At 38.7% G+C, this 288358-nt stretch overlaps 1 protein-coding gene and 1 pseudogene across 1 annotated transcript; one reads left to right on the forward strand and one right to left on the reverse strand.

Moving 5' to 3' along the window:
• The first annotated feature begins 10151 nt into the window (after positions 1–10151).
• Positions 10152–240293, forward strand: ATP8B4 (ATPase phospholipid transporting 8B4 (putative)). Its single transcript, XM_069492140.1, has 31 exons — positions 10152–10215; positions 28677–28806; positions 30505–30586; positions 33594–33677; positions 54931–55009; positions 55870–55928; positions 80656–80769; positions 83807–83905; positions 92387–92448; positions 119627–119699; positions 128824–128894; positions 132927–133009; positions 141598–141756; positions 147279–147367; positions 149921–150117; positions 156898–157106; positions 160197–160234; positions 172600–172765; positions 176012–176200; positions 182889–183004; positions 186267–186431; positions 187384–187495; positions 189302–189407; positions 197442–197589; positions 200414–200597; positions 201157–201380; positions 218720–218803; positions 221646–221891; positions 234316–234454; positions 238215–238345; positions 240012–240293. Exons 1-31 carry the CDS (start codon positions 10152–10154, stop codon positions 240291–240293), a joined length of 3984 nt encoding a protein of 1327 aa, XP_069348241.1.
• A 38847-nt stretch (positions 240294–279140) lies between these two features.
• On the reverse strand, positions 279141–281663 carry LOC138397965 (adenylate kinase isoenzyme 6 pseudogene; annotated as a pseudogene).
• Between the last annotated feature and the right edge of the window lie 6695 nt (positions 281664–288358).

A 288358-nucleotide genomic window follows, 5' to 3' on the forward strand; every position in this document is an offset into this window, starting at 1 on the left:
CAAAAATTAATTAGGTGAGATTAAATAACTGAGGAAGATAATGTTTTTATGACTTTTATTTAATATTATTTGTTCTTTATGTAAATGTTTTGTTTTGCAGATTTAAGGAAATTTTCTCTTTTAAGCTATCTAAAATTTACAACAATTTTGTAAGATATGCTTTTGTGTACAAAGATGGAAGCATTTGCTTTTTCTTCCTACTTGATTCCTCCAAATATCAGAAATTATTCATGAGTTTTCTTAAGGCGATATGGTTATTTGCATAAGTCTAATAAAAATCTGCTCTCTCTTTATAGCAGGATACAATTGGAAACCTTGGTTATATTACCACAGCTTTGACTGAAATATCATATTTGAGTATGTGCATAGAGTCCCTGGCTCTAAGGGTTCCTAGCTTTATAGTGAGTAAAGTTGTCACTTTTTGCCTAGCCCAGGAATCTTAAGACTATGGGTAAAAATCTAAGATCTGCCTTGGTTTGGCTTCCCAGCCTCAAGAAGTTTTTAAATCTGAGATTCCTACGTGATCAATGCACAGTAAAAAAGCTATGTTTCTAAAGAAAAGCTATAATGCACCTGTCATTAGATTGTAGCTTTGTGCATTATTTTCAAGTTCTTGTTGTCTGCCCATACTCTACAATAGACTGAATTCTTCTATATTCCTCCAACCCAACTGTCTTCCATGGAATTACTAAAAATGGGAACTGCTCTCTTCCTGAAGTCCTATAAGCTGAAACTGGATAAATTTTAAGGAAAAAGTCTTACACCTGATGTATGGGCCACACAAAAATTAAACTAAACCACCCAACATTATAACCAGAGACATGCAAGCTGCAAACCAGGACAAGAAGTTGACGTTTCCATGCTGTAGACAGTTTTTCTGAAGACATTGGAACAAAACTCCTTGTCATTATGAGACTCTTGCCCCTCTTGATGTCTACCTTTTTCACTGGACAGACAGTGGTCATTTGATTTATTAAATTGGTTGCCTTTAAACCTAGGTTTACATCTCAAAACCATTATGCAAACCGGGATTATCATATTACTATTAATTTTACTTTATTTTCCCATTTTAAATTTTGCTTTTATTACTTTTAAATTTTTGCAGAGGTATAACTCTTAACAGAATAATGCTGGCCCAGAACTTTGAGATGATAGCAAACACTTATGAAACAGACAAAATTAAATTTAATAATGGACTCCAGGTAGACTTAGCCTGAGAGCCCTCCCTTCAAACCTCTCTTGTTGCTCAAGTGTGGATAAAAGTGTTTTGACACTGACTCTTAGCTGCCAATCACTCCCTCCAACATGGGACCAGCCTAGTAACTGAGGCACATCAAAACCTAACAAGATAATTGATCAGTGATGCATTCGGAGAAAGAGCTTGATTAAAAAGGGGAAATGTGTAAGTTCTCTGAATCGAAATAGAGTCATTTGTGTTAAAAAAAAAAAAAAAAAAAAAAAAACCACACAAACACACTCACAACACAGAGGAGGGGCAAGATGGCGGACGGGAAAAGCCGCCAGCCAGAGTGTCTCTGCAAGAAAGACAGATTTTAGAAGAAAGTAAAAAAAAAAATAAACAGGCAGACAAACACAGATCAGATGAGGGTCGGAAGGAAGGGTGCCGGAAAATACAGGAGACTCCACGGGAAGAAGTTGCCGAGAATTGGAAGGAGAAAGGCCCCCAAGAGGCTTGGAGACCAGCGACAAGGGTAGGTAAAGTGGTTAAATTTCCCCTCCCTTGCATCTCCGACTGCTGGTGGGCTCCTGAGCGCTTAGAGAGACCTGTCAACACCAGCCCAGAGACAGCCGCTGCCAGTGAGCAGTGAGCCTCTGGCGGACAGGGCACTGGGCTTCCAGCTCCCTCAGGGCACCTCCCGGCCTGCAGACCCCAGCCGATGGGCAGGCGCCATATTGCTTCATTTTCCCCTTTCCCTTCCCTGCCCGAAGCTGCTGAGAGACACTTTAGCCACCACCTGGCGGCATCTGTAGGGAATGGGACCTTTCTTTTTGGGGCCCTACAGTGGACTGAGGGGTACTCAGACTGTGAGCTCCCTACCTGCCAGCCCTCCCAGGTGCCGCTTGCCTGGTGACTCCAGCAGAGCGGGGCAAATCCTGAGGCTGAGAGACATTGATCCAGCTTGGACACCCTGGGGGTGATTTGAGACCAGCACTCCTCTCCCTGGCAGGGTCAGGGATTTATCTCCAGGGCCCAGGGAACAGGCCTGCAGAACAGATCCCTTATACCCAGGTCTCGAATGCATTGCTCCAGGGCACAGAAGGGATATTTGTGAACGATCCTACTGAGGTGTGTGTGCCTTCAGGGGCGGATCAGCATGCTTGAGGAGCAACCCTCCTCCCACAAGGGAGAACTGTGAAACACTGAGGAAGGAAACAGCAGAGGATGTAAACAGGTGGAAAACCATACGATGCTCATGGGTTGGCAGAATCAACATTGTTAAAATGTCTGTGCTACCCAAAGTGATACACAGATTCAATGCAATCCTTATTAAAATGCCAACATCATTTTTCACATATCTAGAAAAAATAATTCTACACTTTGTATGGCACCAGAGAAGACCCTGTATAGCAAAAACAATCTTAAGCAAAAAGAAAAAATTGGGAGGCATAAATTTACCAGACTTCAAGCTAGACTACAAGACTATAGTAACTAAAACAGCATGGTATTGGCACAAGAACAGAGACATAGACCATGGAACTGAACTGAGAACCCAGATATAAAACCATCCTCATATAGCCATTTAATCTTTGACAAAGCAGACAAAAACATACACTGGGGAAAAGAATCCTTATTCAATAAATGGTGCTGGGAAAACTGGATAGCCACATGTAGAAGACCGAAACAGGATCCATACTTTTCACTTCTCACAAAAATCAGCTCACAGTGGATAAGAGACTTAAACCTAAGGCATGAAACTATAAGAATTCTAGAAGAAAATGTGGGAAAAACTCTTTGTAGACATTGGCCTAGGGAAGAATTTATGAAGAAGACCCCAAAGGCAATCACAGCAACAACAAAAATAAATAAATGGGACCTGATCAAATTAGAAAGCTCTACACAGCCAAGGAAACTATCACGAGAGCAAACAAACAGACTACAGAATGGGAGAAAATATTCTCATGTTACACATCCGATAAAGGACTGATAACTAGAATCTATATAGAACTCAGGAAAATCACCAAGAAAAAAATCAAACAACCCTATCAGAAAGTGGGCAAAGGACATGAACAGAAACTTTTCAAAAGAAGATAGACTAATGGCTAATAAACATAGGAAAAAATGCTCAACATCTCTAATCATCAGGGAAATGCAAATCAAAACCACAATGAAATATCACTTATCTCCAGTGGGAATGGCCTTTATCAAAAAGTCCCAAAACAATAAATGTTGGCGTTGATGTGGAGAGATAGGAACACTCAGACACTGCTGGTGGAACTGCAAACTAGTACAACTTCTGTGGAAAGTAATATGGAGATACCTCAAAGAGATACAAGTAGAACTATCATTTGATCCAGCAATCCCATTAGTGGGCATCTACCCAAAAGAACAAAAGACATTCTATAAAAAAGACATCTGCACTAGAATGTTTATAGCAGCAAAATTCACAATTGCAAAAATGTGGAAACAACCCAAGTGCTCATAAATACATGAGTGGATTAATAAAATGTAGTATGTATATATATGTATATATATACACACATCATGGAGTTCTACTCAGCCACTAAAAACAATGGTGATATAGCACCTCTTGTATTATCCTGGATAGAGCTGGAACCCATTCTACTAATTGAAATATTTCAAGAATGGAAAAACAAGCACCACATGTACTCACCATCAAATTGATATTAACTGATCAACACTTAAGTGCATATATAGTAATAACATTCATTTGGTGTCGGGCAGATGGGAGGGGGAGGAGGGGATGTGTATATACACACCTAATGGGTGCAGTGCACACTGTCTGGGGGATGGACACACTTGAACCTCTGACTTGGTTGGGGCAAGGGCAATATACATAATCTAAACATTTGTACCCCTGTAATATGCTGAAATAAAAAAAATTAAAAATAGTAGGGGAAAAGGTACTAAAATATAAAGCTTTTTCCTTCCTCAAAACAAAACAAACCAACCCTAACAGGCCTGGGTGTGGTGGCTTATGCCTGTAATCCCAGCAGTTTGGGAGGCCAAGGTGGGAGGATCACTTGAGGCCAGGAGTTTGAGACCAGTCTGGGCAACAGAGTGAGATGCTGTCTCAATACAAAAGCGGAAAAAAAAAAAAAAAAAAAAAAAAAAAAACCAAAAATAAAACCCAAAAGCCAAAAACCAAAAACCCTAACAAATAGAGCTGGGAAAGGCCATGAAGAGAAAGTTTCTCAGGTATAAATGCCTGATAACAAAAACTATCACAAAAGACTCTACAATAATCAAAACCTTGCACAAAAGTCATCAAAATCTTACATAAAAATAATTATATGTGGACATCTGCTCAGCAACTGCCTGTCGAAGGTCGAGGTGGTGTATGAATATGAATTTTCCTTTCAGGAGTGCTTTAGCTGTATCCCACAGATTTTGATAACTTGTGTCCCCTTTATCATTTAGTTTAAAGAATCTTTTGATTTCCATCTTAATTTCCTCCTTGATCCAATTATTGTTCCACAGCAGGTTGTTTAGTTTCCATGACTTTGTGTAGAGATGAGTGTTTCCATTGGAGTTGATTTTTAATTTTATTCCACTGTGGTCTGAGAAGATGCATGGTATAATTTCCATTTTTTAAATATTTGTTGAGACATGTTTTGTGGCCTAGGATGTGATCAATCTTAGGCAATGTTCCATGAGCTGATAAGAAGAACATACATTCAGTCGTTTTTGGGTAGAATGTTCTGTAAATGTCTGTTAGGCCCATTTGTTTTCTAGTTCTGTTTAAGTACATGTTTCTTTGTTTATTTTGTTTGAAGGATCTGTCCTGTTCTGTCAGGGGGGTGTTGAAATCCCTGGCTATTATGGTGCTGCTGCTTATCATTTTGTTTAGGTCATAAAGATTTGCTTTATGAATCTGGGCACACCTGTGTTAGGTGCATAAACATTTAGAATTGTTATGTCTTCTTGTTGAATCATTCCCTTTACCATTATATAGTGACCATCTTTGTCTTTACTTTTGTTGATTTGGAGCCTATATTGTCGGATATGAGAACTGCTACACCAGCTTTCTTTTGGTTTCCATTTGTATGGAATATTGTTTTCTATCCCTTCACCTTGAGTCTGAATGGTTCTTTGTGGGTTAGATGTGTTTCCTAGAGACAGTAAGATACTTGGCTTGTATTTTTTTTTTTTTTTTTGTCCATTCAGCCAGCCTGTGTCTCTTCAGTGGGGAGTTCAAACCATTCACATTTATTGAAAAAATTGGTAAGTGGGGTGGATTTCTGTTCATCCTGTTGAGTAGAACTTTGTTCATTTGTTTTATCTCTTGAGCCATTGTAGGATCTGGGCTTTGATCTTTAGTTTTTGGGTGATTTTACACTGGTTGGTGTCTATTGTGTGAATCTGTGTATAATGGAATCCTGAGTACTTCCTGCAGGGCAGGTCTTGTCTTGACAAATTCCCTCAGTGTTTGCTTGTCTGAGAAAGTCTTTATTTCCCCCTCATATATGAAACTTAGTTTTGCAGGATACAAAATTCTAGGCTGGCCGCTATTCTGTTTGAGAAAGCTGAGAATGGGGCCCTGTTTTGTCCTTCTTAGTGTGCCATACTGGGAGGCTCCTGTAGTCTGTTGCCTCATTATTGCTCATGTTAAGTTTCATCACTTAGTCAAAGTGCTGCTAACTGCCAGACTTGTTAGAAAGATACATATTTTTCTTTGTAATTAATATATATTCTGTGGAGTGATACTGTTAGATTGTATAAATATTCTTTTGAGCTGCAAATTCCCACTGAATGATTTCAGATTCTTGCCTGAATCTATTATTTCTATGGTGGTTCTTAAATGGTGATTGTCTATTTCCTTTATTCATTTCTTTGTCTTTTTTTCTCTTTTTAAGCATGGGTATGGACTCTTGAATTTTTAAAAAATTCAATGTGTTATAATTCTTTTGTGTTGGCTCCTGTATCCCTCTGCTGGTCCTCATCCGCCTTTGAGCATGTTCTTATGTTCTGAAACAAAAAGTACTCCAGGAATACCTTGTACTTCCCTGAGCCAGCCCTGGAAGCAGTACGTTCTCCATGGGATCCTGCTTTTGTCTATTTGACGATGGTGTTTAGATTTGGAGACCAGGTCACAGCTGTGTTCCTTGTATAGCAAACTTATTGTTTCTAGGCTCTTTCAATGGACAAACCTAGGAAACAATACTTTTTAAGACCATGAATTTGTTCTTAGACCTCTAATTCCCTAATCCAACTCCATACCGTAGCGTTTTCTTCTTCTTCCTTTATTGCTTATCTTAACAAACAAACACAATAAAATCTCCCTTAGTGGGAAAAGTGATTCCTAGCAACATCAACCTATTTATTTATTTGGCGTTGTAAAATAATACTTCACCAGGTAATAGCCAAGGTTTTCTTGCAGCTATAATTTTTAGAATATCTCTTGAGGGTGAACAGTTAGAGTTTCACATTCAGAAATTACTTGGAATAATTATTTTTCTTGTTCTGAGTAGTTATGTTGTTGATGTGACATATACTTAGGTTGACCTGTTTCTGTTCAATTTAGAGTCCCCCCACACCTGTGGATTTAACTTTATATTTTGAAAAGGTAAATACTTACATGGTTCAAAAATAAAAGCCATGTAAATATATAATCAGAATAGCTATCCTTTTTCCTTTCTTTTCCACTTATTTCTATCCTTTTCCTTTAAGTAACCAATCCCCCTAGTTTCTGGTTTATCTTTTCTGAATTTCTTTTTGCAAAAATAAGCACATGTGCATATATTTTCTTATTTTGCCTTCTTTTTTTTTAAGGCAATTTGTAGAATTTAGGCTTTTATTCTGGGAGAGATAAAAGACTACCAAACATGTATCTCTAGAATATATAGTGGTAGAATTTCTGGGTAATAAGGTATACATGTCTTAAATGTCACTAATGAACACCAAATGATTTTCAAATAAAACCATATCAATATACACTCCCACCAGCAGTACATAAAAAATACTCATAGCTCCACAACTTCACCAAGACTTGACATTATCAGGTTTAAAAAATTTTGCCAATTGGGAGTATTTAAAGTGATATCTCATTGAGGTTATAGTTTTTATTTCCATGATGATTGAGATTAAGCTCTTATTCATTTTTTCCTGTGAAATTATTTTATCTCAACTCTTCATATCTGTTGACATAAGTGCTTTTTACCAAAATTAGAGACATCTTTTGAATCACATTATATTTTCTTCTAAGTTAAGGTATAGTTTTTAAAAAAAATCTGTGCATGATTCTTTCACTGAAAATTGTATCCTAAGGCTCAAGTAACTTTTTGAATTTTTAAAATTTCACCATATAATCACTTTTAACATTTATAAGACTTTAAAATTGAGGAGTAATTTACATGCAGTGAAATTCTCAGACCCTTAAGTGTAGAGTACTTTCATTTTTGATGGTTTTGCCTTCTCTCTTACAAAAGGTAGCATACCATATATAATTTTTTGTTTTTCAACTTTTTTTTTATTTATACAAGAGTATCTTAATTTTAATTTCCTCTTACATGTATTCTGCCAAATCAGTTTTGGCTGAATAGAAACATCATTGTCTTCTTGGGCACAAAGCCCCAAATTTCAAAGACGCTTCCAATTACTGACCAAACATTTTCTATTCTTGGTGCACCTGAATGCACCTATGATAGAAAGGGAGGAAAAAGAAAAGGTGTGGTGAGTGTGGTGATGAAGGGGGTGTGGGACTTAGCCTTGAGAGCGCATTTAGTCACATTTAGTGAAATTTCCACTAGACGGCAGCAACACTCCAGCAATAAGGTTCCTAAGCGTTCCAGGGATGGGATCAACCCCATGCTTGAAATGAACTATGGAGCATGTTTAGGACAGTCGCCCAACCAATGCAGAAATCTTTTAAATGGATTCACACTTCGGATAATACCAATTTAACTTTTCAAATTTAATTCTAAATCTTGTTCATGCCTCAGCAATCTAATATTATACTGGGAAAAAAAGAGACTCTGATTCTGAATCAACCTATGATTGATCTCTGCTCTTATGGTCTCTCAAATTGGACAAGACGTTTAAACAGCAAATATTAAAAATAACTTTAGGATTCAGTAAAATGTATTTTTACACCCAATTTTAATTAAAATTTCTTTATTAAAAGTATTTTACCTCTTTATTTTCAGTTCAATTTTGTTTGATCCTGATTTTAAGAATAAGTAACAAAAAAAAAAAGTAAATAAATAAAAAAATAAGCAAAGCCAAAAAGTAAACTAAATATCAAGATTCATTCTAACTCAGATTAGGATCTGGTAGCTATATGCAGGAATTACAGCTGTAACACAATACCCCTAATTAACTCAACAGATCTTACAGAAAGTATTAAATACTATTTAATATCCGTCACTGCCTTTCATGGCTCTGCTAGGCTAAAGGAACCAAGTGTCTCCCACAATATTCCCTAGTGTAATATGATATGGAACCAACTATTTCCGTAAGTGCAGAGGGGAGGAGTGATCCGATCAGCTGGGACTGGTCAGAGAGGGCTTCCAGGAGTAGGTGAGCTTTTAACAAAGGTGCTGAAGGAAATTGTAGATATGAGTGGGTGGTTGGGGAAAGGAAGACACTGCAGATAGAAGGAAAGATATTTAAAAAATATAGATAATTGGGCCGGGCGCGGTGGCTCACGCCTGTAATCCTAGCACTCTGGGAGGCCGAGGTGGGCGGATCGTTTGAGCTCAGGAGTTCGAGACCAGCCTGAGCAAGAGCGAGACCCCATCTCTACTAAAAATAGAAAGAAATTATATGGACAGCTAAAAATATATATAGAAAAAATTAGCCGGGCATGGTGGCGCATGCCTGTAGTCCCAGCTACTCGGGAGGCTGAGACAGGAGGATCGCTTGAGCTCAGGAGTTTGAGGTTGCTGTGAGCTAGGCTGACGCCACGGCACTCACTCTAGCCTGGGCAACAGAGTGAGACTCTGTCAAAAAAAAAAAAAAAATATAGATAATTGGAAATCAAGCCGTCTTATATTAAGCCATTCTTCTATGATGAAATGAAGGGAAATATGACTTAACTGTGAATGAAAAAGTCTGAGATGTTCACTGGAATTAGTTCAGAACATCTTTCATTTCTCTTCCCCTCCTTTGCATCTCTATGGCTAACATCATACTGTAGGCTTTCCACACTTTGAGTCCAACTCAAGATAACAAGTTGGCATCCCTGCTTCTGTTCTTTCCTCCTCTGATCGGTTTCCTACACTGTTGCTGGGATTGTCTTCCTAATGAACAACCTGAACAAATGTGTTTTACAAAAGGATCTGAACTGGCTCACCCTGCTAAGGATCAGCTTGCAGACACCATGAGAACAGTCTATTGACAGGATGCTGGTCTCAAGAAGCCCTTCCCGTTCTAGCGTTTTATGATCACTACATGTCATTCTTTCACTGAGATAGCAAGTGTGGCTCCCATTTATCTACAGGTGAAGTTGGTGTTTCCTTTTCAGACATGCAAGGTGGTCTATGTTTTATTTTATCCTGCATATAATTTTGCTTTATGTGTGAATTTTAAAACTATTTCATGTACATAAATATGAATAAATCATGTTCCCAAGTAGCCTGTGTATTCCTCTGGAGAGGCTATATTTTAAATGCTCTTATTGAGACTTTATTGGAGTTTAGGACAGGTCAGTGCCTTATAGTAGGTGACTCCACATAACTTTCTTTACATTGACAGTTCATATCATGGTATTTATTTTCTCCATGCTCTCTCAGGTCTTACATATAGAGGTACTTTGAGGGCCTATTTGCTTGGACTCTCTCTAGGTCTCCGCACTCAGGACTGGAGCTCTGTTGGTAGTAGGAGGAGCCAGACACAGAGGAGCAAGGACTGGCAGACAGACAGCACTTGTGAAGGGATGGGGGCCGCACCTGGGGGAAGATCCAGCTGCCGATAGTGGAGAGAGTGCAGCTACTGGGAGCTGGGAATCAGCATGATTCAGAGGCCTGAGGACATCCGGGTATTGACATCTGTCCTGGAGGTGGAGGGATTGTCCGGTAAGAGCAAAGTCAAACCCCAGTCTTCAAGGAGTCTGCTCCAGGTAGAGACTGGTGCAAGAGGCTGGGTGTGGAGAGAATGTTTCTAGAACTGGGGTACAAAACTTACTGAGCACCAGCGATATGCTAGGCATTGTCCTAGACCGTGGGAATAAAGCCATAAATGAGACAGACATAGTCTCTGTTGTCAGAGAGTTTAAAGTCTTAAGGAGAAGACAGACACCATTAATAAAAAAATTACAAGTAATTAAATCATTATAAGCATATAAGGGAGAAGTACAGGATGCTGCAGAAATGTATGCCCTTTGAGACTAAGTTTCTGTAAGACTTACGAGTACAGGGTCAGAAAAGGACCAGATTGGTCTCGAGATCTTGTAGGTGAGGGCCAAGTGGAACAGCCTGTGGGTAGAGGAGGCGGGAGGTGCCTAGAACCATGGAACCAAACAGAATCGCTTATGGGATCATCTCTCCCAGCTGGTGGTGTTACCTTCTCTACCAGGTGACACCCATTCTGCTTATCCAGTTTTAATTTCTATCTGCACACCAAGCAGAAAACATCCAGCTGTGCTCTCGAACTCATGAAAAAAAATGTGATTTTTTAACGAAAATACTTTCTTTAGAACATAGTGGTTAATGAAGTTACTTCCCTTAATATATATATTCTAGGATAATCAGTGAATTTTCTCAAGCTAACATTTGAAGTTTTGTAGGAAGATCATTAACAGTAAGAACTACCTAGTACCTGAACTATTAGTCTGATGTATCAAAGTCATTCCAAGTAGTATTTACTCATCTCTCAAACAGATGCATTTAATTACCTTATTTATTCACGCAATTTCCCCCATACCAGCAGTTGAGTCCTGTCCATGTCTACTTTGGCTTTGAAATAAAAAAAAAGTATTTACAATGCACACAGTCTTCTCGCAGGATGGAGGAGGAGTAGGAGGAGGTGGTGGTTGTTTGAGTATAAAAGAGCAATAAAGGGAGATAAAGGTTAAAAGTGACACAAAAGTAAGAACAGTGTTTTTATTTAATGTTTTTTCTAATTTCTAGTTTGAAATCAGGATATTTACAGTTGGTGAAATTCAGTTGACTTTACAGGGTATGCTTTTTAGGTAATAGTTCATCCCTGGCATTGTATCTTTAACTCCAGTACCAGCCACCAGGTGGCAAGTGATGTCTGTTAGGATATCAAGGTGTGGCAGTGGTGCCTTGAGGGTGTCTAGGTGTGGCTACCCAACGACTGAGCAGATGGTTTGTTGAGATATATAGGGACCTGCAGCGCTCTGTCTCTCGCTAACCATGCACACACACATTTGCCACGTCTCAGATCGTTTCTTTAGTGCATATTCCCAGAAAGGGAAGGATTGAGTCCCAAGGTGTATATGTGTAATAGATGTTTGGTACGTTACCAGGCTGCCCTCCGGAAAGGCTGTACCAATCTACCTTTTCGCTACCAGAGTATGAGAGGGATTTCCCGGTGTGGCTTACAGATTGCAGAAGGATGAAAATGCCATGGAGTCTCTCAGCCAGCGGTGAGCGAGCAACTGCGATCAGCATTACGGCTGGCAGGTTGTGCTCACGGCCTTTATCAAAATGTTGATAGTTAAACTGGTAAGTGGGAATTTTGGTAAAAGAGTAGTTGAGCAGAGAACCTTGAAATCTTGTCACTAGGTATGGCACGGTGGAAAGGCCATTAGAGTAGCAGTCAGGAGGCCTGCGTTCTGGAATTTAATAAAGGTTGGATTCCTTCTATTCCCCTCTCTGACTGTCATGTCATCTCTGAGATGATGCCTTTCCCGGCTCCAACACTGTAGGCATCTCTAAGCGTCATGAGTGTCACTTCGGGAGGGAAGCATCGTGAGCGCTGTTAAAGAGGGGGGAGACCTCAGAGGCCTCGTGGTGAAGCGTGACACACAATGAGGCTATTCTTGTACCCTGGTTGGTTGTTATCTTTTCCCAGCAATAAGCATTGTTGCCCTCAGAGACAGGGATTCCGATCTTATCCTGAGAGCATATTCACTTTCAGAAGCTTCCAATAACTGAAGCAAAATGCGGCTGGTTGTTAGTCAAGATGTTTAAATGTCACTCAGTGATTGATCACGTGTGAGTCATGATGACGCACATGATGTTCAGCATGCAAGGGACCCAGAGGACTGTACAGAAAGACGTATGCATAACCCATCATCCTGCTTTATGAGTCCTCCCAGGAAGTGCTAGCTAACAGGGAATCTAGGCATCTCCTCCGAAAATGTTGCTTTTCTAGAAGAATTTGTTCATTGATTGATAAGAACCAGGCATCTTGGGCAGCTGCATTTGGGCAGCCAATTGGCTGGCACATAATGGGTCTTTATTGGATGAATGGAACATAAAGAGAAGTAAATGAGAAAGTATTTGTGGGAAGATAGACATTAAGTCAATGCTAACAAGTTGCTTGAATCTGTGACTGTAATATGTTTGAGAAGCCTCTTATGCAATGTAAGAGGCACAGTAGGACATCAATATATCTTATAAGTGCTCTGGTGAAGTATGAACAAAAGCTATGGGGATACAGAATTCAGAACCCCAATAAGAGAATTTTTATTGGTGTTTCAGGGGTTAATCCCTGAGCTGGAAAGAACTTTTATTTCTCCTGTCCAATGTTTTAATCATCATAATAAAATGATATTCATGGAGTGCTTTCCATGCACGAGGCACCTATTATTTTATCTAATGCTCGCAACTTGATGAGGTAGTTACCATTATCATCACCCCCATTTTACAGATGGCTAACTGAGACACACGGGGTAACTGTGTGATGGTATTCAGCTACCAGGGGCAGAGCCGGCTTCACACACAGGCAAGTCTGACTCCAGAGCCCCACTCTCACCATCAGGCAGTGGGGCCTCTTAAGACACACAAGGTCTGTTCTATACTTTCAGTACCACATCACAAAGGATAAGCCCCCTGAATGGGACATCTGGTCACTTTCAAAAAAAAGAGAGAAGGGAGGAAGTGAACTCCTTTCTACTTACCAATTAAGCACCTCTCATTTAGCAGAGGAAACAATTAGGATACAATATCTTGATCACAGAAAAATCAAACAGCCCTTCCAAACCAACATTTAAGCCACATGTGCTTCCAGCCTGGCTTTATGCCTGTATGGGAGGTGAACTGACTGACTGGCTTTTAAATTTTCCTCCTGGACGTTTTGACATTTTATAGATGCACAGAATGCATTTGTGAAGCGCCCATAATTTGAAGTTTCTGCATCACGCTCCTCCCTTTAGTCCTTGCCATGATAAACATGCCCAGATAGCAAGTTCACAGGACACTGTGAGCTTTGAAGTCTTTGAAAAATTCGAAAATTATATGACGATGTTGTATATGTAATCACTGGTGAGAGCAAGCCAACATCTCCCTGAGCGCCAGACGCACGGCCCCTATAAATCCTGGGCTAAGAGCAGAGAGGGGTGGTCCTGTTTACTTGAACTCCAGGATGGAACGGGCATGGTTAGCGTCACAGTAATGGACACAATCAGGAGAGTCAAACGGAATTGCTGCTACTTGCACACATTTAAATGTCATGCTTATATTGGTAGTGCGGAACAGGAAAGCATCCACACTCAAGGTTGTGTTAGAAACAGCTTCACCTTTCATTGAAATGTAGATGAGAGAATTTTTAAATATCTGGGGACTGTGCAGTTTAATGTTGAGGAGATACGGTTTATCGGCGAGACGTTAGCACTCTTTCAGCACAGAAGTCGGCTACATCTGCGTTCCCTTAACTGGGTGGAAAGTTTCCCTGTTGGTTCCTGGAGGAGCCTAGGACATTCCTCTTCGTGGTGCTCTGCTCCAATAGCATCGGTATTCAGCTACCATTTTATGTACGTCAGGTTTCAATTTTGATGACCTGTGAAAATACGTGCAGGAAGTAGACTCCAATTTCTTGCTTAGCAGAAAGTGTCTGCTTATTGTGTTGCCAGGTATAGTGCTGTATGGAATTCTTGCACTTGGATGTTCGATGAGTTTGCTCCCCACACTCACTTTACATCTTAAAGACTGTCTGGGAGCATAGCTATGTGTGCACTGAAACGGTCGCCAACTTGATGGACAGATGTGACGTGTCAAATGCTCTGGGGGTAGCTCAAGCAATTCCCACAAACCACAGTGATAATGATTCACGGAAACAGGGTTAAAATGACAGGTTCTCTGCAGTATGACACCACTGAGTGATGCTGGAGTGGGTAAAGATTGAGAGCAACATGGAAAAACTACTCAGAATATCGAGTGAGGTAAAGTCCAAATGATGAAATCTAGAGAACGTCCTTGATGAACTTACCAGTTGAGAATTTGTCACCCTAAATATTTACTGTAGGTGAAACTGAGAAAGTTTAGAAATGAATGAGGTGTCCCACGTACATCTTAAAAGGAGAAAAGAGATAGCTTTCAGATTTTAACTAGCCAAGGACTTAAGGATTGGGGACATAAAAACTTTTATATTTTCCTCTAAGGTAATGTAAAGGATTGGGGACATAAAAACTTTTACATTTTCCTCTAGACTGTGAGATTCTGTGTTAAGTCTCAGCTGTTCCAGACAACCCACCTGAACAGTCAGGAAACCTGAAGGAACTTGTTAATACTGTTCGGGTTTGTTTTACTGCTGTGAGAGTGAAAATAACTTTACCCTCACATCTGATGAGTCATAAAGTGACTGTTAGGCTTGACAGTTTCTCCACTTCTGCTTTGTGCTGAGCTAGCTGAGCACGGATACACAGAACTCAAATAGACGAACCAGAAATTTTTCTACCTTCTCTCTCCTCACTTTTGTCAGTTACCAACATTCCCCTAGCCATTACAACAAAGAATAATATGACATCATGTTTGACTTTTTCTCCTCTTTCTTCCCCTCCTGTTGCCAAATGTTGTTGATTCTGTCTTTGGAATACTTTTTTTTTTTTGAGACGGTCTCATTCTGTCATTCTGTCACCCAGCTAGAGTGCAGTGGCATGATCACAGCTCACTGCAACCTCAAAGTCCTGGGCTCAAATGATCCTCCTGCCTTAGCCTCCCAAATAGCTGGGACTACTCCTGAATAGCTAATTTTTAAATTTTTTGTAGAGATGGGGTCTCGCTATGTCACTCAGGCTGGTCTCGAACTCCTGGCCTCAAGTGATCCTCCTGCCTCAGCCTCCCAAAGTGCTTGATTTACAGGTGTGAGCCACTGTGCCTGGCCTGGACTACTTCTTGAATCTATACTTTGTTCGCCATTTCCATTGACACTGCCTTAATTTAGGCTGCTATTATCACTTACCTAGGTAATTGTAAAGGCCATAATGTAAGGGCCTAACATGTTTTTCTTCCTTATTTCCCATCATCTCCTGCACCCTCTATTTGCCAGATAGACTGAGGCACAGTGTTTGATGTTCCTTGCAAATATTCCTTGTTTTCTGACTTCTCTGTCTTTGCTCCTGCTGTTCTCTCTACCCGGATGGCCTTCACTCCCTGTTGCTGGGTACAAAAAGCACGTTTATCCTTCAAGGCCCAGCTCTGGAAATGCTTTCTGTTTCCCAAAGTCTGCCCTGATCTTGACCCTCTTTTCTTCCCACTTGTCTTCCTTTTCCATTGCAACTTTCTTTCTGCCTTTATAAGGGCACTTTTCATTGCATAGTTTGTCGTAATTATTTGTTGTGTTTTCTTTCAAATTTAACCTTTTTATTTATTTTCATTTTTGACAGTCTATCCTTCTTGCATTTTTATTTATTTTCTCCCACAGCTTTATTGAGATATAACTGACAAATACACATTGTATATATTGGAGGTATACAATGTGATGATTTGATATATGTATACATTATGAAGCAATTACCACAATCAAGCTAATTAACACATTCATCACCCCCATAGTTAACATTTCTTCTTTTTTTGTGATGAGAACACTTAAGATCTATTGTCTTAGCAAATTACAAGCATACAATACAGTATTATTAACTATAGTCACCATGCCGTATGCTAGATCCCCAGAACTTATTCATCTTATAGCTGAAAGTTTGTAAACTTTGACCAGCATCTCCCATTTCTCCCAACCCCAGCCCCTGGGAACCACCATTGTACTCTCTGCTTCTGTGTGTCTGACTTTTTAGATTCCACATATAAGTGAGATCATACAGTATTTGTCTTTCTGTGTCTGGCTTATTTCACATAGCATAATGTCGTCCAGGTTCATTCAGGTTGTCACAAATGGCAGGATTTCCTTCTTTTTTATGGCCAAATAGTAATAGTATTCTATTGTATATGTAAAACTTCAACTTTTTAAAGTAAGAATCCCCATCTAATTAATCCTCATATCTCTAACACAAGCTTAGGATCGCTGTTCCTCTACTTTTCATTATGCAAGTCATGAAACTAGATACTAATTATTTAATAGTAATACAGCCTATGTCTAAATATTGCCAATAAGTTATCTATTTTCAAGTTTCCTGGACACTAAACCACAGGTCAATTGCTGAATGACTGTTATAATGTGAGGGCTATAATCAGGCATGGAACCAATGGCTTTTAGCATTACCTTTAAAAATAACCAAAAAGAGAAATAAATCTAATAAAAGTTTGACCTCATATAAACATAATCAGGTAAGATTCCAGGACAATATCTTTTTGTTTCTAATGTTGAGTAAGGATATGAGAAGGTGCAAGAGCAGTAGCTGCATGATTTTACAACTTTTATCTTTTTTTAAGTACTACTAATTGTATAATAATTAATGTTAATTATAAATACAAGTACTGTTAGTATTATTTCTAATAACATTATGAAGAGTTTGAGGAAGAGACTATTGAAGTGTACTAATGCTTAGCTATTGGTTTTAAAATTTTGATTATAAGTACATGCATTATGTATGAATAAAAAAATTAAAAAAATTTGATTCTAAGATATTGAAATGCTACTCCCTTTTTTTTAAACCTAATTGTGATAAGCTAGAGTTTATATTTCTAGCACGTAAGTGAAGAGTCAGGCAAATCTGGTCTCTTGGGGATGAATAAATTCACACCAGCTCCTATATGGACTGAAAGGAGACATCATTATAGAGGAGCAGAGATAGTGGATTGGTTAGGCTCCTGGATTCTAGAACCAGTCTGACAGCATTAAAGTTCCACTTCTGCCATTTTCTAGCTTTGCAACTTTGTGAAAGTTCTTAAGCATCTCTGTTTCTCCAATTTCTTATCTGTAAAAGAGTTTACCTTATCGGATTATTGTAAAATGAAATGAGTTACTATATGTAAAGCATTTAGAACATAGTAAGTACTGCATAGCTATTAGACCTTCTTACCTGGCATTATTAATACAGAATCTTAGACTAAGGAGGGTCGCTTAGACATTGTAATCTGAGACTCTCACTTTCTAGATGAAGAAACTGAGACCCAAGGAGGTTGAGTGACTTGTATAAGATCACCCAGTTGCTCATCAGAGCCTGGGTAATCTTATCACAGGAGTTCTGGGCTCTTACATTCTGTGCTAGGCCCACTGCTACAAGTGGGACATTGAATTGCCACCCTCAGGTTTTAGAAGCCCAGACAAGTGGACAGGTGTGAGATTATAGCAAGGCAGGTGCCAATGAGGAAGTGCAGTGTATCATGGGAGCCTAGAGGAGCTCCAGATTTCTTAAGATCCTCTGAAGAAGTTTCCTAGAGGAAGTGATAATGCAGTTAAGACCTGAAAGATGTGGAAGATTTAGGCAGGTAAACAAGGCAGGGTGTAGACCTCTAGTTTTCTTTATAGCAAATGAAAATCTCCCTAGACTCCACCTTGTAATTGTCTGTTAAATAAAACTCTCTTTTTGCATTTGTACCGCATTTAATAGTGTGCCCCCAAATTCATGTCTACCTAGAACCACAGAATGTGGGCTATTTGGAAATAGAGTCTATGCAGATGTTAAGATGAGGTTATACTGGATTGGGGTGTGCCCGAAATCCAATGACTGGTGTCCCTATGAGACAGCCATATAAAGACATAGAGGTTCACGCAGGGAGAATGCCATGTGTTGACAGAGGCAGAGAGTGGAGGGTGCATCTACAAGCTGAGGAACGCCAAGATTGTCAGCAACCACCTGAAGCCAAGGCATGCAACAGAGCCTCCAGAAGAAACCAACTTTGCCGACACCTTGATTTTGGACTTCTAGCCTCTAGAACTGTGAAAGAATAAATTTCCATTGTTTTAAGCCACCTAGTCTGTGGTGCTTTGCTACAGAAACCCTAGGAATCTAATACAGCATTCTTGGTGTGAATTTGACGTCTCAAGATAACGAGAAGAAGACAGACAGTATTTGGTGGTGGCCATGAATGTAATGGGGGTCATAACTTACTCACACTATTACTTATATGCCTTAAAACATGTGACTACTTAACTTTTTGCAAAGGATCTGTTGTTTTTCACTAACCTACACACCCCAAAGGGTAAGTGGGGAAAAACAATCCCCAACAAATCTTAAACTGGCCAATGTACTGATCACAGTCTTTTCCAGTTCAAATAAGCTATTTTTGATTGTTTAATCTTTTTTTAGGACTTTTGAGTGTCCCTCTCCTCCCCCTGCTACTTTCCAGGATGGCATCACAGGATGCCATCACAGAATGGACTTATATGACTCTGTGACAGTGGAGGGAGGTGCAAGCCTTTGATAAGTGCTGGGTCCTCTGGATTCTCTCTGCATGAGCAGATCTCATGGTCTTGACCCAGGCCTTGCCCTTCATCAGCTGCGAGGAGGCAGGAGCGCAGCCTCAAGCAACTGGAGCCATGTTTTTCCTCCAGTGCTCCACGCCACTCCCAGTCTTGCTGGATTTCATGCTCTGGTAGACAAGGGCACCCTTTAGAGCTGAAGGAAACAGGCCATTGGTCGAAATTTTCCAGGTGCCTCCACATATTTCTGGATATTTCTATAGGCACCTCCCTCTTGAAGCTTAGGCGTGAAGCTAGGAAAAACCAGAATTCTCGGGTCTGCCTCCATGGTTCCCCTTCTCTCTCTGGTCTCTGCCATGACTTAACTCCACGTCTCCTCCTTCTTTTCTGGGGTGGTATTCACTCCCCTGTCCCTTGACAGACCGGATACGAGATGAGACACTGGCTTAGCAAAAAGGGAAGATCTGAAAGTAGCACCTTCCTCACCCAAGGATGCACAGGAGGCAGCTCCGTCATCCACTCATCCACTGTAGGCCCTGGGCCTTGATGTGAGGTGGCTCAGCATTAGTGGGGGTGTGTGTAGAACTAGAGTGATGCACACCTTGCCATTGTTCATCTGGAGTTCATATTTCCCCAAAGACAGCCTTGAACAGGATTTGTTCCTCTCCATTAGATATGGGATACTCTAGAAGGCAGCATGACCCTGGAGCCACCTTGCACTGCTTTGCCTCCCCACTGCTATCCTACACCTTCGCCTCCTCCCCTGGTGCAGTCTTCTAGTTCCATAGGATTGATTTCCTTACAACCAACAATCCAGCACAAGGCACAGCAACTTATCCAAGAAAGAATGCATCTGGGTTGCTTTCCACAGAGGTGGTATGCACAAGCAGCGTTTGAGAGCTCCAGGACTTAATTCCTGCCCAACCCTTGCTTGGTCTCTGATCTACTAGGACCTAGTAATTACCTTTACTGATGTATCAAGGTGATGACAAGCTCACTTCTGCCCTCCACAGAATGGTCCTGAATGCTACGAGAAGTGCATTTGTGACTCTCTCCAGCCATTTGGAATGGAAGCCCAAGTGAGAGCAGAGGGTGGCTGTTTTCCGAGGTTGGATGGAGTGTAGCTGAGGAGGGGGCATAAAGACTACCAGTGACATTTTTTCTGTTGGTCTGTTAGCTTGTAGAACTGTAATAGCAAGATCTTCCCTACTTGCCTACTCATCTTTCGGAATTCGCCTTCACATGTTTTCCTGAGGTTTCCCCCGATACCTCCATACTCACACAGAAAGGCATCCTTCCTTCTCCTATTTGGACAGGGGGCACTTTTATTAGAGTTCCTGCCACATTGTATCACAGTTTGTTGACAACTCATTTCCCTTCCACTAGAAAGGTTCTTGTTAGGAAAGAGACCAGGTCTTGATTACCTTTATCTCGGGATCCCCAATGCCTTGCAGAGGGGTTGATACAGAATTGAGGCTTAGAAATGGTAAAGAATGTGTGAAGCATCTTAGAGATATGTCCTGATTAGGAGCCTGAACTTCTCTGATGTTGGACCTACAATTCTAAGTCAAGGGCTAGGGAGTTTTCTCACCTATTGACTTGTGGGATGGCTAAATGGGTAAAGAATCAAGAGCAGAGCTTCTTTAAAGCCATGTGGCCTTGCTGATGACAGCCTGCTAGGGAGAAAATGGGGCTGGAGTGAGTGAGTGTTAAAAGACCCCAGGTGTCTGGCTGCTCCTGTATTTTGAAGGTTCTGAGATGACAAGGACCATCAGAGACCTGAAACTGATATAGAGTAGGTCCCCATTCTTCTCCTTCTCCTTCCTGGTAAATGCCCCTGTTGCTGGAAGGACTTTTTACGATGTCAGTCTATAAAAAAGTGGAGGCCCAAAGTCTCTTCTGGTCACTTATTATGTGCAAAGAAGACGCTGTTCTTCCCTGATAGCAAGAGATAAGTTATTTTGGGAAGTGTTTCTCTCGCTGGTGCCAACAATCTATTCCAGGATCCAGTTTTGGCTCCGGAGCATTTGTCATTTGGAAATGAATTGTTAGAATGACTTTTACAACTAGGGATGCCAATTGTCTGGCTTGGGGTTAGCCTGTCTGGTTTAAAGCTGGGTCATCTAGTTCTGGAACACATGGTTCAGAATGCATTTGAAAGGGCAAATTAAATGCAAATCACCTGGTTTTGGTGAGTGGACTTGCACAACAACAAACTGTGTAGGTTCTATTTTTCTGCTTGTGTCTTAGTGTCTGCCCTGAAAGTGATAGTCAGGAGAGTCCTTGAGAGAAAGTGCAGATTGCTCTCAGGAAAATGTTTTCAGAGGTGAATTTTAGCACCCAGGAATTTGGGTATCTTTTTTTTTTTTTTTTTAAATCATACCAGCTTAATTTTAATGTAGTGGTAGATTTATATTATTTTTAGTTTACTTTTAATTCCTGAAATTTTATTAGTAGAGTAGGAAACTCTTCTATTTCTAAATCTGGGAATAGAAGTTAATGGCTTAACTTCTAAAGAAATGTTTCCTGCTTGCACTCTTCTTATTCTCGTTTTGTTCTTTTCATGAGTTAGGTGAGTAATAACTAAAACTCAACTATGAGTCCTTTCATGGAAGATGGAAAATCTCACATAGGAAGTGGTACCACCAGTAATGTGTCAGTAGTTTATGTTGGCCAATATGAGGAAATCCATTAATACTTTCTTTCACAAAAGGTTAACCCACCAACAGGAAGTTGATGGGGAAATTGTGAGGGCAGGAGTTGAGGTACCTTCTCTTGGTGAATGTCAGCCCAACACACCATGGGAAGTGCTAGATAATAAATGAAACTACAAGAGGTTATAAAACTATATTTTATTTTTAGATATTAAACACCATGAGGGCATATGTGATTTCAAAGATTTGGTGGGCCTGTTTCTGAATGGGAGGCCAGTGGGTTTCAATCACTAAAGAGAAGAGGGTGTCGTGGGCCAGGGACATTATTGAGGATGTTGACCTTTGTTAGACACTGACTATGTGACAGATGCTGGGTTATGTGCTATTCATGTTTGTCCTATCACTGCATATGCAATTTGCACAGGAACTCACACTTTTATCCATTTTTGATTTATTTAATGACTATCTCATTTAATTTTCACAAACTACTTGAGAAGAAAGTTTTAAATTTCTCAATTTTACAACTAGGAAGTTAAGGCTTAAGGCAGTTTTGTAGTTCACACAGTGTTGCATGATTTATACTGCAGCAATTTCATTCTTTAGTGCATAGGTTTACCGTGTAGACTTCAGGGCTCCTCCCAAAGAGATGTTGTTTCAGTAGGTTCAAGTTGGCTTCTACATGCCTTGGAGCAGGTGGATTGTTCAAGAATGTGTTTATAGAATCAGGAAATACTTTGTTCTGGTTTTCCTTCATTATTTATCACATATATCCAAATTGTAGTTTTAGGCCAGAGCTACTTCTCTGTCCCTTAGGCTGATACCAAGGACTTGATTTGACACTTCAATCTTCCTTTGTTGGCATTTAATGCAGGCAAGCAAGCAAACAAGAACAAAACCTAAAACTATTGTAATGACTAAATTCCAGGGAATGAGTTAAATCTTAGTTAATCCGTTTCATTGTGATTAAATTGAGTTGATACACAGTGACTAAATCTGCTGTTATCCCTTTCTCAGGGGCAGAGCCTTTATTTATTTATTTATTTATTTATTTTTTAGACAGAGTCTCGCTCTGTTGCCCGGGCTAGAGTGAGTGCTGTGGCATCAGCCTAGCTCACAGCAACCTCAAACTCCTGGGCTTAAGAGATCCTACTGCCTCAGCCTCCCAAGCAGCTGGGACTACAGGCATGCGCCACCATGCCCGGCTAATTTTTTTCTATATATATTTTTAGTTGGCCAGATAATTTCTTTCTATTTTTAGTAGAGAAGGGGGGGGGGGTCTCACTCTTGCTCAGGCTGGTCTCGAACTCCTGACCTCGAGCGATCCACCCGCCTCGGCCTCCCAGAGTGCTAGGATTACAGGCGTGAGCCATCGCGCCCGGCCAGGGGCAGAGCCTTTATTACAGAACCTCCTCATCTGCATGCCTCACTCCTCCCAGCAGATGACAAGTGTCTTGAGAGCAGGAATCACATTTTGTTCATCTTTCTATGTCCCTCCAAGTGCCTACCAGAGTACCTGCATTTGTTGAATGAAAGAAAATACATTTGTTTAAATCTGTTTCTTCCAACTGTAGATTTTAAACTTGAGGGTCAGGGCATTCCAGTTGCTACCGGTGGTTAATCTGTGTACCTAAAACTGTAATTCACTGGCTTCCTTAGCTGTCTTGGCAGTAGGACATAAAGGACGTTTGTAAAAGGTAAGGTTTTAAAGCAAAATAAAGCCTTTTAAAAACACAGACCTTCTAGTGTTCTGACAATGTGCATGCTGCCTAATGAGGATTAAAGATTAAGCCCTGCTCAGATACCTTTGCGTAATGGGAATAAAAGTATTTTTATTGTACCCTAAGTCAGGGATTTAAACTAAGTTTCCTGATTAGCAAGGCCTTGAAGTCTGGCAAGTAGTTTTCTTCTACAGAATGGACATCCTTCCCTGCTCCCTGTCTTTCTACTCCTTACAAGGTAAAAGCAGAACTTTTTTTAAAAAATTGATATAAATATATGTAACCTAGCATTTACCATTTTAACCATTTTACCTGTTTTTAAGTGTATAGTTCAGTGGCTTAAGTACGTTCACAATGTTGTGAAACCATCATTACTATCCACCTCCAGAACCCTTTCGTCACCCCAGACTGAAACTCTGTACCCGTTAAACAATAGCTACCCATTCCTCCCTGCCCCCAGCCCCTGGTGAGCTCCTTCTGTCTCTATGAATTGCCCCTTCTTTTTGCTGAGATTTCCCATCATCATTCATTCAACAAATATTTATTGCATGTCTAATACAGATACTGGGAATACAACAGTAAACAACAGTCCTTATTCTCAAAGAGCTTATATTTTAGTGGGAGGAAACAGACAACAAACAGCAAGCTCATTTAAACTATTTTTACCAAATGAGATTATCCTATGCATAATTCTTCTGCAACTTGCTCTTTTCACTTAGCAATACATCTTGGACAACTTCCTACATCAGTCTGAAGAGGCACATCTCTTTTATTTATAATAGCTAATGTTTATTGAATATCTATTATGCTCCAGGCACTGTTTTAGTTGCAACAATCCTATAAGGTAAGTATTGTAATTATCACCCTTTTACAGACAAGAGACTGACATGTAGAGAGGTTTAGGAACTCACCCAGGATCTCCTGGCCAGTCACTGATAGAGCCAGATCTGAACACAGATGATCTGATTCTTCACTTCAATCCTATCTGCTCTTGATGGCAGCATAGTACTCCTTTGTATGATGAATGTACCTTATTTAGGCAGTCCCCTCTATTTTAGTCATTTTTAGTTTTTGTTTTGCAGTCATAGACAATGCTATAGTGAACAAATTTACAGATATGTTTATACATGTGTGTGATTATCTGTAAGGTAAATTCCTAAGAAATGGAAACATATACATTTCTATATTTGATAGGTACTACTGTGTTTATTAACAGTTTCCTTTAAAAAATATTTTACCAGTTTATATTCCTACTCAAAGTGTAGGAGAAGGTATTGATTTCCTTATATGTTCTACAACAGAGGCAGTTACCAAACATATTTGCCTATACAATAGGTTTAAAAATGATATAGTCTATACTTTTTTCATTTAAAAATGCTTTTTATTTTAAATATTTTAAAGACATGATTGTTTCTTCCTTTCAGCTGTTCATGGTCCTATTTATTATGTAAGAAAGCAAGCCATCATTCTTGTTTCCTGTAGTTTCTTGTTACTGTGGAACTTCGGTAGGAAAAGGCTCTCATTTCTGTCTATCTGGCTCTCTGTGAAAACCTGAGGGCCCAGTGTGAGGATGTTCCAGGAGAGCAGAGCTGACGATGCTCGGAAGATCACCTTCCTCTGGTTATAGAGACATGATTAAAACATATTTGATTTCAGTATTTAACTGGCAAATCTGATGCAACTTCTGGAAAATCTCTACATGCCTTTAGGCATATTGAAAAAAACCCATATTCTTCCCTTTAAAAATAGACACAAATCTAAATATTTTGTTTGCATCTAATCCTGCCTTAAAAACCAAAGCCCTCTTAAAGCGATTCCAAACTAAAAAATTTAAATCCATTTCCTGTGTGCATCTGTTCTTTGGTATCTTTAGGGTTAATGTTTGCTTCCTCTGTGTTGAAATTAAGGATGTTGGGAAAGAAGTGTCATCGCCTTGCATATTAAATGTTGTTTGAGTGTGCTTAGCTTTCATCCATAAGAGAGCTGAACTCCCCTTGTGATGATTAAAAAAAAAACCCACTGCTAATTCTTTCATCTCTTCGAAAATAGGTGGGAACTCCAAAGATGTTTGCTTATCTCAGTAGAGGGCTGGAAAAAGTTTGGTGAGTAGACCTGGCCGCTGGTGTCCCCTTCCGTTGTTCACTTGCATCCTTCTGAATTGATTTTCACAGAGGAAGCCAGCCTCCAGAATCAGCCTCTTGGGAACTTCCTTTTGTTTCTCCAAGATTAACCAGTTCTGCCCTGGCAGCAGTAGCCAGCAACTAGAGAAAAAGAGCCTCTTCAGGGCTTTTGCATTTTTCCAAGGCGTGTTTTTCTCCCTCAATTCCTCCCTTGTAGTGAAGCTGTTTTCTTGCAATAGGTTCCTATTTTTCTGATGAGATGCTGATTCTGATCGCTATCTAGCAGCTTCCGATAGTGGTAAGTGGTCAAGAGTGTTTTTCCTTTCTGGGAATTGAGCTCAGGTTTTCAAGAATGCCCCCTAGAGACCCAGTTTGTTTTCTGTGTAATTGCTAGAGCTTTCAGAACAGCCTTGCTTTTCTCACTGAAATGATCATGGAATGGTCACCTGTTTGATCTTCCTGCACTGCTGGGAAGTCTCTGTTTTGGAGGAGAGGGTTAGGTCCAGGTTGAGGTGAGTAGGCAGGGAACATCGAATGGTTAGTGAGATCAAGTGGAGATTTAGCTCTGGGCTGGTTGGGACTTTCTGTTTCTTTTTTCCAGATTCCTGTTTTGTTTTGCTGTTTTCATCTAGGTGGTTACGTTTTAGCAAATACTTTTTATTATTTTCCTCTTGCTAAAAAATAAATTTGGGGGAAGTTAGTTGGGAATGGGAGATATAACATTTTCTTTTTTTTTGGTTTGAAATTCAACTTTTTCTTCTGTTAGCATACCTATTAAATGACCAATGGGAGTAGCATAAATGTCCATTTCTTCTTGGTTTGTGGGTCTTTGTCACTTCCTTTGGTAGTAGTTGGTTTTATTTTTTTCAGGGGGTTTGTATGTAGTGCACCTATCCAAGATACTATTTGTTTTATGACCGACTTTCATGCTTTAGACACAAGCAGTTTGCACTGAGCTACCTCTGTGAGGCTTGAGGGTTCTATTTTCGGTGCTGAGATTTGTCTGAACAGAAAAATTTATCCTTTTCGCTGTTTTGTTGATAGGCATGACAGTGTCTCAGGTCCCTGGTTAACAATTAATTGTTTTGAAGAAAAAGGAAACTGGTGAGAAACATTAATTGTGGCGGCAGGCTTATTAGAAAAGAGGTGAGAAAATATAAGTTTTCGTATAGGGTTACCAACACCTGTGCCCGCAAAGCATTCCCTTCTGCTTAGGTGTTGCTCCACGCTGGCCTTTACTACAAAATGTAAACTCAGTGTGATTTCTTTTTTATTTTTGTTTTTAAGATTTATTTTAAATTTTTTTAATTGATACATAATTATACATATTTATGGGGTACAGGTGATATTTTGATACATGCATACAATGTGTTAATGATCAAATCACAGTACTTGGAATATCTATTACCCCAAACACTTATCATTTCTTTCTGCTGGGAATACTCCAAATCTTCTCTTCTAGCTATTTTGAAATACACAATCAATTATTGTTGACTATAGTCACCCTACTGTGCTACTGAACACTGTAATTCATTCCTTCTGTCTAACTCTATTTTTGTACCCATCCACCAACCTTTCTTTATCCCTGCTTCCCAACCTCTGGTAACCACCATTCCACTCTCTATCTTCATGAAATCGACTTTTCTAGGTGCCACATATGAGTGAGAATATGTGATATTTGTCTTTCTATGCCTGGCTTAATTTCACTTAATATCCTCAGTTCCATCCATTTTGCTGCGAATTTCATTCTTTTTTATGGCTGAATAATATTCTGCTGTGTACATGTACCACACTTCAAAAATTAATTCATCCATCGATGGATACTTATGGAAGTTTGCTTCCAGATCTTGGCTGTTGTGAATAGTGCTGCAACAAACGTGGGAGTGCAGATATCTCTTTGATATACTGATTTCCTTTCTTTTGGATATATACCCAGCAGTGGGGTTGCTGGGTCATGTGGTAGATCTATTTTTAGTTTTTGAGGAACCTCAGAATGAGAATGATTTTTTTAAAACTATATTTGTCTTGTGCCTTTATATTGTCTCATCATGTATGAATTTTTAAAAATAAAGGACCAAGTGATTTTTTTTTTTTTTGTGCCCCTGGAGGATTATTTTGGGCACAGGAAGATTTTATTTTGTTTATATGTGGCAAATTGGAAATTTTCATTGAGTAGAAAAAGACTTAACCTAACCATTTAAAAGTAAATTGGAAATTGTAGCTCTCCTTGAAATAAAACTTCCTGATGTATAACATCTAGATGCTTGTGTGGCATGGATGAAAATTAGAAGCTAGTATTGTTTTCAGGATTTCTCATGAAACGATATCAAAGAAAATAGTAACCTTTAAGAAATTTCTAATTAAATATTAGATATCATTGACCATTGTGTTTTTGGAAACATGCTCCTTCCTTGCTTTGGGGCTGCCTTTCTTTCCTTGCTCCTTTTATTTACTCAGCTAAAGTTCCTTGAGCACCTACCCTGTGCCAGGCACTGTGCTAGGTGCCTAGAGGAAGAAGGCACGGTGGGAGGGCCACAGCATTTCATTTCAATAGATCCTTCTCTGGCCTTTTGAGGTTGAGTGTTCCCTAGGGCTCTGTCCTCGTTCATTTATTGACTCATCCTCACCCTCTGTGTTCTTCTCACCTCTGTTCATTTTTGTTCTTCCTGGGTGAGATCATTCATTCCCCATGGCTTCATTGCTTCCTTATACATTGATGATTCCGAGTCTACAAATCTGTCTTTTCTCTTTAGCACTGAAGGTATTTTCAATGATCAAGAGGCATTTCAAGCCCAAAATGTCTAAAGTGAATTTATTATTCTCAGATCCCAAATCCTGTTCCTTCCCCTCCACCTTCTCCCCCTCTCACTTCACTGCTGTATTTGTCATCTTAGTTAATGGCACCTCTATTCCCTCAGTGTCCCCAGGAAAAAAACCTAGAAGTCATCCCAGATTCCTCCTGTCCTGCACAGCAACACATGCGCCGTTTATAAACACTGTCGATTTGATTGTGGAATCATTTCTAGAATTCAGCTCCACTTGCCAGTTCTCCTTGCATCCCCATGTCTTTCCATGGAAGGACATGCCGTAAGAGCAACCTCCCTAAAGTCTCGGACAGCATGGGCTGGCATAGAGGGACACAAGGGAGCAAAGACAGTGGAAGCGGGTTTGGATTCTAATCATGCCATTCTACTTAGACACCTCTCTGGCTCCCTGTGACCACAGCAAGGCTCTGTGTCACCTCATCTCTACAGTGAGGATAATAGTAGTCGCTGCCTATAGAATTTTAGTGAGGATTGAATGAGCTGCTAATGCATAGCAAGTGCTCGGCGCAAGGCCAAGTACCCAGCAAATGGCAGTGATGATGAAGACAGTGATGAAGAAGCTGCCGTCTTCCAGAATGCGGTGCTTACCGGCTTTGCCAGCCCCTCATCACTCCACACACCCTTGTGAGCAGGTTGCTCCTACGATTGGGTTGCTATGACTGTCACTGCTCCCAAACTTTCCCTTCCGCTTCACAGCACTTGGTCTTTCTCATGCTGTTCCTTTGGCCTGTCCTTACCTTGTTTGATTTAGCAAATTCTTCTCTTCCTTTCAAAAGGACTCAACTCAGAATCGCCATCTATGAGGTCTTACTGACTCTGCAAAGCCGGTTTAGTGACTCCCTTCCCTCTGCCTCCGTAGTTTTCTGTCCCTCCTTCTACCATAACCCTGCACTCGCCATTCTAATGATCTTTCTCGTGTCCGTCAGGTCTCATCTTCCCCAGACCGTGGGCTTTTGAAGGACAGGGAGTGCATCTCTGCCTCCCTTGCGCCCAGCCCAGGGTAGACAAGTAGGCCCCTGAGAAGTGTTTGATGATTGCATGTCTGTAGCGGGAGGAGATGGCTCTCAAATTTGATAGGAGATTATCTGTGATACACATGGAGAGTTAAAACATACATTTTAAGAAAAGTAAAAATAATAATAGCTTTCCTTTGCTGAGTACTGACTTTGTAGCAGGAGGTATCATGCTAATTTCTTTACAGGTTGGTTGGATTTAGTTTTCCTGCTGATCCTGAGTTGCTCTGATTGTCCATGTTGACAGATGAGAAAACTGGGGCTTAGCAGAGAGGGCAACTTGCTTGCCGTTAGAGGGTTAATAGGACCAAAGCTGGGCCAACTGACTCCAGCACTGGTGGAGGAACAGGGAAGTGAGAAGGGGAAGGAAGATGACTATACTAAAGCAGGGAGGCACATCTGTAAAAGGACAGGATGAGGAGAAGGAGGGGAAAACAGAAGAGCAGGCTAGGAAAGGAAGAGAAAGGAAAGAGAAAAGGAAAGTAGGAGAGCAAGGCAGAAAATGAACTGGGGACAAACAGAAGGAGGAAGGGAAACTTTGCCGGCTGGGTAATGGCTGTATGCCTAACAGAATACAAACACGCTTCAGTGTTGGCGTGACGACTCACAACAAAGTTACCCTGATTTATGTTATTCAGGAAATACAATATATTGTTGAGGCATGGTAATTAGATATACCTGTAATTGCTTAGCAATTTATAAGTTTGTCTGTGTTAATCATCACGTTTACACACATACACACGCACACGCATACACAGATTGGCTTGAATTTTTTTCACCACTTCTTTTGTACAATATCCACAATCTGTAAGCACCATGGCTGTTGGCATCTGTTTTTTTTTTTTTTTTTTTTTTTTTTGAGACAGAGTCTCACTTTGTTGCCTGGACTAGCGTGCCGTGGTGTCAGCCTAGCTCACAGCAACCTCAAACTCGTGGGCTCAAGGGATCCTACTGCTTCAGCCTCCCAAGTAGCTGGGACTACAGGCATGCGCCACCATGCCCGGCTAATTTTTTTTCTACATATTTTTAGTTGTCCAGCTAATTTCTTTCTATTTTTAGTAGAGATGGGGTCTTGCTCTTGCTCAGGCTGGTCTCGAACTCCTGAGCTCAAACAATCTGCCCGCCTTGGCGTGAGCCACCACGCCTGGCCTGGCATCTGTCCTTGACACCAAATATGATTAAGACACCGTCTGCAGCTCCCACCGTCACCCTCACCCTCAGAGCTACACACATGCGGGACACAGGCCGGGGCTCATTCCTGTCCCCTCACTGGTCTCCCCCCACAGCTGAGATTTCTCTGTTCCTCCAGGATCACCTTCTCTGGGGTCTTAGAGCTGATTTCTCTTCCCTCGTCCCATCTGCTTCTCAGGGGGCTGGCACGGGGCCTGCAGGTAAGATTCTTGGTCTGGTAGGCAAGGTCGCGCCCATGTGGGTCCAGGGCTGGGAGGACTCGCTGAGGCTTTGCTCTCCAGCCTCTGGGGACCTAGGGCGAGTGAGGGCAAAGGGCCAGGACTAGGACCAGGGAAGACAGGGGTGGCCAGAGGAGGGAGGGGCTCATTCCTTCCCCCGTCCTCACTTTTCACATCTTCAGGCCCTGCTCCTGCTCAAGCAGGGGCCTTTCCAAAGCTCCCCTCAGCCCACACCGGGGCTGCCCTTCCTTCCAGGCAGCCCCCTTCCTCTCCATTCTTGGCTGGGCTAGTCCCTAGGGAGATGGTGTGTTGGGCGAGGAAGCAAGTGCCTTGGTGAGAAATGTGAAGAAACAGTTGGGAAACAGGGAAACTGAAAGAGGAGGAAGGGAGAGAGAGTAGGAGGAGAAAAAGCAGACTGGGGAGGAGGAAACGGGGCGGGGGGAACACACTTTATGATGTGAACTGTCCATGCATGTATACTTAACCTCACGCAGCTCCAGCTGGGAGGAAGCCATCATTATCTCCATTTCACAGATTCAGAGATTAGATCTCAGGAAGGGTAAGTGACTTGCTCAAAGTCACACCAGGTAGAAAGCAACTGAGCTGGGACTTGAATCTTGTTATCCTAAAAGTCTCTCCTGTACAGTACTCTGCCTCCAAAGAGGAAGAGAAAGCAGAGTCGGAGGAAGAGGAAGGCAAGTAGACCAGAACAGAGAATGGAGGCCGGGCACCGTGGCTCATGCCTGTGATCCTAGCACTCTGGGAGGCTGAAGCAGGAGGAGGATTGCTTGAGCTCAGGAGTTCTTGAGACCAGCCTGAGTAAGAGTGAGACCTATCTCTACCAAAAATGGAAAAACTTAGCTGGGCCTGGTGGTATGTGCCTGTAGTCCTAGCCATTTAAGAGGCTGAGGCAGGAGGATTGCTGGAGCCCAGGAGCCTGAGGTTGCTGTGAGCTATGATGATGCTGCAGCACTCTACCTGGGGTGACAGCGTAAGACCCTGTCTCAAAACAAACAAAAAACAAAAAAACCAAAACAAAACATGAAAAATGGAGCATAGAGGGAGAGGAGGACAGGAAGTCCACGTATGGGGTAGGTCTGGGTTGGGTGTGTTGGAGCTGTATTGGGTCCTTTGTCCCTTGGCCTGTCTTGTCCCTGAGAACTGGAGAGCACCTACTGCTCAAAGGAAGCAGAGGACCTCGCCATCAGCTGGGAACATGTCACTTCCTCCCTAGACTGAGATGGGAGACAGGCAGGGAGGGGCTGGCCTGGGCAGGGCTCTGGGCCATAGGAGGGCTGCCAAGGATGTTTTCCAGACTTCCATCTTGGCCTTCGACAGCTCCTGTCTCTTCCTCAACTGCCCTGGCCCCGTCCTTTCCCCTTTCTTTTCCAGTCTCCTCTGATTCCTTTGCCTTTCTGTCACTCCGCCTTGGATTTTCAGTCTTTCTCTTTGCGCTGGCTCTGCCCCCTGAGTTTACCCCATGCCCCCATCTCCCCACCCCAAGCACATCTGCTGTTTAAGTCTCTTTACCCATTCACACTTACCTCCTTTCTTTGACTGCAGAATGTCTTTAAAGGAGTTACACTCCCTGTCCTCATTTCTTCCTAACATTTACGCGGAGACTTTGACAAAGAGAGTTCCAAGGGTCGCCTCTCAGACAGCTAACACCTAATGCACACCTTCATCGTGTGCCCTGTCCCAGGTACTCCGAGGCTTGCAGAGTGTATTTGCCCCAGGTTCCGTAATGAATTAGTAGGAAAAGTAGGAATCCAAGATCAGGCTGTGTGACACCAAGGAAGAAGCTTCCAGCCACCACATCCTGGAGCAGCTCCCCAAGCTGTCCCCTTGGGGGCCTCGTGGTGAGTTTATTGTGGCCAGAGGGGGCCATTTGTCTTGTAGACTTTGGATCATAACTCAACAGCACGCCAAAACCAGATCTCTCTTTCTGGAGAAGATTAATAGTAGCTCAAGAAACTGATGGTATAAAATAAGAATGACAATTGATTAATACAAAATGTGTAATATAACCATCAGGAGGACCAGAATGTTCACTTCAGCATGAGTGGCACAGTCTCTCCCCGAAGGTGGGCTTCTGTGTGAAAGCAAATTATCCCCAGCATGTTGCTTGGTGAGCATGGAATGGGAGCAAGGGGAATTAGCTGTAATGACTGGACTGTTGAGTGACCTCAGATCGCCAAAGGGAATCTCCATTTGAATCCTTTGCTTAAAGCGTTGTCACCTGCACCCAGGTGTACCCATGTTCACTAAGAAGAGAGAACTCCTTGCGGAATCATAACATGGATAGGATACCCTCTTCCTTACACAGCTGCTTACATAGCACTTCCAACTGGGATGTCTTGCTACCACGTCAATCTCAAGGTGTCTAAAACCAACTTTTTATATTCCCTCTACCAACTGGAATTTTCTTTTAACTTTGCCATTTCTTTCATTAGGAAAATTATTTTCTGTGACCAAGATTCAGCACTTAAAGTTGAAATGTAAAATATATAATTCTTCATGGAAGTATACTTTTCAATCTTTTTTTGAAAAATATAAACACAAAATAAGCAGAATAATTTTAAATCTTTTAAAAAAATACTCATTGCATTTTTAAATGAATTAATATATGTATAGCTCTTAGCCATTCTGTTTTACTTCTCTCTCTTCCCATACCTCTCTTTCTTTAAAAAAAAAGAAAAAAAAAAAAACACTAGGACTTTGATCTGAGGAAACTACCACTTTAATTGATCTCTTGCATAAAAAGAAGCCAAGGGTAAGGTAAGACCCATCTAGCAGCTTTCCTTTTTCCATTTCCTCTTCTTTGGGGCAATTTTAGAAAGGGGGAATGTATTCATGTCAATATTGCTGGCTGCAGTACTTGCAAAGAGTTAAATTAAATTCAGAATCCTAAGTTCCTACTTCTTCAGCTAGACTTGACTTTAGCAAACCTTTTTCTCCTCACCTGATTTTGTTTGCTCTGTTTCCTTAGATCTTCATTGATTCAAAAGTTCAACAAAAGATGACTTTTTCCTCATTCCGACAACCTTTACAAGTGGAGCAAGTGGCAGTGGGGGTATTTTGGTGAGTTGATAAATATGCAAGAAGGAAAGTACTAAATTTTAACTTGCTCAGAGTTAAACTAGAATCTGCTAGATTAGTATGAATCCTCCATAACATATGCCTGTATTGCCATTGCTATACAGATTGGATTGGAGTAAACATGGGCTTGAATGTCACTTATGACTTTTTCATTGTTACTTTTTTTTATTTTTTGAGACAAAGTCTTGCTCTTTTTACCCTGGCTAGAGTGCCGTGGCATCAGCCTAGCTCACAGCAACCTCAAACTCCTGGGCTTAAGCCATCCTACTGCCTCAGCCTCCCGAGTAGCTGGGACTACAGGCATGCGCCACTATGCCCGGCTAATTTTTTTCTATATATATTTTAGTTGTCCAGATAATTTCTTTCTATTTTTTATTAGAGATGGGGTCTTGCTCTTGCTCAGGCTGGTCTCGAACTCCTGAGCTCAAACAATTCGCCTGCCTTGGCCTCCCAGAGTGCTAGGATTATAGGCGTGAGCCACCGCGCCCGGCCCCATTGTTACTTTATGTTTTAGAGAATAAAAGCACTTACGTAAGATCATTAATAAGAAACAACTTCTGGAAATCTTACAGAAATATTGTTTAATTCATATAACAGTGATTATAGTATCACTCTGGTTAATTATGAAGGTCAGAATATTTCCTATAAAAGCGAAAGTGGCTAACGTTCAGTCTTTTCAACATAAAAGGTTTCAAAGACACTTTGAAAGATGGCATTAGAGAAATTAAAAGCAATGACATACCAATATGGTTTAAAAGTAATTTTAGGAGGGATATGGTATTGCTTTATGTTTGATTGTCTAGGAACTTTTAAAATAAGAAGCGCTAGCAGGAAGATCTAAGATAAGATAGAGATGTTTCTCTTCTCTCTAAAGAGAAACATGGATATTTTCTCTTTAGTTAGCTTTATATTACACAAATATATTTAGGTTCATCTTTTGTACTGGTTATCTGTTAGTACCAAGCCCTCAAACAAATCTAGCCATGCAACAAAGAGAAAGAAAGGACAAGCTGGCTAGAGGCCTCCTTATTAACTTTCTGAGAGATGAATTTCTGTCTGCATTCTCATTGCCCCTTGTCAGGGTGTAGAGTCCCTTTTTGTCATCTTGCTTAAAGAATTGTTCTTTTCCTCTGCTCCAGGGACTCTGAGCATAAGAAAACAGAACATGTTGACTTAGTCCCCAGGGGGAGTTTTCAAGCCTTAACAAGTTGGCTTAGAACTTGCTGATGAGCCTTTACCCTCTGGCCAGATGGGGCCAGCAGATACAGATGTCCTTATCACAGCAATCATCGTTCTCCTTCCTGGTGCCAATTTGTATCTGTTGTTATGATTATTGTGTGAAACAAAACCAATTTTGGTTTTTTATTTTTTTGTTTGTTTGTGACTATTTTGTGAAACAAAGAAACAACAAAGAAAGACCTTCAAGGATGAAAACTCAGTTTTGTCTATGTTATTTTTCACAGGAAGGCCTTACCTTCAAAAATCCTTTTTTTTTTTTTTTTTTTTTTGTGAGTCAGGGTTTCACTCTGTCGCCCTGGTTAGAGTGCAATGGCATCATCATAGCTCACTGTGACCTCAAACCCCTGGGCCCAAGCGATCCTCCTGCTTCAGCCTCCTGAGTAGCTGAGACTACAGGCATGAGCCAACACACTTGGCTAAGTTTTCTGTTTTTTTGTAGAGATGGGGTCTCACTTTATTGCCCAGGCTGGTCTCAAACTCCTGGCCTTAAGCAATCCTCCCACCTTGGCCTCCCAAAGTGCTAGGGTTATAGGTGTGAGCCACCACACCTAGCCCAAAAATCCTTTTTGTGCATCTTCCTTTATAGCCATAGCGCCTCTTCACTGTCCTCCTCCCCAAGGCTTGCTCATTTCCCCTTCTTTATCCAGCTCTTCAGTTTGCCTGTAACACCCTTCCATTGCTAACTAAATTTGGCTCATCCTTCGTGGTTCTTCCTAGGCTGCAAATAGGGGCGCATAGGAGGGTGGGGATCAGCAAGAAAGAGGGAACAGCCCCAAAAGCTGCAGCCCCCTCCCGCCCAGCTGGGGAAGGCATATCTAAGACATTCTGGCACTTGGGGCTCGGATCAACATTCTGGGAAGAGAAAATTGCTAAAAGGGAAGTGCTTTTTTGCATCTGGAAGCCCTAGCTCCGTTTCCCATAGAAATTGAGGACATTATCAATTCATCATCTCTCATTCAGCAAATGTTTATTGAGCACTATGTGCCAGGCATGCTTTAGATACTGGAGGTACAGCCATGGACCCCTTCCCTGATGGAGTTTGTGGACTGATGGGGAAACAGCCAATATAATAGGAAAACGCATCCTAGAGTGGTAGGGACTCTAAAACGGGCAGTGCCAGGTTCTCTGGAAGCACACAAAGTGCTCCTATCTCTGATTTGGGGGGTCAGGGAAGGCCTCCTAGAGGAAGTGACGTGGGAGTTGATATTGGACAGAAGAGCAAGAGTTAGTCTGGTGAAGGGGGTGAAGATGGGGTTAGATGGTTACAGGCAGAGGGAAGAGAATATGTGAAGGCCTCTAAACAGAAAAGAGTAGAGCTGAATACTTCTGGAGTGTAGGCATGGGGAGGGTGCAAGGAGACATGGGGGCAGTGAGGGAGAGTGACGAGGAATCAGGCTGGGAAGATGAGCAGGAACCAGTTTGCAGAAGGCCCTAGGAGTCATGTTAGAATTTGGTCTTTTTTTCTAAGGGTAACAGGAGGTGTTTGCAGGGTTTTTAGCAGGGGTCTGACATGATGCCATTTCCCTTTTATAAAGATGACTGTGGCTTCAGTGTGGACGCTGGGCTATAGGCCGCCAAGAGTGGAGCCAGGGAGACCTGTTAGGAGGAAGGCAGGGAAAAGCAATCACCGCCGCCAGCAGGCACATCCTAGAGACAACTGCTGCTGGGGGCTGGGGTGGGGGAGTTGTGAGCAGGGAGTAGGTAGGAGAGATGGCCTCAGACAGCCTTGGTGGCAGCTGGTAGGTGTTCAGGGAGGTACAGGGGAGTTACTGGTGAGTTATATTTGAGGACCTATTCCTGCTTGCTTGCATTCATAAGTTTTAGTAACCCGGCCCCTAGAATGCACTGGGTCCTATAAAGTGTCAGGGGCACTATTTGTCCGGCGCACCTCAGGAGGCACAACAGGAAGAAATACTGATGGCTTCAGGCTCTCTAGACTCTGAGGGATTTGTAGTGGGGCAGTGGACACGGATGCACTTCCTCTGCAACCTCTTTTCTTTTAGTAACTGCAAAGCCATAAGCATTACTCTTCCTCTTCTCTAGTCTCCCTCCACATGACCGACCAACTTCTTCTTTATGTAGGTTTGCTGCATCCTGCCACAGCACTTTGCTGAGCAGGAAGCAAACAAGTCATTTCTCTTTCTATTAATAACTGAAAGAGTCCGCATTCAGCACCTCTGCCTACCCTGCCATGGGTTTGCAAAGGTGCCTGAGTTCATTCCCATGGTCTGTTGGGTTCTGAATGTTTGAAGTCATTTCTTTGCCCCTTTATTTATTCATTCTAAATCTTTCTAATAGAGTTTACCACATGAAGGCAATTAGATGACATATAGGAAAAAAATGAAATATAATAATGACATTATTCTGGATTTTTTTGTGACTACCTAGAAAAGACCACACACATGAGAAGAAATTGAGCAAAACTTTTGGATTGCATTTTGTTTCTCTAGAGCATGGCCAATAATTTCCTCTTACATGTAGTTCCCAAAATTCAGCTGTGGTTCTCAGCTCTGGCTGTGTGAAGAAGTTACCTAAGGCACTTCAATAAAAGGCAGATGCTGAGCCTTACCCCTGGGGTATTCTGATTCACAGGGTTTGGGATATATTAGAAAATTTGACTCAATCTTAATGCCAAATTGAATGGCACACTTGTGTTTACCTTGAGTTGTCCCATATAACTTTTATAATACAAATAGATTATTTTTGTACAGAATTATTACCTAGTTAGATTTAACCTGATAAATGGAATCTGTTCTTCTTTATTGTGTCAGTTACTTACTAGTCATCTAGATTTATCTGGGAACAAAGTTAAAGGGTGTAAATTTGTGGTTATTGAGCATTTTTCAAATACTAATGTTGTGTACTTCTCCTGTTTTCTTATGTAGGCCAGCTGTTGAGACCTGGTGAAAGATCAGGTGCAATAATGTTCTGCAGTAAAAAGAAATCACTTGGTAAGTATTGAGTTCTTTGGGTGACGCAAAGCGATATTTTTAAAATATTATTTTTATTTTTTTATGGAGGTTTAATTTACACACAAAAAACACACAGGTCTAAGTGTTCAGTTTAATGAGCTTTGACGACTGAATACACCTATGTAGCTACCAAGGGTGTGTAAAACAAGATACAAAACATTTATTTCTACCATCCCGGAAATTGTATCCCTTTTCACTCATTCTTCCTACACCTCTACAACTACCTTCTGATTTCTGTCAGATCAGTTTGACCTAGTTTTGAAATGAATATAAATGAAATCATACAGTATGTATTCTTTTGTCTTGCTGCTTTTGTTCAGCATAAGGTTTTTGACACATGCTTGTATGTATGGTCGCATGTGTCAATAGTTCTTCATTTTTAATTTCAAAGCAGTGTTCCATTGTGTGAATGTGCTCACATTTAAAACAGTTCATACAGTTAGTGACAGCAGGAAACACACTTTTTTTTTGATTGAGTAATCTGTCTACTGAATAGTATAAATGATATTGCAGTTTTTATATAGCATAATATAGCATCCTGATCATAGAGTATTGATCCTTTCTTTTGTCTCTAGTTAACCAGTGACAGCCTATTATGTAGCTTTTCCTTCAGTGGACATGTATCCAACTTATTACTATTTAAAAAAAATTTTTTTTCTATTATTATTATTATTTTATTTATTTATTTATTTATTTTTATTTCAGCTTATTATGGGGGTACAAAAGTTCAGGTTATATATATTGCCCATGACCCGCCCATCCCCCCGAGTCTGAGCTTCAAGCGTGTCCATTCCCCAGACAGTGCGCAACTCACTCATGATGTAGTTATACCCCCATCCCCTCCCCCCACCCCCCCACCTCAGTCCGATACCCAATTGGTGTTATTCCCAAATGTGCACTTAGGTGATGATCAGGGAAACCAATTTGCTGGTGAGTACATGTGGTGCTTGTTTTTCCATTCTTGGGATACTTCACTTAATAGAATGTGTTCCAACTCTCTCCAGGAGAATAAAAGGGATTCTATATCACCGTTATTTCTTATAGCTGAGTAATACTCCATGGTATACATATACCACAATTTACTAATCCACTCATGAATTGATGGGCATTTGGGTTGTTTCCACATCTTTGCAATTGTAAATTGTGCTGCTATAAACATTTGGGTACAGGTGTCTTTGTCATAGAATGACTTTTGTTCCTTTGGGTAGATGCCCAACAATGGGATTGCTGGATCGAATGGTAGGTCTACTTGAATCTGTTTAAGGTATCTCCATAATGCTTTCCACAGGTGTTGCACTAGTTTGCAGTCCCACCAGCAGTGTATGAGTGTTCCTGTCTCTCCGCATCCATGCCAACATGTATTGTTTTGGGACTTTTTGATAAAGGCCATTCTCACTGGAGTTAAGAAATATCTCATTGTGGTTTTGATTTGCATTTCCCTGATTATTAGGGATGTTGAGCATTTTTTCATATGTTTGTTAGCCATTCTTATATCTTCTTTTGAAAAATTTTTATTCATGTCCTTTGCCCACTTTTTGATACAGTTGTTTGATTTTTTCTTACTGATTTTCCTGAGTTCTAAATAGATTCTTGTTATCAGACTTAAACCTTAGGTATGAAACTATTAGAATTCTAGAAGAAAATGTAGGAAAGACTCTTACAGACATTGGCCTAGGCAAAGAATTTATGAAGAAGAATTTATGAAGAAGACCCCTAAGGCAATCACAGCAACAACAAAAATAAATGAATGGGACCTGATTAAATTAAAAAGCTTCTGCACAGCCAAAGAAACAGTCACAAGAATAAACAGACAACCTACAGAATGGGAAAAAATTTTCGCATATTACACATCAGATAAAGGACTGATAACAAAAAAAATTTTTGATCATAGACTCTTTAGAAACTAAAGGCTGGATTATAGTTTATCTAATGTCTTCTTCCTCCTTCTAATAATGTCCCTGACAGGCAGTTAACCTACTTCTATGGATAATTATTTCACGATGCAGTCATTTCCCTTGTTGGACACTTATTCATTGCAACATTCAGTCTCATAATGAGCTGAACTCTGCAATGTAGTTCCCACCCACAGGCCATTAGTTATGTCCTCTGGGGCAATACTTTCATATTCCCAATGCCAATCAGGTGTCTAGAATTATTGTCATAGTTTTTTTCTTTTTCAAGTGAAATAATTTGTTTATATTAAATCACATGTATAATCTTAATAGTATAAACGTAAGATTAACCAGTTTTAAACCTAAGATACTCATGCATTTATTCAGTCAGTCAACAAACATTTTGGAGCCCCTACAACATGCTAGAGCTAGGTAGTGCCAATCTTGACTTCAAGTAGCTTTTTACATCTCAATAATATATATGTATTCTCACACAATTTTTAAGTTTATGGTAGCAATGATAACTTAAAAGCAGTTTGATACATCACTTCAAATGGTACGTTTGCCAGAGGAACACAGGCTAGAGACCTCCTACTCAGCCTGGGGTTATCAGAGGGAAAAACCAAGCAGAAGTGACATTTTACTTCATTGAGATAGTTCGTGTCTGCAACATGTAATAAAGGTGAACTTACATTTATATAAACTTTCACAACATCATCAGGAAGCTTAGGCTATTGATGATGTGTATGAAAATATGTCAAGCCAGCCGAGAGTGTTGTGGGAAAATAATAATTTTCTCCCAGATATGCTTTATTCTTTATTATGTCCAGATAAGTCTCACATTCTTCAGGGTGTGAAAAATTCCAGCCCATTGACTCAAATATTTAAAACATTATAATTACAGTCTGTTTTCTGTTTGTTCTTTGTAATTCATCCTTTCTGTATAGCTTGTATGGGAGGCCCAGAGACAAATAGTTTTAAAGTGTATTCGGTCTTTTCCACAAAGCTGTCAGGAAGAACATTGTTCATGTGTAAAATACCTAATTCAGATTTTGTTTGGTAATATGGAAAGCAAAAGAAGTAGATAATGAGAGGCCTTTTATAAACTAGCTAAAGCTGTTCTTGATTCTAAAATTGGGGTGGGGTGGGAGGTGTCATGGAGCCAGCAGGCATTACTCCTCAAGGGAAGCCCTTAGTATGTTTATAGGATGTGGGGTGGGAATAACCAGACCAGGGCTGTATATGTCTCCCGTGGGCCCTAGGCATTTTTGCCTTTGTAGACCCCCTTCCTCCATAAAAAATATGAAAAACTGTATTTTACGACTGTGTCAGTATAAAGACAAATATAAGCCAGGCTGGATTCATTATTATGTATCCATTATTATATTAATTTTTCTTCTGATTTTAAAATTAATGAAAATTAAAACATTTTCACGAGCCTTTAAAAGTGTCACGGGCCCTAGGCACTCTGCGTGCTATGCCTCATGGACAAGTCAGCTCTGAACTGGACACGTTTAGGAGCTAAGCAGCCTTTCAGAGAGCACCTCTGTGTGCCCTGGGGAGGAGAGAGAGACAGCTCTTAGCTCCTTATACTCATTTTTGTGAACCTACGTATAGAAAGCAGTCAAGGTTGCTTATAGTGATAGTAGTGCTTTCAAGTTATTATTGCTCCTATAAGTTTAAAAATTATGTAACAATATAGAACTGTGTGGTACTCATGTATTTTCATTGCAAACTAACATCTTCAGTTTTTTCTTGTCTAGTTTATACATACTAGGTGTATAAGATTGATTCTAGATGGCCATGATGTCACATGGTTCATCTAGATTAACAGCATAAGAATTTACTGGGTTTGACCAGAATGGGTGCCATGGGCGTACAAGACTCTGTTAATTTTCTGTAATTGTCGTCTGTGGACACAGTTGTGGTGTGACAGAAACAACACGAGTCAGACGTGGTAGGAGTGAACCTCCACTTACGAGGCATCGGCACCCAAATTCTCTGAGCCTCACTTTTCTCATTTATAAAATGAGCCTAATGTCTACCTCTGAAGGTTACTGTGAGGATTAACATAAAGTGAAATAAAATATGTGAAGTACTTTGTAAATTATAAAAGCACTATATAAATGTACTTCATTAATAGATATATGGTACAGTCATTGATTTCTAGGTTTTTCTCCTAAAATTCTCCTAAAGTTCTCCTAAATTTCTCCTAAAATCACTGCAAAAGTGATTTTGTCCAGTTTTGTGGCTGACATGAGTATTAGATACCCCGGTGGGGTTCCTATTTACTGAGGTAGCTTGCATGGGGGTCTGATTTCTAAGAGGACATTTGGGAAGCCCTGAGGGCCTCTTTTGTACACTCTGGGACTACTGCTTTCATAAGGGCTATTTATTTATGGTGACTCTCCATAAATAAATAGTTGACCAGTGTTGGTAGAAACAAAAGTGGTCAGTTGCTTTGGCTGAAGATTATATACTGCTTCTCAGGCATTTTATAGTGACTTCTCTTAAAATAAATGTTGCCTGATCATGTCTGTTTAACAAACTAACAGGCAGTAATAGAACCCAGGGATCATGGAGCCTCAATGCCAATAGCATTTTGGATTTTATTGTTTTTATTCTCCAATGGAGGAATAAAATCCATATTTTTGTTTTTCTGTATAATTATTTAATGTCACTAACATTGTTTTGAGCATATGTTGATATTATTTAGCAGGCACTGTGTTTGTCCTTTGGTTGAGGGTTGGTGATAAAAAAAAGATGAATAAGACATGGAACCTACTCTTTCTTATAGGTGCCATACCAATTCATATAAAAGTACATGTATGTGTATTAATGTATATGTTTCAAGAGTGTTATTTCTCCTTGAGTTTATCTCTTATGAAACAACAATGATAAATCCAAAAGCTTTCTCAAGTAGTTTTGTAGTTATACTTGTGAAGGAATTAGTTTTTGTTTGAACTTGCTTTTTGTCTACTATAGTAATTTGTTTTTAAAATTGGATCATGTTTTATAAAAAATCATCTATTTTCTTGGTTTGGTTGCACAAAGCCATTGAAAGGAAGTACCAAATGATACAGGCCAGTCAGTGACATACGTAAGACACTGCTATTGTCACAAAAGCCCTCTCATGACTTCAGAGTTTTATTTCTCATCTACATTTTAATAACTTATTGGTGTCCAGAGGGGAAAGAGCACAGGAAATTTTTTTGGTTCCACTCGAGATGAGGGAGAAACACCACCTAATTTTTTCCTTTTCACTATATTAAAATTTTGTGCAAAAAGATGATAGAAATTATTCTAGAAATTTTGAATCTTTTGTTTGTCATAAATATTTCAGGGCATAAGTCTTCGATTCATAGATTCATTAGCTTTTATGATTGGGAGGGAAGGAGGAGGCAGCATTGGAGTTCTTAGTCCTTGGTGTGCTGTAGAATTTATCCTGTGTTTAAGTCACTTTGGAATAGAAGTATTTTTCTCACTATATATTTTAAAATTTGCCTCCACAGTTATTGTGTAGACTTATAAATAGAAAGTGCAGAGGAGAGATGTCTTCTGGCTTTCAAATTTGTGTGCTGCTCTAACTTTATCCATACAGAGCAATCTGGTGTTTTATTACTCAGGATGTGGGCTAGGTTAGGCTGCTGTAACAAACCACCAGTCACAGAGCACTTCCTAGGAAAAGCCCCAGGAATGTTCCTCAGTGCCATCCTTTCTCATCTTTCTGTGGAATTGGGGGATAGTGGCTATTCTCTCCTCTAATGCTCTTCTTTCTTTGTTTCCATGACTCTCATGAAGATTCATCTTGCTTCTCAGCCTGCTATGCCTCTATCTCCTTTACTGGACCCCAGTGGTGAAATTTTCCCCTGGTGCAGCCTTCTATATTTTTCTCTCTGTATGCTTTGTTCCTCGGAGAGCAAGAACTCCTCCACCTGCTCGGCTTCTGTTCACCTCTGTGGAGAGGACTCTTAAATCTGTGGTGTCCATTGTGAAATCTTTCTTAAACATTATACCTTATTTTCAACTGCTGCTGCCTTTGATCTAATGGTTCCATTAATATAGCTTTAGGTGACATGGAATGGTAAAACTTGAGAATTAGAAGAATCTTCCAAGTCAGCTTGTCCAGCTTTATTTCCAACTTGACAATCTATTTCTACAGTGTTGCTAAATATTTTCCTTGAAAATTTTCTCTGACAGGTAGTTCAGGCATCTAATTTAAGATATGCCTCATTCTCTGTTTTGAAAGTAAATTGGACTACATATCGACGAGAATTTCAGATCCTAATAAAGTTTACTTTCTGTTCTGGCTTTTGATGTAAGACAGAATAATTATTCTGCCATCTGCATTAAAGATCATCAAATGTTTGAAGACCTTTCTCCTATTGGCATGTCCTCTCCCTCTCTCTCTCTCTCTCACTCATGTTCTCTCTACTTCCCAATCTCTCTCTGTCTCTGACTTTTTGGTTAGATACCTGAAAGTTTTCTCTAATATATGTCATGGTTCTTAGTCTTCAGACTCTCAGCATTGTACTTACAATATGAGCTCCACAAGGAAAGGGCTTCTGCTGTCTTTCTCATTTTTGACCCTGCAACATGTAGCATGGTTTTTGTCACATTGTTCCAGAACCTGAGATGTTTGAATGAACATATCTTGGTCACAAAACTTTTGATGCCCTTGGCTTTTCCAGTGGTCTTTGTGTTGCTTACGACTGAACCCAATACTTATGATCTAGTCTGACTTGCCTGGAATAGAGTAGTACCAGATTTTGCTGAACTGGAATTCTGTTTCCATTGAGATTATATTAGTAGCTTTTGGGAATCAATGTGCACTTGTGGCCATTGAGCTTGTAGTAAAGGTTAAAAAACCATGAAAGTTTCTTGAGTCAGGTGTTATATTTCTGTATTTGCAAAGTTGTTGTAGAGCCATTGAATTAGTTAGGATTCTCTAGAAATACAGAACCAATGGAAGACATATATATATGGTAAGGATTTGTTTGCCTCATGGGATTATTATGCTGGACACCCAGGAGAGCCAATGGTATAGTTCTGGTCCCAATGCCAGCAGGCTTGAAACCCAGGAAGAGCTGATGTTTTAGAGTCTGTAGGGAGGAACAAACTGATACCCCAGCTCAAAGGCAAGAGGCGTTCTCTCTTACTTAGCTTCTTTGTTCTGTTCAGGCCTTTAACTGATTGGATGAGTCCTACCTACATTAGGGAGGGCACTTTGCTTTACTCAGTCTACCAGTTAAAATGTTAATCTCATCCAGAAAGACCCTCGCAGACACATCAGAATAATGTTTGACCAAATATCTGGGCAACCTGTGGCCCAGTCAAGTTGACACACAAACTTCATCATCACAGTCATATTTTAGTTTATCAAGATATTTTTGAATTTGTCTATTTCTCCTTTTAGTTTTGTCCGTTTCTTTCTTTATATATTTTGAGACTATTTTATTGGATGCATACAAATTTAGAGTTGTATATTTATGGAAGATGTTTTTTGTTTAGGAGTTGATGAATACTAAATCTTCCATATATAATTTCACATGTCTGATGATTGGAAGAATTCTGCATAGGCTAACTTATGGCTCTGTATTTCAAACCTCCTGTCTCCTCCGCAATCCACACACTTCTGGGGCCAGATGCTGGAATGTGCTCATGTTGCCGTATGACCATGGGCCCTGCACCTTTGTATTGTAATACAACACTGGGTGGGTCTGTATGGCAGTAGGAGTATTTCTGAGAACCAGTCCTACTTTGGGGTGACCACCAACAACGTAACTCTGTAGAGAGAAGTAACTGTGAACCACATAAACACACTCCACTGAACATGAATCCATGTATTTCCAACCTGACTGCTTCTCTGGGTCCCAGTGCCATCTGATGTGAGGCAAAGTGTGATGGAGGGAAAGTTAGAGTGGAGGGGACAATGGTCTTAGCCCCCTGTGGCTGAAATATTTTACTTTTACAAATAAAAAAATGACTATGCAGACACATTTCTAGTGCTGCTCCTTGGGATGGAATGTGGAAGTGAGGTGAGCTGAACTGCATTAGCTTCGTGGTAAGTCAGCATTTGGTGGTGATGTGAGGCCAGGAGGTAATGGGGTGTATATAGAAAGACCAAGGACCACCCTGAAGTCCTTGGTGACAACTGGCTTCTCTCTCTTGAGATGAAGAGCTAGTGGATGGTTTTGAGCAGAAGAGAGAGATAATACTTGTGGTGGGCAGAATACTGCCTGTCCCCCAAAGATGTCCATGTCCTAGTCCTCAGAGCCTGTGAATACATTACCTTACATGCTAAAAGGAACCTTGCATGTGTGATTGATTGAGGGATCTTAGTATGGCAAGAATATCCTGGGTTTTACAGGTGGGCCCAATGTAATCGCGAGGATCCTTATAAGAGGGGGGCAGGAGGGTCGGAGTCAGAGGAGGATTTGTGACAGTGAAAGCAGAGGTCAGAGTGGTGTGGGCCATGAGCCAAGGAATGTGGACAGCTTCTAGAAGCTGGAAAAGGCAAGGAACAGATTCGCCCCTAGAGTTTCTAGAAGGAACTCAGCCCTGCTGACTCATTAATTTTAGACCCCTAAAACGCATTTTCAGACTTCTGACTTTCAGAACTGTAATTATGTTGTTTTAAGCCACTAAAATTCATGGTAATTTGTTGGGGAAATGGACAGAATTCTGAAGGGAGCATTCTGGCCGTTCTTTTGAGAAGAGACTGTGGGGGTCCTGGGGTGGAGGCAGTGAGACCAGAGGGGAGGCTTTGCTGTGGCCTGGGGGAGAGGTGATGGTGGCTCGGACCAGGGTGAGGGCTGAGGAGGGGTGAGGAGTGGCAGATTCTGAATATACACCACCTCAAATAGGTAAATAAAATGAGGCTTCAATTTTTTTCTTTTGATCTTTTCACACTTAGACTGGTACCTACTAGAAGGAACAGCTGAGATGGGACTGTAGGGGATGTCCTCTTTCAGTGTCCATGGTTTGCCCCATCCCAGGCAGCAGACTGTGTCTACGGAATTCCTTTTCATTAAATGACTGCAGCTTACCTTGGGGAAGCTGCTTGGCAGAACAACCTACCACTCCATAACTTGAATACAGATACGTCAGTTCCCTTCAGAGCTGCCTGGGACAGGCAGGGATGCTTTCTGACCACCATCTGGACTTGCCTTTCCTTTTCTCTGCTTTCTGTGGCTGTCTGGGTCTCTCCGCTGCTACCTTGCTGTGCAGGTATTTGTGGGCATGTCCACCCTTGGCAGATGATCACTGTCTTGTCTTTGTTTTTCCTTCACTGCCTAGAATGGAGCCTGGCTCAAAGAAGCTCAATAAATATTTTTGGAATAAATCACTTTCTCTTTGCTCCAGCAGATTTTATTTGCCACATGGATTCATGGAGCTGAGATACAGAAACCAATGTGTGCTAAAGAAACTCAATTTATAGCCTCATGCATCTTAAAATGACAAATAAGATTTGAAACACAGCTTCCTGTGTGATCCCTGAGGTACCATACAGAGAAGTGAACTCCTCAGATTTCCTTCTCACGTGTCTTTCTTTTATGCCTGGGGTTCTTTCCTCTTGTTTTGTGACAGGTGGCTTGCTTTCCCTTGGGTGGCCACAATATGTCTCACGGTGGAAAATTAAATGCCTTCCAGTTTCTAGGCTATTATGATCCTTGAGGCAGATACTCATTTTTTTTTTTTTTTCTTTTTGAGTGGGGATGCTGTAAAGAGGAGAAAATGGGTACTTTCCATCTTTAAGAGAAAGCATTCTGATCTTGGCCCAGTCCATAAAAATGCAATTTTTTTTTTTTTTTTTTTTTTTGTTGTAGATACTCAAATTGTAAAAGAATGTAGATACAAAAGAACAGATTCTAACTGGCACATATAAGAAAAGTTTCAAAGAAAGCAGTCAGTTTTGAGCAGGAGTTTGGGAGAGTACTCTGAGCAAAGACTGCCCAAAGTCTCCAAGGAGAAGGCAGCCAAGTCCTACAGGATGGCTCCACAGTGAAGCAGAGACCAACCCTGGAAGAGACAGAGTCACTGGGCCACAGCGTTGATTGGGATGGGGTGTGTGATTTGAAGTACATTTCAGACTACTACATTTGATGAGAGAGGCCTCGTCCCCCTCTCCTTGGCTTTTGGACCCAGGCACAGAGCAATTGCAGTTTCCAGTCATTTCTGCGCAGTACCACCACCATTTCCCTATGTCCAGAATCTCTTCCCAGCTTCTTTTACAAGGGAGGCTGTTTGGTGTTTGAATGGACTGTACTGCCTAATCTTGCTAGGCCTTTGTTTCCACATCTGTAAAGTGGGGCTAATAACAACATGTACCCAATGGGACTGTTCTGAGGATTAAGGAAATAATGCATGTGCAATACTTCATGAAATATCTAGCTTTTGACAGGTGCTCAGTGTTAGCTGTTATTATGATCATTATTATTATCACAGTAAGTCTTAAATTCCAATTGTAAATCTACACTTACAGAATGCTACATACCAAGGGCTTACATAGATAGAGATTTTTACTAATTTTTACTTGTGCTTTGTATAATCCAGTTCACATATGCTAGAAGAGGAATGAATTGGTAAAGATTTTATATTTCTTGGTGAAGCTATAGTGAGCCATGGGAGGAATAAAGCTCCCAATAAATCAAATTTTCCAACTATCTGGACCTGATGAGCAAATTGGCTCAGCGAAGAGGAAAACAAACCGAAGGCCCTTTAGTATTTGTTTGAATCCCCTAACTCTCTTTCCAAGCTTTTTTTTTTTGTGAGGACAAGCATTAAAAAAATTATGGGAAGATTTAAAAATTTTGCCTCTATTCTCTTTAGTTTTCTGCTTAAATGTCAATAAGTCCCAGAAGCCACAGGTCACCATAGGGTTTCAATAGGAAACCCCGATTTGGGACACATATTTTTCAATTGTATCAGAATGTGTTCTTGGAGTCAAGTCAGGAAATCTTGGAGGCTGGGGAACTCTTTTCTTTAAAGTTCTCCCCACTTATTGTTCTTTCCTCATGTCTTTAATGAATTGTTTTGGCTTCCAACCACACGGACCAGATTGTGAAGAATGAAAGAAAATTAAGAAAGGAAAAAGCTTAAGTTATTGATTTAGCTTGAGGGAATTTTTCTGAGATTTCTGACCCAACCCAAAAAACCCAACAACAATCCCAAACCCCAAATGACACTCCATGTTTGAAGGAATCCTTCAGCTTTTGGATCAGTACCAGCCTTGCTCAAGAAATATCAGTCTATGCTATCGGGGTTCTATATAGGGACCCCAAATTCTCCATGGTACTTCATCATTTCATGATTTCAGGACTCTAAAGCCAAGTGCCTGAAGGCTGTTTTCTAAAAACCACACTTGGTAAAGGATAAAATGCCCTGGAGTTAATTGGAGAAAGACAGTTGTGTTTATTAATTTGGGACTCATACTTGCTGTGATCACTCACAGGTACGGTGGAAGCCTCCTGACTCTTCCCCTTACACTTGGTCTTATTAGCAGAGCTCCTGCATTCACTGTCTAGTCTTAAATACTAAGGTGTTATGAATTGTTCACAGACAAGCTGATTAAAAAAAGAGACATAAATGAACTATTTTCTCTTGCCTATTGAAAGTGGAAAGATAGATAATGTTTAATTTATTACATTATGATGGAGAAGAGCCCAGATTAGGAGTTGGGTGTTGCCTTCAAGGACCTGGAGTAGAATCAATGGGCGTTTGCCAATTTCCACTGAAACTATTCAGAAAATTACTTCAAGATCCTTTTGGGAAATAATACAAGCAACTTTAAGATTGACTATCTTACCCTGAGTGATTTATTTTTTTTCACCTGTTTGCTATTTTTTAGTTTTTATAAAAAAAGGAGTTTTCTGGTATTTTTCTGTTTACAAAACACTTTCCATACATTTCCTCATTTAATGATTATAATACAAAGTGACATTATTTTGCTGAGAAATCAAAGGCAAGGTGAGGTTATGAGTTAAAATGTTCTCATACAGATAGTTATGAAAGGATCTAGGATCTCATTGCCTCATGATCCAGCCCTCTTTTTCTTATATGAGGGCTCTTTCATCAAACTCTCATTTTTATGGGCCCTAAAAATCTCTCTCTAATAGGGGAATAACCTCTTAATTGCAGTTAAAAATTTCCAGCAGGGTAGTATTATGTCCTTCTCATCTTTTAAACTTGTGTTTTAGTGATCCAATACACTTTTGGAAGTTCTGGATGTATCTCCTCTTTCCAAATGGAAAGACAAGCATAAGTGGATGATAGTTTTTTTTTTTTTTTTTTTTTAAATCTTAAACCAGAAGTGACTCTAACAAGCCATCAGCCCTATCAGATAATTATTTTGGGGGAAGGTAGGGAGCTATAGGTTAATTATCCTGAAACTGGGTTATTCATTTTGGCAAATTTTTCCTAACATTTAACTGATTTCTAAATGACCACTTCCTAAAATAAATGAGATATCTTTATTTAGTTATCTTGGGGAATGTAACTGGAAGACATGACTCAAAGATAAGCATTCTGTGAGTGCTTCATTGATATTATATTTGGTTCAAGAAGACATCAAATTATATTGGCTTTTATGATTTTGGGGGAGTGTAGGCTATTTCTATCATCCTATATAGAATTGGACTTTAAAGGCTTAACTGCCTACTTTTCTATATTCTGGAGCAGATTCCAAACAAGTGTCTAAGATAACCCTGCCTCTGCTGATGGCTAGTCTCTTGGATCACTGGAATGATGAAGGATGTCATCCTTCCCATCTAAGCACATGTCTTTGTTAGGCTCCTTACCTGTCACAAAATGATGTTAACAGCATTATCAACTTGACCTTTGTTTTTCTATGGGTCTTGTACTCAGCCAGCAACACAGTATAGCAGCTCTCCAGGTGATTGCCAGGAAGTTCAATCTCATGGTCACATAGTATTTAGCACAAGTGCAGTTAAGAGAAATAATAACTAGAATGATTGCTTGAAGGACATATAGTTTATTTATTCACTTGAATATCCTAAAATACATTCCTAGATTTAATTGGATCAGCAGACAATGAGTACAGACACTATCACTGGCCCATCTGAATTGTGCTTTGGGTTGATATCCCTAGGGTTGTTATAAAACACAGCTCTAAAAAACTCATTTTATGTTCTTTATATTAAACAATGACTTCTACATGAGGATTTCTTGGAGAAATTAATGTCTGAGCAAGAACTAGTAATAATTGCACTTTTTCTGAGATGTTAGTTTATTATTACCTAACAGATTTTGTGAAATAAATGGCAACAGACAGGCATTCCCTTTTTCTGTAGAATTTGTGGCCCACCTGAAGCAGGTGTGTGGGACATGATGCCATGCATGTTTATTATCCATCTTGACTCCAGTTGATCATCGCCTTTGCATCAATATTTTCTTCTACTCTACTTTTAAAATTTAGACTATTATTTTTCCTGTTGTACATTCTAGAATAGTTGTCTTGGAGATGATTGTATATGTAAACACTCTTGCATGTCTGAAAATGTTTATATTTCTCCATCACACTTGATTGATTATTTGGCTGGGTATAGAATTCTACATTTAAAAACATTTCTCCTTAAAACTGAAAATCTTCACTCTTCTAGCATCCTTTTTGCTGATGAGAAATTTCATGTTGATCTGATTCTTGTGTTTTGGGATAACCATTGTTTTTCCTTCTGGAAGTTTTTAGAATTTTCTGCTTGTTCTTGGGGCTCAAAATTTCATGAAGATATGTCGGTCCATTTTCATTCATTCTGATTGGCACTTGGTGGCCCTTTCACAATGAAGAGTTATGTCTTACTCTGGTGCAGGGAAATTTCCTTCCATTTATTTGATTATTTTCTCCTATCCATTGTTTATGTTCCCTTCTCCTAAGTTTTCTTTTCACATTTTCTTCCTCTTTGTCATTTTGATATATATTTTAAGAGATTTCTTCAATCTTATCTTCCATCCTGTCCATCCTACTCTACAGTATGTCCATTAAATATTTTTAATTTCTAGGAACTCTTTCTTCTCTGCTTTCTTTGCTCATATCAGCTTGTTCGTGTTTCATGGATGCCATGTTTTCTTAAATATCTTTGAGGTACTAATTAGAATTAAAAAGAAAACTCAACCCTTTTTCCTTACTGTCTTCAGGATTATATCTTCTCCTTGGATCCCTCTTTTTTGTGTTGTTGGTTTTCCTCAGAATATCTTTATCTATGAGGGACTAGATAGATTGGTGCAGTTGTGAAGGTCTTTTTCCTCGCAATGCCTCTTTTTTTTTTTTTTTTTGAGACAGAGTCTTGCTCTGTTGCTTGGGCTAGAGTGAGTGCCGTGGCGTCAGCCTAGCTCACAGCAACCTCAAACTCCTGGGCTTAAGCGATCCTACTGCCTCAGCCTCCCAAGTAGCTGGGACTACAGGCATGTGCCACCATGCCCGGCTAATTTTTTCTATATATATTTTAGTTGTCCAGATAATTTCTTTCTATTTTTAGTAGAGACGGGGTCTCACTCTTGCTCAGGCTGGTCTCGAATTCCTGACCTCGAGCGATCCACGTGCCTCCCAGAGTGCTAGGATTACAGGCGTGAGCCACTGCGCCCGGCCGTCGCAATGCCTCTCTTTCAAACAGAAGGGCCAGTAGGAAATCTGCCAACAGAGAGGCTTTTCTGTGAGTTAGTCCTGCAGTCTGGCGAATTGCACAACCACTTCAGGAAGACACGCTTTACTAGGGGTAGAGTCTGCTATAGCTGCTGTGGAGGGTAAGAGCTGCTTCTATCTTAGACCCAAACACCCACCTTTGGTTTCCTCCTCTGGCATGTTGGCTACTCTCTTTAGTGGGCAAAGGAGGGAAAGTGGGAGGGCCCAACTGGCTCAATTATTATTTGATTACTCTGATGATACTCTATAAGTAAGGTGATCATATAACTAATCATCCAAACTGAGACACTTTTGAGAGTGAAAAGGGACCCCACTAACTATTTTTCCAAGATAATAGGCATAAACTGGGACTGTCACCCCATCTGTAAACATAGTCTCAGTCTTACTGAGTCTTTACTGACTCTGACTTTGGAGCTGCTCTGGGGCTCCACTGGGAAGATCTCTCTTCTAAGTCTTTTGGCTGGAGTTATTTATATCTTTTTTTCCCTGTCATAATGATCCCATCTGCTTTCTATTTTATTTTCTAGGCTTTCTTCAAAATTTATAAACCTCTGCTAGCCCGTATTGTTTTCCAGCACTGTTATGTTTTTATTCTTTTAAAAAAACATATTTTCTGTAATTCAGTTAGACATGAGAAGGAAGGGAGGTAAAAGGCATACTTAGTTTGCCATCTTAAATGGGTAGCCCTTTTAACTCTTTCCCTCCACTTTAAACATGCTGGCTCACTGTAGTTTAGACATGCTTATGTATCACTTTACTCTTTTTTGGAACTGGACAAACTCAGTGATAATTGTGCAGGAGTGAGCTTATACCGGTAGATCATAAGCCCCTTGGTGACTACTTTCCTTTCATTCTCACATCTGGAAGTGTCTCAGGATGCTTATGAAATATCAGGCATTAGGTCATGGAACCTCTGAGCCATTCTCAGTGGGAGTCGTTATGGGGGATTTGTTTTTAGCTTCCTCTTTTTGCAGGATGTGACTTATTGCCAAGAGGGGTTTATATCCCCTCATGCGCTATGGTAGCATATGGAAAAGAGTTAATCCCCACAAAGATAATTCAGGCCTAGCATAGTCAGGTTAAAGGTATAAAACTGCAGATATTTAGAGCCAAAGTCAAAATTTTGCAGAGCTTAATTGAAGGAATGTAAAATCTGCTAGAATTAATCCATGAAGACTCAATTCAGAAAGGTGATAATTATTGCAGAAGCAAAGATTGTGGCTTAATAACAAGGATTTAGAAGCAAAAGGAGGACTTCTTGGCTCTAATCAGGTCTTGTGGTGAAAAAGCAATTTGGACACCCAGAGAAGGATCCAAATTGACCTACCATAGAAATTACTTGGCTGCTTTGAGAAAGGGCTAGACCCAATCCTCATGCAGACTCTGGGCATGATGGTTCCTACGTGGCTCATCGAGTCAGGATTCTGGTGTTTGGAGTTGGTAAAATTAGGTACAGAGCTATAGAATTCTGCTCGTGGACGTGCCTCATTAAAGTGTGAAATTTAAAAAGGATCACCCTCTGAATGTATGTAATCTATGCTAAAGCCAATTAATATACAAATTAGCATATCTGATTTTGATTCACTGCTAAAGTTAATCTATAAATTAGATGTAGCAGGTTAACCTTTTGCCATGCAGAAATATCCACCCCCCCCCCCCCCAATAATATTCACTATTTTCTTGCCAGCAGTTTTACTATTCCTGGGTAAGGAAAGGCTATATAAATTATTTTGCTTTTTAAGCTTTTAAGTTCTCTTACCCTCCTAAGTACCATTTTGAGCTTTGGTATTTCTGCTCTTTGTTGGAAAATCAGCAAGAGAGAGAGGATGGTACTTTTATAGCCAGCATTTGAAATGTTTCTTTCAGGTGGGTGGTTGGTTGAGAGGTTGCTTCCTGGTAGATTCTGGATTTCAGAGTTATACACATTAGGAGCAAGCCCATTCAAGTGTCATCAGCTGTTGACATTAGTCCAGTATTGTTCTTATCAGCAATTAGCTGAGCCAGACTGGAAAACAGGAGCAATCACAGGGAACTGACTTTATTAGATAGGCAAGAAGGCAGCCACATAGGTGGATACCAAATAGACAAAACACTCTCAAATAGCAGAAACCCAACTATAACCAAAGGCAGGGTGTCGTTTGTCAGGAGCACTCCCTAGAGGTGACCTTCAGACTTGGGAGTTGAGAGGGGCTATGTAGACATTTTGATTCCTCCTGGACTTTTGGGAAAAATTAGTTCTTACAATTCATGGTACCTGGCATAAATAGGGACAGGTGCTAAAATATATTCCTTCTTTTCTTCTCTCGCTCTTCATCTCCCTCATCTTCCTCATCTTGTTTCTACTGCCAGCTCTTCTTTTCTTCACTTTCCTCTTGCTCTTCCCTTCTCCATCCCTAACATGTGCCTCCAAGTTACTTTCCACCATCCAGTCTCCTTTCTCTCTGTGGTTGTAGGTGCCTTCTGTAGGCTCAGACTCTTACCCCAGTCCCTACACCTTTACCACCTGTCACCCAGTTGCAGAACTGTGGGATTAAGGGAATCCTAGGTGAGGTGGTCATATCACTTTCCTTGATGTCCAGCATGCATATCTGGTGGTTACTTTGCTGACTTTCTTACCATAGATTTCATTATTCCATCATAAACCTTTGGTCAACTCTGGTAGGAGCTCTCCAGTAAACATGGAGCAAGAACTTGTTATCCTTACTACAAACATGCTCTGCTGGTATTTCTGGGGCACTGTCTTTTCTTGCTCTCTGCAAATTTTTATTTTGGCACTGTCATAATCTTTGGGTTTTTGTCCTTTTATATTGCTATTTGCACTGGTGTTTGCATTTGCTTTCAGAAGAGATTTTATTCTTTGGTCACTTCCAACTAAAAGCAGATCTCAGTCTCCTGATCATGTGACATTCCTCTACAGATGCCTGGGTTGCTTATAAATACCACCTTTTGCTCTATGATCATAAGGTCAGTGACCTCACTGGCTACTTCTGTGTGGTTTTATTTGGCTCTGTTATATTTTGTGACTTTGTAGCAAAAGAAAAAAAAAATTCCTTCCCAGGGTGCATGTGACTTTCAGTGGCTCTTTCTGCTTTAGGAACTACTGGAAGTTAAGAGAAAGCATCTTTGCTGAGCTGAAGGGACATAGAAATTGGAGACACATAATGTTTTGCTTTATGGTTGGCATCAGAAAGACAATGAGAAATATTTCAGCTTTCCATTTTGGGACTTTCCAACACTTGTTCCAACATTTAGGCTGGAAAATGCCAATGTCCTTCAAATTTGAAAGGAAAGAATTCTTGTAACCTTGACAGCAATCGAAGTAACCTAAGTGGTGTTATTTTAATAAGTTATATGTTTCTGTGGGCCTAAAATTTAATTTTATACCTGATTTCCCTTTCTGTTTAGAAGTGGAACGGATAGTGAAAGCCAATGACCGAGAATATAATGAAAAGTTCCAGTATGCGGTGAGTAAAATACACATAGCACATACATGCTGGGGTAGGTCTTACCTTAAGGACAGTGGGATTCGTGTCTTCTAGAACTTTATGCCCTCTCTAAAAACTTTCGGTTTTGTCCCTTTTTAATAGCAAGGGGCCATAAATTTCCATAAATACAGATCTTAGTAATGTTTACACACTTATTTCTCTCCTGCACTGCGTGGTTGGTATACTTATAGGGATGGGGAGATGATAAAATATCTTCTTTCTGAAGAATTGAAGCTTAGTTCATTTTGATGCCCATTTGGGTAGTAGAACACACAGGAATAACATGAAAATTGTCCTTTTTGGTCATACTTGGTGATGGAAGTAGTGATAGTAGCCAATGGTCAATGAATGGCATTTGGGGATTTTCTCTAAGCAACTCAGGCTGAATGTGGAAAAGTATATGTAACAGGAAGTTCCCAGGTCCTGAATGATTCTGTTCAGGTTAGAATGATTACTTTAAGTGTGTGGGTTTTAAGCTTGTACCGAACTTTTTTTTTTTTAAATGAGAGTTTTCTTCATTTACATAATACATATTTATTGTGTGTCCACTAAGTGACTAGCACTGTTCTAGGAACTTGGGATACATCAGTGAATAACTTTGCTAGTTATAGCATGGGCCCTCATAAAGATCTGATCCTTTATGACTTAACCTAAGTTACTGCATGGAATCTTTTCTATGCGCTAAGATAAATAACTTGTAGAATTGCTTCTGTAGGTGACTTGTGGCCTATAAGACCTGTTAAACGATTAAGTGTACCAGCACATTTAATGAAAGAAAATCTCAATTCAAAGAGAGGTTTAATGGCCATTCAAGCGTAGAAATATGAGAGTCACGGGGGCAAATTTGGCAATGTCCATTAAGCACTGGCCAGAGGCGAGAGAGTTTGGTCAATGGAATTTTTAGTATTTTGTTCCTATTGGCAGGTCTTTCCCATATATGGAGATGGATGCATTGGGCTATTTTTGCTTGATACTATTAATATTCAGCAGAGGTAGCTAACAACTCCTTTTTTCTCATGCTGTGCTCGTCGTGCAAACTTGGGTTATAATTTGATTTTCAATGTAGGTTTCCCTACAGGGATTCAGTATGCTATCTCCATGACAGATTTCTCATTGTAAAACAATATATTGGCACTCTGATTGTAGACTTGTAAGCTTGGTTAAAGTAAGTCTGCTCTTGACAGAAGGAATCCCTCTCAGGAGGCTGATAAACATTCTTCTTAGCCTGGGAGAGGGAGGGACTGTAATTCCCCAAGGTGATAAATGCCACTCTGTGTGGCCTTCTGACATATGGCCCCTCCGCTCAACACCAGACTTGGCCCAACCTTTCCATTCATTCCACAGGCAGTCCTTTAACTGTAGAGGATGACCCTTGAAAGCCTTGACCATTAAATCCCAAATCAGCGGACGAGATACGTGTATGTTTTAAGACCTTAGGGAAAAACTCCCAGTAATAACTAATCTGCTATGTGGTAATTATGCATAAGCACTTGGCTATGTTTACTGTTTTCCAGTGCATAACAAGTATAACAAGTATTTTCCTTCTGTAAATAGTAGCCCTATAAGGAAGCCTTATTTTTTTTGTGTTTTTTAAGATAATACAGTGTTTTCTATTTACAGTTATTTTTACTTAATTTATGAGATACTTCAAACTTACAGACAAGTATGGGAAATATTATGACACCATTGACCCACCACCCAGATTGAAGAGATGTTAGCGATTTGCCGTGATTGCTTCAGATTTTTCTTTCTTTCTTTTAAAAATAAAAATATGATAATGATGCAGAGATGGTTTTCTCTTGAACTTTCACGATATTGCACAAAAGCACACACATTTGTGGCTGTAGCTATTTTATGTTGGTTTCTTTCTTTCTTTTTTTTTTTTTGAGACAGAGTCTCACTCTGTTGCCCAGGCTACAGTGAGTGCCGTGGCATCAGCCTAGCTCACAGCAACCTCAAACTCCTGAGCTCAAGGGATCCTCCTGTCTCAGCCTCCCGAGTAGCTGGGACTACAGGCATGCACCACCATGCCCGGCTAAATTTTTCTATATATATTTTTAGCTGTCCATATAATTTCTTTCTATTTTTAGTAGAGATGGGGTCTCACTCTTGCTCAGGCTGGTCTGGAACTCCTGAGCTCAAACGATCCGCCCACCTCGGCCTCCCAGAGTGCTAGGATTACAGGCGTGAGCCACCACGCCTGGCCTTATGTTGGTTTCTTGAATAGGAACAAGGCAGTAAGTAGAACAGTGTCCTTTGGCCACAGCAGATCGAACAAGGCAGGTCTGTCTGTGAATTAAAACATACCAAGAAATAAAATAAAATCCATTATGGACTGGCAAAACCAAGAATGATAACAAAAGTTGACAAAGGAAAGCTACAGAGCAGAGGAGGGCACAGTTATCCCAGATGTCATGAGCACTATTGTGGCTCAGAGGCATGAGCCCCTGTTAGGCTCCCAGAAGGATCCTGGGGTCCTTACTGGATCTGGCTGTGTTGCCTCGATTTGGGAACTCCCAACAGGATGACTGGCCGTGCAGTGAGCTGTGGGGTCTCTCTCAGCCTCAGTTTGTTCAGGTACAAGTTGGGAATAATCAAAGTACCTATTTCACAGAGTTGTTGTAAGGAGTAAAGTGGAATAACATGCAGTGACCCTATGAGCTAGTCTATGCAGAGCTGGGATTTGAACCTATGACTATCTAATTTTAAGCTTTTTTAAAACCACTTCCTAAATGGAATATCCTTTTAAGAAAGGCAGCAGCCTGGGACCTTCTCTCAGTCTTATCCAGCTTTAAAGAATATCAACCCAAAAGGAAATGGATTTGGAGGGACCCCAAGAGATCCAAGGGAGAATGTTCATAATAACTGAAGAAGTAATGTTTCCACCAACAGCCTGGAAACAAAATGGGAATGAATTGAAACTAATAAAAAAAGATGTAAGGACAAATGGTAAAGTACCATCCAATGTAGTGGAATGAGTATTTTGGAATAAGATGAACAATAGTTTGAATCCTTCCTTATTCTCTTATTGCTACCTTATGATCTCAATCTATTTATTTCTCTGAGCATAAGTTATTTCACCTATGAAATGGGGGGGGGGGATTTTCCTCATAGGGTTATTTAGTAAAGTCTTAAATTTAATAACTTATATAAAATATTTGATAATGGTAAGACGAGCTAAATTTATTAGATGCTTATTATGTACCAGGCCCTGTGCTAAGCCTTTTTTATAGATTTTTCTCTTAATCCTGACATAGCTATGAGCAAGTACTTACAATAAATTTTAGATTCCTTATGAAGCAGTGGATGAAATAAGGTATTGGTAATAGTAATGTTAAAAAGATACTGAGAAATTAGCTAAACTTGTGTTTGCTGCAGATGTTATGCCAAGAAATGAGCAAATTTGTGATACTAAAGGTACGGAAGTTGCTGACAAATTATGCAGATGAAAACAGCAGGGAAAGCAATGCACCTAAAACAAGAGAACTAACAATGAAATGATTGTGGGAGTAGACGGTCCCTTCCCAGATAAGCCATATCATATGATAATAATTCAGTGAGAAAATTATTGATTACCTACTCTGTGCAAAGCATTTGATGAATTCAGGAAATTTTCCTACAATTTCAGCTTAGATATTGACCAGACACATGGTTAATGGTGATAACAATAATACAGACAGTGATAATAATGGTAGCTTAACACATGTAGTGCTTACCCTATAAAAGGCACGATTCTAAGCACTTTACTGCATTAAACTTATTTAATCTTACAACAACTCCATGAAGTACTTTTATTATCTCACTTTTATGCATGAAAACGTTGAGGGATAGAGATTTCACCTAAGTGACTTACTCAAGGCCACACAGCTGGATAATGGCTCCCATTCATGTAGCTGTGAATCCAGCTGTGTACCAGGTGCTGGGCACATACTTCAATCTTCCACAAAACCCACTCAGATGAAGGAGATGGGGCTCTATTTAGTAACTTGTCTAAGTCACACAACTACAGAGTGGCCAAGCTGGAATTCTAATTCATATTGGTCATATTTGAAAGACTTTTTCCATGATAGCATATTGTTCTTTTGACCAATCTTGGCAAACAAACAAACAAACAAACAAAAAAACAAACCTCAATCTCATCCCTTTCCCTCACATACCCGCTGGTAAAGTTTTATACTCTAAAGACCAAGGTAGATAAAGGAGATATAAAATTTTAACCATGTGGGGCTAAGAATAACCTTAAATCTTACCCTTAGCTTTTGTAGATGAGAATTGGGGAGAAAAAGATACACAAAACTCAGATAAATGGTATGATTTCTATAAACATTAAGTCTGCCAAGCAAACTTTTCTCTTTGGTGGCTGAAGGAAGATGTTTCAATACCTAGGGAACCTTCGTTTATCAGCAAACCCTAAGGCTGCAAAGGACATCAGAGGACATAGCACAGGCTTAAAAATGATCCAAAGCACTTTTGGGAGATAAAGGGCTTAGAACGTAAACGAAAGGCACGGTTAATGGTTCTAAGTAAAATTAATTGGTAAATTAGACATGCTATTGTGGGAACTGGAAAGTGGGAAACATAAAATTACAAGAGGGATTTTGACTGCCAAGACGTGGAAAACAAAGTGGGATTGGAGAGTGAAGAGAGAGTGAGCCAAGTGCTAGAATTATTATTCCCATTAAAAGGGAGTTCAAAGTTTTCTTGGTTAATAATAGGAATGAATAATAGAAGTAATGCAAATAGTTGTATTAAAATATGTTAATGTTCAAAATATTAGAAAAATTGTGAGAGTGAGCCAGACAGCCAGACTCATCATCCCTAGTAAAAGGAGTTCAAAGTCAATGGAAGAAGTAGAGACAACAGTTGTAGTTGTATTAAAACTTGTGGATGTCAAATGTCATAAAAAGCGTTAGCTTAATTGTAGGTATTTTCTGACTTTGTTTAAAAATAAACAATGATGGAAAACATTGGTTCCCAGTGGTTCCTGTTTTCTTTCTCTTACGTAGGCCTAGGCACGATCTTCATTCAATTCTCTTGAACTTAAACAGAATTTCAGAAGGGAGATGAACTCATTTAAGTGATGGCAAAGTTATCCTGCCTCAAACTCAGAAACTTCAGGAAAGCTGAACATTTAATAAATTTTATCTGAATGTATTTCAGGTGCAAAGGTAGATGAGAAGTTTCTAAAGAATTTTTTTTCCTGAGCTGAATTACTGATCCTTTTCAGGAAGTGCACAGGCGTACATAAGGTGGTGAAGGTTTAATCAGATAGTTTCCCATGTTTATAAAGAAGGCCTTCCATTCAAAAATTATGACTCTAACACTATAATTGATTCCTAGAATCTTAAAATGCTTTGTTGTATCATGTTATTGGATGGGGTCTATTGTTCCTCTCATATTTGTCATTGGTAGAACAACGCCCATTTGGGTTTTCCAAAGTGTTCCTTCCGAGCAACAAGCCCGGCAGGCAGTGCTACAGCACCACTGCTAAGACTTCCTTCAACATAAACCCCTTTCATTTCCCTCACACTCATTTAAACAGCACTTCATATATTTCCACAGCCACTCCTTTTTTCTTTTAACTCAGAATCTAAGTGGTTAAGAGTGGACTAGAAGAATATGGTCCACCATCATTCTGAGTGTGTGAGCTTAGACGGTCACTGGACCTCTTTAGGCCTACATTGTAACGATGTGTCTGTGTTTCTCTGAAAAAAGAGCGGCCTCACAGTAAAATTCCATGTGCCTGTGTGGGTGGGCAAATAGAGTATTCATTGTCCCCTTTTTATAGAAATAAAAATGATTTTCAAAATTCAATATTCACAAAGTACCTGTTCTATACCCAATAATATGTATGTTTGTTGCCCTATTTACTTTCCAAAAAGGATTTGAGGCAATGTACAAAAAGCATATAAAGCTCAAAGGGATAAAAATACATGAGGAAAATGGTATGGGCAAGGTATTTTTAGGGGGGCCCCAAAGTGCATGCTAAAAGGACCTGTCTGCTTAGACTAGCAGTGTGTTGAGTGTGACTGGGGTTATTAAGAAAGGGGGTCAAATTCTGCTTTCCAGCTTCAAGGAGCATATATAGTTTACTCAGGAAGAGAAGCCCGCTAGAATGAAGCTCATAATAGGTAATAATGAAAAAGTGATGCAAAATTCTAATTGTGTGATGTGGCCTGTAAATGTTAGGGAAAGGAGAGCACACTGTGAGTGAAAACGTTTGAGGAAGTTTTGCCTAGGAAATGATTCCAGCTTTGTTTGCTTATTTGTAGCACCCGTGTTAGCAAGCAGAGGCATGAGCAAAAGCCTGTAATTGGACCTAATTTGAGGTGAGGGTGGGTCATGAGAAATTGTAGCTCAGGTAGGTGAGACCAGACTGTTTACGAGAATTTAAACAGGAGGTAACAGGCTGTCAGGAGCTGGGGAGTCACAAAGTAAAAAGGGACTTTATTTGCCTTCCAGATTAAGTAGGCCACGTACCCATACATTTCTATTAAACAGGGGACAATGAATGGAAATGCCCAGGTTTATATGGTACAGAGCTTGGGTGTGGTTAGAGCTATAGATTTAGGAATAGCTGTTGGAAGGAGATACTCCAAGCTGGTAGAAAAATGGAACTTATTAAGGAGTGATGGGTGAGATGGGAGGTGTGGGAGTGGGAAGTCACAGTTAGTTAGAGAGTGGGAGGGAAGGAGCTTAAGAAGGAGCAGAGTGGTGAGGATTGGGAACAAAGAACAGTGGGGTGGAAGTCTTGGGGAGTAGAGCCTCTCAGGAGAGAGGAAGTGGTTAACCAGATCTAATGGTAGGTGCCCATGAGCTTATGGACTAAGGAAATGCATCTTTAATCAGAAGGAAGTAACTGGAGGACATCAAGAAAGCTTTCTTAATTTTTTAAAAAAGTCGAGGTTTGGAAGTCAGAGGCCAGGAAAAAAAAAACCTGTAAAAAATGGGAAAAGTAGGCTCTACGCCTATTCAATTAAGAATTTGCAATAAAAAGGAGAGAAACAGTATAAAAGCTTTTAGGCTCACTGAAATTTGGAAGAGAATTTTTGAATCAGTCTTCTCACAGATTTTGGCTTTTGAGGTACATACATAAAATCCATGGAAAGGTAAAATCCTAAATACTATCCTGGGGAGACTCATGGGATGTCAACATGTCGGGACACACCCCAGTTCTGCTTTAATCCTTAGACTGCCAGGGAAATTGGATTCTCTTTCTTTTCTTCTCGAGCAGCAGAGTGACACTGCCAGCATGCCACAGAGCCTCACCAGTAGGCCTGATAAGCAGAGCAATTTGTGCACCAACCGAAAGAGTACAGATGATGACAGGCAGTGTGACAAGTTGGAATTAGTCATGGAAAGCGGCAGTCACTTGCATTTGTTATGTGTTCCTGGTTGTTAGCTGTTGCTTTTTTGTGTTGGGGCATCACCATAGTAACAATGGCTTTTTAGCAAACATTGAAAATGACTTCTGTTTTGTGTGCTGTTTTTATCTGTGTGTATTATCCTAAGTTCAATATGACAGAGGTTTTTATTTTTTCTTTGTAAATAATTTACTTGTAGGAGAAAAGATATTTATTGGACATCTCTCAAATTCATTTTCTTTCTGGATTCAAGAGTATAAAAGCATAAATATTTTATCTTTTTGACATTTGATTTGTTTAAATAGTGTTATTCCTTGGCTGAGCATTTATCTGATTTCTTGTTTCCTTAATTTGGCTTGACTGTTTTAATCTGTGTTTTTTTTTTTTTAGCCTCTGCATTCCTATTCCTAAATGTTCTAAAATAGCACATTAAAGTAATTAAAGATTCGGGTTAAACTCTAACACGCTAAGCTGTCTGTCTGTTATTTACCTTTTCCAGGAAGGAGATAATTTCAGCGTCCTCCTAAACTAGTTCCCATTCCATCTGCTTTGTGAAGTAAATTTTAAGTAAAACCACACGGATTTGGCTTATTTATTTATTTTTAACGTTATTTTCTTCATTGTAATGGCACAAAACTGAAAAGCATTCAAGCAATATGTAATTGGAATTAGAAGAGTGAAAATAAGCAATTTTGACAGTAGAATTTTGGAGCTCTATCATAGATTGGCTATAGTGGAATAAATTTAAGGTAAGACTGAGAAGTGAAAACATGGAGTAGGAAGAAAAGTAAATACCTTGTTAAGGGAGAAGTACAAATGCAGTTTCCTTTGTTGGCAAATAGTGTATGAAAGCAATCCATAAATCAACTATGTGTATGAAATTGGGCAAAGTCAGTAACAATTGAGAGGTTAACAGAAAAACCACTAACCCCAACTGTCTCAAAGTGGTTTCTAATCTTGTTTTGTAATTTTCTTTACTGGACCAAATAGTCTAGTTCTGTGAGTCATATTGCCAAAAGATGGTAACTATCATATTTTACATTTTGTAGTTGAAAGATTAATCAAATCACTCACATAAAAATGTAGTCTCAAATTCATGTCCAATATTGTGAAACCAGTGCTCAGATTACTGTTGCATTTTATATCTGACTCTCTATGTGGTTTCTTTTTTTTTTTTTGACAAATAAAAATTGTATATATTTATAGTATACAATATGATGTTTTGAAATATGTGTACATTGCAGAATGTGTACATTAATCAAGTTAATTAACATATGCATTACCTCACATACATATCATTTTTTTTGTGGTGAGAACACTTAAAATCTACTCTTATAGCAATTATCAAGAGTACATGATGCAGGTTTGTTACAAAAGTAAGCTACTTAGGCTTTAAAGTTAAACTTACGACACTTTAAAAATGATCCTAGGAGTTGGTTAGGGGCTGCATATGTGTGTATAAATGTATGTGTGTTGTATGAATGTGCATGTGTGGGTAAAATTGTTGTTGTAAGGATGTATACGGCTTGGTAAGAGTGTTCTGGCTTGAATAGCGAGAGACTGTTCTTTGAAGAGTTAAGCAGAGGACAGCAATCAGACTTACATGTGTAGATTGGTGATTTCAATCTCTAGCTGCTGATACCCTTGACTTGACATCTCTAGCAATCCTGGTCTGTGTTTTATGTGTGTTCTTGGTTGTCAATCTTGCTGTGAATCAAGCCCACATCCTTGCATGTGGCCCTTCAGGTACCATCTGTTAATAGATATGTTGTAGATGGTGACATTCTATACCAGTTATCTAGAAGTTCAGGGAAGAAGGGTTGTTTTATACCAAAGGGAAAACCTGACTTTGCTGGTACTGTAAGGAAATTAGCTTAAGTTCATTGTGGAACCTCCGTATGGAATTATCCTTTAAAGCTTTCCCATCCAAGTCTGTATACAGAATTCTAAGCAACTACATGTCCTGTCTGTGCTTATATCCCTCTAGAGGAGGGGAACTCACTACCTCCCCAAACAACATTTTCTGTATTTGGATAGTTTTGGTCATTAGACATTTTTCCATCAATTGAGCCAAATTGATATTCCCTTGCTTTATTATCTATTGGTTTTAGCTTTTCTTTGGAGGCCAAAGCAGAGCAAACATGTCTCCTGTTTCACATGACAGCCCTTCTGATATTTGTATTTAAAATATCAAACATGAATTCATTGAGTGGGCTAATCTCCAGTATAATCACCTGCTATTCACTTTCTTTTCAAAGAACTTTAGCTTTTCCATGGCCTCTTAAAGTGTGTTCTCCAAAGTCAAACACAATATTCTAGAAGTTATTTGACTATCTTGAAGTAGAGAAAGAATTATGAATGCAGTCTAAGATTGTATTATCTTTTCAGCGATTGTTGATGTCTATTAATCTAATATTAATTCCATTTTTATTGTTAGTGACAAGGACTGTGTCACATTTATTTCTGTACCTTGCTTGTCATAGGGCTTGGCACATAACAGGCACTTACTCTATCATTAAATTCATATGTGGACTTACTGAGCATGTCTTGTGCATCTTCATTGATATTTAAACCAATGGGCCAATTAAATCAGAAGCTCTGGGGGTAGAATCAGGCATTTTTTTAAAGCTCCCCTGGTGATTCTAATGAGTGGCCAGGATTAAGAATCACTGGTCTAAGTAATAAGAATATTGAACACAACACTGTTAAGGACATAGCCATGTGCCTTATCAGTAGAGACCTCCCTTTGGGGTGGTGTTGGGCCATTAATAATTACGTCTTGTTTACTTAACTAGTTCCAATTTCTGTAATGAACTGTTCTTGCCACCAGTCTGATTTTTCTTTAATTATATTGGATTATTGCTTTTTGTCTTAATAGCAGAAAGGCTTTTAAAAAATCTATTATAGTGCTGGTTTAGATGACTTATATGTGCATGGAAGCAGAAGGATGGAACGAATAATTGAACTTTGAAGATTCCTTTCCAAGTCATGTTTCTATGATTCTTGCAAACCACTTAGTCCCATGTTCAATATTTTAAAGGCTCTCGTAGACCAAATACCACAAAAATGCCATTGTACTAAGCAAGACATTTTTGAGGTTAGAAGCACAAATGGGCTGAACTTCTTTATAATATTTTGCAGAGAAAGCATTGTTCAGACTTTTCTAGGTGAGAAAACAAGCTAAAGGATTATTTGATTTTTTTCTTCTCTCCCTTGCACTCTGATATGAGAAAATGGATAAACTGCGTGTTGTGCTAAATAATGTGAAAAATCCATATTTATGCTAGTGCCTATCTTCCTTTGGCAAAAGTACTTCTCTAGGTTATGTACTGAAAATTGTTGCATTTGTTGCGAATTATGAACAATTATAGTAGCTCATGTTATTTTCTTACAAATGGAATTGCTTTCTCCCGATGTATTATTTTGTATTTTTTTCAGTTGGGCTTATCAGCCATGTATTGAGTAATTATTACGTGTTTATCACTTTGTTAAGTTCTCTAGACACTTAAAAAAGTATAAGATGAGGTCTAGGCCCTTTAGAAGTTTGCTATCCCCTTGAGATTTTGAGATTATTTCCTATGCATAAATGATATAACAGCATAAGGTATTATAAAATTAAGTATGAAACTATTGTTAGTTTTAGAATTAACATTTTCACTATATCTGGGCAAGGAAGACAATTTTCCAGGAAGAGATAAATGTATTTCTTTTCTTAAATTTGTTCATATTGGTAATAAATATGTTTCAAGAATATGAAAGAATGGTAAAATACCACATTCTATTTATATAATGTAAAAAATGGTCTGATTTGGTTTGAAAACCTGTCAATTTGCACTTTGAATCCCTGTCTGGATTTAAGGAACCACCTGGCTACTCAAAAAGCCAAGTGCCAGTCACCTTTAAGCCAATCTAAACCTAACCTGGTTTAAGAAAATGATGAGCTTATTCAAAAGTACTTCTGGGATATTCTGAAATTGAATGCTTTAAGTATGGAAGGCGGTTAAATCTTTTTTGTTTGTTTAATTCAAATGTGAATTAGATATATGATTATTAAAAACAAATATTTAAGATATTTTGACATTAAGCATAGTTCTGAATTTATGTTTTATCAACAAAGAGTTATAAATAAACTCTTGAAACCATTCAGGGTCTATATGCTTTTGCCTGTGCAAATGATGCCTGTGCATTTTGGCCATGTACATGTTTTTTTAAACAAGAATCCCTTCTGTCCCCTCTTCCTTCTCCTCAGCCTGCCACGTTCCCCCTTGCTTCCATATACCTACGGAATTTCCTCTATGGTCCTTTTGTGTGAACGAAAATAAAATCTTAAGCCCCCCAGCTGACTGAATGGATTCCCTCTTGGCCAATGGGACAGTACCCCCTACCCCCCTAAAAAAACCTTAAAGCTGAGTTGCCAGCCATGAGGAGAAGGGAGGTCAGACACTCCAAGTTATGCCCTGTCCCTTTTGGCATTATTCTTTGTAATAATAAGATACACGATAATTAACAAGCCTAAGGCCACATAAGACAAAGGTTAAACAACACCTGCAGGTCATCAATTTACTTAACAGATCACACTTGAGTCTCAGTATATGTCCAGTGGCTTGTTTCTGATGAACAGACGTCCTTATCTTAAACCATTCTAAGCAGTAGACAAAGCTTCATTTCTTAACCAATTACAAATCAAAGTATCTTTAAACTCACCTATAACCTGTAATCTCCTGCTTCGAGATGTCCTGCCTTTTTGGGCCAAACCAATGTATGCCTTCCATGTATTGATTTATGGTTTTATATGTAATTCCTGTCTTCCTAAAATGTATAAAACCAAACTATAATCTGACCACAGTGAGATCACTGGCTGAAGGCTTCTTGGGTGTGGCTTTCTGGGCGATAGTCATAGATATTTGGCTCAGAATAAACCTCTTTAAATTATTTTACAGTGTTGGGTTCTTTTCCATTGACATTTGTTTTCCAACTTAATGCTTGATCTGATCTTTTTATTTGCCAGAGCTTAAATTGAAAATGCATGAAAAAGGTGTCTGATTTTTCAATGGTTTTTCTTTTTATCCAATACATGTTTCTTAAAAGATTGAAAAATCTATTCAGCTGGGTCAAAAGGACACATTGTGTTTATAGTCTAAGTCCTAGAGTGAGGCATTTCAGTGGCCCACGTACGGCATTGATTCAACTCCATGGTCTAATGGGGGAAATCAAGTACCTCTCAAGGCGCATAATCTAGAGTGCACGGATGAAGCTCTTATGGATTTGTACTAATTTAACTTAATTATTTACATAGGATTCTGAAAAAATTGCATGCAGCCTTTCCCATAGCACAGCAGTTTGTGTCTATAAAAACTCTTAGAGGTTATTTAACACTCTGCTTTTTTTTTTTTTTTTTTTTTTTTTTTTGAGACAGAGTCTCGCTTTGTTGCCCAGGCTAGAGTGAGTGCCGTGGCGTCAGCCTAGCTCACAGCAACCTCAAACTCCTGGGCTTAAGCGATCCTACTGCCTCAGCCTCCCGGGTAGCTGGGACTACGGGCATGTGCCACCATGCCCGGCTAATTTTTTCTATATATATTTTAGTTGGCCAGATAATTTCTTTCTATTTTTAGTAGAGACAGGGTCTCGCTCTTGCTCAGGCTGGTCTCGAACTCCTGACCTTGAGCGATCCACCCGCCTCTCCTCCCAGAGTGCTAGGATTACAGGCGTGAGCCACCGCGCCCGGCCAACACTCTGCTTCTTGAAGTGTGGTTCACAGACCTCAGACCGGCATTATTTGGCTTCACCTGGAGATTGTTAGAGATGTAGACGCTGAGGCCCACCACAAAACTGCAGGTGTGTTACTGCATTTTGACAGAACCCCCAAATGATTCATATGTATGTATGAGTTTCTGAAGCACTGGACTGATTGCCATCTTTTTTTTTTTTTTTTTTTGAGACAGAGTCTCACTCTGTTGCTCGGGTTAGAGTGAGTGCCGTGGTGTCACCTTAGCTCACAGCAACCTCAGACTCCTGGGCTCAAGCCTCCCAAGTAGCTGGGACTACAGGCATGCGCCACCATGCTCAGATAATTTTTTCCATATATTTTTAGTTGTCCAGCTAATTTCTTTCTTTTTTTTTCTTTTTTTTTTTTTTTTTAGTAGAGATGGGGTCTTGCTCTTGCTCAGGCTGGTCTGGAACACCTGAGCTCAAATGATCCACCTGTCTCGGCCTCCCAGAGTGCTAGGATTATAGGCGTGAGCCACTGCGCCTGGCCCGACCGTCTTTATTTTAGTTAGTAGTGCCCTAAAGATTTTGGCAAAAGCAAAGGGGTAGGAAGGGAAAACAGCATTTAATTACCAAGCACAGTGCTATAGACTTTACATGCAATATCTTACAACTCTGCATGGTACATGTCATTATGCAAATTTACATGGGGAAACTAAGAATTGGAAGGATTAAGAGACTTTTCCAAGGTTACTTACTTGGTAAAATGTGGAGTCATCTTTGAGATTCAGGACTCCAAGCCCTCATGGTTTCCTAATATCAATTATCTCCTGGGACAAACGGTACTCACTCAAGTATTATTTAACTGGATTGTTGTTTCACTGAGTTGAACATGACAGATTTTTTTTTGGGGGGGGTGGAAATGTCTTCAAGAAGGTCTTGAAGCTCTCCTGAAACAAGGTTTGCAAGGAGAGTCTTCTTAATCTATACAGCTTAAATTTAAGGCTTGAGGATCTTTCTTGCTACATCTGTAGCTCCCTTCTTTATGGCATGTCTGCCTTTCCTCTTTCCCTCCTTCCCAGTGGGGGCTCTTCTTCAGTGCTGGAATCAGAAAATCTACTAGAAAGGCAGGGGATGCTGTGGGCCATGGCTTTGGCCTGGCCCATGCAGGTGCTTTCAGCCTTCCCGGTTTTCACTGTCCTTACTGAGGGCACATGCGAATCATTTTATAGTCCTGGAAGCCAGCATTGTGAAAATACCTAAAACGGGCTTGACATTTCTGTAGTTATAAATGTAAACATTAACCATTTGGTGAAGACCAGTTTCTAAAAAAGTCCTCCTCCACCTCTTCAAGTCCGTTGTCTCATTTATAGCACCACGTGGTTACCCGCAGTGGTAGGGACACAGAACACAGTCTTCTAATCCTATGAAACGCCTCCTGATTCTGTTCCTCCACACCCACCAACTTCTCTGGCTTCTTTCTCGTAAAAACTAACACATTTGCATAAGGGTCTGGGTGAACTTTATTTTCTAAGCCTTCCTGGAGATGAAGTGAATTAGGAGGAAGAACGTGGAAGAGGAATATAAAGGAAATGGGGTGAGATGGCTGACAAGGTTCAGGAACTGCAGGCAGGAGCCCCTAATTCATTCATTCATTCATTCATTCAGGAAACAGGAGAAAAGATCTGGTCTGCTTTGTTTCCAAGCAGCTTTGTACATTCACTGTTATTCCTAGCTGGCCTCCCTAGTGATGCTCTGCTGGATCATTAATTATTTTTCTTCTTCTTCTTCTTCTTCTTTCTTCTTTCTTCTTCATTTTTTTGAAACAGAGTCTCACTCTGTTGCCTGGGCTAGAGTGCGGTAGCATCACCCTAGCTCACAGCAGCCTCAAACTCCTGGGCTTAAGCAATCCTCCTGCCTCAGCCTCCCAAGTAGCTGGGACTACAGGCATGTGCCACCATGCCCGGCTAATTTTTTTCTATATATATTTTTAGCTGTACAGCTAATTTCTTTCTATGTTTTTTTTTAGTAGAGACGGGGTCTCGCTCTTGCTCAGGCTGGTCTTGAACTCCTGAGCTCAAACGATCCACCTGCCTCGGCCTCCCAGAGTGGTTGGATTACAGGCGTGAGCCACTGCGCCCAGCCTGGATCATTAACTACTAAATAAATAAGTCCCCGTTGTTACTTGCCCTGGAGTCTGGTAGTTAGAATTGCTCCTGTGAGAAGCAGCTCAGTTGCAAATCAGTTCAGCGACTTAGAGCATCTGTCCTGGTGAGTTTTGATTGGAGACTCACTGTGTGTTTTTTCTGCTCGTGGTGTGGCATCTCTTGTTCTGCTCAGCACTCACTCAGGCTTGTTATTGAATCTCTATGTCAGCTTCTAAAAAAGACAACTGCCTACTTTTGTACATTTTAGTAGGGAACTCTATTGTCAGTCTCCAAAGCAAATTTAGGGTAGTCTTTATTTAACTCAGACCATCTCAAGCATGACCTCCAAATTTGGCAAAAAATTTACCAAACCCTTTGTACATTATATGATTACAAAAAAATATAGATTGATATTTTAGTTTATTTATGAATTATTATTGTTATTGTGTTTTAATGATAGACAATGCTTTTAGAATCTTCTTCTCCCCACCCCCAACCTCACCCTATGTAGAGAATTTTCCTTCCCTGTTTCCCAACTAGTCCTCTATTCTCTCTCTCTCAACACCTCTACTCCCAAATAAAAGCCACTCAACAAACAGAAAACACAAAGCCAGGTGTTGTGGGTTTATCTGAAATTTAGATTTATCACCCAACCTTCCTTTGAAGGGCCTGGAGACCAGGAAAGGCGAGGACTGTTGCAGGAGAACATCTCCCCGAGTGGGTTGAGGGTCCCAGTTGCTGCAGCATTCTGCAGGTGTGGGGCCTCAGAGTTGTGTGCTTTTCCCATCTGATTCCCAGGGGTTTCAAGAGAAAATTGCATAGCTGCCCCGAGGGGGTGTTATTTATGCAGAACTCTACTGTAAAAGGTAGAGTCCTAGGAAGGATTAGACTATTTGTAATGTGTTATTATAACCCCTTGGCCCTTTGGGAAATTCTTTATGGGTGCCTTTCCTCGTTAACTGGACTTTGTTATCGTCGTAAACACTGAGGTCCTGCCTGAAATTTGGCCTAGTTCCCAGACTGCACAGCAGCGTGAACATGGTCTAATTTTTAGTACTAATAAATAAAGCAGCTCATCTGCTCTAAGTTGCCCAAAGACGCCTTTGTAGTTGAGGAAATGTGCTCGAGCAAGCCGGCCCCCATGTCAACTCAAAGAAATGCCCACTCTGCTCATACAAGGTCTCTAAAGCCCAGACTGAGATGGGCCAGTGGGCCAAAGCAGAGGGCCTACTCCCCAGGAGACACAAAGAGGATTTACAAAGAGGAGGCACAGACCAGCTCTGGCAAAGCAGAAATTGGAGGCAGACAAATCATTAGGGACACTCATGAAAGTCCCACTTTGCTTTCTTTTCTTTTCTCCTTTGTATGCCTTCCTCTCTTCTCTCTGGAGAAGGAATATACTAGGTCTCTCCTCCTCTTGCTGTATAATTTTAAGGGTATTTTTGGTCCTTTTTCAAGTTAACATTTTGTTTGGAGCTATCTGAAATGTATGTGTCTAAACACCCTGGAGGAAAAAAAAAATTAGCGTGATTAAATTAATCTCAGAGGGAAATTTAATTTGCTCCCCTGGTAATTGTCCAAAATTAGTTCTTTGTAGATAAATTACCATTCATAGGCCATTTACTAGCTCTAGAACAGTCTTTCAAACACTGGAACACTAAATTAAAGCCCGAGGGTGGAAAAGAGAACAAAGTTTGTGACACTGTCAGGCTGATTTGCTTTGAGGGGAGACAGAAGCCCAAAAGCTTTCCTGGCCCGTGTCGTGTCTGTTTCTGAGGTCTAGGTGGGAAATAAGCTCTCGAGACAAGCCCAGCAGTGCTCCCCCTAGATCGAAAGGGCTGGAAGTTACTGCTCTTGCTGATTGAATTAATCCAAATCCTCCCTGTGCTTCAGTTTAGACAGGTTCTGTTCCTCACCAGGGCGAAGGATGTCCCATGAGGGTCAGCGAGTCTGTTAATCAAGAGGCAGCCTAGAGACTCCTAGTTTCTGACTCATTTCCCAGGAAACAAAGACCATCTGGGAGAACACAGGATTCTGTGAGACCTTGCTTTTATAGGCAACCCTCACAACTGCTGTAAATCTCAGGTTCCTCATCTGTGAAATGGGGCTGAAATAGTAACAGTTCATTGGAGTTTTTGAGGTCTACCTGAGATGATGTATGTAAGTGCTCAGTGTGGTGCTTGGTATACGTAAGGAGACGATACCTGTTAGCTGGTGCCACTGTATGACACAGAGAAGCCATGATGTAGAAAGTCAGACAGTCTCCATTATGTGACCAAGTTTTGATGACACATGGGTTATACTCCTTTCCTTTGACCATAACAATGTTCAGTCTGCAGTCTTCAAAGTTTTTGAGCATGTTCTCTACTTGTTAAAAAAAAAAAGTAAATCAATGTATGTATATATACGTACATACATATACATATATACAGATTGTCTTTTTTACTTATTTTTTTCCCATCAGATTGTCTTTTTTTTTTTTTTTTTTTTTTGAGACAGAGTCTTGCTCTGTTGCCCGGGCTAGAGTGCTGTGGCGTCAGCCTAGCTCACAGCAACCTCAAACTCCTGGGCTCAAGCAATCCTTCTGCTTCAGCCTCCCGAGTAGCTGGGATTACAGGCATGAGCCATCATGCCCAGCTAATTTTTTTAATATATATTTTTAGTTGTCCAGCTAATTTTCTTTCTACTGTTAGTAGAGACGGGGTCTCACTCTTGCTCAGGCTGATCTCGAACTCTCGACCTCAAGCGATCCTCCCACCTCGGCCTCCCAGAGTGCTAGGATTTACAGGTGTGAGCCACCGCACCTGGCCAGATTGTCTTTACTATGGATATATGTATATACATAGTACTGTCTTTACTATAGTTAATATATATTATATTAATATTTATGTATATAGATAATATATGTATTTTACTATGTAATATATGCATACATTTATTGTATAATATATGTATTATATTGTCTTTACCATAGAGAGATATATACACACATGTACGTATGTTGTCTATAGTAACCTTAACTTTAAAAATTTTATAATAGTTAAAGTGTACATAGAAGTTCTCATTTTTTTTTTCTGATAGCCCAGAGGATTCTTTTGGGCACTCCTGGGGAGTAGGCACCCCCGGGGGGACACGTATCTCCACCAATTTCATCGGGGGGGGGGCAGGGGGAATGATCTTGATGCTGCATTAAGCTGGAAAGTCCAGCAAGAAGGCTTCCTAAGGGAGACTTGGCAGGCAAGGTGCTCCTGCTCTACTCTGTTGTTCACTGTTTTCTTCATAGCATTGATCACTTTCTTAAATTGTGTCATTGTCTGACAGCTTATTGTTTGCTTCCTCCTGCTTGCCTCCCCATAACTAAAAGGCAAACTTGCCCTATGAAGGTAGGGACTTTGTTCATTCGCATCTGTAGCCCTGGATCAATAACACAGTACCTGACACACAGGAGGCCCGTGACAAAGATCAGTTGAGTGAATGGATGAATTTGGGAGAGATGTGCCCTCTGCTCTTTCCCTCCCAATAAATGTTTTTGCTTATGGCTAGGAACCCAAGCTCAGGAGAATGTTAAGATGGTGCTGGTGCTGGTGGTGATGAGGAGGAGGATTGTGGTCAACATCGGTCGCCAGCTCTCTGTAAAGCCCCTTCTGTGGTTGACCTTTTCTCAGCAGCGTTCATGGTCCATTCCTCCCACCCCGACTGCCGTGGACTCTGCAATAGGCAACATTCCACTAGTACCGAGGAGCTGTGGTTCTGCCCGGTATCAGCGAGGCAGCAGATGTCCAAGCTCCAGGCCCATTTCCCCCCACACATGCATTTGTTTGGGATCTTTGCATAAGCATGGGTGTTTCACATATTTCCTGAGTGGTGCAAATGCCTTTTGGCCACTTCCTCTTTTATGCAAATGGTTTTTGGACACAGTCTCTCTCTTTTTTTCTTTTTGGTTTTTATTTTGTAATTTAGAGATAATCTTTCCCTGAATAATTAAGATTATTTCTCTCTCTGGAATCTAGATTGCGCCATAACAATACTATATTTTCCCTTTTTTGTGGCAAGAAAAGCTAGGTATTCCCCCTCAAGCTCCTGAAAGTTACTTTTTATAGTTGTCATGACATTACAGTGTTTCATCAAATGTGAGAAGATCTTGTGATAGTGCTGAAATTATTTATTGCAAAAGCTCGTGGGGTTTGGCCTGTGGGATTCATAGATGTAGGTGGTGTCCCTGGACAACCACTGAGCTCAGGTTAAGGCAAACGTAGAAAAACAAGTAAGTTATTACAAAAATGTTAACTAATCTTGTGTATATTACTAATGTTCTTACCTGGTGTTTGGTTGGGAGTAAAAGAAAAAACAACTCTGACTTAGACAATAAAATAAATGAATAAATCATATAACTGAAAAGTTCAGAAATAGGGCTTGCTTCAGGAGAGGCTTGGTCTAGTTTCTCTCTCTGCATTTCTCGGCCCTGCATCTTCAGCGTAGACTTTATTCTAGGCAGCCTCCCCACTCATGGCCCCAAGATGAATTCGGAGTTTGGTTATGTGCCAATCTCTGAACTCAAAATTGTAATTAGGAGGGTGGGCCATGCAGTTGACTTCAATTAATCTGGGCCTGACCCTGGAGTTATGGATGGGAGTTGAATTCATCCAGATCTCAGGACTAAGAAATTTGGAGCATTGTCAGCTCAGGCAGAGAGGAAAATAGTCAAATGTTTATTACACCTGGCATTAACAGGACTGGATTTAGAGCCCCGAGGTTGGTTTTGATATTTTTTTGTAGCTGACGTGTCTCACACACTCAGAATAATGATTAGTTTCCATTTCTGGTTGTGGTAGCCATTAGTGATGTCCATTAGCATGTCTAGCTTTCTATCTTTTGAACACATGCTGACTCTTTTGGCCAATGGGTTGTGAGCATTTGGGTTGAAGCATTAACATATGGGTGTGAGACTCTCCAGAGCTTTTTCTTTCCTTCTGGTACTGCACCTGGAAGCATTTGAGAGGGTGGCTGGTCCATCATGAATAACTGATGAGCAGATTCATGTTGGATGAGTAGCATGAGCAAGAAATAAACTCTTACTGTGTTAAACCATGAAGATTTTGGAGTTGTTTGTTACTGTGGCATAGCGAGTTTATCCTACCTAGTACGTTGTATTTATTAATCCACTTGGATTATTTGGGTGTTGCTCACAAAAATCCTATATTTGTATAATTCTTTCAACTTAGCAAAAATGCTTTTATACCTATGTTCTTATCTCAATGATAGCCTTATAGCTATATGAAATATATTATTAGCTCCATTTTGCCAGTGGAAGAATTGAGACAAACTCCCCAAATGCTCTGTTTGCTAATTCAGCAATGTTTGTTATTTTCCATTTGCTTTGTTTTCTTAAGCAATAGGCTTACATTGTGCATATGAGAATCTCATTATAAAAAAGAATGCTTCCCATTTTATTAATATTTTATTTGATAGCTCATCTCTGAAGAATTCATCAATTTTACTTTATTCTTTCCTCACTACCAAGTAATCAATACTGGAAAGGTAAAGGACCTTGGCTACTGCTACTCATGTTGGAAGCTAAAGTAGGGGAGTTGTTATCTATACTGCTTGTCTGCAATGAGCTTTGTTAGGAACCAGGAGAATCTCTCTTGAGGGGAATTGAAAGGGAATAAAAGGCAGAAGATAACCAGGGCTCTGATGGAGGGGCTTGACTGGTGAGGAAGAGGTAGATACACTGAATTTCCTTTGGTAAGAAAGGGGCAGCAGGCTCAGAATGAAGAGTGGAGGAGAAAGCAAGGGCTGACGACCCTGAAAGCAGTAGAGACATCTGCTTTGCAGTGAACTGGGGCAGCACAGTGGTGAAGAGAGTAGGCTCTGGAGCAGAGTGCTTGGATGCAAATGCTGTTCTTTCACTACTTACAAGCTGGGGAACCTGTGTATGTTACAGAATCTCTCTGAACCTTGGATTTCCCTTCTACAGAATGGGAAAATAGCACCTATTTCATAATGATGTTGTGAAGATAAAATGAGCTATAAAATGTAAGGCCCTTAGAACAGTACACATAGTAAGAGCTTGATAAATGTCTATTATTGTTAATCTTGTTAGTCATTCCTTCTGCCACCACCATGGTCCAAGCTGCCCATCGTCTCTCACCTGGACAAATTCACAGGTTTCTTCATTGTTCTTTTCACTTCTATTCTATATCTTCTCTAATTTGTTCTCTACCTACCTAGGGTAATTTTTTAAAATAAAAATCTCATCTAGTTACTTTTTTTGCTTAAAATCTTTTAATAATTCCCCTATCACTTAAAAGACTAAGATCCTTAGTATGTATTCCAAGGAACTTTCCCCTCTTGCCCATTCACACTGGCTCTGTAGTCTGGCCTCATAGTCCCTCTTCTAGATTGCCAAGTGTTCCATCTTCTGCTTACCTCAGGGTATTTGTATTACAATATTTAGAGGAGCAGTGCTTTGTCTTCATCCCGTTGTTGCCTTCCAGGTGGAAGACTCTCTACTGGCATGACATTTCTCTTCACCCCTTTACTGACTCTGTTCCATGGGCAATGGAGCCATTTACTTGATGGGTCAGCCTTGGAGGAATCATGGGCCTCAGTTCACCTTTGCCCTTCTCCTTCTTGGAAGTGAGTTTCCCACAGGGAAGAAGTGGTTTCTCATGCTCCTCTAGGGGCAGGCTCTCTCCCACTACACGGGCAGTCTGCCCTGGGCTGGCATTGCCTATGCGTATGTGTTTAAGCTACCTCATCATGGGGTCAATTAACCAGCCCACCTGGCTAACCAACTAACGCCATGGCTTCCAGCCTGGCTTTTATCAATACCAGAAATGCTAAATGGATTCTCCAGGTGCACTTCTTCCTCCCCCACCTCCCAGTTGTCGTTGTCCTCACTCTCCTTCACCTTCTCCTCTTCCCCTCCTTCGGGGTGGGGATGCTTTTAGTAGTCTATGGTGGAAACATAGATCTGACAGGTTAGTGATGAAGATCTTCTGTGCTGTATTATGGAATGAGTTTAATAAAATTTGACTCTATGCCCACAGGCTGGTTCAATGAAATGACTAAACATTAACGTGCCTGATTTAAGGTCTTACCAATACAATGCTCACATTCTTGGACAGGGCGGTGGAAATGGAAACATGTTTTCCTTTTGATTGAAAAACAAAGGAAAATAGATGGCTCCCGAGATTTTCCAGGAGGGGGAGCCCTTGTTCCTTGTTCCCAGTCAAAGCTGCTAGGATTTGCATCATCTGTGACTAAGTTACAACAGAGCCAGTAGAACAAACACAATCGTTGCTATATGTCAAGCTAAGCAAACAGAAAATTGTCATAGTTTCTGTTTGGCATTATCACTTTATCCCACAAAATTGGCTCTTTACCTATATGGAATTCAGTTTTGTAGGGGAATTTCTTTATAATTCCTGCCATGGTTTTGACTGTTACAGATGTTGTATCCGTCATTTTAGCAAGATGCCAATTTAACCTCTATTTTAGTTTTAACTTAGAAGGAAAACGTTTTAGTAAGATGCAAATTTAACCTCTGTTTTAGTTTTAACTTAGAAGGAAAATAAAACACAGAATTAGGAATATGAGATCCTTTGCGTTAGCTGTTTTTTATCCCTAGTTTTCGTCTTCCCTATTATTTTCTCCAAGTCCTTTATTTAGAAAAACATGTGATTGACAGTACCCACAGCCTGCCTTCCCAGCCTGACTCTTGAGTAGCTAATACACTGTAAAACAGTTATCATCAGCTTACAGAACAGTTTTCAGCACATTCCTGTGCATCAGACCAACTAAGCTGGAAACTCTTCTCTTGACACCTCTTCTTACTTTCCCACAACTTGCAGCACACAGCCGGACATGTTGATTCCTGGTAAATGTTAAAAATGGTCGTTTAGCAGATAACTGTATTTTCTTTAAATGGGTAGCAGTGATTACTAGAAGCCAGTGTAGGTTCACATAAAACAAGTCACACCAAACTAATCTCATTTAAAAATATTATTCTGGGCATGTTGATTCTGAATTTCAGCAAGACCTGTCACCCCAAATTTCTCTTGTTATCTTTGTGGATAATATAGAGTTAAGCCTCAGGGGAATATAGTTAGATAAATTTATAAATGTTTAAATAAAACATATTTAGTATGTTTTATGTAATACCTGAAAAGAGCATTAACATTAATTATAGAGAGATCTTGAGTACATTGCTATAGCTCTATTGTTTTAATTAAAAATTATTTTTGTCTTTAGCCCTGTTCTTTTTAATATATGTGTTTACAGCTTTGAAAGAATTACATAGATGGCATGTGTCTAAAATTTTCTGATGACACAAAGCTGGGAGGAGTATTTAATACTTTAGATAGTATACTCAAGATTAAAAAATGTTCTTTTTTCATTAGGCTGGTATAATAGGAATATATGAAAGATCTTGTACATCAATATTAAAAAAATAAACTGTAAATATTTAGAAAGGGAAACCTGATTTAATAGTGATTTGTGTAAAAATGATCTAAGGATTTTAGTTGATCAAAATCCAATATGAATACATAGTGAGATATAATTGCCAAAATGCTAATGAAACTTCATGCACGTCAATATGGTAGTTCAGAACACAGAACATTCAAGTCTCTACTGTACATGGACTGGTTGAGCCAGATCTGCAATTTGTGTTTGGTTCTGGGCACCATGTTTTAAGAGAGATGCAGAGAAGTTGGCATGGATCCAGGAGATGCTGACCAGGAAGAAATGTCTACAACATGAGTCATGAAGAATGGCTGAGGGGTTTGGGAATGTCTGTATCAGAGTAGAGAAGACTTAGGGGAAGCCTATGAGTGGTCCTCAAATATTTGAAGGTTATCAACGTGGGAAGACCTCAGACTTGGTCTCTGTGAGCCCAGGCATGGAACTTGGCATATGGCAAGAAGTTACAGGGAGGCAGATTTGGGTTTGTCATAATAAAGACCTTTCCAGCAATTCCCATTCTGAAATGGGGACAGGCAGCCTTCTCAGGCAGTCAGTTTCCCTTCATAGGAGACCCTCAAAGACAGGGCTAGGAGCTCCTTGTCAGAGATATCTAAAGGTGTCATGCTTTGGGAAGGTGGACCAGGTGATCTCTGAACTTCTTCTAGCCTTGCAGGCTCCAACAAGAATTCAGTGCCTGTATACAGTAGGTACTCAAGCAATGTCTGCCTAATGAACAGATGCATTAGTGTCAAAAATTTCAGGGGTGGACTTCTGCACTTGATATGTTTTTTAGTCATGGGTGATTTTATGGCACTGACCAACAATTTTACCTGGTATCAGGACCATGTCATCTTGGGAAAAATGAAGACCTTTGGGCCACAGAGAGCTTAAATTTCCTAGATAACCAGCTTATCTCTTTTGCTCTGGCACAACTCATGCTCAGGCTTGTAAGTTTAAGAGCTATTTCTGATAATGAGCAATGCCTTGCCCCACACTAAAGTGATGCTATTTCTTTTTCAGGATAATCGTATCCACACATCCAAGTACAACATTCTCACCTTCTTGCCAATTAATTTATTTGAACAGTTCCAAAGAGTGGCAAATGCCTATTTCTTTTTCCTTCTGATTTTACAGGTAATGTTTAGGTTGTATTTCTTCTTTATGTGTGTGTAAAAAGTATTCATATAATTTGAAAAAGTAAGTGAATTTACTTAGCTAAATGTTCGTGATTAGGTAAAACCATCCTTATCAGATTTTTAATGTTATTATTGCTGTTTCTCTTCACAAATGTGGGAGGACTAGGAATGGGTAAAAACTAGTACATTCATCATTTTAAACACTGAGGTCATTTTAGAATGCAGCCTTGCACTTTATTTGAACCAAACCAGAGCCTAATAATTACTGTTCAGAGCCCACTCCTTTCTTTATCTCTCTCTCACGTCAACAGTGTGGGAACTGCCAGAGCCGAGGCAGAGTCTTAGCTGACTAAGACTGAGTAGGTTGTGGAACTTAATTTGGCAATTTTCATTTTCGTCTAAGAGCAATGACACATTTTATGTATATATAAAATACATGATGTATGCTTTGTGTTATTTCACTGTAGGGTGACTATTTTTACAGTTTTGAGTGGCAAAGTGGTAGTTAATAACCTTTCTTTTTTCCTTCATCTGACTAAAATTTGGGCTTAAATGAAATTTCAGCTTTTATGGATATTTTGGGAAGGAAAAAGGCATAAATCAAGGAAGACACATACATACTATATGGTCTCATAAACAGTTCATATGAGCCAGTTAGTATGTATTTTAGAGTAATTTAACCAGGCAAACTGGTAGGTTCAGAATGTGCTGGACTCTGTTAAATATAGGAGGTAAGACGATGGATTAGTTAGTTATGTGCAGTCTCGATTAATAGCTTTGAGTGCTACTTTTCATTTAGTTGAATTTTTTTTGTATTAAAAATCTTTTGATTGTAAGTGTCAGAAATCTAATTAGTTTAAACAAAAGGTGAATATATTGAGGGGTATATCTTGTTTCAAGGATGCCCAGGTTCATGAGCAATAACAATTTCATCAGGATGTGGCTTCACTTTCTCTGTTTTCTTCCCAAGTGTGGCCTCACTCTTAGGTAGGCTCTCTCTATGTGGCTGTCCTGACAGCTTTAGCCGTTTCTCTTGCTAGCTCCAACTCAACTCCAATGAGAGAGAGAGAGAGAGAGAGAGAGAGAGGAGAGAGAGAATGAATATGAATGAATTACTTTTTCTGTTGTTCCAGCAAAAGTCTTAGAATTAGCTCTGATTTGAGCTGTATCTTCATTCTTAAACCAATCACCGTGGCTCAAGAATTTGATGCAATAATTGGCTTGACCAAGATCGAATGCCAAAACCTGGAGCCAAGATGAAATTACATGGACTGAAAGTAGAGGGGTAGGTTAGTTTCTCAAGATGTAGGGGTATAGTTGAGGAGAACAGCTGAGCAGGAAAAACAAAAACAAAAACGAAACAATGAATGAATGAATACATTACTGTTTATTGAAGAAACCTTAGAATCCAAGATTTTTTTCTTTTTTATTCCCCCACAAAATTGCTTTTGGTTTCTTCAAATAACCCTTCACACCATTCCAGATTTTTGAGTTTGTTTCTGATTTATGGCCAAAGACTCCTGTTCATACAATTTTATAACCAGAAGGGACTTATGGGAGGGTTTAGTCCAATTAGATTCAGAGAGGTTAGGTGATGTGGAAAGCTTTCAACAAGAGTTAATGATAAACTAGGACTAGAATTCAGCTTTTCTGCCACCCAGCCCAATGTTTTTGCTGCTACATTAGAGGCTTTGAGTTTTTTTTTTTTTTTAAAAATCTGTGGAAGCTGGCCGGGCGCGGTGGCTCACGCCTGTAATCCTAGCACTCTGGGAGGCCGAGGTGGGCGGATCGTTTGAGCTCAGGAGTTCGAGACCAGCCTGAGCAAGAGCGAGACCCCATCTCTACTAAAAATAGAAAGAAATTATATGGACAGCTAAAAATATATATAGAAAAAATTAGCCGGGCATGGTGGTGCATGCCTGTAGTCCCAGCTACTTGGGAGGCAGAGGCAGGAGGATCGCTTGAGCCTGGGAGTTTGAGGTTGCTGTGAGCTAGGCTGACGCCACGGCACTCACTCTAGCCTGGGCAACAGAGTGAGACTCTGTCTCAAAAAAAAAAAAAAAAAAAAAAATCTGTGGAAGCTATTATATAAAATTAATTTAGTTTAGAGTTGTTTTGATGGGACCTGATCTTTATCCATGGATCATCTCCACCCCACCCTTTCCTGCCTAATGGCCCTGAAGCAGCTGCTCAGAAATAGAAAATGGAGATCCATCTGAATTTTTGGATGAAGTTCTTTTGATCAATATCATATAAAACTCTTTTGCTATTTGTTTGTTTTGCTCCAAACTGAACTCCATTTGAAAACCACCTAAGAGAGTTATGTCAATTGTCATGATGTCTCTCTTAAGTGGGTGGCTTTGGAGGTATGGGCACAAGGGGATAGGCGTTGCAGTCAAAGAAACCTAGGTTCAAATTTTAGCACTGTGTGTTCTTGGCTCAGTTGCCTGTTCTCTAAGATACTTCATTCTGGGTTACCATTCATAATGCAGTATTCTGCATTGTGAACCGGGAGTGCTATTTACATGCAATATGAACCCTATGGGATTGTACCAAACAATACTGGTACAGAATCAGACTCAATGAGCTTTTCTGAGGATCAAATGATATAATAAATGGAAAGTACCTGGCACAGTGTCTGGTGCAAGTTTGATGCTCAAAGAATCTCTCTGAAATTGGTGAGAAGAGGAGGTGGTAAAATTGTTAAAAGTTGAGATAAGCAGCTGAGAAAGACAGGTGACATTCAACATCTTGGAAAGATCATAATCTGTGAAAGATTTCAAGAAACTTCTCAACTTGATATAAATTTATGTTTTGGTCAGGTAGTTTGAAAAGTGGTTCAAAGATACTTCTATTCTATGTGCCTTATAAACAAATGCAAACACTTAAATTGTGGAAAGTCATTCTACATTTGTACAAATAACTGAATATAACCCCATTAACTTCTGCCAAGTCTTGTAAAATTAAATGACAAAATTTGAAAGATATATTTTCTGACTTCAAAAGTGCTAAACTATTTGAAATGTTTGTTTCAGCTAATTCCAGAAATCTCCTCCTTGACCTGGTTTACCACCATTGTGCCTTTGGTCCTGGTCATAACTATGACAGCTGTCAAAGATGCCACAGATGACTATGTGAGTATTTGCTCTTGAGCACTCTTGGGGTCTCAATTTCAGTTGTGGCTTCTCAGAAACAGAAAATAGAGATCCATTTGAAATTTTGGATGAAGTTCTTTTGGGCAATACCGTATTAACTCTTTTGTTGTTTGTTTGATGAATAATACAGGTGTAATAGAACTAGAGCCTATTTAAAAGTAAGAGGACTTCAATAACCAGATTTACTCTCTCATTTTATAGATGAGGGAACTAAAGTCCATAAAGAGATGGCAATTTGCTAATGATCATAAAAAAATTCATGAATGACCAGAATTAGAATATAATCCACATTTACCCAGGGAGGTATTATTTATCTGTTATCATATGTCTTTGTCTAAGTGTTGGGAATTGGCAATTATTAGGCACACATATTCTGCTCATTCTACCAGAGTTACAAAATCAGACAGCTTCAAAAGTCAGGGAACTAATGTAAATAAGTGAGGTATAAGACAATAGAGAGTTTTGAAGTCTGCATAATCCATGGTAGGTCATTCCCATTCAAAGATTTAAAACATACTTTCTGGAAAACATTCTAAATCCAGACAAATTATATTCTCACCCTGGGTAATTGCATGTGCCCCAGCCTCACTGTCTCTATGTCGGTGACTTACCTGTTCACGTTCCTATCCCAGGCCTCTTCTCTGAGCTCATAACCATATTCTGTGTTGTCTATTTTTAACCTCTCTGGGTCTTTAAAGTGGGTTTCTTGTACACAGCATATATATATTTTTAAAAATATGTGGGTAATATTTTTAAAATTTATACTTGATACATAATAATTATACATATATATGGGGTACAGTGTTATGTATCAATGCATGTATACATTGTATAATGAACAAATCAGGGTAATCACCATATTCATCACTTTAAACATTTATCATTTCTTTGTAGTGATAACATCCAAAATCTTCTTTTTCAGCTATCTTGAAATATGCACTACATTATTATTTGCTATAGTCATCCTACTATATAATAGAATATCAGGCCTTATTCTTCCTGTCCAACTGTAACTTTGTACTTGTTGACCGACCTCTCCCATTCCCACCCCCTCAACACTCCCCAGCATCTGGTAACCACCATTCTACTATCTACTTTTGTGGAATCAACTTTTTAGATTCAATATAGGAATGAGATCATACAGTGTTTATCTCTGTATGCCTGGCTTATATCACTTAACTAAATGCCCTTCAGGTTCATCCATGTTGATGCAAAAGACAAAATTTCATTCTGTTTAATGGCTGAATAATATTCTATTGTGTGTGTGTGTGTATATATGTGTGTGTGTGTGTGTGTGTATGTATACTGCTTTTTCTTTATCCATTCATCTGTAGATAGGCATTTAGGGTGATCTGAAAATATCTGCCTTTTAATTGTAGTGTTTAACCCATTTATGTTTAATTAGATTATCATCATGATTAGGTTTAAATCTATCATCTTGCTGTTGCTTTATATATGCCTTATCAGTTTTTGTTCTAATTTTTTTGCCTACTTTCAGATTAATTGAATATTTTTTGATTCCATTTTTTCTTTATCATTTACTGTTCATTAAAATAGACAGTTTTTTTATGGTTGTTTTAGACATATCATAATCTACCTGGAGCAGTCTTGCTTCAGAGCACTGGCTCTTATTTACGACACCCTTCTTTGCTAACCTATGTGGGGGCAACAAAAATGAAACATAGAAACTAAATTTTTTTTTAAAAGCTGAAGATCTAATAGGGGAGATGGGACATGCACATGAATAACAATAATGAGGTAAAAATGTTATAAAAGTCATAAAAAAATTCCTTCGTTTATTGTGGGAGGAAGATACCCTTCAATCGCTGGGTTGGAAGTAGAGGTGGAATGTGTGAAAGAGAACTAGGGAAGGCTGTGTGGAGAAAGTGGGAACTCAGTCCTGTTACAAGTGGTGAGTATGGGAAAGAGAGATGGGAAGATTTGTCCGTATCAAATTGGTTCATGTGATGTTACCTCATAGTTTTATGTATAATTTTTTGATAGATCAGCAGTTTGATGTATCATTATAAAACTGCATACACACATATGTTTGTCATATTTCATGTTTTATAGGATATAGAGGACATAACTCTCTTCACTCTTAATGAAATGCCTAACCTATTTTATGGTACACAATGTGACTATAACTTTTGAGGCTGGATTTTTTTTAAAATTTCAAAACAATCTCAGGGTACAAGTGCTTTTGTTACATGAATGGATTGTATCATGCTCAAGTCAGGGCTTTCAGCGTACCTGTCATCAGACTAGGGTACGTTGTACCCCCCAAATAGATTTTTATCCTTCACCCTTCCCCACACTCCCGCTTCTTAGTTTTTCAATGTCTATTATACCACTTTATGACCATACGTGTCCCTCGTTTAGCTCCTACTTATAAATGAGAGCATATGGTATTAATTTTTCCATTTCTGAGATATTTTACTTAAGATAATTGTCTACAGTTCCATCCAAGTTGCTGCAAAAGAGATTATTTCATTCTTTTTGATGGCTGAGTAGTACACTGTGGTATCTATATATACCACATTTTCTTTATCCACCCATCAGTGGATGGATACTTAGGTTGATATCTTTGCAGTTGTGAATTGTGCTGCAATAAACATTTGGGTGCATTTGGGTTTTTATAAAATGACTTCTTTTCCTTTGGGTAGAAATACAGAGTAGGATTGCTGGATCAAATGGTAGGTCTACCTTTAGTTGTTTGAGTTTATATTCCCACCAACATGTATAAGTATTCCATTTTCACCACATCCATGTCCACATCTATTGTTTTTTGACTTTTTAATAATGGCCATTCTGACATGGGTAAGGTGATATTTCATTGTGGTTTTAATTTGCATTTCTTTGATAATTAGTGATGTTCTGCATTTATTCATGTTTTTTTGGCATTTGTCTATTTTCTTTTGAAAAACATCTGTTCATATCTTTTGCCTACTTTTTGATGGGATTATTTTTTTCTTGCTGATTTATTCCAGTTTTTTGTAGATTCTGGATATTAGCCCTTTGTCACATGTATAGTTTGTGAATACTGTCTCCTATTCTGTAGATTGTCTATTTACTCTGTTGATTATTTCCTTTGCTGTGCAGAAACTTTTAAATTTAATTATCTCATTTATTTATTTTGTTGTTGCTATATTTGCTTTTGGGGTCTTAGTCATAAATTCTTTGCCTAGGCCAGTGTCCAGAAGAATTTTTCCTATGTTTTCTGCTAGAATTTTTATGGTTTCAGGTCTTATGTGTAAGTCTTTAATCCATCTTGAGTTAATTTTTATATATGGTGAGAGAAAGGGATTCAGTTTCATTCTTCTGCATGTGGCTATCCAGTTTTCACAGCAACTTTCACAGCACAACAGCTTTCTCTAGTGTATGTTTTTGTCTCCTTTGTTGAAAATCAGTTGTTCATAGCTTTATGGCTTTATTTCTGGGTTCTCTATTCTGTTCCAATGGTCTATGTATCTACCTTCATACCAGTACCATGCTGCTTTGGTTACTATAGCCTTGTAGTATAATTTAAAGTTATGAGGAATATTGGTCTGTAGTTTTCTTTTTTTTTTATTGTATCCTTTCCTGGCTTTGGTATCAGGGTGATACTGGCTTCATAGAATGAGTTAGAGAGGATTCTCTCCTTCTGGATGTTATGGAACAGTTTCAGTAGGATAGATGCCAGTTCTTTTTTGTAGGTCTGGTAGAATTTGGCTGTGAATCTATCTGGTCTGGGGCTTTTATTTTTGGGAGAATTTTTTATTGCTGTTTCAATCTTGCTACTCATTATCGATCTGTTCAGGATTTTTGTTTATTCCTGTTTGAAGCTTGGGAGGTTATGTGTTTCCAAGAACTCATCCATTCCTCTAGATTTTCTACTTTATGTATATAGAGGTTTTCATCATAGTCATGAATGATATTTTGTATATTTGTGGTATTAGTTATGATTATCTCCTTTTTTATTTCTGTTTGAGCTTATTTAAATCCTTTCTTTTCCATTTCTCGTTAATCTAGCTAGTGGTCTATCGATTTTATTTATCTTTTCAAAAAACCAACTTTTTGTTTTGTTGATCCTTTGTATTGTTTTTTTTTTGGTTTCCATTTCATTTAGTTCTGCTCTGAGCTTTATTACTTCTTTTCTCTGCTAGCTTTCAGTTTGGTTTATTCTTCTTTTTCTAGCTCCTTGAGATGTAACCTTAGGTTATTAATTAGTAATCTTGCTATCTTTTTGATGTAGACATTAAAGCTATGAACTTCCTTCTTAGCGCTGGTTTTTCTGTATCCCAGAGATTTTTGGAAGCTTATGTCATCTTTGTCATTCAATTTGAAAAATCTTTTGATTTCCATTTTAATTTTGTCATTGATCCAAGGATCATTCAGCAGCAGGTTGTTTAATTTCCATGTATTTTTGTAGTTTTGAGAGTTCCTCTTAAAATTGATTTTTAATTTTATTCCACTGTAGTCTGAGAAGATACATGGTATGATATTATTTTCTGAATTTGCCGAGACTTGTTTTGTGGCCTAACATATGATCTATCTTGGACAACGTCCCATGTACTGATGAAAATAATGCTTATTCTGCAGTTTTTGGACAGAATGTTCTATGAATGTCTGTTAGGTCCATTTGTTCTACAGTCCCGATTAAGTCCAGTGTTTCATGTTTTATTTTCTGCCTTGATCATCTGTCTAATTCTGTCAGTGGGTTCTTAAAGTCCTTGGCTATTAGGATGTTGTTGTTTATTTCTTTGCTTAGATCTAGTACAATTTGTTTTATGAATCTGGGAGCTCCTGTGTTAGGTGTAAATATATAGGATTGTTATATCTTCTTGTTGAATTGTTTCCTTTATCATTATATAATGACCATCTTTGTCTTTTTATACCATTGTTGATTTAAAATCGTTTTTATCTCTTATAACAATAGCTACTTTGCTCACTTTTGGTTTCCATTTGTGTAGAATGTGTTTTCCATCCCTTTGCTTTGAGTCTATGAAAATCTTTTTGAGTTAAATGGGTTTCCTGGAGACAGCATATATTTGGTTTTTTTTTTTTTTTTTAAATGCATTCAATCAATCTGTATCTTTTAAGTGGAGCATTAAGATTGTTTTCACTTTGGGAGCCTTCTGTTGCTTCTCTGTTGATTCCCAATGCTTTCTTTTAGATGATTAATCTGAAGGTGAACACCCACTCACCAGTTTTGATCCTCTCTGTGAGAGCAGCTTGTATAGGCTGCTTCTAGTCTGCCATCCTGGCCCCCTCTCTCCAAGGCTGGATTTTTAACAAACACATAGGACCCATTTATGTGGATGAATAATGTCACATTAAAGTGGTGAGCTTGGGATATTACTGTACTCCACCCATTCCTGTGAAGTTACCATTGCTCAAGGTACTTTGGGAGCTCCTCTTACAGAATTGTCTTTATGGTCAGTGTACAAGATACAGAAGAAAGCCAGTCTCATGACTTCATATTCACCCAGCTTTGGAAACAAATGCTATTTCTCATCCCATTCAAAAACCTTATTAGCCACACCTGTTTTCTGCTTTTATATATTTCCAAACATAAGACGTCCTATTATGTCCTTTCAAAGGATATGAATCTCCATTCTCAAAGGATAGAGGACATTCCAAAGAATGGGTTATGAGATCCAAAGGTAATTCTAGGAAAGGAAATTTTAGCAATGATTTGAACAATGGCATCTTTGGAGTAAATGTGTGGTTTTTCTATGTTACTGGATCTTTCAGGGATTTTGAACTCATTTAGATGCATGAGTTCCTTTATTTTGGTCTTAAAGGATTTATTTAGTGTAGTCACATTTCACAGAAGAGTAAAATCATAGAGTAGAAAGAACATGAGCTTTGGAGAAAGACCCCCTACCCTACCATGTACTAGCAGTGTGACATGAGGCAAACCACTTAATTTCTTTGAAACTTGCCTTTTCTGTATAACATGGCCAATGACGTTAGCACTGTTGGGAAGACAGAATGAGATGATATGTGTAAAGCACCAGGCACAGAGCCTGCCCCACAGTGCGTACACAATGAATGCTAGTTCTCTGCTCCCTTCCTGTCCTGGGGCAGTTCCCCTCTAAGACTGCATATTTATTTCCAGAGTAGAAATTGTCAAGAAGAATCAGCTTGTGCCTGAGGCTAACATTTCTAGTCCTTTTAGACTCCATTTGCTCCAATAACCAGACCTCTTGGCAAAGCTTGAGCAGAAATGGGAATAGTCCCATCTTGAGGCCCAGAGAGTGAGCTGCTCAGCTTTCAAGGGATGAGCTCATTGGTATTTTTCCATGATGCTCAGCTAGAAAATTTAGGGGACTATTTTCAGGTTAGATACAAATGTGACTAAACACAAAGTCTCCTTTTGATTCTATTAATACTACAGTTAATGCCTGAATATGCTTTTATTTTTGTGATGATATGTGCCAGTTTAATAACTGCACATTTTGATCAGTTAGGGTCTTGGCAGGAAATAGATGTCACACTGAAATGGGGAAGATGGAGAGTTTGATAATGACAATACCATTTACAGAGGATGTGGGCAGGGAAAAGCACCTATGTTAGCAACACGGATGGCAATACTACATCTAGGCCTGAAGAAACAAAGGAAGGAAGCAGTTATCAGACCTGGGACTACAGTTGAGGGCTGTTTTCAGCAGCTGGGGCTATCTGTAGAGGAAACAGCTATTGCTAACACAGCTCGAAGAAAGCCAGGGAATAAATGGCTTTTCACTCCCTCTGGCCCTCAGTCTTCTGCCAGTACCACCTATTGGCCAAACCCAACCAGAAGCCAGAGGGCAAGGACCATGCAGGCCAGCTTCCCATGGCACAGGGCAGAGTGGAGAGGGAGAGGGTGTAGATATGAAGGAACAAACACAGAATATTCAGCAACCCCACCAAATCCTGCACTCAAATAAAATAATGTTTCCATTTCTATTGTTCTACTGGTAGGAAGAAATTTGCATGTCGGTGGGTAAGCTGACTTTAATTTACTCCTCTACCAACATTATAAACTATTTTCATGTTAACAAAGGCTAAATAGCTTTGTTTTCTTATTTTGACTGGCAATATCCATTAATTTTTGCCTGCCATTCTGAGTAATTATATGTACTAGGCATAACATAATAGAAAGACTGGGATGGGTTTGGAAAGGATGTAGAAAAGAGAAGGGCTGGTTGAGACATTATATATATTGTGATGTTGACACAACATTTTGAATTAAAAAAAAAAGAAAAAGAACTGATGATGATTAAAGTCTACAAAATTGAAGTTTCATGTCTTCTGATACTACACTCAATTCATCTATGCATTAGGCTAATTTGGTGAAACAACTTTGTCTCTCTTATAGCCTATTAATATTGGTATTACTGTATTATTGTACTATTGTCTCTGTATTACCTGTGTCTCTATTTTAGCCTATTGCTCTCTGATCTTGACAGTTCACATAGAAAGACTTACCTGAATGGTTGCTAATTTATGAGTCTCATAGAGAGTTCATAATATTTGGATTCTTCCAAGCATCAGCTGTTTACATTACTGGAGTATATAATAAGTAATAAGATCACTTTGGCATAAAACACAAATCCATACCAAATGTGGTTCAGTATTGCATTCTGATTTTTGTTTAAATGCTCAGTATTTCATAAGAACATTGTTAACAATTAGAACTTCTGGAGAATACAAATACATGCTGTTACAAGTAGCTTCTTGACTTCAAAGAAATCCATAAAACAGAATGAATGATGTTCTAATAAAGTATTGAGCACATATATGAGAGAAATGGAAGCTCCCATTCCTTGTTTTTTTTTTTTTTGAGACAGAGTCTTGCTCTATTGCCCGGGCTAGAATGCTGTGGTATCAGCCTAGCTCACAGCAACCTCAAACCCCTGAGCTCAAGCAATCCTTCTGCCTCAGCCTCCCAAGTAGCTGGGACTACAGGCATGTACAACCATGCCTGGCTAATTTTTTCTATATATTTTTTTAGTTGTCTGGCTAATTTCTTTTTATTTTTAGTAGAGACGGGGTCTCGCTCTTGCTCAGGCTGGTCTCGAACTCCTGACCTCAAGCGATCCTCCTGCTTTGGCCTCCCAGAGTTCTAAGATTACAGGCGTGAGCCATGGTGCCCAGCCCCCATTCCTTGTTAAAGACATCAATATTAATGTATGGTTTTCTGTGGAACTATGTAGTACAGATCATATTATCTTCTTAGAAGCAACTAAACATGTATGGGGATTGGAAGAGCATGCTGCTAGACTTGTTCCATTGGTGATACTCAGAATGAGGTTTAGTGAGAAGGGTCTTGATTTAGATTTAGAATATGAGAGTTCAAGGTAAGCCAAAACAGTATCTTAGACCAATGACAATATTGTCCAAACAGATGAACTCAAAGTATTTCCAGTGTTCTTATTTGGGCTGTCAAAGTATGATTTAATATATTTTCTCACAAACACTTTGATTTTTCAGTTTCGTCACAAGAGTGATAATCAAGTGAATAATCGGCAGTCTGAAGTGCTCATCGATGGCAAGTAAGAAATACATTCTTTGGGTTATTCTTAAGATTTCTGGGACATAATAACAGATCTTGATAATTAGTGGCTTTCTCTTTTAATTTGATATATGTTTTTCTTTCCTCTTTAATTTTTTAAAAACTGAAGTGTAATTTCATTTTATCTTCATAGCTCTTTTTTTTTTTTTTTTTTTTTTTTTAATATTAGCAATTGCTTGTGCTACCCAGTCAACTTCTACTTCAAATTCCTTTGGAGTGTCTTTCACGGAACACAGGCATATTTTTGTCACTTCTCATTTCTACATTTAATACTATTTAGAGTCAGCACACATGCGGTGTTTTGTACGTGGTAAATATTTCATGAGTGTTTGAATTATTTAATTTGGTAATTTCTGGGGAAGATTGCTAGAGAGACTTCTGACACATTGCTATATCAAAGTGATAGTGATAAGAATTTTGTATTCACTTGATAGTTGAATTTAGATGGGTTATGTACCATAATACAAATCTTTCATTGCTTTTATATTCATCCATCAATAAAGAAATGTGATTTGTGGGAACAGTATTAGAATAAAAAATGCTTTAAATACACACATTTACACACCAAGAACAGCAAAAACACCTCCAGAAAACAGCAGAAGTAAATTTCAAGACTTCTTCCTGTTGTTTCTTTATTCTCTTTCTCTCTGTCCCTTTTTCTGCTAATGATAATATATGGCAAAATAAATTTGTAACAATGTACTTCAATCTGGCAGTCAATCATGTCAGCCAGTGATTCTGAATCATTTTGATATACTTAAGAATGTAATTTTTAAAGAGAAAACCATAAAATGAATTAACCATGTGTGAAGGAAAATGCTAAAGATATCAAAAAGGATTAGGCAGCCTAGACAATGAATGGTAATATTGAAGTCATCTCTTTCTGTAACTAAAATATTGACGGATTACTTATTATATAATGGATACCTATAGTTTTTCTTTATTGGCTTATTTTAGAAAAGAGTGTTAAATTTACAGTGACTATAAATGATCTTAATCTAAAACCATAATTGTAGACAGAGGCTTGGAAAGTGTGATCCTTGCGTGACACGGATAAGCCATAAAGATGCCTGGAACCACACGGTTCATTTCCATGTTAGCAGATTTTGAACCATTGCCACCGTCTTGTGGTGTTGAAAGCATGTGTTTTGCACTCACAGAGATTTAAGTGTGAATTTCATCCTACCCTGAGTAATCCTGTGGTCTTGGGGGCAAGTTTTTAATCTCTGTAAGCGTCAGATTCCTCATCGTTAAGGTGGGTTATGATGGGGTCTCTCTCATGGTCAGAGATGCCGTGAAGGTTAATAAGCTGCTGTAGAATGCGTGGCCCGTGTCTCATGTGTTGTTAGCATTCTCCACGTCGTCTTGTTTCTTTAAGTGCTGGTGACTGAGCTCATGTAGTGTGTCGCTTTGAGCAGCACTGTTGCATATCTTGACTTTCTCAAGTCTCCAAGTTCTGACTGGGTATTAGATCTGATGTTAATATGATATGTCTAATTCCCCACGGAACATCTGATAATCAGTGCCATTATTTTGAAGTCTCATATGATGTGTGCTAAAAATACATACAATTGCCTGATGAATTTGAACTAATGGCCCCAGCCTGTCTTTTACTGTTTCTCAAATTGCCAATTAAAATTTGCTGTGATACCTGGATAGTGATAGACATTGGGGTTTCTATTTGGAGACCATGGGATTAATCCAGTAATTTAGATATTCAGAAATTTGATGACTGTACATCTCCCACACATACTGGCTATCATTATCATTGTTATTAGAAGTAGTGTTAGTATTACTTTTTGTGGTTTTATGCAGCTTTTTGTTAATTCCTTATGAGGTAGTATCTCTGTAACCCAATATGGTGTGATGTTTTGAAAAGTATTGTTGCTGATCCTGTAAAGTTGAAGAGAGAAGCACATATCGTTGAGAATGGGGTAATTTTTAGGATTCAGTGAAAAATCAGGCAAAAATTTCCATTTGAGAGGTTATCCACAACTCTTAGCTCCTCTAGGGCAGGGATCTCCTCTCTCCATCACATTTGTGTCTCTTGAGCCTACCACAGTGTCTGCTGAATTTTCAAACTGAGCCATAGCAAGTGTCCTTGCTGGGAGAGCAGTCTACCAGAGGAGTTGGTTTTACCAAATTTTGCTAAATCACACATTACTATCCAATTCCAGTGTCTGGGATGCTGGCTTCTGTACAACGTGCTCAGGCTATGGAGACTGGCTTTTCACTTTTTGGATTTTGAGATGTTGGGGAAATCAAATGGGTTCAGATCTGAGCACAAAGGGCTTTGAGGCCTTTGGGACTGGTGGTTGTAGAGGGTGATGTTGGGGTTCTGTTCAGATGATCTCCAGTGTCCTCCTCTGCTCACCCCCAAGCTCCTGTGTGTGTTACTTCTAAAGAGCTTGCACCTGCCACTTTCTTCAGAGCACCGTCCTTGTGATGTTGGAACCAATGACCAATTGGTGCAGTGGTATGAAAGAGCAGCTCTCCTTCCTCAAGTTGGACAAACTCTGCACTCCCGAGTGCCCCCTGAGATCAGGCTGAGGATGAGGCTGGCCTGCAATCATACCCTTGCTTGGCTTCTTCCCCTTCCCTGTGTTGCTTTTCATTACCCACACTAGTTTCCACTGGAAGTACTTTCTTAACGAACCACTTGGATGTGAATCCTCATCTCAGGATTTGCTTCTAGGGAAGAAGATATAAGACAGTAGTTAATGCAAAATTAAGCCCATGGCAATATTAACAGAAAATATTAAGAAAGTGTTTTGCCTCTATCCCTGGCATCTGTGGGTTATGATCCAGGAGTCAAGTAAAATGGCTGAGGGGATCAGGAGTCCTGGGAGTCCAGGTGTTGCTGGGGGTGGGTATCGCATTGGGTTGGGCACTGTCAAGTACTTATAGATTTCTTTGTGTGTTCCTGGCAGAAGGTCTTGGACTTGGGGTGTTCATGCTAGGGCAGGAGCCATGGCTTGTCCTGGAGCGGGTGAGGCATAGTCAGCTTTGAGGAGGAGATCCCTGAGGGGAAAGGGGTGGGATAAAGTACTAGTCGGGAAACCTGGGCCCATGTAAATGATCCCTGTGTGACTGGGCAATTAATTTTCCTTCTGGGCTTCAGGTGCCCCTTCTGTGCGCAGAAGCAAGGAAGGTGGGCAGCTACATTCAGATTCAACACATATTTATTGATCAACTACCATGTGTGGGCCCCAGTGCTCCCCTATTTAACTCTCATAAAATCCCAAGGTGTGGGTAATGGTGCCCTCTGTTTGTCTTAAAGAAATTAACAGTTACGTGCCTGTCATTTTTTTTTATTGTGGCAAAAAAACATATAACAAAATTTACCTTCTTAACCATTTTTACATGTCCAGTACAGTATTAGCATATGCACATTGCTGTGTAACAGATCTTTTTCTCTTGCAAAACTGAAACTCTGTACCCATTGAACAACAACTCCCCTCTTCCCTGCCTCTGGCAGCCACCATTTTACTTTCTGTTTCTAAGAGTTTGACTGCTTTTGATACCTCATATAAGTGAATCAAGCAGTATTTATCTTTTGTGTGACTGAGAGCCCCCATTTTAAAAATGAGGAGATGAAGGCCCAGAAAGGGATGACTACCCAAGGTTCCATGGCCAGTAAAAGCCTACATTAGAGTTCTTCTGTCCACTCATGATGCGATGTGTAAGTGTGGGCTTGGTGTTCTGATCATGTCTTCACTATTTATTTTGTGTTTGAAGTGCTTTGTATAGATTTATATAAATATAAACATTGTACAATATATGTAGTTTATATGTAATACACATATGTAGATAAACATATATATCTATACTTTCAGTGCCTGGAGCATTACTCGTCTATGTTCTTAGCACTGTGGAAGCTGTATTGCTGCACACTGTAAACCTAAGCCACAAAATAATTACGGAAATAAATCCCTTCCCTTCGGCTGGGTGCAGTGGCTCATGCCTGTAATCCTAGCACTCTGGGAGGCGGAGGTGGGTGGATCCTTTGAGCTCAAGAGTTTGAGACCAGCTCTCAGCAAGAGTGAGACCCCATCTCTACTAAAAAAAAAAAAAAGAAAGAAAGAAAAGAAAGAAATTAGCTGGACAACTGAAAATATATATAGAAAAAATTAGCTGGGCATGGTGGCGCATGCCTTTAGTCCCAGCTACTTGGGAGGCTGAGGCAGGAGGATCACTTGAGCCCAGGAGTTTGAGGTTGCTGTGAGCTAGGCTGACGCCACGGCACTCTAGTCCAGGTAACAGAGTGAGACACTTTGTCTCAAAAATAAATAAATAAATAAATAAAAATAAAACTCTTCCTTTTCAACTATACTTTTTTGATTTTCTTATTCTATTCCTTTCAAATCAAGATGAATCTTCTGCATCTGTAAACAGTTATAATATGTGAAAGTGCTTAAGAAATGGGTGTTGTATTTAGTCTTTGATAAAATCTTTTGATGACTTTTGTTTTAAAGCTAAGCAGGGGTGACATGATTCCATAATGTAGGGATTAACATGACTACTGTATTGTGTGCATTCTCAGCCTTAGGCTACAAAATACTGTTTGCTGACTAAGTCTGTTAACACCATTAGATGCTTAAATGTTTTGTAAGAGAACATTTCCTCAAGTCATACTAACTATCCTTGGCTACTAATGGAGCAACTGGGCAGGTGAGGACAAGTGATAGGGACCCTGAAAATTTCTGCAGAGGTTACTCAATCATATGCTCTTCAACCTGGGAATCACATTAGAATCACTTGGGGGAGTTAAAAAAAAAAATAACAATGTTCCACCTACATCCCAGAACAATTAAATCAGTGTCTTGAAGGTGAGGGCCTGGTGTTTCTTGAAGTTTCCAAGATGAGTCTAAAGTTCAGGCAGTGTTGAGAACCTTTTACCGAAGCCATCTCTTTACCCACATCTATGTCTCTAATTTTAAAAGTTATCCAAGAAAAAGAACTCCATTTATTATATTTTAAAATGGTAAGCATAGTTTTTCATGTAATAGATATCCTTATAACTGAATAATTCTGTAATGCAATTTACATTTTTTCGTAGTAGGGCTCATATTTTTTAGTCAAACACTTGGCCAATCAAGAATTACTTTGCCATGTTTTCTTTCCTTCAGAAATTCAAGTTTTGTTTTTTCCCATTTCATCTTTTATTTCTTTCCTAATTGCATGTATTGTTCTCAATGCAGAATCATTTGCTGACTCAGATATGTATGCAACTTCCAATTTTTGTTGTTTTATTCCATCAAAATTTCTAGTGATGTGGATTTTCAAGGTGAGAAGGAATGTGGAGGCCCTCTGCTACCTAATTAGGTAGCCGCTAGCCACGTGTGGTTCCTGAGTGCCTGGTCCAAGTTGAGATGCGTTATAAGTGTAAAGTATACACCAGATTTTGAAGACTTTAGTACAGAAAAAAAGAATGTAAGGTATCTTATTAATGATTTGTTTTATATTGATTCCATTTTGAAATTACAATATTTTATATTCATTAAATTAAATTAAATATATTATTAAAACCAAAGTTACCTTTTTTAAAGACTTTTTTTGAATGTGGCTACTGGAAAATTTAAAATTACATATTTGTGGCTGGCATTCTATTTCTTTTTCTTTTTTTCTTTCTTTTTTAGAGACAGGGTCTCGCTATGTTGCTCAGGCTGGCCTCAAGTGATCCTCCCACCTCAGCCTCCTGAGTAGCTGGGATTACAGGTGCATGCCCCCATGCCTGGCTTATTTCTATTGGACAGCACTGCTGTCTATAATATCTTTAGTTACAGGTGAGACAACTGAGCAGAGAGGAAAGTGAACTCTGTGCTATGAGCCTGGCCTCCTGATGCTCAGCCCAGGATTCTCTGTTCATTATTCCAAGCTGCCAGCATCTGTGGTTTGTGTCACTATTAACATGTAGAGTCAGCAGCATTTTTCTTAATGTTTTTACTTCTCTAACATCTTTTTTTTTCTTTTTCTTTTTTGAGGCAGAGTCTTGCACTGTCACCCTGTGGCATCTTGATAGCTCACTGCAACCTCAAACTTCTGGGCTCCAGCCATCCTCCTGCCTCAGCCTCCTGAGTAGCTGGAACTACAGGCATGTGCCACAATGCCTGGCTAATGTTTCTATTTTTAGTATGATGGGATCTTGCTCTTGCTCAGGTTGGTCTCGAACTTCTGAGCTCAAGCAATCCTCCTGCCTTGGCCTCCCAGAGTGCTAGGATTACAGGTGTGAGCTACTGTGCCTGGCACCTCTGACATCTTCTGAATTTAAACTTTTGCATTAGAACAATCTGAAATCAGATGCTCCAGTGGAGTCATCCTTCTTCATTCAGTCAGGATGTTTCCCTGACTCCTCTGGATTTCAGATAGCACTTGACCATCTGCTTTTTGTGCAACACATTCCACTTTATACTTTCTCAAGCGTTGGTAAACTGCTCAAATCTCCCATGCTCTCACAGACCTGTTCCCATCAATCTTATTTATTTTTCTTTTGAAAACCATGTGTATTATGAGGAGCAGTAGGGGCTTTCTTTTACTACCGCAGAGTATTGTCTCTGCACCGTTCAAGTCCAGTATTCCTAGATGCTACATAATTACGTGAACAAATATGCTACTTCAATAGGAACAATTTTTCTCTTTGTTTAATTGAGTTTTCCAGTTTGAGTGATGACTCCCATTGGATATTAGAATTTAAAATTTTGTGTCATTTTTTCTTTAGTATATTTTTTCCATTGTAAAAGCAGCATATGTTCATTAAGAGAAATTTGGAAAATAAGAAAAAATAGAAGGAGAAAATAACATCCATTCTTCCACTATCCAAAAGTAATTATTGTTACAATTTTTTAATTTTCCATGTGTTTTTTATATGCCAAGATTTCTTATAATCATGTATATTTTTATTCTCTTACTTCACATCATATTCCATTTCCATCTTTATACACATAATTTTTCAAGGCTGCGTAGCATTCCATTGAGTGCATGTCTCATAATTCATGTAACCATTTCACTATTGTTTGATGTTTAATCTGTTTTCAATTTTAAAATATAATTTCTTGATCTTTCTAAATTGATAGTTACCCTTTTCCATGACTGGTTTTTGTGACATTTATAAACTCACCTAGGATGATTACATAAACCCATTATTTCCTATGTTAAGTAACTAGAGCTTGAAGCATTATTGCTCAGTCTACTGACAACAATCTTCATCAGAGCATCCAGAACTCCAGTGTGAGCAGGGCCAGGTTGGGAGTATTGACTGAACCCTGGGAGCTTTAGTTCCATCAAACATGGGGGTTTCCTCAGTGAGTAACTGTCACAACACTACCACCAAGTTTATCTTTTCTTAATCATAGTACACGATGGAAAAAAACCTCCAAAATGTTCTGCTTTAACAAATATATTAGTGACACAATGTAACTAATCCCCAAACAGCAATAATAAACACTTTACCCAGGAAGAGGGTGGGGTGGGATTTATATGTGGCATTGCCTTCTGCTGGATTTTTTCCAAAATGTCTGTTTTGGGTAAGAGTGAATTCTTCTTCTTCTTAAGTATGTTCCTTTTCTATTTGAGCACTTGCAACAAAAAATACCAAAATTCACTGAACTTAGTGTGTCTATTGCTGACACACATTTAGTGTGTCTGTGTGCATCTTCTAAGGGGGCAAGTGGGACTCTGTTGATCACACAGGAAAACTGATGTATCCTTTATTGAGTTATCTTGTCTCAGCTGTGGGCTTGCAATTGGAGTGGAGACTTCTGTGGTTAAACACAAGACAGAGGACCAACTGCCTGGGTCTTTTATCTCCAGCCCACCCAGATTACTTAGAGATTATGATGGTACCATTGGGTCTAGGGGACAGCTGTTTAGGGTCTATATGAAGAGACCTACATATTTGAAAGGAAAATTTGAGAAGAAAAATCTTGATTCTTTTTTAAAAACAATATTATTAATAATAAAACAAACTTTTGTAGGTGTGAGTAATAAATAACACCCACAACAGTGACTTGAAGAGCAAGCTAACAAGAGTAGTGTCAGTGCTTTTTGAACTCAGTGAAAGTGGTTTAAAAATTAATTTTTCACTCACACTCTTAACTCACAGTGAAATTGTTTCAAAAATGGTTTTGTCTTCAATAAATTAATTTCAGCTTCTTAAGTCTTGGATTTGTCATTTCTTGGGCAGTTTTTCTTTGTCAGCTTTGCAGGTAGAAGGGTACATTTGCCAATGGACTGGTTTCTGTACGTGAGCCATGACGTTGTTATAGTTTTCATAAATGATTTTCCATTGTAATCAATTACTATATTGCATGGATACAATTTTTTAAGGGTTGAATTTCTAAATGATGACTATTTCCCCAAATGAAGTGCATCCTGAAATAACAGGAAATTATAACACTTTCAAAACCCTGCACATGGGGTATTCAGTGGCATCTCCTAATTTCGTTTTAAAGTTTATATAACCCAGAAGTTAGCAGCTCCCTTTTCTCCACTTAAAGCACCTTCAAAAAGCTCCCTCACATAAAAGCCTTAGAGAGCCAGGAGGACTTGACTGTGGAGTCTGTGGGAGAGATCACTGAGGAGGTTTATTTCCCACATACTCCTTAGCAAGGAAGGTGAAATCCCATTTAACATCTTTTTTCCCCAGACTTCTCCTCCTCTGTTGCTGGCCTTTTAAATCTCTCCTTCCCCCATTCAGTTCTCAGTGTAGTTGGCTTCAATCTTCTCTCTCTCAATATCTGGGGCCCATCAAGTTTATCTCTTCTTTATTACTCAGAGTAGTTTGATTCTTGTTGAGCTCTGAACTCAAGCCTATTGCAGCTAATCACCTGTGCAGCTAAACAGCAGGCTCTTCTGTACCCAGGACCCACTCATCCTAGCTCACAATGGAAGTGAAAAATACACCAAGTTCTACGTAACATTTAAGCCTCCATTCTCGCTTTTGTTAAAAAAAAAAAAATAGGTTTATGCATCCTTTTTTAGCTGTTATAGGGAAGAGATCCAGAATTTCTTCTGGAAAAAAACCAAACTCAAACATAAACCACAAAAACTTTGGAGATGTTAGAACATTGACGTTAAAAATGTAAAGTCTTCTTAGGATCTTAAAATCTGAAAACTGTCAAAATATTATAGTGAATAAATTTGGTTTTGATCACTGCTCAAAGATTGTCTATACTAAACCAAACCAATGTTTTAACAGCTTTTTTTGATTGCTTATCCCATGTCAACTTTTCCTCAGGAGCATTTTGCTTTAGAATCCCTGAGGTAATCTCGATGGGTTAATTTCTTCCATGCATTTTAAATTGATATGGGATCTGTTTGTTGTGGGTAGAAAATCATGAAAACTTGAAAGAGTATAAACAAAATATAGAAATCACTCTTGACTTCACTACCTGGATCAGAATAAACTACAGTTGATTTGTGGATGCATTTTATGGCTCCCTTCTTCTCCTCCACCTTTGCCTTTTCCTCTTCATTTTCTGTCTACTTCTCTACACAATATTCATTTTAAACATAATTGAGTTGTTACTATATTGTACCGTCCGGGTTGAATGGTGCAAAGATATGTCCAAAGGAACTTGTGAATGTGACCTCATTTGGAAAAAGAGTCTTTGCAGCTGTAATGAAGTTAGAGCTCTTGAGATAGATCATCCTGGATCAGGGTGGGCCCTAGACCCAACCACAAGTGTCTTTTAAGATAAGAGAAGGGAAGAGGAGACACAGATGTGCAGATGGCAGCAGAAATTGCAGTTACATAACCCCAGGCCAGAGAACGCTTCAGGCTACCAGAAGCTGGGAGAGAGGCATGGAATGGATTCTCTCTTAGAGTCTCCAAGAACTATCGCAGCCTTGCTGACACCTTGATTTTGGACTTCTCGCCTCCAAAACTGCGAGAGAACAAAGTTCTGCTGTTTTAAGCCGCACAGTTGGTAGTGATGTTATAGCAGGCCCTAGGAAAGTAATATTCACTTGTTTTTAGTTTTTGCTTAAGAGGTTCTATGTTTGTTTGTTCTTTCACTCAGTAGACATTTATTAAATGCCTACTGTGTGTCAGGCAGAATGCTATATGCTGGGTATACAGAGTTAAATCAGACACATTTTCTTCCTCTAATGTAATACAATCGTACATACATGGTACATAACAGATTTATTTCTAGACTTGCCATGATACTCTCACATTTTGTTGTTTTTACTCCCAGGTAAGGCACATGAGCAAAATGATGAATTTTATCAGGAATGTGTAGCTTGCAAAAGTTCTTGTCAGTACACAGGTGTAGATAGAACAATGCCAGGTCGTGGAAAGCTTTGGTAGGATTTGGAGCCTGGCTGGCAATGGGTCTCTGAAGCTGTAACCCAGGGGAATGTTGAGCCACCTTTAAACTTGAGAATCTTCTCAAAAGCTGAGATTATTTCTTTATTCTGCATTCGGAAAGGTTCTAATTCTCTCTCCTTCTTGCTCTTTAGCAAGGATTAGATGTTCCATACTAGAAGGAGAAAGAAAAGATAGAGTCAGCATAGAAAGTAAGAGAAATGATCTCTAGATTAGATTTAAAGACTCAAAAGGACTTGGGAAGTTTTAGGGCTGTGAAAAATTGTATTGTCACCAACGCATGGAAAGAAGACTTTAGCAGTAGCATTGTGGAAGAGTTACTGGAGATGAGGAGAAAGGGAAAATATAATTGAGAGTGATGCTGAACATTGTAGAAGGAAGGGAATGTGCTCTACGGATGTAGAAAGGGTAGATTTTAAAGATATGTAGAAAGTTGATAGTATTTTCTAATGGAGACGACAGTACATCCTCACTTAACATTGCTGTATAGCAGGTCCTCGAATAACATTGCTTCGTTCAAAGTCGTTTCGTTATAATATTATGAGAAAAATGGGGAACAGGTGGACAAATAAAAAGACTATTACTTTATAGCGATAGGTGCCAGTATACAAGGAACCTTGTGGTACTCCAGGCGCACACACATGGGAAGACCCTAACACAAATTTTGGGAGGCTGGTGGCAGGGATATCATTGTCTCAGAATAACTCTTGAAAGAATTGTCCCCAGCAAAGATCAGCCATCGAAGAGCTAATTGAATGGTGGGATGAGTGGCAGAGCAAGCAGCGGAGAATCAGGGAGGAGGCCAGGCCACAGAGGATGACGAGGCCCTCACAAGCTTATTGCAGAGGGAGGCCAAGAGCATGCTGGATGAAAAGTATGGACAGATGAACTAGCATAAATCCATCCTCTCCCATCCCTCTCCCATCTCTCCAACGCTGTGCTCTGGTGAGATGTGGTCGGCCGGAGTGCCATCTCCATATGCAGACTGCTCCCTATAAGACTGTGGGCAACGCAGCAGTGGGAACCTCTGTTGTCTTTCAGTCCCACGAGGCAGGAGGGTGTTGGGGCAAGCCCACTAGCCTGGTTTCAGCAGGCTGGGGTCTGGTCCTGGCTCTGTCACTAATTGGCTACGTGAGTGAGGACCAAGGACCTTGGCTTTGTCATCTATAAAACAAAGGGGTTGGTTACCAGCCATTTTCAAACCTTACTTTTTCCAATTGACAGAACCCCTTCGGAATGAAATCTCACATGGAAACCCAGCATGTAGAACAGATACCCTATTGTTGCTCAAGATGAAATTGGGGTGGGGGACCCAGAGCAGATGTCCTCAGCTGCCCTCTCCCCCGTTGTGGTAGCCTCTGAGGGGCCTCCACGAACATTGCTGGACTGAATAGTGCTTTCCCCAAATGAGGTGTAAGGACTGCCTGGATCTGAACCAGCCCAGGTGCAGATTTGTGGGCTCTTTTCCAGACCTCCTGCACCAAAATTTCTGGGACTGTGGCCTAGGACTCTATTTTTAATAAGCACCTCATGAGATTCTCATGTACCTTGAAGTTTGAGTGCCATTGGGACAGATGTTTCAAGGTCCTTCCTGGCCCTTAAATACGTGACTTTGTAATCCTCTTCGGCTTTGGCATGATGGAGAGGAGCCAGGAAAGGGAAGTCTGTGACTCTACAGGGCAGAAAGATTCCACAGAAAATAGCAAGTTGGAAGTGGAAGGGAGGATGTGATGGTAACAGCAATAGAGGTGATAGAGAGGAGAGTCGGGTATAAGACAGCAAGTTATAAACGGATTAGGGAAAGAAGAGGAGCTTTAACCATAAGATCTTCCAACAGTGAAGACATTGTATTCCAGAGGGAAGAAATTATAGCAGAAAGTGTCAGGAGACAATTCAGAGCATGAGGCTGCCAGAGTCAACACCTCAACCAGATATTTCCCCAAATCCTTCGCTCATTTATAGAACTTAATGATGACTAGGAGTTAACTGGGCAAAGGTGGTGGTGGAACGATGGGATGGTAAGGGGAATTCCAGAGGGAACAGCATGTGCAAAGGCCCTGTGGAGGGAGAGAGAGAGGATGGTGATTATGAGGGACTGAGTGGCAGAAGCCCAGAGAGTAAGGCTGAGAGAAGAGCAGGGGGAGACAGGGCTGGAAAAGCCATCAGAGGCCAGACCCTGCAGGGCCTTGAAGGCCACATTAGGAGTGTGGGTCTTTTTCCTAAGCATATACAGAAGGATTTGTTTCTGGAAAATCTCATGCCTGTTGCATGGGGAGAAGCCAGTGCACAGGGCCCAGGGGAAATGTGGGAGAGGGTGGCTGCCCTATTGCTCTACTTGTCTGTCTGTTCTTATTACTGCACTTGAGGCTGAGACAATCTCTGTGTTCCTGTCACCAGCTGAATAGTGTCCAGCACACAGCTGATACTCAATGATTATATTGTGGGTGATGAGCAAAATGCATTTAAGTGAATTAAATAAATCATTTGGAGGCAAAAGCAGGATATCTTTTCGGTTCCCTCCCTTCTTCCCTGCAACTAATGTAGGGCAAAGGGAGTTGTCCCTATATTTCGTGCTCTATGCACATTTCTGTCTGCTGTCATTGCCACTTGAGAAGGTGGAGTCCTTGGATACCAAACCCAGCTTTAATCCTAGTGTTCTGTGTTATTGGGAGTCTCTTTGGCACTGCTGGACCTTAACGTGCATGGGGCAGTGTCTGACATTTAAAGAAAGGGAGAGGATTAAGTCCATCTGGGGTTCATTTCTGAATTAGCAGAGCTCAAGATAGGACTTGAGGCGATGCTTACTGTTTCACTCGGAGCCGTCCCCAGGTTGCAGCACGATGGACTAGCAGAAATGTGGGAACCTGGGCAGCCCTAGACACTTGGGGGGAGAAGCGGAGATGGGCTTGCTGGGGTCTGTGGCAGACGCTTCCGTCATAGCAGCCCTGGCTGACGAGTCTCGGTTGCCCAGCTGGCCTCATCTGGTTCCCTTGCCTTTTTCCCGGCATTTGTGTTCTGACATGCTTTCCCCTTTACACTGCTAAATTTAAGACTTCATTTTCAAATCAAATGCTCATCTGGCTGGTTGCCTGAGAAATCACATGTGGAGGGCTGGGAGTCCAAGGCAGGGGACGGTGCCCTTGCTTCTGGAGAGCCGGTCTGGAAACCACATGAACTGTAAATAGCTTTAAAACATACCAAAAAAAAAAAAAAAAAAGAAAAGAAAAGAAAAAAATTAAAGCTTTCTGCCAAAAGGGGGGAGCTGAGGTTTTTTTCTTTCTAGACTCAGTTATTAAGTATCTGTTGGAAATTACTGACCTCTATCATACAGTCTGTTTACTCTGTCAGCCCGAGTTGGACCAATCAGACTTAACCCTCCTGAGAACTTGGCTCTGCAAACACTTGCTTTATTAGAAAATGCTTTTGGGTCATAGTACCATGAGTTAAATTGCTAGGTACATTATTTTAATGGAAATTTGTCTTCTTTTACTTAACAGTTCCCTTGGAAACTCGAGTAATACAAATAGGTTATAGTTTTTTAAAATAATAGAACCTGATTCTCCAGTAAGAGCAAGACAAATAAAACATGAGAAAAGGGACATGGCTGCCCATTGGGTAACTGATACACATAATATCATTTTGCTCAGCATGTGATCTTTTGTCTTGGTTGGGCTTTCTCTTTTTCACCTGATTCTTCATTATAAAAAGTAGTTTCGAAAGACTTTTTTTTTTTTTTGCCTTTGTTCTCAATTTTTGTGGGTGCTGAGGCCCAGAGATGCTGTCATACATTCCATCCTGAGACTACCGGGGACACCCTTTCATTCTGTTTTGGTGAATATCTTCAGATTCTTCTTTTTTCTTTCTCTGTATTCTAACTTTTTTCTTCTCTGTATGTCTTTTCTCACTCTTCTTGTAAGAATGAAGAAGAAAGAACACTGGAATTGAGATACAAAGAACGATAGGAAAACAATATTCAACAGGGACTTTATTAAATACAGAACATTTTGGAGTATTTGATGCCTAAAAATGTAGGGATGAGAGTTTATGCAAACAAATATGCAAAGGACCATAGCATAAATGCTTATGCTCATAATTGGCATGCAGATCTGTTGATGTTCACTTTCAAATCTGGCACCGATAATGTCAAACTAATATAAGTTCTACCCAAATGTACTTAATTATGGCCATCATCCCTGGCATGAAATCTCCTGCTTAACCAAGTTGAACATAGAGTTTCCAGTAGTGTCTCTTATGATTAGGAAAGAAATCCAGAAGAGAGAAGATTGCTCATACACATATTTAGACATATTTTTACAGTCTATAACTTAGACCATAAGGTCTTGAAACCCCTTGATAGCTAGAAAGCAAAGAGGGCTTGGAGGAGTGCGAGGCCAGCCTGTCATTGCTATGAAGCAGAAAAACTTCATCCCAGAGCTGGGTGGAGCACACAATGTAAAGTGTTTTCCAGGAAGTAATTAAAAGGGCAAATTTCTGGCAGAAAGTTTTCATCTTACTAATGGAGAAAATCAGAATCTACTCCAGGCAAAAAAAAAATCATCACGTAGACATATCCAGGGAGCATAAAAAAAGCCTAGAGACTTTGGGATTTGAGTAATGCCGGAGATAAGTGAAGGGATTGCATTACAAGGTCTTTATCATCCCTCTTATCTCTAAACTATGAGAAATGGAGCTACCATTTGATATACTAAGGCTTTTCCACCGTTCCAGGGACTTTCAGAGCTGTGGTCAGTGGGACCTGGGGTAGCAGCTGTGTTAGGACCATCACCAGAAGCCAGGTTTACTTAGGCCTGCCAGGTCTGGGGTCTGTGAATTCCTTTGGGCGCTCTTGTTCATGTCCTAGGTTGGGCCAGGAGAGAGTGTGGAAGTTCCTGCTTACACTCCAATCTTGTTGGCTTGGGTTGGAAAAGCCGATAGGGCTCAGTAACAGAGCCTGTCTTGTTGGGGCCTTGAATTATTGTCCCTGAACTATTAATATTAAGACCAGACATATCATAGTTGTTCTGAACTGCAGGAATCTTTAGGTCTTAGCTCCCCAAATATTGCGTACCTTCTATGCACCCAAAATGATTAATTGCTGGTTTCATGACTCACGTTTTGTGGGAGAGAGACAAACAACTGGATAGCTTCAATGTAATGTGTGTGGTGATGGAGGTTTCCGTGAGCTTCCGTGGAAACACTGAGGAGGGGGCACTTAGCCCAGTGTGGGAGTCACAGGAGGCTCCCTGGAAGAGGTGAGTCTTTAAAACTGATCAGCTAAAAATACAAAAAAACCTAGAACGGTAAAAATGTCAACTTTTTAGAGAAAAGTATGATCCCTTATTGTATTAGTTTGTTTTTTTTGTACATTAACATATATGCAGAAAAGCCCACGCAACACAGGCAGCCCCCGGGTTACAGATGACCCAACTTACGGCATTCGATACTTAGGAACGGGCTCCCAAGGCTGCCTATAAGAGTAATTTATTTACATAATTAAATTAATAACGAGTTTCTTCCATGCATGTAAACAAACCTGCATGGTAAGCGGTTCATTGGCGCAGCATCTTTACACAAGCGGCTGGTCTCATTGTTTATACGGTCGCCTACGCACAGCATCACTTTCATCTTAACTTTTTTATTTGATTCTGTGAGTCTGTGTTTACCCTTGTGACCATGCCTTCAAAGCGAAAGTCCACTGCAAGCCCAGGGTGAGCCTGCAGCAAAGACAAAGGTGATTACAGTGGAAATGAAAGCAGAAATAATTAAGTGTTTGGGGAAAGGGCAGATGCCAGCATTCATTGGGAAAGCATTAGGCTTCAGTCGCTCGACCATCAGAGCAACTACAAAGGATAAAGCGAGAATAATGGAACATGTGAGGCAGTGCTCCAATGAAAGCGTCAGTTATTACTAAGCAGCATAGTGGATTAATTATTGAAATGGAAAGGTTATTATTGATTTGGTGAGAAGATCAAAATAAGCATAACATTCCTATTAGCCTAGTGTTGATGCAACATTAGGTGTTAACCTTTAATATTCTTTTTTGAAATTTCTCCCATCTCCTATATAAAGCTTTTGCATGAGTTTGTTTTTATGTTCTGTTTGTTTGAATTAAAAGAAAGAGCATAATAGTTTCTATAGCATTATTACAGTACAGGGGTATTATTATTATAATTACAGTATTACACTGTATTGTTATGACCACATATGAGCCATTATAGTATCGTTATTATTATTATTACCGTACATGCACTGTTCATCAGGGGTCCGTGTTACATACAAATCTGACCTAAAGACATTCTCAGGAATGTATCTCATCTGTCATCTCGGGAACACCTGTATATACAATTTGTCTTCCACTTTTTTCTTTTATTCTCTGAACTGTTATTCTTTGCCCTGCAATGGTTCATCCTGTCCCTACCCTCTTTCCATACTTTGTGTTATCTCTGTTATACTTTCCTAGAGCCTTCTCAGCAGGTGTAGCCATGTGAAACTATTACATCAGCTCTAGAGCTAAAAATGCTAAGCACATAGTATGACTGACCACATTAATAGCTACTCTATTCAAATAATCATTCAACAAATATGTATTGAGCCCTTAATATGTGCCACACACTGTCTTACATGCTAAGGACACAGAAATGAGCAGGCCAAATTTCTGCCCTAAGGAACCAAACTTCTAATGGGGAAGACAGACAATAAACAAAATATAAATAAATAATGTGATTTCAGGTTATTGGAAGTGCAAAAAATAAAATAAAATAGGGTAATAGGATAGAGAGTGATGGGATGGGAGGGGGGCAGATGATTTTAAATAGGGTGGCCAGAGAAGGCCCAACGAAGAGGTGAGATCTGAGTTGAGAGGGGGCTAGCCATGCCAAGATCTTGGTAAAAGAAACAAGTATAAAAGCCCCAAAGTGGAAATGAACTTGACGGCAAGATGTCTACTGTGGTTAGAGAACTGTAATGAAGGGGAGTTCCAAAGGGCTGGTGAGAGCCAATTCTTGTAGGTAGTGGTGGAGAATTCAGATTTTATGTAAAATGTAATGAGAAGCCATCAGAGGATTTTAAGCAGGAACATGATATGAATGACAAAAAGATGTTTCTGGGTGCTGTGTAGGTAGTGGATGGCAGAGAGGGGCAAGAGCAGGATGAGGATGACAAATTTTGTTTCCTACTGTTGTCCAAGTGAGATGATGATGCCGTGGACCTGAGTGATAGCAGGGAGGTCACACAAAAAAGTAGGGTCCCTATCTATCTATCTATCTATCTACCTATCTATCATCTATCTATCTATATCATTATCATCATCTATCATCGATTTTCAAACACACGCACACAAATAGAACAGTACAATGAACACTTATTTGTGTATTATCTAGCTGTAGGTAATATACCATCAACTTCCTGCTATTTTTGTATCCATCCTCATTTTTTTATTTTCTGGGGTATTTTAAAAGAAAATCCTGTATGTCATATCATGCTATGAGTTAATACTTTAGTATTTCTCTTGAACATATAAGGACTTAACATATATTTAGCCATGAGACCATTACTACATCCAACAAAGCAGCAGTACTTCCTTAATATTATCTAATACCCACAGACTGAGATGTGTTTTGGAGGCAGTCAGTAGGAGTGCTGTTGTATTGGGTGCATGAGAAGAGAGGAATCAGGAGTTTATAGTTCTTACCTGAGGCTCCAAGATGAAGAAAGCTGGGAAGAGCATGTTGTGGTGGTCGCGGTTGTTTTCTGTTTGGGCTGGGAAACTGGAGTTCTATTAAGAGATTAGTCTTTCTGTAGCGGTATAGAATTTGCAGTTGAAGCTTAGGAGAAAGATCTGGGCTGAAGATATAAATCTGAAAGTCATCTGGCCACCTAGGGTCAGAGTCTAGACCCTACATAGTGAAGGGAGGAGCTCTGGGCCACTCCAAGGTTTGAAGATGGGAGGAAGAGAAAGGGCTGGCTAAGGGTTTGAGGAGGAGTGGCTAATGGAGTAAGAGCAAAACCACATGGACGAGGTGTTCTGGATTTAAAGCAAAGAAAGTATCTGAAGAAAGAGGGCGTGGCTAACTGATGAATAAAGTGAAGGCTGAGAAGTGATCATTGACTTTAGTGCCATGAAGGATGAAAAGAGGTTGTAGTTAGAGGATAGGAGACAAAATTCTGATTGGAGAAAGGGAGGGCAGTCAAGAGGTGGAGACAGTGAGTACAGAGAGTTCTTTTGAAGCCTTGAAATAAAATTCAGAAAGTACCATCATTATAATGAGCTATTTCATAATAAAAAGTCACAATACTTTAAATGTATATAATATTTTACATTTTACAAAATGCTTTCAAATTTATCTCATCTGAAACTCAGAAATGTCATGATAAATAGGTACTAAAATGTCAGGTGGATTTATGCCATTTTAAAAACCCCAGTCTTACTAATAAAGAGATGTTCTGAGGGGTTGACAAGAGCCAGTTCTTGTAGGTCATAGTGAGGTTTCAATTTTTTGGTCAATTTCTTGCCCAAAGTCATATGGCTGGTTGGTAAAGAGCTTGGACCCAGGTCCACGTTTTCTAATTCTATAACTGTATTTTTTCTACTATGTTACATTATTTCCTTCATAAATAAGAGGCCAATATTCTCTTCTTTAAGAGTGTAAGGATTTTACCTCTTACCCCCTCCTACTCTCCCCTCTTCTTGGATTCCAATGATCTTTATATCTCTTTGTGCCCATGTGTGCCCATTGTTTAGCTCCCAATTATTAGAGAGTACATGTGGTGTTTGTTTTTCCATTCCTGAGATACTTCACTTAGGATCACGGTCTCCAGTTACATCCACATTGCTGCAACAGACATTATTTCGTTCCTTTCTATGGCTGAGTAGCACTTCATCGTATATATACCTAACAAACACTATTCTGATAATGGGCACACTAAAAGCCCCAACCCTAACATTATACAACATATCTACATAACAAAACCATTTATATCTCCTTGATATTTTGAAATTTAAAAAATGTAAGGATTATTAAAATTTTAATTCCAACTTCTGGTTCATTTTGAACCGAATTTTGTTTCTGTAAGTATCAAGATTGTTCCTACAATGTCATTCTCAAAGGATAGAGTCTTAATATGAAATTTTCTGGTTTTTGTTTAAACAATCCAAAAAAAAAAAAAAAACCAATCCATTACAATCTCCTCATTTCTGAATGAGGAGAACTTTGTTTTTCCTCATAATTAGGGTGCTGAGGGTATACAACTGATGGTCCAATGTAAGAAAATATTCTGGTAATTGTGAGCAGTAAGATTTATCCTGTCCTGAGAGAAATATGAATGACATAATGGCTGAAGCCTCAGAAAGTGGAGAGATTTCACTCTGATCGTCAGTAAATCCTGATTGAAATCTCTTGGTGTGGTGTTAAGTTATGATTCTGAGAAGACAAGCCTAGAGGGACCAGAGTAATACAATCCAGGCATATAGTTTTCTGATGAGCTCACCGTATATGGGGAGAAATCTTGGATTATCTTGAGAAATGAACATTAATATATCCTTTATTAGACAATCTCTCTGGTGTATCAATTTTCTCACTGGGCTTTTGATGACAGCTATATGGCAAACAATCTAACGCTGAGGTCATTCTCTTGAAGTACAGGTATTCTTCATTATTAACTGGAAGAATATTCACGTGCTCCAGGTATCAGAAGACAGAGATGATTTAGTTGTGGTTACTTAAGAGCCAGATTTATATTTTCCCACTAGTCTCTAGGTTTTTTGATAACCACAGTCTGTTTCAAATTCTACTTATAGGCCAAGAGCGGTCTTTAACTCATTAATGAAGGGTGATAGGAGCCACATGCCAGCTAGTAATCCACTGAGTATGGATTCTACCTACATGCTATCCTGTTTCTGAGGAACTTAGGATGATAAACATTACAACATACTTTAAAGTGACATTTTAAAATTTTCTTTAAAAAGTGTTTAGGACTTAATATTACTGCAAATCTAGTAAGCAAACTCGTGATCTTCCAGCAACATCCTTAGTTGTACTTTATGCTGCAAAATCAGAAATGATATTTCCAGAACATTAGGTTCTCTGACCAGAGAAAACTAAATCACACCACTGAGAGACAAGTTTGCTTCATCTATGTTGATATAGCTTATTACTTGACATGTTAAACAACTAATATTTTCTCTAGTTTAACAGACATTTGGTTCTCTCTTAACCTGGCCCTATATAGGAAAATTGATTGAGGCTTCCACTAGAGGCAACAGAAAAATATAATATAGGCCTTTTATGCTGGAACTAAGACAGCCAGGTTTTCTTCCCCATTGGAAATTATCTTCTTTTGGGTGAGTTTTTTTTTTCCCTCAAAAAGTGGAGGTTATTTACTATTGAGCTTGGTAAGATTAAGTTCTCTGATTTCTCAAAATAAGGGGTGGCCACTTAGATGAAGAGAATGGTTGATCTACTGAGGCCAAAAAGATCGTACATCTTTTTCATCAAAATATGTTCTTCATGTATGGAATATTTTAGGAACAGTGATTTTTTTCCTATAGACATTGTTCTTAGAATATTTGGGTAATCAGTGGAAATCTCTAGAATATTTTTAATAGACAGGTACTAGAAATGTATCTCCCAACTTTATGTACTAACTGTTGGAAAAGGGGGCGAATTGAGTGACCCAAGATTTTATAGATTCCCCCTCCCCCAAAGTTTTAAAATTAGATGGGGGAAGCACAAAGATTCATGGCAAGCTGCTCCCATTGACTTTATAGAATTGAAATTGAAACTATGGAAAGGTAAAACAGTGTAGAATTAAAAGAAATATTATAATACATGAACATGTCAATAGTGAAATTGGGAAGTGGGCTCTCAGCATAGAAGATGCTCTGCTTTGCCTCCCATACCCTGCTTCAGGCCTGCAGAACCTATTTTCCCAGCTATCCGGAGTGCTGTCCACATACAACCCTCCATTGTCAGCCCTCTCTGGGAATTGCCCTTGGCTGAGGAGAGCGTTTTGCTCAAGCTGACCCATCCTTCATGGGGTCATCCTGTACCCAATGACTAAATGATGCCAGGGTATAAAGGCCTGGCCTCTTGATACAATTCTGAAGGCCTGTTCCAACCCCACGGCTGCCCCTGAGCTTGGCTGAGGCCTTTGTTGTGATGGCATCAACAGCTCAACGCCTTCCTCTGCCCAACTGTGCTGCCTTCACTCCCTCATGGTGTTAATCCCTAGAGAATTTGCCAATCAACTTCTTACGCAAAAATCTCCCTCTGAATTTGCTACCTAGGAATCCAACCTAGACCTAAATCGCTCTGTTTTCTCCATGGTTAGTCTAAGGTATTTCCTTTGGCATTCATATGTGAAAGCAGGTGTGATAATCTTTCTTTGAAATCATTTTCTTCTGAAATCCTTGTAGTCTCATAATCTATTAGCCATTTATTAATGGAATCCTATTAAGAATTTAAAAAAGATAGAGTCTTAGGAGACTTATTTGGGGAAGTGTTTCAGTTTAGGGAAATGATGAAAGAGAACACATTTCTGCACAATATTTAGCAGGCTTATTGTTCAGGGAAAACTTAATAAGTGAATTGATCATTTTGTTTTCAAAATAGGAAGGCTAAAATGTATAATTCTACATTCAAATAATGCACAATAGGATTTATATAAATTAAGCAGGACATCTATAAGATTGATTACCTTTTCTCAGCAATTGTTAAACTAAGTTATTCATGCTGTAGGACTACATCTTTCATAATTCCCTCTTCTTCTCACCCTCCCCCTGGAAGAATTGACGAGAGAGCATCTTCAGCAGCTGACCATGGACCTCCCCATGTGATTTTGCTTCGGCATAAGAGTTTTGCTAACACGAGGGGAGAAAAAGGAGGGAGACATGTGCATTCTTCACAATAAATAGATTTCAAAGATATGAGCATTATGTTCATTCTCAATGTAATGAGATTCTGTTCACCAGAGTCTGTTGTTAGTGGATTAGGGCCAAGCTGTATGTTTTATTCTAGTGTGGCTCTGACGGTCCTGGGATTGAGAAGAACCAGAAACTGCTGCTGTCCACTGAGCATTTGTATCAGGAGACCATGACTGCAAGCTGGTTTTAAGCACTAAAGTGTGCACTATTGCCATGATTGAATCCCTTTAGCTCCTTAGGGTCCATTCTCTTTCTAAATAGGCAATATATTACTACTGTAGAAAATAAAGTAAAAAAGAACAATACATATAGATTTATTAAGAGCATGGACTTTTGTAGCCAGAGAGACTTGGGTTCCAGCTCTCTGCCACTTACAGGTAAACTTGGCAAAGTTTAGTTTTCTTCTATTTCTTCTATTCTTCTCCTAATTTGGCCTTTAAGATACCAATATATGTGGTGCCAAAATCCAAACAGTACAAAAGAGTATACAATAGAAATGAAGTCTCCCTTCCATCCCAGTTCCCTTTTTATTTTCTTTCTCTGTGTCTTTCAAGAAATTTTCTGTGCATGTAAAAACATATGTATGTAGGTGTATCCTTGTTTCAAGACACTGAATCTTACCATGCATATACAGTGTTCTGCACATGCTTCTTTTAAATGTAATAATATAACTTAGAGCACATTTCATATAAGCACATATAGACCTGTCTTATTCTTTTATGTGACTGCACTGTATTCCATTGAGTAGATGAACCCTGATTGAATAAGTGCTCCATGGTACCTCTATGTAATTCTTATTGATGGATATTTTAGTGATTTCTAATTGATTTCTATTGCAAACAATGCTGCAGTAAACATCCTTGTAAATTCATGTTTGAGAATCTATATGATCACTTCTTTAAAGTAGAATATCTGTATCAAAGTGTGTGGGCATTTAAATTTTTGATAGATACTGCAAAATAGGGCAAATATGTGTCCATTTCTCTGAAGCTCAGTGTCCTATTCTGTAAAATGAGAGCAGAAACAATGCCAATTGTTGTGAGGATTAAATGAGATAAGATACATAAACAGTGTTGCCAGCTGTAGTAAATTAAAATATAAGACTCTAGTTAAATTCAAATTTCAGATAAACAATGATAATATTTTAGCAGTATTTCTCAAATATTGCATAGGACATACTAAAAAATGATTTGTTGTTTTTCTGAAATTCAAATTTAACTGAGTGCCATTTGTTTTTGTTTGGCAACCCCATGCATGGAGGGGTCAGTACAGTTCCTGGAATGCAGTAAGCACTAAATACATTTTGGCTGCTATGATTCTTATTAGACATTTAGGAAAATGCTATCATTCAGCAAATGTTTTTGGAAATAATGATTTTGTATTTTTTAATTTACTTATCATTCATCCATAAATGTTTATTGAATGCCTACTGTGAACTGGGCATTATTCTAAGTCCTAAAGATACAGTGGTGAACAAAACAATGTCCAAATGAGCAGGGAATACTTTTGTTTGTTAAAGGACTGATGTGTGCTTGAGACCAAAGAGAAAACCAAGCTCTGTGTAAGTGGATTGATTAGTTAATTAGGGGAGGTAAATTCTATTGACCTTTATTATGTTCTCTCTCTCGTACTCCTATACCACTTCTGTAGATTGTGAGCAAATCCCCTTTTCAGGAATCCAAGTTGCTGATGAGAGATCAGGAGCAGTAGAGCATGGAAAGGACGGCAGGAGCCTTGAAGGGGCTATTGAAGGTCCTCCCTTCTGTCCGTTCAGCTTTAGCAATGCACTTATCTTGCACAAGGTAAACACTTGATTGCTGGTCTCTGAAACCAATAGTTCAGTGACATAGAGAATGGTAGGTGCTACCTCACTCTCAGCCTTGCATTTTCTCAAAGAGGTTTTCAGCCATGCCTAGCAGCTCTTTGTATGCTATGCCTCACCAGGAAGAAGCAGGTTCAGAGCAATCTGTCAAAAATCATTGGGCGCAGTTGGCTATTTCTCATCTCCTTTTCTTAGAACTCAGATTTTCTGATATTCTCAGAGTAGATATATAGTTAGTGGGTGTATTTTGAAAAACTCTTTCATTTAAGTAATTTTAGTTGCCGTTTTGTAGCAGATAAACTCCATATGTTTTATAGTGCCTTTAGAATTTAAATCTTACGAATCTTTTTCTTGAATCTTGGCATATTTAGCAATTGGCTTGTGAGTTTACTAAGATAAAGGCCATCTTATTATCTATTTTTGAAAAACCTGGTTCAAGGAAGCATAAACTAGATTATGTCCATTTCGAAAAACTCTGATGATGTTGAAAATTGAGTCATGTTTTAAAATCTTGGTATTTCTTGATTCAATTAAATGAATTTCTAGTACAATTAAATGAATTAACTCATTTTCAGAACATTCATATACTGCAATTCATCTGCAAGAGCAAGAGGGCTTTCCCTGCCAAAGGTAAAAAGCCAAGTTTGAAGATGCTGAGTCTGTGGAGCTGAGTGTCATCTTCACAGCCCACAGGGCCATCCGGTATCCCCCTGGTAGAGCTATGATGCGAGATTGCGTCCAACATGAGCCCTGAGAACAGCTGCATCACACATGGCGAGCCAGGGAGTGTCAGTTTTCATTGTTTTCAGGGTGATGACGAAACCCGATCACTACATAAGCTAAAATATTAGAAGGCTAGAAATATTTTGAACATGAGCTTTAAAGTAAATCTTTCTGTCTGCCCCTCCAGTCCTGCTGGGATGTCTTTGATGTTGTGTTGTCGTCAGTGTTGGTGGTAAGGGGGTAGGGTGAGAAAAATGGTTGGATTCAAGATATAGATGATTTAAATACCTTTGCAGGTTTTTATCGGTTTATGCTTGTTCTCTAAGTTCGGATACTTCTGTAGCTATGAGTGTTCATTAAATGTATCTGCGAGTTCCTAGTTAAGTGCAGTTGTATATGTCTGGTAAGGCAATAGGAAATAACATTAGAAAGACTCCTCGGATTGTATTATACATATTGGTTATTCTACAGGTATATACTCAAATGTGGTGTTAACCAAGACATCTCACACAGCCTGTGTTTTACCACTATCTCCAGGTCTTTCTGAAAAAACTCTAATTACATTTGTAGAATGTTACTTTCTCCTCTCTAAAAGGATCTGTTTTATACTTCTTTCTCTTACTTTTCATTCGGTTTCTGATAACATTGTTAAATCCTAAGATGACTTTCTATCATAACCTTACTCTGTAAGGGTTATGTTCTCTTCTTGTTGGGGTGCTATCCACAAATCTGACAGGTGTGTCCGCTTGTCCATTGTGTAGATTATTGATGAAGCAGTCGGTGGTGCTAGGCTTCGAGTCAACATTCAGGGAACACTGCTTCCTGTTGCTTGTATGGTCCTTCCTAGAGCTTACAGTGTACAGGCAGGAAGAAGAAGAGTTTGGAAATGAAACTTAGTATCATCTTGACTTTTTGCTAAAGAAGATCATACTGTCAATAGAGACTTCAGAGCCATTCAGTAGCAGTGTGATTTCCATAAATGAAGACATGATATCTTTTTCCATCCATTCACGTCTATTTTTGATAAGATCCCGTTTGCTGAGAAATGTCCAAATGTGGTATCCCCAGAAATAAACCAGCACATAATCCATACCTGTAAAAATAAATAAAATGAGATTTAGAAGGCTTCCTAGGTTCTCCCATTGTCGTCAAACTAGATAAAGTGCAGAAAAGTATGGCATTGGAAAAATGATTGAATTCTGGCTAGAGATGAAAATGCTGCAATTGAAAATTTTCCAGAACAACATGTACTTGGATTCGTATTAAAGAAAATTTTTTTGAGTGTTTAAGCCAAATGATCCAGCAGAGTTGATAGTGTGAGGCATATTTCACAGTTGTATAAATATTTAAAACTGTTTTCCAGCCTATAAAACAAGTAAATTAGATTATTTTTTAAAAGCTGCACAATGGAATCAAGCTGCCCACCTGAACTTGTTGGGGAAACCTGCTTTACTCATCCCAGCCTTTTCTCTTGTAAAAGAATCTCTCAGAAGGAAGTGTGATGAAGGCTTCCAACTAGGAAAGTAAAGCTGGTTTACATTTCAGGGAATTTCAGCAGGGATGATTAGCATCATGGTATACTGCCACAGGTGGTCTATTTCCAGAGGCCTGTCTGGTTTTGGGCAGCCCTGACTAACTTGTCACCAAGGGCCAGATCCAATGGACACAATAGCTGTTCATCATGAACCAACCCCTTTGAACTTGGTTAAGGGTGGTCTTGGGGCTCCGTTATGTACAAGAGCCTCACAGAAAGCAGCAGCATGTTGGTTGAGTTGCTCTCTATTCTGAGCTGCTGGTACTATCCTGTTAGAATGCCACCAAACCTGTCCTTCCTTCTCAGCGCTGGTTTGTAGGTGGTCTTTCTCATTCTTTTATCACCCATGTTGTTCTTATCCTTTCCAAATTTAAATTTTTTTTCTCTTACGTTTTAACTATTTCCCTGGACCACTTTCCCTTGCAAATATCTATCTCATCCTTCACTTTTTGCCTCCAGTTAAAGACCGTGATGTTTCTGTATTTATTAATAAAGAGTTTGAAAAGAGTGACTGAATTGATTGAGATTTCCTAGCTGCTGTATAAAGCTGGCACCATGAGGTGGCAGAAAAAACACTTCTCCAAGAGTTAGGCATCTTGAGTTCAGCCCAGGGGTACCACTAACTCACTGGGTATCCTTGGGCAAATCATTTAACCTTTCCGGGCCTTTGTTCCCACATTGCTCAGGTAAGGAATTTAGTTATGTAAGGCCCCTTTGTATTTAGCATTCTAGGAAAGTCCTATCTGTTTCCTCTATTATATGATGCCACATTGTGAATACATTCCCTTGACTATTCCATTCTTGAAAAAATTAATCTTGTTTTTGTTCTTAGGCTGCAGAATGAAAAATGGATGAATGTCAAAGTGGGAGACATCATTAAATTAGAAAATAACCAATTTGTTGCTGTGAGTATTCAATATTGTTTAAAGAATTTATCTCAGATTAAAATAGCATACATGGAAGTATTTATATTTGCAAATTTAGTAAATCTGTACTAATCCAGAGTAATTAAGAAGAGAATACCAGTATGTATTAGTAAAAAGTCTCAATTATAAAATGTTTTAAAAGACATTGATTTATTACATCAATAACTTGGTAACTCAGATAAGGCCGAGTGATTATCACCTTGTCTATTTCCTTAGGGAGCTTTTAAATTAACAGGTACAAAAGATTTTAAATTAGAATGTTAATCATTTTATGTAAGTGAGTTTTTAAAGTGCTTCTGAGTACTTTAAAAGCACTTTGTTCTCACATATTTTGTGATTAGTACTATTAGTATTATTAATTTGCAGTTTGTTCTCACATATTTTGTGATTAGAACTTTTAATATCATGATTAGTATTGTTAATTTGCAGTATCTTTGAAGAAAACATAGGCTAGAGAAAGAGAAAAGGTATGCTCCTTCCTGAATAATCACAAAATGTTTATTGATTGTACTGAATTAATAACATGTTAATTAATGAGGTCTTACTTTGTATCAAATGCACTATAATTTACATTCTCAAGCTGCTTATATTACAATTTCCTTAATAAAATTCAAGGGATCAGTCCAATCACTAAAATATATGTGCAACTCTCTCTAGTTCAAATTAAATTTAGGGTGATGAAAACTATCTAGATCAGAGATTAAAAATTCAAATTATTACAATGTTTATGTCAAATATATATTAGATTATTTATGAACATTTTTGTGTTGAGTGAAATTTTGCATATAAAGTTGTATGCATCATTAAATTTGAGACATTTTACCATAAGGGAAAAATATGGCCCCAAGGTCTATTTACAAGAACAACAACCCAGTTAAGACTCCTGAACATTCACCTTCGGAAAGTCTTCTTTCATTAATGCCCCATCTGTGTATACTGAATTTTCTGGAACAGCCCATGCTAAGAAGACCACTCAGTGGACAGTTCATTCACAAAAGAGTTTACACTTCAAGTAGAGCAGTGCATATTTCTCTGGTAACCTGAATGCTTTGGAAACTAGCTGGGAACCAAAAATAAGCAAAAGGTGTTTGGGCAGCCAAAACAGATGTCTCGACGTCTACTCTAGCTTGGGCTCCTTATATGTAGGACAGTTTGCCAAGTTCTCACAATCTATTTACTTTATTTTTGGACACAATTTAAATTAGCTTTCTGGCTTACTTTTTAGCTCATTAAAGACTAGGATCAATACCCTAAAAGGTGGTGTCTGTTAGAAGACCATACCCTGTAGGTGGAATCAAGGCAGATACAGTGTAAGAGCACTGCAGAGGGAGCTGGGTGAGAACTGAGTCTTTGCTTCATTCCTTCAGTGGCAGTAAACACTTTATCTTCTTTGCCTTTGTGTCTCCATGTGTCAAGTCAAGGTGCTAGATTACTATAGGATTGAAAAGATCCCTTCCATGCTGTGATTCTTGGTCTAAGCTGACCTGGACTACAAGATTCTTGAAGGCAAAGTGCATATTGATTTGCCTGGTCTTCAGTACCTAGTGCCATGTTGTATCACAGGGGGCATTCAGTAAATGTTGGTGGGATAAATAGATGTCAATCTTTTATAAGAAAGAAAATAGAAAACAATGAAAAGTGGATATAAATTTTTAAAATTCAAGGTGTTTTGGATCAACAGGGTACCCATAAACAGATCTGTATGTCCTGATTAAGTAAAGATCACATATATTCAAGATTCTTTGTTTAAGTAAAAAGGGCCCCATATAACTCATTTGAGTTCTATTTCCAATCAAAATTATTACAATTAAAGAGTTAAAGTGCTCCTAAGTGGATAACCTTAACATTTTTTTTTAAAGCTTATGTGGAATTCTAAGATGTGTGCATTCAAATTTTGGGGGGAACTACTTTAGCCAAATGGTGCTAGCTTATAGAGGAATTGGCCTAAACTGAAATATGCCACATATTTATCATTTTATTTGGAACTGAATAGTCTAGGGGCAATGCTAGGTATATTTCTACTTCAGATATTCCATAAAAACAAAGTGCCTTGTGAGTTCTATGGATAGCCTCTAACAAGGGTGAATATCAGACTGGACTCACTTGTTTATTAACACTATAGTGTGTTCATTCATCAAATTCTTAGGGGTGAGTCCAGAAAAAGCAGGAGTCAAATCCATGTCTCAAATCTTATAACTCTATGACACTTTATGGCCAGCCTATCTGTGCTCCAACTTGCCCTCTAGCCTTGATATTCTAATTTGCATTTCCCTTGGTCTTTCTTTTTATTTTATTAATGGTTATATTTTCTACTATATTAATAGTATGTATGCTCGCTTGCTATTGCAAAAGCCTCTGTGAAATGAGACACAGAAAGCAAGTACAAGTACAAGTATCAGGTAGAAGGAAACCAGTTCCATGAGTGCATCATTAGCATTGGTTTAAAAATGAATCACACATTTACATAAGTCCCCCTGAAGTCAGTGATCCAGGTGTCCCAGTGCTGTCCAATAGAACTTTTTGGAATGAAGGAAATATTCTATATTTGTGCTGTCCAATGTGACAGCCAGTCATCCCTTGTGGCAACTGAACACTTGAAATGTGGCTGGTGCAACTGAGGAACTGAATTTTGAATTTTAATAATTTAGATTTAAATAGCTACATGTGACTTGTGCGTACTATATTAGATAGCACAGATGTGGCCTTTTATTGTGGTTACATGATGGAGTGAGAATGCTTATTTTCTTGTCTTCTCTAGTTCCTGCTCCTTCCATTTTTATTTGGAGGGAAAGCATCAAAATAACACTCTAAATGTCTCTCACCCCCTTGCTTGCTCCCCTCTCCTAGGAGTGGCGTCTCTGATTGGTGGGTTTGGGGGCAGGTAGTGGCTCCTTCTTTCCTGTTCCTTTTGGGCTCTGTGTGCAGAGAATACATTCTGCTCTGTTGTTCCATGTCTTCAATTTTACGGGAGCCAATTCCCATGTAGGGGCTGGGGCTGTTTAGAGTTTCCAATGTCTATGGCTCCATGAGTCTGTCTAACAGGGGCGAAGTATAAGCAAGCTCATTTGGCCTTCAGACCTAAAGCCTGGTCTTTATCAATAAAAAGATCCATTGTTCTCTGACTCCTACAACTATAGTTCTGTTGGTTTAATCTTTGGATAAGCAAGGATGGGAGTTCTCTAAATCCCCAAACTGCAGTGCCTCTTGATTAGGTAATTTTTTTCAAAGTTTTTCCATGTCTAGCTACTCAGCACCTACAGAACCATTTTCAAGAACAAGCAAATGTTTTTATAGGTGAACTGTTGTAGTCATTTAGGAGTATTGATAAACCTCCCCATTCTCTGGTATCAGCCAGCAGGGGCTGTCAGAAAGCTTCTATTTGAGGAACAACATTTAGGGGTCTCTGAAAGAGACTGAAGTAGATTTTTGGGAAACTGGGTCATTGAGATAATGACAATAATAGCTAGCATTTATTGACTACGTGCCACATGCCAGACAATATTATAAGCATTTTACATGAATTAACTCATTTAATCCTCACATTAGCCCAATGAGGGCAGGTTATGTACTACCGTATTGTTCCCATTTTACAGATAAGAAAACAGAAGCACAGTGTTATCAAATAGCTTGCCAGTGGGAGATTCAGGAGTTCAATTCATGCAATCTGGCTCCAGAGCCCCCACTCCTGACCGCCATCACCTACTCTTCCTGACTCTATTAGAACAGTCACCCTCGTTGCCTTGAGGCTGGGCTTCCAGAGTTAGGGGATGCAGGCTTGGATGCTGCAAGTCAAGTGATCAGAGAATGTTGCAACAATTGAGATGCATAACCTCTAGCCATTCCAACTTAGTATTTGCAACTTGATTTATGTCAGTGTATCAGTAAATTTTAAGCAAGGAAAGGAACTTGCCTGAGATTGCCGGTTCGCTGGCATATTCAGAAGTTACTTTTGTTTTCCACATAAGGAACCTCCATTGCTCTGGATTTTTTTTTTTTTTTTTTTAATTCAGGAACAGTTTTGGGCTGAATTTCCAGAGCTCCTAGTTTTATTTTGTAACTGGGAAAAAAAGGCAGAGTATACTTCCAATATCACAATGAGATTGACTTGCATTAGAAGAACCAAGTAAACTCCTGTTAGAAAAACACACTGCAGAGTTCTTGATACCACCAGAGCCTGGACCTTGGAATCCAATGTGCCTTTCTCCTTTACTCAACAGCAGTGCTCTTGTTTTGTTTTGCTTTTCTTAGCTAGTGATAGAAATAAAAACCTTACTGGACATGAGCATATTTGAACATTATGACAATTTAGCTGTTTAGCTTGTTTGAAAAAATTCTCCCTTCCTCCTCCACAAAAAAGCATTCATCTTTCAGGTTTTTGAGACAGTAACATTTTTCTTTTAAAACTAAAGCATTCTTGTGGTGTAGGAATCAAAAATTTCACCTCTCAGAACTGATAGGGCCAGAAAGATTAACTTGACCCAAACTTTAGGCCTAACCAGGGGTGGGCTTTCACACTTCCTTGACCTATCAGGGCATCTCATCTACTCCTTTTCAGTGCCTAATTCTTGGACCTGCTTCCAGAGAGGCCATTTTTGTGGTTTAATTGCTGTCCTTGTTATTTTAAGTTTTATAGCTTCAAGTCAGAGTTACTTGTTTCAACCTAATTGCTATAAATAAAGTCTCTCTCTCCCCCTGTATATCTGGTATATATCTACTGTTGTATATGTCAGTAGAAAGTTGGGAATTTCTAGAGAAAGATTTTTAGAAAATATTTTTCTAAGCTTTTGTATTGAACAAAAAGTTTATTGCTAAAGTGTGGAGGAATAACACACTATTTTTGACATTAAAAAAAGTAAATGGCCAATGTTTATAAGCAATTACCAATTTGTGAAGGTGAAATTTGCAGGCAAGGATTTTTTTTCCACCTGTCTGTGAATAAATTCTATGATATTCATTATTATTCTCCCCCCTCCTCCTCTTCATCACCATCTCTTTCTTATTCTCAAATCAATTTAATTAGAAAAACCCAAATCAATGATATATCTCGTATATATTAGTAGATAATCAACATGCATTTGTTGGACCTGAAATGCAAATTTTAAATAAAAATGTTGCCTATAACCTTATACACTTTCATTTTTAGGATTTTATTCTGATTTTGACTCAATTCATGAAGCATTTTGGATTTTCATTTTTATTTTTGAACTGAAAAAAAAAGAAAAGATAGTATTGTTGATAATGAAGAAGAACTTTATGTGTTAGAATGGCTTAAAAAATAAAAAGAGATCCAAGTGTTCAAGTTTATCTTTCCATCAGATTATGGAGCGACCATTTCAGTATGCTTTCACCATTATAGTTTTGGTTTTTGCACACCAGCAAATAAAGCAAAACAAAACAAAACAAAGCAAAACACTTTCTGTTTTTCATAGTTGTATTTCAGTGATTAGTGGGCCTCTTGAAGAAACAGCATACATTTTGGATTAGAATTTCTAAATTCTAGTTCCAGGTATGCAGCTTAAGCTGTATGTCCTTGAGTCTGATGTTAAATCTCTTGGAGTCTTGGGTTCCTCAATTCAATGTGACGATACTCTCGCCGTGACTTTGCAAAGGCCACGGACTTCACATAAGTGAATTTAGTTCATCTGGTGGATGTGGGGGAGTCGATTCCTCCCTCACTGCTGGGTGGGACATGACCTCTCCAGGTTCCTCATTCGTGCAATGGGAACAGTGTTACTTCTCACAGCCTTGCTGAGAGAATAAAATGACACAATTATGAGAGAGTGTTTTGTAAACCCTTAAAGATTGTATAGCTTTAAGGTGTTATCATCACTGGAGGTTTTGCTTTAATTTTTTAACAAACATAAATTATGCCTAATAAACATATAAGGACAACGTCTTTGGCTCTGAGGACTCGAAGATGTTTAGTGGATTCTTCACATGCTTCCTCTGATGGGAATCTCTGCTTCAGGTCTCCATGAAGCAGCTGCTTGGGCTGCCCGTTGTCTATGTAGAAGCTGGGGAAGGAGTGTTGTGCTGGAAAACACTACTTCCCTCGTGGGAGACATAGCTGAGCCCCTCCTGGCAGAGCAAGGGGAAACGGCACCAAGAATTGATGGAAGAAAGTAAAAATAGGGGTCTGTGGAAGGTGCTTCTGGTTGGAATGGACGGCTGTTTGCCTGGCCCACCTGTGAATTCAGATAGTCACACTTTCCTGTTCCTCTTCTTTACTTCTGCTAGTACCTCTGCCTGGGGGACCTGCTTTTCACTGCACCTAGAATCGTCTATGATGCCCTTCCTTAGCTACCAACCCAATGTTGCTAGCTCCTTTCATAGCCCTTTGTTAATAAGACCCTTATCATAGTCTGCCTTTACTAAATTACGAAATCCTTGAAGCAAAGGGGTTTTTACTCATTTTAGTATCCCCTGTAGTTTATTCCTCAGGCTTCCTGTGTTCAAATCCTGGCTCCCCTACTGACTAACTGTGTGTCCTCGAGCAAGTTACTGACTCTCTGGGCCTTACTTTGCTCACCTGTAAAGTGGGCACAACAACAGGACCAACACTAAAGGATTTCTGTGCGAGTTAAATAAAATATTTCATGTAACGCTCTTAGGACAGTGCCGGACGCATAGTAAGCTCTCACTGAACATCAGCTACTGGTATCGTTAACACCGACAGCTGGAACACAAGTTTCTGGATCAACTAGGAATTGGGTCCCCTGAGGTTTGCCAGAGGGGGCAGCCTAAGGAGGCCTGATCTGAGGCTCCCAGAGTCATGGGGCTGGTGGCCGCAAGACCCATGTGTTGTTCCACTCCTGGCCCGGCTCCCCTGGCAGTAGTGTGTTGAGGAACTTATCAGGGCTGTCGCTGCAGCTCTCTTGCCCTTTACTTTTCAGAATTATTACTGAGTGCACCACAAAAGAGGCGGACTGCTGCATGACGATGAGTACTGTGACCTCTTATTCTGCTGGTCCTGCTGGTCCTGCTGGTCCCGTCCCTTCACATTCCCTCCTCAATGACAGTGAATTAAACAACCTCGCAGGGAGAAGCTAGCAAAAGGGAACAGCAAGGCTGCTCAGCAGTGCGGCAGGGAGAAGGGAGAGTGGGTGAGGGGAGGGCAGGACAGAGATAAGGGAGTGGGAAAACAGGAGGCAGTTTCAGAGGACATCAAAGAAAATGGTGGCAATGGAGGAGATGAGAGGAGGTGAGAAAGGCAGAAGGTAGGAGAGTAGGAGTCCCAGGCCCCGGGGGGTGGGGGGGGGGGTGGGGAGGGGGGAGTACCAGGAGCAGGAGCAGTTAGACCAGAACCCACTGGGGTCAGCCTCTGGGAAGTTGGGTCAGTGCTCAGGAGAGCATCCAGCCACCAGGGGGCGGTGGTGCCTCAGTGGCCTGCTCTGAGCCAGCGTGGGCAAGGACTCCTTCCCTTGTTTACCGCAGTGTAAGTGTCAACACAGCTGAGCACAGTATTAGACAGCATTAAACACCCGATCCTTCTTACTATGCAGTTTCCAAGAAGAGCAACCCTAGGTACAGATAGGTATCTTTCTCTATATGCCATAACTATTTTTAATCACAGAGATTAGAGTTAGGGAATTCTGGATTTTATTTAAAATGAGCTTTTTAAGCTCAGGGGAAGAGAGACATAGGCCTACAGAGCTTTAAAGCTCCATTGCTGTGGTGCCTTATACCTTTATGCGTTGGAATTTAAATGTGGGAAACGAGATCAAGGTGAATTTTCAAAAGTTTTTTTCCCTTCAAAATCAAGAAGAACAATTTCTGGCTGTCGAGTGGCACACACACTTTTGACACGTTCTTCCTATGGGTTTGCTCTGTTCCCAGAGAGACAAGTCAGAAAATTTCTGCCTTGACAAGCTTCTGTTTGCATTTAGCGTTGCTGAAGAGCCTTGATAACGCAAACCTGTTTATTCCTTTAGGGGCTGTCAGTGAGTTTTCTTCCTGCTTGGTTTTATCCCAGTTTAGACAAAACTACACACACACACACATACACAGCCTGTTTTTGAGTTGGAAATTTAAAAGCTTGAGACAATGAAGTAAGTGAATTTATTCTAAATTTAACTTCTAGGGCTTGAGAACAAAGCAATTCTAACATTTTAAAAAAACAGGGTAAGAAAATTTCAGATTTGGAATGCCAATTGTTCATTCAGACATAGCTAGAGCATTGTTTGTTAGGCTAATGTCTCAAAATAAATTGCTAAAATTTAATTCTTTTTAAACATTCAAATCCTTCAGAAGGATTTAATAACAACACTTATTTTAAAATGAAATTTGAAATAAAATGGATAAACAGTTTCCCAATATAGAAAGCTACCAGAATTCTAAAGCTGAATTGTGATAGGTGATTTCCAAAGCTCAAATGGGCAGCAGAATAGAACTGTTTATCTCTGAAAAAAACTAAACTGCTCAGCCTCTGAATTGTTTCTACTATCTTTTATGAGTTTTTTGGATCTGTCTTGCTCTCTTGCTTAGCCCTGACTTTATCTTATCTCTCCCGTTCCTTATTCCCTACAATCTTTTTCTTTTTTCCTATTTAACTGTTTTATTTTGTTTTTCTTGAAAGAAAAACAAATCTTTCTCTCTTTCTTTTACTTCCTTGCCTCTCTGATTTTTTTTTTCTATTTTGGTTTCAATTTCCTCTTCCTACTTCCCTTCTGTCTTTTCCCCATGTCCTGTCCCTGCTGCCTGCTCTTAACTGATCATTCTAGGTAACTATAGTGGGTGCATATCAATATTTCCAATTATTTGTTGGGGAGAGTTTTATATTTTCCATTAGTAATTACCCAGGCAAGAAAACAGAATTTATATATTTCTCTCAAAAAATTAAATCAAGTGGCTAGTTATTTATATGATATTTTCTTCCCTTGCTTATGTCATGGTGGCCCTGGAGGGAATATAAAGTAGGGACAGGCAAAGAGAGGGAGGGTTTTGTTCAGGCCATGTGACATGGAGGCAGAACAAGATATCACTTCCTTTACTTTGTGTCTAAGGTTCTATTGGCTCATTAGTAGAGGACAGGTGATATAGCATAGAAGACTTTGAACCAACCTTCCCGTCTCAAGTATTCTTTTGTCATGATTTTTTAAAATAGGCTGATTTGCTTCTCCTATCAAGTAGTGAGCCACATGGTCTCTGTTATATTGAAACTGCTGAGCTTGATGGGTAAGTTATTAACATTAGAATAATTAATTAGGTTGGTTTATAATTTATTTAAAAGTAATGTCTTTAGAAATAGGACTTAAACCTTGTTTGTTATTTTGGACATACAGGAGTCTAAATTGCAAAATGCATTGTTAATTACATTGTAATAATTTTGAAAACTGTCTTTTCTCTTAAATTTATTTTAAAAACTCTGTCTTTTCTCTTGAATTTACTTTTCTTTCAGAAACAGTAAGCTAAATATGTGTACATGAATAATTTTACACAGGGACTCCAGTGAGATTCCTTAGAAGTTTTTCTTTTCTTGTTAGTTTTAATTTCAAGTGATGTTTTTTAGGAAAATGAGAGAGGTGGAGATCAAGATTCCCTTAAGGAAGGACTGATGTTACTTTAAAAGGCAACATTTTGAAATTGTGTTAAATGAAGACATAGAGACAGAAGAGAGAAACAGAATACGATGCAGTTTTAACATTGATATTAATTTAGAACTTAGTTATATACCACATAACAGTTCTGTTTCAGAGGATTTAATTTGTCTGGCATAAAAACGTTTGTCAAATGCTTATATTTTAAAGAAATGATATATGTGTGTTCTCTAGATGGACTTTTTCATTTGATCCTCATGTGGGTACTGTCTAAGCCCTATTGTACAGACAATGAAACCAAGGGTTGGAAAGGCCAGGTAATTTGCCCCAGACATCTAAAGGTGAAGCCATGACTCAGACCTGCAGTCTGACACCGGAGCCCAGGCTTTTAACCTGTGCCCCCTAAATCATTGCTATATTGAGCTATTCTAATAGAGGTCAGCATGTGAGATCCTACCCCTGGTTTGAGCAGAATGGTTTCAGACACAGCTAAAACAATACTGAGAGGAAAATTTATAGCAATAAAAGCATACACTAGAAAAGAGAAAAAGTTGCAAATCAATAATCTAATCTTCCTTTTTAAGAACCTAGAAAATAGCAAAATAAACCCAAAGCAAGCAGACGTAAGGAGTTGATAAAGGATTAAAGTCAGTAAACTTGAAAACACAGAAAAACAGTGAAGAAAATCATCAACACAGAGCCAGTTCTTTGAAAACATCTATGCAACTGACAAACTTCTAGGAAGACTGACAAAGGAAAAAAGAGAGAAGACACAAATTAGCAACATCATGAAAGAACCAGGGGAATTCACTAGAGATCCTAAAGACATCAGAAGCATAATAAATATATACTACAGAGAACTCTACATGCATACATTTGACAACTTAGGTTCTCAAAAAACACAAACTATACACTCAATATAAAATAGATAATATGGATAACCCTGTAACTATTAAGAAAACTGAATTCAGATATAAAACATAAAACTAAAACTTTTAGGAAAAAACATAGGAGAAAATCTTTGAGATCTGGGGACAAAGAGTTTTTAGGCTTGACACAAAAAGCATGATCTCTTAAAAAGAAAGCTTGATAAACTGGACTTCATTAAAAATTTTCATTCTATAAAAGACTCTGTAAGAGGATGCAAAGGTAAACTACAGACTGGGAGAAAATATTTGCAAACCATCTATCTGAGAAAGGACTTGTGTCTTGAATATATTTTAAAAGCTCTCAAAATTCAGCAGAAAACCAAACAACCCAATTAGAAAATGAGAAAATGACATAAACAGGTATTTCACCAAAGAGGATATACAGATGACAAATAAGCACATGAAAAGATGTTCAACATTATTAGCCATTAGGAAAATTAAAATTAAAAACCACAGTGCAGACCTATCAGAATAGCTAAAATAAAAAATAATAACAACTCCAAATGCTGGCAAGGATGTAGAGAAACAGGGTAATTCATACATGGCTGGTGGGAATGTAAAATGCTACAGTTACTTTGGAAAACAGTTTGGAAGTTTCTTAAAGACAAAACTAGACATGCAACTACAGTACAACTCAACAACTTCTCTCCTGGGCATTTATTTCTAAGAAATGAAGAATTATGTTTACACAAAAACCTGTACATGAATATTAGGGCAGCTTTATTCATAACACCCCCCAAATTGAAAACAACCTACATAGCCTTCAATAAGTGAATGGTTAAATTAACTGTGTGTGGTGCATCCATATCTACTACTTAGCAATAAAAAGGAATGAACTATTGATACATGAACAACTTGGATGAATCTTTAGAGAATTATACTGAGTAGCCAATCCCAAAGGTCATATACTATATGATTCATTTATAAAACACCTTGAAAAGGCAAAATTATAGAAATGGAGAACAGATTATTGGTTGCCAGATGTTAAAATGGGATGGGGGAGGCAGAGAAGTGGGTGTGGCTATAAAGGGCAACCTGAGGTGTCCTTGTGGTGATGGAAATGTCCTGTATCTTGACTGTGTCAATGTCAGTATCCTGGTTGTGATACTGAATTACAGTTTTGCAAGATTTTATCATTAGGAGAAACTGAGTAAAGAGTGCAGAGGATCTTTCTGTATTGTTTCTTTTGCTGAAAATCACTTTGAAGTTTATCAAGATAAACTTCAGGTTAAGGACGAATGTGGCATGACACTGAAGGCATTAATCAGGAGTCTTAAAATATTTCTTAAAGTATCAGTGAGGCCTATGTAACTATTCATCCCCTTTTAGTTTTCACATTTGAAAGTGGAAGTGAGACATTGGAGAGAATCCTGAGGAAGTAATCAAAATATGCCAAACTTTGATGAATGATATGATATAGAGGAGCAATAAGAACTCAGACCATCTGACCTAGCTTGTGGACTGACCATTTCAATTATTTGGACAGTTGCTTAATGGGATGGACATGTTGGTCCTTTAGCCTCTGCACCATTTATCTCAGTCTTGTCCGTTAAGTCCAGCTCAATTTCTGCCTCGTCTATGAAGTGCTTCTTGACCATCTCAATCCCTACTCATCTCTGCCTCCTAGGAATTGACAGATTTTGATTGACATTACTTTTAAACAAGCTAACTCAATGATACATCCAACTTAGTGTTTCCTGAAGAAAGCTGTTTTACCAGTGGGTATTCCTTCAATTGGATTCCTATTTTCCTATACCATTTCGAAACTCATTTATAGACAGTGGGATTGAAGGCTATCTCAGCTACTTGCTTCTTGGCTCTCTAAACTCAGTTATTTAATGGGCTGGCATGTAATTCTGCACAGTGATATTTGATTTTTTTACTTACCATTTGTCTCCCTCAAGAGGACAATAATCCTCCTGGGCAGCATTGAGTATCCTGGGAGACTATGGTATGTACTCAATCAATATTCATTGACTGAATGGATCCAATATTAAACATTTCCACAAAAGATAGAACCCTGACGGATGATCTTAGATACAGTAGAAGAGAATTATGTTGACCTCAGTAAGAAAACTGGGATGGCAAGCCCTTAAACACAAAATATGAGTGAAGGCCATAGAATGTGCAATGCTGGCCTTTTTTTGGATACCAGAGAGCCATCTATCCAATGGATGTGTGGTCCTACCTATGAGAAGTTGACCAGCTCACTTTGGCCTGCTGAGCTTGTCTGGTTGTCTATTCTAGACTTATGGGTTTCTTGGTTTGATTGTCTAAGAAAAAGAAAGCTGTATTCCTTTTCTCATTTAAATTTCAGCTACTGTGAAATTAGCTGTGACCATCTTTTGCAAATAAAACCACATAGATAGTAGACTCTGGAGTGATATTGGCCTTTATTTGGCAACTGTGTTCCTATTCTTGATGTGTTTTGTAACTCATGCGTGATGTCTGGGTAGGTTCGAATGAAACCATATTTATTATGTCCTCTGTTCTTTCAAACTGCAAAACAGATTACTGTGTTGTTATGCAGATGTGCTGTGGGTAGAATGCCAACTCATAAGAGCCTGGGAAGCCCCACCCACTTTCACCAGACAGTGTGAGAAGTGTGACTGACATTCAAAGGAGGGTTTCTTAGATCTTCTGAATTGGGTTTTGCATATGCTGTCCCCACCCGATTGCTTTGGTAAAATGCTGCTAGGCTGGTCCATATGAAAATTCATGTCATGTCATTAATTTCACAGGGAAACAAACCTTAAAGTCCGCCATGCACTATCAGTTACCTCAGAACTTGGAGCAGATATTAGCAGACTCGCAAGGTTTGATGGTAAGTGTTTTAAACAGACAAACAAACAAACAAAAATCTCAAAACCAAAAAGTGATGTAACAAACTAATTATCTGAGAACCAATTTATGTTTCTTTTTATTTGGTGGAAGGACATAAAATTCTCCAGGCATCAAAGCCTGTAATCTCTTCTCACGCTAAAGAGTAAAAATATTTACCAAGAGGAGGATGGCTTTATCGGTTCGTCATTTATTTCATCCTGGTTTCCTCTTCTCTAGATCTCGTTCCCTTCAATCCCATAATGCCCTCTCCTTGCCTGACCTTGGTCTCCCTGGACCCCTACGTAGACTTGCTGAGGTGAAATATAGGCCACACTTCTATTTCTAGCTCTAGGTCTAACCACCCAACCATTTTCTGGCTCCATAACAAAGACCAAATACTAGACTACAAACTTCATGAAGACAGTCATCTTGCCTCATGTATTTCTGTACCTCACATAGTGCCTGGCTGGCATAATGTCTTAAGGATAGTAGGTAGGTGTTCAGGAAGAATGTTCTGATTTATTAATCAGTTGGTCATCTGCTGCCCTTTATTTTAGACCATGGTTTTATCATCTCCATTGTCACACCATTCGACCCAGTCCCCTGCTGCTCAGCATGGTTTCCCTTGCCTGTTCTTTTCTAGCTATGTCTTGTTCTTTTCTGTTAAAGTTATACTTCTTAAGTATTCACAGAATGACCTCTAGATATTGTCCATTCTAGAGATGTATGCGTTGTATGATTAAAGACCACAGACAAACAAAATCCTTCAAAAGTCAAAGGGAAGAGGATGATAGGATTTTAGGTGCCATGACAGGTGGTAGGGAGACTCTTTGAGGCCTTCCAGCTGCTCTTTGATGGTGTCTTGCTTTACCCACTTGTAAGTCTGGCCCTGAATGTTAATATTTCCATACAGATTGGCTTTATTTATTAATGAATCTTTATGAGTTTGAGACTATCTTCTAAAACATTGTTTGGTGGGTCCACTACAGGAGAATGTGGGCAAGGGCCTTAGCATGATCCCATGGGTTAAAGCACAGTCGAGTCTATAGTGTAAAGTTTCTTCACTGTACATCTTAGAGCTTATATTGCCTGTGCTTTGTGTTTGCTTGTAAACTCTGTCTGGATTCTGTTAATATTTTAATCTCAAATGAGTGTTGTTGTAACAGATGTTTACAGAAAAAAAAAAATTCTTCAAAATTGAGATTTAAGTGAGGGGAATAGCCAGGAAACTGAATGGTCTAAGAAATATTTTGATTAGCATAAAACAAATTACACGTTTTCTACTAAGTAAATTTTTCAATGAAATTTTACTGTTATGTGAATCCAAGAAAAGTCAATTGTGTTCATGAATCAAAATACTTGCTTAAAATACCTCATTGAATATTTATGGACTCCTAAAAGGGCAACCTAAATATAATTCACTATTACTCATTTCTTTCCTGGCAGAATTGTACTTTTATACCTCTGTCAATCTATGAGGAGGTAGAAATTCATGATTTTTAGTGTTCTTAACCACCAGAAAGCAGAAAATGGTTGTTATAATTATTTAGTTCCCTGTTTTTCATAGATGTTGGCCCAGATGGCCTATGCTATAATGCCGTTACAAACAACCCTGAAATCTTAGTGGCATAAACACAGTAAAGGTTTCTTTATTTATTTTTATTTAGTTTTTGCTCATGTCATATTCTGATGTGGGTTGAGTGGCCTTCTCCATCTTGTAGCCATGGTACCCAGACTGAGATTTGCACAGATAGAAAAGGAGAAAGGTGAGATGAAAGAGACACACTGGCTCTTGACTGCTTCTTCCTCTCGTATTTCATTGGCTAGCAAAGGAGGCTGGAAAATAGAAAATATGAATATTTGTTGAGCTCTAACTGTCTCTACCACTCCCTCCAAGAATTGTGACCATGTAAGTCAATGACAGGATATGTACTTATTATACTAGATGTGACCTGAATTTGCTTCACACAGAATAGGCAACTCACCAAATCCCCAAAGTATAACTGTTTTCCCAAATAAGGGCAACACAGAATTCTCTTTTCTATTATGTATACTTAAACTGTGGTCACTTTTCAGAAAACATGTAATGCCAAATTCATGAGGCTGGTACACTTCTGGGCTAAAAGCCAGGTTTCTGCTGAATTTATTTTCTCATTCTTAAATCTTGGGTTGCATTTTAATTTACCTTAAAGTTCAAGGCAACATGGAGTTTTATGGGTTTATCCTTATTAAAATGTGATTTCCTGTTTCCAAGAAAGCATCTGAAGAATGAATAGATGGATTATGGGGAAATAAATTAGATACAATCTACAAATTAGATTTCCCCTGTTAGCAAAATTTGAAGACCCACAGGGTGACGCAACATGTGGTATAGAAAAGTCTTTGAAAGAGTTAGGACAATTAACAGACTCTAAATCCTTCCCACAATTGCCCTTGCTTTCCTGTAGCCTTCAATTGTTTCTCCGTCCACCTCTTTCCAAGCTGTGGTTTACACATTTCAATTTCAATCTCTCTGCCTCTCACACACACATTCACACATCATGTACTATCCACACGTAGTTCTCTGACTGCCCTATTTCACCATTCTCCTCTTGCCTTTCTTCCCTTTGTGCACGCTTTCTTACTGTTCTTTCCCCATCTTCTTCTTCCACTCTTTATGTTGGTTATTCTCGCCACCTTCAGTGTCTCTTTTTCTGTCATTCTTTATTTCTTCTGTTTTCATCACTCTCTCCACATTAATTAGTGTAAGTCTGTAATAAATAGACTCCCAAGCACCTCCTCAGGACAAGATGCAAAATGAAGCATGTAGAATTACAAAAATTTTCTACATGTATTATCAAGGCACTTTTGATCCTTTTACTCACCATCCTTTTCCTACCCCCTGTTTATTGTCTTCTTTATTCACCTTTGTCCTAATGACGTATCAGTAGATTTCAGGTTTTCCTCTGGTGACTAGAAAAAGACTTCCTTGAGTCATGGGAATCAAAACCAGATATTTTGATTAAATCCTTTAGTTTAAATTGACATATGATATCAGCCTTGTGCACATTTGGAAATGCCCTGCCTAGCTTTGGAAAAGTGTAATAGATAGACAGATATGTGAGGCACACCTTTTCCATGCTCTATCTGTGCTAAGTATATCTTTTGGCTTGTGACTTCTGGGCAAATGTAGGTATGGCATTATTTTTGCTTCTAGTTACTCTGTGGTTTTTCTTTTGAGACTTGCCAAAATACTTTCTCTAGCACCAAGCTTCAGTTTTCTGTTCTTGTATCATAAGTTCACATCTTCCAAGTGTCTAAAGACCTGATTTTCCCACTCCTATCCCTAAAGAAGTCCCCACTGGGAACTCCAAACTGGGGACATGTAGGGTCAAAACTGAGATGGTTTGGGCATCAGATGTCTCTTGTAAGTCTCCTTGCCTCTCTACTTTTGCATCTATACCCAAGGACAGTGTTTTACTGGTGGCCTCCTTAGGCATTGCATAAGTTTATCTCTTTCATTCATTCATGTACTCACCCATTCATTCATTCAGCAAATGTATATTTAACACAATGCCAAAAGATTTGCTACTCCTGGGAATACAGTGGTCAGTAAGTCAGACCCAGGCATTGCATTCATAGAACTTATATCCCAGGGAGAAAAAACACTTGAACTAGGGCTTATCTCCAAAGGAGCCTTCAAGAAGGTAACGGTTCTAAAATTCTTAGGCCCTAAACATGATGTTTGTACTGGCACTGTGCTAATTAATTGCACACATCATCTTATTAAATCTTTACAGATCTTGAAGGAAGAGATTATTGTTAGCGCCAATTCATCAATAAGGAATCTGAGACCCAGATAAATTGATTAACTTCCCCAATTTCATATGGCTACTAAGTGGAGGAGTCAGAATATGAACCCTGGATTGCTAGCAAATTCTACAAAGGACAAAAAACTCCAGGTTCTAAATTATAAGCGGAAAAACAGTATTGAAGAGTTAGAGAAATTTAGCACAACAGCTTAGCTCCTGGTCAGGGTAAGAAATAAATTTTAAAAATATTCTAAACCTAAAGGTGCAAAACTAATTACCAGAGACCAAGTCCACCCAGAACTAGGATGATGTCATCATATTTTTAAAAAGTAGCAAAGTTCTCGGTGATTTTCAATGTCAGGATCCCTAATAAGAATTTATAGAAGAGTTGGCCAAACATAGAGACCCACACACACAAGAGAGTTGGGTTTTGGTAGGTAAATCCATTTATTTGAAAAGTTCTCATATAAATATTTTTATACATTTCAAACATCAGAAAAAATGATATACAATCTGTTGAATTTTATAAGACAAGATATATAACTTGATCTAATATTTTAACAAATATAAAAGTAAATTGTGCCTTGATTTTCATGTTAAAGTCTTATGGGAATTGGAAAGCTTTTACAAATAAGTAACTGGAAATATTTGTCAATTATTATTATATAAACTAGACATTCTTATGCCTTGGGGAAAGCCCCGGATGTAAATTGTCCAAATGCATTTAAGAACCTTTTGCATATTGTTACTGACTGGACTGAGATCTGTTTTTTGCAATTCATGACAAGTTTACATATTTTGTATGACTGTTAATACTGAATTCTTAACCAGGGAAAGGTTGACTCTTTATTCAGGAATCCTTGTGTATTTTGTGGTTCTTTCGAAAGAATAGCATGTGTGTAATTAAAACACAGAAAAAATAAGCTTTTCTTTTTGGTTAAAAAATAAAAAACAACTTGCTTAGCATCTGGTGACTTTTTTTTAACTTACCAGATAGCTTTCCCATTCACCTGAACAGGAGCACAGCTCAACAGCACAGCTAACGCATGAGACACAGATTCCATGTAGACATGTGAAGAATAATTTCTCTCCTCATTGCCATGCTTACATGGCCATTATGGTGGTAATGAGGGGTGGCTGAGGCTTGATGGTTGAAGAATAATGAGGTTTTAGAAAATAGGAAGGTGATACTCTTCTTTCTAAGAAAAAAATAAATATTTGTCACAATCATCAGGGCAAACAGTACTGGGCAATCTCCTACATTCCAAGAAGCTCTTGGCTAGAGAAATTCTTGAACAGCAATAGTGATGTCTTATTCAATGGATAATTTGGTCTTGTGGAAGAGTTGCAGGGCAGATAATTAAGAAATATTGCTAATAATAATACAAATAATGAAATGAAGTCAACTTCTCTGGAAAATCATAGGAAACTGGGCACTGAGTTCCATTTTTATGATAAACTACAGATTTACACTTTGACATAAATACTTTAGTTTGAGAAGTCTATCAAGTTGGTAATTAGACAGCAATTCAGTTGACTAAATTTAGAATACTGAGAAAGGTCAAGAATAAGATCTTGTAGCTTTTGTTCAGTATGGGCCTAGGGCATTTATTTCTGTGTGATTGTAATATGGATGAATTGCTATCAACTTTCATGTCTTTTTTCTCTAGAGGGGCAAACACATGTGACCAGCGAGTTTGGTTATATTTATACTTTGTTGTTGACATGATTTTTTTTCCCAGTTGAGTTATTTCTCATTAAAGATGACTTTGTGCTCTAAACATGTATTCAGTAAATGACTATGTGAGAAACAGTGCTATTTTCCCTAAACCATTTCCTCTACAGTTGTCGAACCAACTGTTTACTGCCTCTTTCTATTCTCTAATACAACCAGCAACAGGAGGAAGAGAGTTTTCCCCTAGTCCTTATTATGCCTTATGGCTAGGATCTATTTTTGATTGTGTCTATTGTCCTTTAATGCCTCCACCTTTTCTCAGTGTTCTCAGATCTATGTGCCTCCCATTAGACTTAGGCCAACGTAAGCCCCTCACTGTGGCTTGGCTGTTTGGTCTTCTAACCCCCTTTATCATTACTATCATAGAAATATACCCACTTTCCCCCTTCATCTTAGATCTGCTCTAATACCCATCTCACTCCTAACCTCTCTCTTGAAACCAATTTTCAATTTGTTTTTGTGAATTTTTTTTGTGTCCATCTCTTCAACAAATCTTTATTAAGATTCTATTATGTAGACAGTATAACTGGTTATGAGAATACAGAGGTGAATACAGTACTCCCTTCAAAGGAAACTGTTCACCCCTTTTGGAAAAAGGTAGAAAAGAAATTCGGAAGCTCATGTTTTATGCTAACAGGGCTAAGAAAGGGAAGCTGAGCACATCTGATGATTAAAAAAATGTAGCTTGGCTTTGTTCCCGCCATTTTGTTTTGACTGGGTCCTGTATTTAGTGCTTACATCACTGGGACCACACTCTTTGAGAAAGGCTGAATTGGGGTTTGGCCTCCAAGAACCCAGGCAGAACCCCTTGGCCTTGCTGCCTGTTCCTGTCTAGAACCACACCCTTGGTATGAGGCCAGAAGTGGATAAGCCTTGGGGCCAGGGAGGAGGGAGCCAACATGTTCAAGGCTGTATTTGCCTCCATGTCAGTCTTTGCTTGCGAAAATAAAAATGATCAAATGAGCCTGTTTTTTATATTCTTATTGGCAGAGATTGTGTATCATGTTGTTTTTGCCCAAAGCACATTTTTTTTTTTTAAGTGGCGAAGTTTAAAGCCTGAGAAATTGAGTCTTGGGTCAAGAAACTGGAATAAACTTTAAAGGTTTCTGTCAACCTGTTATTTTAATGTAGGTTTTGCTGGTGATACCCAACTCAAAAGTTCCACAATTCAGGTACAAAATTATTGGTCAAGAAGAAAAAAGACTGAATGCTGGGAATTTACAAAAAGTCTTCTCATCCACATTGCAGTTGTCTAAACAACTTGAGCCAGTTTAAATCAGTTTTAATTTACTTTTTAGTATCAGTGATAGGCAATAATGGAGCTAACCAGAATTTAGCCACTTCCCTTAGTAAGGTTATTTGTCTTATCCAAATCCTCCTGCCAGCACTCTCTAATTTAGCAGTGGATGTCTGGGAAGCTGCCAGTGAGTGCCCAAGTGGGGAATCTTTAGGCAGTACTTTTGTTATACTGGGGAAAGGCAGGTGGAGGTTGGAAAAGTAGTCCTGCATTCCTTTCAGGATTTTGCTTTTGCTTTTTTAGTGGAAGATTTGTTAAAGTTAGTAATCTGTTTGGTCTAGAGTGATGAGGCCATGTGGAAACTGCCTGCTATTCCCTATGTCTAAGTGGTTTAATTTTCTTTAATCATTTTTTTTTTTTTTTAGAGGTAAGGTCTCAATATGTTGCCCAGGCTGGTCTCAAACTCCTGGCCTCAAACAATCATCCCACCTTGACATCCTGAAGTGCTGGGATTACAGGCATGAGCCATGTGCCTGGCCCTATATCTAAGAGTTTGAAATGGAAAACATAGCATCCTAGGAAAGAAGGGAACCCATGTAAGAAGCATCTTTAAGTTCAGAAGGCAGCTTAGAGAGTAGGTGGAGTCAGCATAATAAGAGGTTCTCTAGGCTCATCTGATAGCCTTTCCCTTTAACCAACGAGAAAGATATGCTCCCCTTTTTATTTTCTGAATGCTACATTTTATGTTCCAACTGCCCTTTGGCTTCTGATTAAATAAATGTGTTTTGATTGTTTTTGAGAGAGAGAAACTTGTAGGTACTAATCTCACCCCTGATTCTGGTTTGAACCTGGATTGGATCTACCCACAGCCTCCTTTTTCATACCTTCCCTCTCTCTTTTTCTTCCTCTCTGCCCTTTCTCTTTCCTTCTCTCCCTCTGTTCTGTTCAGTCTTTCATGTCTTTATACCAATTACTTCTAAAAATTTAACCTCACCTGTTTGCAATGGAAATGTGTATTAATCTAATAATTATGTTTTGTGACAGGGTCCGTAAAAGATTATTTCTGGTTTCGTTTTTTATCTAGAGAATTCCCACCCTGAATGTATATTTTCTGATTGAAATAATGGAACGAATTGATTCATTGATGTGGAATGGGCTTGCCCTTGGTTTGGAATGGGCTTGGAATTAAAGAAACTAGAAACATCTTCTGGCCAGTTTTGGGCAAGTTATATGGTGCCTTTGAGAGTCCCCAGAACTCTGAATCTAATCAAGATAAGAAGCATGGAACAGCTGAAAGGAATCACACGCATTCTCAGACACATGTGGCAAACCAGGCCCAGGTTTCTCTGGAGTGGAATAAAGTGAGGCCTCTGAAATCCCGATTATGAGCCCAGGAAGATGATTAACTTTTGTCATGAAACGAGAAGTATGCCGTCTTAACCTGTGTGAAAGTTCACATTCAGTTAAAAGATGAAATAAGAGAAACTTTTAGGAGAGTCCCTGCTTTATGGTTTAAAAAATTATTTGTTCCAAACTAGAAGTAAAGATAAGCAATGTTTTTTTAAAGGAAAACCTATCTCAGGTCCCATGAGGTTTCTGTGCTTGTTTGGCTAGTACAGAAAGCTACGTTTCAAAATATCTGAAGGATTTCCATCTTTGTCCCTCCCAGCTCATTGTTCTAGCGCAACCCCATGCATGCAACGCCATGCTGTCGAAGAGAGAAGGAAACGTACTGTATAGAGAAGCTGGTGTTAAAATAGTACTATGGGATTCTAAAGAGAGTTTGGGGAGAGTCATAAAGAGGTTTGTTTTTTTTTATTTTCCAGGCATTGTTGTCTGTGAGGCACCTAACAACAAGTTAGATAAATTCGTGGGAGTCCTCTCGTGGAAGGACAGCAAGCACCCCCTCAACAATGAGAAGATAATCCTGAGAGGCTGCGTCCTGAGGAACACCAGCTGGTGTTTCGGAATGGTTATTTTTGCAGGTACAGCTTGTGGCACGGGGCCAGATCTATGTGAAGAAGCCCTTCCTGCAATATGCATCAGCGCAATCTAAGGTTCTCAAGTTCCAATGAGCACAGTGCCTTTTTGCCACACAAAGTACTGCTCTGGAGTTGGCTTCAGAGTGCAGGACACGGGGAGAAGACATCATTGCTCTGAAAATAGTCCAGGCTGGCCCCACTGTATGAGAAAACATTGACAGCTTGAACTTATTTTTAAGGATGCTGGGGCCGTCATGGCACAGATTACACAGTGGGTGGTGGATACCTACTGCTTAATTTCTCCTTATTCACCCCGTTCCAATTGTCTCTGTCATGTTATGTATTAATCAATCTGCCTTTAAAGCGGATAAGAGTATGAAAGCAAACCCCTCTCTGTGCTGTTAATTTTGTAGTTTGTGAAGGTCAAGCAGCCCTTTTGGAAAAGCCTTCTGGAAGATCTTGCAATCATTTCTGTTTATATCCCATAGCTGTTTCTACTGTTTGTAAACAGGAGAGAGGGTTCTGGAAAGACTGTGCAGGATGGGGGTGAGGTGCCTCCCACTCCTCTTGCCCGCCATATTTTCTTTCTCTGCTTTATCTCTGTAAGTCCAGGTGGCTTTCTCTTACTAAGGAAGCTGACAGTAGCACCATTTCGTAAAGCCACTCAAGTTGTACTATTGCTTCCATTGCCAGCCCTTGATTTTAAAAATCCTGTTTATTGTGACACCAAATTAATATGTATTTTGGGCACATTGAGTATATGTGCAATCAAAATCAGAATGTTTTCCTTAGCTGACTTCCCTCAGTAACAACAAAATGTTCATTAAAGACTGAAAAGAGTTCCGAACCTAGAAAAGTCGTCCCAATTCTTAAATGCTCTCAGCTGTGGGTGTTAGCGAGGCTCTTGCTGCTTGGGGCGTTGCCATTGCAAGGACTTGGGAAATCCCTAGAAATGAGGCAGAATATGTACTTTTATCTGAGGATGAGTCTGGTTTCATGATTTTCTCATCAGACGCTTTCCTTTTTCAGTCAGGAAAATAAACTTATGATTATATATCTCCTTATTTGCATCTTCTTTGCACACAGAGAAAGAGAACTAGGCTTGTATGTAAACCTCCCTTTACCTTCCTGCTTAAAGATGGGGAAACTTCTTGAAGGTCTTCTGATGGGAAATACCCTCTTGATTTGCTCCCCGTCATCATAGAAATGGGGGTGCCTCATCCTAGGGATGGGCTGTAGCCCAACATTTTGTTTGCATTTGTAAGATCTTGTTTGGAATGACTAATTCAGGACTGTAGTTCAGCTACAGCATGTCATGCTAGGACAGCTGTTGTGAGCCCGCGAGGAGCCAAGTTCTCCTTCATAAGGTTGTCTCTCTGGGAAAATTCTCTTACGTACAAGGAAGTGGGGTGGTGAGTTGAGCAGGTCACCCTCCAAGGGAGTGTAACAGTTCATGGAATTTGGATCAGGCAGATCTGGGTTCAGATTTGTTTACCAGCTGTAAGACTATAAGCCTTGGTTACTTAAACTTCCTAAGCTTTAGTTTCTGCTGCTGTAACTTGGGGATAACAATGAATACATTAGAGTCATTGTAAAGGCTCAGTGAGATAATGCACATGGAGGAGAATGTTTAACAAATGTTATTTTCCTTCCTTTTCTTGCTTCTTCCTCCTTTCAAATTCAATTCAGAGCACACTGCCTGCTCCATAGGCTGAGAGTTGGGGAAGATTTTCCGCTCTCTGGAACTTGGCAGTGGAGAAAGGGAAACACCCTCCTCTTTTGTGCTATAGCCTGGATGTTCACTGGCAGGGGACCTTTATCAGGAGGATATTTTGTAAAGCAGAGCATACCTGCCTTGACTTTAGTCTGGCCGCAAATGTTAATAGAAAGCTTAACTAGAATAATGGCCAGTAGAAGAATTAGTGATTGGTTTCATCATTGTCAGAGTTGAACAGATGAGTGTCTTAGACCTCTGAGTCTTGAGTCATTTGGTTGGAGAACTAGTTACAGGTGAGCACCTAGATCTTATGAAAAATATCCCAAATGAATTATTAACTATTCTGGCTGTATGATTACTCTAGTTATACCTACCACTAAGAATTGTGCAAGGAATATATTTAATAATTGACACAGATATGGTTTATTTTACAAACCTATAATTTATGAAGGTCTAATATACATTAACAGCAAGGGCTGGTAAATGCCTTTTCTTTTCTGCTCAAGAGAAGAGATGAAATCTTGTTTCTGAGAGCAAGAATCTCATTCACTTACAGAGTCTATAGCATTTGGCACCCTCTTGGTGCACAGTAGGTTTTTGTGCTGGATGTCTTCCATTTGCTCCAGGTCTCCTCTCAACCTTTCCACCCCCTCTCTCTACCCCTGGAATCTTACGTGTTTGGTTTACTCTATCTGATAGGTTTTCTTGAATTTTGGCTTTTGGTGGGGCCCTGTCTTGGGGATTCCTGGGGAGAGATCAAAAGGAGAAAGAAGATTAAGGTCAAGGTATTCATTCCCCCAGGCAACATTCCTGTGTGGTCACTTCAGGCTGGCTGGATCCCTCATTGTAAGGCTGCAAACTCTACACACCTATTTCTGTTAGGGTCCAGTAACCACTGCCTCCCCTCATCCCTTTGGGCTTAGGTAGAGAAGCAGCTTGATGGCTTCTGCTAATTGCACTGACCTTTTGCTTCCCGTGTATCCCCACCCACACTTTTATAAAGAGTTTCTTTATAAATAAACCCAATTATGTTTGTTCAATGTGTCATTTGTTTCCTGTTAGGATCCTGAATGAGACATAGTCTTAAATATATATTGGTTGACTATACATTCATATAGTTTTAAAAAATAGTAGTTAAGAACAAGAACTTTAGAGTTAGATTGAGGTTCAAATTCTGGCTCTGACATTTACTAGATGAGAATCTCAGGCAAGTTCACCTCTTTAAGCCTTACTTTTATTATTAGTGAACTGAGGATAATAGTACCTAATGCATTAGCTTGTTATAAGCATTAGCTGATATAATAGTTTAAAAGCACATATGCACATTGCCTATAACATAGCAGATGTTCAATAAATGAATTTACTAAAAGTTAATTATTAAGTGCCTACTATATGCTGGGCTTTCGCTACTTATTGGTGATTAAGAATATGAACAAGAACAAATGCAGTACTTTCATTCATGTGGTTCTCAGCATGGTAGGATGCTAGGAGAGACTGAGAGTCAGAGACAGAGACAGAGAGAGACAGAGAGAGAGAAAGAGAGAGAGAGACATTAATCTCAAACCAGATGGCATATCCTGGGCCAAAGTCCTGTGGTAGGAGTGAGGAGAGTGAGGTCACAAAAGAAGGCTAGTGTGGGGCATGGAGAGCACAGAGGATGGAGATATATCTGTGACTGGAGACATGAGTAGGGGCTGGACCATGCAGGTGGACCTTGTGGTCTGTATCCAGAATTTTGGTCTTTAGCCTAAGAGCTTGAGGAGGCCATTGAGAGTTTTTAAACAGGTGGGGTATGTATATGTTAAATTTGAAAGGTTCACTCTTGCCTGGGTGTTTATAATGTTTGTAAATGGACAGCAGGTTCTGGAAGGAGTGCATGATTGGGGTAGGGGAGGAGGAAAATATTGATTAGTCTTGGGGGCACAGTGGATGCAGGGAGACAAAGTTATTAGGCATTCACAGTTGAGAGATGATGGCACTTTGGATTAGGGTGGGGATTATGAAAACAGAGAGAAATGCAGAAAATTTTTAGGAAGTTGAATTGACAAGCTTTGATGACCAGATTTGAGGATGAGGATGAGAGAGGTGTCGACTATGACTCTTAGGTTTCTCCCAACCTTCACAACTGGATGGATGGCAGTGCCATTTTCTGAGACAAGAATTTTGGAGGAAGATCACAAGCTAGACTGGACAAGGGCCATTAGAAAGATCCAGGTGGAGATATCATGTAGGCAACTAAATACATAGATTTAAATATATGGATTTAGAGCTCAGAGGAGCAGTATGAGGTGGATATATACATTTGGTCTCTGACCATTAAAGCTAGTGGTCTTAAAGCTATGGTCTTCAGTAAGATTGCCCAGGGAAGGTGGATTGAGTAAAAAGAGAAGGTGAGCTATGTCTCAATCTAAGGAATTGCAATATTTAATGGCTGGGTAGAGGGAGTGAGCATTATGGAAGACAGAGAAGGGACTACCAAAGAGGTAAGAGGAAAATCAGGAGAACATTGTAACACAGAAGCTAAGGGAAGAGTGTGTTTCAACAGGATGGAATAGTCAACAGTGTCAAAGGCTGCTGAGAGGCTAAGAAGTCATGGAGGATATTAATTATAATACCTGGTCTGTTTTGGTGTAGTGGCTGGTCCAGAAACTAGGTTGAGTAATGAGTGAGAGATGGGTGTTGAATGTAGAAAATTCTTTAAAGATCTTGGACTATGAGGGGAAGTAGAGATGTGTATATAAACATGTGTGGATATATTTAAGTAACTACTTAACAACTCCTAAAGTGGATTCTTTGTTAGTATGTGTGTGTTTGTGTGTCTCAGAAATGTAAATTTTAGCACCAAACTGGTCTGTGAATATTTCAGTTTTTAGCAATCACAAACTTTATTTGGTCTTTGTGATCTTTACTATAAAAGAAACATTTTCCACCCTCAATGTCCATATGAGTTTAATACATAGTTCTGAGAAAATGTGGGTGGTCTCTACACAGCAGTAGCTAGGAACAGGACTCTGAGGGACAGTTTACAACTGAAGACAATGAATTGTTACAGGTCCCCAACCTTTGCTTCTATTTGTCTTTTAAGTAAAGGAAAGTCTTCTAAGGTTGTGCGTATCCCTCCCTGACCTCTAGAGTGGTATATGATGTCACATATGCCTCTTTTTTTCTCCTTTCATTTCCTCTTTACAGCTATATTATGTGGCCACATGGATTGACGATCATGGGAAGACTATGTCGAAAGGGAACCCTGGAGAAATTAGTTTTAATTAAAACTTGATTGCTTCTATTTAGCATTTTCTTGGTCCACAAGGAATTTTCTTAGTAATGTATTTTTATATTCTGCTTTGTTAATCATTTAGTAACCTACTTCTAAAGCAGTTATAATATTCTTAGGATTCCTTGAACGAGCACTGTTATATCATGAGATAATGTGTTACCTGAAATAAATTTAACACAAGATTAAAGACAATTCTTGCCCTTAAAAAAGTACATATTATTTGTATAATATGCAATACACAGTAAACATTTAAATTACTTGCTAATGTGTTTTTTGGAGTTATTCTAGTTTCGTCATTAAAGGCACCACAAATCTTTTTGGGAAACAGATCTAGAATTGGACTTCTTAAGGCATAATAGGTCACCCATTTTTGATCTTGGTGTTTGGAATTGTTTATGTACAATTTTGTCTTTGTAAAGAGAAAATATGAAACATATTTTTTCTTTCAGAAACATGTGATATGAGTAGGAATTGATAATACTAATATATAATCTAATAATTTCAAAGTTGTTATTTACTTTTGTTTTGCAGGTCCTGACACTAAACTAATGCAGAACAGCGGTAAGACAAAGTTTAAAAGGACAAGCATTGACAGACTGATGAATACTCTAGTATTGTGGGTAAGTGTGAAATTAGGCAATATCACTAGTCATTGGTATCTTAATATATTTCTTGTATTTTGTTGGGAATTCTTTCAGAAGGCTACATTCTCCTTGCGGAGTTTGTGTTTGAGGATTTTGCACTAGGGCTCAGTTACACTGCCCTTTGCTTTCTAGATTATGGTGATTTCCCAACCAGTGGTAGGATTATCATGAGAGGTAGGTTAGTGTTTATGGAGATCTTCACCATCTTGCAAAGTCCCCATAGTCCAAGGATTGTTTTTTGAAAAACAAAACATAGTTTTTAGTGGTTATCACATTCACCTGATAAAACATAGTTTTATAGGCAGTTTTGTGTTTTTGTTGTCTTACCTTTGCTGAAGTCCTCTCTACACAGCTTATGGACAGGGCTGGCTTCATGTATGTGTGACTTATATAGCCACACAAGGCCCCACACTCAAAAGAGCCTGATGCTTGGTTTATGAATCTGCTTTTGCCATCTAGAAATTCTTAATAATTTTTGAACAAGAGGTCCTACATTTTTACTTTGTACTGAACCCTGGAAATTATGTAGCTGGCTCTGCTCACGAATCCTCTGAGGCCCAAGTCACAGGTCTCCTCCTTCGTAGAGTCTTCTAAATCTCCTAAGCCCATGGTTATCTTTCTGCTACATTTTTTTTTTCACTTTTGGATTTTTTTTGAAATGATCTTCTCTACCACCCGTTTACCAAAAACATTCAGGTATTCCTCCCATTCCATCCTTTTGTCAGTTCATCTTGTGCTACCTCATACTGTGGATCTGATTGCTATCTGGCTCTTTGTGTAATATTCCTTTGTCTCTGCGAGTAGGTGGTAAGTTTGAAGACAGTGACTTTAAATATAAGGACTGTGACTTTGAACTATGTTTCCCCATGCACCTCATCACAGAATCATAATCATAAAGAAGCTCAATATACATTTGCTTAACTAATATGTAATAGTTGGACTCAGAATAAGGAAAGAAGGGAAATAACACTTGCTGGGCACAGAATATTGGCCAGGCTCTGTGTTCTACTTTCCATACCACCCGCAGGCCCGGGCTTTCCTCCAGCTATACCAGTCCCTTTGGTACAGAGTCCATGAGGCCAAGGGGATGTGCCCATAAAGAGCCTGTGCCCCTCCTAGAGTTCCTAGTGTAAATACTCCTGGTCCCACTCCCAGGGCTGGCATGGCAATTGCATGTCTACCCACCACAGAGTAAAATTACTGATTGTTAAGCAGGGACCGGCCCAGCTTTTTATACTTGAGGATAGGCTAATCCATTGGGGACTTAGAAGCCAAATCCATCCTTAAATTAGGGCATTTAATGCCAAGTATCACCAATTTTAATGCTCTTAAAGTAATTCAGTTCAATTAATTTATAGTATCAGACATTAAGAGCAAAGAGGATACTATGATATGGGTGCTGAATTGGTAGGATTTGGGGGATTCAGAGTTCTACTTTGCTCTAATACGTGGTTTTCTAATATACTTTAAGTCAGGTTTTTCTTGTCTTTGTCTTCTTATGTGCCTGTTTTATTCAAGAGAGAATAAAGAAGAAAGAAGTCTTAGAACTTCTGAATATTCTTTCTTGGAAGAAAAAGGAAATAGAGGAAAACGTATTCCTGCTCTCTAGCCCCATTCCTCCCTCAACATGGCTGGTCTCAGAGTGTGACACTTAGCAGAACAATGTCCCCATAACATCTTGGTCAACTCAGGTCTTACCACGTTCACTGAGTTTGTGTCCTTCCTTTCCAAGGCTGGGATTATGGACTCACGACCTTATTGTCTCTCTAGTTATACCTACAAAATAGGTGTTTTTCTAATACTCAAACTAATAACAATATAAGAGTCTGCTAACAGTTTTCAGGTTGCTTCCCACTTTTTTTAATCTCAAAAAGAAAGTATACATGTCATAAACTGTTTCAATTAATCCTTCTATTTCTTGCTGACCTCAAGTAAGGAATTTGTAGCCAAATCTACAGCTATGAGACTGAGCTAGTCTGAAACAGTCATCACTGATCTTTTCTTCCTTTTGCTTTTATGCCTTAGGTTACCATATAGCTTATCATCCAAACATTATACCTTCAAGGATGACTAGAAAATTATTGATGTTACACCTGGACAATAGCTGTAAACTAAGGCTGTCTAGGACAAATCGTGGCATATGGTTTTCTTTAATTAAGCCACTTAAATATGTATACTTAACACAAATTGAGGATGTGAAGTTAGCTGTGTGACCATAGACAAGTTATATCATCTTTTCATGTTTCTGTTTCATTGTGTTTTGTTTTTAATCTGTAAAGTAGGGGTAATAATTGTTTTTGTCTCAGAGAGGCCATGGGAGAATTAGGTGAGAAAATGTATGTAAAATATTTAGCTGAGTTCCCAAAATAGAAATGTTAAATTTTATTCACATGATTAATGGTAAGAAGAGGTTTGCATAACTTGCTTTTCAAATGACAATTTCTTGGAGTTAGAAGTGTAATTAGATCATGTTGATAAACTACTTTTGGGTTCAAGTTAACCTTAACCAGACTTCAATTCTTATTTCAGATTTTTGGGTTTCTGGTATGCTTGGGAATTATTCTTGCAATAGGAAATTCAATCTGGGAGAATCAAGTTGGGGACCAATTCAGAACTTTCCTCTTTTGGAATGAAGGAGAGAAGAACTTTGTGTTCTCAGGATTCTTAACATTCTGGTCATATATTATTATTCTCAATACAGTTGTACCCATCTCATTATATGTGAGGTAAGATGAGAGTTTATACTTTTGTTTGTTTTCAAATTACAACAAGTGAGATAGCTGTCTTGTTCTGACTGCTTATGATCTGCTACATCTGTTATAAATGAGGCAACTAAGCTGTTTAATCTGTTTAACTTCTATGTTTTCAAATTACAATAAACGCATTTTATTTTCTTCTTGATTTGATTCAGTTTCTTAGCAATGTTTTTCTTTGGATGGCTGGGCTCAGTGGCTCACGCCTGTAATCCTAGCACTTTGGGAGGGCAAGGTGGGAGGATCCCTTGAGCTCAGGAGTTCGAGACCGGCCTGAGCAAGAGCGAGACCCCGTCTCTACTAAAAATAAGAAAATTAGCCAGATGTCATGGCACGTGCCTGTAGTCCCAGCTACTTGGGTGTCTGAGGCAGGAGGACCACTTGAACCCAGGAGTGTGAGGTTGCAGTGAGCTATGATGACACCACTGCACTCTACCTGGGCGACCAAGTGAGACTCTGTTTCACAAAAAAAAAAAAAAAAGAAACGTTTTTCTTTGGAATACATAAACTACAATATAATCTCATGCAACCTGGTCAATTATAATTGGGTTGATTTTGGGTAAGAAAAGGAAGAACATTTGGAGAGATCTACAGAGATGGTGCCTCTGTGCCAACTATTCTGGCTCTGGATACCTGGATTCAGGTCTTATTCTACCACTTACTAGCTCCATAACCTTGGGCAAGATACTTCTTCACCTTGTAGTGCCTTAGCGCCCTCATCTTAAAAATGGAGAAAATAATAGTTCTACTTCATAGGATTGTATGAGGAGTGAATAAATACCTGTAAAGCCCTTAGAAGAATACCTGGCACTTTGTAAAAGCTTAGTGAATATTAGTTCATTTGTTTATAGTTATTACTACTACTAACATTATTAGTAACTATAAATAAGTACATAAAGAAGTTGAAATATAGTAGGTGATGCTTGTCCATTGTTAGATAAGAAGTATTATTCATAATTTCCACTACGACTTGATCTGTCATTTCTAGATTTGAGCCCACAATCTAGAGCTAAAGTGGTCTCTTTTTCTGTCTCTGTCTACACACATATACACCTCTCTCTATTTATATACATTATATATGTGTGTATGTGTATGTGTGCGTGTGTGTGTGTGTGTGGTAAGGCTTAGAAGTTGGCCATAGGGTCTGTATCTGAGACATTCTTGATCCTAATCTTACCAAGACTAAACCAGACAGTCCCTAAGACACTGGGGCCAAGATGAGACTTGGTTGTTTGACACGTCTCATCAGCAGCACTTTGACAATACACAAAATCACCAGCTCTAAATCCCCACTAATTTTTATGGGCCTCTTTTTCTCTTTTTCCAAAAACCTAGCTATGATGAAGCAAGGGATGTTTAATGCACAAAATCCACCCTTGTTTTGGCTAGCAGTCAGGAAACTGAAATGTCAAGTTGTGGGAAACTGAGTTGAAATAGTGGCATGTGGCCACAGCACCACAAATTGCTCTGGGCCCTCTGGAGCCGTGATCAGAGTGGGTTCTATTTAAGCTGTATCCTACTGGCTCATCTTTGCTTCTGAGGCCCTCTCATGCTTGTATGCAATTACAAAGTCTGTAGTGAATCCTGCTGTTTGCCAGAAGAGCTATGGTCAGCTTTTATAGCTTTTCTTTTATGTCCTAAATGAAAAATAAATGTGCATAGTGGCTTACCATCTGCACGTGTGCAGTTCCGGATGTCCTCATGAAGGAAGTATATGCTGCATACATTCTTTCTTTGAAGTGTATTGGAATTTTCATTTAATGATTTGAAAGATTCATTTTTGTTAGAGATCAAATCTAGATTCCCAGGTTAGCATCCTTTTTACTACTACTGTGCAGTGGGAAACAGAAAACCTATTTGTAATAGTCCAAACCCAGTTTCTGGTATTGGCACTGCCACTAATGGCTGTGTGACCTTGGAGAAAGTACTTGACTTCTCTGTGCCTTAATGTGCCTGTCAAATACGCGCTGCTCTATAAAATGAGGCGATTAAAAGAATTGATTTTTGAGTTCCTTTCTGCTCCAGATAATACCACCTTGCCTTTAGATAGCATTTTGTATGTGTGTGTGTATGTATGTGTCGGTGTGTCTGTGTGTGTGTTTGATATCAGCACAACACTTTACTATTTAAAAACTACTTTCTCATAATTTTCAAAATTCCTGATGTTCTATAATATACCATAAAATATGATGCCTTGGAAAATTCTATATGGGTGTCTTTCGTTTAGCATTTTATGAAGTAATTTTACACACTTTATCTCTTATGTTTCCCAACAATGTTATGAAGTAGCTATTGCTGAACTTCTTTCACAAATGAGAAGATGATTTGCTCAGGATCATGGAGCTAATTAGGGGCAGAACCAAGATCCAAACCCAAGTCTTCTGAGAGTTGGCATGATGTTTTTCCCTCTATCCCTAAGCTGTGTATAATTTATTACTCAGTGAAGAAGTCAAGGGGGAAAAAAAAGAGGCTCGAGTTCTGTAGTTGTTGGTAAGACATAGTATTGATGAAGATAAATGCAGGCTTTTCTTTCGCCAAATAAGGACAGTGATTCTGACCTTAACTCAAGGGAAAAAGCATTCCAAGGAATTTCACGTTGCTCAGTTCTAAAGACTGAGACATAGAAAAAAAGAACTCTCAGGTATTTCTGTTTGGAGTGATGAAGACCTTCTACAAAAGCTTCCATTAGGTTTCTGGATAGGTATGAAGAATAAATTAGTGCCATATGTCACTTGAGGATAGATGTGCAGAATTTACTTTGAATGGTTAACAATTCCAGGTGAGCAAAGGACATTTATTTTGGTAGGATATTTCCATACTGTCAATTTGTTTATCTGTTTTGTTAAGATGTGCCTAGTTACAGTTTTTTTTTTTTTTAAATACATCATCTTAAGAAATGCAGCCATTGTTCTCCCAAGGAATTAGCTTTTGAATGTTCTTTCCAAAGCAATAGGAATTCATTTCCATGTTGCTTGTTTTGCCTCAGAATGGGTGGAATCAGAATTGCAAGCCGTGCTCTCTGAGCCATCAGGCAGAAAACACCACGCAGTCTGATTATGCTAACGCTGAACATTTGTCTCCTTTTCTCTGCTATTATAAAAGAAAGAGCTGAATGTTCCACTGTGACTTTTCTAAATTCTCTTTTCCCAAACAAAAAGAATATCCCTCTTCTCTACAGACTATTTTAAGCTCTAGGAATTTGAATGAATTTAGACTACTTCCACTGGATTGTACTATAACATGGAAGAATCAAATTCTGTTCCATTCATTTTGCTTTATGTTTACAGGGAGTTGCTAGACTCTCAAATAAATGAAAGCTTCAAGTGATTAACCTCATAATGCCATTCTTAAGGCCAGGTCTGCACTGGCTTTACCAAATTCCTAAATTCTAGTCTTGGCTCTGTGGCTAATTATTTATGTGACGTTGGGTTAGTCACTTAACCTAAGTCTTAATGTCCTTATTGGTGAAATTAGGGTCAACAGGGCTGAAATTCATGCATTCAACAGTGACTGACTGCCTCTGATGGGCAAGATACTACCCTTGGCCCATTATAAGTGCTAATGCTTTTTGAGTGAAAGGAATAAAAAAAAACCAAAGCTGAATCAGACCAGCTAGGAAGGAATGTACAAAGATGTATGAGGGGATACAGAAGAGTAAACCATACACGAAATATATAAATACATGCAGAGTATGACTTATTTATGTTTATATCATATGATTCTACATAGTCATAGTGTGATTTTAGTTTGGGAGGAAAAAAAAGTGCTATCATTCAAATAGAAAATGAACTGGCACCATACCACTTTTGGGGTGCGAAATATAGATATGTCATGTACTTTTAGAACTTGGAGCATAGAATTTAATACTCAGACAGAACTTGGGTGTCATCTAGTCCACCTTTCTCAATTTACAGATGAGAAAACCAAGGCTTAATTTCCACTAAGATCAGAAATAAGCTATGAATCCCTGCTACTATCATTGCTATTCTCTACTGTTCTGGATAACCTTGTTAATGTGCAAAGACATGAAACTGAAATATCAATGAACAAAATAAGACATGAAACTGAAACTGAAATAAACCTGTTTGAAAGGAAGAACGCAGACAATGATGTGGTTATAAATCTAGAAAATCCACAAAAATAATCTGTAAAACTCTTAGTAAGATAATTTAGTTAAGTGTATGATTAGGTAATATTTAAAAAAAATTAAAACCTTTCCTTTAGGCCAAAGACAATTTAAAAACGTATCCCATCAATAAAAAGATACACAGTCAGCCCTTCCTATCTGTGCATATATAGAATCAACCAATTGCAGATAGAAAATATTTGGGAAAAAAAAGATGATTGTGTCTGTACTGAACATGTACAGACTGTTTTCTTGTCATCATCCCCTAAACCTGTGATCACCAAGCCCGCAGGCTGCTGCCCAGCACTGGTCTGCTGCACACCAGGAACTGGGCCTCAGAGCAAGAAGCCAGCGACAGCCCCCCCCACCCCACCCCCGCCTGCGCTCACAGCCACTCCCCATAGCCCGCATCACCACCTGAGCCCCACCCCCGTCAGATCAGCGGTGACATCGGACCCTCATAGGAGGGCGAACCCCACTGCAAACTGTACATGTGAGGCATCCAGGTTGCGCACTCCCCATGAGAATCTAACACTTTCCCCCCAATACGGTACAGCTATTTCCATAGCATTTGCATTGTATTAGGTATTATAAGTAATCTGGAGATGATTTAAAGTATACGGAAGGATATGGGTATATTATAGGCAAATATTATGCTGTTTTATGTAAGGGACTTGAGCATTCTCAGATTTCGGTATCCAAGGGGTGTCCCAGAACCAGTCCCCCACAGAGATCAAGGGACGACTGTAATAGCCAGGAAGAAATCTATCAAGCTACAGTATGGACCTAGGTGAAAAACAAAGCAAAACAAACAAAACACACTAAAATTGTTTACTGATAGAGGTACTTTTAAAAATTGAATTCCTGAAAAGATTGAACCTCTTTGAAGTTGTATTTAAATTTATAAAATATCAGTTCTTTTCAAAAATTAAGAGTTTAACATAGACCTAATGAAAATACTAAATAAATTTTATAGGAAGGCTAATACATTGATTCCAATGTTTAATTAGGTGAATGCATTAATTCTATCAGGAAGAATAAGTAAGTGAGTGATTACAATAATAGGATTACAGCTAAGAAATTTTGAAAAGGAAGAGAATAAAGGTGATTTTTATCTCTTCTAGGTATTTACAGGTTTTTAGAAAGCTACGATAATAAAAACAAGAGATGCATTAAGTGACATATCAATGAACAAAAATGCAACCTATAAATCAGATTCCAGTGAGTAAAATAATTTATATGCAACACAGGAAGAATCCCAGCTCTATTGGGAAAGGATTCATTGTTCAACAAATGGTGATAAAAACACTTCCTGTTTGAAAAAAATTGAAGTTAGCTCCTCATATGTACATCATACCTCCAAAAATTCCAATTTGGATAAGGAATTAAATGTGGAAAAAAAAAAAACTAGAAGAAAAATATACATGTCAATCTTGGCATAGGGAAGGCCTATCCAAGTAAAACTACCAAAACAGAAGCTATAAACAGAAACTATGAACTATAAAACTACCAAAACAGAAACTATAATGTAAACTCTTGATAAATTTGATCAGTTGAAAAAACTTCTTCCTGTCGAAAAACTGGTAACAAAATTGAAAGACAAATCAGCCGTGCCAGTGGCGTGCGCGTGTAGTTCCAGCTACTTAGGAGACTAAGGTGGGAGGAGTGCTTGAGCCTAGGAGTTTGAGGTCAACCTGGACAACATAGCAAGACCCTGTATTTGAAATGAAAACAAAACAAAAAAATTAAAAGACAAATGATAAATTGGGTAAATTATTTGCATTGCTTTTTGACAAACAGAATAGGAAAAATAAAATAGGCAGATATAATTAGATAATTCCAAGATAAATGTAAGTGGTTAATAAAATTTGACAAAAGTGTTCAACTCACTGATAAAGAAAAATGCAGTAAACAGTAATGAGATGTTTTTTGAATTGGCATATAGTAACAGATAATTCTCAATAATAGGATGACAGAAGCTTATTTTATAATCCTTTTAGAAATAAAAAAGCATCATGCATGACATTGAGCACTGAAAGAGTTCATACCATTAGCCACAGAAATTCTTTTTCTGGAGTTAGCAAGTCAAATGACCACTAGAATGTGAAACAACACTCTGTTCCTGGTAAATGGGCAGAGTAGTATGACAACACACCTCTATAGTTTGGTTAGTGCTTTGTGGAGATATTACTTTTATCTCTTTTGGCAAAGTGAAGCCACATCAAACGACATATTGGAGAGAAAGTCCTCAACAACATATTTCTTTAGGTCAGACATCTGACAAACATCTTTAGTAACAATTAGTTCCCCCTGTGATATAGGAAGAGATGCAAATCAATGTGACACACGAGAAATCTCCATGGGGCCTGTGTAATGTAGAGAATCATGGAACATTCCCTAAAGCTTTATGCTAAGCTAGCCTATTGTTTTATGGGCCACAGGAAATGACTTATAAAGATTTATGAACACTGTTGAAATGCTTCTGAAGATCACTAGAACCTAGGGAGACAGCATTCACATTTTCTTCTAAACCCTGAAGACTTTGGCAGATCTCTTACTTTGGCAAAGCTTTGTATGTTTTGAAATTGACGGAGCGTTTCCCTTTTTTCCATTTTAACGGATAACAGTGTGGAAGTAATTCGTCTGGGACACAGTTATTTTATAAACTGGGACCGGAAGATGTATTGCTCCGGGAAAGCAACACCTGCTGAGGCTCGGACGACCACACTCAATGAGGAACTGGGCCAGATTGAATACATTTTCTCTGACAAAACGGGTACCCTAACTCAAAACATTATGACTTTTAAAAGATGTTCCATTAATGGGAGAATCTATGGTAAGAGAAACAGTTTATTTTTCTTAATGATATTGTTAACATGCCTTAAATAAATAAGCAACACCATTTAAAAAAAAAGATAAAAAACCCAAACCATTACTGACTTTCTTATTAATATGGGTACCCCTGGCATCTACCAGTGCTTGGCGCACAATAAACACTCATTAAATATTTATTGGATGGCTGCTGAATAATTTAGATGAAACCTGGGATTTGTTGCCATGCATGGATGGAGAAGGAGGTCAGATGTGACACTCTCCCAAGTTCCTTTCAGTGCCCCAGATGTGCGATTCTGCTCTGTGGTGGTCCACAGAACCATCTCCCAGAGAGGGCAAGTTCTTGGCAGCCTGACTTATCTTGGTAAAAGCAGTATTTTATACTTCCTATCAGCAATGAGATTGCTGTCAGTGCGTGTATTTTTGAGAATTTACCATTCATTCTTTGAGAATCCACACTCTTCCAGGGCTACCTTGAGTGGCCAGACAAGCTATTTCGTAATATCCAGTTATTGCTTGCATGCTTTTGTCAGGATACGTGCTCTGTATTTGCATTTTCAAGTATTCTACTTATATGTGATTCTTGTCACCCCGACGTTGGCCAGTTAGCAGACAGTCCCTTCTGCTGAGCACGGAGGCTCTGTGGAACCTTCTGCCGGGTTCCCCTGGCCTCCCATTCTGCCTTCGTGGGGCTCTGAGTGTCCGGTTTCTCAATACTACAGTCTCAGGAAGTGAGAGAGGGAAACCTTTCCTTTGTTCCCTCGTGGGAAACTTCACCCATTGCCAAGCATTTTAAAGCAAGATTTGATCAAAACTAAGAACTACAAGAAGTCGATGTTTACACCCTCCTGCCTTTTGGCCTCCCTCTGTTACCTCCACCCCCACGAGCCATGGTCACTATAGTTTCCTCAGCTCTCCTCTACCCCTGGCTTCCTCTCCTGCTGCCTCTGTCGTGGGCAAGATGATTCCCAACCTGGACTGCCACAAGCCCTCGGTTTCATTATACATTTTTTATATCAATATCATAGTGACTGGTAAATAACATAAAACCTTTCCTTAAATAATTTTCTTTTGCCATTATTTTTTTCCTGAAAATACTGCTTGAATCCAAAGAGTTATTTAAATGGAAAACTTTTAGAGCATTGAAAATATTTTGAATTTTGGGGACCTTCTAGATTCTTTTGCCACATATTAATCTAATAATATCATCACTTCTAGGAAGCAATCATCAGACATGTGGACCAAGATTCATTTGTAGAGATGTTTAGCACAGGTCTATTTTTAGAGAAAGCCTTTGACTTTCACAAGGTATCTATCCTGAGATTTTTGCAAATCTCCAGATTTACAAATCCCATGATAGCTTGTAATTTGCCTCATAAAATGCAGAAAAGTAACAGAAAGATTTAAATAATCCCTTTAGGCCCTTAATTTATATGATGTTATAACTTATAATGCATTTATAATGCCATTAAAATAAATTCTTACTAAAACACTCACAGAATGTTTCAAAATCACTTTTTCTTGTTTTTATATAAAATAGACTTATTTATATCATAGATTCAGGCCTTGTGAGAATCTGACATTCCACTTCAATTTATCTAAATCTTCCATTTTCTGACTCAGAGCTGTTACCTGGAGGCTAAGAGACTAATTTTTCTTCACTTTCATCACTAGCTCTGTAAATGGGCTTTTTTGGGGGTGGAGGTGGTGGTGGTGAGGATCATTTAAAAGAAAGACACATTTTTTTCTTTTTTTTTTCATCATTTTATTACAGTGACTATATATTGAATAATGACTAGAGCATAATGTGATTTTGAGCTTTAAATTCTAGGTGCTTGGCCAGGTTCATTCACTACTCAGGGACTCCTCCACCACAGCAGCTGCACAACATCCAGATGCAGAACTGTGCCCCGGAGAAACAGCAAATAACTGCTCATGCAGTGCTTGGTGGTCATAGAATTGTGTAGTGGAGAGAAAGAAACTTGAGTTCAAAAACCCATCATGGTGATTTTTTAGTTTTGGTTTAGTCATGTCACTTTGAAAGTTCCCTTGTTTATAAAACAGATATGAAAATCTCTACCTTGCAAGTTTGTTATAAGGATTAGTAATAATGTTAAGTGCCTGGCACAGCATTGATGCAAGTATAGCTTATTATTACAAGAAATATAATCCTGGAAAATAGCATTAACCAAGCAAAAATTGGAAAAATCTTAAATGCTCTACAATAGGGGAAAGCTAAAATAAATTGTGTTATATCTATTATCATGGGCTATAGGACCATTCAAAATAAGATTCACAAAGAACCTTTAATGATAGGAAAAATTATCATACTTTATATGGTTAAAAAACAGCAGGAATAAGAAATTTATGAACTGTATGGTGAATATATGTGTACACACACACAGGTATCAAAAAATCCCTCTATAGATACTGGTTATCTCTGGATGATGAGACTATTAGTGATTTTTGTTTTCAACTGTAAATGTCCTATATTTTCCAATATATCTAAAATAAAAATAAGCACATATCAGCTTCATGCTAAGAAAAAAGTTATTTTAAAATTTCGGGCACATCGGTGGTTATGTTCTCTCCATGCAGAAGGTACTGATATTTAAGACTTACATGTTAATTTGACCTTGATATTACACAGATGTATCTGGTCTGAACCAAGAGAGACAAAGATGTACTCACCAAGCTCTAACACTGGTGAGAATTGGTATGGCTAGGATATCATTTTGGATTTCCCAATAGTGTTGCTAATGTGGAAGAAAAAATTAGCCTTTTGGAAACATCATAGATACTGTAACAACAGAATGATGAAATTTACAGAAGAACATGCTTGGTAGCTTCATATTTTGTTTTAACGTTTACTATACTTTAGTTCTGTCTCGGACAACTGTGAGTATTTGCCTGTATTAATTGCCATGTTTAGGGTTACAGTTTGAAAACACTCCTAAAAACATTCCTATGTTTGAATTCATAATGTCATCTAGTGATGGTACTTTAATCAATACTAAGTATACCCCTTAAAACTAAATGTCTAAATCTAGTTTCAATTTCACTTACTTTTAATTCTCAATTTTTGTTTTGGCAGGTGAGGTACACGATGATCTGGAGACAGAAATAACTAAGGTGTGGAAGTGATAAATTTCATTCTTAATTTCAAATTGTATATACTTTTTAAAAATAAGCTCCTAGAGACCTGATTCTATATGACCAGATGAGATACTTAAAGTATAACATTAAAAAAATAGATTCATATGGTTCAAAATTCCTTCTCATCCAGGTCCCCCAACCACAGAGTTCCCTCTATGTTTTTATTCTTTAGAGATATTTATGCATTGTGCAAGCAAATATATTTCTCCATTTTTGTACACAGGTGGTAGTGCAGTTTACATGTTGTTTTTCAACTTTCTTTCTCAACAATATATCTTGGAGATCTTTCTAGAGCAGTTAAAAAAGTACTTCCTTATTCTTTTTAAGGCTGAATGGTATTTTTTTATATTGATGTTCCATAATTGATGTAAGGAGACACTAATGGATATTTAGGATGTTTTCAATATTTTGCTAGTAAAGAAAAAGCAGCACAAATAACTGGATATATATGTTATTTCACGTTACAGACTATAGAATCCATTTCTAGAAATAGAATTGGTAAATCAAAAGGTATGTGCATTTGTAATTTGGTAAATATTGAAAATTGCTCTTTTAAGAATTTATAACAGGTTTTCCTGCCACAAACAAGTTATCCCTGTCTGCTTTCCCCCACCCTTACCAACACAATGTCAGATCAATCAAGGCTTTTAATCTTTGGCAAGACTATGTGAAAAATGGTACATAATTATGGTTCTAATTTTAATTTCTCTTAATATGGGTGAGGTTGGGCATCTTTTCATATGTTTAAGAGTTTATTGTATTTTCTGTGAACCTCTATCTAGTTTATCATTTCTTACCCATTTTTTTTTTCTATTGGATTGCTAATTAAAAAGCTTAATTTGTAGTCATTCTTTATATGTTAGGGAAAATAAGTCTTTGTGAAATGAGTTTCAAGTCTTTTTTCCCCAATTTTTCATTTGTTCTATGACTTTTTTCTGCTATTTTTGCCATGCAAAAATATTTTGTTTTTATGTAGTTGAGTTTATTACTTTTTTCCCTGTACCACTTAGTTTTGTGTCTTAGATATAAGGCACATCATTATTAGAGAGTTAATGTTTTACATTTAAATCTTAGATTCATTTGGATTTTATCTTGGTGTAGGATGTAAACTGTAAGTCCAACTTCATTTTTCTCCAGGTGGCTACTGAGTTTACCCTTTATTAAAAAGCTCATCTTCTTTTTCACCGATTTGAGATGTTACCTTTATAACACACTAAACTCTTGTGTGTACTGGATCTATTACTGAACTTTCTATTTGTTCCATTTTCTTTCTATGCATATGTCAGTACCATACTGTTTTAATTATTGAGGCTTTAACATCTGGTAGGACTAGTTACATCTCAGTGCTTTTTTCTTCAGGATTTCTCTTAGTTGTTTTGTTCATTTAACTTTTCCTCATGAATTTTAGAATCAGATAGTCTTTGGTATTTTTGTTAGAATGGTGTTAAATTTATTGATTATTTTAGGAAGAGTTAATATCCTTATGATGTTGAATCTTCTTATCCAAAAAGATAGCATGTATTTCAAGCTATTTAAGTCACCTTTTATGCCCCCTCAAGCATTTTCAGGTTTTTTTCATATATAGCTTGCTTTTTTTTTTTTTTTGGCTAATTTTAATCCTAAGTATGCTATTTATCTTTTTGGTGTTTGTTTCTAACTGGAATTTTTCTATTATGCTTTTTAACAGAAAAGCAATATATTTTTTTTTAATTTTGTATACCACTATCTTATAAGATTATCTCTGTTTATAATAATTTTTAGTCATATTTTTCTGGGTTTTCCAAGTATATAACAATATCAACTGCAATTAGAGACAGTTTTACTCCTGTCATTCCAAATTTTTACTTTCAATTTCCAATTACATTGGTTAGTACTTCTAGAATAATATAAAATAATATGGCCATTATTTACATCTTTATTTCTGACATTAGTGCATATGTTTCTAGTATTGTCCCATTAAACACAATGAAGATTTTGGATGGGCATAGACATACTTTTGGAATATTCATCTATTCCATACATATATAAATTTATTATTTCCATATTATGTATTTATTTGAAGTCCAATTTGGATACTGAATTTAGTCAAATGCCCTTCGTCACCTATGAGGATAACAAAATGTTTTTTCTTCCATTAATATATTAATATGATGAATCATATTAACAGATTTACTATCATCCATGTTTTCCTGGAATAAATGTCACTGGTTATGTTAAACTCTTTTTCAGTATACTGCTAGATTCTGTCTACTAATGCTTTATTTAGATATGTACATTGATACTTGTAAGAGACTTGGGTCCGCAATGTTCTTTTTTGGGGTAATGTTGTTTTGATGCCAATGTTATAGGTACTTTAGGAACAGAATAAGGAATCTTTCCTTCTTTTTCTATTCTGTGAGCAGTTTATATAACCTCAAAATAATATGTGCCTTAACGTTTTCATAAAATTCCCCTAAACTATCATGTGAACCTGGTGCTATTTGAGGTGTTAGCTCTTTGATATGTTTGGTATATTCTTCTCGATAGTAGTTACCCGTTTAGAATTTCTCTCTCTTCTGGAGTAGTTGGAAAAATCACATTTTCTTAAAATATTGTCCAGTTCAACCAGATTTTCAAATTTATTTGCAACGAGTTGAGCAAAGAAGTCTCTTATAATTCTTTTAAATGTTCTCTTTATCTGTGGTTATTTCTATTATTATTTCTTATCTTTTGTTTGTCTTTTTCTTTTTCTGTCTTGATTACGCAAGTAAATAGTTAAGTTGTTTCTTTCCCCAACAAAAAAGTACAGCTGTTGGATTTACTTATTTTTTCCTGTGTTTTAATCAATAAGTTCTGCTTCTTTATTAATGCCTTCTTTTTACATTCCTTAAATTTCTTTTGTTTTTTTCCTTACTTCGTACTTGGATGCTAATTTATTTATTTTTATTCTTTCCTTTTTTAAAAAATACAAATATTATTTAGTTTATATATACAAAGGTTATTTAGTTTTCCCCTGAACATGAACATCACTTTAGTTTTGTCACATAGATTTGAGCACGTAGGTATTAAAGTACCTTTATTTTATTTTTATATTATTATTTTAGCCTTATTTCTGTCCTCTCAATGAGTTCAGATTGAACCACTGAGTTTGCACCATAAGTTTTAAAGGAAGAATTTAAAAATTTCCATGTGGTAAGGGCTTTTTTTTCTCCCTAACTTTATTGCACTTTTAATAAAAGAATGTATTTGTATTAGTTCTACTTTTTAGAATATATTGAGGTTTTTCTTTGCGGCTTTATAAGGTTACTTGTCAATGTGCCAGGATCTTTAAAAAGAAAATATATGTATTCTCTGTTTTTAAGGTATAAATTAGCTATATATCATTTTCTACTACCTGGTTAATTATAATTTAGGTCTTCTATTTAATTATTTCTGTTTTATTTATATTGTCTATTTGGATTGAAGAGGCTAAAGAGTTCTGATAATTTTTCCTCTCTATAGCTCTTGTATATCCTGAAGTCTTTGTTTTATTGAGCTATGTTTTGGTGCCTTGATGGTCATAGGGGCTATATTTGTATTATGAATTACAAAATTTAACATTAAAAGTGTTCTTCTTTGACTCATTTAATTCTTCTTGTCCTGAATTGAACCTTATTTGATATTAAGATCATTACTCTTGGTTCTTTTCATTTGTGTTTGCCCACCTTTTGTTTTCAATGTTCCTGAATTACTTTGTTTTTGGTGTTTCTCCTGTGTATAGCATAGGACTGGATTTTGCTTTGAGTTCCAATCTTTTAATAAGTAAATTTGGCCTATATATATTGGGCTATATTCTGTCTTGGTTCTCTTATAGTATTTTAGGTTATTACTTTTTGTCTTTATAAGTTTTAATAATTCTTTCCCTATATGAACTGTTTATTTTACTATGTGTGTTTATGTGTGCATTTCTTTTAATACTTAGGGAAATATTTTATTGTTTTTCTAATGTATACTTTCAAGAGTTTGCATAACACTCTTAATTTTTTTCCTTAAGGTAGTGTCTATCAATTTCCTATTATGAACAATGATGAAATTATATTTCTCCTTTCCTTCATATTTTCCTAATATTTTTCTTAATGATACTTTTAATATCAAATATATATATAAATTTCTATTGTTGGTTTGAAGCTTTAAATGACCTCTTCTGGCCTTCAAATATTAAAATGAGGAAATCAGCATCTTCTGCCATTTTTAATTAGCTATCTTTTCTACATAGTCAAAGTATGTCCTATTTATATTTTGTCATCTTATTCTCTCCATTTGTTTTAGACCCACTCCTTCAGTTAAAGCTATTTGGTGTTCACCACTAAGTCCCTTTACCATAGTTTTTCTAGTTATTTTTTATTGGCTGAAGTTCACACGGTAGTTTCAAGAATGGTTCATAAGAAATATTTGTTCAGAACTATCCTTTGATTTTTATATGAATGACAGTTTGACTGACTATGATATCTTTGGCCATAGTTTCTTCCCTGGAGGGTTTTAGAGAAGTATAAGGCCAGCGTATATTTTAGACTTTACTAGTGAGTTTATATATATATGTGTGTGTGTGTGTGTATATATATATATTTTTATATAATTTGTTTATTTATTTAAATATATTTAAATTTTTTAATGTAGTTATGTTCAAAATTTATTACATGAACAATCTGTGATTAAATAAGTTTCTATGACTTTGGGACCAACACAAGCAACTGAATGTCTTGTATATAGGTCTTTTCATATATTTGGGTATAGTATAAAATAATATTATAGTCTCCAAGATAAAGCATATATCAAACTTATTTTCTCGTCAGATGTTTTTGCAAAGACATTATCACAGGACTAGTGCTCGAGTCATAAACTTTTAAAAGTACATTTTGTGCGTTCCAGAAGTCAGTGAAATTAACAGGGATCTTGTTTACTATTGAATCTTTTCCCACTATTTTGTTCTCTTTTTTATTGGACCCTATTTCTTTCATTTTGTTTTTATTTCCTACCCTCAACAAATTTTTAAGTGTGGAGTACTGTTAATTATAAACACGCAGCAGATCTCTAGAATTTTTTCATCTTGCATGACTGAAACTCCAACCAATTGAATGCACAGCAAATCCCCATATTCCCATTCCCCGAGTCCCTGACAACTACCATTCTATTTTCTGTTTCTGTGAGTTTAACCACTTTATTAGATACCTCGTATAAGTGGAATCATTCAGTATTTGTCCTTTTGTGTATTTCACTTAACATACTGTCAAGAGTCATCCATGTTGTACCATGAGACAAGATTTTCTTCTTTTTAATGGCTGAATAATATTCCATTGTATGTATATGTCACATTTTCTTTATGCATTCATGTGTTCATGGACATTTAGGTTGTTTCTACCTTTTGGCTATTGTGAGTAATGCTGCAATGAACATGGAAGTGCAAAGATTTCTTTAAGATCCTGATTTCAATTCTTTTGGGTATATACCAAGAAAGAGGATTGCTGGGTCACATGGTAGTTCTAGTTTTAATTTTTTGAGGAATTTCCATACTGTTTTCCATAATGACTACACCATTTTGCATTCTTACCACACAGTATACCAGGATTCCAATCTTTGCACATTCTCAACACAGTAATTGTTATTTTCTTTTCTTCTTCTTCTTTTTAATAATGGTTATCCTAACATATGTGAGATTATACCCCATTGTGGTTTTAATTTGCATTTCCTGAATGACTAGTGATATTGAGCATCTTTTCATATATATGCTGGCCATTTGTATGTCTTCTTTGGAGAAATGTCTATTAGAGTCCTTTGCCTATTATAAGTTGAACTATCTGTGTTTCCCTCCTTCTCTGTCCCTCCCTCCTTCCTTCCTTCCTTCCATTTCTATGAGTTGTAGGAATTCTTTACATATTTTGTCTATTACCTCCTTATCAGACATATGATTTGCAAATATTTCTTCCCATTCCATAGGTTGCCTTTTCACTCTGTTGATTGTTTCCTTTGCTGTGCAGAGACACTTTAATTTGATGTAGTTCCACTTATTTATTTTTGCTTTTGTTGGCTGTGCTTTTGTTGTCATATCCAAGAAATAATTGCCAAGCCCAATGTTATGAAGCTGTTCGCCTGTTTTATTCTAGGAGTTTTATAGTTTCAGGGCTTATGTTTAAGTCTTTGATGCATTTTAAGTTGATATTTGTGTATTGTGTTAGATAAGGGCCCAATTTTATTCTTTTGCTTGTGGATATCCAGTTTTCCTAACTCTGTTGAAGAGACTGTCCTTTCTCTGTTGTATAGTCTTGGCACCCTGTGGAAGTTCATTTGACTGTTAACGTGTGTGTTTATTTCTGGGTTCTCTATTCTGTTCCATTGGTCTATATGTCTGCTTTTGATACCACTACCATACTGCTTTGACACTATAGTCTGAAATCAGTAAATGTGAGGACTCCAGCTTTGTTCTTCCTCAAGATAGTTTTGGCTATTTGGAGTGCTTCATGATTCCATATGAGTTTTAGGATTGTTTTTCTACTCATGTAAAAAAATGCCATTAGGATTTTGATAGGGATTGCATTGAATTTATAGATCACTTTGGGTAATATGGGCATTTTAGCAATATTAAGTCTTCCAATCCATGACCATGGGATATATTTTCATTTATTTATATCTTCTTTAATTCCTTTTATCAGTGTCTTTTTGGTTTTCAGTGTACAAGTGTTTTGAGAGCCCCCACCCAAATTGGGATTTCAGTCCCAGAGCAGCTAGCAACCCTGCACTGATGGGAAATGAAGGGGAGCTGGACTTGGGTGTTTACAGTGTACTTCTCATGGGATACTACTTCTTTTACCTAGTTGATGGCCTAAGGCCTAGTTGTCTGACTGATGACTAGGAGGTCCCTCACATGGGAAACTTATTTATACTGGCAGACACCCCTGTGGCTCTTGTCTCACCTGTGTCTAGTTTATGTGGCCTGACAATCGCTTTGGTGCTGGGAGCCCCGTGTTGTGTTCTTCCCAATGTTCCAGGAAAAACCTGGCCTAGGCTAGCCCTTACCTCTTCAGATGGAAGGCACAAAGTCAATACACCACCAAAATAGGAAACAAGTTCAAAGATTTTTGCTTATAGTGCATAAGGAGTTAGGAGGGCAGTCTTCGAACCCCCCCCCCCCCCGCCAGGTCACATAAGGCAGAATGAAGAGTCAGGCAGAGAGAGAAAAAGCTGTGTTTATTAGCAGTATATATAAGGGAATAGGGTGTGGGTCACTTTAAGTTAGCAGACAAATGCCTGAGTGGTCTGTTTAAAGGAAGCAGTGGGAAAGTCAGGAGCCCAGTCTGCTACGTGGGAGAAGATGACTCCAAATTCTAATCTTTGACCACTGGCTTAATCCATTTGGGTGTGATATAGAACTGGAGAGTATGTCAAGGTGACTGAGCCCTACTTCTGCTATGATAAAGTTAAACTTATATTCAAAATGGATGCTGAAGCAACATAAAATTATAAGAATTCACTACAAGTCTTTCACTTCCTTTGTTAAGTTTATTTCTTAGTATTTTATTCTTTTTGATGCTAATTTAAATGAGATTATTTTCATTTTGAATTGCCTGTTGGTACTGTAGAGAAATGCAAGTGATTTTTATATGCTGCAACTTCACTTAAATTTTTTTTATCCTGCAATTTTATTGAATTCATTTATTAGTTCTAACAGTTTTTTTAAATGAGGCATCTGGGTTATACAAGATAGGATAATTTTACTTCTTCCTTTCCAATTTAGATGCAATTTCTTTCTCTCTCTCTCTCTCCTTTTTTTTTTTTTTTTTTTTTTGGTATAATTCCTTTGGTTAGGACTTTTAGTATTGTGTTAAATAGAAGTGATATGAGTGGGCATCCTTGCATTGTTCCTGGTTTTAGAGGAAAAGCTTTCAGTTTTTCACCATTGAGTACATTAGCTGTGGGATTTAATATATGAACTTTATTTATGATGAATATTTTCTTTCTATTCCTTTTTTGGTGAAAATTTTTATCATGAAATGGTGTTGAATTTTGTCAAATGCTTTTCATGTATCGATTGAGATGATCCTGTGATTTCATTCTTTTTTCTGTTAATGTGGTGTTTCACATTGATTTATTTTAGTATTTCTGAACCATCCTTGCATCCCAGGAATAAATCCCACTTAGTTGTGGTGTATGATCCTTTTAATGTGATGATGGATTCAATTTGCTAGTCTTTTGTTGAGGATTTTTACAACTATGTTTGTCAGGTATATCAGCTTGTAGTTTTCTTTTCTTGTGGTGTCTTTGTCTGGCTTTGGTGTCAGGGTAATACTGGCTTCATAAATGAGTTTGGAAGTGTTCCCTTCTCTTCAATTTTTTTTGAAAGAGTTTGAGTAGGATTGGCATTAATTCTACCTTAAATGTTTGGTAGAATACAGCAGTGAAGCCATCTGGTCTTTGGCTTTTCTTTGTTGGGAGGTTTTAGATTACTGATTCACTCTCCATACTAACTATAGGTCTGTTTAGACTTTCTATTTCTTCATGCTTTAGTTTTAGTAGGTTGTATTTTTCTAAGAATTTATCCATTTGTCTAGTTTTTCCAGTTTGTTGGTGTATTATCTTTCATAGTAGTCTGTTATTATCCTTTTAATTTCTGTGTCATCAGTTATAATGTTTCTTCTTTCCTTTCTGATTTTATTTGAGTCTTCTCTTATTTTTCTTAGTCTTGTTAAGGGTTTGTCAATTTTGCTTATATTTTCAAAAAACTAACTCTTAGTTTTTTTTTCCTATTGTTTTTCTATTTTATTTATTTCTGCTCTAATCTTTGTAATTTCTTTCTGGAACTTTGGGCTTGATTTGTTATTCTTTCTGTAGTTCCTTAAGATATAAAGTTAGGTATTTATTGAGGTTTTTCTTCTTTTAAATTTATGCAATTTATGTCTATGAATTTCCCTCTTAGTACTGTTTTTGCCACATCCCATGAGGTTTTTTATGTTGCATTTTCATTTTCATTTGTCTCAAATTATTTCTCAATTTTCTTTTTAATTTATTCTTTGAATCAATAGTGGTTCAAAAGTGTTTAATTTCCACATTTTTGTGAAGCTTCTACTTTTACTTCTCCTATTGATTTTTACTTTCATTCTATCATGGTCAGAAAAGATACTTGGTGTAATTTCAACCTTTTTAAATTTGTTGAGATTTCTGTTGTGACCTAACATGAAACGTGATTGATCCTTGAGAAAAATCTGTGTGCACTTGAGATAAATGTGCATTTTGCTCTTGTGAATGGGATGTTCTGTGTATGTTTGCTTGGTCTATTTGGTTTATAGAGTTGTTTGAGTCCTCTCTTTCCTTATTGATCTTCTGTCTGAATGGTCTATTCAATATTGAAAATGAAGTATTGACATATCCTACTATTATTGTAATGCTGTCTAATTCTCCCTTCAGTTCTGTCAATGTTTGCTTCATTGGATGATCTGATGTTGGATGCATATATATTTTTAATTGCTATATCTTCCTGGTAGAATGACCTTTTTATGTAATGTCCTTCATTGTCTCTTGTAGTAGTTTTTGATTAAAGGTACTTACCCACAGCAATTATAAAATTCTAACATCAGCACAGAGACCTGGAAAGTGATAACATCCATGAAACAAGAAAAAGATGCTCTGGGAAGAACACAGGAACAAAAGAAAAAAGCTCCTGGAAATTAAAAACATATTATAACAAACAAAATATTCAATAGAAGGGTTGGAAGATTAAGAGACTCTCCCAGAAAGTAGAATGAAAGGAAATAATCAGAACATCAGAGAATAAAGATAAAATAAAGGGCCAACTGTCAGATCCAAAATTTAGCTAAGATGATTTCCAAGAAAAAGAAAAGAAAAAACAAAGAGAATAAAATTATAAAAGAAATATCATAAGAGAATTTCCCTGAGTCTTCTAACTGAAAGAGCCCTCTGAGTCACTCAGAAACAATAAATGAAATAAGACTAACACTTGTAAAATTATAGGACACTAAGGATAAAGAGAGGAGCTTAAAGATTTTAGAGGAGAGAACTAGGCCACTTGCCAAAGAATGAGTCAACACTGGCATCAGACTTATCAGCAACACTGGATGCTAGAGGACAGTGGAGTGATCCTTCCAAATAGTTCTAAACCTAAAATTCTGTATCGTGCCAAACCACAAGACAAGTGTGAGGGCAGAATAAAGACATTTTCAAGCAGAAAGGCTCACGACTTTTACCTCCTGTGACCTTTTTCTTATGAAGTAAGTTGATATGCTCCAGCAAAACAAAGGAATCAACTAAGAAAGGGGCTGCCATGGGATGAGGGAACAGTGACAACAGCCCAGGGAGTAATTAAAGGAACTCCCAGGATGCAGCTGAGTAGCAGACCTGACAAGGAGTCAGTCTTGAGTGGCCTAGAGCATGAAGACCCACATAGTAAAATGCACTTCTTGCCTCTGCTGGGCACTATATTTGAAAGACAGAGTTACATGCACACAATTTATTGATTTTGACCTTTTAGAATCAACCCTTAGACCAGTGAAAAGGATATAGGTTTGGCTACAGAACAGAATGCAAATGTTTTAAACCTCTACAGTGAAATAGAAAAAATACAAATGATAGGTTGGAGGAGGAAGCAAGGGGGAAGAGAAGAGGAGGTGAGGGGTGGATAATAACCTCATCTTACCAATTAGGAGGTGTTTATAATTGAACTAAAAACAAAGCAAAACAAAACTAAACAGAAAAGTCTTCCATATGTTACTTAAATTTACAGAAGTAAGCATAGGGAAATTAAAACTATGGATATATCTATGCTGTTAGAAGGGGAAAGGGAAAGTGGAGAAGTAGAGTAAATGAACTAAATCTTCATCTAATTGCAGAAGGAAGTTTGTAGATAAGGCCTAATACTTATAAATCCAGAAATGATGGTATAAATGCATAATTTCGTGTTCTGGAGGTAACCATCTCATGTACCTTCTGAAGCAGTTTGAGAGTGGTTTTCTCCGGGGAGTGGGGCTGGGGCTGTGGTGTGGAGGTGGGGGTGAAGGCTCTGTGGCATTACTTGATAAGCTTTAGTGTCCTATTTGATTTTGTAACCATCTCCATGTATTGCTTTGATTGGAAATATTAAAAGTACTTAAAAAAACAAAACTAGTATACTGTAAACACTGGATAAAGGGGAGCCATTATTAAATTAGTGAGTGGGCAGGGAAATAATAAAGAATTAGATTAGCGAGATCTTATGATAAAGTATTCAAAGCATGAATTTTTGGCCAAGTTTGAGTACTGGCTCTGCCACTTCCTATTGGGTGGCCTCGGCAACATTCAGATTCTCATCTGTAAAGTGGGGATAATAATAGTATTTACTACTACACATGGTTAGGAAGATTATATAATATGTAATGATTTATATAAAACTGTTAGCATGGTGTCTGGACCATTGTAAATACAATAACAAATATTTCTTAGTTTTATTCAGCATTATTAATTTTAGAACAAATCTGGTTTCAAGGAACAAGGGACCTACACTCGGCTCCAATTTTACTGCAGGTATTAACAAACTCTGTGACTTGGAGTGGATCACTTAAATTACCCACACCATTGTTTCTCTTTTAAAAAGTAGTTATAATAGCATCTGCTCTTTTAACTTTAGAATCAACTGCAAAAACTAATGGAGTATTTAGGAATAAAAATTCTAGCTGATAAGCTCTTATATGCAAGTGTTCAGAGTAGAAACTTCTGTAGTCTCACTCATGAAATAGATACAAGTTCACAGTCCCTTATCCAGAACTTAGGGGCCAGATGTGTTTAGAAATTCAGAATTTTCTGGTTGTAGAAAGATACTATGGTGTATCTGCCATTATATTATGCAATATCTCCAGTGAGAAAGTATCCTATAATCAAACACATTAATATTTTTACATTGGAAAATATTAATTCATAAGTATTAAATAGGCTTTTAAAAAGTCTATAGTGAAGCACATACCATCCCAGGTCAGATGTTGCTGCCAAAATGAGTTCAAATCAGGTCAGGTTTTGCCATCATGAAGGCTTTGAAAAAAAAACTTCCAGTTTTCTGGGCTTTTATTGTCTTTTGTATTTGCAGTGAGTATTTGAGGATCTGTACAGCCATCAGAGATTTTTCTTCCCCATATATTTTTGGGAATTTCACTGCTTTGGTGCATGGCTCTGAAATGAGAAGATTATATTTAACAGTAATGATGAAATAGCCATTTTAGTGCCAGACATTTGAGGCTGCAAAATAACACAAGCACTAAAAGTACTTGGAGGAAGTATTTTTGAATTTTAAAAGATGGTTGTTGGAATGAGGTATATAATTTCTTGTTGTTGCTGTTGTTCTCCTACAGAAAAAAGAGCCTGTGGCTTTCTCAGTCAAATCTGAAGCAGATAGAACATTTCAGTTCTTTGACCACCATCTAATGGAGTCCATTAAACTGGGTGATCCCAAAGTGCATGAGTTCCTCAGGTTACTTGCTCTCTGCCATACCGTAATGTCGGAAGAGAATAGTGCAGGTAAGTGAAAAGTGTGTCTGAGTGGTGGGCCTCGTGTTTTGTTTTTGTTTTTTAATATCAAAACTGATATTAAGTTTGAAGGATTTTCAAATTAAAGGTAGAGCATTGCATAAAGAGTTTATCTGTCACTAGGTTTTCTTACTATTTGTTTATCCCAAATGTTTTGGAAAAAATATGGAGAGACATAAAAAGAAAAAAAATAGGGGCAAGGAAAAGATGAGGACCCAAGTGTGGCAGTTAAAGGGATAAAATATTTCTTATGATTAGGCGCCACATTTGACTATGAGCTTCAGGGCAGCCAGGACAAATAAGGAAATACAATTGAGTCACATAGCTCTCACTATTAGTACACACATCTAATAGATGCAGGTGACCATCAGTTATATGCTTAGAATGAATTTTCTAGGTAAGGGAGATAAATTGACATTGATATTAGAATAGTTTTATTTAGCCCCCATTACGAACAAGTCCTCATACTTGAAAGATGGTTGTTTGAAGCTCAAGGTTCATCGTATAGAGCAAAACCACCTGGGTCACTTTAAATTTTGAAGCTGTGAGGCAAGTAGATAGTGGTGTATGAATCAGCTTCTTGCTCCCAGTGAGCCCAATCTATTTCCTTTATAAGTTTTCTTTTTTTCTGCTACCAACTTTCAAGTTAAAATTATTATCCAAGTAACGTCAACTCAAAAGCAAAATGTATTACATATAGACATATGTGTGTGTATTTATTCATATATAGGTACGTATATACAATTGTATCTCTCTGTCTCTCTTTATATATACCTACAGTTGGCCTTCTGTATCTGCAGGGATTGGTTCCAGGACCCTCCCTCCGTCCCCCAGGATGCCAAAATCCATGGATGCTCAAGTCCCTTAGTTGTCCCACCATGTCTGCCGAGTTCTGCATCTGCAGATTCAACCAATCGCCGGTGGAAAGTGCCTGGTTAGTTGAATCTGCAGATGTGGAACCTGCGGATAAAGAGAGATGAATGTGTGTATAGATACATCTTTTTTGTTCTTCCCCTATTGGGAGTACATTCAAGCCATAATTTTGTCCTTGATTGTTCTTGACTAACCCATTCTTCAGATTTTAATCACTATGGGGACTCACATAATTGTATCTATGAGCTTAACTGTTCTTTATAATACTAATGCCAATAATTATTTATTTTCTTTTCCTCTGGAGATATGTCTTTAAGTAAGTTTCTTTTATCTCTGCCTTTGAGTTGATTTCATTTCTCAAACTCTATTTCTTTAAAAAAATCAATCTGTTTTTATTTTAATGTTATGATGTTCTCTTAGACCTCTTTGAGGATATTAATTATACACTAATTTGAAATTTTCTTTTGTTCCTTCTGTATCATTTTTTTTTGAGTATTCTTCTGTTGTTTTGAGTTCCGTGACTAACTTTCATGTTGTTCTTAAACGTTTGATGATTTGTGGTTGTCTGCTTTTATTTGTGTTTGAAAAATCCCTGTTTGAACACATGTTGGCGTGGGTGTGGAGAGACAGGAACACTAATACACTGCTGGTGGGACTGCAAACTAGTGCAACCCCTGTGGAAAGCATTATGGAGGTATCTTAAACAGATTCAAGTACACCTGCCATTTGACCCAGCAATCCCATTACTGGGCATATACCCAAAGGAAAAAAGGTCATTCTTTAACAAAGACACATGTACCCGAATGTTTATAGCAGCACAATTCACAATAGCAAAGATGTGGAAACAACCCAAATGCCCATCAATACATGATTGGATTAGTAAGCTGTGGTATATGTATACCATGGAATATTACTCAGCTATAAGGAATGATGAAGATACGACATCTCTATGGTTCTCCTGGAGAGAGTTGGAACCCATTATATTAAGTGAAGTATCCCAAGAATGGAAAAACAAGCATCACATGTACTCACCAGAAAATTGGTTTCCCTGATCATCACCTAAATACAAATCTGGGAACGACACCAATTGCATATCAGACTGAGGTGGGGGGTGGGGGAGGGGATGGGGGTATGCCTACACAATGAGTGCATTGCGCACCGTTTGGGGAGCGGTAACACTTGAAGGTGCTGACTCGAGAAGGGGGCGTGGGGAAGGGAGGGATATATACCTCATGATGGGTGCAATGTGCACGACCTGGGGAACAGACACGCCTGGAGCTCTGACTTGGGGGGAAAGGCGGTACAGGAGTAACGTATGTAACCTGCAATTCTGTATCCCCCATAACAAGATGAAATAAAAAAAAAAAAAAAGAAGAAAAGTATTAGTGCAAATTATTAAAAAAAAAAAAAAAGAAAAATCCCTGTTTGGTGAATGTAGATTTGTAATTACAGTGGCCTGTCTACTTGGGAACAGAACATGTAGGCTGTCTTCTGGTTGTGGGGTTCTGCCCTCTTAAAATTCATATGATACTTGGTGTTGCTATCTTGTGTTTCCAGACTTAGAGCTAGAACTCCCATCTGAGAGAGAGTTGTATGTAAGGTTCTGGCCTGGAAGAAAATTATCAATCAATGAATTTCTTCCCTTCTTTTTCTTTCTTTTATCCTTATGGAATTTTGAAGCTACTTCAGGCTCTGCTCAGCTTTGTTCTCCAGCCCTAGCACTTGAATTTTGGAGGCTTCCTTAGGCAGATTGTACACTTTGTGTAGAAGAACATTTTCAAGGTTTTATCCAGGAGGCAAATGTCACTGCATACAATTTCTTGTATGCATTCTCAGAAAGTGGTCATTAGTGGCAGACTGAAGTGCCATTCATAGTACCTGCTCCATCACTCTTTGGTTGTGTGATCTTGCCAAAATCATGTAACCTCTTTCAGTCATAGCTTCTACCAGTATAAAATGAAAATAATAATTTTAATAATCCCTACCTCAAAGGCTTGCTCTGAGGATTATGCAAACTAATATATATCAAAATGTTTTAGTTTGTAAAACATTCATAGCACCTCTCTAGTCAGTGAAAATACAAAGGTGTGGTCTCTGATCTGAGAAACTTTCAGCACAATGGAAAGGCAGACTCAGAAATGGATATTTTCCTATAAGATGCCAAGGGCTACAGTGAAGTCCTATGGCATGCCAGAGGACAGGTGCCTGGTTAGCTACTGGTAAGTAGAAAAGTTGAGGATAGGAAAGACTCTTAGAGCCTGATGCTTGAGTTGTGTGTTAAGAATGAATTGGAGTTGGTATTGAAATGCTATGAATATTAGTTATTACTCTCAGTATTGATACACTTGCTTCTTTTCTTTTTAGGACAGCTGATTTACCAAGTTCAATCACCTGATGAAGGGGCTCTAGTGACTGCTGCTAGAAATTTCGGGTTCATTTTTAAGTCTCGGACCCCGGAGACGATAACAATAGAAGAATTGGGAACACTAGTTACTTATCAATTGCTTGCCTTTTTGGATTTCAACAATATAAGAAAAAGGATGTCTGTCATAGGTATGATTGGTAGCTGAGTTATATTTGATCTTTTGATAGCACTATGATTATATTGCTGCTTTTCAAGGATTATTTTACTCTTGGCTATGTGCTGAGAGTTGTGATATTTTTGTGACTTTATGAACTCCTGTGTCCCTCAACTTACCCTCAACACTGTAGTAATATATAACTACCATTTAACAAGTGCTTATCATGTGCCCAGAACTGTTCTAAATACTTTACAGAAGTATTTACAACAATGTTATAACAATAAAAAATACCAAAAAGTTAAATTAAATTAAAAAATAGAAATCACAAAAAATGCTCTATATGAATTAACTGATTTAATTGTCACAATAATCCTAATAAGGTAGGAACTATTATTTTTATGCCCATTTGACAGATAATAAAACTGAGACACAGAGGGGGTTGAGTAACTTTCCCAATTTCACATAGCTTGAAGTAGAATAGCTGGGATTCAAAGCCAGGAAGTCTGACTACATAGCCCATTCACTTCATCACTACACAATACTGGCTCAGGATGAAGTTCTGAATTGCTTGGCACATGCTAGTTGTTGCAATTGTGAACATCATCATGGGCCTCCTCATGATCATCCATTTTCTTTGTTCATCTCTATTGCTGGAGAGGATCACCTGATATTGCATTTAACACCATAACAAGTCCGTGTTTTCCTAACTCCATGCTAACCCTGAGGGCTGCTCCAGTGTCCCTCTCATTCTTATTTTGTTCCTTTTTCCAATCTTCATAATAGATGTTTTAAACCTTTCAATTTCCTCAAGTTCTCGACACTGCCACACTGCCGTGATCTTCTTCACTCTTTTTTTTTTTTTTTTTTAGACAGAGTCTCAGTTTGTTGCCCAGGCTAGAGTGAGTGCCGTGGCATCAGCCTAGCTCACAGCAACCTCAAACTCCTGAGCTCAAGGTCCCGAGTAGCTGGGACTACAGGCATGTGCCACCATGCCCCGCTAATTTTTTCTATATATATTTTTAGCTGTCCATATAATTTCTTTCTATTTTTAGTAGAGATGGGGTCTCGCTCTTGCTCAGGCTGGTCTTGAACTCCTGAGCTCAAACGATCCGCCCACCTCGGCCTCCCAGAGTGCTAGGATTACAGGCGTGAACCACTGCGCCCCGGCCTCTTCTTCACTCTTCAAAGCTAATTTCATTTCCTATTTCTCTAGGAAAATAAAGGCCCTCAGGGATTCACACCGTTAACTTACTCCTTCCGCATGTCCACCTTCATCCTCAGGCTGCATCTTTGCTGTTCTCTCTCCTGCACTGAGAACAATTGCTCTCATTCCTCTTCAAAGCTGAAGACTCTGCCAGCCTCATTCCCTGTCCCTCTTGGCCCGATCCCTTCTCTCTTGCTTGTGCCTTGAATTTCTCCATTGTCACCAGCTCCTTCCATCAGCCCATAACTCTATTATCATCCTGTTTCCTTAAAGACATTGTTCATATCCTGATGTCCACCGATCTTGCCACCATATTTTCTGCTTCCCATCACAGATGAATTTCTCAAGGTCAGTTTCTTGCCCCTTACCTTCTTTACTCTTTTCAGCCCATTAGGGTTAGGCTCTTGCTTTCACTATTCAAGAAGGAATGCTTTTCCAGAAGTTTCCTACTGCCTTGTAGCTGCCCAATCCAATGACCATTCCTTATCTATCTATTCATCTATCTTTTTAAAAAAAATAATATTTGAGACCGTTAACCTTCTTTTCTTGGCACTCCTCTTGCGGCCTCCCTGACCTCCCTGGCTGCTGGTTCTATTCTTGTCTTTTCAAGATCCTTTGCTGACAACTTTCCTTCATCCCATTCTTCCATATTGATGTCCTTTTCTCTCCTTACTTCCTCTGTTCTCCTTGGATGATCTTGACCACGCATGTGGTGGTAGCTATAGCCCATATTCTGTACCTTCATATGTAGTTTTTCAGCTTCAATCTCTCTCTGAGGTCCAAACACACATCTTCAGCCTTCTCCTAGATCCTGTCACTGGATTGTCCTGTAGTTATCTGAAGTTTTATGTCAAATATGGAACTTTCTTTCTCACAACTATTGTTCTTTCTATAGTCTGTATTAAAATAGAGTTACCTTTTACAATATGACTGTCGGTGAACTAAACACTTTATAATGAACTCTTTTATTGAATTGTTGCAATAGCATGTTACCCCCACTTAGGATGTAGGAAATTAAACTCAAAGATTTTAAGCCCCCTTTTAATCATAAACGCCTTTTGTTCTTTTCTATTAATTCCCAGTACCACTGCCTTAGTTAAGGGTCTTGTCACTGTTTGCTTGTATTATTGCAATATCTTCGAAACTGTTCCTCTTTAATATAATTTTCTATGCTGATACCACGGTATTTTTTTCTAAAACATAGGCCTGATTTTGCCACCACCTACTTAAAAAAAAAAACATTAGTGGCTTCCCAAAATTTAGAGAATAAAGTCCTTAGTAATGACATGCAAGATTATTTGCAATCTGATCTCAATCAAGTTTTCCTCTACTTTCCAAAACTTTGAGCTGCAGCCTCAGTAGACCTAACCGTTCCCAGCTACGTTGTGCACTTTTATACCCTTTGCACATGCTGCTTCCTCTGTCTAGAGCACTCCTTTTCCCCACTTCTCTTCTTTGAAAACTCCTATTCATCTGGCAATGTTCAAATCAAATGTCACCTATTCACTCAATTTTTTCATATTTCCTTTGTGTTCCCCAGAGCACCTTGTTCATAACACCAGTGTGATACCAGTCCTATGGTACTATGACTATCCCAGTCAGCAGACTGTGTGCTACCTGAGGGCAGGTGCTGTGCCTTAGTATTCTTAAACTGCCCAGGGACAAGCACAGAGCCTGGTTTTCTGTAAATGTTTGTTAAATAAAATTCAACCCACATTTTATAACTTATAAATATCCTGCTCATCATATTAAATCAATTTCCTACTGTAGAAAACATGTGTATATACATAACGGTGGAGTTTTTGGTCCCTAACTACTGGAAGTTAGCCCCGAGAGATTGGTCTTCACAGGTAAAAACCAAACATCTGAGAATGTTTACTTTTATTTCTTACAACATGGAACGTAGTCAGTCATCAGTGCCACTGAGAAGCACATATGCCACTCTAGGTGTGGCCTAATGTATCAGTAGAAGCGATCTTCTATTCGTAGCCTCAGGGGAGGTGTTATTGATGCTGGTTTGGCACAGAATTGGTTTCTTTTTGCTCTGAGAGTGTTGACAACAATCTAAGATTGCTACACAGGGAGACATTTGGCTTTTCCTCGGCACTGGTCACCATTACAGGCTGTGGAGAACTCGCAGAGTAACCGCAAACATCACATGTTTGCCTTAATGGGTCCCATATGAAGAAAGGTAATGCTCCACCACAGCTTTTATGGAGGTTTGCTTGCTTTATTTTGGTTCTGCTTGGTTTTTAATCAGGAGGAATTTGAGAGGGACTCCACTAGCGTAGAAAAGTCTCTCTTTAATAACAAGGCAAGAAACCATCCTAGTCTCATGGTTGTCACATGGGTTGGTCTGTGGGGACGATACCTTGATGTGAAGGCTCAGACATTTGCGGCTCCTTCTCCTCCTCCTTCTCCTCCTCCTTTTTTTTTGTTTTCTTCTTCTTGTCTCTTCTTCTGTCTTTTCCTTCACCTTCTCCTCCTTCTTCTTCCTTTTTTCTTTTGTTGGGGCAAAAGCTATCATTCATTGAATCATCAATGTATATTTTCAATACCAGTAGTACTTTCATTTTGGGGCAAGAGCCCTGATTTAAGTCAGAGGCATCTAAATAAAAATTGATTTCTACAAATAGTTTATCATAGGGTATAGAATCTACTATATTAGTAAACATATAAATCTCATAGTTCTGGAAAGACCAATTCCACTGATTTTGTAAATAAAAATAGAGAGATAAAACTCAAAGATAGTTATCAACAGAGGCAAGTGGCAGATAATCATTAAAGACGTATAAATTACAGTTAGCTCCTTGAAAAACCCTTACAAGATCTTTACATAAAGGTTGCTCAACTCCAGACTTTTTAGACATTGTCAAAGTACAAATCACACTGCCATGTGACAGGCATTTCTCTGTGTGGCTGTATGAGCAGCTGAGATATGACAAAGTAGAATTATTTGTCATCTTTCACACTGCTGCTATTGCAGCTACTTGGAAGCCATTTCTGACCTCTGTCTTTCCTTTGTGTCACAAAGGCATAACTGCTGCTTTCGATGAATTTTATACAATTATAATTCATCTTAATTAAGCAAATATTTATTAAGTGTCTACTACATTCCAGGGACTTGAAACTAAGGGAACATGTGAAACACTGGAAGATATTCTGTGTGGCTGCATCCAGGAGAATATAGTGAAGCAGGGTATAAAACAGATTGGAAAGGGCAGATCATGAGGAGCTCTCTATGTGCATATTAAGGAGTCCAAACTTGATCTAAGGGCAGAGAGAAGCTACTACAGGATTCTAAGCAGCAGTGTGAAGATGACTTTGGCTGGAATGTACAGAAGAATTTGGAAGGAAGCAGGACTGGAATGAATAAAACCAGTTAGGTTAATGTGATTATCTGGTCAAGAGAGAAGGGAGAGGGAGAGAAATTCATGGCTTTAATTAGATGTATGGGTGGTGGAGGGGGAAGAACTATGAGTGATGCCCAGATTTCTGGTTTGGGAGACTGAGTGGATGGTGAAGCTGATTATTGAGACTGGGGATATAGGAGGAACAGCTAATTACTGGAGGAAGGCAATGCATCTAGTATGAGTTTGATGTGCCTGGGCATATCCAAGAGATATTTAGTTGGTAGTTGGATGTTCAGATCAGGAGGGAGTGCTGGAGATGGACTGGGTAGGAGATGTACATTTGAGAGTGGTCAGTCTACTGATGGAACCTGAAACCATAGAAAGGAATGCAGTTGCCCAGGGAGAGTATGAAGGATGGAAGGAGAAAAAGACCCTTAGTAAATCTCTGAAGCACACCAATATTTAAAGGACAAGCAATGGGAGAAGATTTTGTAACCTAAAAACTATGACCTTTGTCTAGGCTCTGGCCATATATTATCTTGACCATTGAAAACTGTTATGTTCTTTTAAATTTATTTTAAAAAGTGTAACTTCTGAAATGACTGAGAAGGCTTTGAACAGAAATGACCAGAAGCCATAGATGAAAAGAGATAAAATATGCTTAGCTGCTAAAGGAAATGTTTCGTGAGTAAACTTAACCAGGATTCCATTAACTTGGATTTGCACAAATTTAAAGGGATGGATGACGGGTTAAGAGAAAGGTTCAGGAATGGAAAGTATTTATTTAATCAGAAAATTTTACAGCTGGAAAGGACTTCTGAAGTTAGATTTGTCAAACATCTCCTTTTTACTTGTAGAAACTGAGATGTAGAGACAGTAAGGGACTTGCACAAATCAATGAATTTTTTTTCCCCAATGTGGGCAATTAAAGGTAGAATACAAGAAAAACTTAATGAGTCCTAGCAATTAGGAAAGCTGAACAAAGGTCTTAAAACAGAAGATAAGACCTAAACAAGGCCCAGTACCAAAAAGTTTCCAGGGTGCATTAGATCTGTGCAATCAGGAGGAAACTAGAATAGATTAAGTATTGACTAAGGGTAGTTAAAGGTTGGAGGGGAAAGTAACTTATTGTATTTTGATATTTATAGTTTTTGAAATCAAGCTCTAAATTTTGCATCCCATGAAATTAATAGTAGTAAATATTTATGTTCATCTGTTTTGAGGCATTCTATTTTTAGATAAAAGGTAGAATTGAGTGGAAAGCACTGAAATGATGAAGCCTGTGAGGGCTAGAGTGTTCAGACAATGAAGTTGTGACCCAGGCAGTTGTTCCTGGAAAGAAATACATGGCTATGTCATTCATTTATTCAACAAATAATTATTAAATGCCTACTTCATGTCAAGGTGTAAAACCAAACCTACAAAGTTAGGGCAAGTGTTTTATGGTTTGAAAGAAAGATTCGTCTGATAGCAATATGACTGGAGATGAGGGGAGCCTAGTAGGGGGTGTCATTCCCAAATCTAGGGGCAGGCTGAAAACGTAACCCTACGAATACAGACTTCCAGTGGGAAGAAGGAGGAAACTTTATTTTTTAAAAGCCCTCTGTGAGGCGTGCTTGCAGCCAGGACTGTGACCCAAGAATGAACCACCAAGGATGAATGGGCTTTTGCAAAGAGTAAAGGGGTAAAGAATGTGCCAGCAAGGGCCAGGAACAAGTGCACAAACCATGATTTTGAATGGCTAGAATTCCATAAAGAGGTGATTTGGTGTAATACTGATATTGATTTGAATGATAGGTCTTGAATTTCACACCAGGAGATGGGCAAACAAAACTCTCAATTCTGCTCAATATGGAGACTTAATTTAAGTGTATCAACCCTTCAGACGTAGCAGGCAAGGAAAATAGGAAGGTCATATGCATCAGAATAAAAACATGTGAGAAATCAAAGCGTTTCAGTAGATGGAGTATTTCTAAATTAATAAAATGGGAAGAAAGCCAAGCGACTTAGGTAGTGACCTGCTAACCAAAGACACTATGTTTTACTACTGGCTGAAACATTATTCCCATTTCCAAATTGCCTGACTGGAGCCTTGGGAGAGTATAATTTTGATGGATTTCATTGATTATAATCTGCTTTTCAAAACTTTTTTTTTTTTTCAGTTCGAAACCCAGAAGGACAGATCAAGCTTTATTGCAAAGGAGCAGACACTATTCTGTTTGAGAAACTTCATCCTTCCAATGAAGACCTTCTGTCTCTGACATCAGACCATCTCAGTGTAAGTGCCTCTGTCTTAAAGTTAGCACAGTGGCCCTTTTGCCATCTCCTAGGGTTAGGTCTTGTTTTAAAAATATCGGCTAAATGATCTGACTACTGAAATAGAAAGCATCTGGAGAGTGGTTCCACAGGAAACTGTGCCAACGAATGTCTGAAAACTGGCACATGGACCCTCTCCCTGCCCTGCTGGGAGGCCAGGCGGTCTCCTCACAGGTGCATTAACACACAGCAGCTGAGAAGAAGCCACAGCGTGTGGCCTCCTGAACTCCAGCCAGCCCAAGGCTCAGGGGTGCTTTAGGGCCACCTATGAAAACTGCTCTAAATCCTCTGCAGCTCAGGATGCTCCTCTTGGGAGACTGGACCATTCCTGGGAAGAGGAGGCGGAGAGCTGCTTTTGCTTGGGTTTTGATGTGTTTGGTACCAATGGAATCTCTCACAATTACTTCCAGGGAATAGTTTAGGGTTGTGTTTATGTGGTAAGAGGAAAATAGTCCCTGGAGCCAACTTTCTCCTCTAAGGGTCTTTTTATTTGGGTCATAATTCAGGTCCCCGAGGCACCAAATGCGTACCATTCTGAGACCAGCATAATTTCTTTCCAAAAGCTTTCTGAAGGAAGCAGGAGGGATCTTTGGCACACTTTTTTTTTTTTTTTTCCAAGAAAGTAAGAGCCTGTGAATTAATATGAACATTACTTGGTTTGAATCTGAGATTCAAGTCTCTAACATTCGTTTGAGGTTCCATTTAACCCCATGTGAACTTTAAGGACATCTGGTCAAAACTCTCATTTTCTCATTGGTTTCTTTCCTTTGAAAAATTATTGAGGATTCATGTTCTTTGTCAGGTCCTATATTTAATACAAAACATTCCTTGAATCTTTAAAAAACAAACAAATAAACTAAAAAAAAACACCTCTGCCTGACTTTAAGTTTAAAAAAATGATGGTTTAATAATATTGGTTACACACATAGCTATTGTTTTTGTCTTTTCAATAGAGCATTCTTGATTTTCTTTTAATCTTTTCCAGAAGGCCAGCATGGTCTTTTTAATTTTTTTTTTTTTATGAAAACAGCATTGGAATCATAAGTATCTGATTTTTGCCATTATTCAAACACCCAGCCTCTGAATTTTTATATGTTCTCCTTTCATACTAAAATATGGGAAGCTTAATTTTGGTCTTTTTATATTTCTATGCCAAATAAATTTTTTTTCAGGTAATATCAACTTAACTAGCTCTTTGCTTCATTCACTTTATTCATTTTGGCTTCTAGATTTTGAGGTTTTAAATTTGTATTTAATTATTGATTTTGAATTGTTTAATGAAAGGAAAAGACCTTGCTCAAATGCTCATTTAGGATTAAACTTGGGTTTCATGCACTAATAAAATAACTTAAATCATCTGTGCCCTTTTGTAATGTCATCTTAGAGTTGATTCACTGTTGTATAGAACAGAGAGGAAGGCACTGGTAATACCCAATGGGGTTGCAAGTTAAAAGCATCAAAGTGTTTGTGCAAATTAAGAGGACAAAGATCATTACAAGGCAATAACTAGATTTTCAGATCAATAGGGGACTCAGTGGTGGTCTGGAAAGGCAGGGCTTGTAAAATGTGATTGCAATATCCCAAGTGCTACCAACTGCCTACTAGATACATTTGGGTAACTTTCTCATGGACTCTCTGGGCTAAACCACACCATTGCAGTATGCATTGACTTTTCTATTTATCTAATTAGTGTATGTCATGGTCTAACCTGTGCCTGCTTGTAAACCTATATCTGTGTCATGAGCCAAAACACCACAGAGAAGACATGCTCAATGGCAATGCCCAAAAGAGCAGAAATGGCTATAAAAACGCTTTGTTTGCAGTGTAGATGCCCATAAAATGACCACAGGAGACACAGGGGAAGTGGGAGTATTTTAGCTTTCCTCTAAAGCAATCTACATGTGTTTCTAGTTATTGTGGCTGTGTGAGACATTTAGCAATTACCAATCTCTTATCCCCCCACCCCCATTAGGATAAAGCACCAAAGGCATCCTTTGAGACTGCTAGTTTACTGAGACACTAAAGAAAAAGTATGTTTCCCTAGCTTGACTAATTATTAAATACTAACTCCATAGAATACAATTTCCAAAAAATAATAATTTTTTAAAAACTGACCTGACTTGATGATGATGTCTTTAAAATTTCAAACCAATTTTTTTTGTCATCTATGAATACTTTATTTATTTATTTTTTTATTTCAGCTAATTATGGGGGTACAAAAGTTCAGGTTATATATATTGCCCATGCCCCCCATCCCCCCGAGTCTGAGCTTCAAGCGTGTCCATTCCCCAGACAGTGCACATCGCACCCATCATGTAGGTATACACCCATCCCTTCCCCCCAGCCCCCACCTCTGTCCAATACCCAATTGGTATTATTCCCAAATTAAACCAATGTTTTATCATTAAAATAAAACATTCATATAGCAAAACAAAAAATTTCACAAAAGAATGGAGAATGGAAAGTAAAAGTCAGCTTCCACTTTTAGTCCTGCTTCCCAGAGGTAACCACTTGTATTTGCTTCTCTTCCTTTCCCTCCCCTTTCCCCCTACGGGTTATTATTATAACCTAAGTAATGTGCTTAAGCTTTTATTATCTGACTATTTAACATCTATTTATTCATTTAGTATTTACTTTTAGCCTTTTCTTGTGGAAATTTTCAAGCATGTACAAAAGTAGAGCTCAATTAATTTTAGCGGTGGATATATTACTAAGGGAATGGACAAAACTTCGGTGGGGTGTCATGCTGCAGCTCCTTGGGACGGGCTCCCGCCTTTGATTTGAGAGCCATGGCTCCTCTGAGGATCCTTTTCTCCTCACAGGAAGCCCAGGCCCATAAAACACACTGGGATCCTCTCAGGGCCAGAAATCCTTCCAGACTGGAAGCAACAATATTTGTTGCTTTAAATGAATATCTCAAGTCATGGGCAGCACTGATCACCTCTCAACTGGGACCCTTCAGCAGGCATTTCAGCCGTCTTTAGGGGGAAACCTAGCTCCCCTGAATGTTTTAACCTCATAGAAATAAAATAAAAAATATATACATTTATCTCTTATGTCTGAGGAGATAAAAAATTGGAAGTCAGGATAGCCAAGCAGTGCTCTTGGACAAAATGAATTTGAGTGAAAAACTTCTTACCTAATGTTGTTGTTATTGCTGTGGTGTTTGTTTGTTTGTTTGTTTTGTTTTTTGCTGGTTCCTAAGTCTATGTCTTTTCTGGCAGGAATTTGCAGGAGAAGGTCTTCGAACCTTGGCTATCGCATACAGAGATCTGGATGACAAGTACTTTAAAGAGTGGCATAAAATGCTTGAAGATGCAAATACTGCCACAGACAAGAGGGATGAACGGATAGCTGAGCTGTATGAAGAAATTGAAAAAGATTTGATGGTATGAGTTTAGAAGCACGATGGTTTGTGTTTACAGAAAAGGATAGTATATGTTTAGAGATCTAGCATAGGAATAAGCCATTGGCTAAATCATCTTGCACACAGCAGATGTTACTCTTTTAAACACTGAATCATGTTTTATATGTTGGCTTTGATTTTGCCATGTATGGTCTTATAGAGCCTAGAGGTTTATTTCTATTAGTAGCTTATGCAATTGGAAGTTCCCCAAGAGTAGAAAACAGTAGGCTCCCTATTCTTGGTTAATCTCTGCTGCATCCTTGATGTTATTTTTTTTTTTCCCCCCGCCTCTCTGCTTTATGACTTAACTTTTCAGAGCAGGGAAACTTGCTGTGAAAAATGGGCTATAGCCCTAAACCCGTGTGATTCTGATGATATCAGTGCTATCCAGAGCATGCTCTAGCCTAGGAACCACTCTTCCCTGGGGCACTGGAGGCTAGGAAGCTCAGCCATTGCAAGGTACTAGGGAGCATGGTTTATTCATCTTTGGATGAAAAATCACACAAGAAACTTCACTTTTTAGTTTATGGCATCTGCTGGTTTGTTAATGTAGGAAATTACTACTTCTTTGTGATCAGCTTCCTTTTTGTGAAACCTGTCCATTGGACTCCTCCATAGTTGATATTAATTGGGGAAGCAGCTGGGTAGAGGCTCAAATGGCTTCTGATCATGTATGCTAACAGGTTATCTGAGCCTATCAGTCTCCCATGTAAATTCTAACTCCCAGGATCTCTGCTATTAAGTTGACTTGATTTGAGAACTTCCTTTTGGGGTCCTTCCCAACCCACATTTGCACATAATAGGATGCTTGCTGTATCAATGCACTGTCTTCAATTCATGTTCCTTGACCTCCAAACTCTGTGATTGAAAGGCATAGGTGGTATGGATCTTGTTTGCATGTGCTAACATAACCTATTCTCTATTTTCCAATAAAGCTACTAGGTGCCACTGCTATAGAAGATAAGTTGCAAGAGGGTGTTATTGAAACAATTACAAGTTTATCACTAGCCAATATTAAGATCTGGGTCCTAACAGGAGACAAACAAGGTAATTTGAAAATGCATGATGATGATGCAAAAGGAGGAGATGACTTCTATGATAAAATTTTAATTAACCAGAAAGCTTAGTTAATTAGATATTTGTCCAGAAAAAAATTGAAATAGAAAAAAGAAAGTTAATATATTGCAAAAATCTACTACTTAAACACAAACAAAACCAAACTAACAAAATACCTTTCATAATATATCCTGGGGTTAGTTGAGTTTCAGTCCAATTGTCTCTCGCATATAATGTTACGTCTATAGGCAACAATGGTATTAAAAATGTTTAACAATTGGTTTTTATGAGCATTGCACCCAGTCAGGACAGATATTGGTACAGAGCTGAAGAAAGGTATTAGAGACCTCAGTTGCTCCCTTAGTTGCTTGATGGTAGGGAGTTTGGGGGGAATCTTAGGGGAGGGATCAGGGTGATGAGCAGGCCTTGGAGAAGCTAAGGGAAGCATCTCTTTTTCAATTGTTTATGGACATATTTTTGTTTTTTCAACAACCACCACAGCTGTACCAGTGCAACCTGGCTGAATTCCAGGACTGCCTATGCAATGGTGGCAGTGAGCGTGGACCCACTTTCAGGCAAGACAAAATGCCAAGTCACCAAAGAGTCATTATGTTCAAAATACTGTTTCCTAAGAAACAAAAAGGGATCAATATATTTTGGATCTATTGCTAACAGTAATAGTTAAAACAAAAATGATTTTATGCTTGGCTATCCGGAAACTGAAAATATTCAATCAACTGGCACACACTTATTTTTAAAATTCTGTCTACTTGTGTACTTTTTTAGAGAATTAGGGGATTTGTAGATGTGATAAATCAATTCTCTATATCTTCATCTAAATCACTGATCACAAAAAAAAAAAAAAAAAAAAACAGCAGAGAGTGGAGCCCTCAGGTATATTACTAGACAGAGACTCCCTAGAGTTTGATATTGATCAGTAGGTACAGCTGCTCAATTATTACAAATGTCCATGAGTTTATTATAATTTCACTTCAATTTCTGTCAGTTTATACAAAGGATATGTTGAGATTTTGTCAATTGCCTTCCTGGATTTAGGACATAATTAATGATTCCATAGAATTAGCTAGAGTCTAATGATTCTATAGAGTTAGGCAGAATCAAATGACCCTATTAAAAGATGGAAAGAGTTACCTAATTATCCCAGGATCCATGTCTATAAAATTAGAGGAAAAACTGCACATGATCATCCAATTCTCCAGTTGTTTAGTAGAGCAGTCCCGGGTGGTTTTTGAGATAATAGTCAAATTCCAAGTTTCTATCCACTTAATGAGAAAATGGCAGTGTTGTATGTGGGAGAACTATACAAATTTTATACGAGCATTTTTGTTGTTCAACTGAACATTTTGTGAGTTTTTTCTTCAATTTGTCTACCGTATCAGAATCAAATACTAGTTTAGTATTTTAGTCTCCAAAAGCAGTATTTGAGACTTCTGGCCAAAAGTTTTATATTTGTACATGTCACTTTATCACAAGATCTTAGGGTATTTTCATGAGTACTAATTTGGAAATCAAAAAATTTTTTAAAATCTAGATAAGAAGGCTGAGAATTCAGGGATGTTGCTACTTCTCCATGGGTTTAGCAAGTGGAGAATTTGATCATGGAATCCAGGTCTTTGAATTTCTTTCTGCATTGCTTGTATTTTATCAACAATCATGCTCTCTCTGACATTAAGGGGGCCAATAAGCTATAAAGCTATGGCCCCAAAACTGTTATGAAAAAATGTACTTATGTTATTAAGTAATATCTTAACTGAGATGTGCTTTATTTTACAACAGAAACTGCTATAAACATTGGTTATGCCTGCAACGTGCTGACTGATGACATGAATGATGTGTTCGTAATAGCAGGGAATACTGCAGTAGAAGTGAGAGAAGAACTCAGGTAAGTGTTGAAGGAAGGAAGAAAGGAAGGAAGGGTGGGAGGGAAGAAAAGATAAGATAGATAGAAAGTGAAAGATATGCCATAGTTTCCTGTGGTCCTAACTTAGTACAGAGCTCTTTCTGCATGTTTCCTAAACTCCCATTCATTTTGGTGACAAACTAAGATACGTTTGATGTAAATGGTGAATCATTGCCTTCAGGCTTCCAACATTTCTTGAGTGTTTTTAGAAAAGAATTTCAAATCAATTACATTGAGTTGTCCTTTAAAATTGTGCATTGGTTAGTGCCTGTTAGCTCTCAGGTGGTAATGAGTGATCAGCATCACTGAGGGCACTTGTTAAAAATACCAATTCCCCAGCTTCAACCTGACCTACAAATGAAGAATCTCTAAGGACTGGAGCATGGGACTTTGTATTTAATAAGCACCTAAATGAAGCTTGCGATCAGATAAGTTTGGAAAACACAGGTTTGGTAGATGGCATGGAAAGTTACAGTAGAGTCTTTCAGCATTAAACAAAGTAGATATTTTGACATAGTTACTACTGAACCCAGATATATACTGCTTTTGAGAAATAAAATACTTCAAAATTTGTGTAACTACTAATGAGTACCAGAAAATATGTAAGTGCTGAAATTAGAGGTTAACGGTGGACAAACATTAAATTTTGAGAAATAGTATTTCTTAATATCTACCAATTTATTTTTATCTCCTTTTTTTGTTACTTCAGTTGAGTAAGAACATTGAAAAAAATCTGCATTATTTCGGCAGAACTTTTAAAAATGCTGTCCTATAGCAATTTTTGCCTGCTGCTGTTTGTGGTAGCTTCTCTAAGCTTAACCCTCTTTGGTTCTGGCCAAGCAGATCGATGACTTAGAGGAAAATTGCTTGCTGCTTGCTCCGCTCTAGAGGGGGCTAACCCTCCTCAACCCACAACAGAGCACTGTGGCTTCCATTTAATATGCCTCCATCATTAAATTTCGTTCCCGAACCTTGAAAAGAACGGAAGTCTTAAACAGCAACATCACCAATTGATAGTATTTGTAAAACAAACCTCCCAACTTCTCTGTCTTATCAGAGTAGAAACTGCTATATCATGCTGGTGAGAGCTTATGACCGGAGACTGTATGTGTCTTTGCCAAATAAAAATTGAGAAATCTAATTAATTATTGCTGATATCATTTAATGATTATTTATATAATTTTAATGATAGACTCTATAGAGTCTATTGGGAAAATATTAATAATTTGTTTAATAATCAATGAAAATGTTTTATTTTTAGAAAATTTTTTCTTTAAATGACCTTTTGGATTTTGGGGAATTTGACTGTTGCTGAAAGAATATAGATGCAAGCAGATTTAGATTTTAATGAGCCTATTGCTAAATGTTTTGAGATGGTGCCTGGAACAGTACTATAAGCAGTATACATGTATTACCTCACCTCATTCTCGAGCCACCCAGTGGCAGGCAGTCCCGGTCCCACTCCAGACTAGGAAGCTGAAGTACGTAGAGGGTATGTAATCTGCCTGAACTAGTCCCTGGTTCAGCTGCATTTGAATCCAGGCAGCTTGGCCCCACAGCCTGTGCACCTGATCACTTGCCATGTATTTCCCCAAGTGCACCTTTGATGTTTTCTTACTTCCTTTAAATAATTAATCTACAAAATATAGTTGTTGAGGCATCTCACTGCTTTACTCAAGTGAATGATCAGATACCAGATTAGCAACTACAGTCAAAATAAATTTCTAGGTGACAGCAGACGTTAGAAAAAGAGCATGGATTTCCCATCCGCTGGATTTGAGTTAGAATCTCAGCTTCAGGCTCACTGGCTGGCTGGGAGAATTTTGACATATGTAACCTCTCTCTGCTCGGTTTCTCCATTTGTAAAATGGGGATCCAAATATCTACCGTGTAGATTGTTTTATTTGAAGGATGAAATCAGAGAAAAACTTAACGCTTATGACTGTTCCATGAGCTTCCTGCTGGCCTTCCTCATTCCCTCTCTACTTCCTCCCTTTCCCTACCTTTGTCCCTTCAGCCATTGATCCCAATCTTCCCATGAACAAGGACTACTTTTATTAATATTTCCCCAATAAGGGCAGAGAGCCTGGGACAGTGGGGGAAGAAAAAGTGGGATGAAACTGACAGTTTTTTGGAGGTAGAATGAATAGGGCTTGGAATCTGATTGGACGTGAAGAGAAGTAAAAGGAGACTTTGTCATGGCTAGCTTGTCTGACTTTCACAGCCCAAAATACACTCAGGCGTGCAAGGACGGAAACTCATTACATTTTCTAAAACTGAGCTTGAACTCTTTTCTGCCTGATGACAGAACAATTAAACTAGGCACTTGTGGTTAAATTTAGCTGAAGTCTTCAGAGATGCACAGTTGCCTCACCTGTCACTGCTCATCAGCGTCTACCCTGCTGGCATCAAGCGCTTCCCACGTCTGCATCCCCGTCTGGTCTCTGCTGTCTTTGGGCTGTTGGCTTTCCTCTCTGCTGACTTCCACACTCTACTGGGAAACATGGAAAGTGTGGCTGCTCTTCCTCACCTCTCTGTGTCCGAGAAGACGTGTGTTCTCATGCAGCCACTTCAGTTCCTGACATCCCTTTACTCTGCTTTCCTCCATGTCACTGAACCTCTGTGGAAAGTGGCAACTATTCCATACTCAGATCCCTGAGATACCCGAGGATTCCAAGACCCACAGTGTTCTTCCAGCCACTGCCAGTCCAGCTGCGGGTCGGGATCACTCACCAGTGGCTAAGCTCCTCTTCAAAGCCCCTCTTCCCTAGGCTGGATGGGAGATGGAGAATAGGTAGTTTCTTTCTACTCTGCTCCTTTTGGCAACATTTTATGCCTCAATTCCTTTAAGGATTAGTTTTTTGAGACATGAAGAAACTTTTTTCTTTCTTTTCAAAAAGCCCAATTAGTGAAATTCTGGATGGCTAGAATTCAGAATGATGACACTGCTATGAGTTTCAAGAGCCTATTTTGATGCTCAAAAAGCAAGAATTTGATTCTTCTTTTCCCCTCTCTGTATTTGGCTCTGTCAGATCCCCCTGAGACAAGGCACATTTCTAAGTAAATAGAGAGGGGTCACCTGTGGTCCAGGTGGTGGTTGTAGCAGGGTGGTTGAGTGAGCTAGTATCTCAAGATTTTATCTGGCTAAATTTGGTTGACTAAATAGATGACATAATGATCATTATGTGGAAGGAATCTGAAGAAATATGAATTATTTACATACTGTTTTGGGGAGTTTAAATTGATGGAAACTCTTCAGAGGGCAAATTAGCAATATATTTCAAAATTACATATATGTATACTTTTGACTCAATGATTTTTACTTCTAAAAATTTCCTTTAAGTAAATAAGTGAACAAATGTATGAATTTGTACATAAGGAAATATTTACTGCTGCAGTAATTATAATAATAGAAATTATAAATAGTTCAAATACCCAGCCATGAGGGATTTTTGTTAAATATTATGATATATACATGCAATGGAATATTATGCAGTCATTAAAAACAATTATATATTTATTGACATTGGAAAATGTCCATGATATTTTTAAGTGAAAAATGAGATTACAAAACATCATGCATCGTATGATCCCCTTCTTTCTGAAAAAAAGTATATATGTGCATATATGTATAAAACACCACCTCCCTACCTACCAAGCTCTTTGGAACATGTACAGTGCTTCCCTCTCTGGGTGATAGAATTATGGATCATGTTTACTTTCTTCTTTATGGCTCTTTGTATTATCTGAAGTTGTAGTAGTGTTCATGTAATGCTTTTACAACTAGGAAAAAAGCTGAAAAATTATCTTCATTTTTTAATGGGAAGAAAAAATATTCAGAAGGAAAAAAATAATTTCCAGCTGGACTCAATATTTCAAAACCCTTGGAGCCACCTTGCTCAACTGACTGGCAGATAATCTTTATTTCAACCTTGACTTGGAGGTAACTCCATTCTTAAAGTCTAAGATAGAGGCAATGTATGATAGAAAATTCTGCGAGTGGAATCAATATGTTTATAGGATACATTTCCTTAATATTAGGATTGGGTGGAAAAAGAGCATTCAAGAAAAGTTATTGCTTGATGGTGCTCTCTGTTCTCCTAATCTCTACCACTTACTTCTAAATTCATAACTTTGGGGATGAAATATTGAAATCATAAATTTGTACCATTCCATTTTCTTATGCTCTTGAGTTCAGTGGGAGTTCATGGAAAAAAATGTGCATCAAAAGATAGGACCTGAGTGATAGTAGCTATTGGAAGGAAATAACCTAAATGCTTGTATTTAAATCTATCAAATGTGTTTAGATTATTATATAAACATGGACATGTAATTTTCATGCATATCATGCAGATGGCTTATTTCAAACCTAGTGTCATGAAACCATGTTGGACACTTTGAATCCTGGGTTAATTTAGCTGCCATACCTGCTTTCGTATTGCGTGCATGCCCAGAAAGCCACAATTAAACCCTGCTATGGTTTCTGAGGAGATTACTGCATTGATTACATTTCACTGAGGAGATTACTGCATTGATTACATTCACTGATACATATCTCTTCTGCCCAGAGGAAAACAGACTAAGAATGTAATTTTGCTTGGTCTGACAAGAGAACTCATTTCATATTTCATTTTGGTAGCATTAATGACATGTTTTATTGTTAGAAACATTCATGTCCTCTAAACCATGAAGTCACTCCACTGGTTCCGAGAAATAGCCCAGTGATATACCTAGGAATTGCTGTTTCCTCTTTAATCAATAAAATATGCATTGGTAGTTTTTGAACACCTACTTGGTGAAAAGTTATTTGTTTGAGTGAACAGGTTCTCAGATGCAAATAGCTCAGGGCCAGTCACATGATCTGGGCCATCTCTAAGACATCAGGGAGTGGTGGGGCCTTTGGTGAAGGGAAACATCGTGATGGCCATAAAATCAGGGATTCTTTACAACACTGTGCAGGACAAAAAAAAAAAAAAAAAATGCATCTTGGTCCTAATTCCTAACTTCTAGTCACCCAGGCAAAATGTTTTAGTAGATTAAATTTTTCTCATAAATCATAAAATTTAGCACTTAAGTAATCTTGAAGATCTTCTATTACATGCAGGTGAGCTGTTCAAGTTTTCATAGCTGATATCTATTTTGACAGGTTGAAGCACTAGTCAAACTGATTAACTGGTCACATTTTCCTAATTTCTAATAATGAAACTAGTTCAGGGGTTGAATGTCTTAAAGGTCTCTTAAATGGTTAGGAATGGAACTAGGGCTTGAAATCACAATTTCAGGTACTATCTCCCTTTCTCTACTGTTGATAGGGTAGTGCTGTCCCTTAACCGTCCCTCTGGCATTATGTCTTAGTCCAGCCTAGAGGCAGCCTGTGGCTGACTCTGTGTGTTGATCAGTTTGGTGTGGTAGACCAAGAACTAGGAATTTGAAGACCTGTGTTCTAGCCCCGGCTCTATCACTGACTAACCAAGTGGCTAGAGGTCAGGTAACTCAACTGTGGGCATATGAGATGTCAACCTTGCGCCTAAACCCAGGTCTTCAGGTTCTAAGCCCAAAGCTCTAGCTTTTGTATCAAAGTCCAAATTGTCTTCTTTTAAACATGATGTTGTGGTTTCCGTCCATCTCCTAACAGATCCTTTCAATGTCTGAATATAGAGTGCCCTAAGAGGACTGACTGAACGACTCTTTTTCCCACCCTCTCTTTTCTTCTTTGTAGGTTGCATGCAAGCCAGCGCGGGCCTAACTGTTCTTTGCTGTGCTTGTGGTGGCATGGGGCTGTGAATGCCACAGTTGCCTCAACTAGCAATGCATTTCTGCATGCCAACATTGTAATGAACTGCCTTCATTACACAGCCTGGAGAAAACAGGCACGCTTTTGTTTTAGCATTTGTTATTCGTAGTCTGTGGTTAAGCATGATGTGTTATGCCTGCAAAAATGTATAGTTCACAGTCATCGAAGGGACTCATGTGCAGCTTTTTCCTCCTCCTAATAAATTGTTTTTGTGAGAACCAGCTGGTGTTTGAAGAGCTATGTTCCAGGAAGAAAAAGAAATGACAGCTCTAGAGCATGGGCAAAGGTCTGAAAACGTGAGAGCCCAGTCTGGCGAGGAGACGTTGGCCGGAGCAGAGAGAATGCAGTGGGAATCTCAGCAGAGGCAGAAAAACTGTCCCTTTTCTGCCTGGAAAAGGGTTCATGTGAGATGTTAGGAAGACAGTTTAGGGGGAAAAAAATCCTAAGTAAATAGAATTTCAGCCAATACTTTCATGAACTTCACCCTTCTTTGGAATGTTTTCATTCTCTGGGGGAAAAACAGAGATTGAGTCATTTATACAGCGAGTGAGAACTTTACTGAAAAGGAAACCTTGGGAGATGTTTTCCCTGTGGTGCTTTCTCAAGACCCAATTTATGAGCTCTGCAACATTGTCCGAGAAATGTCCATTTTAAAGGAACTTGTCCCCCTTGCTTTCTTCATTATATGAAACTGTAAATTTTCATGACTGTGGGGAGGATTCCCTGACATGGTTATCTGATGGAAAAGACTGATCCCCCCGCTTATAAAAATGATTTTTCATGTCTGCTTTGCCTCCCTCTCCCCACTGCAACGCCCTAAATTTCACACGTAGCACTCCGACTTTATAAATCTTTTACTTTGATTCTGCAAACTGATTGCTAAACGTATGATATCATCCTTGGAGCCATGTGACCTCTGGGTTCCTATTAAATAAATGCAGGATGTGATTTCGGTCCTGGACAGCAGAAGGGGATGTTGAGCCAGAGGATAAGGTGCTTTTTCTTCTTGTTTTTTAACTTAGTATGTAAACAACTAGTGTTACATTTTCAAATAATTAGAAAGCAGAGGGCTAAAATGGTTGTTTTGGTACAGCGGGCATGCTCTCCTTTCAGAGGAGCCTCAGCATAAAACCATTTTAATAGATGTTTTCTACACAGGACGAGCCTTTAGGGGACCATTTCATTTTGCCATAAGCCAAAACATTCACTTTCTTGTCTGTCGCTTCCTCCGCATTTTCTCCTGGGCTCTTGTAAATGCAAGTCGTAACCCATGCGGGTAGTTCTCTGCTTGTGGTTGAGGCTTCTGCAGTCATGTCAGCTTGCCCAGTGTTACTTCAAAGCCTGTTACCCAAGCATTCTTGGAGAGGAAATTTCCCTTCCATTAAAGACATCATCTCTCCATTTTGAAGAGAACAGTAAAATGCCACTTCTAAGGGTGCTCTGTCACCATACGATCTTCCCCTTGAACGGCAGAGATGTGTGGGATATGGGCAAGGTTGTTTTACGGCTACTGCTAATTAGATCTAGCACATTTGGAGGGGGTTTCCATTTGGACTGACCCTCTACACTTTGGTGTCTGTAGTTGCTTTCCCAGAAGATTGATTCTATTGTTTGATGTGTTGAGTACAATTTTTGCTTAAAATAGTCTATCATAATGACTATGCCAATTCAGTAAATACCATCATTTGTTTTTATTGTCAAAATTTTTAAAATCGTGTTTCTCAGAGGACTGTTTTAAGCTAGATCATATCACATGGGACCTCAAATTGTTGAATTTATTTTATATATAGATGCCCTGGAATTCCTGGAAGATTTCATCAGTTGTCTTTAGTCTTTCACTTTCCATTATTTAAAAATATTGCATGGCAGATTGTGGTTCTTAAGTCCTTGAAGCTCAGACAACCTTACGTACCAAATCTGTCAACTATCCCCTAGTTCAAACCCAACTCAAGATGGTGGTTTAGGTTTTAGGTAATTTGAAACGTTTAAGATGATTCTGTTTTCATTATGTTTACCCTCCTACATCCTGGACTTTGGAAATTTGTTATGGTATTCCCATCACAAAGAATTATCCAGCTTGCTTACTGAAACTGGATCTTATGCCATAGTCTGTCTGAACAGTGACGAAATGAATTTACCTCTAGGGCAGTCTCTTGTTAGAGTTAATAGGTATGCTCTGTATAGTTTGTTATGATTTGCTTTTCCCCCCTCTCTCTTTTAAGGAAAGCAAAGGAAATTTTGTTTGGACAAAATAGAAGTTTTTCCAATGGCCATGCAGTTTGTGAAAAAAAGCAGCAGCTGGAGCTGGACTCGGTTGTAGAAGAAACAGTCACAGGAGATTATGCCTTAATCATAAATGGCCACAGTTTGGTGAGTTTGCTTAAGGCTTTTGTCCTTTCTTTTCTTCACCCAGTAATCATCTCTTCTGTGCTATCATAATGAGACCTTCTGTTGTGTTTTCCAAACAAATGACACTATTAGACACAGGGCATATGCAATGGTTTCCTGTTTGCAAAGGGGAACTTCTAATATATATTTCATATATTATTGTTAGAACCACCACAGTGAAGGGAGGGCTCCGAAGAAATACTGAATTTTCAGAATATCAGTCTTATCTAAATGACCGTATACCACTTAGCAGTATTATATAAGTGCTTTTCTAAAGGGGAGTGTCACATCTCACTGTTATTTAATTAAAATAATGCAACTGGAAGGATGTATTGTAATTATTGCTGTTGCTAATGTTTGTGATTTGCAGAGCACAACCTGACCTTCATATAATTACTATACCAAATTATTGCCATTAAGATACCCCTGGTGGTTTTTGTAAATAGCAGCATTTTATGGGACTGCCAAACAATTTGCTTTGATTAGGAAATCTGGTTCTTGTCGTAATAGAATAAACTTGCATTGTACTTTTAATGTAGTTCAGGTTCCAAATCTTGAACAAGTATCAAAATGCTCTTCTGAGTTTCTAATTTGGAATACAAAAGCTCCAATTGCAATCCAGTGAAAATATCACTTACATGCACAAACAGCTAATCTCACATCTTTCTCTGTCTTTGATGATCATTTTTCACTTTGGAGTTTGGAAAATAAATGTATCTTCTTGTAGACAATTTCTTAGAGGACAAAAGGAGTTGGATATGAGATATCGTGTTTTCCCCCTTGTGATCAGCTGTCTGTTAGCTCTTAGTGCTTAGAGCATTATCCAGCTGGACTCCAGACGTAATGATGTGTTGCCTTCTACACCATGGAAAGTTACAGAGCTCAGTTGCAGGCCAAGCTCAGCTGAAAGTTTGTCCACATGACACGAACTTCTCCCTTGCACAGATGAACAGCAACTGAAAATTATAAGCCTGTTGGCTGGGGCTTGGTGCTGGTGGCCTCCAAGCTGAATTGCCCAGGGGCCACAATATGGAAAGGGTCCCTAGTGAGTTGTGCTTTGACTTCCTCTCAGGCTCAAAGAAGCCAATGTGTGGTGGAGTTAGAGTACTCAGGGGATAGTTTATACTCTTCTCTCTCTGTCTCTAAATGTGTTGAGAGAAGGAGCTAAGATAGATGCTCTTCAAGAACCCCTTCAGCTTCAAAGCCCGAAGCTTATGAAACCATGAAATGTCATTTTTCATTTAAGGAGAATTGACCATGTTTTTGCTAGTATGGTCAGAAGCTTTCTTTGTTTTTGTTTTTAAATCATGATTCCAATTTGTTCAAATCTTGATGCTTTGCAGAATGTAATCAGGCACCTTTCTTTTCCCCTCAGAGTCTGAGCCTAGTTTTTCACTTGTTGATAAAAAAAAAAAAAAAAAAAGTAAGAAAGAAAGAAAAGAAAAGAAAAATGAAAAGGGGACCATTCTGGGCAAGAGAGTCAGTTACATGCTTTCTCTTTCAGAAAAGGTGGTATTTGAGAATGCTAACTCACAATTTCCCCTAGGAATTATAGGCTTGGACATGAGAATTTTCTACACCAAAGTTATGTTTTGATGTTCATTTACCTATCCATCCATTCATATCATTAGCATTTATTATGAATGCCCAGGTCACAATGCTAGAGTCTGAGGATCAGGATCTGAATATAACATGGTCCTTGTGTTAGGGATTGCTGTCTGCTGGGTGAGATAATCACAGAGTAGTGTGATAAATACTGTTGAAGAGGAATGAACACAATGCTTTGAGAGCATAGAAGGAGACACATTTAGTTGGTTGTGGGAAAATCTGAGAAGACTTCTTAGAGGAAGTGATGTTTTCAAGTAGAGGTGACAACAAGTACAAAGGCACAGAGGCCAGAAAGAACCTATGAAATCATGGGAAACAAGCAATTTGGCATGATAGGAGTAAAGTGTAGACTTAAAGGTGAAAAGGAATGTAGGGGCCAGACAGAGTGTGATGGGCTATGAATGTCTTGCAAAAGGTTTACTCAAAGACACTGATGACTCAAAGTTTAAGTGGATTCCTGTTTCCTGTTAATGTGTTTACCAAAGAATGTACAGTGAAACATTTGCTAGAAAACATTTGCACAGTTAATGAGAAGGGACTATACTCTCTTTTTCACTAATTTCTTGGCATATCTAAAGGTGCTTAGGTATTTGGATAGCCTCAAGGGTAGAAGGAGTTGGAGAAGCCTGTCTGAGACACAGGTTGCATTCTACCCTGTTGCACAGGCCTCTCTTGGCTTCAATCCCTATGCTCTTTCAGGGCTAATCTCCAGATCATCTGCTTTTCATCTTGCCCGCACAGCCACAACAACAAACACTAACTGTACAAAACAGCAATGCAAAGGAAACAAAAAACCCCTCACTTAGAACAAACAAATCACCGTCATTTGTAGTTCATTCTAAACTTGGTGAGACGGTTGATAGGTTCTGTCTTTTGCTTTCACTAATTTTTGTGGTTTCTAGAACTTTTCCAGCATTTAACTCTCCCTCTCCAGTGCAGCACGATAAAGTGTCAAGGAGGACCCACAAAGGGCAGTGTCTTTTCTTTTAATTTTAAAATTTCTCGGCACTTAATGGGAGTTCAATACCCATTGCTTTAGTTTTTGTTGCTTGTGTAACCCTGAATCAACAATGACTTCAGGTGAATGAAGTGCTTGAGAAAAGAAATCAGTTGAGAAACAAGACATTTGCTTCTCAAATTACGACTCTCATCGGTTGTTTCCTGTTCTTTTCTGGATTTTTTTTCTATATTAATACAGGCCCATGCACTAGAGAGTGATGTCAAGAATGATCTCCTAGAACTCGCCTGCATGTGTAAGACGGTGATTTGCTGCAGAGTCACCCCACTCCAGAAAGCCCAGGTAGTAGAGCTGGTGAAGAAGCACAGAAATGCTGTCACTTTGGCCATTGGTGATGGAGCCAATGACGTCAGCATGATTAAAAGTAAGAAGATACTCGTTCACTGGGGCATGCTGCATACACGGAATCCTCAGTGTCAGCATTTGGCAATGTGTAATCTCTGGATTGCATTAAAATTTAATTTTACCAGTAATTCTAAAATGGATGATACTTTCTGGGTCCAATGCTTCCACCCTTATTAGCATTCATAACAAGATCTCTTTGTCTTTAATCAAATCATTTGTGTATTTTTAGGATAGAAAAGGGCATGGGTCACCTTATACTGTTTGGGGACGTAAATAGCTATAGCATAGAGGAAAGAACAACAAATCCTTATTTGTCACGTGACTTTAACCCCAAATCGGCCACTTAAGTTGTAAAACCTTGTGTAATTTACTGAACTTTTCTGAGCCTGATTTTCTCTTTTGTAAAACTAGGATATATACCTAACTATCATGAGTGTTTCATGAGACAATACATGTGAAAAATTATGATTGGAATGACTGTAAATTTTCTATAAATGACATAAAAGCAGAATGACAGGTTCTCCAAAGAGCTTGTGTCCTTGTTTTGGGAATGAAAGTGTTCCTCTTTTCCTTTGTAGGTGCTCACATTGGCGTTGGCATCAGCGGCCAGGAAGGTCTGCAAGCAGTCTTAGCCAGTGACTATTCATTTGCACAGTTTAGATATCTCCAAAGGCTTCTCCTTGTTCATGGAAGGTGGTCCTATTTCCGAATGTGCAAATTCTTGTGCTATTTCTTCTATAAGAATTTTGCATTTACACTTGTGCATTTCTGGTTTGGTTTCTTCTGTGGTTTCTCAGCCCAGGTTGGTAAAAAACATATTTCTTTCTTTTATAAGATGCCCTGAATTACAAATGACTCTTCTTCACAGCTCTTTACTAATAAATAGAGAGCATTTTTACATGTCTGATATAGTGACAGTATTGCAATTATATAATTGATAGTTGGCTTGAGCTTTGAACCCAAGAAGAGTACATATTCAGCTCGAATTTAAGTTATGTCTTTTCTTATTTACATAGTAACCAATGAATACTTCTTCCTGTGTATTTTTTTAGTTTTTATTGAAATGTTTTGGTGTGATGACAGGTAAGCTTGATGTAGAGTTTTAATTCAGAACAGAAATCTGAGAAACACTAACAAGAAATGTTGAGGAAGAAAGAAATTACTGGGAAAATGGTCACTTACCCAACACACAGTGTATCTGGTCTGAGAGTAAATGTGTTTTAAATCAGGGAGAAATAATTGATACTCTGACATGAAAGCTATTTTGACAGCAATGCATCAGCTAAAAATTGATCTGTAGATAATATGGAGCAAGGAAGAAAAATTAGCAAATTCATAAATTAGGATTCTATTTTTATATCTATTAATATCCATTTTGTAGGACAGTTATTTAACCCTACATCTTGGATATCAGAAAAGTTTTGACTCTAGGTATCAACTGCGAAATGTAAAACCTATAGCATTTAAACATACAAAAAACTGAACAAAAAATTTTTACTAAAAACTTCAGTGTAGATATGGCATTAATATTTTGAGCAACAACAACAAAAGAAAAAGATTTTCCTTGAGAATGAAATGGTAACCATAACTCTTATAGAGATTTCTTCAGTTACTCTTCCCTCCTTTTGGGTTTAATCAATTTGAGACTTTGGATTTAATGATACTCATGAAGCTAATTTTTTCAATTATTTTATTTCAAATAGATTGAGTATGAATTAAATCTTGGCACTTTATATTCTCTTAAATGTGCTAAGGGAGGGCATGATGTCTCACACATGTAATTCTAGCACTTTGGCAGAGGTGGGACAATTGCTTAAGGCCAGGAGTTCGAGACCAGCCTGAGCAACATAGCGAGACTCTGTCTCCACCAAAAAAATAGAAAAATTAGCCAGGTATGGTGGTGTGCACCTACAGTCCCAGCTACTGGGGAGGCTGAGGCAGGAGGCTCCCTGAAGCCCTGGAGTTTGAGGTTGCAGTGAGCTATGATGATGCCACTGCAAAGAGACCCTGGCTTTAAAAAAAAAAAAAAAAAAAGAAAAGAAAAGAAAAGAAAAAAACTGCTGAGGGAGATTAGTGAATCCTTTTTGTAATGAAAATGTGTCTTGAACATTTTCCCCTAAAATGAGGCACACCTGTACCCCTTCCTAATTTTCTGTTTTTAGGGTAACACGCCAAGAACTAAAAGCAGACTGTGTTGATATTTTTGCCCTTGTTGGTACTCTCATGACAATTGAAGTAAAGCAGAGTCTTGATTTGAGCTACTCAGAAGTTATCTCAGTGCTACTTCAGAGCAGGCATGGGGGTGGGGATAGTTATCTGCTCATAATTCCACCTTTGTCCAACAAAGACAGGCACAGGAATGTGGCTTGTGCCTTCCCAGTCTGGTGACTTACCCTCCACATAAGATCAAAGCAAGACTATCTGCTCAGGGGTGTTTCTAGGAGATCTGATTTTCATATTTCAAAGGTTTAAGGCTGAAGAGTAACACAATTATGAAGGGATAGCGTAACCCTCATTTAAACCTCTTAGGACACAGAAGAGTAGTTAATGACTTGTATTTACAGACGCATCAAGCTTGCGTGGGAAAGTTTACCGCCAAGTTGTCTTTGCTAGAACTGTGAAGTTGAAACTAATGCTCAATGACTTCTAACCTCTACATTTAGATTATTTTCTGCTTTGCTTTTGGAATCTGATAAAATTGGTTAGAGTCAAATGTTAAGCAACTATATTTTTAATCCTTTTACCAGTATTTACATTTTAAAAGAGAACAGCAAGGGAGAACAATAATTGCTCCAAAGACATGAGTATCTGATGGTTGAACCCAGCTGCAAGTCACAGCACCTGTCTCTGATTAGGGTTCTGAACTGTGTGATTTAACTTAGCATGTTTCTTTTCTGTGTTCCTTTCTTCCTCGTCTTTGTAAATCAAGGGGGGTTTCTCAAAATGTGATAAGTTGTATTTTTTTTAATAAGAAAGATACAAAAGAATATGGTCTCAGTTGTATAAAAGTTGAGACATATTCACATACAAATATTTTTATTAATCTGGAAAAATTTGGGATAGTAGAGAAGACTTTGCAGGAGTTTAAATGTAAACCCCTACTTTGGGATATAAAACAGGGCTATTTTGTCTCTTGGACTAGAAACTAAGAAAATAGAAGTTCTGAAAGTGAGAAACATAAATAGTCTAATTCCTATGGGGACAGTGTTCTTAGCATAATTCTGTCCTTTGTACTTATTGCTGCTTTTGCAACATTGGAACTAGGATAAATAGCAAGGCAGTGTCAGGCTTTGAAATTGTTACTGTAGAAACATCTATTCCAGAATTTCCCAAAGTGGGAAAAAACATAGCTCCAAGCCAAATGAGTTTAAGTAATAATACCAAATCTCATTGACTCTAAAATACTACTGATTGTAAGAAACACCATTATTGATGCCAAGATTAGACCAAATTGGGAACCTAATATTCCCATAAAGCTAAAGCAACAAAGGGCCAAATCCTCGGTGTGACAGTAAGGGAGAAATATATCTTCGTGCAGAAAGGGACCGCACGAAGGAAACTTGCCCATGTTAGCCTTGCACCAACCAAAGGGAAAGACAAAATATCGCCCCTGAAAACTTGAACTACAAGCTGGTATTCACTGGAATTTGCAATCTGAATTCAAAAAAATCCTTGACAAGAGAAAGGGATCTTAGGTTGGCAGTGCCCAGAGGGGACTGGCAGAAGCCACACAAATGTTTTCTTGGAAAAAGTGACTTCCATCCAGACCAAGGGCTATCATGATATACTTTTGATTATAAAAACACATCTCAATTTCTATCAAATATGAAAAAATACATATGCATCTTGGAATCAGTTAAATATGGTAGCGTTTCTTTGCATGTGGACTTGTCAGAGCTTTTAATAGACTAACGTGAATTGTGAATTTTCAAGCCTTGGGAGAGAAGATAGGGAGGTGGGCACAGGAGAAAATATAATTTATTGAAGAGTGGAATTCCCAAATATTATTGTTTGGAAAATATCAAGCAAAAAGCTGATGTAGACCAAGAGGTGACAGCAACCCAAATGTTCACTGATGGATGAATGGATAAACAAAATGTTGTATATACATACAACAGAATGTTATTCAGCCTTAAAAAGAAGGGAAATCGTGTCACATGCTATGGCATGGATGAACCTTGAGGACATTATGCTAAGTGAAATAAGCCAGTCACAGAAGGACAAATACTATATGATTCCACTTATATGAGGTATCTGAAGTAGCAAAACTCATAGAAATAGAAAGTAGGATGAGGGTTTCCAGGAACCGGGGTGCGGGGAGTGGGGGTAGAAATGGGGAGTTGTCATTCAGTGGATATATACTTAACACTATTGAACAGTGCACTTAAAAATAGTTAAGTTCGTAAATTTTATATTGTGTAGTTTTTCCCACAATTAAAAATTTTTAAATCATTTTTTCCAAAGCTGATATAGACCATGATTATAAAACTTATTTCATATGGTTATTGTAAGTATTGAGCTAATACAGGTAAAACATTTAAACAATGCCCGAAACATAGGAAGTGCTATTTAAGTGTTAGCTATAGTTACAATTTGTTTTTAATCCCTACTCATTGCTGTCAACAATATCATGATGCTACAAAGAAGCTGACACCACAGTATTGATGCCATTATGTGGGTACTGTCACCGACTGGCTGCACTCTCCTCTCCATCAGATGACAATCAATTACCACTTGCTACCCTCTTGACAAGCCTGTCTACTTCTCTGACAAGCCTGGAAATAGAACCTTAAATCCCCCACAACATGAATAGTTAATAAAAAATTTGTGAGATCACACTTTCCTATGCCTACCAAGAACACATCTCTCAGATATCCCTTCCCTAACCCAGGATTTAAGTCCCAGGAGGCATCTCAGCCTGACACATAGCAAGGACCTAGTGAATGCTTATTAAATGAATGAAAGCCTTAAATAGTGACACCAAAGGACCCTCTCCAGTATAAGCTTGGGTCCCAATTTGATCAGATCATCATATAAACTGGGGCAAAATACCTAGCAGTCCAGGACTCCCACTCAGAAGCCCAACTGGTCTTATGTGGTGTTTGCTCCTCTGCTTAAAGAGGATATGCCCTGCCCTATATAAATCAGCCAAGAGCCAGGCAAAAACCTGGGAAATCCTCTTTATGTCTTTCCTAGAATGAAGTGATAAAAAATAATTAAGACATGTATCACTTGTGGCCCAACTATCATATCATATTAATATTAATACATCTGAATAAAATCAGCACTCTGGAGTCAATGTCATAACCACATTTAGATTTTAAGACTCTGAGCTCCTTTGCCACAGTATTGGCCAGGCTGCACACATTTACACAGACCAGACCTACAGCCTGCAGGGATGGCCCTTGGGGCAGGTAGAGTAAGTGGCAACTGTGTGAGAATGACTGCGGGCAGGTGGGAATGACTCTCCTTGAGGCACTTGCCTCAGACTGGAGAAAGGGCTTTAGAAACACCCAACAACACAAAATGACTACCATGCCTTCTCTACGCCAGGTACCATTCAAGATTTCATTATAGATGTACAGATGGTTTAGATGCACTTCCTTTCCTCCAGGAGCGAATGGTTAAGCTAGATAAGATCATAATAGACTGGCTAAAAGCAACCCTCTACCCTGAAACAGACATCCTTTTTCCTCCTGGCCCTATCTTAGTATACATAGGTATAATACACCTCAGGGACGGTGGCTTGGCAGAGGGCTGAGAGGATTTTAAACGCTTTGGAAAAATTCAATTTAAGGCGATCAGCTGTTTGCTTAACTGGCCCCTCTGCCTTGCAGAAGATGAATAGGGTCCAGTGTTAACAAAGCAAAAAGTCAGAAGCTTGGATGTCACTCTGGGCTCCGGGTTCAAAGAAGCAGAACTTGGGCTATTCTTCTAGACTTTCCAGCCCAGAGGTTCTCAAAGTATGATCCCCGATCTGCAACATCAGCAACTCCAGGGAACTTGTTAGAGATGCAAATTCTTAGCCTCTACCTCAGACCCACTAAATCAGAAATGCTGGGTCTGGGGCCCAGTGAGCTGAGCCTTAACAATCCTGCAGGTGATTCCCAGGCACGCTGAGGCTTGAGAACCACCTGTCTAGCCCAATTCACCAGCGTAGGAAAGAACACAGTTGGTCAATGAGGACTGCCGTGATTCAAAATGAAGATTGTGCAATGAACTAGAGTTTTCAGTGTCTCTTGGACTAGAAACTAAGAAAATAGAAGTCTTGAAAGTGAGAAACATAAATAGCCTAATTCCTATGGGGACAGTGTTCTTAGCATAATTCTGTCCTTTGTACTTATTGTCCTTTGTCCTTTGTACCTTTGTACACATTTTGAGAAACCCCTCTTGATTTACATTCTTCAAAAATGTTATTTTCCTTAATGACATTCTGAAATAAGATTTATTATAAATTATTTAACTATTCCGATTTTTGGATATTTGTGATGTTATTGTTTTTAATTTAATAATTCCTTCCTCCCTATCTATGAGTCACATGACATCATCAAATTGCTAGTAGGAATGTTTTCTTGCCATCTTGGGAATAGAAGACAAAATAATGAATAGGACAAGTCCTTACCCACCTGGAACTAGTCATCTCATTAGGAAATAAAGAAATACATAAATAAGCCTAATAGAAATATTATAATTAAAGATAATATGAGAGCAGGGGGAAAGGAGAAATGTGTGAGGACCTGGGATGACTTCGGGGGCTCAGTTAATCTGCAAGTGAGTAAATGAATATTTTCAAAATTAAGTGGAGGTCTGAAGGCCTGAAAGTCTAGCTAACTGCAGCGATTCAGGGGCTGTTGGTGTGAAGGTGTGAGACTGTAGCGTAAAAGGAGGAAATCCCTCTCCTTATAGACTTTCCAACTGACTTGCAGTTAGCTTAAATCTCCTTTTAATTTCTAAAATTCTGTTTAACACCAACTCATTCAGAAATACCTTTTAAAAACTAAATGGCATTGAAGGGGGATCTTACTAAGCAGTACTGTGTAGAGCAAGAAGCCTGTTTTAGAACAGGTGTTTCACCACTATCAGGATGGAGGCTCCGGTGTTTCTCGGCCCACGCCACGTGTGAGTGGCCTGGCGTGTTAGTGGTCTGAAAACTGGCTACGAGGTCGACTCGGGTGTGGAATTGGGATTGGCAGGGATCTGTGTATCTTTTCCATTCCCTGTTTTTCACTGGAAGGGCCTGATTAGCAACAGGTTTAAACTGAAAAATGTTTTGGCTTTTCTTCTTAGCCCTGTTGTTCTAAACAAAATATGCCGTAAATGAGGCAAGTGAAAAGAAAACAATATATTTGGGAGAACACTGTTCTACAGAGAATGAGAATTTTTGAATGGGGGCTATTTTCACAGTCATGCTCCCTCCCCTCCCCCACCCCATCAAGATAATTTTGCTGGTTTTGGCCTCCAAAGCCATGTGTTGGGTGATGAGGCTTTCTTAGCCCCTAAAGCCCACTAGACAGCTGCTCACTTCTAGTCTTTGAAGTAAAGTCGGCCGTCTGAGGTTTTCCTACCCCTGCCATTGCTCTCCTAAATTGCTTCAAGGGAATTGAAAGCTCCACGGTGAAATGGAGCCAGCAGTAAAATCTCCAGGGTCGGGCAGATGCAGTAACAGCAGGCATCTCTTTAGAGGTCATTCCTGGGTAGGCCTAATCTTCAGTCATTTTCTCTGTCCAATCCTGGCAAAAGTGAGACTCACATGCATTCTCCAACAAAGGACCGATAGTCTTTGAATGCTCAGTCATTTAACACCAATAAACTGAGTGCCAATTTAGGGCCCGGTGCTCTGATGGCCTCCAGGGACACCAGAGTGAATGGGGAGGGGGTGGGGGAAGCAGACCCTGCCCTCAGAGAACTTACGGTGCGGGAACGATTTTACTTTTGTAAATGTGAAACTAATGTGGAATAGCTTTATAGTCACCTTTCTGGTATTTCTCTACCAAGAGTGTTTTTGAAGTAAATTTGTCATGGATGAGCCATGTCTTGGGGCCAACCTTGTCAAATCCCAGCACGACTCATGAGCACCTAAATATTCTTCCCTGCACCTCTCAACAGACTGCTTTGAAATAATCCATTCTGCAGCTGAAAACATCTGACCAAATGTAAACAGATTGTGTTTTTTTCAGACACGATGTTGACTTTCAAAAACACCAGTTTAATTACTTAATGAACCGACATGTGCTATTTCTTTACTACGTTGGCCTGTCTTCAGGTCCTGGTGAATTTTTTCCAGGCTGTTGTTCTCTGAAGATAGCTCCCGTAGATTCCATCCCGGTAGGTGGGCTGGGGCAGATGTGCAGGCTCATCCAGCTGTGCTATGTGAGGCTCCAAGAGGGCCCCGTGGGTCGGGGTGGGGGGCAACATTCACGGCCTGTGGGACGGTGGCACGCAGGGCCTCTCGGGTGGGTGGTGAGGGGGTGCAGGCTGGGTTGTGCTTGGTTTAGGGAATTTCCTCTGGCCAACTTCAGTACCTCGCCTCTGTCATGACTGGTGTGGGACACATGGAGGCAGAATCTGCCTGGGAGGGGCCAGATTCCTTCTGTTTACTTTGCAGAGTAGACTTTCCTGGGAGAAACAGGACAAAGAACAAAAAGTACATATCTTGTCAAAACCTAGAATCTTTGCTCTGGCAGGGAATTACAGAGATACCGAGCCCAGTCCCCTATTTTACAGGGCAGGAGCCTGAGCGCCCCAAGGGCTGAGGACTAGCGGCGGGCATGGCTGGGACTGGAACCCAAGGCTGCTGAGTCCTCTCCAGTGCTCAGCCTACTCTGCTTGATAAGTGGCCGTCGATTTGTCATAAACTTGGAATAGCTAATGGCTAGGTCCTTTTATTTCATTTTTAAACTGTCTTCCCTCAACCCCTGATCAGCAAATGTTTGCTTCTTTTGGAATCTAAAGGAGAAACTTCCAGAAACAGCCTGCTATGACTATGCGGAGGAGACAGATCTAATGTCTTGGGGGTGTCTCCCACTGCTTAGACCCGTAGGAAGGGAAGGTCTATCCCTAGGAGAACTGTTTTCTAGAATCATCTGGAAGCTTGAGGCCTCCTTCTTCTGGCAAACACTTCAACTGAACTGCCACTAGGAGAGAAGTTATTAATAAATATAATCTGTCCTAATAAGATTTCCAACCAAATTTCTGGACCAGAGGGGTTTGGAAAAGGAGATTAAATCACTAAACTGAATCATGAATCCTTTTTAAGGACACGTCTTATCCCAATCTATTACTGAAACCTGCATGATTTTTATGGAGTTCACCATGGATTTGTGTTCATTATTTATACCTGTAACTTATTTTAAAAACATCCTGTCTCCTCAGGATTTTTCATAAAGTTGAGCTGTTCCCTACCAGGGATAGAGCCAAAAAACAAGTGGTTGAGGCCCTACTTAGAAAATTCACGCTTGAAACGACACAACTACTGGCACTGTGTACTTGTGTGATGATATTATCTGATGACAATTTATCATTGTCAGTGAGATATAGAGCTGTGTATTTTTTTTTTTTTAATTCTGCTGTGATATGGAAGCAATTATCTTGTCAAGGCTGGAAAAACTTTAGTTCTGTCAAACAATATAAGAAAACTCACAGTGAAAGGTTTGGAAAGTGACGTGAAAGAGTGCGACTAATCTCTAGGCTTTGATGACTTCATGGGTTTGGTTACCTGTGATCCCGTCTCCACCTGGCTCCTCTCCCCCTCGCCTTCCAGATGTGCTCCGTGGAAAACCCAGGGTGGGGCGGGCGCTCAGGCTCGGCGTTCCTCCTGGGCGCTGCTGGTGGGTTTCTGCTAATTACGCAAATCGGTAACAGATGTGCCGAGGCTGAGCGCCGCCCCCCACCCCCGCCCCATAGTTGTTCCGCAATGTGTTTTCTTTAAATGACAAACTTTTTTTACAACCAATAAAAAAGGCCATTATATAGCTTTCCTCTGCAACACACAGCAGAAGGGGATACACGTCTCCAAAGAGGGAGTTAGCTCACCTTGTTATTTGAACAAGGAGCTAGGGCCTCGTGTTAGGGTGGAAAGCTTAGTAGGTGCTCATGGTGTGGGTGCAGAAAGATTTCTCATGCAGAGATTAGGATATATGAAAGTAAAAATGTTTATTTTATCATGTTAGAGGAGAGGGAGAGAAGGGGAGAGAGAGAGAGAGAGAGAGAAGAGAGGGAGAGAGCAGGGAGATGGCATGGCATCCCAAAGAAAGAGAAGGGGGTAGAGTGCCAGCAGTGAGGGCAGGTGACTTGCTGATTTTAAGGGGGATGAAGAGAAACAAACAGTGATGACTGTCAGTTGAAACAGAAGTGGCAGCAGGATGTCAAAGTCCAAGAGTTGGTTTCTCCACCTTTCCTCGGAGATGGGATTATGGCAGGAGATGTGACTCTGCCCGCAACACGGTTGAGGCTGTGGCTCATTCTCCTGCTGGGCACTCTGGGAACTCTGTAAAAGCAGATTCCCAGAAAACAATTTTGAAATAGAGAGATTTACATCTCTCTTCCATCCATTCAGCTCTTTTCAGAAGTTGTGCAGAACAGAACTCCTGCAGGGTGCCTGTGGTGCGGGGGCTTGATCTTTAACTGCTACTGGGGAAACGGTGGGATTAGGTATTTCCTGTCCTTTCAGCAAGGCTGCCCCTTTCCCCTAGGCCAATGGTCTCAGAGCAAAAAGCCCCTCTGTAGCTGTTTAAGAACCTTATTCAGGTTTATTTGAATGTGTTACTCTATAAGTCATAGATTTTGTGTTCCCCAAACTGTTTGTAGATTGTAATTTGTAGCTGGAGTATTTTCACTCTGTATAAAATGGTTGGTCACGCTGATAAATTGCTCCCACAAAGAAGGGAGCAAGGAGAAGCTTTCCTTAAATAGGAAAACAGTGAAGTTGGAAAAATGAACTCTTGTCCCCCGTTTTCTTGCTTATCTGTGAAAACACACGTATAGGGTTCTAAGCAGACTAGTGGCAATTTCTAGGAGCATGGCTGTTCTCTCTTATTCAGAACGTTGGAGATGGGGAACAGAAATTTTGGAAGTAAAAGTGGTATGGTTGCCCCTAGGAGTATGGGGAACCCCAGGACAAATATTTTTTGTGGGACCCTTGTTTACATAAACAATTTGAGTCATCCAAAACCAGAGTGCCAGCCCAGAGACTCCAAGAGAATCATCCCCTCGCACCCTCTTCAGGTATCAGGTCAGCCCATGTGTCTGTAGGGGCAGGGGCTGGGGCAGAGGTGGGAGAAGGCCTGGGCACACCTGCAAAGGGAGAAACAGGCACAGGGTCGCATGGGTACTGATCTGGGCTCGTGTTCCCCTCTCAGCCCGTCCCAGTCACCAGAGAGGGGGGCCTTATACATTTTCTAAGGGGATCTGAGGACTATAAGAAGTGGGGCATTTACTAGGATAACTATTTGAGTAATCGGAGATCTCTTGCAAGGGGAAGAAACCTGTTGTGGAAGAAATACTGCCTGTGGCTTTAATTTCTATGAAAGCCCCTGAAGCCTAAACTCTGCTAAGCCAATGCCCATAACTGGGAAAGGTGGTTTCTAAGGTGAATGACTCAGGTTAAGACATTTTGGTAAAGCCTGAGACAAAACCAGAATCAGAGTGAACACAATTAAGTATTCATGAGGAAAATGCTTGATTATATCAAGGTATTCATTTTTCTTTAAATCTTATTCTAATTTTCTATTGTTCTTGTGAATATAGTAGTTTATTATAGAAATAAATGCCTATAGTTAGTTCTTTCAATAAAGAATGGTATCTTCATACAAAATATAATTAGTGGGAAATGTACCTTTTATCTATCCATTAAATAGATCATCTGAAGCTTGGATCCTTGCATGCTCCTCCCTCCCTCCATTCTTCCTCCCATAATATGGTGCTCACCTATCAAGGTACTATACTGGCATCTACCTCGTTTCATTGACTACTCACAGCCTCCCTGTAATGCCTGTTTGATAGCCAAGGAAACTAAGAGCCAGAGAGACTGAATATCTTATCAAGTCCACATGGTCTGTTTGCCGACTCCAAAGCCCTTACCCTTAAATCACCACCTTCCTTTTATGGAGTACATATCACATGCCGGGCACCATTAGGCTCTTGGGCCCCATAGATGAGTAAGTCATATAACCTGCTCTCAAGGAGCTCACAGTCTAGTGTGGTGGGGCTAGGAACCAGTACATAAATAATCATAAATTGATAACTATGAAGCAGTGAATTGTAGGGTGACATGGAACTATCAAAGAGTGGCCTGAAACCCAACCCTGGACGTTGGGAGTGGGCAGGGCTCAGGAAGCTTTCCTGGAAGACCTCCCACCACCCCCTGCAGGCTGACCCTTCAAGGATCAACCCCAGTGGAGCAGATGAGAAGTAAGAGAATGGGCCCCCCAGCAGAGAGGACAACAGGCGAGTCCCAGAGTGGAGAATGGCTTGGGCAGGAACACAAGCCATCAGGCATGGTTAAATCAGTGGGATTTGGGGAGTGATTTGATGTGGGGTGTTAGAGAGAGGGAGAAATCTCAGATTTCTGACGTGGTTGCTGGGGTGGTTGTGGTGGTATCAGAACTACTGGTATAGCAACCACAAGAGGTGGGCCTGGTTAAGGGGATGTGAGGATGCGCTCAGGTCTCAATAAGTGTGAGGACTCTGTGGCACATCTACAGGGGCATGTCCAGTAGGAATTTAAATATGTAACATTTATAAAAGTTGTAAGATAATTAATTCAACAAATATTTATACAGCACTTACCATTGGCTAGATACTGCTCTAGGCATTAGAATTAAAGTTGTGAATAAGTCTCTGTTTTCATGGAGATTATCTTCTAATGGGATAAAGACAGATAATAAGTAAATCAGTACGATAGTTTCAGAATTGTTATTTAGAAAGACCTGAGTAATATGAAGGTCTCCTTGAGAGGGTCACAATGGAGCTGTGACCCCAGTGTTTAGGAGGAAACTTCCATATGAATACCTTGGGTTAAAGTATTACTGGCAGAGGGCACAGCAAGTATAAATGTCCTGAGGCAGAAATGAGCCTGGTAAGTTGGAGCTCAGTAAGTGAGGGCAGAGTGCGGTGAGGTGCAGTTGGAGAGGCAGGCGGCAGGACAGGATGAGGGAGGGCTTCTAGGTCATGATGAGGAGAGAGTCTAGATTTATTCCAAGTAAAGCGGGAAGCCATTGGAGGGTTTTAACCTGCATAAATGCTAATGTTATCGTTTTAAATGACAAAGAATATAAAATTGTATTTAATGTATGCTTTCAACTACATAAAGCAAAGTGAGGAAAAAAGCCTTCAAGGCAGCTTCGCAAATGATACCACTGATTGAGCAAGGAGGTTTCACGCAGTGGTTAGTGAAGTGGACAGTAAGGTCCATCGGCTTTAACTTGGTTCTGACACTTGCTTGGCCAGCAGTTCTCAAACTTTGTGACCTCGGGACCTTATCTATCAATATTTATCACCTTAGAAATAAAAATGAAGAAAAATATTTAAATGCTGTTTTATTAATTTGTTAAAAAATAATAAACCCATGACATGTTTACAAAAATAACATATTTTTAAGAAAAATGGCTATATGGTTCAAAACAAAAACAGTTCATGAGAGGAGTGCCATTTTTTTTTATACTTTTAGAAAACCATTTGGCATAATGGAAGAGAGCAGGGTTCTCATGTCATCTCTTGCATTTAGTCATCTGTGATAGCATAAGTCTTACACTCATGGGAGAATGAGGTAAAAGTACAAATAAATACTTAGTATTATTGTGAAAATAGGTTTGACGTTGTGGATCCCTAAAAGGTCCCCGCGCCACACTTAGAAAATCTTTGTATTTGAGGTATGATATTGGGCAATCTCCTAACCTTGATAGGCCTTAGTTTCCCCATTTGTAAACTGGGGACAGCTAATAGGACCTGTCTCACAGGGTTGTTAGAATTTAGTGTGCTAATATATGTAAAGCACTTAAAATGGCACACAGTAGGTGTTTAGTAAATGTCAGCTATTCTTTCTTTTTGTGATTGCGATTCTGAGTGGTAGCAAACACTCTTCCAAGCAATTGCAGAAACTCATCGAAACTTTATTCCAACTGGTTTTCCCTTCCTGACTTCTCTGCACCAGTTGTGAAATGAGGCTTCAAATCTTAGTGCCAGCTGACGAATGCTGCAGTCGAGTAATTGTAGGTGTTAATGCCAGTCAGTTTGTGTGATGAGGGCACTTTACGCAGACTGTCAGCTACTCACAGTTTAGTATGCCATAATTTCTCAGATTCTTTCTTTCTTCCTAGTACCTGAAGTCATCTTTTCTCAGTGAGTGGAAGTTGGGTGGTAGATGAGGTGGAGGATGGAGTGATTTGATAGCATCAGGCTCCACCTAGAGCCACAAGGCCTGAGTTTAAGTGCTTTCTCCCTCTTTTATTTTCTACACTGCAGTCATAAAATGGGTTGATATAGTAGAGGAATGAGAGTTAGATGCCATCATCAAAGGGTCATATTGGATTTATGTCAGCTGCTCTGCATTATTATTATTTTTTAAAAATGGGAGTGAATGTAATTCTCAATCTTGGCTTCACATTGGAATTACCCGGGAAAATGTTAAAACTACTAACACCTAGACCCCACTCCCACAGGTACTGATTTAATGGGCATGGGCATCAGGATTTTGTAAGTCCTTCTAGTCTCCAAAGTCTCACCAGGCTGAGACTATGAAAGAAGGTCAGATGTTTACCTTTTATCATTATTTGTAAAATATAATAAATCTACAAAAAGTACATAGTCCCTAAATGTCAGCTTAACAAATCATTGTAAAAGTGAACACCCATGTACCGTGATCCAGCGCAAGAGAATAGGACATTGCCAAACACCCAAGAGCTCCTCTCGCTTTTCCCAGTCATACCTCTTTTCCAACCTGCTAGAGGTAACCATTATCTTGACATTTTATAGTCACTCTTTTGCTTTGTTTTATAATTTTACCATATGAGTAGTAATCCCTAAACAACATACAATAGGTTTGTATGCTTTTGAATTTTAGTTAAGTGGAGTCAGGCTTTTGTGTTTGGCTTCTTTTGCTCAATATTATATGTATTTTTTATTCAATTGTGTTTTTGGATATAGCTATAGTTCCTTGCTTTTCATTATTCTATAGTATTCCATTATATCAAGACACCACAATGTCTTTCTCCATTCCTAATCGACATTTTGGTTAGTTTTGGTTTTGGACTATTATGACCAATGCAGCTATGAGTATTTTTTTTACATGTATCTGGGTGTACAAAGGCAAACATTTGTGAACAAATATATGTAGAAATAGAGTTGGACACATTCACTCATCAGAAGGAAGAAACAGAGGCTGAGCTGCAGTTTGGGTGGACTCCTGGGGTAGAAAGGAGTTGCAATCTGGGACCCAGTTACAACCACTCTGGGCTGGTGTGCCGCAGGGTTGCACTGCGTGGGGCCACGTACCCAGGGAGTGTTGATGAACTTCAGAGGCAACCGAGAGGCGAGGCTGTGCTTTTGGTAGTTTCCTGGGCTGAAGGGACAAGGTACAGTGTCCCCCCAGGGGAGAGATCCTGATGAAACCCTTTCTACCCTGGGCTGGAATTCAAGGGCAGCCTCCCAACCGTAGGGTCACAGACTCTACTATAGCAGGACAGTTGGCTAGCCTGGAAAACATCAGGCCTTCATCCTGTCCTCAGCAGCTGGTAGAAGGTAACAAACATAGTCTCTGGAGAAAGATAACATCTTCCTAGGCTTTGAGGTAGTTGTTAAGTTCTAGTTCTCTCCTTGATCTTGATAGGTAATTCCCCACTATCTTTTTAGTTCACTGATGCTTTGATGAAGATGCTTTTTTTTGTTATCTCCAGTGAGAACTTTGGTATGGATCAATTGTTATAGCACATGCCCCCCATCCTGCATGAGTACCATAAATTCAGGATTGTTCCAGATACCTTTGCTAAGGTATGCGGCGGGTTTCCAGGGAGGGCCAGCAAGCTTTTCCAGTCTATTCTCATGTTGCCTAGCACTCTGGGCTACTGGCCTGACCTTCTGCAGATGCTCTCTTGCCACACTGAGTCCATTATCCTTCTTGTGGCTGTTGCTATCTTGTACCATTTTGCTCTCAGCATGGACATGGGCTGTGGCATATTAGAGCTGGCCCACACTGGTTCATAAGAGCTGACTTAAATTTTCAGGAATCTTGTGAGTCAGTGGTTAAATATAGCCATTGTTAAAAATTAAATTATATAAACTTATAATTTAAATTATATTAAAGACAAAAAACAAAGTTAATATACCCAAATTTAATTACTTTCTAATTATTTTACTGTGTTTTACTATTTACGCTCTTGATGTTATTTCTATTGGGTTTGTACAGTAGAAATACAATGATGTGCTATCACACATTTCTTCTCAAATCCACATTTAGTGACATCACTGCTTGAAATCAGTCATGGAGGAATATTTACACCATGGAAATTGACAAATGTTGCAAATCAGGGCTTTTTTTTAAATTTTATTTGAGAGCCAGTTGTTAAACATTTATCAGTGTATCACTGGACATACTCCCCCTTTTCAAATCCTTACAGCAGAGTTCAAACCAGGTGATGAAACTGATGGGACTCAGAGAATAACAAAAGAGAATTACCATGCAGAGAACATAAAATTAGTTATTAGAAATGGTTATCCTGAGTCATAAGCTTATGCCTCTTTTCCAGTTCCACCATTGCCTCCAGTCTAGTCTCAGCACAGTGTCCAGAGTGATACTGTTAAAATGTAAATCAGATCAGGTTGCTTCTTTGCTTAAAATCCTCTGATGTCTTCTCATTTCACTTAGGGAATAACCCATGGTTAACTACATGGATTCTCTAGCTTACCTCTTGACCTCCGTTATTCTCCCCATAGGTCACTCTGCTCCACCCAACCAGCCACCTTGCTGTTCTCTGAGCATACGGGCGCTTTCTTGCCTTAGGGATGTTTCATGGGATCTACTTGCAGTATAGAATGCTCCTGTCCCAGAAAGCCGCATATTGATCCCTTATTTCCTTCAGCTCTTATCTCAAATGTCACATCTCAGTGAGAGCTTCTGCAATCACTTTATTACAATTATAGCCCTCACCATTCTGTATCTACTTTCCTCCGTAGCATTTAATACCTTCTAACTAACTTACTCACTGACTCCTCCCCCTCTGTATAAAATTTATTCTTGAATATTTTCTGTCCCCCTTTTCTGCCATTAGAACATAAATTTCATGAGGAATTTTTATCTGATTGATTATGCTGAATTATTATTGCCTAGAACCTAGTACCTGGCACATAGCAGTTTCTCAATAAATATTGAATGAATGAATGGATGATAGAGTGGTAGAATGGGCATTGGTTAGGAGCTGGAGAAATAGGTTTTAAATTTTACCCTTGCCTATAATAAGTGATGTAACTGAAAGTTTCTGCTTCAACACCTCTGTGTACTCACCAGCAATAATGTCTGTTCCACATACCTCATTGACTTTTAGTGAGGCTCATGCCAGGAAGTCTTGCGTAACTTATTCTATATAGGTGTGTGGGGATGTTTTTATTGTCTTGCTTGTTTATACCCAGTATAGCGAGCATCTGGCTTCACGCCCACTTTGCTTCAAACCACTCCCAAGAAAAAGCTCTCCATTTGAACACAGGATAGAAATAGGCTCATTTCTTTATTTCCTTCTCAGTATTTTAGTGAATCCTTTGTTTATCACTTAGATCAGATAATTGGACTAATTATAAACCACTGAAAAGCCGGAGAACAAAATAGCAACCCACCGCAAGGGTCCAGGGCCTCATAGGACCCAGCACTGTGTTAGGTGTGCCGCATGTATTATTTTATCGCACTGCCACACTGCTGGAGGGCCTGGCATCCCTTTGGAGGTAAAGAAATTGACGTTTTAGGGAGATATAGTATCCCATTAAGGCAGCATAACTGATAAGAGGCAGAGCCTAGGGGAGAACTCACATTTGTCTGACTGTAAAATCTAACTCCTACCTATCTCAGAAAATCTGGTTCTTTAACCCAAGAACCTAAAAGTAAATATTCTCACTCACTGCTATGGATGGTATTTCTCACCGATATGTTATTTCTTTCAGACTGTTTATGACCAGTGGTTCATCACCCTTTTTAACATTGTTTACACATCGCTACCTGTATTAGCCATGGGGATTTTTGACCAGGTATGTATTTTTCTCCATCTTTGTAACTTAGTTTCTCTGTTATGCCTTTTAGTTGCTTTTAGCTTCTAAGTAGAAGACACAATTCATGGAAAGAACCCTAGAAGTGCAGTTGTTTTAATAGGTGTTGCATAGATCAAAAGCCCTTCCAGATCCACTCCTCATCCCTGTGCCCCAGCTTCCCCAAAAGAGTTTTCTGATCAAAGTTTGGCTACTGTTCTTGTAGAGATTCATACCCCACATTGTTGCTCTAAAGGCTCTGAGAAGTTGTGCAGGAAGTGGTCTCTTTAACTTCATTTTAGCCCAGCATTTCCCAAAACTACTTTTTTTTCATATAGCACCTCATATTTTAATTTGCCTCAGCACTAGTGTCTGTGGTTCACACACTGGGAAATACTGCATTAGCCTCTGAGAGTTTGTAGAGAACCACGCAGTGATAGAACATTATGGAACTAGATTGGAGTACAGAGGGCGAGCATCTGCAGTGAGACAGACTTTCTTGGCCAGCGCAGCCCCAGAACAGGAACTACAGGCCAGCAGAGCAGCCTGCTGATGGGGAAGAACACAAAGCCCCACAGCCATGGGGAGAAAGAGCACAGACTTCTTTTGCCCAGTATCAACATGCTTGAGAGGGGAGAAGGGAGAAAATCAATTACAAAAATGGTGGATCCTTGGCATATTCAGAGCCTTGGAGCTACTTCCTGGAAGGGGGAAAAAGTCTGGCTACTAATGGGGAAGTGAAAGACTAGCCAGCTGAGTTTCCATGACACAATTAGAGTGTATTGTTTTTAAAAGTTTTTTCTTTTTTTGGGAAGTATTTTTAAGGAGGCCAGATTTTCTCCAAGCTGTTGTTAGACCATTTGCTAGGCCTCATTTTCTGGCCCAAAGCCATCTTTTGCAAAATATAAATCTTCACTTATGAGCTCACTCCACTCTCCCATTCTGCTGAATTTGTAGTCAGTTGTAAGACTTATTCCTCATATGTAAAAAGGGCAGTTTGTGAAAGGCATATTTTGTGGAATTCTATGAAAAGTAATGAACTTCTGAAGACCTTAGATGTAAAGGCTTAAGCATATTTATTTCCAAGTGCCTATGTTTACAAGTGTTTCTTTTCTTGGTGCTTTGTAGCTGCCCAGAGTGTGGAATAAAATAATAAAAATAAAGCAGTTTCTGGCAAAAGATGGTTATTGTGCAAATCAAAAAAATATAGTAAGGCTTCTTATTGCCATTGAGTTGAGTGTCTTTTCCTTTCCTTTCCTGCTTTGTCAACTTTGGCCCTTTAACTGATCACAGGACCATGGAATGCTGTGCTAAGTGGGTCTCAGCAATCATCTATGGATCTGCTCATTTTTTAAGGAGGAAACCAAGCCTTGGAGGGTCAAGTCACTGCCCTAAAGCCACATAGCCAAGAAGTGACAGAACTAAGCCTAGAACCAGTCCACTTAACTTTGAGTGATACATTATTACTATTATTATCATCATTTTATTTATTATTCATAGAAGCATCTGTTATTTATTACTTCTGATGTGACAAGAGCTCTACTAAATACTCTACATGCTCTTTTAATCCTGACAATGGTTCCATGAGGGAGGTGTTACTCTCTGCTATTCTGGAGATGAGGAAACTGAGGCTCAGTTGGGTTAAGTAACAGGCCTAAGACTACACACTAGTTAGACCTTTTACCAGGGATTGAACTCATGACTGTCTGGTTTCAAAGCCCATGACCCCAGTCACAAGACTTGGGGAAGAAACGTCTGATGGCATCCCAAAGCAGGACTTCCTAATGAGACTATATTAGTGCTCTTCATGAGACCCCGTTTGGGGAGACCTGGGCCATCCCACAAGCAGAAGGGCACCCTCATCTCCCCCAAGAGTCCACTGCCTGTGTTGCTTCCACTTTCGCTGATGCTCTTCCAACGATAGTCCTCTGATGTCTCCAGTGGTTGATTCTTGCCATCCTTTTTGGGTTTTGGCATTTGGCTTTGTGCTCATGGTGTCATTATCAGTATTATTTTGGAGCTGGCTGGAAATGCACCATCTCAGGCCCTCATATTTATTGAACCATCATCTGCTCCCTGGGTGATTTGTGTGTGCATTAAGTTTGAGAAGCATGGCTTAAATTTCTCCCAGGACCTGGCTAGTGCCAAACATGCTGCCTTCTCATTCTGTCTAAATTCCTTTTTTTTTTTTTTTTCCTGTCTAAATTCTTTGCCCTGAATACCTGGAAACTGCTGTTGAATCCTCACTGGGTGGAACACTCAGATCCTAAACTCTCAGTCTCAGCTCCCTTCCCACCTGGAATGTCCCCCCGACCCCTTCTTCCCTTCCTCCTACTCACCCCCAAAGTCAAGACCTCTGATTTGCTAATCCTGACTCCAGAGCTCTTTGCAGCCATCTCCTTATCACTACCTTTTACTGCCTTGGCAATGAACTCCTGGGACCCATTGGCTGTACATGATATGCTGGAATTCTGGGAGTGAGAATGCTTCTGAGGAGTCTTCAGCCTTAATAGCCTGCAGGAGCATGTAGGAAAGAAACTTCAATTTGAAGCCAAATTTCTAGGTTCAAGTCAAGTCCTGGTTCTGCTACTTACGAATTCATGTGTGACCTCTCATGAATCTCTCTTGGAGAATCAAGTTCCTTCTCTGCAATAGAGAGATCATTTTATTATCCTCTGGGTTATTGTGGGAATGAAAACAAGATAATGTCCTGTTCTAGCCTAAGTGAGTAGTGCATATTAGGACACACTTAAAACAGTCATTTGCTATTTCTGAAGATAGGGAATACAGGACCTCTCTGACTCTTTCTCAACTCTCCTCCACTGACATTACACTGTGTTTGCAGGATGTGAGTGACCAGAACAGCATGGGCTGTCCCCAGCTCTATGAACCTGGACAACTGAATCTACTTTTTAACAAGCGTAAATTTTTCATCTGCATGTTGCATGGAATCTATACCTCATTAGCCCTTTTCTTCATCCCCTTTGGGGCCTTTTACAACGTGGCTGGAGAAGACGGGCAACACATTGCTGACTACCAGTCTTTTGCAGTTACCATGGCCACATCTTTGGTCATTGTGGTCAGTGTGCAGGTAACCCTGTTGGTGAAAGCACCTTAACTTGATAAGTTGACAGGTTTATAACTTTTAAAATTTCATTTCTTTGTTGGCTGATTTTGTCTACATGTTGGGAGAAAAAAAATTGTAAATGACTACTGAGGTTTTCTTTTTAACTACACATTTTGAGAAGAAAACAGGAAGCTTTAACGTAAATTACCAGATGTGGGGGATTAGCATGAGGGGTCTATAACCTCCATGTTAGTAGAAACCTCACAGTTCACTTTATTGGGTTGGGCATTATATGTAAAGAGAAATGATTACACTGCTACTTCCTTCTTGTGTTTGAAGAAGAAAAATTTTCTAATGATAACAGAGAGAAACTTTCCCACCATGCTTTCTTTAAGACTTAATAACTTCTAGGTTTTAAAGTGAGGTCTAAAGTTCATTTGGCAACACATTTCTGTGGAATTATTCAAGAGGTTCAATGCTATATCTGCGGCATATCCAAATCTCGAATTCAGAGAAGCTCTTCTGGCGGGAATGATTTTTGATGCTCCATTGACCTTCCTCCATGGGCATCTTGAGTTGTGTTTCTATTTCATTTTAATGCAAATGTTCAAAACTATTACATACTGAGTTAGAGTTCACAGAAAATTTTCATCTCATTAGATGCAGAAAAAGCATTTGACAAAATTCAGCATCCTTTTATGATAAAAACTTAACAAAATAGGCATAGATGGAACATATCTTAAAATTATAAAAACCATATATGACAAACCCACAGCCAACACTATAGTAAGTGGGGAAAAGTTGAAAGCATTCCGACTCAGAACTGGAACAAGACAAGGGTGCCCACTGTCACCACTTCTATTCAACATAGTGATGGAAGTCCTAGCCAGAGTAATCAGGCAAGAGAAGGAAATTAAGGGTATTCAAATGGGGAAAGAGGAGGTCAAACTATCACTCTTTGCTGATGATATGATCTTATATCTAGAAAACCTCAAAGATTCCACCAAGAGACTCCTGGAATTGATAAATTCAGCAAAGTCTCAGGTTACAAAATCAATGTACAAAAATCTGTAGCATTCTTTTACACCAACAACAGTCAAGCTGAAAATCAAATCAAGGACTCAATACCTTTTACAATAACTCCAAAGAAAATAAAATACCTAGGGAAATATTTAACCAAGGAGGTGAAGGATTTCTACAAAGAGAGCTATGAATCACCGACAAAGGAAATAGCAGATGATGTGAACAAATGGAAAAACATATCATGCTCATGGATTGGCAGAATCAACATTGTTAAAATGTCCATACTGCCCAAAGTGATTTACCCCCATCAAAATACCAATGTCATTTTTCACAGATTAGAAAAAATAATTCTGCCCTTTTTTTGGAACCAGAAAAGAGCCCAAATAGCCAAAGCAACCTTAAGCAAAAGGAAAAAGTCTGGAGGTATCACTTTACTGGACTTTGTACTACCAGGCCATAGTAACTGAAACTGCATGGTACTGGCACAAAAATAGAGGCATAAACCAATGGAACAGAACAGAGAACCCAGATATAAAACCATTTCCATATAGCCATCTGATCTTTGACAAAGCAGACAAAAACATACACTGGGGAAAACAATCCTTATTCAGTAAACGGTGCTGGGAAAATTGGGTAGCCACATGTAGAAGATTGAAACAGGATCCATATCTCTCACCACTCACAAAAATTAAATCAAGATAGATAACAGACTTTCATCTGTGACTTGAAACCATAAGAATTCTAGAAGAAAATGTTGGAAAAACTTTTCTAGATATTGTCTTGGGCAAAGAATTTATGAAGAAGACCCCAAAGGCAATCACAGCAACAACAAAAATGAATAAACGGGACTTGATTAAATTAAAAAGCTTTTGCACAGCCAAGGAAACAATCACTAGAGCAAACAGACAACCTACAGAATGGGAGAAAATATTTGCATGCTATACATCTGACAAAGGGCTAATAAATAAAATCTATAAAGAACTCAAGCAAATCAGCAAGAAAAAAAATGAAACCATTAAAGTGGGCAAAAGACATGAACAGCTTTTCAAAAGAAGATAGACTAATGGCCAATAAGCATATGAAAAAACTCTCAATGTCATTAATCATCAGAGAAATGCAAATCAAAACCACAATGAGACATCACCTAACCCCAGTGAGAATGGCTTTTATCAAAAAGTCCCAAAACAATAGATGCTGGCGTGGATGCAGAGAGAAAGGAACTGTTACACTGTTGGTGGGACTAGTACAATCTCTATGGAAAATAGTATGGATATTCCTCAAAGAACTAAAAGTAGACCTGCCATTTGATCCAGCAATCCCACTACTGGGTATTTACCCAAAGGAAGAATAGTCATTTTATCAAGAAGACACTTTCACTGGAATGTTTATTGCAGCACAATTCACAATCGCAAAGATGTGGAATCAATCCAAGTGCCCATCAACTTGAGTGGATTAATAAAAGTGGTATATATAGACCACGGAATACTAGTCAGCCATAAAAAAATTGAATTAATACCCTTTGTAACAATCTGGTGGAACTGGAGACCATTCTCCTAAGTGTAGTATCGCAAGAATGGAGAAACAAATATCACATGTACTCACTATTAAACTGGAATTAACTGATCTGCACTCATGGACACAGATGGAAGTAACACTCAATGGAAATCAAGCAGGTGGGAGGGGGCAGGAGGGGATTGCTGAAGTCATACCTAATGGGTACAATGTATACTATCTGGGTGATGGGCACACTTATAACTTTGAGTCAAGCAGTGCAAAAGCAATCCATGTAACCAAAACATTTGTACCCCCATAATATTCTGAAATAAAAAAGGAAAATAAAAAAGAAACTTTCCATCTGTTCAAATCTGTAGCTCTGGGTAGGTACAGCAAACAATGTGACCTTTGTTTTATTTTGTTGCCTTTTGATTACTGAGCAAACTGTTAAGAATGAGGCAATCTCAGTGGATGTGGTCGTGTGTGCCTGTAGTCCTAGCTACTCAGGAGGCTGAGGTGGGAAGATTGCTTGAGCCCAGGAGTTTGAATCCATCCTGGACAGTATACCAAGGCCTCATTTCTTTAAAAAAAATCAAAAAAAGAATTAAGTGATCTCCTCTTTATCATGAGGGTCCATCTGTTTCTAATCCTCTGGATTCTTCTTCCAGAGGGCGGAGGACAGTGGTGGACTGTATAAGGACGTCGTTAGCGTTAACAGCTGATTTGTTTCCAGGTCAAGCCAGTTACATGGTGGTCCAAGAGATGATGATTTGAAATGTAGTAACTGAGATAAAAGGCCAATATCTGAAGGAAAAAGCAAATGGAAAACATTCTTTAAACCATCCTTAACGTTTATCTACTATATAAGTAAGGGTAGTAAATTACCTGGAAGATCCATTGTAGGTATGACATATGACAAGCATTAAATGTTTTTAGTGAAACTAAGCATCACAATTAGTGCAATAATTTAATCTTTTGAATTAAAAAAAGAGCCTGTTGGTATTCCTGTGTATCTTTTCCTCTTTTTCCTTTTGATTGTCCATAATTTGTTTTCTTATATGGTATTACAGTAGTGTTGGTGCTGTGTTTTTACATTAGCTTTACATTTAGAAACTGTTTCCTCATAAAGCAGATAGTTCTTGTTCCAGTAACATGTCACAGTGACATTTCTTCTTTTTCACAAGCTGAGAGGTCACAGAAACAATCCATTTTAAAAACGTTGTCTATTCACAAAAAAGATCAAAGAATTTTGCATCCTTACCATTTGGAATTTTTAAAATAACCTTTTGAAAATTCTTACCCTTGATTATCAATGTTTTGTAAGAAGAGGATTCATACTTAGGACTGAAAAAGTAACTGTCGGCCCCTCACTCAGGATGTTTTGGGTGGGTCTATCCAAACCTATCTGCTTCAGACTTTGGTGGCCATTGGCCATTGGTCCAAAATCCATTCTCTGCCTTCCGTCTTCTCAAGGGCAGCAGTGGACCTACCCACCCCTCCAATCTCGTTACTCACAACACTCCAGCCACATTGGCCTTCTCTCAGCTCCTGAAATTCACCAGTCTCTCGCCTGCCTTATGCCTTTGCTCTTTTCTGCCTGGAATATTCCTCCGTCTGTTTCCCTCAGATGTCATTCTTCAGAGAGGCCTCCCTTGGTCCTCTCTTTTAAGTTAGGCCCTCTTATTCTCTCTGGCAGAATAGAACTCAGTTCTTTTACGTCATAGCTGTCATCTCCATTTGTAATTACATATTTAGTTGTGCGTTCCCTCATTTAATTTCTTTCTACCTCCTAGATTGTAAGCTTCATGAAGGCAATGGAAATCTCTATTTTAGTCATCCCTGTATATCCAGGGCCTAGCATATCACCTGGAATATAACAGACCATAATGGATATTTCATGAGTATTGAATAAATGAGGGAGATGTTGAGAGGAAATTCTCCCTGTACTGATCCTGTCATAAAAAGAGAATTCCACTGGGTGTGTCAAATCACTAGGGAGAATCATCATAATTGATTTGTGTTTACAGATTGCATCTCCAGGTTTTGAATGTGTCCATAGGACATTCCCAACCAGTCTGAAAGACAGTCCTCCTGTGCTGAAGTCCAGCAGAACCACCCAGCTGTGAAATATGGTCTGGTGAAACCCACAAGTGAGAGATTTTAGAGGCCTTCAAAAACAGGGCACTGTGGGGAGAGCCAAGTACACATGGCCTCAGAAACTAGGACTACCTCAGTCCCCATACCTCCTGTCCTTAGGCAGAAGTAAGCCATAAATGGCACCTGTGGTGCCTCTGCTCTAAAAAACCAAAATCCTTTTCATTACCTTTATTTTTATTATAAAAGGAGTATATTGCAGGAAATTTAGAAAAAGTATAAAAGTGCAGAGAAAAATTAAAATTCACACATAATTCCAAATCAGGATTAACATGATGAAAAATGGAAATTATATAATTTTATATTTTATTTTTTCCCTTAACTTTATATCATAAGCATTTATCTTATTCCTAAAATATTCTTTTAAATATTCCTTTTAATGGCTGTGGTATTCTAGCATACGAACTTGACATAATTTATTCAACCAGGTGGCTGTTAATGTTAATGTTAACATTAACATCTTACCTGACCATGGTGCATTTGTCAAAACTATGAAATTGGCATTGGTACAATACTATTAACTCAGCAACAGGCTTGATTCAGATTTCTCTAGTTTTTCCGTTAATATCCTTTTTATTCTTCCAGGATCCTGTCCAGGATCCCACACGGAATTTAATAGCCATGTCTCTTTAGTCTCCTTCAGTCTCTGACAGTCTTTCCTTGTCTTTCATGACAGAGACATTTTTGAAGACTAGTGGTGAGGCATTTTGTAGAATGCTCCTCAGTTTGGGTTGTCTGATGTTTTTTCTTAGGGATAGACTGAGGTTGTGGCTTAGGTGGAAGAATCACAAAGAGGTGACGTGTGCTTCTTATCTCATCCTATCAAGGAGCACATGATACCAACATGTGCTTATTAAACAGGTGATGCTAACCTTGATTACTTGGTAACAATGGTGTTTTCTAGGTTTCTCCATTGCAAACTGGCAGTTTCCCTTTCCATATTTTATTCCTTAAAAGTGAGTCACTAAGTCCAACCCACATTCGGGGAAAGAAAAATTAAGCTCCACTCCCTAGAGGGAGGTGTATCAAAGAATTGGTGATTGTATGCTAAAATCATAACAGGTAAAATTTTAAATAAAATTGATATAACAAACTGGGGCCCGGAAAGTATAAGTGATTTGCCCAAGATCACACAGTGATTGCATTGCAGGCTTAGTACTAGGATCCAACAGTCTGATTTCCCAAGTCAATATTCTTTAAGAAAGGCATTTGTGAGTGTTTTATTAAAGATTTGAGGCAAGCATTTCCTACAGCAGGATTATTACTGGGATGCAGGGTAATTTGGCAGAGTTGGGAAGCAGTGGAATGTAATCATCATCATCGTAATGCAGACACAAAAGTCATGCACTTTAAAAGAGGAGGTGCTGGATCTCACCCCGTGGTGCCTGGGATCTCTCTGCCATGTTACAGGGTTGAAGTCTTCTCTACCGTATCCACATACTCCCATCCCACATGTTTCTCACCTACCTGATTTCTCTCTGCCCTCACTCCCAACCCCACTCCCACCATTAATTCTGAGTGCTAGAGTGCCTAAAACAGCCAGGAGACTGAGAATAACTTTCTGGGAGGAGAATGAGGTAAGAAATATCTAAGCTAGAGACGGTGGCCCAGAAACAGAATGGCTGAGAATGGACACCAAATTTCCTGTAGCTGGCATGCTTTGTTTGCCACTGTACTCCAAACTGAAACTACAGTGCTAAACGACAATAAATACTTATTGAATGAATTTAGGGGCAGAGTAATATAACGAGAGAAGTGAAAATTGAACAAAGAAAGTGAGAAGAATTTGGTTGAGGTACCCAACTATCCCTACTGTCCTAGTTACGTGCCTATCTTGACGTAAATGACCAAAGCAGGCTATCCTCATCACCATGAGTGATATTATGCATTACACTTACTCTTCACAATGTCACTCTGCAGTAGGCATTATTGTCCCCTTCTACAGATAAAGCTCAGAGAGGTTAAATGACTTGCCTAAAGTAACACAATATGTCCCAGAGCCAGGACTGGAACCCAGGTCTATCAAATTCCAACGTGTTCTGGGATAAAATCTTTTATACTACACAGAGAGGCTGGCTAAAATTAAAATTTTCAGGAAATAGGAGAACAAAGCTGACACTGAACATACACTGACACCTGATATCTGAGATCAGATACTGCCTCAGATACTGGGATAATCCCATTATCTCATTTAATTTTCTTCACGGTCTTATGAAATGTAGATACTGTTACCACAGTCAAGAAAATAGACTTGGCAAGAAGGTTAAGTTATAGTCCAAGTCATCTAAAAAGTGGCAGGCCAGGATTTGAACACAGGTCTTCTGACTCCAGATCCCTAGCTCCAAAGCCATATGAACCTCTCTTCATCATAAAGATAAGTAGAAGCTGTGGGCCTCCCCAAACACATAGCAGCCACAGGGAACTCATGGTCCCCACGTCTCCATTCCATGTGGGGATACCTAGGACATCAGTATCATCCTTGGATAACATCAGAGAGAAACTCTCTTAATAGATTATAAACACATAGATATTTCTTTCAATAGAAAAATTTTAACTTGAGTAATATAGATTCCCAGTTCCTTTAATTTTAGTCTAACCCTTTGAGAAAGAATACCACTGAATTTTATTTCTAGGAGCCCTGAAAATGTCTGTTTTGCTACAGAATTCTCAGACTGGAATACGTAAATGTTTGTGATCATGAAAGCTTAGCAATTTTGGCTTCTATCAGAAACTGCTGTCTTTGATATATGGAATAATAATTTTCAGGAATTCTGGGAATAAGCTTACTCTGACAGCAGCATTAATATCCTTTCCTCACTGTCTAAGCTTGACTTTTCATTGTGGTAACAGCCCCTGTGAAATTTCCATAAAAGTCTATAATCATAGTTGTAAATCTTATGTTCTGTTGATGATATAGGCCAAACTTAAGTAGTCTCTATTTAAAAAAAAATCTTTTTTAGTTATTTGAATTATCAGATGCTCTTTTTAGCATTTAATACAACATAAAAGTGTTTAAACTAAAATGAACCATCTTCCTTTCCTTTCCTTCTTTAACTATTATTATGATTCCCATAGCTTAAATCCTTCCATATTTTTTCTTTGCTTTCACATAAACATACAAAGGGGGATAATATTTATGCATATTATTCCATAACACATTTTTCTTATTTAACTAGATATTCTGGACAGTTTTCCAAATCAATGCATTCAGATATATCTTAATCTTTTTAATAGCTGTACAGGATTTCATAATATGAATATATAATAATTTATCAGTCCTCTATTGATAAGCATACAAGATATTTCTGTGTGTTTTTGTTATTGAAGAAATGCTACAATGCCTATAGTAGTACATATATTTTATGTACTGTCAGATAAATTCCTAGAAATGAAATTCCTGGGGCCAGAATTCTTAATTTTTACCAATTAGGATTAAGAATGGTATTTTGTTGTTTCCACTGCTGTGTCAGTGAGTATGTATATGTTGAATTTTCATAAATATTGCCATATTACTTTCCAGAAAAGATAGTGGTTACAAACAACAGATACTTTTTAAATTTAAGCAAAAAAGGTTTATTAAAAGCTTTAGGTAGCTTCAGAATCTTCAGTGGGGCAAACAAATCAGGGAGAGCCACAGCTAGGCATAATGCCATTGGGAGCAACACCCAACCACATGCTGCAATGTTGTAATGAGAACACTGCTATTATCACCTCTTACAGCTTGGCTCTGATCACACTGGGGACTGGATGTCAGAAGGTCAGCCACAGACTTCCAGAAGAACCATCACTTTTGCCATCATGCTTGTCAAATGCTGAGAAAAGTGTATTAAAGTTTACCACTGTGATTATGATTCTTATCAAGTTCTCATTGTGTTCCAAAGAGATTTTTACTTTACCTAATTCAAGGCTATATTATTTGCCACATAATGGCAAATAATTTTTTCTTCGTTGCTTTTATCTTTTTTCATGACAATAAATTCTTGGCTGAGCGCGGTGGCTCACGCCTGTAATCCTAGCACTCTGGGAGGCCAAGGCGGGAGAATTGCTTGAGCTCAGGAGTTCGAGACCAGCCTGAGCAAGAGCGAGACCCTGTCTCTACTAAAAATAGAAAGAAATTAGCCAAACAAATAAAAATAGAAAAAATTAGCCAAGCATGATGGCGTGTGCCTGTAGTGCCAGCTACCTGGGAGGCTGAGGCAGGAGGATCACTTCGGCCAAGGAGTTTGAGGTTGCTGTGAGCTAGGGTGACGCCACGGCACTCTAGCCCAGGCAACAGAGTAAGACTCTGTCTCAAAAAAATAAATAAATAAAAAATAAATAAATAAAATAAATTCTTACTTAAGTTTCATTTTTAAATATTATTAATAGTTTGCTTCTCTTGCTTTTTTAGTTTGCATTTGCGTAATATTTAATCTGGGCCAATCTCTTCATTTCCATTTCTTGCTTGTCTCATTCTATTAGTTTTTCTCCTTTGATAAGGGAATTTAAGCTACTCATTTTTATGGTAATGACATGCATTTTTATCTTGCTCCTTTAATATTATTTTATGATTTCTACATTTTTATTTCCACTTTTCCCTCTTTCATACTTGGATGCATTAATTGTGATTTTAAAATATCCCATTTCTCATGAATAATTTACAAGTTTTTACTAATATATTCCTATTTTACTAGTGATTTTTCTCTATTTTCCTAGTGATTTAAATATACATTTCCACATTAATATACTAAAATTATATAACTGTATCCTTTACTAAATGTTTCACTATCCTGTTCTAAACCCATCCTCATCCATCTTCCATCTCCAATAAATAATTTTGGAAATGTTTTTATTTTGCTTATCCCTCCCTGTCTCTACTCCCATCCTCAACTCTCACATGTTAATAATTTAGAATTTTAGTTCCAGGATGTTATTAAATGCTCCTTTAACATATGTTTTGACTGTTCCAAAATTCTTTCTAAATTAGTACTGTAGCTCATACATTATCACTCATTTGGAACTAACTATAAATTTACAAGAATCATTGCTCAACACCATTTTTATAGATTGTCTTCTGCTATTTTGAGATCTTTATTCTGATTTAACTTTTATTTCATTGCAGTAATATCCTTGAGTAATTTTTTCAGAAAGGGTATTTAGATGTTATACCTTTGAGTTCAAAGCTTTTTTTCTTTATCTTTACATTTAATGATATACTAGATGGACAGAAGATTCTTGAGTTAGAGGCTTTTTCTTTACAAATTTTGTTGTTGTTTTACTATATCCGTTTCACTGGGGCACTTTGATGTGGGCACCTTAAATCACTGATGTTAAGTTGATTCTCTTTCCTTCTCTATCTAGAAGCTTATGTTCTTTATCCTTTACAAATGTATCTTCTTTCATTAATTTGATTAGGTTTTAAAGAGCCCTCTCAATCTGAAAATCTACGCTATTTGTTATCACAGAGCAGTTTTCTTCTATAATTTCTTCGACTATTGCTTCTCTGTTCTTTTTTTCTCTTTCTAAAATGCTATTTTTTTTTATTTCAATAGATTTATGAGGTAGCAGTGACTTTTTTTTTTGCATGGATGAATTGTATAATGCTGAAGTCAGGGCTTTCAGTGTGCCTGTCACCAGCATAATGTACATTGTACTTGATAAGTAGATTTGTATCCCTTACCTCCCTCCTACCCTCTCCCCTTCTTAGTTTTCAATGTCCATTATGCCATTTTATGACCATATATACCCCTAGTTTAAGTCTTATTTATAAATTAGGACATGTGGTATTTGTTTTTCCATTCCTGAGATACTTTACTTAGGACGATGGTCTTCAGTTCCATTCAAGTTGCTGCAAAATACATTCTTTAATTACTTTTTATGGCCGAGTAATACTCTGTGGGGTGTGTGTGTGTGTGTGTGTGTGTGTATGTATCTAACCACATTTTCTTTATCCACTCATCAGTTAATAGGAACTTAGGTTGATTCCATATCTTTGCAATTGTGTTGTGATGAACATTTGGGTGCAGATATCTTTTATATAAAATGACTTCTTTTCTTTTGGGTGCATACCCAATAGTGGGATTGTTGGATTGAATTGTAGGTCTACTTTTAGTTCTTTGAGGAGTCTCCATACTGTTTTTCATAGAGGTTGTACTAATTTGCAGTCCTATCAACAGTGTATAAGCATTTCTTTTTCTCTGAATCCATGCTAGCATCTATTCTTTTTTGACTTTTTAATACTAGCCATTCTGACAGGGGTAAGATGGTATCTCACTGTGATTTTAAATTGCCTTTCCCGATGATTAGTAATGTTAAGCATTTTTTTGTTTGTTTGTTGGTCATTTGTCTACCTTCTTTTAAAAAGAATCTATTCATGTCTTTCACTCCCTTTTTATGGAGCTATTTGGTTTTTTCTTGCTGATTTGTTTGAATTCTTTATAGATTCTAGGTATTAGCCCTTTGTCAGATGTGTAGTTTGTGAATATTTTCTTCTATTCTGTAGATTGTCTATTTACTCTGATTATTTCCTTTGCTGTACAGAAACTTTTTAGTTTAAATAAGTTCCATTTATTTATTTTTGTTGTTGCTGCTTTGCTTGTGTGGTCTCGGTCAAAAATTCTTTGCCCAGGCTAATGTCCAGAAGAGTTTTCCTGTTTTCTTTTAGACTTTAAAGGTTTCAAGTCTTACATTTACATCTTTAACCTTGCTTGAGTTAATTTTTGTATATAGTAAAGATAGGGATCCACTTTCATTCTTCTGCATATGGCTATCCAGTTTTCCCAGTACCATTTATTGAATAGAGCGTCCTTTACCCAGAGTGCATGTTTTTGTCTGCTTTGTCAAAATCAGTTGGTTGTAGCCATATGGCTTTACTTCTGGGTTCTCTATTTGGTTTCCTTGGTCTATGTGTCTGCCTTTATACCAGTACCATGCTGTTTTGTTTAGTATAGCCTTATAGCATAGTTTGAAATCATATAATGAAATGCTTCCAAATTTGTTCCTTTTACTTAGGATAAATTTGGCTATTCAGGCTCTTTTTTGGTTCCATAGGAAGTTTAGCATTATTTTTTCTAGATCTGTGAAAAATGATGTTGGTATTTTGATGGGATTGGATTGAATCAGTAAATTACTTTGGGCAGTATGGACATTTTATCAATGTTGATTCAACCAATGCATAAGCATGGGATGTTTCTCCATTTGTTTGTTTCATTTACGATTTCTTTAATCAGCGTTTTATATCTCTTATAGAGATCTTTCACCTCTTAGATATTTATTAAAATACCTAGGTAAGTATATTCCTAGGTATTTGATTTTCTTTGCAGCTATTGTGAATGGTATTACATTCTTGATTTGGCTCTTAGCTTGACCATTATTTGTATATAGAAATACTAATGATTTGGGTACATTATTTTATAACCTGAGACTTTACTGACTTTTTTTTTTTTTTTTGAATCAGAGTCTCACTCTGTTGCCCAGGCTAGAGTGCTGTGGCATCAGCCTAGCTCACAGCAACCTCAAATTCCTGAGCTCAAGTGATCTTCCTGCCTCAGCCTCCCGAGTAGCTAGGACCACAGGCATGCACGGCCATGTCTGGCTATTGATTTTATTTATCAATTTTAGGAGTCTTTTGGTGGAGTCAAATAAGTCCCCTGTGTGAGCACAGAAAGTGGGGGTGCCTCTGGTTGGCCTGGCAGCTAGGCAGGTGTAACCTTCCTGTTACTCAGGGAAACATCACTCAGTAAAATGATGCTATTTTAATCCTCAAAAACCTCTCTTTTGCATTTGATTTTATTTGCAGATAGCCTTGGATACCAGTTACTGGACTGTTATTAATCATGTCTTCATCTGGGGGAGCATTGCCACTTATTTCTCTATTTTATTTACAATGCACAGTAATGGCATCTTTGGCATCTTCCCAAACCAGTTTCCATTTGTTGGTAAGTGAGTCCATCTGTCTAGTGGGGACTAGTGTCATGCTGCCATTTATTTGTCTTTAACTTATTTTTTTGTGTTGAATGGAGCTGTGGATGACCAATGATCCTTTCTCCAGGAACTGATTAAGCTAGGCATCTGAAGTCTACCAGGCCTGAAAGAGGCTCTAAAATATTAGTTTCTGCTGTTTATACCAGGTACAAAAGAATCACTGTCATAGCAGTTTACAGAGTCTCAACAGCCCAGATACGATAGGCTGTCCTTTTGCAAACAAGAGGCACAGTACATACACTGGGGCTACCTGAAGACCTGCGAAATGTTCACGTATGGTAGAGAAGGAAAAGAAATACTAGTCTTTCCCTTTTATGCCACATTATCACCAAAATCTCTGCCAAAATTCACCTGTAGAACTTATTTGCATTTAGATGAGAAAAAAATAATGTATAATTTAGAGCCTTCTAAAAATTCCTGGGCATTAATCCATAAGTGGCATGAGGAGTAGGCTTTGTAGTTAGACAGGCAGGGTTCAAATGCCAGCTCCAGCACTTAACAAGCTTTGTGACTGTGGGGAAATTTCTTCTTTCCATGTGAGAATATATAGGAATAAACAAACTCTTTCTCCTATACTCTCACTCAACAATCAAGCAGAAGACTTCTGTTACCTCTGGTCACCAAGAAGTGGGAATTTCTTCCCACCAACCACCAATCAATTCTGCAGTGGACAGCAACTGAATATCCTCTGATTCAGTTCCAACATTATCTACCTGGAGATAGTGTCAGATCCCACAAGTTGAGGGCTTAGTCCCACAAAACTGCCCCCCACTTCCAATGGCAATCATAAGCCCCAAGATATTTTACCTATACTTCTGACCCACTGGCTAAAAATTGGGATTCCCACTGGCTGTAAATTGGGAACCCCCTCCTTGGGTTCAAATAATTTGCTACAGTGGTTCACAGAACTCAGGGAAACACTAACTTATGTTTACCAGTTTATCATAAAGGATATTCCAAAGGATACTGATGAAGAGAGGCATAGGGTGATGTATAGGAGAAGGGGTGCAGAGCTCTCATGCCTTTTCTAGGCATGCTACCCTTCAGAAACTTCCACATGTTCAGCTATTCACAAGCTCTCCAAAACCTGTTCTTTGGGTTGTTATGAAGACATCATCATATAGGTGTAGCTGATTACTTGCCATTTGTGATCAACTTAACCTTCAGCCTCTCTTCCCTCCCCAGGAGGCTGTGGGATGGGGCTGAAAGTTCTAAGCCTCTAATCCTGCCTTGGTCTTTCTGATGACCAACCCCCTATCCTGAAGCTACCTAGGGACTGCTAGCCATCAGTCAACTCATTAGCATACAAAAACATTTATCATTTTGAAGAATCCAAGGACTTTTAAGCATTGTGTGCTAGGAAACAGGAGGAAGATCAAATATATTAATATATTTCACAATATCACACTATGCCTTGATGTCTTCACTTATAAACTGAGGATATTAATAGTTCCTATTTTCATAAAAAATTTATAAGGATTAAATGAAATAATACATGTAAAGTACTTAGCATGTATTCTGGTACATAGCTCTTTTTCAGTAAATGTTAACTGTGATGACAGTGATTATTATTATTCAAGCAAATGTGGCTTGATTACTGGTTGGGGATACTGCAGAGGAATATGAACATCAGTTGGGTAGCAAAGGACCCCCTAAAATCCCTTAAAACCTTGAGATTCTATTTTTCTACAGAGTATACATCTGGTCTCTCTATGGAGTATATTACCATTGTACTCCACATTTCAAAATGATTCCCAGCAAAAGTCAATGAGCTTTACACAAGAGGGCTATTGATATATTTTCTCAGAGGTTTTGAAATTTCTAGTGTGTGTGAAATAAGTTGGTAACAGTGATGTTTCTGAGTTCATCTCAACAAATTGGAAAGGAGAGATGCACAGTGAAAACCTTCTTGAGGTCAATCAGGCAAGACTGAGATTTGCATTCACTATTTAGGGAACTCAGTCTAGAAGAACAATTCTTAGAGAACTGATTCATGTAGAAAGCAAAATAGGACCACAAGGACCAAAATAGGATTTTAAGGTTAGTAAAGTTACAGATTTACATTGATGCAAATGTACCTGATATTGTAATTCCATTTAAATGCACACATATACTTAAGAATACTTTTCTTCAACTATTGCCTTTTCCTACATGTACATGAAAATCTTTAAATTGTACCGTTACTTGACATGTACTGTTAATACTTCGTTTACCAAAAGATTCCAACTATGTAGAGACATGTTGGTTATGAGTAAGAATAAGCATATTAGGAAAGAAAGACACTAAAACTATTTTTAAGTTTTTAAATTTTTGGTTGCCAATTCTGAAAGTTCAGTGCATTGACCAGAAGACTTCCAGTCCTAAGAGAGCATTCTAACATGCATAATGAGACTGGAATGCCTCAGCTGGAGAAAGTAGTTTGTGTGGGGACCACTCTCTCCAGCTAAGCACATGCCATTCCAGGAATTAATTACTAACCTCCAGTGAGATTTTCAAAAGTTAGATCAACATTGGGGTTTCAGAAAAAAATTTTTTCCCTTAGTAGCTAGCAGCAAACAGGAGTGTGGTTTTGAAGTGAAGCATGTTTTTTCCAGCCATGCCTGGGGATACTGAGCTTAAAGGAGCTCAAAGAGACAATTTATTCAGTCAAGTTTGTTTCTGCCCATGGCTGAAGGCAACTGGAGTCAGCTGCTCTTTGGTGGGCAGATTCTACTCTCCAAAGCCAGGAAAAGCAGACATACCAGTCCGAAGCCAAGCCCTCATACCCAGAGCCCATTTGAATGGTGTTAACACTTTAGCACTGGGAGAGGGGACCTGGATAATTAGAGGTATCCTGATAAATACCTGGAAACTGAACAGGGACAAAAGTTTTTTTCGGTGACATAAGTGGGGTTGGCATCTTTCTATGGAATTTATCTGTCTGTCTCACTGAGTCTTATAACCTTGTTTAAACAAACATTGAGGTATGTGAGGTGTGAGTATAGAGTAAGGAAACTGGCTTCAGGCTTGGAGATGAGTTTCACTGTCCTATTGCCCTAGCATGTTGGACGGCTGCATCATCAGTCTGCTGGTGAACGAGATGCTCTTTCCACAAATCCAGGAGCCTCCTTTGATTTCTTGAAGCTTTGAGTACCTCATAACCAAGGGAACATCAAAGAGAAAATGAGTCCCTTTAAGGCATGTTTTCTGGGGCCATTCCCTGGAATTTAAAAGGTTGGCCCTGCAGTAGATAAAGTGTGCCTTTTATGACATAGCCAGTCAATGAGACCATTATTTGAGATTGTACCTGCATCCAGAACATTTATTGTATAGTTTTGATATGATTAGTTTTCATTTAAGAGTCCATAAGGGTAAATGTGCCTTTAAAAAATAATGGTTGCTTTGTAGCCAAGGAACCTTGAGGCTGAAAGTGAGAACTGTGCTTCATGAGTGCAGTTGGACTAAGTCTGGGTCAGAGAATGCTTGGCTCAGGCTGGGAATCTCCAAGTAAGTGACCAGGCCACTAAGCAGCTCCCAAGGGCAATCTCACCACTTTTGCCTTCTCCTCATCACCATTGAACATACTATTAGTATATCCTGGGAAGACATGTAGTGGTTCTCCTTGGGTAGTCCAAACCTCATGATTTCAAGAAAGACCTCATAGGAACAGACAAAAAGACAATTAATAATTCAGTTCTATTTATAACCACAACATATATTTTTCTCTAATGATAGGAAACGCACGGCATTCCTTGACCCAGAAGTGCATCTGGCTTGTTATTCTCTTAACGATAGTGGTTTCGGTTATGCCAGTGGTGGCATTCAGATTTCTGAAGGTGGATTTATACCCAACCTTGACCGATCAGGTATGTCGCAGTGCTGATGAGTACTTGGAAGCTGGTTGTTTGCTCTTGGAATGGTGTCTTTCTCTGCTTGACTGGAAGCTCAGGGAGGGGCTTACGAAGTTCCCACAGGCAAACACCCATAGGTGCATGGGATCACATCAGAGCAGATGGTACTGCCCACATCTCGAATGTACTAGTCCTGAGTGCCAACGACGAGAGGCATCTAGACTAGATGGGGGTGGGAGTCATAAATTACAAGTTAAGGTGGGTATTTTAAAAAGCGGATTTTTTTTTTAAAAAGAAGCCCACTGGTATCATTTTGGACCATTGTTCCAAGGGAAAAGTAGCTATAGGGCAAGTTATTGACTTGAGGGAAAGTAGAGGATAAAGTAAAAGAGAGACAAATAAGGTCTGAGTCAAAGGGCCTCAACATTTTTGTAGAAATATAGGAGCAGATTCAGAAACACAGGGGAGATGTTGCCTTCTGAACAGATTAAGAAAGGGAATAGCGATGTGGTGGATGGGTCAGAAAGTTTAAAGTTAGAAGGAAAATAGCAAGAACAAATTATAGAAATATCTAGGCTGGGAAATTAATAGAACGTATTTCAGTACTTCATTGGAAGAGGCAGGGAAGCAGCACAATGTCAGGTTAGGTCAGAACTCAGATTAAAAAGAGAAAAGTAGAAAGAGGAGATATATATTTGTAGCCGTGTCATGAGAAGGGGTTAAATGTTGCTGGGGTGAGTGGGACCAGGCCAGTGCTGCTGAGGGGAACTGAGGTAGAGATTTTCTTACTGTGATGACCCTCCCATTATGAGGCCAAAATATGAAAAGAGTCTTTCTGAAAAGATTCATGGAGTCCCTTGTCATTATCTGTCCTCTCTCTTCAGCTCTGTGAGCTCATTTTGATAGAAGCCCAGAAAATCATGGATGGGCTGAAGAAGAGGGTGTTCCTTTTTCCTATATTAAGTTCAGTTGTGATTTTCTGCTTAACAGCTTCCTCCTGACACAAAAGTCAGAATCCAAGTGATTTGCCAAATCAGAGGACAAGGTTGCTTGCACCAAACCTAAGGTTTTTCTCTCTTCGACTTTACAGGGAAATGAAAAAATTGTTGGAAAACCATCCAGATGATGTTGAGCATTTCAAAAGGTCCTAAAAAAACTCCAAATAAATCAAAACCCTGAAAGTCTCATGATACCTTGACCCACAACAAAAGTTGAAAATTTCTGATTCTCATTTTCTAAATTTTCTTAGTCCAGTTACTGATGACTGTTGGATCCAGAGAGCCTCTAAAAGAGACAGCAAAGGTTGTTTTGGGAGAATGAGACTACAAATTGTTATGCTGGCTTTGGGTGGTGCATGTTAGAAAATCTTTCTGTACAACAACAGTATGCTTCCATACATTTAAGATGTATGAGATGGGGACAATCATGAAATTGGTCTGGATATTTCTTGTTTACTTCAAAGTCTCTTGGTAGGAATAAAAACTGACTAGTGCCCAGTGGGATCTTTTGGGTAGAGGATTTCTTAGGTTTTTATGTTTAAAACTTCCTTTTGCAATGAAGGTGAGTATTTTGTTATTGTTGATGTTGTTTTTACTGAAAAGGCTTTCACTTTACAAAGTAGCCCACTGCCTGGAGTCTACCATTTGGGTGTGTCACTCACTCTGGGTCTGTCCCTCTCCAGATCCGCCGGTGGCAGAAGGCTCAAAAGAAGGCAAGACCTCCAAGTAGCCGAAGGCCTCGGACCCGCAGGTCAAGCTCAAGAAGATCTGGATATGCTTTTGCTCACCAAGAGGGCTATGGAGAGCTTATCACATCTGGAAAAAATATGCGAGCTAAAAATCCACTCCCAACATCAGGGTTGGAAAAGACACTTTATAATAGCACTAGCTGGATTGAAAATTTATGTAAGAAAACCACAGACACAGTGAACAGCTTTAGCCAGGATAAAACAGTGAAACTGTGAGTCAAGATGAATTTGAACCATATAGTTATCTTTTCACTTCAGGTGGAGCTGAAATTCAGCTGGCTCCGGAGTTTGGGATCTGGGGCTAGAGGTGGGGCAGATTGCCTCACTTAATTTAAATCTGTGCCAGACAGCTGCCAATGCCCATCAAGTAGGGGTGTGCTCTACAGGAAACTAAGCCAGATGGCCACTGTCTAATTTGTGATTTGGTGGATAAAGCCCTCACAGTACAAGCACAGGTTTTTTAAATCAACCTCAGTACCAATTGACCTGAACTTCAGAATCCTATTTATGGAGAAAAACTTATAAATCTGCATATACATTGAATGGATATCAGGTAGATAAAAGGGTGCATTCCAAAGGTACGCAAGCTGAAAAGCATGCTTGTTGACAGATAAATGTGTATGTAAGAGCAGCTTTTCCCAAGGTACACTTTCAAGATTTAAAGTGTGGACTATGATACTTTGAGGCTAGGGGTTGTGTGTCACTCTTTAGCCTTGTTGTCTACCTGTCTATTCAACCTGGACAACAAATCACTTTCATGCCTGAGGAACAGAAAAGCATGCTGTGTTCCTCATTCTCCCACCAGTCTAGGGACAAAGTAGACTGAGCATCTTTATAGCAGGGTAGGCTGGTAATTTGGTCAAAGTTATTCAAAAAGCTCTCAGACTGTCTCATGAAAGCACATGTTCATGAAAAGTCAAAGAGAGGCTCTCTACTAAGTATTCTCAATACTTTTCAATGGCTTTTATAACAACTTCAGTAGTAATTTGCGGAGCATCATCCCGACCATTAATGAAATCAGCAAAGCATTGAAATTTCACACTTTGGTAGTATTCCATACAGTCTATGGGCAAATATGTTCAACATTTCCAATTTTAAAAACTTCAGAATGGAAACCAAACAAATTAATAAACAATCTTTTAAATTACTATTTAAATACTCAGGTTTAGGCCATTTAGAGTTAGTTAGTTGCTTTTGATACTCAGCTATCATGTTTACAATTCAAACATATGTGTAGATGAGGTTGATTTTTTTAGAGATGTTCCAGCCCAAGTTTTCACTCCACATGTGAGTCACCAGTGTACTTCCTATAAAACAGTTTAGGCAGATTTGTGTTCAAACCCCAGTTCTGTTACTTCTTACCTCTATAACCCCGGGCAGGTAATGTGTCTTCCGAGACTCAGTTTCTTCCTCTGTAAAATGAGGCTATACTACCTACCTCATGTGGTTGTTTGATGATTGTCAAAACAGAGACTCTCAAATCATTAAACACATTATTCTCATATGAATAGATGAGTTAATTTCCAGTTAATTCAACCTGAAAATAAGAAGAATTTAAAGAGAATGTGAAGAACTAGAATTTAAGTCATCAGTGGGGAAGGCTTTGATGAAATGAGATTGCTAAGTAAGATATAAAACTGGTTAGTGTCCTATAAACTTGGAGGTAAATTTCTCTACTAGAAAGCAAAAATAAAGTATCATGCCTTAATGGTTTACTACAAATCAAGCTCCAACTCTACAGAGTCCTTACTCTGGTCCCTATTAAATTATTGGTCAAGTTACATTTCCCAAGAGAGTCAGATGACTCTTGAGTGGGCTTGATGCATATTGGGTGATGTGACATTTATAGGTCACAATTTTTTTTTTTCCTTTGCCTTAATTTCCAAGTCTGGATAATTTTTCCTAAATGGGATCAAATGAGAAAATGTGTGTAAAATACAGTGCTTTAACCATAATAACTGCTTATAGATGTTCCTTTTTCCCCTACACAACTGCCTAGACTTACCCAGATGTTAGTTTTCAATGTCTAATTTGTCATTATTTTCACTGTGTTTGCTCAGTTTTTGTAACATTTTTGAAAGATTTGAAAACTTTCAGTAAATGTTTTGGCACTATTAGTGCTTGATGTTTTGCCTCTTCTTTATGGGAAATTCATAGGGGAGATTTTTGTTACATTAGTCCACTGATTTTTTTTTTTCTCCTTTACATGCCCTGGGAAAATGTACATCATTCTTAGGATCAGAGTCAAGAACCAATAGGGTTTATGTGTAAGAGATAAGAGAGATAAGAAATGGCCCAATTTTTCCAATTAATTTTAAATTAAATAAGGCTGTTTATAAACACATAATGTGGATGACTGTGAGAGAAACATATTATCAACTTACTTTGGCCCCATGAGATCCTAGTAAACTCACATACCCATTGTGAAATCATTCGATTAAAAGTGCCAGGGATTATTTTGAACCTGAAGATAAAAAGTCTGAGGGGTGGGTGGTGACAGTGGGGTGATGAGGAATAATAAACTTTTAATTTTACATAGATGTTATCCAATTATTTGGAAAGAAAAAAATCTTTTCTTCCCCCTAGATTCAGGACTTAAGTTGATGATCTTGTGTTTTTAAAGTCTCAGCCCATGTTTTGAGCTGTTATAGGCAATTGCAAATCATGTTTCCCTGACTTAGGTCTGCTATCTTTGTCTCTCATCTATCTTCAAGCATATATACCTAGGAAGGAAAGAAAGAAAGAGAGGAAATGAATACAGAGAGATAAAACGAGAGAGAAATAAAGGAATGAAAGGGAGGAAGGAGGAAGAGAGAAAAGAGTTTCTAGTTTTATGTCTCTTGTGATGATGTGACTCTCTGAAAAATAAATTTAATCCCTAAAAGAAAAAAATTAGATTGTATTTGAGACATGAATAACAAAACCTCCTTCACATTTTATATGAGATTAAGAAAATCTTACTGGAAAGGGGGCCAGGAGCTCTGGCTTCTCGTCACAGTGATGCTGCTGATTTGTGAGCGGGGCCATGCCCCCTGACTTCTCCAGGTCCTAGTGTGCCCATCCATCACTATGGAAATCGGACAGTACAGTCTCAAAGACCCTTTCTCATTTGCCTTCTCTGTGAGCTGTGCTTGCCAGTGTTGTCCACTGTGTATTTGCAATTGTCTTTGTTGAAAAAGGGAGATAGAGAGACAGAGAGAGAGAGAGGAGAGATTGAACTGAATGCTGTCTCAAGGGCACGGCCTGGTACTGCTTTGTATTTCTTGAGAATAGACCCTGATGTATTGCTGTCTCCAGCTCTCTCTCAGCTCACCACACCAGGTGCTCAACTAAACCCTGAAACCCTATGGTGGAACTTTACCTGGGTCAGTCGAACACACTCAGTCTTGCTAATAATTCTCTAAGATATTGCAACACCTTCCCTTCCTCTCCACCATTTTAAATATCAAAAATATATAGACACAAAGGTAAGATACTCATGCCCAGTAAGAAGTCCATTTTAAAGTCCTCCCTGACCTTGTCCTTGGGCTTAAAGGAGATTCTTTGGCCTCAGCTCCCTAAGGATTCAAGATGAAACAACAGAGTTTAAAAGATTTTTTTTCATAGCTATAGAGCACTTTGCAGTTTATGTATCACTCTTACATAAACTGTATTCTTTGAGCCTTACAACAATCCTGTTAGGTGGTTAAGGCATCCATATTAAACCCATTTTTAGGAAGAGGAAATTGAGGCATAGAGAGGTTAAGTGTGCCCAATAATAACACACAGAAAGTAGAAAACCTAGAACTTACTAGGATCTGACACCAAATTAATCCAGAGCTTCTACCTATATAGGAAGGTAAGACAGAATGTCTAAATAATCTGTCCTCTTCCCAAAACATTCATTAGACATCTCAAGTGTACAGATTTAGGGGAGGAGTACAAACAAATGTAAAAATGTTTTGAAATGTTTCCTTCAGGTGCTCTCTTTGCCTCTCAGTGCAAATGAGAAAAATTTCCTCCCTTTCTTTCTTTCCTTTAGCATTTTGTGAGGTTAAATAGGTGGGGAGGGCAGACAAAGGAAATAAACATGTCTCATACTATTTTTAAAAACCCACTAGGAAATACAACAAATCAGAAAGGCTGTACTTCTGATTTTTATGGTAAGAAATTGGATTACTCAGTGTGTGCACTGAATGCCTCAAGATTGATCTGATCTAATTATCTCAGTTACATGACTTAGAATTATTATTTTAAATTACAAAGAGTAGGCACAAAGTTAATAGTGGAAGAATCCAGAAATGATGACTAACAGACTTCATAATGGGATTTTGCAGGTCAGGGGTCAGATAATCATATGAGGTTACAATTTTCCAATTTTTACATTAACATCTGGTATTAAATGTCTGCAGTTTGCTCTACTGCGTCACATTTCATTCCTCGGTAAGAAATCATAAACTTTTGCAACTCTCTAGCCTAAGTCTTTCACTGAACTGCCTGGAAGCCAGACCTAAACAACCCATGTATTTCAAAATGCTTATTGCAAAAGATCTGGAGGGTTTTGCTGGGCTAATCTGTAGGTCTGGGGCTATGATTTAACCAAGAAAGGGCCCTATCTGTCCTTGAATTTCAAAACTTTCTGGCATATCTATTCCTGTAACTGGTGCAGAATGCAAATCAGCTTGGAGCTGCGTACATAAATGTTCAGAGTTCAAGAAATAATGATCCGTTGGCCAGAAATCTCTGGCTATTTCAATTCAGATTCCCGTAAGGTTTATAAGGGCAAGTTTAAATTTTTAATAAACTGCAGCCCTAGGCTTATACAGAGAAATCTTATTGGACCAGGATGCATGGAGAGATGATGGTAAACTTAATTTGGAAATAAAGTCATGATCAAGGAGAAATCTAGTCATTCGCCCTTTGTCACACGTTTCTATACTTGCTGCCGCCTTCTTGGTAAATGTGAACAATGAATAGGATGTTTTTTGATGGTTGATGATCTTCCTTCTGGTCCCTTTTCTGACTATCTCTCATCAGTATGCAACACTATATAGATATATAAGTACAAGATGATGCACACATTGGACATAAAGTATACTGATTCCAGAACATCCTCAGAAAAAATTTTGAATAAAATTTCTGTTATTGACTTTCTTGAGATGATGTCACTTTCATTAAATGATTGTTTAAAAAGAATAAATTAATTTGGGATCATGATTAGGTGATGGGGGAGATTTTAAGCTTATTTAACAACCAGTTCAACAGGGACACTGATCAATAAGAATGGACATAGGCCATTAATGACTGGTCCTGTACCACTGCTAATGGTAGCTGGCACTCAGCCTTATTCAGATCACATTCTATTAACAAGTCACATATGAGATAATGCATATTTTTCTTTATAAGGTGCCTATTTGGTCTGAACTATATAAAAAAATAAAATGTTTAAAGCCGATTATAAGATACTATAGGGCAAGTCATAATATTTTCTTGGTATTCCATTGCTTTACTAGCTAATAGTTTATGTTTTCTGAAACTATAAGATGATGCATTTTGAACAGGAATAGTTTCTAAATGAATAACAAAATATCTTTAGGTATTGTGAATGGTTTTTTGCCTGAATGAATTGCTGACATTGATTTAAGTATTTTTATAAATAAAATATTTACAAATAATTATGGTTTAGGAATTTGGGATCTTAGTTAAATTTTTGGTGGTAGTAATGATCACTGAAATTATCTTTTTGATTGACAGGCAGGACTTTGTTTTATGGTTCCCTTTCTTCAAGTTCTAACGTAGGGTTTACATATGCCTTACATCTAGCAGACATCTCAGATGAAATGTGCTAACAAAATTGGCATTACTGGGTTAAGCACTGAGTGTGGGGAGGCCATGGTACAAGACAAATAAGAAAGGGTTTTTTTCCCTTGCCCTCGGGGCAGTTCTAATCTAGTATTTGTCAACCATGCATTATATACATACCACAGTTCATGGAATCTAAGATGCTATCCTTTAAAAGATGCAACATTAATTTATATACTACTTGAAAATAAGAAAAATATTGCCACTTAGAGTTGTAAAGATGCCATTGGACGTGACATTTATTCCTAATTCCTATTCCTAAAATTCATATTGACTAAGGATTCTTTTCCCCAGTGTATGTTTTTGTCTGCTTTGTCAAAGATTAGATGGCTATACAAGGATGGTTTTATATCTGGGTTCTCAGTTCTGTTCCATTGGTCTATGGCTCTGTTCTTGTGCCAGTACCATGCTGTTTTAGTTTCAACAGTTATTAGGGGATAGTGAGTATTTTTATTTTTTAGAAAAAAAATAAAGAAACACAATGAGCTCTTTTGCAGGCCAAGAGAGCAGAACCTAGAGAAGCAGGAAAAGGGATGTTCTCCCACGGAACATTTCAGAGGGCCTCTTCAGGCCAAGAACAGTGAGGCTGCTGCTACCCTTATCCTGGGCAGATGTGCTCTCCTAGAAGTATACCAAGAGGATAAATAAGAACCAGGACAGCTCTCAGGATTTCCAAGGGCTTGCCCAATGCTGTGAGAGTATCACTTCCTTCTTAGAGCCAAGCCTATGGAGTCCCCGGGATTTAATTGGTATTATTCTGGCAAATGAACTTGATTAGTTTACATATATCTTACTTTCTGCTTATATTTAAGCTGGAAATAAGATACACGTAAACTAATCCTCACAAAAATAATGAGAAAGTTCCCTACTGATGGATTCACTTATTAATTTTACATAGAGTAAGGCAGAGCGGTGTGGTGATAAAGGGTCTGGGCTCTGGGGGTTAGCCTGGGTTCAGTTCCACCCTCTCAGGACAAGTTCCTCAACCATCACTTCAAGTTTTACTTTTCTTACACATTATACTGAAGTAGTAATTATCTTACCTACCAGGGATGGGTCCTGTGAGGATCACATGAGATAATGTTTGTTACAAAACACTTGCCCTATTCCTGGCTCATAATAAAAGCTAAATAAATACAAGCTGTTGTTACTAGAAGAGCAACCACAGGTTTATACCCCAGAGGACTGCATTTCCTTGCCTGGGAAGAGATTTAACAGGTCTTTGGTTTTAAAGTTTTGGCTCAAGGAGGCTAGATAGAGCTGGATTTTTGGAGATAAGGAGGGACTCTGGGTGTTAAAGAGAACCCCCAGTGACTGAATGCTGGAAAGATCTGAATTTCCCAAATCTGAGGGTGAAGGGGTAGTGCATTCTGCTAAACAGTAGATATTCTAATTCCACTCACCCCCACACAAGTACCCCTAGTGGCAGGACATCTGGATGCCTGGGCAGTGATCAGCAAGTGCCAAGGCCTTCAGAGCAATGGCCTTGTCCCTAGTAGCTTGGTCTCTGGCCAGCAGAGAGCTGGGAGGGAGACTGGACCCTGATTTGGAAAGCCAGATATCAACAATGGCAACATGGGGGCCTGAAAATAATGACAGCTATTAGGGACTAAAGACTAAGCCCTTCCCTGTTTCTTGGGACCAGATAAGACCTAAGATTCTTATAGGTTCCACGGGGATGAGGTGGAGACACTAGAGGCCCACAGCCAGTCTAATTTGATATGGAAAGGTAAAAGAATGTGACAGCTTCTTATATCTCAGTTCTGTAGAGCAAACCCACACCCACTGTATAATTCTTTGACTTGATATTTTGTTCAATAGTCATGATCATCAGCTCATTCTGAGTAGGAGTGCTAATGAGGTATGTGTGTCTGTCTAGTCCATGCTGCATATATATTAATAGCATTTGTGCATTCTACCCTCCATCCCCCCACCTTCACTACCAGTTCTTCCTCCCATTCCCCACATCATGGTGGTGTTTCCTAATCCATCCGCCCACTAGACTGAAATCAAATATAGCAGGTCTAGGCCCTCAAAGGCTGTTCTATTCTGGATATCCATTCTTATTAACTCCTATTTACCATGTACCTGCCCTTTCTACCTGACCCTCTGGTAAGTGGCCTAGAACTTTCTCCAAAATAGCATATAGATAAGCCAGAGGCATTCAGTGGACTTGTTGCTGGGAGGCCTCACCACAAAATGAAGAAGATGAGTAGAGTACCTTTTCCACATCGTCATCCTGGGTGGCTCTACAGTTTGTGTTTCTCTGAGTATCAGTGATGACTGAGACAGGGTTGTAAGATGGTGATTTGTTTTGTATATCCTCCTTCACTCTAATCTGCAGTCTTCTTACCACCTAACACTCCCTTCCCCACCCAGGTTACTCTTCTAAGTCTGCCTCAGTTACCTGCTATAACCCTTTAAAAGTGCTCTGGGTGATGCTCTTGCATTCTCACAGAGGACTGTATACATTCTACTTGATGCAGGAATCTCCTTCAAAATAAGCCTACAGATGGCATTCAGCCTCTGCTCAAATGTTCCCAATGATGCAGTGCTCATGAACTCAAGGCAGCCAACTCCCTTACTGGACAGCCCCAGTGCAGAGGAAAATCCTCCTTCTCTTGATCAGAGGTCTGTTTCTCCATCATTACTACCCATTGCCTGCTTCTTCTCTTGGAGAAGAGACTGAATAAGTCTCTCCCATGTGACAGCTTCTCAAATATTTGAAAACAGTTGTTCTATCCTTGTTATTATCCCTTCGAGTTAAATAACAGCTTTTATTGTATGGATGCCTGTAGTCTTTAAATTAGTTGTAGTCTAGATACTGTGAACTGGAATAGTTCCGGACTTCAAAAATGCTTTGGTCTTCCATGGGAACCTTGTCTAGATATGGGAATGAGTACCTCTGAGGTTTAAAAAATATGGAAAAGTAGAAACTGAGGAAAAAGTGGTGGAGAGAGAATAATTTCCAAAGAAAGGCAAAGTGATGTCCAAATAGTCAAGGGAATTTCTCTAATACCACTGCTTAGTGTGGGATAATCTTGAGTGTCCTTGGCATAAAAGAGTTAATGAACAAAAGCCAGCAACAAAACAAAAAAAATATTCCTATGGTAAAAGGAGAGACTTGAGGATGATGAAGAATTATGAAAGGAGAATAGTTAGGAGAAATCAATGGGAAAGATTGAGTTGTAGGGAAAAAGTGAGAGCATCTACACCATGTAGAGTCTGGCCTCCTGTGTAAAGGAGGGAAAGTAGAGGGCAGGGGCTGACTATCACTTAGGAAGTCCATTGTTTACCTGTGGGACTGTTTAGCAAAGACACCTTCTCTCAGCCTATTTCCCCACCTGGAAAATGGGGATCACCTGACATTCCTTGAAGGATTGTGAAGATTACTAAGTGCTGGGTGTTGTACTAAGCCTCACAGGTATTATCTCATTCAATCCTCACAACCCAGTGAGGTCGGTACCATTATTTTCCCCAGTTTCAAGTGAGACAACTAAACCCCAGAGAGGATAAGTAACCTGCTCAGAGACATATAATGGAGGAGCAAGGATTCAGTCCCTCCCCACCCACCCCGAGTCTGGTTCTCTTGTGGCTCGTGCTCTTAACCCAATGCCATCTCTTACAGACACTTAGGTCATGGACTCAGTCTGTGTAGTTCCTGGAAGCTTAGTTTTTGGACTTCCTATTAAGGCTCTCCTTTTTATTTGATTCCCTGAGATATCCAACACTCTTCAGGATTTCTTAGCTTTTTCTTTTTTTCTTTTCCTCAACTTCTAACTTATGAGTCAGTATAAAGAAGAAGTTATTTTCTTTAAAAATTCCCTTATTTGCTTTTGTTGCTACAGTACAAAGTCAGTACCTGCCTTGAGCTAACACCAGGCAAGTGTCCATTTTCCATGGAGCTCTGCTTTGAGCTGATTATATATTTACAGACACATATGCTGGGATCAATCGCAGTAAATTCTACTAATCATGTTTCTCTTCCCCCATATTACCTTGAAAATTATTCAGCATTCATACTATATTTTTATGGCCACTGAAGTATTTAACTGAGACTGCCAGAAGGGGATGCTCCAAATTTTTGAGTCAGGTACCAGAGCCCTAAAGAGTTGAAATATTTTGTCACTTCTGGTTGTTAGTTTCCAGTTTTTGATGTAGATCCCTGGCAGATAAACCTGCCATCTTAAATCTCTCTCAATATGCTAGATTTTTGTTTTAAATGTGACCATAGAAGGTTTGAATGGATGCATAGTCTGCCAGAAAGTTGATTTGATCCTGAAGGTCCTTTTATCATATGGAGAATCACACAAAACAATACGCTTATGCTATACCAAGAAATTAGTCTCACTAACCTGGATATTACAAAATATTTGCTATAGCATTCCTTTGTGTTCCTCTACCCTATTCCTCCGATCACCACTTTTTGAGTTGGCACTGATGTTTTTTGCCTGCTTTATTTCTCCACACAATCAAATCAGAAATGTGGTGATGTTTAGCTAGTCACAAAAGCAAGTTCTTTATTCTGTGACTCCTCCAGGTCCACTTGACTAAGGATGGCCCCCTCTCAACCCACAACCTATGTGTCCTCGTAACTGCATGTGTGTTGATTAGAAGTTAAGATACATCCACTAACCTCAGTGAAGTGGTTGTCTCTATCTCTGCTTCTACAACTTCGCATACATTCCTACGTAATCACATTTATTATAGCTGTGCTAATTATATATTTACAAGCCTGCCTGCCCCTCCAGAGAGAGAAATCCTATAAGAAAGGGACCATGTCTTATCTGTCTTTGAATTTTCAGCATATTGCACAGTTCCTGGCAGATAATTTATTGTTACAATATTTGTTAAATGAATGAATGGTCATGATTCAGACTTGTTGAAATAAAAGTTCTGTTCTGCACAAAACATTGACGTGGTATTTTTGGCAACATTAGACCTGGAAAACAAATCTTCTGTTTAACCAAGGAGGCATGAATATTGTGTGCTGACCACATCCTGGGGATAAATTCTATAGTTTCATTGCTTTAATTATTCTTCTGGGTCAATATCTGGTATGTAATAAAACCCCACAGGAGTTACTGAGCCCTTAAAAATAACTCATGGACTGACTTATGCAGGGAAAATCTATTTTAAATGCACTGAAGTCTTTTGGGCTTCAGGAAATGCTTCCTCTCTGAGTAATAAAGCATTTTTCCTTGGATCTGACTTATTACTATTATTATTATTTTTTATTTCAGCATATTACGGGGGTACAAATGTTTAGGTTACATATATTGTGTTTGCCCCACCCAAGTCAGAGCTTCAAGCGTGATGGACCTGACTTTTTATATTTACATTTCCCCAGCCTTGATTGTCTTATCTTGTTTATACTTTGTCATTGCTTATTTTATCTATTCATGTTGCAAGCTGCTTTGACTCCTTTGGGAAATGAGGTGAGATATGACTAAATTTAAAAAAAAACAACACTGCTATGACATAAGCAGATAATTGAGATTCAGATTGGAGACTTTTGGGAAAGGTGGATGGAAGTTGTCTTTCTCTTTTCCACTGGTCCACTCTATGATCATGGGAGGGTCACTTGACTCACTTTTGCTTCTGTTAGTTGATGTAGATAGTTGGGAATCATTCCTTCAAAAATGGTGATTGGAAAGTTGTTTTTCTTTGTTCATTTGCTTTTTCCAGAATATAATTGAGTCATGGTACTAAAAAGAACTCACAGTCATGTATCCTCAGTAGTTCTTTCCAGCCCCTAAAGAATTGGTAGGGTTTTATTCTGCAAGTTCTTAGGGCCTGGCTGCTCATGAGGACATTCTTGCTACTTCTTGGCAAATCAATTAATGAAGCAATAGGCTGCATATCTGGCATTAGTAGGAAATACAGGAGCAGCATCAAACACAGTCTAGACCCCCAAGGGATTCTGAGTCATCAAGGAACAGAGCCTGGCACATGGCATATGTGACCAGTGAAATGGCCCTGTGCTTGGAACATCTGGGTTCACGGCCAGGCCATGGGATCTTGAGCATTTTACCTAATTTTTCCAGACTGCACTTCCTTACTTGTCAAATAGTATTGCTGGGGGTGGGAGGCTGTAGTCAGAATTAAATAGGAAAATGAACATCAAAGAAGCTTATAGTTTGCTAAGTATCAGGAGTACATGTTATAATAAAGAAATATTGTTTATATTTGATACAAAATGATATACTGGAAAGGACTTTGGAGGCAGATAGACATGAATTCATATGTCTTTACTAGCTGTCTGGTTTGGGGAAAGGTACTTGACATTTATGAGTTTCAGTTTTCTAATCTGTATAATGGGTATATTAATACTAACATCATAGAGCTCCTGGGACCATTGGTGGCAATGTACGGAAACCATAAAGCAAAGTGGCTGGCACGTAGTATGCAATAAACAAGTAGAAGCTTTCGTTTCACTATTACTGTAGCATAGGAATAGAAATATTATAGTATGTAATTTGGCACTAGATTGTTTGCCTACAGCCTGTGGGTCGTGCTGGAGTTCAGAGAAGAGGTATGTCAGCTGTATTTGCAGTCTTCTTAAAATGGCCTTGTGGAAGAGGTATGATTTCAGACAGGCCTGAAAAGGTAATCTTTGCTTAGGTGGAATGAACAGTAGAGTTTACCCAAATTAGTCCTCTGGCCATAGACAGTATAGCTCAGTCATGATCATACTTGCAGTCTTCTTGGACCTTCTAGAACACCTAGTTTGGGAGTTATTTACATATTTACCTGCCTTCCTGTGAGCCCTTGGAGGGAAGGGAACACATCGTTTTCATCTTTATATTTCTTAGGAGTAGTAGCTTTCAATTCCATGAATATAAAGTGGAGAGCTTTTAAGAATATCCATGCTGGGGCCTCACACTAGACCTATGAAATTGAGATCTCAGGCCTAGGTATTGGTAATTTTTCAAACACTGTAGATGTTCATAACATGAATCCAGGTTGAGAACCATTGCCTTAAAATCCCAGCCACACATGAATAGATGTGTGTTCAATTGTTGAGATGGTTGTGTGGAATGAAATATTTCAGAAAACACACTAGACTAGGATTAGGAATTGCAAATTCTAGCTCCAGCTCTACCCTGACTGCTTTGTAAGCTGGTTAAGTTCTTCAGCCTTCTTGGCTTCCGTGTCCTTATCAGCAATATAGGGGGGCTGCATTCTATATCTCCTCAAGCCCTGGTGGTCTTTTATGTCGCCGGGAAGATGTTGTCCCACCTCCTTCTCTAGTTTGGGAAGCCAGGCCTAGTGATGGAGCAGTGTAGGTACACTCCCTTCTTTCCTCATAATACACTTCTCTCCTCCCCATGCCAGCACCATCCTAGATATGCATCAGAGGAGCTCTTTAAAAACACTTGAAAAATTGTTTTACTCTTTTCCTGAGAACTGCTATGACATTGTCAATCTGTGTTTATTTTATTTGTAATGAAGGAAGCGTGCCCTTTTTATTGGAAACACCTTGTGGAAGGGAGCAAAGGCCACTCCCTGCAGTCTGGCAGCTGAGGGCAGAGCAGCTGGCTGCACCCAACCTGTCCCCACAACCTAGACAGACACGGCCCTAAATGCTTGCTATATGTAAACCTATGTTTCCTGTGGACACAGTGCAGATTGGGCCCTAGTTGCTGTTTCTGGACAAGGTAACTCAAACCACATACCTAGAGAGAGATCAAGGTGAATGTGGTTCCACTAGAAGCAAAAAGTAAGCAAGTGTCACCCTCTCATCTTAGTCATAAACCCTTTCTCATGGACCATTCATTGGCCAAATCTATAAAATAACAACAAAAGCCAGTCCTGAAAATCACTGTGAACATCAACTAGGCTACCTCATGCTCCTTAAAAGCCAGCCATCCTTTTTCCCTCAAAAAACAACAGAGGAGACTAGAAATTGGAAGTAAAGTAGTATACAGGTGAGGAATTTCAACTGGCACCCCAGCTTCTCTGTCTGAGCTTAGGGCCAGAAGGTGGAGCACAGACACCTCCTGCTCCTGGTCTTCGAGCTCTTCCCTGGACTTTTAAGTGAGCTTCAAAGAGCCGCGTTAGTTGTAGCTAGGACTCAGGTTGGCTGGGCCTATTTTTCTGAGAGTCTTGAGGAGGGGCCCTTGGCCTGTGGGTAGGTGGTGGCAGCAGTTACGGTGAGGAAAAAAAACATCCTGCAAGAACAAAATCAGCATTCCTGGAATCCTCTACAAAATAGTCCCCTACAATGCTGCCCTTTTGGTGATTTTGTAAATAGTACATCCTGTAACAGACCTCAACTGAGCTTCAGTTCAATATGATGCTATGGAAGATGTTCAGGACCTAAAACTAGAAAGAAGTCACATCCTTCCTACTCTAATTAATTGCTTCACTTAACATTCTCAGAACCTCAGCTTCCTCATCTGCAAAAATGGAAAGAATGGTAACCACATGGAGGGCTTTTTGTAGGGATTAGCTTACATATTTTCATAGTTAAATGAATAGGCTCTGAAGCCAGGCTGTCTGTGTTCGAACCTCACTCTATCACATTCCAACTCTGTGGTCTTGGGCAAATTAATTCTTTTCTCCCTACTTCAGTTTCCTTGTCTGTAATGGTGATAATAATAGGGCTGACTTCATGAGGCTGTTGTGAGGATTCAATGAGTTAATACTTGTAAAAGCTCCTGGAATAGTAGCTGGTACAGAGTAGGCACTTAATAAAAGGAAGAGTTAACATTTATTGTGCATTACATCCCTTAGCACAGTGGCATGTGCTACCAAGCACACCACACATGTTCAATGATTACTGGTTATTATGACTACTAGGACTTCCACTCAGCCGAGAAAAGAAATGTCCTCACCTTTCATTTCCTCCCTCTAGACCTCCTGGTATGAATCAGATGTGAGTAGTCCCCTGGGGCATCATCCTGGCCCTGAGGGAGGAGGAGGAGGACCTGTGAAGCCAAGAGAACGAGAGGCTAACAGTCCAGGCCCCATAGGAGAGCCCAGGTCCAGGATCAGATGACCTTTCCACAGGAAGAGGAGAAACCACAGCATCCCTCACTTTCCCTGGGCTCTCCCTGAGTCATGCTAAGTCATGTCCTTGGGTACCGCCCCATGGAGAAAGATGTTTCTGCAGAAGCCAGGAGTGTGTGGCTAGGGTCCCAGGCTCTGTGCCCGTACCAGATGTTTGATGGGGCTGCCTAGACCAAGCAGGGGGGAGTAGGGCATTCTGACTTCTAACAGGGACTGCAAGTTCCTGAGGTAATCACTGAAGAAGCTGGGTACCTACCTCAAAGACGAATGTCCTCTTCTGGGGTCAGAGGGTAGGCTACTAAGCGGTCTCTGGTTCTTTATCATAATTGCTCTTTAGCATAATTACTATTCTTTCGTCTAAAATTAGTTTATGCCTTATTCCTACAGAGAAATTACTTTGATGCACATTCATTTAGTCTATAAATATCAGAAGGCCCACAATATGCCAGGCACAGTGCTAGGGAATACCATCAAAGAGGATTTCATGAAATCCTAGCTAGTTACTATGTAATATTTTAAGTATGTAATATAAGTAGGTTCAAAGTATAATGGGGGCATAGTGGATAGGAGATCACACAAGGCTTCAGGAAATGATAATGAAGTTGAGCTGTTGGTTTCAAGAAACAGACCCACCTGAGTTAAAATTACACTTCTACTACTTATTCTGTATCTTGGAGAAGGTTTCTTAACCTTGCTGCGCCTTGGTTTCTCTACATGTAAAAATGAGGATAATGGTCCCTTCTTTAAGGGTTCTGTGTGTGGTCTGAGTGATATAATACATACAGAGCGGTGTGCCAGGAACATAATTAACAAACAGTGGACATTTTTATTAAGGAAAATCTGTATATGCCTAAAAATTCCATGTGGACATTTTTCCAAGATTATGGCATATTTGGAATTTACTGCTGAAGTTTTCAGTGCAAGGATGGTTGCATTTGAGCCTAAAATCCTGCAGTGAGGGCCACTGAAGACTGTCAGGGTTGCCTGATTTACACTAAAATTCAGGGGTGAGTTCAAGAGGTGGACCCATGCACACATCTGGTCAAATAGAGTCAATGAGTGCGGCTTTCACTAGGGGGCTCACACATTGCCTCTTCTGCCCATGCCTCCCACCCTTACAGGTAGTCCTACGGGGCCATCTGCATTGGTTAGCTGCATCCCAAAATTAGAGGGAAGAGGAATGAGAGACAGAGCTCCAAGTCACCTTGAGTTCACAAACTATGTTATTTCTTCTGTGAAAACCTCTATACCCTCTATGGATGAAGATGTCCTTTATCTTCCCTGACTCTTCCCCAAATTGTTCAACAAGTGTCTATCGAGCACCAACTTGTGCTGGGCACATGAATCACATGTACTTGACACCCTTTATCATTTCTATGAAAAATGAGCAAGACGGCTGTAGCACCCCGAAGAGAACAGTAACTTTGAGCCATTCAGTAAAGAGTTCCATAAAGCATCCATGGTTCCTTCCACTCTTGCCATCTTCCATCAGTTTTGTGGGACTTTGTTTCCACTTCTATTCTTTGAGATCTTTTCCTTCCCTCTCATAATCCAGACTATGCCACAGGGCATCTTTGAGAGGCCTGATACTGGCTAGCCAAGGGGAGGCTTGAAAGTGGCTTGGCTGGAGCCAAGACCAAGTGGGATTTACCCATCACTCATCTTCCCTTTTTCCCCTAGGGTTATTTAATTTTGAATTCTCTTATGACTCTTAGTTTATTATTTTATGTTCACTGTATTGTTGTGATTCAGAGACTGCTGTCAAGTTTTTCCCATGATGAGTCCCCAGCTAGAACACACACTCTTTGTGGTCTAGGGCTCTGTCTTTTCATTCTTTCACGGCCCTGATTTCTTTTAAGGGTGTCATCAAAACAAGTTTCAAATAACAACTCTCTAAAATAGAGCCAAAGGATATTTGAGACCTGCTTGGCTGGAGAGCTACCAAGAGAATGTAGTTGGAGCACAGAAACTTCATGGATAGTCCTGAAATTGCCACTATTCAAAGTTGGCCTAGAATAAGATAGGCTCAGGTCAGGCCTTCTCGTACCTCTCCACTTATCTCACCTCATATTCCCCTAGCTCTTATTGCAAGACTCAGGGCTCTCTTCAAGTACTTCAAAGATTCAACTTTGCACATACTGTTCCCTCTGTCTGGAGTGCTTCTCTCCTCACCAACCTCCCAGCTCACTTCTACCAAGTTAACTCCCACTCATCTTTGAGAGCTTACTTCAGTTACCACTTTCTCGGGGGGTTTTCCCTGACCTCCCTAACTAGATAAAATTCTTCTATTTCTAATATTCTTATAGATCCTTTACCTCCCCTTCAGGAAACTTAATATTTAACACATTTAATTGTGTAATTGACCTGTGTTAATATCCGTCTCTAGATGATAAGCTCCATGAAGGCATGGCTTGTGTCTATTTTTATCAATCACTGCATCTTTAGTGTCTAGCATACAATAGGTACTCAATAAATCTTTTAAATGAATGATTTGGAATGAATATTGACATTTAAATCAATCCATAATAATTTACTGAGTATCTGCTATGGGGGCATGTGCTGAAGCTTACTGAGAATAAGGAGAAAGGAAAAATGTTATGAGTTATAAAGGTGCTGACAGCAGAAATGATGTTGAGGAGTGGGGATTTCAGAGTAGACTAAGGAGCAGGCCAAGAGAATATGGAAATCAAATTATGTTATAAAGTAAGGCATACAGAGCAGAAGGGGCTTCACTAACTAGGATAAGGGAATGCAGGTGGGCCTGGTAAGATGAACCAATATGTTGCAATGTCAACTTTGTGGCCCAGTTTAGTAAGAGTTTATCAGTTATCTATTGCTGTGTAACAAATTAGCCCAAGATTTAGTGCTTTAAGACAGTTACTATTTTATAGTTTCTGTGGGCGTGGCTCAGTTGGGTCCTCTGCTCTGGGTCTCTTACAAGGCTGGGTGCAATGGACTGTATGCCTTTGTTCCACCAAAATTCATTTATTTTATTTGATTTATATCAGAATATTCCGGGGGTACAAATGTTTTGGTTAGATGGATTGCTTATGTACTGCTTGAGTCAAAGTTATAAGTGTGCCCATCACTCAGATAGTGTGCCTTGCACCTGTTAGGTATGATTTCACCAATCCCCTCCTTCCCCATCCCACTTGCATGATTCCTGTTGAGTTTTACTTCCATCTGTGCACATGGGTACTGATTGGTTAGTTCCAATTTAATAGTGAATACATAGGGTGTTTATTTTTCCATTCTTGTGATGCTTCATTTAGAAGGATTATCTCCAGTCCCATCCAGATTGTTGCAAAAGATATTAGTTCATTTTTTATGGCCAAGTAGTACTCCATGGTGTACATATACAACACTTAATTAATCCACTCATGAATTGATGGGCACTTGGGTTGGTTCCACATCTTTGCAATTGTGGATTGTGCTGTAATAAACATTCTAGTGCAAGTGTTTTCTTAATAAAATGACTTTTTTCCTTTGGGTAAATACCCAGTAGTGGGATTGCTGGATCAAATGATGGATCTACTTTTAGTTCTTTGAGGACTCTCCATACTATTTTCCATAGAGGTTGTACCAGTTTGCAGTCCCACCAACAGTGTATAAGTGTTCTTTCTCTCTGCATCCATGCCACATCTATTGTTTTGGGACTTTTTTTTTTTTGCTTTTTAAACAACTTTATTGAGGTATAATTTACATACCATAAAATTCACTCATTTTAAGGATACAATTTGATGGTTTTTAGTTTTTAGTAAACATATCAAATGATGTAATCATTAACACAATCCAGTTTTAGAAACTTTTCATGTTTTCATCACACCAGTAAAAAAGGACCTGTTTTGGGACTTTTTGATAAAAGCCATTCTCACTGGGGTTAGGTGATATCTCATTGTGGTTTTGATTTGCATTTCTCTGATGATTAATGAAATTGAGCATTTTTTCATATGCCTATTGGCCATTAGTCTATCTTCTTCTGAAAAGCTTCTGTTCATGTCTTTTGCCCACTTTTTAGTGGGGTTCTTTGATTTTTTTTTTTCTTGCTGATTTGCTTGAGTTTTTTGTAGATTCTCATTATTAGTCCTTTATCTGATGCATAGCATGTGAGTATTTTCTTCCATTCTGTTGGTTGTCTATGTGCTCTGTTGATTTTTCCTCGGCTATGTAGAAGATTTTTAATTTAATCAAGCCCCATTTATTTACTTTGTTTTTTCTGTGATTGCCCTTGGGATCTTCTTCATAAATTGTTTGCTTAAGAAGATACCTAGGAGGGTTTTTCCAACATTTTGTTCTAGAATTCTTATGGTTTCATGTCCTATATTTAAGTCTGTTATCCACCCTGAATTAATTTTTGTGAGTGGTGAGAGATATGGATCCTTTTTCTATTTTCTGCATGTGGCTATCCAATTTTCCCAACACTATTTACTGAATAGGGAGACTTTTCCCCAGTGTATATTGCTGTCTACTTTGTCAAAGATCAGATGGCAATACGTGGATGGTTTTATATCTGGGTTCTTTGTTCTATTCCATTGGTCTATGACTGTATTTTTGTTCCAACATATGCTGTTTTGGTTACTATAGCCTTGTAGTATAGCTTGAAGTCTGGTAAAGTGATGCCTCCAGATTTGTTCCTTCTGCTTAAGGATGCTTTGGCTATTGGGGCTCTTTTTTGGTCCTAAATGACGAGTAGAGTTATTTTTTCTAGATCTGTGAAAAATTACATTGGTATTTTGATGGAGATTGCACTGAATCTGTAAATCACTTTGGGTAGTATGGACACATTAACAATGTTGATTCTGCCGATCCATGAGCATGATACGTTTTTCCATTTTTTTTGTACATCGTCTGCTATTTCCTTTGTCAGTGATTTGTAGTTCTCTCTGTAGAAATCTTTCTTTTTTTTTTCCAGCATATTTTTGGGGTACAAATGTTTAGGTTACGTATATTGCCCTTGCCCCACCCGAGTTAGAGCTTCAAACATGTCCATTCCCCAGACAGTGTGCATCACACCCATTAGGTGTGTATATACCCGTCTCCTCCTCCCCTCTCCCATCTACCCGACACCTGATGAATGTTATTACTATATGTGCACTTAAGTGTTGATCAGTTAAAACCAATTTGATGGTGAGTACATGAGGTGCTTGTTTTTCCATTCTTGTGATACTTCACTTAGTAGAATGGGTTCCATCTCTATCCAGGATAATACAAGACATACTATAACACTATTGTGTTTTGTGGCTGAATCGAACTCCATGGTATGCATATATCAAATTTTGTTAGTCCACTCATGTATTGATGGGTTGTTTCCACATCTTTGCAATTGTGAATTGTGCTGCTATAAACATTTTAGTGCAGATGTCTTTTTTATAGAAAGAGATCTTTCACCTCCTTGGTTAAATATATTCCTAGGTATTTTATTTTCTTTGTAGCTATTGTGAATGGTATTGAGTCTTTGATTTGATTCTCAGCTTTACTGTTGTTGGTATGTAGGAACACTGCTGATTTGTGTACATTGATTTTGTAGCCCAAGACTGTGCTGAATTTATTTATCAGTTCCAGGAGTCTCTTGGCAGAATCTTTGGGGTTTTATAGATACAATATTATATCATCAGCAAAGAGAACTAATTTGACCTCCTCTTTCTCCACTGGAACACCCTTAATTTTCTTCTCTTGCCTGATTTCTCTGGCTAGGAATTCCAGCACTATGTTGAATAGGAGTGGTGACCATGGGCATCGTTTTCTTGTTCCAGTTCTGACTGGGAATGATTTTAAGCTTAATCAGAAATGAAAGAGGAGGTATTACAACTTATATCACAAAAATTCAAAATATCATCCATTAATAGTATAAAAATCTCTATGCACATAAACTGGAAAGTGTTGAGAAAATGGAAAAATTCCTGGAAACACACAAACTTCAATCAGGAATGAAATTGAAGCAGCAATAAAAATCTTCCAACAACAACAACAACAACAACAAAAGCCCTGGACCAGATGGTTTCATAGCTGAATTTTATCAGACCTACAAAGAAGAATTGGTACCCATACTGCAGAAATTATTTTATAACATCAAGAAGGACAGAATACTCCCCACCTCATTCTACAAAGCCAGTATCACCTTGATATCAAAGCCAGGAAAGGACACAACAAAAAAAGAAAAGTGTAGATTAATATCCCTTATGAATATAGATACAAAAATCCTCAATAAAATTCTAGCAAACCAAATTCAGCAGCACATCAAAAAAATAATAATAATGCACCATGATCAAGTAGGCTTCATCCCAGGGATGCAAGGATGGTTCCACATGCATATCCATAAATGTGACTTACCACATAAACAGAAGAAAAACGAAGACCATATGATCATCTCAATAGATGCAGAAAAAGCATTTGACAAAATTCAGCACCCTTTTATTATAAAAACTCTTAACACAATAGGCATAGATGGAACATACTTCAAACTTATAAAAGCCACATAGGACAAACCCACAGCCAACATCATACTAAATGGGGAAAAGTTGAAAGCATTCCCCCAAAATTTATACGTTGAAATTCTAACCTTAAGTTGATGATATTAGGAGGTGGGGCCTTTGGGAGGTGATTAGGTCATTAGGACAACATCCTCATGAATGGTATTTGTTCCTTTATAAAAGAGACCCCAGAGAGCTAACTAGTCCTTTCCACCATGTGAAGACACAGCAAGAAGGCTCTATCTATGAACCAGAGAGTGAGCCCTTATCAGACACTGAATTTTCTATCATCTCAATCTTGGATTTCCCAGGCCCTAGAACTATGAGAAATAAATTTCTATTTTTTTTACAAGCTACCCAATTTACAGTATTTGTTAGTATATAGTCTGAATAGACTAAGACATTGGGATTATTGTCTCATCTGAAGACCTGATTAGAGAAGTATCCACTTCTAAACTCACAAAGTTATTAGCAGGATTCAGTTCCTGTGGGCTGTTGGATTGCAGGTCTCAATTCCTTATCCCCTGAGGGCCAGATGCCTCTTTGATTCCTTGGAGTGTGGGCCTCTTCACAGGATAGTTCACAACATGGCAGCTGGCTTAATCAGAGTGAGCAAATGATTGGGCAAAAGAGAGTGTAAGTGAGGGAGTGAGAGCAAGACACGAGTCACAGCCTTTGTAACCTAATCTTGGAAGTCACCTCTATTATTTTCACTATATTCTGTTAGAAGCAAGTCACTAGATCCAGACCACACTCAAGTTGAGGGGATTATACAGGAGACAGAGATCACTGGGGGCCATTTCAGATGTTGCTCATCATAGTATATGATTGTCATTTAAAACTGAAAAAAGAGCACAATTTTTATGTTTATACTTCAAGGGTTTTGAAATGCGTTATTGTTAATTAGCAGGCATAAACGACAAAGTTAACTGAGAGAACATGCCTGGGGCTCTTGCACATTGTACAAATGCAAGTGGAAGGGAAACTGCTGTAATAAAGCATTACTTTTCACTGGCTTGAATCTCAGCTTAGGAAGTCCCTCTGACACAGAAAGGTTAAAAAGATGAAAATTTAGAGAAGAAAGGCAGGATTTTGATGATTTTATGCACTCATACAACTTATACTCTCAGACCAGGAATAAGAAGATATAACAGTCCCTTGCTCCCAGCCTTCATAAGAGTCCTGCCACACTCCAAAACTCAACAACTCCATGCTCCTTTCCCAGCCTCTCCCAAAAGTCAAGAGAAGTGTAAGTCATATCAGGGATCATTTGGGTATTTTGTTATTCACCCAAGACAGTATAGGCATGTCTTATCTTATCACAGTTTGTTTTACTGCACTCCACAGATACTGTGTGTTTTACAAATTAAAGGTTTCTGGCAACCCTGTGTTGAGCAAGTTTACGGGCATCATTTTTCCAACAGCATGTGCTCATTTTGTGTCTCTGTGTCACATTTTAGTAATACTTGCATATTTTAAACTTTTTCATCATTATTATATCTATTATGGTGATCAGTGATCTTTGATGTTACTGTGGTAATTATTCTGGGGTACCACAAACTGTGCCATAGAAAATGGTGAACTTAATCGATAAATGTTGCCTGTGTTCTGACTGCTTCACCTCTAGCCTTGCCCCCATCTCTCTCTCTGTTTTCGGGCCTCCTTATTCTCTGAGTCACAACAATATTGAAATTAAGCCAAGTAACAACCCTAAAAAGGCATCTAAGTGTTCCAGTGAAAGGAAAAGTCATATGTCTCTCACTTTAAATTAAAAGCTAGAAATGATTAAGCCTAATGAGGAAAGCATGCCAAAAGCTGAGACAGACCAAAAGCTAGGCTTCTTGCTCCAGTTAGCCAAATTGTGAATGCAAAGGAAAAGTTTTTGAAGGAAATTAAAAGTGCTACTCCAGTGAATACACAAATGATAAGAAAGGAAAACAACCTTATTGCTGATATGTAGAAAGTTTTAGGGGTATGCATAGAAAATCAAACCAGTTACAACATTCTCTTCAGCCAAAGCCTAATCCAGTGCAAGGCTCTAATTCTCTTTAATTCTAAGGCTAAGAGAGGAGAAGAAGCTGCAGAAGAAAAGTTTGAAATTAGCAGAGGTTAATTCATGAGGTTTAGGGAAAGAAGCTATCTCTATAACATAAAAGTGCAAGGTGAAGCAGCAGGTGCTGATGAAGAAGCTGTGGCAAATTATCTAAAAGATCTAGCTAAGATAATTGATGAAGTTAGCTATGCTAAACAACAGGTTTTCAATGCAGAAAAAATAGCCTTCTATTGGAAAAAAATGCCATCTAGAACTTTCAAAGAACAGGCTGACTCTCTCATTAGGGACTAATGCAGCTGGTGACTTTAAGTTGAAGCCAATCTTCATTTACCATTCCAAAAATCCTAGGGCCTTTAAGAATTGTGCAAAATCTACAATTCCTATGCTCTAGAAATGAAACAACAAAGCCTGGATGGCAGCACATCTTTTTATAGCATGGTTTACTAAATATTTTAAGCCCACTGTTGAGACCTACTGCTCAGAAAAAAAGATTTCTTTCAAAATATTACTGCTTATTGACACTGCACCTAGTCACCCAAGAGCTCTGATGGAGCCATACAAGGAGATGAATGTTGTTTTCAAGTCTGATAACACAACCTCCATTCTGCAGTCTATGTATCAAAGAGTAATTTTGACTTTGAAGTCCTATTATTTAAGGAATACATTTATTTCATAAGGCTATAGCTGCCATAGACATTATAGTGATTCCACTAATGGATATGGGCAAAGTCAATTTAAAACCTTCTGGAAAGGATTCACCATTCTAGATGCCATTGAGAACATTCATGATTCATGGGAGGAGGTCAAAATATCAACATTAATTGAAGTTTGGAAGAAGTGGACTCTAACCCTCATGAGTTTGAGAGGTTCAAAGAGGAAGTAATTGCAGACACGGTAGACATAGCAAGAGAACTAGAATTAGAAGTAGAGCCTGAGGATGTGACTGAATTGCTACACTCTCATGATAAAGCTTTAATGGATGAGGAGTTGCTTATTATGGAGGAGCAAAGAAAGTGGTCTCTTGAGATGGGATCTACTCCTCTTGAAGATGCTGTGAACACTGATGAAATGAAAACACAGGAGTTACATAAACTTTGTTGATAAGGCAGCAGCAGGGTTTGAGAGGATAGACCCCAATTTTGAAAGAAGTTCCACTGTGGGTAAGATGCTATCAGACAGTGTCACATGCCACAGAGAAATCTTTCATGAAAGGAAGAGTAAATCAATGTGGCAAACTTCACTGTTGTCTTATTTTAAGAAATTGCCACAGCCACCCCAACCTTCAGCACCACCACCCAGATCAGTCAGCAACCGTCAACATTGAAGTAAGACTCTCCACCAGCAAAAAGATTATAATTCACTGAAGGCTCAGATGATTGCTAGCATTTTTTTTTTTTTAGCAATAAACTATGTAGGTTTTTTTAAAGACATAAATGCTATTGGACACTAATATACTACAGTATAGTATAAACATAACTTTTATATGCAATAAGAAACCAAAAATTCATGGGACTTGCTTTACTGAGATTATTTGCTTTATTGAGGTGGTCTGGAACCAAACCTGCAATATCTGTAAGGTATACTTATGTTCCTATTGTCATAAAGAACTGTTTTAGTCTGTTTGGGTTGATATAACAAAATATCATATATTGGGTAGCTTGTAAACAACAGAAATTTATTTCTCACAGCTCTCAAGGCTTGGAAGTCCAAGATCAAGGCACCGGCAGATTTGATGTCTGGTGAGGGCCCATTCCCTAGTTCATAGACAGGGCCTTCTTGCTGTATTCTCAAATGGTGGAAGGGACTAGTTAGCTGTCTGGGGTCACTTTTATAAGGGCATCACTAGTCCCATTCATGAGGACTTTGTCCTCATGACCTAATCATCTCCCAAAAGTCCCACCTCCTTAATACCATCATCTTGGAGGTTAGGATTTCAACATTTAAATTTTGGGGGTATATAAACTCTCTACTAAACATGTGCTGATAGGAACACAAGAAGGTAGCTAAGAGGTGTCAAGACTAAATAACATTACCTCAAACAGACAGCAGAAAGCTCTTGGAAAAAAGCACTGTTGATGCGGTGGCAATCTTTTGATTTCTTCTTGCTGCGGAAAGGAAAGCCCTAGCAGTGTTGTGGCTTCCCAGGGTTGTCAGTGCTGAATGTGATTCAGATGAAATTGTATGCACTGTAGTATGCAGGAGAGAATTGTAAACAAACATCAAAGAAGGAATTCAGAATGGTTATAGGAAAATTGGGCTTCCTCCATTTGTCTGCTAGTTGATACATTGGCCCTATCCAAAGGACATGGACTAAGCTTTGGAAGATGAGCTTGGGGATAGGAGGCTACACTCTGGCTTCTGTGATGAGTAGGTAGCTGGGAGGTTTTGAGAAGAAGTGAAGTAAGACCAAATTTATGGTTCACTTCACAAATAGTGAAGAATCAGATAGATCAAAGAGACATAAACAATTTGGAAGAGCATGCCTCCTAGTTTTTGAGCTTGAAGGAATTCCATTTGTATTTTTTACAAAGAATTGGAACAATTCAGATCCTGAATGCTGGTCTTCACCACAGAGTGGGCCTGTGTGTGTCTCTCAGTATGGTACACACCCAATACCTGGCTTCTTGAGAAGCCCTGGGTTCATTTAGACTCCTTGCCCTTCAATCTCCTTACTGCAGTCCCTGAGGTGCTTAAGGATGAAAGTGTAGCATGGGAGAAATGATTAGGAGCTCTGGGGTCTCATTTTTAGCTCTGCATCTATTTACACTGCAATCCTAGGTAAGATATTTAACCACTCTGATATAAACACCCTGTTAAATGGAAAAAATAATACCTACTCTTCTTACCTCACATAGTTACTATAGAGATTAAATATTGGCATTAGAGGTAAAATCTGCTTCCTTCTCTCACATTCATCCTTGCATTTGTGCTGTCACCCTTCCTTATGTATTTCCTTTACTCATTAACTCTTTGTCCTCTTTACCCCTCAGTTTCTCCCAGGGTCTGTCCTGGTCAATTCGTGCCCTCAATTCACTTAGTCTGTCCTGTGTCCATCTCACTCCTTCCCAATGTCATATCCCATCCCAAGTTGGCAAGAGGCTGATCCTTATACTGGGACCATTGAAGACCCCTGTCTCAGCATCATGCTGATGATTTTGCACCAGTTTACTTATATGGGAAATGAGTATACTCACTAATGGACTAGGATGCTATGACTTTGTACCCTCTCTTTGCTGATGAAAAGACCTACCTTACCCATATTTGCTGAAAATGGGAGTTTAGTAAGTAGTCATAGATAACAGCTATGGAGCATTTGTAATGTGTAAACACTATTTAAATCATTTTAATTATATAAAATAAGCCCTGTGAGATAGACATTATTTGAGGTGTAAATGCAATAAATAAACTTGCCAAGATTATGCAGCCAGAATTAAAAGCCAGGTGTGTCAGATTATAAAGTCTGTGCTCTATGCAGTACATCCTATCTATATCCTTACCCACAAAGTTGTTTTTATGATGGACCAGAAATCATATGACAAGTGAGGGAACAGTGGCCGCATGGATGAATCAATGACCCTGAGAGAACTTGGGATGCAAAGGGACTAGGTCAGGAGGACTGATCTATTAATATTTCTAGGAGTGGAAATGGACAACAGAGGATAAACCCAGAGTGGAATTTTTTTATCTTTTCACAGGACTAAGATTTTCAGATTCATAAAAATACAAGTTGCCCAGTTAAATTTTAATTTGAGATAAAACAATGAATAATTTTTAGTGTAAGTATATCCCATGCAATATTTGGGACATACTTATATTTTTAAAATTATTCACTATTTATCTGCAACTCAATTTTAACTAGGCAACATGTATTTTATCTACTCAGGGACCCAAAGCATTTTGCCTCTTCTGCTATCATGGTACTTATTTTGTTTTCCTTTGCAGTATCACTAGTTTTTGGCATATTTCCAAAGCCCTTAAAAATCACATAGTAAGACTTGGACTTTTTAACTATGACTAAATATATTGATGTAACATAAGAAAATATTGATGTAATATAAGAAAATATTGATAAATCTGACTACATAAAAATAAGAGCCTTTAAGTGGCAAAACACCATAAACCAAATCAAAAGATAAAAAACAAAGTAGGAGAAAATATTGTAAGATATATTGTAAGATAATGGACTAATATATCTAATTTATATAGAAATTGAGGAAAAACACAAAATGCTGTAGGAAAATGGGCAAAATACATAGATGATTCACAAAAAGAGAAATAAAAAATGGCCCTTACACATGTAAGAAAATATTCAACTTCACTCCTAATAAGTGAAATTCAAATTAAAGCTACACTGATACTCTCACCTATCAGATTGGCAAAAATTTAAAAGCTTGACAATTTACTCTGTTGGCAAGGCTTTGAGGAAACAGGTTCTCATCATACATTGCTAGTGGAATGCAAAATGCTGTATTTTCCTGTGGAGGAGAATTTCAAAACATGTAATGAAACTACATTATGCATCTACCCTTCAACCCAGTAATGCTAATTCTGGGAATTTACTCTAAACATATACTCCCTACAATATAAAAATATACATGTATAAGGTTATTTCAAGTAGTATTATTTATAATTGCCAAGTATAGGGAGCCACCTAAATATCTAAGCATAGAGTTTTCTTTGAAAAGTCCATAAAGCTCCACAATGGAGTTATATATACATCTGTAAATAAGAATGAGGAGGAGATATCTGTGAACTGATATGGAGTAATTTCCAGGAGATGACATTAAGTGAAAAAAGCAAAGAGCTTTATACTATGTTACTTTTTGTGTGATAAGAAAAAATAGTTTTTATTTTTGAAAGCATATGAATGTTCTATATATTCAAAAATTAAAATTAAATCAGTATACCTACATGATGAGTGCAATGTGCATTGTCTGGGGAATGGACATGCCTGGAGCTCTGACTTAGGGGAATAGGCGGTACATGGACAATGTATGTAACCTGAACTTTTGTACCCCCCATAATAAGCTGAAATAAAAAAAAAAATAAGTGAAGCCTAATAAAATTAGGTAAAAAGGCAAAAAAAAATTTAAATCAATAAGAAAGGGGAGGAAAGAAAAACCTAAATATAAAAGCAGAAAAGAAAAAAATAAATTTAATTATATTTCAATGAATACCATAATCACACTGAAAGGAAAAGAAAGGAAGGAAGAAAGGGAGGGAAGGAATGAGTAAGGAAATGAAGAAAGGAAAGAAGGAAGGAAGAAAGGAGTAAATAAATCTAAGTAACTTATGAATACAATTTTTGACCATATACCCTACACAGCCACGTTTGGGCATGAGGGGCAAGGGGAGAATTACAAACAAATCTTGAGCTCTTTTTAGTACTTTTTTCCAATAGTAGAAATATGGGCAATCCAATTCTGAAACTATTTTAGATGTATTATAGGATTGAGCAAATGGGTTGATGTTGAAGGGAGCAGAGTTCTCACTATGGAAGAAGGGACATACAAACATAGTATGAGAGAAGACAAGAAAGAAACCCATGGACACAGATTGGAATTGGAGGTATCAGTGTGAACTGTGCTTTCTAAATTATGTATATGCATGTGATGCACACATGTAAGCATACAGGTGTATGTATGTTGGCGTTTGTATGTATGTTAAATATATGCATGTGTGTGTGTGTATAAATATGTATAGGTATGCATATATCTATTTGCTAGGTCTGTCTGTTGAAAGGCCCAAGAATCAAAGACACCCCAGTAGAAATGATCGTACCTAAAACCCAAATCTTGATCTCTTATACCATTCTCCACTAAAATGAGTCAAGGGTCTTGGGAGAAATGGCTAATTCCATGGATGAGGTAGGTTAGGTAAAAGATGGGCCTGGAACATCTTGTTATGTCGGAAAGTAAGAAAGCACTTTAAAAAAAAATGATGGGGTTATGTCACAAGTACCAAGGTGCTAGCTGAAAAGTGTTCCCATTGGCCAGAACTGGGATAATTAGAGCATCAATATATTTATTTATTTATTTTTAATTTTTTTATGGGGGTACAAATGTTTAGGTTACATATATTGCCTTACACCACCTGAGTCAGAGCTATAAGTGTGCCCATCTCCCGGACAGTGTGTACCGCACACATTAGGTGTGAATATAGCCATCCTTCCTCCCCCTCCCACCTACCCAACACCTGATGAATGTTACTTCCATATGTGCATATATGTGTTGATCAATTAGTACCAATTAGATGGTGAGTATATGTGGTGCTTGTTTTTCCATTCTTGTGATACTTCATTTAGTAGAGCGGACTCCAGCTCCATCCAGGATAATATAAGAGGTGTTAGTTTACCATTGTTTGTTGTGGCTGAATAGTACTCCATGGTATACATACACCACATTTTATTAACCCGCTAAGGTATTGATGGGCACTTGGGTTGTTTCCACATCTTTGCAATTATGAATTGTGCTTCTATAAACTTTCGAGTGCACATGTCTTTATTATAGGATGTCTTTCTTTCCTTTGAGTAGATGCCCAGTGATGGGATTGCTGGATCAAACAGTAGGTCTACTTATCATTCTTTGAGGTATCTCCATATTACTTTCCACAGAGGTTGTACTAGTTTGCAGTCCCACCAGCAGCATATGAGTGTTACTATGAGCACCAATATATTTAAGTACAGTGATGAACTACAAACAATTGAAAAAATAAAAGTTCATGAGTCCATACTGATAATAGATGAATGAATAAATGAATGAGGGAGAATGGAGTGCTCTTGCTTACAGTGGGATGCTGATAGCCAACTTGTAAATTTTGAGGGCACGTAGGAGTTGGAAAATTATCATTTTGCAACTATCATAGTAAAGATCGCATCAGGCAAGAATCATCCATAACTGCTAGGTCTGAAAGTTCTGAACTTTTTCCCGAAAGTTCTGATGAAAAGAATATTTACATGGTATTGAAGTATCTCCCCACAGATTACTTATAGCTATGAAGAAGAAAAAAATAGTAATTACATAGTGGAAATATTGAACAACAACTTGACAGGGTAATCAAAATCACCATTGAGGTAGACGAAAATGGTGTTCCTCCATGTTATACCCTGAGTAGAACACAACATCATCTATGTGGCATTCTGGCCAAGAATATATATCCAGAATATAACTATAAGGAAACAGCAGAAAACTCTAAATGAGAAACATTTTACTAGCAAAAATAGAGAGAGAGTGTGTATTTTTAAAAAATTATAAAGAAAAACTGTGGAAATGTTTTAGATTAAAGGAGGTTACATAACAACCAAATGCAATACCTGCCTCTAGACTGGATCCTGTACGAGAGAGGAAAATGCCATAAAGGATGGTAACAGATCAACTGACAACATTGGAATACAAATGGTAGACTAGATAAAATATTGTGTCAATTTTAAATTTATTGGTACCAATGACTATACTATAACTATGTACAAGACTATCTGTGTGTCTGTATAGTCTACCTTTGTACTTGAAAAATACACACTAAGGTATTTAAGGGTAAAAGTCCATGATGTATGCAACATACTCTCAAATAGTTAAGAAAAAAATTTATATGATAAATAGAAAAAATGATGAAGCAAATGGGATAAAGTGGTAACAGTAGGTGACTCTGGATCAAGGGTATATGGGTATTCTTTGAACGATGTTTCATTATTGCAACTTTTCAGAAGGTTTGAAATTATTTTCAATTAGACACCACTTTGACCAGGTGATCAAAACTTACATCACCAGCGAGGGAGAGTTGAACGTTGTGCCTCCAGAGGTGACATCCTGAGGATGCATCACCTGTGCAGTACTACAGCTGAGAGTACATAATCCAAAACTAATCATGAGGAAACATCAAACACACTCCAAATGAGCAATGTCCTATTTTTTAAAAGAGGGTTGTTTTTTTTCCAGCATAATACAATTTACATTTTACAAGGAGAGCCTCAACAGTTACATGGACGAATGGAAGATACTTCACCCAGAGAAGACCAGTTTTGTAGCTACTTTGACAGCCCCTGAGAGAAATTATGAGGAACAGAATTAGACAGGGATGCAGGTATGGAAATTAGTCTTCAGATTTGAGAGGAGCTTCAGAGGTAAGGCCAGCCCAGGTTGAATACTGATTCAATTAGGTGGCAAAGGATAGGGGAGAAGTAAAAATAAGCACAAGGGTTATTTATTTGGCTTAGTTTAGATAGATGACAAGGCCACTGACTGAGATAGGGAATCTTAGAGATGGAGTAGAGTGAAAGAAAGATTTTATCCTTATTAGCTAGGGAAAAATACTGATCAAAATAAATGTGGTTGTCACTCTGTTTCAGCAATGATTCGGAAGTGCTAAATGCTCACTAGGCCCTAAGCATTGTCCTGGACTATATACTAATATTATTTCCATGATTCTCACCATGATACATTTTACAGATGAGAAAAACAAGGCTCAGAGGTGTTAGAAACCTTCCCCAGTTTCATACAGCTAGTAAGTAGAGGAGGCATGATTTTAACCCAAAATTATGCTTTTTCCACTGTCATGCTACTCCCAAAAGGAAAATATGATGTCTGAATAAAAGTATCCCACAGACAGTTTTTTTTTTTGTCCCCTTTCTTCCTAAGGGATATAGTAAAGGGCTAGGGATGATATTGGATTTCCATAGTCAAGATGATAAAATGAAAACTATGATCTAAACATGATTTTAATTGGTTCTCTTGGGTTTACAAACCATGGTCCATCAACTGTTGAGTCTCTTGGTGGAACCTCCTAACTTTCCCCAGAAGGGGGTGATTATACAGCAGAGATCCCGAAGCTGGAAGGCTGGATTCCATCCCTGACTCTGGAGTTTACTAGTTACAAAATGGGACCTCAGAGGACTGTTTTAGGGGTTAAATGAGACGGTGTACACATAAGCACATACAGATGTAGGTGTAAGTACTACTATATCACTGTGTCTCTGTGCTTCCCAACTCTCCTTTGCTAAAGCAATCCCTTAGCCCATTAAAAAGAAAACAAACTTTAAAAACCAGTTCTATAAAAACAAAGGCCTCAGCAAGATCCAGTGACTCCTACTGCTTCCTCAGTTACCATATCCAGAATGTTCCTTTTTCATTAGGAGGAAATAAACTGCAATTGGGTCAAGAATTCTAAAGTAGCAGAAAGAATAAATGCGCAGAGGCTTGGCAGTCATTTACTCTAAGGCCTACAGTGCCAAACCTGGTGTGTTTTTAGTGTGCTTCGAGGACACAGTCTTCATCCTGGTCCTGTTGCTAATTGCAGCATGACCTAAGTCCCCTCCTTAACTTCAGAGTCATCAAAATGAGTGGCAGGTGCTGAAATTCCTAAGTCCATGTTCATCATAGTCTTGTTTTATAGCTGAGTCAGCTGGGTTGCTTGTTAAAAGATGTAGATTGCTCAGGTCCCACACATAGCTCCCAAATTAGAACCCTTGGGCAAAGGATCTGTGAATCTGCATTTTCATCCCCTTCTCCCAAGTAATTCTAATGCACACAAATTTAAGAATCACTGACCTAAATTCCCTTTCAAATAAAAAAAAATTATATGGTGGAAGCTAGTGATTTTTAAACTTTAATGAATTCCTTGGAAATTTAGTTAAAATGTAGTTTCTGATTCATTCGGCCTGTGGTGGTGGGGCTTGAAAATCTGCATTACTACTAAACTCTTAGGTAATGCTGCTAGTCCCTGGACCACTCTCTAAGTAGCAAGGCTTTATGTGATACTACACAGTCACACAGTAGGTTGGCTTACTCCTTGGCATGAAAACAATGTACGTAATGGGTCAAGGATGGGAGAAGGTCATACATGGATAGTGACCCCAAAGATTTGCTTGGCTTGAGTGAAGACTGAGTTGATTATCATCTTTGGGTGACTTAGGCCATTAGGATAGAGAAGACACGACTTTGGAGACAGCATATTTGGCTAAGTCCCCAAGTCTGTCACTTCCTAGCCATGAGATCTGCAAAGGGTGAGTTAAACTTTTAGAACCTTTAGTTCTGAATCAGCAGAGACAATAAAATACCCACCTCATAGAGTTTCTGTGAGACCTAAATGTAATCTCACATATAAACTTCCCAGCCCAGTGCAACAATATCAATCCCCCTAGGTTTTGTGGGGACCCTTCCCAAGCCACTCCCTAGTTCCCTGCAGGGGATTGTGCATTGCAAGCTGCCCCTCTCCCACAGGCATCCCCACCTGGAGGGCAGCAGACTCTCCACCATAAGACAACTCTTGACTTTCCCAGGCCACTGAGTGATTTATCACACAGCTGCCCTCCCAGACTTGGAGGGCTGGCGGCAACCCTGCCAGAGACAGATGGGAGAGCTGGAGGCCAGTCACTTGTCAACGATGTTCAGTGGAAATATTTATAAGGCTTTTCACACTTTTCTGGCATCCTCCTCGATTAGCCATGCACCAAAGGCAGCCCACTGCACACCACATGCCAGGAAGGAAAGCTGCGTGCACACGTGCTGGCCAGGGCCCCCCTGTGCAGCTGCATTTTTCTTTCCTGTCTGCTTTCATTATTCATTTCTATGTGGTTGTGGTCAACATGTCACCCGATTTTCCATGCCAAGTCCTTTTAGTTTTTTTGACAGGCATTACTGTTCTTCTTCTCCTCCCAAATAATTCACTAAATAGGAAATGGGTTGCAAAAATATGGACTTAATGTGAAGAGTTTTCAACTCTTTTAATAGTCATTTGAAGAGGTTATAAACAAATATTTCTTTAGCTATTGCAGCGTGCCTAGCAGCTTCTCAGGTGCTTAAGAGAACCTATGACCAAATCATTTGTTAAGTCACTTGGTCAAGCTGGAAGCAAACCATGAAAGTAGTTTTCTTTTCCCTTTAGGAAAGTGGTCCTCAACTCTGGCTGTATCTTAGAATTACCTGGGAAAGGTTTAAAAAAATATTGATGCCTGCACCCAAATCCCAGAGATTCTGACTTAATTGATCTGGGATGCAGCTTGGGCACTGGGAATTTTAAAAGCAGCCAAGATTGAGGACCATTGTCCTGGGAATAAATAAGATCAATACAGAATTTTCCCATATTGCCTCAATTTTTAATCACCATTTGTATTCAAGACCACTCTTTACAAAAGCTTTTCACAGAAGCAATCTATTTTAGCCTCATAAACAACCCCATAAAGCAGTTAGTCTGAATTTATGTATTTGTATGTTAGCTTCAATTTGTATACAGGAAAAAAGGGGAGCTCAGGTTAAGTAACTTGCCCTGGAACAGACAGCTGGTAGAGGCAGAGATAATCTTTGAACTCATGGGTTCCAGCTCCCTCTATTTCTTCCATGACTTTGTAGCTGTCTCACCTCAAAGTCTATCATTGGACAACCATTCAATGAACCATAATACATCTCTACCATATATTGTGTAAATGTTTTTAAAATCCTTTGATTTCCTCATTGGCAGATTTAAGTAATATTAATAAGGAAATAAGGGCGGTGATAATGAGAAGATGGGGCCTTCCTTGTTTGGTGGCCAATACATTCACTTGACATATACAATATAATGTGTTGAGTGTCAAGAAACATTCAAAGCATGATGCTACTTACTGAGGAAGTCAATGTATGTGGGCCAAAGGCTGGGTACCCAAAGCTTATTTCTAAGTGCCATAAATCATCTTCTGAACTAGAACACAACATTCATCTGTGATGAAAGACATTCTGTGTCTTCTGGAAGGCAGAACAGATACTTATCTGAAGACAATTATCTGTTGATTCCCATAAATACAGGGATTAGATAGAGGGTGGCTTCTCTCCCAAGCTGGTGTGCCAGTACATTGATTTGCAGCCTCCATGCCTAAGGTATTTTTCACGGGAAATAATATTAATATCAATATTTTTTAAAAAAACTATGTTAACTCTTTAAGGACACACAGTTACCATTTTATTCACAACTCCTTTGGTGTATTACTAACCCTGCCAGAATGGAATGGGTCAAGATTGGCTGATAAAACTCATTCTCAGCAATCTCTCTGAACCTTACGAAGGAGCCTAAAGTTTAAGTATCATAGTCCTGACTCAGGCTGATGCCACAGCTAATGGAAAGGTAATGGCCAAAGAGTGCCTATTGATCCATGAGTCAGCATGGGAGAGAACCCTAATTAGCATAGGGTTGCTCATGGGATTGGTCCAATTAGGCTTCTACAGTAATCTGGGCTGCAAAGAGACATCATCCACCACCATTGGCCATTCTGAAAACAGTTGTTTGAATTAATCCCAACATACAGTTTACAACCATTCTTTTATTCTAGTTTTTTTTAAATGTGTGGATGCAACCATAAATGAAAAAGAGAGTGTACACATTAACTTCATAAATGAGGTATTTAGAATTATTAAAATTATCCCAAAAGCCCAAGAGTTTTGAACCTGAAAAAAATGACTCTAAAGGGTACCTCTTAATCAATCCTATCAAAATTATCTATTAACAATATCCTTAAATGCAACTGAAATCTGGTTTCTCCTCACAGTTTCTCGGTCTCAGAAACCCTGGAGACAGGTTTCTAAGTACAGAGCTCACAAATCATTTGAGATGATGACCCTTTGATAGGACCAGTTAGATAATTTACAGGATCCACTGCAACATGAAAGCATGGGGCCCTTTGTTAAAAAAATATTAAGAATTTCAATATTATAACAGCATAGCATTAAACCAAGCTCATGGCCCTGTGTGACTGCATAGATTGCACATCCATGAAGCCAGATAACCCTGTCCTCAGGGCAGAAGTAGCCCAACAGTGTTATTACAGTGATGCTATTCTAGCTACCCATCTGTTGAGTCATGGGGAGTAATTAACACTTTGTTATGTGTTGTCAACTGTTATGTAGGCAGATGGCTCCAGCTGTCCATGGGACATCTGCAGGGATAGCAACAGAGGGAAAATATGAGGGAGAGTGAATGCAGTAACAGCAGAAGAATAGAGGTCTTGTACAGCTGTTGGGTAACAAGAAAAAGGACAGATGGCTGCTGAAGATCCAACTGAGTGCCAGCAATGTCTAGAGGACAGAGAGCCTTGGGTGTTCCCATGTCTAAATGAGATAATGTGGCAGCATATCTTAAGATAGTATTTGTATATTTCTATCTCTAAATATCTAGATCTGTGTAAATTTATACTTATTTTTTTTAGTATTTCTAGCTTTCCATCCTACCCCCAAAATAACATCTGGCTCTATACTCATTATCTCAGGGGAGAGATCTGCCAGCATAAAAAGAAGGAAATATCCTAACAGTTGTCTCAAATTTAAGTATACAAGCCTAAATCCCAGAAAGAGGAATAGATTTGGGGAATAGAACTTATGTTGACCAGAACCACGAAGGCAGAATTTTCTCCAGTCCAGAAGAGCAATTTTCCTGGTCTTGGAAGAAAGAGTGAATGTGTCCCTGAAGAAGGAATGTGTCCCTGAACAAGAGAACATATGCCCCACATCCCAGACAGAACCATCTGGGAGTTAGTTGGTCCTAGCCCTCCAGAAGGAATAGCTGTATGGGTAACTAGGGTGATAGGGTGCCAGGCAACTTTGGCCCTAAGTAGGGCCTGGGAGTACAGAAGCAACAAACAACATGCTGGAAAGGGAAAGAGGATATCTCCTTGGCAACTTAGGCAGCCTGATGATGGAGGATCAAGGACCACATGATATGCAATGTAATCCTCCCACCCTTACCCAAAATCATAGGGAGGAAAGGGAAGCAAGAAAATGACTGAAGTTAGGTTTCCCAATAGACTGGTAAGAGGAAGATTAGGAATAGAAGTTAAATCATAAAGAATCATTTTTTTCTTATACACATATTTTTAGACTGGGATTCATTCTAACTACTCTGTGATGATACCATTTCCTAAGCTCATCCAATTCCCATTGCTTTTGACTCTGCTCTCACTGAGAAACTGTTTTTTAAAGATAATTTTTTTAAGAACAGTTTTAGGGTTTACAGCAAAATTAAGAGGAAGGTACAGAGATTTCTCATATGCCCCCTACCTCAACACATACATACCCCCATCCCATTATCAGCTTCCCCCACCAGAATGGTGCATTTGTTAAGACTGATGAACCTACTTGACACATTGTAATCACCAAAGTCCATAGTTTACATTAGGGTTCACTCTTGGTGTTGTGTTAAATACATTCTGTGGGTTTAGATAAATGTATAATGACATGTATCCATCATTATAGTATCATACAGAGTGTTTTCACTGCCCTAAAATTCCTTTGTGCTCTGCCTTTTTATCTCTCCCTCTACCCTCTATCCCTGGCAACCAGTGATCTTTTTACAGTCTCCACAGTTTTGCCTTTCCAGAATGTCACCGAGGAACATTTTGATCTTAATTTGTTTCCAGTTTTTAGGTTTTACCAGTGGGAGGAGCATGTTTGGACTGCCACGAGTATGGTATTGCATTTCTCTTGGCAATGAAAGTTCTCCGTATAAATGAACAAAATTGACATCGTTCTAGTTTATAAATTAGTCAGTCTCTTGTTAGTTTGGTTAATATGGCTCAGTTCCCTGGACCTGGCCACACAGGTGCATCGTGAAAATGGAGTTCATGAACTTGCAAAATAAACAGCCACGATGACCACTAAAGTGCAGATGCCCTGTGAAAATCTACGACTGAAAAGGCCTACTGATCTCTCTCTACTGGAATTTTCTGTTGTACCAATAATATCATAAAAATGTTAAAAAAGAAAAAAGAAAAAGCTATATTAGTATAATGCAATAGTTAAGAGTGTAGGCTCTAGAATCAGATTGTCCAGGTTTATCAAATCTTGGCTTTGCCATTTTTAGCAAATTCAATTGCTACAATTTTTAGCAAATTCAAAGAAATCTCATAATATTGGCATAAGTAATAAAGGTATTAACTCATGTAAAACATTTTCATCAGTGCTTAGCATACATATGTTAAGTGATATATATATAAATGTTAGCTACTATTTCTAGTTTTATTGCTCTTATTTTAAGTGTTCCCTTCTAGCCTATGTTCAATTGCATGAACATCTTATAGTACACATTATAACTTATTCTTCCTTTTAATTTAACACCTTGTCATAAATACTTTATGTGTTTCTATGGAGGCTTAAATGATCATTTTTAATAGTTAGCATAGTTTAATTCATTAAATATTTGAGCACTTAAAACAGATTATCCTATATGACAGGGATACCAAAATGATGATAAATCAGAACAATTGGCAAACGTAACAAATAGAACACTAAAACAGAAATATAAATGTCTAAAGGAGAAGCTTACCTTAACAAGAAGTCGGGAAATGCAAATTAAAGCAATAGTTATACACTCAAGGTATCGGCTGTAAAAAAAAAAAAAAAGCAATAATTATTATTTTCACCTAGGAAATTGGCAGCATTAAAAAGTTTGATAATCACTTTAGATTAGAGTGTGGGACAATGGGTACTCCCCTCTTCTGCTGATAAAGTATAAGACAGAAGTAAGGATGTTTGTTCACTGTAACAACATTTGTAATCATGAAAATTAAAAACCACATCAATACTCATCAATACTAAAAATGGTTACATATACTGTGACGTATTAATTTTTTTAGTCCTATAACACAATTTTAATAAAGTGTTACTGATATTTGGCCAATTTCTATGATATCGTGGGCACAGAGATATCATGAAGTGGCTAGTCTTTAAGTCATGAGTTACGGTCTTTGATCCACTTCAAGATCCGATCTATATTATTTTCTAGCTTTTCTGGTTTATTGCTGGGTCACTGATACACGATTTATTCCTTGTGGGATGTTGTGGCTTCTTCCTAAATCACTTGAAACATCTCACACTGAATATTCTTTTAGTTTCTTCTCATTATATATAACCTCTTGTTTCAAGTCTTTTGTACAATATGCTGGTATCTGTTCTCAGCACAAAAACTCTATAAAACCAGCGTTCAGGGAAGAAATCACAACCATGGTAATCGATAATAACTCCACCTTCTCTCATTTGGTTATCCAACTCATCAACTATTTAGTCTTCATCTAAATTGGGACAATCATACTCTTCATCATAGCAATCATACAACTGCCCTTCTATAGCTAAACTACCCACATTAATGTATTTCAGTCCTGATCTTGATGCAAGTTCTACACCCAGTATGGTTTTTCCAACCCCTGGTGTACCGCTGGGTGGGATGTGCGCCTGCAGCACTGTCCTATGGCTCCAGTGCTTCAGCTCTTCCCCCCTAATCACCACCAGGAGAAGCCCGAAGGGGCGGGCAGCGGCCGGTGCCAGTGGCCTCTGGTCTTCCGGGCTCTGCTTTGTGTTCCCCACTCACCTCCGCAGCCCAGCACGCCCACCCTTGGTACCCTGGCTTTCTATGGCACACTTCTGTCATTGCAAGGTCAGAGACAGGGGCATCCATTCTTAAATTAAAAACAATGAGTTATATGGGTACTGACAGGGAAACCTTCCAAGGCATGTTGCTAAGTAAGAAAAAAAAGGTTGCAGAAAAACAAGTGCAGCAAGATAGCATTTTTTGTAACACATTCTAAACAAAACAGATCTGTAGATATGGGTATGTAAATGTGTGTGTATAAATGTAAATGTGTATGTGTAAATGTACTGAAAAATGTCTCCAAGTGCACATCAAACTGTTGACAGTGGCAGTCTTTAGATAGAAAATTAAGATCAGTCCAGGGGGATTTTAGCTTTTTTTGTATTAAAAAAAATTTTTTTTTTTTTTTTTACAATGACAGTGTTTTAAAGTATTCTTGTATAATTAAGGTTGAACTTTTAAAAATTAAAAGATAAATAAGAGAAGGATTCTGAATCCCAAAGTTAATATTCTATTCAGCATATATATAACAATTTATGTAGCCATTGACCTATGTATTTGGCAGTTCAGGTTGTTTCCATTTTTTTTATACTATAGATCTTTATACACTGCAGCTTCTTTTTCTTCTGTTGATTTATTTCCCTAGGATAAATTCCAAGAGTAGGATTACTGGATAAAATGGTACAAACATCTTTCTGGCTCATGATATATTTTTCCACATTGCTTTCCAAAAATGTTGTTCTTTTCCTTCCCCATTATTACTACAAAAAAAAATTGAGTGAGCTCTTCTGCTACCTGGCACCAGCCTACTTTTCTATTGCCATCTCCTGGTTCTCAGGAATACGTACTTTTCAGTTTTCAACTTGTTTTAGAACTGGGATCTCCTAGAAGACCTTCAGTTCATACTCTTTTTCCTATGTCTAGTGTATGTATATTCCCGGAAGATATATATGATTAACATTTCCATTTTACAGATGAGAGCACCGAGGTTCGCAGAGGTCAAGTAACTTGCCTAGGGTGCCATAGGTAAGAAGTGGTAGAGCCTACACTTTTAATCATGTCTCTATACCCTCTCCTCATCTGGATGTGGTTCTTCATTAGTTTGGTGAGAACAGAGTTGGTCTGAACCCAAATGCCTCTTGCTTACCTATAAGGTCTACTTCTGTCATGGCTTTCCTACCCCACCTGTTTTCTTAATACTGGCCTGTATCTGTGTCCTCACTACCTTTCTGTCTGTGTGCCTCTCTTAGCATGGTTCTCAGGTTGCCAATTTGCTTCATATACTCAGAGTCCATTTCTATTTGTTTCATCTACTTTAACCCAGGTGTTAGACTTATGGTTCTCAATCCTGGTTATACAGTGGAATCACTTAGGAACTTAAGGCAAATGCACCAAACTGAAGCCTGGACTTCATCCCTAGAAATCTGGATTTGGTTGATCTGGGGTACAGTCTAAGCTTAGTTCTGGGATTTTTTCAAAGTTCCCTGGGAACTTTGGGGTGAGAACCTCTACTCTAGATGCTATTTTTGGCTTCTTCCTGGATTTAACGAGCAACATGCGTTTGTCTTCTTGGTTTTGTTTGTTTTTTTAGTAATAGCTGCCCTGTTTCCCTGGTTACTACCACCACTTGCAATCATTTACCTATCTGCCCTGCTGTCATTCTGCCTGTTCTGCTCCGTCCCGCGGTCCCCTCCCTTAGCAAAAGCACATTGCTGATCTTACCTTCAAAGTTTTGCCCTTGCTATTGCTGCTTGTAACCATTCTTCTTTTCTCTATTCTAATCTTGTCAAATTTAAGTTTTGCCTTTTCCATGCAAGTCTCTCTCATCACAGACCACGCAGCTGGATGCTTCTTCTGAACTCCTACTTGAATTCCCACCTGCTTCATTCTAGAGGCTTTTCATTTATAGATGAAAGGCAGTGTATGATTTTCATGTATGGACAGGAAGAAGTGCTCTGTTAACAGTGGTTAAAAGCACAGGATTCATAGTCAGGAAGATCGATGTTTCAAATTTCAGGATGCCACTTACTTAACCACTTTACGCCTCTGTTTTCTCATTTATAAATTAAACGTAACAGTGATATATAGCTCAATGAGATCTGAATGCATGGAGAGCACTTAACACAGTACCTGCTACATAGTAAAAGTTTGATACATGTTAACCCCTAGAAATAGGATATATGGTAATGAGACTGATTGCTTTCAAAGTAGTGTAAATTATGCATCCAAATGAGCAATTTCCCCTTGTTAACTGCCCTATAAATATTTTTTATATGAAAAATGGAAGATACCCACTTATTATGATGATGCTACATTGCCCAGATCTTTTCCAGAAATCTTCTTTTAGAATTGCCTACAGAGCCAGTTTATGAGTCAGAAAGAAAAAGGTCCCCATTACTCTACTCCCTGCTTGTTTTTACCAAAAAAGGTAATATCCAGTTTCACTGCCCACTGTCTTCATCAGCTTTGGTGCCAAATAACCTTTGGCTTTTTTTTTTTTTTTCCTTTTAAGTTCAATCTACTCCAAGAGGACAAAGATGCCACTACTAAGAATATACACAAAAAGTGTTATGGATTTTTAAGGGAATTTCAGAACAGAAGTTTCCAAAAAAAAGGTCCCTAAGGAGAATGCAAATACCTTGAGAATACGGACCTTATGTACAGGCAGGGGGTCTTAACCTGGAGTTAACTGGAGTTGGGTACAGATTTTCATCTTGTATATTTTTCTGTTTAGAGAGTCTGTGAAGCCACAGACTTACTGTTTTCAAAGGGATTTATAACAAAAAGAGGAATAAGAATACTGTTTTAAGATATTTTATAGATACTAAGGCTCCTAGGAGAGCACTATATTGTTAACAATAAATTTAAATATTTAAGATAAAATGTGTTATCCTTTAAATACTATAATGATGATATTCATCTATTGTTACAGAACATATTGTTATTTTAATGATGGAGATGGATTTGAATGAAACAATAAACATTCCTTCAGACACTCCTTGACTTCATTTGTGCATGTGTTCATGAAACAGCTGGTCGGGTTCCAGTGTATGGAGTGCATATGACCTTGGAACAAAGGCTAGTTTTCCTTTTTGAATGAAGACGACTGGACTGTCAGGAGTGACACTGTGACTTTTTGATTGTGTTAGTGAACAATCTAACACACTGAATTAACTAAAATAAACGATGCTAGAGTTACTACTTGAAATAACTGAGAAATTAGTTTTCCATTGTTTTTCTTCTAATTCTCAATTCTATATTTTTATTTATTTATTTATTTTTGAGATAAGGTCTTTGTTGCCTGGGCTAGAGTGCAGTGGCGTCATCATAGCTCACTGCAACTTCAAAGTTCTGGGCTCAAGTGATCCTCCTGCCTCAGCCTCCTGAGTAGCTGGGACTACAGGCATGCACCACCATACCTGGCTAATTTTTCTATTTTTTTGTAGAGACAGGGTCTCGCTGTTGCTCAGACTGGTCTCGAACTCCTGGCTTCAAGCAATCCTTCTGCCCCTGCCTCCCAAAGTGCTAGAATTGCAGGCATGAGCCACTGCACTCAGCCCCAGTACTATATTTTTAGAAGTATTTACTTAAATAGAGTCCAAAGGAGAACACAGCTATCATGGTTAAAGAACAGTATCAGAACATGAGAACTGGGAGGAGGAATTCTTTACCCTTGTGTTTTTTGTTCAGTGATGTCCTGGTAAACCAGCTCTCTGGAGGGAGAAAAGCCAGCCCTGATATGTAGTGTTTGCTGATTTCTGTAGCGTTAATACTCCCACTAGGGCCAATTTCAAGCTACCAATGTGAGGTCACTGAATGAAATTGGGAAGAGATGTATAGAACTTTTTTCTCAGGAGCCAGCTGGCTCCAGTATGCCACTGCTTGTTACCCTTGTAAACCTAGGTGCCCAGGAGAAGTGTTTCTAGGGAAGGAGAAGGGTTTCTAGGGGAGGGTCAATTTTATAGCAGTGTCCTTTGGAAGAAACATAGTTTAAGAGCAAAAAGAAATTAGAAAGGAATTCTATTGGTAGATATTGAAGGAAATTGAAATACATAGTTTAAAACACATTTCCCAAACTTTTTGATAAAATTCCTCCTGCTCTACCCAACCCACTAAGACTTTCTCTCCCTTTTCTTCTTCCTCCTCTACCTACCCCCATGTTTATCTGTATCTATATCTATTTATCTATCTATCTATCAAAGATTGACTTAATCTCCTGGCAGGAAAGAGTCCTTTCTCTTTACAAGCTGATTGGAGGAGGGGTGGGTAGGGATGGGCTGCTCTTTGGGGGACAGGAAGAAGGAAGTTCTGGGAACAGGACATTAATGATCTTTAAACTATTACATTGTTTGCCTATGTTCAAAGAAAAAAAAATAGAGAAGGAAAAAGTGTACAAGTGAAACTACCTTCTCTTAAAGTTTATAGTTTGTGAATCAACAAGTGTTTACCATATCCTTTATAGAAGAAAAAGCAATGTAAATATAAACCAAATGTTTTTATTTTCTTTCCATTTACAGATGAGCATTTATTAATCTGTATCTATATTTATAAACCAATTTGACTGATCAATTTTAAGTTAGTAAATTAAAAGTCAAGCCAATTGTTTGTCTATCCCAGTTGATTTTATTCTGGCTATTTGGTCAAACTTGCAATGTGACCATGAACAAGTCATTTGGCCTTTCTGAATTTGAGTTATATCATCTAACAATGGGATTGAACTGAATGATCGTTAATTTGCCTTCTAGCCTTAAGAGTTTGTGGTACTTATATTGCATTTAACAGGTAGTTTCACAATTTTCTTTTATGCAATAGACTAATAATCTCTACTTTTGAAATGTCATAAACCTGCTAGTTTGAATAAGTGGACTTATATTATCTGACTTGATTAGTTAACCAGGACTCTTTTGCCAATAGGAAGAAGAATTTATCTCATAAATCATGGTGGAAGGCTAAGAACTGTCTCCCAGCAGGACTTAACCCTCCACTTTGAGGATAATAAAGTGATGGGGAAAAGCAAAACGGGCTAGAATTTTTTCAATTGGTAAGAAAACATGATGGCACATATAAACGTGAAAGAACAACTCAGGAAGAAAGATGCCTTTTAAAAAATGTTTTGATGAATTGTCTGTTTGATGGAAAGATTTGGAAACAAAGCAAATTTGGTGCTTCTTTGATTATATTTTGATTCTAAATGGAGTAATGGGTAAGAAAGGGTCCAGGGCTGAGTAGAGACCAGGGGCACATGTCAGTTTTGTGGGACCTGAATCTAGTATGATTTAAGGGAGCACTTTTAAGAAAAATAATATGAATACAAAATTAGGTATAGAGCCTTGGAATAAGCTCATGCAAGTGAGGAACCTTGGAATGAAGCTTCATTAGCTTTGTAGGAAATCTTTCTATGGTTGAGATAATTTTTAAAATATTCTCCATCTAGCTGGGAACATAGACACACTATTATAAGAGATTCTGCACTGAGAGACTGAAAGGTCAGGGAGAGAGATGAAAACAGGAGGATGCAAAGAGGCCAATAAAATGCCAAGGAATTACAGGGAGTTTACTGGATGTCGGTGTGCAACATTCAGAGAGAAGGTCAGATGTGTACATGATTTTCACACACAACGGCTGTCTTTTAGTATGCCCAGAGGTACCCAAGGCCACATGGACCATTTATGTGGTTTTCTTGCCAGAATCTAAAAGGAGGGATGAGGATAGGTAGTGTCACAGCTGAAGTTACTGTATGCTCGCTCTTCTGGTTTCTACTGATTTTGTTTTGTTTGATATGCATCTTCAGCATGGGCAACACCACCAACTAGCATAATTCATTTGCTGCCCACCTCGTGCCTTCTTTTTATTTTTTCTTATAATCTGGATTGATTCTTAACTGTCAAAATAATGCTATGTCTTAACCGGGGAATTAAAAGACATAAACATGTAGAACATTTTAAACGTTGAAAACATTTTGACCTTTATAGAATTTTCTACAACTATTTTTAGATACTTCAAAGTCTGGGGTTAAATTAGACTGATGATGTCCCTTTTAAACTTTGAAGCAATAGAAAAAAGAAGGCCTGAGATGGTGCCAACTCTCCAGACTGACTGGGGCTGTGGAGAGTACTAATTTTACTGAGTGTGGTTGATTTGGATGGTCTTGTTACCAGCCGTAAGAATCTTTAAAAAACATTCAGCAGCTGACCACCTGCATTTTAACTGGAAAACAAAGATTGTTAGAAGTTTTTGTGGTGCTGTCACAACCCAGGAACGAATTTTGCATAATAGAAAAGATGGTACCTTTACAGGGTGAATTAATGAAACTCACAAAACAGAACCTAAACAACAAATATCTAATCTTTAAAACATTTTACCAGAAAATGAGCAACAAAATATATTGCAGATCAAATACAGATGGGCTAAGAGTGGAGGTTTCAACAGCAGATTGGCAGGGTAGTTTGGTAGACATGGTAATAGGTTCTCTCTGTCCTGAAGAGAAGCCAGAGAGGGGGAGGAGAGCCAATTTCTCTGAAGATTGGCACTCAACTCCCCATAATAATCAATAAAAACAATGTTGGATGCCTAATGTCTGGTTTTTTTGAGATTGTCCAATGTGCCTTAGGCCAAGATACTCATGCAGCATGAAGGGAGTATGAGAAAGGCAGGAAAACCTCTTGACATGCCTGCCCTAATGCTGGGGAGAAGCAGAGCCTCTCACTACACCTTCCAGTCAACCCCCAGCCCCAACCTTTCACCACGGCCCAAACAGAGGTGAGCCCAGGCAGGGCAAGGGCATTTTCCAGTATAGACATAGGTTGGACACTCAGCAGAAAACTGAGCAGCATCCACAACTTTAGTTCAGAAGGAAATTCACTCACTCTGTATACAGTGGTTTGTACTTTTATGAGGCTAAAATAGGGAGTCGCTTTCTCTCTTTCTTTCTTTTATATAGTTATTTTTTATTTTTTGGATTCCAGGAAATTTCTCAATTTACATACCCTGAGTCACACAGAAAGCATGAAACAGCCTTTTAGGTAAGGTAAGGACATAGAGGCATATATGTATATGAACTTGGGAAAGCCCACGTAGGAAGGAAAGTGGGACCTAGAGTGTTGAAGGAGACTGAGTGCAAAAATGGTCACAATCCTCTGCCTCTCCCCATATCCACACCCTTTAAAATGTGACTGCAGCTCCTCTCATGAAGAGATGGATTCTAGTCCCTTACTCCTTGAATCTGGGCTGAACTAAAAATTGCGCTGACTTACAGAATGAGGCAAAAGTAATGGTGTGCCAATCTCAATCCTACCAGGGGTAGGGAACTTGCGGCCTCAAGGCCACACGTGGCCGTCCAGATCCCCAAATGCGGCCACTTGAATTCAAACGTCGCAGAAAAATTTGGATTTAGTCAAAAGGCCGCACTCAAGGATCCAGAAGACCACATGTGGCCCCAAGGCTGCAGGTTCCCCACCCAGCTGGGACTTTTTTTCACTATCTTGGAACAAGATAGCTGCAATGTGAAGAAGCCCAGCTAACTTGCTGGGGGATGAGAGACCATGTGGTGAACAGCCCAGTTGTTCCAGCCATTGTCGCCCTAGACCAGCCAAGAACCACAATTTTCGAACATGTGAGAAAACCCTGCATATATTGGCAGCGCTGCTGATCTGACCCACAGCTAATATCAGACACATGAGTTAGCCTTAATGAGCTAAGAAGAAGCATCCAGCTGACTTATAGACTTGTGAGTAACAGTCAATGCTTACTGTTTTAAGCCATAACTTTTGGGGTGGTTTGTTACCCAGAAATAGCTAACTGATACAAGTGTCAAGCTAAGACACTTGGGATCTCTGTCTTAGAAGTAATGAAAGGATTATTAGTAGGTATTGTGACACAACAAAGAAAGTACATTAGGAAATTTCCCATCAACATTATAGTAGAGGAGATTAGTGATAATTATAGTCTATCTAAAATTAATTTTTATTTTTATCAAAACAATAAATACATAGTTTAAAAGTTCAAATAGTACTATGAGGCTTATAAAGAAAAAAATGTAGTCCCAGGCTAAACCCTTACTCATGCCCAGTACTATTACTTAACTTTCTCTTTTGGAATTTATATTTGCAAATATTCTGTCTACATTCATCTTTATATTTACCTATTTTAGCTATAATCTGTTGTCTTCATGTTACAGCAGATAAGGATTTTTCTGTCCTCTTCACTTCTCTACCCTTACCCCACATCCCTTTATTTGAAGTTTTCAATGTAATAATTGACATTATCAATTTAATATCATATTTTTTGTTAAATATTCAATGTTTGTTTTAGTGTCTATGTTAATTATATCTATGTAAACATTGTTTTATTATCTATTGTCAATTATAATGTCTATGTAAATATTATTCATTGTTAGGCAGATAAAGTACTATGACAGTTTCTTTTTATACAAATTTTTGTTTTTTTTGTTACTTCCTCATTCTTTTATTTGCTTAGTTTCCTATGTACCAATGGTTCAGTAAGTACACAATGAATGAATTTAATCATATAAGATTTCACTATGTTCCTTCATGTATACTTTTTTCCCTTTTCATTCATAATTG

The sequence above is a fragment of the Eulemur rufifrons genome, chromosome 2 (genome assembly GCF_041146395.1).
Source record: "Eulemur rufifrons isolate Redbay chromosome 2, OSU_ERuf_1, whole genome shotgun sequence".
NCBI lineage: Eukaryota > Metazoa > Chordata > Mammalia > Primates > Lemuridae > Eulemur > Eulemur rufifrons.

Excerpts from the sequence above, each read along its gene's own strand:
- ATP8B4 (XM_069492140.1), top strand. The coding sequence starts at position 10,152 with ATGATTCAGAGGCCTGAGGACATCCGGGTATTGACATCTGTCCTGGAG. Across the intron at positions 83,906-92,386 it reads AAGATGCCACAGATGACTAT|TTTCGTCACAAGAGTGATAA; the intron begins GTGAGTATTTGC and ends TTGATTTTTCAG. Across the intron at positions 189,408-197,441 it reads GAAGTGAGAGAAGAACTCAG|GAAAGCAAAGGAAATTTTGT; the intron begins GTAAGTGTTGAA and ends CTCTCTTTTAAG.